General features: G+C 36.9%; 26 protein-coding genes and 1 long non-coding RNA gene across 41 annotated transcripts in view; 13 read left to right on the forward strand and 14 right to left on the reverse strand.

The window, feature by feature from the left end:
* The window catches only part of LOC129569999 (hormone receptor 4), a 44,076-nt gene extending 8,593 nt beyond the window's left edge, over positions 1–35,483 (forward strand). The window contains exons 1-9 of one of the 3 annotated variants that reach the window (XM_055449331.1): positions 24,640–26,876; positions 29,921–30,220; positions 30,374–32,190; positions 32,266–32,369; positions 32,485–32,633; positions 32,719–33,575; positions 33,714–33,906; positions 34,019–34,134; positions 34,300–35,483. In XM_055449331.1, the coding sequence (XP_055305306.1) occupies positions 26,864–26,876; positions 29,921–30,220; positions 30,374–32,190; positions 32,266–32,369; positions 32,485–32,633; positions 32,719–33,575; positions 33,714–33,906; positions 34,019–34,134; positions 34,300–34,380 (3,630 nt within the window). In that variant the 5' untranslated portion in view covers positions 24,640–26,863 and the 3' untranslated portion in view covers positions 34,381–35,483. Of the gene's footprint in view, positions 1–24,639; positions 26,877–27,379; positions 27,639–29,920; positions 30,221–30,373; positions 32,191–32,265; positions 32,370–32,484; positions 32,634–32,718; positions 33,576–33,713; positions 33,907–34,018; positions 34,135–34,299 lie in introns of those variants that run through there. The other 2 variants (XM_055449342.1, XM_055449351.1) reach the window with 2 other exon arrangements.
* Positions 35,484–39,429: 3,946 nt separating this feature from the next.
* LOC129570027 (zinc finger protein 32-like) lies at positions 39,430–41,468 on the reverse strand. Its single transcript, XM_055449388.1, has 5 exons — positions 40,724–41,468; positions 40,539–40,659; positions 40,277–40,465; positions 40,026–40,193; positions 39,430–39,925 (listed from the first exon to the last, which is right to left on the reverse strand). Exons 1-5 carry the CDS (start codon positions 41,296–41,298, stop codon positions 39,671–39,673), a joined length of 1,308 nt encoding a protein of 435 aa, XP_055305363.1. The 5' UTR covers positions 41,299–41,468; the 3' UTR covers positions 39,430–39,670.
* Positions 41,442–45,849, forward strand: LOC129570010 (trafficking protein particle complex subunit 10). Its single transcript, XM_055449364.1, has 6 exons — positions 41,442–41,714; positions 41,804–43,638; positions 43,789–43,919; positions 43,986–44,122; positions 44,232–44,350; positions 44,474–45,849. The coding sequence occupies exons 1-6, from the start codon at positions 41,690–41,692 to the stop codon at positions 45,674–45,676; spliced, it is 3,450 nt and encodes a 1,149-aa protein (XP_055305339.1). The 5' UTR covers positions 41,442–41,689; the 3' UTR covers positions 45,677–45,849.
* A 547-nt stretch (positions 45,850–46,396) lies between these two features.
* On the forward strand, positions 46,397–48,843 carry LOC129570020 (uncharacterized). Its single transcript, XM_055449375.1, has 3 exons — positions 46,397–46,486; positions 46,561–46,689; positions 46,769–48,843. Exon 3 carries the CDS (start codon positions 46,772–46,774, stop codon positions 48,512–48,514), a length of 1,743 nt encoding a protein of 580 aa, XP_055305350.1. The 5' UTR covers positions 46,397–46,486; positions 46,561–46,689; positions 46,769–46,771; the 3' UTR covers positions 48,515–48,843.
* An 8,193-nt stretch (positions 48,844–57,036) lies between these two features.
* Positions 57,037–58,485, reverse strand: LOC129570032 (uncharacterized). The gene is made up of 2 exons (XR_008688086.1): positions 57,328–58,485; positions 57,037–57,239 (listed from the first exon to the last, which is right to left on the reverse strand). It is a non-coding gene; the product is annotated as an uncharacterized LOC129570032 (long non-coding RNA).
* A 177-nt stretch (positions 58,486–58,662) lies between these two features.
* On the forward strand, positions 58,663–70,867 carry LOC129570046 (uncharacterized). The gene is made up of 8 exons (XM_055449421.1): positions 58,663–59,522; positions 59,585–59,645; positions 65,065–66,101; positions 66,891–67,044; positions 68,566–68,727; positions 68,844–69,103; positions 69,354–69,446; positions 70,307–70,867. Exons 3-8 carry the CDS (start codon positions 65,208–65,210, stop codon positions 70,409–70,411), a joined length of 1,668 nt encoding a protein of 555 aa, XP_055305396.1. The 5' UTR covers positions 58,663–59,522; positions 59,585–59,645; positions 65,065–65,207; the 3' UTR covers positions 70,412–70,867.
* Positions 70,868–71,034: 167 nt separating this feature from the next.
* LOC129570054 (UDP-glucosyltransferase 2-like) lies at positions 71,035–73,441 on the forward strand. The gene is made up of 3 exons (XM_055449433.1): positions 71,035–71,300; positions 71,369–72,413; positions 72,475–73,441. Exons 1-3 carry the CDS (start codon positions 71,063–71,065, stop codon positions 72,770–72,772), a joined length of 1,581 nt encoding a protein of 526 aa, XP_055305408.1. The 5' UTR covers positions 71,035–71,062; the 3' UTR covers positions 72,773–73,441.
* A 105-nt stretch (positions 73,442–73,546) lies between these two features.
* Positions 73,547–84,065, reverse strand: LOC129570037 (probable WRKY transcription factor protein 1). The gene is made up of 5 exons (XM_055449410.1): positions 83,048–84,065; positions 81,550–82,944; positions 80,671–80,705; positions 79,373–79,922; positions 73,547–77,067 (listed from the first exon to the last, which is right to left on the reverse strand). The coding sequence occupies exons 2-5, from the start codon at positions 81,647–81,649 to the stop codon at positions 76,007–76,009; spliced, it is 1,746 nt and encodes a 581-aa protein (XP_055305385.1). The 5' UTR covers positions 81,650–82,944; positions 83,048–84,065; the 3' UTR covers positions 73,547–76,006.
* Positions 84,066–91,419: 7,354 nt separating this feature from the next.
* On the reverse strand, positions 91,420–93,256 carry LOC129576773 (lysosomal acid glucosylceramidase-like). Its single transcript, XM_055462413.1, has one exon. The coding sequence runs from the start codon at positions 92,992–92,994 to the stop codon at positions 91,420–91,422; it is 1,575 nt and encodes a 524-aa protein (XP_055318388.1). The 5' UTR covers positions 92,995–93,256.
* A 530-nt stretch (positions 93,257–93,786) lies between these two features.
* LOC129576775 (lysosomal acid glucosylceramidase-like) lies at positions 93,787–96,566 on the reverse strand. The gene is made up of 4 exons (XM_055462445.1): positions 95,829–96,566; positions 94,943–95,693; positions 94,722–94,850; positions 93,787–94,240 (listed from the first exon to the last, which is right to left on the reverse strand). The coding sequence occupies exons 1-4, from the start codon at positions 96,148–96,150 to the stop codon at positions 93,787–93,789; spliced, it is 1,656 nt and encodes a 551-aa protein (XP_055318420.1). The 5' UTR covers positions 96,151–96,566.
* Positions 96,567–98,736: 2,170 nt separating this feature from the next.
* On the reverse strand, positions 98,737–100,713 carry LOC129576780 (lysosomal acid glucosylceramidase-like). Its single transcript, XM_055462458.1, has 4 exons — positions 100,377–100,713; positions 99,800–100,233; positions 99,573–99,698; positions 98,737–99,139 (listed from the first exon to the last, which is right to left on the reverse strand). The coding sequence occupies exons 1-4, from the start codon at positions 100,653–100,655 to the stop codon at positions 98,737–98,739; spliced, it is 1,242 nt and encodes a 413-aa protein (XP_055318433.1). The 5' UTR covers positions 100,656–100,713.
* Positions 100,714–101,965: 1,252 nt separating this feature from the next.
* On the reverse strand, positions 101,966–103,861 carry LOC129570070 (lysosomal acid glucosylceramidase-like). Its single transcript, XM_055449457.1, has 2 exons — positions 103,245–103,861; positions 101,966–103,172 (listed from the first exon to the last, which is right to left on the reverse strand). The coding sequence occupies exons 1-2, from the start codon at positions 103,699–103,701 to the stop codon at positions 102,049–102,051; spliced, it is 1,581 nt and encodes a 526-aa protein (XP_055305432.1). The 5' UTR covers positions 103,702–103,861; the 3' UTR covers positions 101,966–102,048.
* A 535-nt stretch (positions 103,862–104,396) lies between these two features.
* Positions 104,397–107,440, forward strand: LOC129570088 (uncharacterized). 2 transcript variants are annotated; one of them, XM_055449497.1, is made up of 2 exons: positions 104,397–105,490; positions 106,691–107,440. In XM_055449497.1, exons 1-2 carry the CDS (start codon positions 105,446–105,448, stop codon positions 107,135–107,137), a joined length of 492 nt encoding a protein of 163 aa, XP_055305472.1. In that variant the 5' UTR covers positions 104,397–105,445; the 3' UTR covers positions 107,138–107,440. The 2 variants fall into 2 exon arrangements, with proteins under 2 accessions (XP_055305472.1, XP_055305482.1); XM_055449507.1 differs by lacking the exon at positions 104,397–105,490 and adding an exon at positions 106,403–106,545.
* Positions 107,441–107,757: 317 nt separating this feature from the next.
* LOC129570082 (uncharacterized) lies at positions 107,758–109,204 on the forward strand. Its single transcript, XM_055449484.1, has 3 exons — positions 107,758–108,264; positions 108,337–108,468; positions 108,548–109,204. Exons 1-3 carry the CDS (start codon positions 108,088–108,090, stop codon positions 108,857–108,859), a joined length of 621 nt encoding a protein of 206 aa, XP_055305459.1. The 5' UTR covers positions 107,758–108,087; the 3' UTR covers positions 108,860–109,204.
* On the reverse strand, positions 109,191–113,853 carry LOC129570061 (uncharacterized). Its single transcript, XM_055449445.1, has 14 exons — positions 113,555–113,853; positions 113,231–113,438; positions 112,890–113,155; positions 112,728–112,812; positions 112,529–112,661; positions 112,218–112,443; positions 112,024–112,139; positions 111,635–111,949; positions 111,413–111,564; positions 111,069–111,285; positions 110,509–110,975; positions 110,214–110,376; positions 109,434–110,143; positions 109,191–109,362 (listed from the first exon to the last, which is right to left on the reverse strand). The coding sequence occupies exons 1-14, from the start codon at positions 113,682–113,684 to the stop codon at positions 109,191–109,193; spliced, it is 3,360 nt and encodes a 1,119-aa protein (XP_055305420.1). The 5' UTR covers positions 113,685–113,853.
* Positions 113,854–113,918: 65 nt separating this feature from the next.
* Positions 113,919–116,231, reverse strand: LOC129570077 (mitochondrial nicotinamide adenine dinucleotide transporter SLC25A51). Its single transcript, XM_055449470.1, has 5 exons — positions 116,022–116,231; positions 115,634–115,785; positions 115,338–115,545; positions 114,910–115,139; positions 113,919–114,845 (listed from the first exon to the last, which is right to left on the reverse strand). The coding sequence occupies exons 1-5, from the start codon at positions 116,023–116,025 to the stop codon at positions 114,561–114,563; spliced, it is 879 nt and encodes a 292-aa protein (XP_055305445.1). The 5' UTR covers positions 116,026–116,231; the 3' UTR covers positions 113,919–114,560.
* Positions 116,232–116,334: 103 nt separating this feature from the next.
* Positions 116,335–118,739, forward strand: LOC129570094 (zinc finger protein OZF-like). Its single transcript, XM_055449522.1, has 4 exons — positions 116,335–117,580; positions 117,680–117,765; positions 117,833–118,032; positions 118,250–118,739. The coding sequence occupies exons 1-4, from the start codon at positions 116,704–116,706 to the stop codon at positions 118,548–118,550; spliced, it is 1,464 nt and encodes a 487-aa protein (XP_055305497.1). The 5' UTR covers positions 116,335–116,703; the 3' UTR covers positions 118,551–118,739.
* Positions 118,740–118,908: 169 nt separating this feature from the next.
* On the forward strand, positions 118,909–120,709 carry LOC129570142 (zinc finger protein 311-like). The gene is made up of 4 exons (XM_055449621.1): positions 118,909–119,663; positions 119,737–119,822; positions 119,954–120,153; positions 120,251–120,709. The coding sequence occupies exons 1-4, from the start codon at positions 119,015–119,017 to the stop codon at positions 120,429–120,431; spliced, it is 1,116 nt and encodes a 371-aa protein (XP_055305596.1). The 5' UTR covers positions 118,909–119,014; the 3' UTR covers positions 120,432–120,709.
* On the reverse strand, positions 120,604–124,712 carry LOC129570148 (thialysine N-epsilon-acetyltransferase-like). The gene is made up of 4 exons (XM_055449634.1): positions 124,471–124,712; positions 122,473–122,524; positions 122,327–122,414; positions 120,604–121,047 (listed from the first exon to the last, which is right to left on the reverse strand). Exons 1-4 carry the CDS (start codon positions 124,531–124,533, stop codon positions 120,729–120,731), a joined length of 522 nt encoding a protein of 173 aa, XP_055305609.1. The 5' UTR covers positions 124,534–124,712; the 3' UTR covers positions 120,604–120,728.
* Positions 124,713–125,720: 1,008 nt separating this feature from the next.
* On the reverse strand, positions 125,721–126,470 carry LOC129576782 (thialysine N-epsilon-acetyltransferase-like). Its single transcript, XM_055462474.1, has 4 exons — positions 126,444–126,470; positions 126,289–126,337; positions 126,144–126,231; positions 125,721–126,024 (listed from the first exon to the last, which is right to left on the reverse strand). The coding sequence occupies exons 1-4, from the start codon at positions 126,468–126,470 to the stop codon at positions 125,721–125,723; spliced, it is 468 nt and encodes a 155-aa protein (XP_055318449.1).
* Positions 126,471–126,843: 373 nt separating this feature from the next.
* On the reverse strand, positions 126,844–128,025 carry LOC129570157 (uncharacterized). The gene is made up of 5 exons (XM_055449646.1): positions 127,697–128,025; positions 127,580–127,631; positions 127,424–127,511; positions 127,299–127,335; positions 126,844–127,214 (listed from the first exon to the last, which is right to left on the reverse strand). Exons 1-5 carry the CDS (start codon positions 127,757–127,759, stop codon positions 126,945–126,947), a joined length of 510 nt encoding a protein of 169 aa, XP_055305621.1. The 5' UTR covers positions 127,760–128,025; the 3' UTR covers positions 126,844–126,944.
* A 2,323-nt stretch (positions 128,026–130,348) lies between these two features.
* LOC129570103 (putative uncharacterized protein DDB_G0277255) lies at positions 130,349–152,432 on the forward strand. Of its 3 annotated transcripts, none has more exons than XM_055449534.1 (8): positions 130,349–131,849; positions 139,392–140,358; positions 146,646–146,868; positions 146,966–147,086; positions 149,137–149,309; positions 150,503–150,667; positions 150,874–151,036; positions 151,117–152,432. In XM_055449534.1, exons 1-8 carry the CDS (start codon positions 131,825–131,827, stop codon positions 151,641–151,643), a joined length of 2,364 nt encoding a protein of 787 aa, XP_055305509.1. In that variant the 5' UTR covers positions 130,349–131,824; the 3' UTR covers positions 151,644–152,432. The 3 variants fall into 3 exon arrangements, with proteins under 3 accessions (XP_055305509.1, XP_055305517.1, XP_055305526.1); XM_055449542.1 differs by having other exon boundaries at positions 149,140–149,309; XM_055449551.1 differs by lacking the exon at positions 149,137–149,309 and adding an exon at positions 150,163–150,269 and having other exon boundaries at positions 130,352–131,849.
* A 429-nt stretch (positions 152,433–152,861) lies between these two features.
* LOC129570117 (transcription factor elt-1-like) lies at positions 152,862–168,917 on the forward strand. 6 transcript variants are annotated; one of them, XM_055449572.1, is made up of 9 exons: positions 152,862–153,197; positions 164,199–164,461; positions 164,900–165,296; positions 165,558–165,756; positions 165,879–166,063; positions 166,128–166,385; positions 167,794–168,022; positions 168,148–168,409; positions 168,489–168,917. In XM_055449572.1, exons 1-9 carry the CDS (start codon positions 153,165–153,167, stop codon positions 168,577–168,579), a joined length of 1,917 nt encoding a protein of 638 aa, XP_055305547.1. In that variant the 5' UTR covers positions 152,862–153,164; the 3' UTR covers positions 168,580–168,917. The 6 variants fall into 6 exon arrangements, with proteins under 6 accessions (XP_055305547.1, XP_055305563.1, XP_055305583.1 ...); XM_055449588.1 differs by having other exon boundaries at positions 152,864–153,197; positions 166,143–166,385; XM_055449608.1 differs by lacking the exon at positions 152,862–153,197 and adding an exon at positions 154,301–154,580.
* A 2,885-nt stretch (positions 168,918–171,802) lies between these two features.
* Positions 171,803–188,656, forward strand: LOC129570165 (GATA-binding factor A). 5 transcript variants are annotated; one of them, XM_055449683.1, is made up of 4 exons: positions 171,803–171,873; positions 185,899–186,608; positions 186,783–187,029; positions 187,233–188,656. In XM_055449683.1, exons 2-4 carry the CDS (start codon positions 186,123–186,125, stop codon positions 187,811–187,813), a joined length of 1,314 nt encoding a protein of 437 aa, XP_055305658.1. In that variant the 5' UTR covers positions 171,803–171,873; positions 185,899–186,122; the 3' UTR covers positions 187,814–188,656. The 5 variants fall into 5 exon arrangements, with proteins under 5 accessions (XP_055305658.1, XP_055305641.1, XP_055305649.1 ...); XM_055449666.1 differs by lacking the exon at positions 171,803–171,873 and adding an exon at positions 175,188–176,154; XM_055449674.1 differs by lacking the exon at positions 171,803–171,873 and adding an exon at positions 183,896–183,969.
* Positions 188,657–188,693: 37 nt separating this feature from the next.
* Positions 188,694–196,317, reverse strand: LOC129570196 (homeobox protein Hmx-like). Its single transcript, XM_055449704.1, has 4 exons — positions 195,699–196,317; positions 190,987–191,102; positions 189,595–189,865; positions 188,694–189,432 (listed from the first exon to the last, which is right to left on the reverse strand). Exons 1-4 carry the CDS (start codon positions 196,040–196,042, stop codon positions 189,123–189,125), a joined length of 1,041 nt encoding a protein of 346 aa, XP_055305679.1. The 5' UTR covers positions 196,043–196,317; the 3' UTR covers positions 188,694–189,122.
* Positions 196,318–207,643: 11,326 nt separating this feature from the next.
* LOC129576786 (retinoic acid receptor RXR-alpha-B) lies at positions 207,644–208,982 on the forward strand. Its single transcript, XM_055462489.1, has 6 exons — positions 207,644–207,803; positions 207,902–207,997; positions 208,089–208,113; positions 208,216–208,407; positions 208,556–208,659; positions 208,771–208,982. The coding sequence occupies exons 1-6, from the start codon at positions 207,665–207,667 to the stop codon at positions 208,980–208,982; spliced, it is 768 nt and encodes a 255-aa protein (XP_055318464.1). The 5' UTR covers positions 207,644–207,664.
* A 1,476-nt stretch (positions 208,983–210,458) lies between these two features.
* LOC129570205 (uncharacterized) overlaps positions 210,459–256,550 on the reverse strand; it is a 60,575-nt gene continuing 14,483 nt past the window's right edge. The window contains exons 2-17 of the mRNA XM_055449717.1: positions 246,754–248,303; positions 243,858–244,024; positions 225,907–226,003; positions 224,429–224,542; positions 222,755–224,321; positions 217,981–218,071; positions 215,925–216,218; positions 215,494–215,614; positions 214,612–214,908; positions 214,126–214,414; positions 213,746–213,922; positions 213,115–213,307; positions 212,863–213,034; positions 212,649–212,741; positions 212,374–212,551; positions 210,459–212,234 (exon numbers count right to left, since the gene is read on the reverse strand). Coding sequence (XP_055305692.1) covers positions 211,166–212,234; positions 212,374–212,551; positions 212,649–212,741; positions 212,863–213,034; positions 213,115–213,307; positions 213,746–213,922; positions 214,126–214,414; positions 214,612–214,908; positions 215,494–215,614; positions 215,925–216,218; positions 217,981–218,071; positions 222,755–224,321; positions 224,429–224,542; positions 225,907–226,003; positions 243,858–244,024; positions 246,754–247,426 — 5,592 coding nt within the window. The 5' untranslated portion in view covers positions 247,427–248,303 and the 3' untranslated portion in view covers positions 210,459–211,165. The remainder of the gene's footprint in view (positions 212,235–212,373; positions 212,552–212,648; positions 212,742–212,862; positions 213,035–213,114; positions 213,308–213,745; positions 213,923–214,125; positions 214,415–214,611; positions 214,909–215,493; positions 215,615–215,924; positions 216,219–217,980; positions 218,072–222,754; positions 224,322–224,428; positions 224,543–225,906; positions 226,004–243,857; positions 244,025–246,753; positions 248,304–256,550) is intronic.

Below are 256,550 nucleotides of genomic sequence, written 5' to 3' on the forward strand. Positions count from 1 at the left end.
CTCTCTCTCTCTCTCTCTCTCTCTCTCTCTCTCTCTCTCTCTCTCTCTCTCTCTCTCTCTCGAGTGCCAACGCTTTTTCGCTTCTGTTTTATTTTTCTGTTCGTTTTCTCGTGTCCGCAGTGGTAAATATGCTAAAAAGAGACAGGGAGAGATGTTGGCATTTATATAATTTTGCATTATTTGCGCGATAAACAAAAGCAATTTTCATATTTTCCTCTCTTTTGTTGGGCACTTGATATGCCTGACAGAGATATATCCTGGATTATATGCGTTCCCTGTCATATTTTCATTAAGCCCTTGTAAAGCTTTCGCTCTTTCTCTGTCTGCCTTCCACTTCATTTATGCAATGCGCACTCGGAAACGTGATTCAAATGCAAATCATCATTCAAATTATGAATTTTCAACATTTAAACACAATGAGACCAAAGTGTAAGTCAGTTACCAGACACACAAACACACACACACACATCAACGCTCGTTCGATCCTGTTGCGATAAAACTTTGGAGCTTTATTAAAAACAGTTGCAAATTATAGCACAAGTAACATAATAACCTAAATTCTAAAGTAATTTCCTTAGGCTTATCAGCCATTTGATAATTTTCCGTAAGCCATTCAAATGTACACGGAAAACCAAAACAATCCGAGGATTGTCGGAGAAGCGGCAATAGTTTGAACAAGAAGAAAAAAAAACAGCGGTGTTAGGAACATAGAGAAATCAATTGTGTGCGGAATGTTTGGGTTTTCCCATTTCGGTCATAAAGCCATGCATATAACAACACGTATGCACTCCATTCCACTGTCTAACGAAAGAAGTGAAAACAATCGGAATTCGTACAACCAATGGTGTAAGTGGACGATTTGATTCACAATCCACAACAACTGAGCCGAAATGCAATGCTCAATTGATATTCGTCCCCGTTGGCGAATGTTCATCATTCTTCTTCTGCTGCTTTTTTTCGCGCAACTTTTCGAAACAATGCTGTTCACAATGTCTCGAAGCGCTACTTTTCCATTTCTTTCAAACACTTTTGTTGATTCGCTTCTTTATTTCCATCTCTGTCCTTCTCGCGCTCGTCGCTATGCGTTGTGCATTTGATGGAGTCAATGCCGAGCATTGCATGCAAAGTTGCATTCCATTGTTTTTACTTTGTACATGTTTGGCGTTTTTTTTTTCGAATTGCACTAAGGTTGTTATGCGATATGACCGAAAGTATTGTTCGATCGTAATATTTTTGTTACGAAAAGAAGGTGAATAAAAAATGTTCGTAAAAAATCCATCACACAGCATAGAATCGCATATATACCAACAGCATATATAACGTAATAATGATGCGATAGAGAGAAGAGCGGGAATAATCACATGAAACGGGCTGTCAGTGCAAATAAATGTGGCAGTAAGTACAGTACACGACAGCGCCGTCTTAGCCTGGAGGCGAATGAGGCAACCGCCCCAGAGTCCCGCGATTTTAAGGGCCCCGAAATGCTTAATGGGCCAATGAAATTTCGAAAAAAACTGCATTGAAAAAAAAAAACAAATTGACGAACGAAGTTTGTTTGTTTCCCTTCAAAATTGATTTTAGATGATGTTTTATTTAAATACATTCTCAATCTATGTGTTCTTCTCATTCTCAGCCATTCATATTCATTCGTTAAATAGGAACGCTCATGACCAGCAGTTTTGACCAATATACAAAATATAAATGAATACTCGTGTATAAATATTGTAACTGACCAGTCAGTTAACTGATTTCGGACAAAAATGACTTACTTTGATTGACTTTTGAGTACAATGTGTAGTGTAAGTCTATCATTGTTAACTGAAATCATTTGAAGTTACAAGTCAATGTATGTTACTTAATTTGGGACAAAGTGATTTTCTTAGTACAAAACTATGATCAACGAAAGTCAACTGAAGTTACAGTCAGTCAGTCATTTTTTTCACGAATTACATGTGTTTGAATCAAACGAAATTGTCACAATATCCAAAATTTTAAAACTTGTGATATCGAGAAAAAAAAATTGGGTCCCGAAACAATTTTGCCTCAGGGCCCTCCAAAATGCTAAGACGGCACTGGTACACGACACCGAGCGACTATTTGAAATATAACGAGCTTTTGCGAAAGTTATCGTGATCATCGAAAATTTATTCTAACGAAGTAAATGAGGGAGGAAGAGTGAGAGGGAGAGAGAGACTAGTAACGCTGACGATTTTCCAACTAATTTCATTGCATAATGCATGATGGCGTTGTGAAGATGCTACAATTGTTTGAAAGCAACAACGACAAAGACGACGAAAACGCTGTTTGGGGGCAACGAGACGATCACTCACTCACAAATTAAATTTAGAAATGCAGAAAGTGAAGAAGTGAAAACCCGAAAAGAGTTATGTGCATGCCACATAGAGTTCGAGAGCGCGAGCGCACACATCGCATCCACAGAGAGATGATGATGCTGAAAAAGATTCCCGACGATGCGGTTACGGTTATATGCCGTGGTGGTATACACATTACACACACAACAGCTCCACTGACTGAAATTAGATAAACAGGAAGTGTATAACTGTACGCCTATTGCGTTGATTTCAATTTTCATTCTGCTCTGCAGATGTAATATCCAGATAATTATGTATGTGCTGCTGCGTCTTTCTGGCACACAAACAAGCCGTAAGCACACGAACGAAACGCAGCAACTGAAACCAGTAACAATGGTGAAAAAAACAGACACGAAGGTATTGAAACCAGTCAACACATATCGATATGGTGGAAAGTCGAACTGCATCGTGCACAATTAAATATCGTAGACATGCCAAATCGCATCGAGATGGAATGAAACAGAGGAAAAAACTACATGCAGCAAAATAACTGTGACATGATTGATTTATGCTTTACGTCATTCAAAGTCGGTCTACACGATCATACGGTTGGACAGAAGTTGGCATAAAATGTATGCGATTTTCAGATGCTGAACAACTCTCGATCTCAAAGATCAAGCACACACACGTATGTGAGAAAAAAAATGCATAAACCGGCATATAAATTCAATTGAAGTGTGCTTCAAAACGATCCAGAGATAAGATCACGGAACATAAAATGGTACCGTGAAAAAGCATCACATCTAATGCAATTCGCCATGCATTGAGTCAATGCTTTTAATTTCATTATGTTCGTTTTCCGTTTGTTTGCTTCATTTTCATTCACTTTGAATTTAATTCGCTATTTTTCCAAATCCGATTTTCGATTCTTTTTGCTTGTGTCGAGAAATTTTGCACACGGGCGATAGACAAACGAGCTAGCAAGCAAACGAACGCGCACACGAACGTGCCAACAAAAATAATAGACAATGAATTCCACTTCAAGAGAGTTCAAAAACACATTTTTTACTTTCACTAACGCTTTTCAATTGTTGTACCTTGTGAGTATCTATTTCGGTGTGATCTGTTGTGTGTGTTTTATTTTTCACTTCGTTAAAAAACAAATTTCATTGTTTACTCTATGTGTATGTATTGAGTTCCCTATAGCCTGGCATACGAGATTAGTTTTATGCCATCATGATGATCGTGTCGGCGCTCATTTCAATAGCACACAATTCAAGTCGCTTGTCATGAATTCGTTATGAATCTATATCGCCCCCAACGATTGCGTTTAACGTGGTATGCGTGTTCACAGTACATAGGAAGAAGAAAATATGTTGATGTATATTAAAATGCCTGCCTGCCTGCCTGCCAATCACCATAGTGATTCAATGAGTGTATGCTTTTTTCTGCTCTCTCTCCCTCGTAATTTTCCACCGTTCAGTGCATTGTCTTTGGCTACATACCTTATATTTTATCCCACATTTGGTTCATTGCTTTCTTTCTTCCTTGTGAAATGAAATTCAATAGCCGAAGCGAAAACGAAACACTCCTATCCAACCAAGTGTATGTGTATATGAACAACACAACATGGGCTCTCCGATCACATCGAACACATAGGACGTAAAAGTGGAAGCTAAAACGGTTTTAAAATGTGAAAAGCATATTTCGTTGTTTTCTGTTTGTTTTTCCGCCGCGTTTTTCATGCACATCACACAGTAGGCGATTGAGAGATGCTGGTCGTTTGTGTGCTGTTTAGATGGATTCCTGGTCTTGGCATTTACTCGCAGCTCTTAATGATGAAATCATGCAGTTTTTGCATTTTTCTCTCTTTTTTCTTCACTCGCTTGTGCGCGTTTTTTCTTTCTCAAATCGACTGGTTTGGGTGTTTTTTTTCTTCTTCTGTACGTTCTCATGTATATCGCTTACCATTCGTTCGTCTGGTTTATCTCGACTGGCTCTGTTTACGGCAAGAAGGAAGCAATGAAGCAAATAAGTGGGTTCGGCACACACACATACTCTCTCTCTCTCTCTCTCTCTCTCTCTCTCTCTCTCTCTCATCTAATGCACAATGTTAAACGAGCGTTTAACATTGTGCAATCAGTATCGTATCAACTTTATTAAATAACATCCATATGTGATCGTGAATGCGCCCAGCGCATGCTGAAATTACACGGAAGTTAAAAATAATTGGCTTTTATTCAATTCCTCTTAACCATTTGATTTGTGCATTCGCACCAACACAATCAATACATAATATGTATATGCACGGGCGATGCAACGAAAATTGATGTTTCTTTTTGTAGAAAAACGTTTGTTTTCCGCATGCAATATCAATGTTCGATTTGTTACTTTGTAGAGAAATTGAGGAACTTTACCCTCTGATACAAAGGGAATCAAGCACATCACAATTTCAGTGGAAAAACTTCCTCCCATCGCTAATAATACCAATTCAATCGAACGCAATTCTAAAACGGCTGAGCTTTCATCGAACTGGCAATCATGGCAATTTGTTACAAACTTACGCATTGAACACGAAAATGTAAACAGCAACAAAAGATGAAGAAGAAGAAGGAGAAAGATTGTCGGAAAATATTATGTAAATAAATCCAATTTTCGTATCGCAAAGAGCACAAAATGAAGACAAAGAAACATGCGATAAATCTTGGAAACGGTATGCAACCGAACTCACATTTAACGTGTAACATGAACACAGGCAAAACATATCGCATTCCCATGTGCAACCCAGTAAATATAGCTTCCTTTTAGGCCCGAATGCGAAAGCAAATGCAAATGTGCCGAAACAAAGCGAAGGAGAGAGAAAGAGACACACACTGGGCGAAAGACGGCTAAACTATAGTGCTGGGGAAGTTTTTCATTTTGGTACTTTGATTCTTTTTTCTTCTCTTCTCTATTTTGTTGTGTGCACTTTATGTTGTGTGCACGCGTTGCACGATTTTAACTATAAATAAATGAAAAGCTGCACTTATTGACCTACATTTAATCAAATGCTGACGTGGTGCATTGACTTCACTTCGGCACTCATTCGCAAAAATGACACAAACGCAACATGGTAAAGCGAGCATGTATGTGTGTTTGTGTGTGCGGCAAGTGAGTGTTTGCGAAGGGAAAAAATGTGTTGGTACAGAGAAAACAAACGGAAAACGGCAGAGTAGTTTTTCCCTTTGAATCCGAAGCGCATTGCATGTCAAACGGGCATATTTTCCATTTATGCTGCTACTGTTGCCCAGTTCATAAAAAAAATTGCCCACAACTGGGCAACTCGCCATTCAATCCCGCGACCATTTGACAAGTTGAAAACAACTGCACGATCGATAAATTTCGGAAATAAGAAGAAAATTCTATATTTATTCAACACAACCGTCGCTGAGTGTTATGTTTATGTATATGCTAGTAGCAGCGCCAACGACGCTGCCAGCTACCGACAAGCTTGTACATAACGCATTCAATATGTGCTAACTGATGGTGGTGGTGCTGGTTGCAGTTACGCACTTCCATTATGCGTTCACATGCCGACATTCGGGCCGAAGTGCACAGTTGGTGCTGCCGTCGTCGTCGCTGCCGCTGATTTTATTATTATTATTATCGATTTTAATGTTGAGGGCATCCTGTGCCCCCGAAAATGCTATCCAAATACATAAACTTGATGATGCGCACTTACCTGCACTTTGCCAAAATCAATTAACATTCGACGCAATCAATTTGCATACATTTTCGATTAATGCAACACTCCATGCATCGGCGGCATTGCATGTGAATCGCTTGATCTCAATGAAATTAACACGATTTCAATAAATGCAACAAAGTATATCGTCGTAATTATAGCGTGGTGATGAGCCGATTAAGGAACATTTTATTTTTCATTTTTTTGCTACTCTCTTTCGCTTTCTCACCAGTCAAACGTGAAATAAAATTGTGCACGCACTGTGAAAGTGAGTCTTTGAAGTCACTTTTTTCTTTCCCTCTTTCTTTTGATATAAATATTCTTCACATGTGCGTCAAACTCGTTTTTGCATTTCTTTTTTTTGCTGCAAAACTCTTTATCGCATGTTCAGGTTTAGTTGAGTTCTTTTTATTTCTTCAGTTCCATTCCTTTTGCATTCACATGTAAAAAGTCTTTCACAGTCTTCGCACAGTGCGTGTACGTGTGTGTGAGTGGAAAAGAGACGGCAAATTGCATTGACGTAGAAAAAATGTTTGTAAATCAGGAAGACATCTTATGTGGTGCATTACATAAGCTTACCTGTGCGCTCGCATCGATGCCATTTGCGGTGAACATCTGCACAACGAATAGATTTATACGGAGAGAAGAAAGGTCTCCGAGAAAAATGCACTACCGACGAAAGAAAGAAGAAAAAAGCAGTCGCGCAGAGTGCAATGACGACGACGACGACGAAGACAGCGGCAACATAACTGTAAATGTACAATCGGCCATTGGGTTACATGCATCTGGTTTTTTTCTTCTGTGCGTGCAGTAAACGAAACCGAATGCAAGATCGTCAAACATTTGAGCACAGCTCGGAGCATTTGTTTTACTCTCTTTCTTCCTCTTTCTTGATTCATTCTTCTGCGTTTTTTTCCGTAACTTGCAATTTCTATTTCTCATCGTTAACATTCACTTTGCCTTGTGCATTGAACGGTGTTCAGCGATTGGATCAATACAAAATGTGTAACAGCAAAGACAGGCGGCCAATAAATTACTTTAGGGAAAATGTTTTACATGAAACATGATACACGATAATATTATGCAATTTGAAATTCAGCTATTACTCTCGAAGCGATTGTCAATGGCCATCTCGACCGTCGTTTGTTGGCTTTTTTGTTTGTTTCAAATGAGAATTAACATGAACTCGCATCAAACCAACTAGCGATAAACATAGATTTCGATTCGAGAAATGTCATCGAATGCCAACCGAACGAGCGAGCAAGCAGTAATCCATATTGCAGAACTAGAAACAGTTCATGTTCATATGATAATAAACAAACTCCATGTAATTATTTATCGTCAATAAGATTGTGTATTTTTTTCTCTCTCTTACTGATGTGGGTTCGCATGACGCAAACAAACTTTCCGTGTTACACGTACGAGAGACATGGATTCCGTTATAATTTCGGTTGTTGTTGTTGCCTTTCGTCGATATTTCATGAACTCGATTTTTAGGTTCGGTTTGTTATACTACATTCATATACATTTCTCTCTCTCCCTCGTCTTTTACTCGATTTGCACAGCCGCGTCAACCGAGTACTTCATGTATGTGTCTCTGAAGTATGATATAATGACATTTTATGTGTTCAGCTTAAAGTTTAGTCAGTTGGTATTCATTTTTTAAAAATATTTCGTTGATCATCGTCGTCGTCATCAACCGCCGTCGTTGTCGTTGTTGTCGTCGCTGTTTATTTTTAGTAAATTTCGCTCATTCCGAACGGTACTTTCACTTTCTCTTTCTCCGATAGGCGATGCTCCATTCAATACACACATGAAATGATGTGGACACAATGTACACAAAATCCAGGCAAGCAATAAAAAAAGCGCAGCCACTGCCGTTTGCACACTCACAATACAAATGGGAAAAGAGCGAGACCCAAGGCAAAATTTTTATGAAATTGCTATTCACCGGTCGTTCACCAGTGCGGTGCTGTGTTGTTGCTTCGTTAGCGGGAAAAAACATCGGTGTATAGTATACTGTTTTTTTTCTCAGTCGTATTCCAGCGCAAATATTTCACTCTCTCTCTCGCTATTCATTGCTGCATGATTTACCTATTCAATTGGCATTTTGTGCGCTTGGTTTTTTTACAACGTTTGCCGCTTTGCCTTTTTCAACATGGAAGTCACAGTCGTGGTGCCCGCGTTCAATTAAAGATTTTCACATCGTTTTTCTACTTCTTCTTCTTCTCCAAGAGTCGCAGTTTTGTTCATTTCGTTTTCCATTCAGTTTTTCGTCTCATTTGACTGGAGTAGATGCACGATACAGTCGATAGCATTAAATAATGGAATCGTGTAACAGCGCGCGCGATGCAAAACACAATTTTTTATGCGGAAGTGATTCTAGTAAAACCATTTAAGTTAGGTTTTTTTTATCTCACCAAATGCTTTGCAAAACACTCTTCCGCAATATTCAACTACATCTGGTTACACTGTGAGTTGGTCGCACGGCAGTGGCGGCGTCGGCCATTTGACTTTCATTCTGTGAGCGCAAGACTTGATTTATGATAAATCGGGCCGCCTGAACGTAACAGCACATTGACCGATGACTAGGAATTAATTAGGATGAAATCACGAACTGGCATACACAACATGTACAAAAAGTGTTTCCGCAAATAGACACAAAGAATTGAGTGTTTGTGTGTGTGAGAGAGTGTGCGCGAGGAGAAAGTGATTTTTGAAAGGAGAAGCCAATATTTCATCCGGGGAAAAAGAAACGAAACGAAAAATAAATGTACACATCAAATAGAAGAAGAATATTTGGGACAAAACCGAATACAAGAGTGCGATCGTATAACGAACTAAAATTGTATGTTCTCCCCTTGAAATATTGAACTGACTATTTTGTGGCCGCAACATGCAATTATTAAACAAAAACATCCATGTACGATTTTGAGCCGTGAGATCAACAGCAATGGAAAACCCTTTGCTGTGTTTTCTCTCTCTCTCTCTCCATTTGTAGGGCAAACCAATGTGAATAATAAAGCTATATTTGAATGATATGGTCTTGCGTTTAAAATTACGTAGTTGTGTTATAATTTCTGATTGCAGCTTTCAAAATTTACTCAATCAATTATTCATTTTGAATGGCCAAAAGTCATAAAATACAGGATTTCTGCCATGGAACATAATGAGGAAAAAAAACCATCGATAAAACTACAACACGTCACAATCGGATAAAATATGATAAACAATTTTTTTGTTATCAAGTAACCAAAACCCGTACGGTATGAGTGAGTGAGTTTCACTTATTAGATTATTTTCGACTGATATGAAAAACATGAATGATTTACCGTAACCGCAACAACTACAATGGTGTGTTATTTTATAATTATCGTCTCTCTCTTCCTCTCTTTACTTCACTAACCTACTAATTTTGTCATTGCGTCCGGCCGGATCGCTTTGTAATGGTTGGCAAACAGTAATAGTTCTAAGGCTTTTTTCCCCGTCTGTTTTTATCATTTATATTTCCATCATTTTGTTCATCCGCAAAAATCATTTCACATTCAAAATAAAATACTTTCACGCTATTTCAAATGGCAAAACAAAAAAGTGCTGATGTATTCAATACGATGACATTGTTGGTTTCATGTTAAAAACGACTGATCTATCGACACCGAAATCGAAATGACAGAAAATTAAGTGTGAAGAATCCAAAGAGAGCGCATAGAAAAAAAAAACAATGAGCCAGCAGTTGAACAACACAACAAAAACCCTAATAAATAGAAGAGGAAATTTTGTGTTTCACTACACAGTACATTATGATCCATTTCGCTATGTGTACATATTTCATTATAAATTTGCCGTATTCAAGCCACAGCCGAAGCCAAACACTCTAAGCAAAGCGGGGAGAAAGAGAAAGAGAGGCAGAAAAAATAGCTGTGTATAGAAAATGATGTATATTAACAACATAAAATGAAATGAACGAACGAGTTCAACGTCTGCTCTACTTTTTTCCATCTACACAATGTGTGTGTGTGCACAGTAAAGCGCGCTGTCAATGTTTGTGTGGCGCGCGAATGGTGTAAAAATATATGTATAGTTTAGTGGGCAATGAACAAAAAATATAGTAACAACGAAAGAAATATGAATAAAAAAAACATCAACAACCTAATGCAGAAGAGGAAGAGGCTAGCAAAAGAGACGAAAAGTGTGAAAAAAGCGAAATAGACGATGTTGGACGGCGAACAAAAAAACGGCAACGTTTGTAGAAAATGGTATTGTGTAAAAGTATCCATGTATATTGAAGTGGCCGTGCACGCCAAAGCACAAACGGCTGAGAAAAAAAGTGTTGCGCTTTCAATGTACAATATAATCTAAAGTAGTTTAATAAGTGATGAGCAACAAAATAGCATGTTACGAAAATGAACGAAAACAAAGAAGAAGAAGAAGAAGAAGAAGAAGAAGAAGAAGAAGTTGAAATATAGTAAATAAAATGAAACGCGAGCAACAATCGCGAGCGACCGCGAGTGACCGCGAGTCGTGAAGCTAAGAAGCAGCAGCAGCAGCACCACCAAGATAGACAATACATAGTATGTGCCCGCTAAGATCGTAGAAGCGAGAACGCGCAACCAACATTCACATTCAATTTTACAACTGTTACATATTTTCTACGATTGCATAGTCCGTGCATAGCACTCTACTCTATATTTAACCGAATGCTGCTACTCGCCATCGCACCATCACTTGCATTCAGCGCGAGTCTCTCCAAACGCGCGCTCACTCGCAACACTCTCTATTGAACCGAACCCATACACCGAGATTATATAATCTAATTCTAGCGTGTATCATTGCGATCGTGTCTCTCTTTCTCCCTGACACCCCTTCTCTACTGGCGCTGCTCGCCATCTCCTTCTTACGTGTTCACTTTTTATTGCACATATGTACATATTTCTCAATCGGCAGCCACGACACAGTGAACGGAGCGCAATATCAATCAAGCGATGTGTCTATGTTACAATTTCTTTGAACATTTCCTTTATCAATATAGAGTTTTCCTGCGTATTGGAGCTGGTGTACTATTGTGAAAAAAAAGCCGTGTGTCAGGTTTCGTGTTTTTTTTCCTACTCTCCACACTATTTTTATCATCTTTTTTTTCTTTCACGTTCTGATGAAACGTTTGCGGCGTTAGAAAGTATGCAAGAAGCGTGCGCGAGAAAAACAAAAGTGATGACGAAATTGGTGTGCCGCCATCAAAATAGAAGCCGAACTCGTGAGACTTCCGAAAATGCGGACGTCATTTGCAATCATTGAACGATCTGGTTTGAGCCCTTTTTCAGGACGGATCATTAGATATTGCTCATCGGTTTCGAATTGGATTTTTCATTTCGGTGCTCCACAACTCAAACACCGTTGAAAAATTGTGAACATGAAATCACTTTGGAATGCCGAATAACAGTGAAAAGGTGATGTGTTCGGTCGGTCGGTTGATCTTTGTAACCGTTGCGTGCGAACAGAGTTCGACAGCCTTTTAGGCTTTCAGCTGTAACAATCGCATCGCACCATATTTACAAAAATAGAAAGATGTTTACGATCGCCGTTGTGATACGCGATCTCGTTCATCTGATTTTCGCAACCAGACCTTACCTTTACGATTATCGAGTTTTTGGTAGTAAACGAACGAATGAGCGAGCAAATACATTAACAATGAACGCACAGCGGAGCAGAAAAAAAACACGTTACAGCCGAAAATATTAATGGCCCATTTAAATGAAAAATAAACGATGATATCGCGCTGACAACGTTCGAATGTTCACTTTTCAATGTATCTATCTCGCTCGTTCAGCGAATTGATGTTGCTGTTGCTGCTGCTGGCGGCCAACAGCACACAGCCATCGACCGAGTTGAGTGTAGCAGTAGAGCAGCAGCCTACATAATCAGCATATAATCGCTTTCACATCGTTTTTTTCATTATTGAACTACGTAAGGATTTTGAAGTTCACTAGTCACAGTTAGCTTGAATGCCTGTGATGATGATGGTGATGATGTAACAAGTAATGAGCAAACCACACGAGAGAGCACGTTAACGCATACAAATCACATCGAGCAACAGTAACCGAAGAAGAAGAAGAAGAAGAAGAAGAAGAAGAAGAAGAAGAAGAAGAAGGAAAAAAACAACTGTGTGTTGTATACAAATGAAATTGAAAATGAAAAGAGAAAGAGAAAAAAAAATTAGTCGATCAGGTTTTTGTGTTCGTTCGGTTTTCTTCTTTTTCGAAAACACACAATTATAGGTTATGCGAATAAAAACCGTTACACGAACGAGAGGCAGAGAAAAAGAGAGAAGCAGAAGAGATAACAACAACAACAATAATAATAATAAACAACAGCAGCATTAACAATAAGACACACAAATGTGTATTCATGAAATAGAGTAGAGTGAAATACAAAGTAGAAAAAAAACACATACCTATAGCCGAAACCGAAACAGATACACAAATAACATTCGGTCCAATCGCAACGAAAGAAAAAAACAACGGTAAAAGCGGCGTGCACATTGAAAAAAAGAGAAATAATACACACCACACAGCTCTTTTTTTAAACATAGACAGACCATTTTTCATAACAAGTTATATTGTCGTTACGTAAAGTTAACACTGAACCCGAGAAGCTGCTGCTGCTTCGATGTTGCCATTCACTTTTTTGTGCATGTTGAATTCACTCTGATGAACGAACAAACCAGCGCCGACGACGACGACGGGAAAAAAACTCATGAAAAAGCTTTCAATTTCTCTTTATTTGTACTTGATTTGAACGGCAGCAAGAGAATCCAAATGACTATAAAAGCAAATTCCAGCATCACGCCGGTCCCGATTGATATTTCCCATTTTGGATTGCAACGAAAATGATCCACTTCAATTCCATTTGCAAGAGAAAAAAATGACAAAATGCCAAAAATTGATTCGAATTTTTTTTTTCTTTCGTTTGGTTTAATCATTTCTCTCTTTCATTCTTTATTCATCATGCGATATCTTGCAGTTGCGGTTTGCAATGCATTTTATATTGTCGTTACGATGCACGAAAATCTGCCCAAATTTACGGTTGAAGAAAAAAAAGAAGCAACAACAACAAAAATAACAATACATGAAAGACTCAAGGCCAATGTGAATATCATTTGAATTGAAATGTTGTTTCTGTGCGCGTTGTTGCTGTTGTTTTTTTTCGTCAATTTTTTTTCGTCGCTTTTTCCTCTTGTCTTGGCTCGCGCATACATACTCGATATTATATATATTTATGCAGGCGAAACATCGATCGTGTTGGCGAACGAATGACTCCAAAATGTAACGCACGTTTTTCGATTCGAAATTGTGTGTGTAGTTTTTTTCTCTTCTTCTTCTTTTCGTTCGTTCGATTCAAATATCGGCATTTGAATTTCGCTCAGTTTTGGATTTTATTTTATCATTTCGAATTTGCGACGAATATTCGAGTATAAGCAAATAACACATCGATTGCGTAACAATTCAGTTTATGGAACGGTTTTGTTGTATTTTAATTTTCCAAGAGTTGCAAAACCGTTTAGCCACTTTTTTTCGGTTTGTTTCAATATTTGTGTTGTTGTTGTTGTTACAGCGAAAAACTTGAGCTATTGTAGTTTGACAACCCTAGGTCAATAGCGCGAAAAAAGCAACACATCGAACGAAAAAAAAAATCCAAATCCAAAATTAAATTCAGAAAATGTGTAGTTTGCTAAATGCAACGACATAGCCATAGAAAAACAACAACAACAACAACAACATCAGCAGCAGCAGGCAATATTTGAAAATTAAAAGAAAGAAAAAAACAGCGCACTCGCACATACACACACACAGGCTCACCGTGTCTCGGTTACACTCATGAAATCATTGCATCGATTAAATAATAGCGAATTATGTGTGCAATGTGCATACATGAAAGTGCAAGTAGAGTGGCGAATAGAAAAAAGCTCGTTGGTTAGAACGATCGAAAAAATCCATATTTATTCGTGTGCTTAGACCATGGACCTGATAGTCGTCTATGGCATGCGATTTCGATGAAGGATGAACGGAACGCATACACATACAGCAGGCCAATTTACACTCGAACGTACATTTTCTGTGATTTACCTAATAAACGAATGCAATGTTTCAAACAGCAGTCGAGCAAAAAAAAAAAAAACGAACGATAGAGAGAGAGGAAAAAAATGTGCTTACAATCAAAGTATGGCTAATGCTAATGCCCCACCATGGACACATATTTCGCCTATGAGTTCATGAATTTGATGACATGAAAAACGATGGAATCGAGCTTCGTTGAAATTATGCATGCAATGCACAATATTGCATGGTGTGGTGGTATATAGTATGACGACTACGACGACGACATGTTCAAATGCACAATATCAAAGCCAATAGAAAATTTGACGAAATAAACACAGCTCCGTAGTGCCTTATTACGGGGCTGCCATGTCTTAGCCACCAAGACCAATACTATTAGCCATAGAAGCACACACAAATCGTACTTGTTCGTAATATTAGCCAATACCGAAGACTAACAATTTATGCACGCATTAACGCGCCTAGAAAATAGTGTTACAAAATGACAGCCAATTGCATCTATAAAATGGAAATTATTTCAAGACACATAACCAACGTTCTCTAGCATGGCAAAAAACAGCACACATTGCCAGACACATAACATAACGACAACGACGACGACGACGTCGATGGTGTGTTTTTTTCTTCTTCTATTCATCATCATAGACGAATGAAGGGAACATAAAAAAAATTAGTTGTGATTTCGGTATGAAAACCATGAAATCTGCTATGCATGTAACACATTCGAAGTGCATCGAATGAAATGTGCAACCAACACTAGAGCAATATACACACCGCAACAACACTAGAGCCCCCGAGCCAAAATGCATACGCTAACTATTTTATCTATTAATATAACAAAAGAGACGAAATTAATAATAGTTCATGGCACAACGAGTAAGTGCATTCGATCTGTATGCATGCGTATGCGTTTTTCTAACGCTAACGCAAAGTTGTATAACCATTGTGAATTGAATAAATTTAGAAAAAAATAGCGAATATCGTTGAAAAGCAACAACAACAAAATGAAGTGAATACAAAATAGAAATATGAAAAAGCGAAAATAGCGAAATCTATTGGATAGAGCATTTGATGTGGTCGTCGTCGTCGTCGGTGCTGCTATTGCCATTCGCTTCTCTCGTTTGGCATACGCGCTGTATACTCTCGTGTTATGAAAGAAACGAATGAACAAAGACGACAAACGTTGTCGTCGTCGTTGACGCCGTAGTCGTCCGTTGTTGTCGACGATTGTGCTGTAGAGTGAGCGCACAAAATAACCTACTTTCAGTATGCGAGTTCAGTAACCTGGATGAGGTCGGACACTGTGGAAACTATTCGCGTAATCATACAAAATATATCGCTGCGTTTGGGTGTATTGGTATTTGCAAATATCCACATCCACATAGAGTGGAACAAGCGCACACGGCCACATCTACATTGCAATGCACACACCAATACATACAGTGTTCGCGCTTCAAAATCACGAACATGCTTCCACGTTCGAAAGTAGCAACAACACACCACCACCACCAACTGCTGCTGTTGTTGCTGCTGTTGCCGCTGTTGCTGGAAACAATGCCAGCGAAAGAAAGAAGAAAATGTGATACAACGTGTTCAATTATTTCAATATGTCGAACGATTTGCAGCAGCAGCAGCAGCATCGACAGCACCACCAACATGAAATGCTTCATGCACACAACATACAAGAATTGCATTGAAACGCAAGAAAGAAAGAAAGACCGAAGAAAAAAGCAGCAACATTGGTAAACTATTAGCTAGACCGATTAATGTTTCTTTCTCTTGGTGTTCGGAGTATGCCTCGATGGAATTGACATGTACTCGTTCAGAATCGATACTGCAACGAAACATTATGAATTGTATAACTGGATAACAGCAACAACACATCACTATCGACAACGAAAAAAAATTGGTCGATTTCATTAAAATTTCAAATGCGATTCGATTAGCCTGGAATATTTAATAAATTAGAAACATTAGACCAGTTGTCATGCGTGCATTTGATAGGTATTGAGAGATCACCGAGAGCTTACGTCAATCGAGAAAGACGAAGCAAAAAAAATGTCTACGATATTTTCCTCTCTCTCTCGGTCGCTCTCTAATTGCATTCGTTGTGCAAGTCAATTGAAAGCCATGAGCTAGGTCGATGCGCCGATGTATGCGTTCTAACCATGCAACAACAACATTCACACTGTGCAAACAAAAATTGCTGTTTAGTCTATCGTTTGTTCGTTGTTTATTTTCTCGATTTCTGCGTGAATTTCAGAGGAAAAATCCGCAAAATTTTTCTACGCGTATGAATACGATGATTATTCATTTTATCGGCTTTTCGTTGAACACAAACGAAATAACCATTTAATTTTAATGATTTTTACTGAAAAAAAAATTCCAAAAACACAAAATCATTAGGCGTTGACATACAAAATAAAATCTACAAAGAGATTATATTTGAGTTGAAAGCTTTTAAATATCATGCAAATGCAATCTCAACACACGAATTATGTTGGGATTGTATGGCAACGGTTTTAAATGTGGATTCTAAATTGAAATGAAACGCGAGAAGAAAATAAAAACAAAAAATTTACGGTAGGTTAGGCTTTTTGAATTCATTTACTGTGTCGAATGAATAATTAAGATTCACGAAATCGACATCGAAACAATCGTGAAGCGTCAGCAAAGTCAATAGAAGTGTGACGCATACACACACATTCGTTTCGATGTGCGGCACACTAAATTTTTGTTATAATTGCTCGTGACAGAAGCACATAAATTATCGGATGCATTTGCAAATGTCAGCCAACGAGAATGGTGGCGAATCGTTGTGCGGGAGCGGTATTGAAATAACAACACACCAGATAAATCTGGTGTGATTATTGTTCATATCATCGTATGTTTTGTTGCAAATGAAACTGAAAGTGTTGCATATCATCGAAAGGAATGCACCGAATTGAACCAATGCGACTGCTTGGTATCAATATACGGTGGTTTCTAAACCACACTGAAATTATTACGCACATAAAATGCGTCTTTTTTTCCGCCAACTTTATATAATGCGAGCTACTGCTGGTGCTGGTGCTGCTGCCATGCTCAGATTTCTCATTCGCAGTAGTTTTTTTTCGCGCGCACTTTCTAAATACGTTTCAGTTGAGTAGGGCTTTTCGAATATAATTTTTTTTCGACGATCAAAATAAAATTAAACAAATAAGCGGCGCTGAATGCATGAATACGATGATGACGACAACAGCCCACTTGAAATGGCAAATGCACATTTTACGATTTATTTATTTTAACATTGACAATATAAAATAACATTGAATTAACGCCGTTCACTTGTATATGTAAAATTTTCAAGTGGTTGTCATGTGATGATTCGTGTTTGAACACTCATTCTTCTTCTTCTTCTTTTCGGTTGTGATGAAACTGTTGCTTATTTGTGCGAGAAATGGTCATTTTAGTAAAAAAAAAAATTTGCTTTGATTCATCCGATGAAAATGAACGGTGAAATCACCAATTTAACGCAAAATAATCGAAATGAATAGCATCTCACTTTTGGTATGAATCTATAAAATATAATCGACAATTAAAAAATGGCCAGTGGTCAACAATATTGCTATTGAGTTCACATCTCCATAGATCAAATACATCATTTCATCAACGCCATTGTGATCGAATTCATTTGATTCAATGTCTGACTGCCGCTTGTCTTGATCTCTTTCTTTCTGTATTCCTTTAGCTATTGTGAAAACTCCGTTTGAATATATATATATATATATCCGAAATAACACACGCCACAGCCGAATAATCTTACGAAATCATCTGAATGTATGTCTGTTTTGAATAAATTAAGCGGTTTTTTATTTAGTCCATAAACTACTGCACATAGAAACCGTATACGCCATATGGTTGAATGAACTCTTACTCGATATAATTGGCTTTATATTTTATTCGTTTGCCCATATTTTGTTGTTGTTGTTGTTGTTGTGGTGGTGGTGGCTGTGGCTGTTATTGTTGTTGCCTCCACACAGCAATACCTTTACTTTTCGCAATCTGTTTTCTGTTTCCTGCTTCCTTTACCATACACTCAATTCACATGAATGGCTGTAATGTACAAAGGTTTCAAAGTAAAAGTTTGATCGTGTCATGATACTCGCCGTCGTTAATATAATGAATGAGGTAAATGACACATTTCTGCACACACAAAAAAACAATATGTTTTTTCTTCTTTCACTCTCGCCGCTCATCCTATAAGTACATTTTGATGTGCTTTAAATCGCATGCATATGACAAGCGGCGGCGGTGGTGGCGCAGGGCCAGTAAAGCTATCGAGAATGCGTTCAAAGACAATAAGCGCCGAAAAAAAGCAACAGCGAATCAAACAGCGAGATTAGTTTTCGTTGATACTTCAATTGAGTGAGCAAGCGATGCGAAAATGTAGGAAACATTATTTGGTAAATGCCATTTCGTTTTCTCTTGTGCTTTTTTGCGAGCGTGCACTCACATATACACACATTTTCTCTCGTTACTTTCTTCGGTCGGCTGTGGTTGACCTTTCCGAGGCGCACAGGAATGCTGAGTAAAAGCAAAATCACCATTAAAAATATCTTTGTCTTAGCTAAATGTTGGGCCGCATCGTGATTTTTGGTTTTTCATCGTTTTCGAACACTCTTTGAACCGTCTGATGATGATCGTATGGCTTTAAAATATATAATTGGATCGAACTCTCTTCATTTACATCTTTGTTAAAATCAAGAATGAAGAAAAAAGAAACGAAAAATAACATCATCGATAAACGATCAAAAAGTTTGTTTTTGAATAAGTAATAAAACATGCGCGTCCGCCATCACCACAGGCGACTTTCTAATGCAAATACATATTTGATGATGGTCGTTGGCCCTTTCGATTCATCACACACTCATTCGTGCATACATCAAATTGTAAAATGAAATATTATGTTTATCTTGATGGCTTTGCCGAGGCCACAGCATAAACGCGCCCAGCGCGCATCTTTCATTCTACGCTTTGTGTTCCGCTTACTGTATATTTATTGGTTACACGCTTCCCGATCTATCTCAACGTCAAAATGGTAAATTCATAAAATTGAGCCAGAGGTGCAAGTATGCGAATAACAGTGAAACGAAAAAGAAACACACAAAGAAATGCTGAACGAAACAACAATGGTAACGAGGAACAGAAAAAAAACGATCGATTTACCGAAACGAGTGTCGCGCACGCGTACGGGGTGAAGAGAGTGCTTGTAACTCGGTCCGCGCACAGCACACAAAGCAAAGAGAAAGAAGAAGAAAAATAGCAGCAATGGCATAAACAGGCAGCCAAAAGAGCACAATAAACTCTTCCGCATTAAGAAAAAAAAAACTTTCTTTTTTTCTGACGTAGTACATGCCCGAATGCCCGATTCATTCGACACACAGAAACACACACACAGTGTACAACCGCACACAGTATAGCCAGTACACATGCAATTCGATCACTCGTTAAATTCAATGCTGTGCAGACACACTGCTTGCAGCTCAAGTAAATTGATATTTTTCAGGAAAACACGGCTTACAATGGGAAAATGTACAGAAGAACGAAGAGAAAAAGAAGTAAAAATGAGACGAGGAAAGAAAATATAGATGAAAAAGTAAAAAATACTTTTGCTTTCATTCATTTGAGCAGTCGGTGCGCGAATTCGAAAAGACTAGAAGAAAAGCAGTACGAAAGAAGAGAGAGAAAGAATGAAAGAAATGAAGAGAAAAACAGTTACAAAGCAACAACGACAACAACAGCAGCAGCCACAGTAATCGTGGTAACACAATGTAATGGCTGTTACTGCTGTTGGTTGGTGTAAGCCAGCGAACGTGATCGTCATCATTGTCATCAACGTAGGTCGTGTTGTTTCTTTTTTGTTACTCTGTTTCAATATGTTTCTCATGTGGAATGCTTGGCACAACCACAGCCGTATGCTTTTAATCATTTGGCCATTGTGTTTCGTGCACGCAGAAAGAGAAAAAAAGCAAACACCGAGCAATTTCAATTGAGAATGGAATCATGAGCGCAAATTATGCGTACGGAAATGTCGACTTTCGTGTGAAAGGAATGTAAACACGGCCGAAGAGGGAAAAAAAGCGAAATAACCGGCAAAGCAAAACAATCTCAAGAGTCATTAGAGTTGTATGTTGTTTACTACCGTTTAAGTGTCGACTTTTCTGTGTGGTGCGCATTTTATGGTGAAAATTATCACATTAAAACCGTCAATCGATCGTTTGATTGACATCCATCTCGTTTCCGACTCGACTCAAATTCCATTTTCATGTGAGCTGAGTTTTTTTTCCTCCGTCCCCAATCGTTTGTTCAAACATCAGACCTCAATTCAAATCAAATGCAAAAATTAGCGCCCCGAGTCAAGTTTCTGATAACCGAAAACCCACTTTTCAGCGTATTTTTTTTATTCGGTGCGTGTGAGATTGATTCTCTGAACGTCATTGACGTTGAAAATATTTAATTGTTGTTTTCGAAGCAACTGAGAAAGGGAGCATTGCATCATAGCAGCGCGCGCACGCCCCAATAGCATAGAATGATTGCATACACGAATGGTTGCCATTCATGTGTGTCACAAAGCACACACTTTCATATCTTTTCAAAGTCATTCGCTTGTATTTGTTCACTTCAGCAGAAACTAGAACTAAGAAGCTGTGAAAAAGTGACAACAACGACGACGACGAACAAATGGAATAGAATGAAAAAACTGAACATTGAAAATGAAAAGGGAAATCTATCTAAAACGAAAATCGTTCGAATGGCGCAGAATGATTTGCAGTCATCGTTGTCGAATTGTCGTCGTCGTCGCCGTCGTCGTCGGTGTCGTCGGTGTCATATATAATTTTTGTTGTGTTTTGTTTCATTTGTCGGTCTATTTCTTCGGTCGTGAACAAGACCTGAGTTGGGATCGTCGCTTTTGTAAAAATGCTGTCATTTGTGTGTAAAATATAGCGTCGATGAAGCAGTGCCTCTATGTACGAACACACCGAATTGATACGGTTTTGAGAGCGAGCGATGCACACACAACATATAAACCGTATATAAATGGATTCTTTTTTTAGTGAACATTGAATTTAATTTCGTCTACACAGTTCAAAATGAACAAATATAGATAAGATACACAAAATAGATAGACACCAATACATGTGCAATGGCGCGTCGCATATAGTTACAATGGGAATCGTGCGCGCGGATGAAAGCGTGCGCGAGCGAGCTCTCTCGATTGATTGAAGAGATCATGTGAATGTGTGCGAACGACCGACCAACCGAGCAAACGAATGAACGAATGAGCGAGCGCACGAGCGTTAAGCGTAATTTTTCAATTTTCTGGGTCGAAACGAATGAAAACGAAATTTTAGCGGCTGCCGTGTGTATGTGTCTGTATATTATAGTTTATCTCTTGTGTAATATTTTATGAAATCGAACATGTTCGTCGTTAGACTACCGAAATCGAAGACTGTTGCACTCACATACTATACGTGTATGCATTCAAAATATAATCTAATACGCGCGACGAGGAATGTCTAACTTTATCGTTGTCGTTGTCGTCGTCGTCGTTCAAATGGTATCTATTATATAAAATCGGTTGCAATGAAGAAAACAAAGAAAGAGAAAAAAGCAGCAGCGCACAGAAACCAGAATTGCATAGTCGAATATGCGACATATGAAACATACATAAGAACAGCTACACAAGCATTTCGAAATTGCAATTAAATGCCAGAGTCAATGATGAATTCAAGTTGTTATGCATGAGCCTAGAGAGGGCAAGTTGAAGAGAACACCAACACATTCTAAGTGTCATGCAACTCATAGATAGACATGAATGCTAACGCAAACAACAACAAAATGTGCAGCAAGAAAAACGACTATTGCAAGGCGTATATCTCTTGAATGTTCGGTTTTTGTTGCAGAACCGACACACACACACACACATTAGGCAACATTTCATTTAAATGTGCACGTAACATGCATTCATTTATTTTTTTTCGCCACATGCACACATGTTCCCCATCTCCTCTTATCCATTGTGCATAGCCATATTTGGCAGAGCTTTGTGAGTCTACTTTTTGACAACTCCACCAAACAATACAAACGGTCCATTCGTGCAACACTTTGCCAGTTCAAATGCAAATTTTTAGATCTAGAGTAAAATGTGTGATGTTCTACGCGGATGTGATGTTTGTGTGTTAGTTCCTAAACTAAAGTAGGACATAAAAACATTTTCACTTTTCATTAGACGAACTGCAAATCAAAACAGAAAGTGAACAACTTAGTTTTTTTTTATCATCGCACAAATACGTTAAATTTTGCACTGCTATGAATAACAATAGGTCACTAGACACGAACGCACACATACACACACGTACAGACAAATTGAGTGTCAGTAAGCGCTCGAGAAACGGAAAAATACGCAGCTCTCAAAAACGACGACGACGACGACGACGACGACGATGATCTTTCGTTGCACTTAGGATTTTTACGACAATTCTTTTTATTACAATATCGCACAGTCCCAAATGCCATGACTTCAATATATATCTATGTACGAATAGTCGAAATAGAAATGTACGCACATGTAAATATATATGCAGTATATACGCCCATGACTGTAAACATCGGCACAACAGAACAGAAACATTATTTAAGATGCGAGTGCTAAACAAATACACAGCAGCAGCAGCAGCCAATACTGGCGAAAAGATGAAATCTAATTATTTTCTATGAACGAGAAATGGTTGCTGAACGGAGCGGAGAGCTAATGTGTTTTGTCTTTGTCATCTTATACCGATCGTAATTTGTAAGTGGACACATCGGTCACATTCAAGCCAAATGTTTGAATGTTCTACATTTTCAAAGGTTTGTTTCGATGTGTGTTTTCTCCACGGCTGAAAATTTAATTAAATTTTCTAAGTCGTCCGATCATTTGTGAAGCAATTTAATCGGGAGCTTTTACCACAAATTATTATTATTGCAACTACACACAGAAAAGAATCCCCGGAAATTTTGGGTGTTCGCCGTAAAATTTGACATTTATATTTCTATATACATCATAAATTTCTATATACATTTCACCGGCAACACTTCAATTTTCCGGGCGATGACATATTTTCGAACATTTTATCAAATACTATGTATATTTTACCGCTTGAAATGACAGATGGCGCTAATTTCTGTTGGAATATTTGAAATTATGTCATCGCCCGGAAAATTCAAGTGTTGCCGGTAAAATGTATATAGAAATTTATATATAAATGTCAAATTTTACGGCGAACACCTAAAATTTCCGGGGATTCTTTTCTGTGTGTAGAATGCCGTTCAGAAAACCACCAACGGGATGCATTCTGATGTGAATCAATTGAGTCCCAAGAAATTCATTGACATATTTGCCTCAATTAGGCTTTTGTCCAAATCGAAAATTTGTTTCTGAATCAAGTGATGCCAGGTGTATGTGGTTGTTATTGGCATGCGTATGCTCGTTTTTTTATGAATGAAAGTCGGCCATTGTTTTTGCCGTCTCTGAAATAGAAGGAAAAAACAATTTTCAATTACAAATTCCATTTGTTGTGAACATCACATTGAACTTGTTTTGTTTCTTCTTCTTCAGAAAACAAAAAGCATCAGCTATTTCCGTAGCTTACGCGCAATTCGAACGGATCGCTGTACAAATATAGAATTATGCCTATATATACACATAAATTATATGAGTGTTGAGTGAGCCAGTGCAAAGTGAATATGTGCGATAGAAATATCAGAGAAAAAAACCCATAATAACAATAGCGGTCATATTTCATGTAGAAAAAAAACTATACACTCCACCAGCATCTCCACTGAAATCATAGAGAGAAAAAAACACACGCACACACATACACCATACATTTGTCTTATGTAGATTGATCATCATAGTTTGTTATGTACATAATGTTGAACTTCCATCATACATTTTAGCTTTTTCGAACGAATTCGCTGTCGAATCCATGAGTTTTTTAAGCTTATGCAGCTGTGAAAATATGTGTTATGTGGTGTAGCATATGTGCATGTTGGCCGCTGTGTGTTGTGTATATAATAAGACTGATATGCGGCACCGTAAAGCATGCAAATGCGTTTGTTTGCGTTTCGCTTACTGGTGGCCATCCGCATGTATATCATAGCCGAAGTCATTTGCTCGTCTCGAAGCAATTCTCATACCCAACGTTGTGTGTGCATGTGCTTTTTCGCTTCTCTCTTTCACTCATTCGTTCACTGTCTGTGTGTGACTCGCGTTTGCCTCGCCGTGCAATGTATAGAACTCAGCTAATTTCAGTACACATTTTATGTATCCATCGTTTTGGCTCCGACTTGCGAGTATGTGTATGTGTGAGTGTGTACCTATCTGCGGATATGTTTGCTTTTTCGTTTGGTCGTTTCGTACATTCGATTAAACTCCGCTTAAATTGGAGTTCAGTTAGTAACCTACTTTGATGCGAGTCGCGCGCATACATGTAAACTATGCTCGATACCGATTCGAAAGAAGAAAATTTTTTCTATTTCATCTGGAAAAATCTATTAAATTAAATAAAATTTAGCATTTGGTGAAGACAAAAACAACAATTTCGGCGAAATTTTTCCCAAACGGAAAAATTCCGTTAAAAAAAAGACTTAAACTATTCGCATTTCGCGAACTCTGATTTATGCAATCAACTGAACTTTATCTCACTGTTAACGGTTTTATGAGTGTTAATTTGTTTTGATCATTTTCAAACCGGAGCAAAAGTGACTCAAGCATCGGAATTTATCAATGAAAATGTCTGTGACACATTTTGATCGGAATTTTTTTTAAATTTGTTGTGAACATGTAACTTTGAAAAAATTATCAAAAAAATGTGATCATTAGGTGATGCATTTCAAAAACCGACAATTCGAACAAGTTCGATCACAGTTGAGAAAAAGCGCGAAAAATCATTGTTGAAAAAGTTACCAAAAAAGATCATCATTCGAAAAACATATATATAACGGGAAATCACTGCCTCCCGACCTGGGGGAAAAGTCATCAATCAAAGTGCATTTATAAAAGAAAATAAGCTCATTGAGAAATAGAATCGCGGAAAGAGAGAGAAACAAAATTCAGCGAAATTGGTTAAAATAATTACATTTAAATCGATCATCGCATCGCATCGGCTCCGAATGAAAGTAAGAGAGACAGTGGAAACCGAAAAAAGCACAAAAAAGACAGACCAAAGAAATTGGACGAGTCGCGCGTATGCTAACGAGAGTGAAGTAAAAAAGTTTCATAGTGTGTTGTGCTGCGCTCAGTTCATGATCAGAAGTGAAAGTTTTTCACAAAAGTAACAGCGTTCGCACAGTAGATATACTCACACACATCCATCTATACAGAGAGACACACACATCGACATACACACACATACCAGCACACAGAGACACATCGCATTCGCGATTGCAATTGCCACAGCGCAAAAGAGAGGCATAGACACCGAACAGGCACCGCGACGAGAGCTTGTGTGCTGACTGACTGTTGAGTGTGTTTCTTGTTTCTGGTTTTGTTAAAGTGCAACTTGATTTAGAGTTCGCACGTAGTATTGTTGTTCGGCTGTGTTTTGTCCAAATATATATTTTATGTGCTTGACTCTTGATAATGGTGTAATATAAAAATATATTTTGTATGCGTGCTTTTCGTTTCGCTTGATTAAATGTCTATAGGATATTGTTGATTTATGCATTTTTGCTAGTATAAACATAGAAAACGAACATAAATGTTTCATTTGATTCGCCAAATAATAACAACAACAACAAACTTTATTCTCTGCTGATTGCATTTGCAGCTGCGTGGAAAAATAATGTGCGGAAAGAAATGCTGCACATCGTTACCGACTTTCAACTATTGGATTAAATTATAAGTTCCGTGTGAATGCCAACGGAAACGTTTGAACGTTTTGAAGAAAAAATTTGATCGCAATCAACGAACAATTGAACAACAGAAAAAAATATGCCAGAAACTGATTTGATCCAACATTTTGACAATTTCATTTTGACATTCTGAAGAAACAAAGTGATTTCAATCGATACGGAAGAAAAAAGACAGTTTATCCATTTGAGTGATCAAGAAATGATACAATGAATAAAATTCGAAAAAAAACAATTGACTTCATAGCGGAAAGATGAACAAAACAGTGAATTTATGTTGAACACAAGACTAAGCTATTGAAAAAAAGCGAACTTATGTGATTAAGCCCAAAGAAAGCTTGAACAAATTGACCCACATCCAGTGATTGTTATTGATCTTGTAACGGAATTACTTAGACAACTACAACCAGTAACGAGATAATGTGAAAATTGAAAACTCAAAACCTGTGCAAAAAAAAAATTCTCTAAAAAACGACGATCAACAGAAAGAAACAAGACATTGAGGCATCCAAAATTTTCGAATAAAACGAGCAAAAAATTTTATCCGGAAATATTTATTTGTTCTCTTTCGTTTTGAAAACAAAAAAAAACACCAAAATTGAGATAGGCTTGAATAAAACAAATCAAAAATTTTAATTGTGAAATCCAAAAAACACGAACCTAGTTCATCCAAACAAAAATTTGGACTAGACCTTTTCCGTTGCGAAAACTAAATTTTGAAATTTAAACCCTTAAAAGCTTCAATAGAACGAGACCATTTCGATTCGAATATAAAGTAAAAAATGACATCGCTAGGTAACACCAACAAAATTTTTTTGTAAAAAAAAACATCAAATTGCAACTAAAAAAAATTCATTTTTTTCCAAAAAATAAAAAAAATCAAATCACACAAACATTATTTAGATATTTTTAAAAATAATTTTTAAAGCACATACAAAAAATTGTTGATTTATTGCAGCGATTCGTTAATAATCGAGCCGCTGTCAATGAATTAACAACAGAAAAATTCCATCACTAAAAATTTTCGTTTCTTCATTACTTGATGAATTGGCATATTATTTTGGCTAATTAACATTGGACATACACACAAGCGAAAAAATACCGATCTTTCGTTGAATTCACCAATTATAGACATGAGCAAAAAAAAAACATGTTCGACAAGAAAGTGAAATTCCAAATTCGATCATACGAACCTTTTTTTAAACAAAATTTCAACTCAAAATTTCCCCTCTCCCCCAACACAAACACACAGAATATAGACATTCTATAATACGATCAGAAAAAACACACACAAACACACACTCAATTATAGCGATTAATTCATAAACTCTGGAAGCTGTCATACATTTCAGTTTATTTAAAAATTTTGTTGTTGTTTACTTTTTTTGGTTCCGTTGGTGTATTGTTTTTCGTTTCTCATTTTGTTGGATTTCATCGTTTCATCTCTTCTTGGAAAATAAAAAAAACACAAACAATGAACCATAAATTAATGACCAAATAAATCAAAATAAAAAAAACCACAAAAAATCAATGTAAAAAATATATAAAATAGATCATGTAAGTTTTAATTGCAACACATAATTTTCTTTTTCTTTTCATTTTTTCCCCTCTTTTTTTCTCTGTTTAATTAGTAAAAATAGTTTGGAGACGACAGTGCAGAAGGCTCTATACTCTCACTTCGATCGTTTGTCTGATTTGTGGTTTGGAACAACAACTGATTTGCTTCCAAAATGATACAGAAAAAGTTGAAAGTCTCATTTCTTTTGGAAATAATAAATTCGAATCAAAAGCCACACATCAGACATGCCTTGCGAGAGGAGACTATTGAAAAAATCTGCACTCAAGACCACAAGCTCGTTTTATTTTATTAAAAGGAAGAAAAAACTTCACCAAAACGAAAACAATTCCAAAAAACAAACAAAAAAACACCATAATCCCCTACTTTTCAAACCGTTCTATTCTGATTTCTCTCGAACCTATTAGTAAATCTTAAGTTACACACAAAACTCGATCGAAATCAATCAGTCATCGTTAATCACCCAAATAGAGTCACTCATTTTTACTGGCGACCTGTAATCGGTTTTAATTTTGCATGCCTATTTTCGAGGCAGTGATCAAAGCTCAAACTTTCATTCGGATGAACGTTCATTTGTACACCGAACGATGAAGAAAGAGGAAGAAAGGAAACGTTTAGTCATTGTTAAAGTTCAAAAGAAATTAGCGTTTAGATTTTCAGAGCGCCATTGGTGCATAGTTTCCGTTGCCCTCTTATTCCATGCTGCGCACGCAAAAGCTTCGACAATTTTTCACGCGATTACCCACTCGTACATTATGCACATATATGTATCGTGTTGCATACGGCAAACGAAATGCACCCAAAAAGAGGATTTTACATGCGCCAACTCATGACACATATTTTTTACGAATGCAATGAGAAATAGTACGACTGAAATTGGAAAAAATGTACGCAGTAATAAAAATAAATACAACGAAACGAAACAAAAAAGAAGAATTAGCAGACAGTAATAAATATCACGACAAAAGTGACGTCGAAACAAACAGAATGATCGAAAACGGCCGAAAAGAGAGATATAAAACGAATGACATACATTTCGTTTGACGGGAATCACACACGTCACTTTTTCGTTCGTCTTCTTTCGCACAGCGTAAATTATTATACGAGCTTGTATGCGTACACATTCGCATGGCTACGAATAGATAACTTGACGAAAACAATGGGAAAAGAATGAATAGAATACTTACTCCAGTCACACACGCATGCATGCGAGCAATCAAGTAAGCCTTCGTTCGAAAATCGTAAGCGACCGACAAATGACAAATCGGATCGCTACGATGAGCTTACGATGCATTCAAATTTTTCAATTTAAATTACACATTGCAGCAACTTACTTTTATCTAAACAGCAAAGAGAACCCAAATCCAAAATAAACGCGTGAAAGTATTACAAACATTGTCATAAGCCCATTTCAACGCTCAACTGCTGATAATTTTCTTACAAAGTAATTTCACCGTACGGCATGAATGTAAAACTAGAAGCAATGCAATTTTCGTATTGCACGCACTAGTTGTTGCTCCCATATACCTATGTGTATGGCTGTGTGTGTTTTCCACTTTTCCCGTAAAACGTTATGCAACCCGATCGTATTGAAAACATAATATTGCAGCGCGCTGAATTCATGCTGCACTTGCTCAATAAAACGGGGTTTCGCTGTATAATAACACAAACATGATTTCAACACTGCAGCTCAACTTCGATTTGGTAACGGAGAAAGGTGGATGGAAAATAAGCAGCAATTTTCTGGTACATACTTTCCTCATCGAAACATACAGAAAGAAAAGCGAACGGCGAACCTGCGCGAACCCGCGAATTTGAGCTCGAATCGATAAAAAGAGCTCAACCAATGGTTTTCACTCGGTTTCTTTGAAATTTGACTCATACTCAAATCACAAAATCACATTAGTAGAAACGACTCACACAGTCGACGTGAACGTTCAATTTGAATTGGTTGTTACGTTGTTCGTTCGATTTTGTATAGCCAGTAAAATAGATGCCAATTATCATATACATACCATATCGCCACTACTTATGTTCAAAACGAGAGAAAAGAAAAGAAGAAATATTATCAGGAATTTTCTTATGCTTTGACTAAAAAAAATCTTGAAAAATCAATCCAATTACAGTTAACATCAATATTTTAAGTACTACCACCATGAATATGAGTTGCATATTCTCGATGCTAATCGAATTTGTTCTGTTTTTTCCTCTCTTTTTTTCTCGCTGCGCGTTTTTCCCCTTGGAATGGAACATCGACACACAGGAATTATGACACTAAGCCGAAGCCCGTATAGCGAGCTCGATAAAATGAGCCTATTTCAGGATCTGAAATTGAAACGAAGAAAAGTTGATTCTCGATGCAGCAGTGATGGTGAATCATTAGCCGATACGAATGCTTCATCGCCTGATTTAATAGTACCACTTTCACCAAAAATGTGCGATCATGGTGGATCTGTTTCATCCCAACAACTGCACAGCCAACAAACACAAGAGAAAAACCGCAACTCTGTGTCACCAGCTGCACTGGATAACGACTATAATAGCACATCGACCGATAGCACGGGTGAGTGACCAATACATTACTTTCCTCTCTTTTTTCTCTTTCTTTTCTATTGAATAATTCAAACCAAATTCCTACGTAACCAAATTCAATCCGAAAAAAATGAATCATTTGCTAAACGAAAAAAAAATGAATCTTTATCTCATTCCCATACAGCGACCGATGTGCGTTCGGATTCATTTATGCAAGCGTCGCCACAAAGCAGTTTAACCGTTACCGCAACCAAAATCGATGAGAAATTATTGTCTGCATCTGGAGCAACACATGCCATTCAAATGTCCATTGGCGAAAAGCAAAGTGCGATCGTAACAACGGCAAGCGCCACACCAAACGCTAACTCGCATTTGAGTAGAAGCATTAAATTGATCAACAGTACCAATAACAATAGTGTATTTATAAATAATCAAAGTGGAAATGAGCGCCGAGACAGTATCGCGCCGTCCAATGAAAACAATAACGACAGCAACAACAATAATAACAGTGAAACGTTGCCCAACACAAGTGTGATTCGATTGGTGGGTGAGGAGCGATTGCCATCGCCAACCAAACAAGCATTTTTACCGCAAACCACAAAAGCTACGATCAATTCGTTGAATATATCGAACCAACGAATTATGTCACCGCATGCCACCGTACTAGTTACCCCGTTGCGGATTAAAACGGAAGCAAATGCACACCAAAACAATTGCATGAATGTGAATCAACATCAAGCATCAGTAACGACTGCCATTAATTCGATGTCTGACTGCTATCGAAAAGGGATGCCATCGATGCAGCACAATTCAAACCACCTACCGACCGTAGTTACTATTGAGACGAACAACAATTCGAGTAATAGCCTGAGCAATTGCACCGCCAACCACGGCAACGGCAACGGCAACGGCAACGCCAATGGAAACGGAACCACGACAACCATGAACAACACAAAATCAACGCTGCAACGAATTGATACGGAATCGAATTCCATTGGCTGCAAAACGAACCCATTGTCACCGCAAAAGGTACAAATTGTTCATACGACAACGAACCAGCAACCGTCATCGGGTCGTGGCATCGGCGGTGGTGGTGTTCAAATGTCGATGTCGAAAAATTCGTTTGCGCCCCAAGTCCAAAACAATCAAGATGTAAATAAGCATCAAATGCCACCGATGAAAAACTATATATTCCCAGTGAATTTGCATGCGGCTATCACAAATCCGAATCCTAATCGTATCAAACGAGAGCGATCTCCAATTCATTCAATGAACCCACAAACACAATCGTTACCAATGTCAACAGCTCAGCATACGCAGTCACAGAATCAATCGATCACTACCGTGACGCCGGTCACATCAACCGGCCAAATGTTGCACCCATCGATTCAGTTACAGCATCCGGGGCGCGATGGCGCCATTTTATTTCGCGTCAAAAATGATGCACAATTGCCGTGTTTGATTCAAACAAACAATCAAAATCGCATCATGTGGAATTCGAACACGCGTATTAATGGTGTCAAACCGGAAATTATCGGCGGACCAATTCCATTGCGATCACCTGTTTCAAATTCGGGCCATACATCGGTGTCGACCACCATACAGAATTCATCACAACCGCGAAACACACCGACCGTCATAATGGGAGAGAGTTGTGGCGTACGCACCATGGTCTGGGGCATTGAATCCAGTCCACAGCAACAGTCACCGCATCAACAAGCATCACAGCCCAATTCAATTAACCTACAAAATCATAATCAGATACCATTGGCTGGCCCATCGAATAACGAGGAAGCGGCTCAACTTCTGCTGAGCCTTGGACAAAATCGAACAAATGAAATGCGCTCGATGCAACCACAGCCAACCATTCGTTCACAGAACCCATTGAATATGGAGCGCCTGTGGGCGGGCGACTACAGTCAATTACCAAGTGGACAACAAATACAAGCCTTGAATTTAAGTTCTCAACAACAATGGTCCAATCCATCACAACCGATGAAGGTAATTTTTTGAAACGATCAACTGTTTGGAATTTCCACTAAATTTCCGTTGCCTTTTTTCTGGACAATTTTGCAGAATGAACAAGAAGTGCCACCCGAAGACGATGAGCAACCGTTAGTTTGTATGATTTGTGAGGATAAAGCAACTGGTCTGCATTATGGCATCATTACATGCGAAGGGTGAGTGTTTTGGACATTTTCGAACAGAAATCGCATTTAATCGCATTCGATCAAAGAAAATTTTCTTTGCTGTTCCAAAATCGATCTAACAATTTGTTCCTTTTTTTAAAATCAGTTGCAAGGGATTCTTCAAACGAACAGTACAAAATAGACGAGTCTACACGTGCGTTGCCGATGGAACGTGCGAAATAACAAAAGCGCAACGAAATCGTTGTCAGTATTGTCGATTCAAAAAGTGCATTGAACAAGGAATGGTCTTACAAGGTGAGTTCCTCAACTCGAAGATAAAGGTTGTTCTCCCAATTTTATTGAAATTATTGAATTTTTTCCTTCAAAAATAAAAAAAAAGCGGTTCGTGAGGATCGAATGCCCGGTGGCCGAAACAGCGGTGCCGTCTACAATTTGTATAAAGTGAAATACAAAAAACATAAGAAATCGACACAGAAATCAAATCAAGCGTCAGTTTCGCTGCAACAGCAAGTGCAACATCAGGCACAACAGCATCATCAACAGCAACAACAGCAGCAACAACAGCAGCAACAGCAGCAACAACAACAACAACAGCAGCAGCAGCAACAGCAGCAACAACAACAACAACAGCAGCAGCAGCAGCAGCAGCAACAGCAAAAACTGAGCATAATTTGCGGTGATACGAATGCGATGCTTGCATCGCAACGAATAAACAGCATGAAATCGGAAAATATTGTCAACAATATCCCATCGCATTTGCTGAATGGTACCATTCTAAAAACGGCCCTAACCAATCCAAGTGAAATTGTACATTTGCGACATCGTCTCGACAATGCGGTCAGTTCGTCAAAGGATCGTTCTGTTTCCTATGAGCATGCCATGGGCATGATTCAAACATTAATTGATTTCGATGCAATGGAGGACATTGCAACACTGCCACACTTTCCAGAATTCCTGGAAGATAAATCGGAAATTGGTGATAAATTATGTAACATCGGTGATTCAATAGTACATAAGTTGGTATCGTGGACGAAAAAGTTACCATTTTATTTGGAAATACCAGTGGAAATTCATACCAAATTGCTGACCGATAAATGGCATGAAATTTTAGTACTAACAACAGCCGCTTACCAAGCGCTACACGGCAAAAAATCATCGACCCAATTCATTCAAAGTGCACAGCATCAAAGTCAAACACCATTTTTGGAGAAAGACGATCCCGAATATGTTCACGAGGTGAGCCAAATTATATAATTCTGGTTGAATACAACAAAAGTTAAATTTGATTTGTTAAAATCGATTAAAAATAGATTGAAACGAGAAAAACCAATTTGAAATGCAAATTTATTTACGATTTTCATTTTCGATCGACAGGTGAATACGCATTTGCTAACACTACAAACATGCTTGACTACACTAATGGGTCATCCTATCTCAATGGAGCAATTAAGACTGGATGTCGGACACATGGTTGAAAAGATGACACAAATCACAATCATGTTCAGACGCATCAAGCTCAAAATGGAGGAATATGTCTGCTTAAAAGTGTATATCCTACTGAATAAAGGTAAGTACGCGTTCAGATTTCTGAAAATGCTGTGTTTGAAGCCACATGCGGCTCACTCACTAAATGAGTGGAGATATTTTCTAATTTATGGTCTTTTTTGTGATTTTCGCAGAAGTTGAACTGGAAGGAATTCAAGAGCGATACATTCAAGTATTGCGAAGCTACTTGCAACACACAGCACCCAACAATCCAGGCCGACTTGGAGAGTTACTAGCCCACATACCTGAAGTGAGTGTTTCTTCGTTGATTTAAATTCAATCATTGCAATTTCCAATTAAGCACTTAAAAAGCACTCAATATTTAAAAAATGATGAACGATTTCGAAAAAAGTTCAAGCAATACCGAAAAAAACCTCCAATTTGCTGAATTGTTTTATCCATCGTTTGTCCACAGATTCAAGCAGCTGCAAGTTTATTGCTCGAAAGTAAAATGTTCTACGTACCGTTTGTGCTGAATTCGGCGAGCGTCAGATAAGGCGGCTATTTCAACGAAAAGAAGAAAGTGAAACCAGTTCAAACACCAATTGTTGGGAGGAAAAACAAACCAACCAACCAAATGAATCTAAAATCGATTGTAGACCGAATAGCTGCGCGCGCATCGAAACATGCTTCTGTTTTTATTCACACATAAAACACCACACCACACCGGCAGTACAATGATCGATTTGTTCTCATCTCACGTAAACAAAACAACAACAACAACTAACTTGTAAAGAATTTAATATTTAATGAAAAAGATTTAAAACAGAATAAAAAATGGAAACAAAATGAAATCCTATCGATATTGTGTTCAACAATTGAAGACAATTCGAATTGTTATAATAATGAAAAAAAGAAAATTATACGAATATAAAGATAATAACGATGATCGCCGAAACCGCGAATCGGAGATGTACCTATAAAATTAAAGAATAAAACAAACAAAATATTAGAGAATCATTTTTAAACGTAAATCGTATTAATTTAATATTAAATCCACAACACACACACACACACAACCACACATACAAAATGCATGTAGATTGAAAAGAGGGGAAAAAATTAAACAATTGGAAACAGGATTACCAGAGCATACAAATACATATATTATTATTATTATATTAAATATAAAAAGAATACAATGACTATATTTACACTTTGCATATTAATCTGTAGTTATATATTGTCGCGCGTAAAATGGAATGACTAACACTAATCTATAGATGAAATTTGACAGCGTTAGATTTAACACACGAAATGATGAGATATATGATAAATAATTGACTAAATCAATATTGAATTTGTGCAGAGTTTGCAGACCACACATACATACATACACACATACACACACAACGGCGAATCAAAGCGGCAAAGCACTCGTGCCACAGCCACACCGAATCGTCGATGCATTTTTATTTTTAGAAGATTAAAAAAAAGAAAAACAAGGACAGCAACAATATTGTAATAAACTGCGTTGAAATTTCTCGTTTTTTTTTTAAATTTAAACATACATGTAATTATTATTGAACTATTTTTAAGGCGATATCTGTCGTTCATTTTCATTCTTTTTAAAACAAAACAATTCCTTTTCTCTCTCTATCTACATCTATCTATCCTAACTATCGCTATGACTCACACAAACCACTTTCACTGATCCCACACATACTATGTTCACCGAACAGATTAAATTCTATTTCACGTTGAAAAGAAAGCAAAAATTGCTATGGATATATGTAAAATAAAGCGAATATATAAAAAATGAAATCGATACATGAAATAAACAAGCAAAGATTCACACACACACACACACAATATTGAAAGAGAAAGAAAAACAAACACACAGTTGATAAGAGCTATGGACTTATTACTTATAAACATAAATAAACATGAGAATTGCTATAATTCTACTAACTACCGTAATTAAAAACGCATTTGTGAGAAAAAATCCCTGAAGAGAGAAAGAAAAAAATTCTATGAAATTTTTATCATCAACCATACACACCCACACCCACACCACATTGTTTAAAATACTGAAATACTGCCACTGTTATTTAGACAAGATGAATGCACATGCATTAAGGCAAATAACCACCACTTTGTGTTTGTAGGTCTCGATGAATTTCGGCAATTTCAATGCATTTCAAGTACGACAAATCTGAAGTCATTTGGAATGAAATAAATTATTTTTGCAGAATGCTCGGGAAGCCGTTCATTTTGATATTTTCACACGATAGAAAAACCCATTCCTTCGGACCAATCCCAAAGTTTGCTGCGTCCAAATGCATTTTTCACATTACTACTAAAAACCTAACGACATAATTTCATGTCATTTCATTATTCTGACTGTAATTTGCATTTTAAACTTATCATTTCGTTTGATTTTTGATTTCACGTTATTTCTTATTTTTTTCATAAGATATTCATCGTGTACACCATTTCTTTCTTTCATTTGTTTGTTTTGTATTTGGTTTTTATTTTGTTTGTGTTTTTGTTAGTAGTTTAATCTTAAAATACCCTCAAAGACTTGCTCGAAATCTACTTTGCTTGATTCAAGCTCTCCCTGTTTTTAGAAGAAAAACACTAATTCTGGTTTTCACTTAAACTTTTCCATTTTTTTCGTCTCTCAAACTAACTGCCTAACATACGTTGTTTTTGTATACAGGAAACTGCGATGGTTTCCTTATCAATCTGTCACCTATTTTCTATATCTGTATTCACTGCTCTTTGTTTCATTTAATTATTATGAAAATGGAAGTATAAAAAAATGAACAGGAGAAACTACACAAGTAAGAACAGAATGTAAAATAGACTAATACATAGTTACCTAAACCAGCAAATTGATGTCAATCAATCAATCGACTAAACCGTTAATTGCAAAACATAAGAGACACAGATAGTTTTCAAAGATGATAATCTTTTTAAAACCACTGCATGGATACGATTATGGAAGAAAAAAGAGTGTAAGAGGAAGAGATCATGTCGTAAAATCTGCTTGAATTTCAGAATGTTTACTAAACACCCAAATGGTTACACACTTAACACATACACACGTCAAGCGCAAGAGACTTAGAATTTATTGTAATAATATTTGTTGCAATGGGGAGCAAACGAAAGTCGTCACACACTTTAGAACACACATCCACACATCAATGACAAACCAAAATAATAACGTTGAAACAAACTAACGACCATTGTGCACTTGATTAAACCGAGTAGACAGCAGACGATTTCACAAGCAAAATAAAATAGTGTTTGAAACCACACTCACGACATACACACATACACAACGTATACACGCTCGCATCGATGAACGATGTCCCTCTCATATACATTCACATTCACACCAACTGATTCACGTCTAATGATAATTTCAATATTAAGAATGGATTGAAATAACAGACCATTGAACTAATTTTTAAATTAAAAATGGAGTTAAAAAAAAGAAAAATAATCTGTACTAGGAAGTCTGACGAGAATGCCTTGAATTAAAATTGTAGAACAAGTAAAATTAGTTTGAAAAAAAAAACAAAACAAAACAAAACACACACACACACAACAAAAAGAGTGGAAAAAATGATATGTAATTAGAATGGATGCAAGTAAAACTAAATACATTGAGAAATTACAACAAAAACAAAAAACGATGAATGTTAATGTGTAAACCAATTTACTAAGGATAAAAATGAATATATAATATTGACATTAGTCGGAAAATGCGATTGATTAAAATTTAGATTGAGCAAAACAAAAGAAAACAAACAAAAAATTTGATGAGAAAAAAACAACAAAATGCATAAAAATAAATTGAAGTGAATATGACGCTTTGTTTGGTTTTTATTTCGTTGTATCGGCAAACCCTTTCGGCTGAGATCATCAATTATACCAAATAACAATTGGGTTCTTTATTCACACTAATGGGAAGCGACAACATTAAACAACGAAAATAGGCAAATTCAATTTAATTTTCGGTAAAAAAAAAAAACACAGAGTTGAATATTAAAATCACATTTTGTTTCATTCGATTGACCCCAATATGGAAGACATAAAGTACCTAGTAGAGGATGCTCTAAATATGCTGTAAAATAGAATCAATTCTCAACCAAACATTATGCCACGAAATGTGTTCTAATCAATTCAACCAGAAAAGTTCAATAAACACTTCTTCAGATGGGTTTCAATTGGATTTGGATTAAACTGACATCGCATCTATAATAATAATTTGGACATATTTCACAAAAAGAAAAGTCGAGATATTGACACAGACACACACACAAATGATAATCGATAGATGGTCAGCATTGATTGGCTTATTACATTTATGTGTAAATAAGATGAATTTTAACAACAAATCCATACATATTATGTAAATAAAATAAATGTTAATTACGCAATTCAGCATTCTTGTGACTTTTGTGGATGTTCTGTCTCTTTCAGATCATCGCTTTTTCGTTACCAGACTTTTAACGGTATCTATACGTTATTATATACTATAAACTCATAGTAGTGTTGCTAATCGTCTCTGAAATAATGAAGTGTTGATATGTAATTTTGAAATTTTTAACGTCAATTATTTCCTAACCAACTAATAACCGTAAAATATGTCTTGGAAAAGAGTTCGCAAGAAATTTTTGTGGCTTATATTTTCGTCATTGTTATTTGACAGACGTGGCAGAATGAATTTCGTTACAATGTTGTTAAATATAACGAAGCTCGCGTTCTTGGTGAGTCAAAAACGACACTCGCCCACTAGATGTGTCTAATATGGATATATATTTTATTTAAAAAAAAGATTTTTTTTTCATTTAAATTTACAATACATATTTTCATTTGTATTATCGAACTTCATTTAGTTAAAACAAAACGGCATGTAGCATTTTTGGGATGTTTTGAATTGAATTTCATCAACTAGTATTGACACAATTGTGAATTTTTCCATAGGAATTCAATATTAGGTTTCGCATATATAACATGTGTAACGTGTACTAGCTGGAGTAGTGCTTTGGGCGTTTGCCGGGTAGAAAGATGACATTTTATTTTTCGGTAGCACTACTTTTGTATTGTGTTTTGCACATCTTTGTGGGCCAAAGTTAAGTATCGACAGGATTACTTGACAAGATAACATGCACCTTTGAACCTGAACCAAAAGACTTAGAAGAACATATTTTGGACGCAACATCAGCTGGCCTTGATTTAGAACTATCTGTGTTGTCACCTCTAACGTTTTCTGTGAGAAGCGTTGTTAGTACCAAGAGAGCGTAGGCCATATATCGAAAGATGCGAATTTTCAATGGTTTGTATGAAAATTGTGTTTTTGTAGTTACAAAAAATTAAACCGTTATAAGAATGGAGTGACAAAAGGAATCAAAAGCGTATTTACTGGCAAGCGTAGGCACTCGCCCGAGAAGAATTCAGGTTTGATCAGGTACGAAAACCATTTTAAAATTTTTATTTCTGATCTATAAAAGCTTTTCTCTCGTTAAAGTGGACCAAATTTTTTGAGCAGCGCTGAAAATATGGTATCTGGAGCAATGAAAAGTCTCACAAATTTAATTTAACAGAATTCTTATTCAAATTGGATTTGCACAATGAAGGCTAAAAAAAATACTTGAAATCGTTCCATTGGAAATTCCCTTTTACATCGTAATCTTAATAAACAATAAGATAAAGTTAATCTTGTTTTAAAAAAAAATCAACTTGAAAATCAAAGATTCTTTTGAAAATAGGAGGAATCATCTTAATATAATCAAAAATTTAAATTGCAATCTTAATCTAAAGGCGATATTCCATCAGCAAGCTTCGTTTGTGTCATCGAAATTGTTACCAATAGCAGTGTGCGGTATCATGGCTTCATGATTTTTCTTGAGATGCTCCTCAAGTTTTGACTGTCTCGCAAAGGCCGAACTGCAAAATTTGCAAACGTGTGTTTTCTCCGATTTCAGCCGATTCGATGATGTGTCATGCAAACGCTGATGAACACTCATGTTGTAGCGTTGAGCAAACTTTTGGCCACAGACGGGACACGAGAATGGTTTTGAACCGGTCTGAAAAGAAACAATTTTAAGAATTAGTTTTCATTGGGTATTCAATGATATAAAAAACTGAACCGTATCGGCAAATGAAAAATATGAGTTAAGAAATTACATGTATTCTCAGGTGCCGATTAAGATGTGATGTTGATCGAAACATTTGGCTGCAATGTGGGCACTTTTTCTTGCGAATGTCATCATGAGCCATTAAATGCATTTCAAATGAAGATTTGTGAATGAATCCCTTGCCACACTTGTGACACTGATAAAAATGTAATCCACTCTGTTGTGAAATAAAAACAAAAGACACGGTTAAAATGCCAAATCAAAAAAGAGTAGTTGAACAAGTGCAAACTGAGTTTATACATGGATTCGCATGTGTCGAACTAGAGCTCCTTTCTGTTTGAATGATTTTTTACACAAAACACACTGCAATGGTGATAGACCATCGTGTAGTCCCATGTGTTCCTCAAGTGCAGTCTTTTCTTTCAAATCATAGCCGCAACTCGTACATTTGAATTGTTCTTCCTCCCCTTTGTGTTGTCTCAAGTGATGCTATGGAGAAATACAATCTTATTCAACAAGAACTCTTTCGATTGAGAAGTCAAAAATGATTTTTTTTGCATACCTCATATTGCGTCTTTGTGCAAAACACCTCCGAACAATTGGTACAATTATAGAGTGTGGGTTTTTGCTCTGATTTGTTGCTATCTAATTTTGTGTGTTTGTGTCTGGCTAGTGCGGCCACACTGAAATCAAACGTATAAATTGAGTAAATAAAAATCGAGAATTGGGAAAAATGTGTGCGAAAACCTTTTAAATTCCATATTGCACTTGTGACATTTATGATTGCGATTCTGCACTTTGGGAAGTGATGTTTTCACTCGTGATTTAGTCACCAAATGCTGTAGCGGCTTTTCCGAAGCGGATGGAATATAATCGTCATCACTTTCAGACTCAACCTTATAGCTTTCGCTATCCGATCTCTGTTCAATCGTTTCAATATCGCTGTTTTCTTCATAATCCACTTTGTAATCCTCTAATGTTTCGACGGTCTCAATTGGCGGACCAAATTGTTCGTCTGCATTGATTGATTTGCTTTCTCTGTAAAATAAAGCCTCCGTATGCAAGAGAATATCGCTAAGTTCTCGCTCCATTCGTTTGGCTGTCATCGTTGCCAAATCATATTCATCAATTTTATTGAGACATTCAATGCACACACAATGCACATTCTCATTGCTACAATCCCGTTCCGATGGATAATTGCCTAAAAATCTGCAAATAAACTCACAGATGCGCGTTTCCGAGTACTTGGATTTGGTTTTAAACAAATTTCGACTATAAAATCCGGACGTTGTATTGCAAATATAGCAGTTCTGTGGATCCATTGTAACATTTGTGCCGAATGTTCATTTAAAAAAAATCAAATAGCAAATCTCTAGTTGAAACTATGTTTCCAATCTGATTTTTGTTGATTAAACACTGTTTACTTCGAACTGTCAAATAAATGTCTTGGCATCCAAAACAAATATGGCGTTCGCTGTCACTTTTTGACAAGTGATTGTTGTATTTCTCTCTGTAGCGACGTCATCGATAAATGATAAATAAAAGGTTCTCCGTATTAGAGAAATTTCTCCCGTGTGCTAGGTCAACAAATAAAATTGAATTCTCTGTGTATATAAACATTTGGCAAAATGTTGATAATTTGGTATTAATCCCATTGAAATACTCATTTTCCGTGTACACATTGTCAATTGTTGTGCTGAAAAAGACGAGAAAATGGAATTTAAGCCTATTGTTACGTGTAAGTAATCGATTTGTGTGTTGGTATTCCGTTTTCAAGGCAAAGGTTACAAATTATTTGTGTGTTTTTGTTGTTTGTTTTGGTTTTAGATTCGGGTGCTGGCCCATTGTTTCGATCACTTGAAGCGCATATTGTGGCATCAATACCGTTGGATACATGCGAATGGAAACGTTCGTATGGACGACCTGTGAAAGATGTTCAATTGGAGGCATCATTCCATCCGCACAATATAAAATTGTTGGAAAAATACAAATCGGGCGATTGGAGCATTCTTGAGCATCCAGTTTTGCATTTGTATGTCACCGAATGCAATGATATTGACACATATAAAAGCAATGTCAAAGAAGACATTGACAATTGGCTGAAAATGCTCACTTCCTTCGGGATTGCGGACTGGATGATTCTGGTCGTCGAAACGTTTGATGTGAAGAAAACGAAGAATATTCTGCCGCGAACAACGGTGCTCGATAAAATTCGAACTGATTTTGCATCAAAGAATGGTGACCGATGCATTTCCATTCTAAACCCCATGAAATTTGAAATGAAGGCTACCGAATCGTATCGCTGCTTTTTGCAACGCATTCGACATCTGATGCTGTGCGGTTATAATCGAACAATAAATAAGTACGAAGAATTGATTCGTGCCAATCGAGAGACTCGCAACCAAGACGGTTGGTGCTTTATAAAATATTTTTTGCTGCAAGAAGAATTGGCATTTGTTCTGCAGATGTTGGGACTACATTCGGAAGCGTTGATTCAATACGATGAATTGGATGCAATGTTCTCACAGTTTATTTTGAACTCTATGTTTGGCGACAAACCAAAATGGTTGGAAGTATTTCAACGGCCGTTCAGCTCATTCCATGGCATTAAAATGAATAATTTGCAATTGAAAGAGGTGCGACGCAAAATTGAAGAAAAATCCATCACATTGCTGGAGTTTCGCAGTTATTTGTTCGAACGGCAAGCGGTTATTCTCAAAGCGGCCGAAAAAACATCCGAAATTGCCGAACGATTGCTCCCGTTTCTATTCTCAACACTGCGCGAGTTGGATGCGTTGAAAATTGAAATGATCGACGGTGCACTGGCCTGTTGGGAATTTATATCTGCACTTGAGGTACTTGACGCCTGTGAAACGGCCATTGAATCGAACAACACGACAAATATTTTCAAGTACACCGCCCCAATATGGAATTTAGCGAAAGATAAATTGTATGAATTGGGCAAATTGTGCGGGTTATTGCCTGGTTTCACGCCCACCTCCGAGCAATTACACATTGTAGTGCAGCTGTCGGCTGGAATGGGCGATAATTTTGAGGAAACCGATCGGGCGCTCATCATTGATAACAAAGCCAGTGAAGCACTGCTGGAACAACAACGGTCCGCATCACCAAATCGCAAGACCAAGAAATCGGCCACTGAGCGTCTTCGAGAAGCACTCGTATCAAATCAATCATTTGAGAAATTGTACTTGGAACTGAGTGAATTGGCCATTAGCACATATAAACATGTTGCAAGGCTTCGTTCAGCACGTTTAGTTGGATTGGATTTGGGCAATTTCTATTGCAATCTCTCTGAACCAAACAAAGCCGTTACATTCTTCACCGACTTGATGCGAGAATTGAAAGCCGAAAATTGGAACAATTTGGCCAGCCAGACGCTATTGGAACTGGCGAATTGCTATCGCAAAATGGATGACATGACTGCGTATACGAAAACATGTGCGGCAATCGCTTGTAGTAAACAACTAGAGACGCTGGTACGTCGACATTATTTCGATGAGTTTATCAAGTCAATCAATTCGGTACGAAGTAAATTGGACATAATTGATATTGAAGGTCATCACAATGATTGCATCGCACCATTGGAAGATCATTTCCAAATTCGCGACATTCGTGTCACTCAAAATGGACCCATTATCCAGGTGAACACAGTTTCAATTTTCTATTTGATTTAACGATTCAACGGAAAGACTTTTAATTTGTCGAATTTTTCGATTATTATTGGGTATGGAATAGCAAGCAGAACACACATTTTAATGAACAATTTCGATTTATTTTTTCTCTCCCAACAGGATGACATTATAACAGTGCATCTTAAACTTGTTAGCAATTTTCCAAAGGAAATTACAGTCAACACGGTTTCCGTTTCATTCGAGTCAAACTCCAAACTAAACGAAACCATCCCAGATGATTTTTTCAATAGGTTTGACGAAATTGAATGAATCCATTGGAAATTTTGTGAAATCAATTAAATCGTTTTCATTTTTAGTTCAAAGATGGTGATTTCATCGTTTTTGGACTACAAACAAGACACAACAATTAACTGTGCATCGGTTGTATGTGATCTGAATAGCAAGAAGCCCGTGAGAAGATCGAGCTCTACCCGTGGAAAATCAACACCGGCAGGTAACTTCAATTTGTCTTCATATTCGACTGAGATCGTTTGTTGTTAAATTCTCTTCTTGTTTCAAAAATTTTCCTATGACCTCATCACTATTTATTTGGCAAATTGTAGCCGTTCGTAATGATTTTACGAATCAAGTTCAAGCCGAAAAGGTTGTACTTCAGCCTGGGGAAAATTCAATACAATTGAGTGCAAAAGCTACTCGCGTTGGACTATGGAACTTTAAACAGGTTAGAAATTATTTAAAAAAATACATTTTCCAATATTTATTATGAACATTTTTCAATTTTTTTTTTTACTTTGGATCGACTTGAATGTAACTTGATTCATTTTCTACTTTTCGTCTTATTCAGGTGTCGATTTGCATCGAAAAGTTGGATTTTCTCTCCGAATCGATACCAATGAAATGTGAGCCCTTCGAAATTACAACCAAAGCTGCGTCAGCCGTACTGAGTTTCAAGAATCTAATTTCTGGAGTGCAAAATCTAATCGATTTGGTTGTATCGAGTGGAAGTTTCATATTTCCAAAAGAAGCCACAATCATCCTGAAATGCTCAAAGTATTTGAAAATCCGCGAGGCCGACAACAAAGATACGCCGGCAGACGAACAGATCAAAGATTTCAAGTCAGAAGCAACAATAAGATTGTACGATGTTAAGCCGTTCCAAGATCGGACAATTCCATTGGCAGTAATTTGTGACTTGCTTGGCCAACGCGACGAGAAATTGATCGAACAAAAAATCACTCTGCAATGTCCTTGGTCTCGCAATGAGGTTATAATACCATTGTCATTTATGCCGGCAATGGTCGCATCGTGTCGTTTGCATTCGTCGGGCACTCGTAAATTTTTGCAAGTAATGATAAAGGGAATTGAATCACAGCTCGAACTGACCAATATATCCATGACTTGCGATTCGACGGGTGTGACATTGCATGACAACAACCCGAAATCGGTGAAATCGTATCAATGCCAAAAGAATTTGATTGTTTCGTTGCTATGGGAAATTGAGGTGGAACCATTGCAAGCCGAATGCCAACTAAAACTCATCAAAGTCAACTTTTCACTTGACTATGCTCAAGTAAACGACGGTGTGGTATCACAACTCAAGAAACGATACCACTGCAAATTTGACGTCACTGATTACACAACCCTATTCCGAATTGAAGCCAAACTGGAACCGGGCGAATTGTGTCGCGTTGGTTCAGTGTACAATTTGAATTTGAAAATAATTAAAATGCATTCGAGTCCGTTTGTCGATTTGATGTATGAAGTGATGCCCGATCAAAATCTATGGGCAGTTGTTGGACGCACCGCGGGAGTAATTTCAATGGCTGAACGTGATGCACAATCGGTGATGGTTGAAGTGTTGCCACTTTCGGCCGGATTCTTACCGCTGCCAAATATTCGATTATCCAAATACATTTCAGCCGAAAAGAATGAAATCCATCCAAAGCTGCAACCATTCCCTCCCGGCCAAATTTATAACGCAACGAAAAGTCTTCAAATTCACGTTTTGGCCACTGCAAACAATGCCACCGGCATTGGCAATGAATAATTTATTTATATATATATACACACACACACACACACACTGTTATACTTTCTCGATCAAATAGACGATTAGGAGGCAACAATTTCGTTGTTGAATGATCTAATTAATTATCTTATTAATTTGATCAATGTAATTTATGCGATTAAATAAATTAAATAATATGATTGGAATATCAATTTTATGTGTCAATGTTTTCTTTTCTTAAATTTATCTGCGAGTGTTGGATTCGGTCAAGTTTGAAAGTTTGGTAAGGCAAAATATGACAAACAACAAAGATACGCCAGCGGATGATACATTCCAAATAAATGTCATGTTTGAGAAAAACAATTACATTGGATGAACAAGGAAATATTGAAGTTGAATGAGAATGGTCCATATGCTTATTATGGAAGACATTTATTCTTATCAATTGCATAACACATATGAATATTGAGACAGTAACAATTATTAATTCTATTGATTATGAAGAGAATGTCGCGCAAAAATTGTGGCACAATCAATCATACTGTAAAAACGAACAGAAAAAGTATTAATTAAGGAAATAACAATAGAATCATTGAAAATCTCGAAGAAAACGTTTTATTTGGTAATATAAATCACTTTACTCACGTTGAAATGTAGCCAAAAATGAATTCAAATTCAATTCAAAGGCGCCTTTTGTTTGAATCAGTTCTATTACCACTTTGAGAGTACTAGATTGGTTTTTTTTTCGGAATAGACTCTGATTTGTTTTGACACTTTGAGTTGATTTGAACGCAAAAACAATATGCACATTTTGAGTGTTGCTTTGATTTGAAGTTCTGCTGTTAAAGGGTAACAACAAATTGTTATTGTATTGTGCAATACAAAATTGTTTATTTCAATTTTTTCAATATCGCACTTTTTAGCACGTCTACTTCTACCGCTTTCGACAAGTTGTTCTGACAGTTTGGTGGAAAATTATCATCTAATTATTTATCAACAGTTCCATTTGTGTGCGTCAACACAAGTGTGTTTGATTGGTGTTTTATTAGAAAGTAAAGATTGTTTTTTGATTTACAAATCTCGATTAAACTCTATGAATTTTTTGTATTGCAATTTGGTTTCCATCGATAGGCAATGGACATGAATAATTCGACAGAAGATCCGCCAGCTAAGAAAATTCGGTATGACGCGGCAAGCGATGTAAATCCTCCCAAAACTGTCAATCCGTTGCTACTTCGCAGTTTGCAAAAAGTTAGTCATTTGCTTAGCAGCGAGGTGAAATCCAAATACGGAATAAAATCGCCAAATGAAGAATCATCGAAACCATGGTCATCGAAACCAGAGCAGCCAATGGAAGAAGCAGAACAAAATCGACCAAATGGACCGAATTTAATGGTTCTTGACGATGACTGTTTGATGGAATTATTTGTTTTTCTGAAGCCAATGCACCTGGCCCACTTGGCACATGTCAATGTACGACTGAATAAACTGGTCAAGCGGTACATTCAATGCAAATACAAAATTCGGTTTGCCCCAAATTTCAACATCAGTGCACACGATCGGACGGTTCGTATCAATCTGGAGGTTTTGCAAGCATTTCTCTACATTTTTGGTGAAGATATCGTCACATTGACGCTTCACAACAATGTATTCGATGGCACATACGATAAGTTTCGAAGTATGAGTCAAATTCAGGACTTCATACAGAAATATTGTCATTTGAAAGAGCTGGCATTCGTTGGATTTGGAATGTGTGGGCTGACTAACCAATTTTATACAGATCTTAAATCGTTGACACTCGACGACTGTTCTGTCACCCGTAGTTGGGCCAACATGAAGCAGCTAAAAACACTCAAATTGAATACATTGATATTTCGTCGATATCCAATGGAATACATATCGCGTGAAAACTATGATTGGGAATTTCGTCCGAAACCAAAACCCATACCAATTCCAACCAATTGCTTCGGTGCACTAGAAGAATTGCAGCTCAACGACGTCAATATTGACAATGGAGTCGCAGCCAAACTCATCAATTCAAATAGAAACTTAAAACGTTTGTCAATTGTCAAGTGCCGGGAAATTTCGCCATTCATATTTGAAGCCGTTGGCCGAAAGAAAAATTTGGAAGAATTCGAGTTCAAAACACAAAAGTCTTTCTACAGCAGCGGTTTCGCGCCATTGATGTCATTGAAGAAGTTGAAGGTGCTGAAGTTGTTCCATCAGGAGAAAAGTCTACCACAACGTGCAATTCGCTACCTTCCAAAAGGAATAACTTTGGAGCAATTACAACGCAAAACTCGCACATTGGAACTTGTAAACAACATCGTTAAAAATGGGATTACACTCGATCATTTGGAATTGGGCCTGGATAATTTTGATGATGAAACAGCTGCGAGCATCGCAAAAATGTCAACAATCAAAATACTCAAGTTCAGCGAAATGGCTGGACTGAACGAATCACACATTGCAACCATTGCTGAATTGCAATCGCTCAAGGAGCTGCAGGTCAAAACGAAAGCGACCATTTCTCAAAGTGGATTGCAGAAAATTGTGCGTGCAGCCAATCGATTGACGTGCTTAAAAGTAGATTCACCCGGTTTTTTGCTCGATGTCGAAACATACCAAGCCATATTGGGTATAATTCAGAAGCGTACAATTCAAACCAAGCTTGAGTTGACAATCTATGGAAATGGAAATCAGTTGGCTGTGCCGAATGAAATGTTGAACGGAAAGAACGAAGAATGGTTCACAGTGAAGGAACTCAACCGGGCTAGATACAGCATGTTTGAGGATTTAACATCAAAAATTGGACAGCCACCACCTCAACGCGATTATTATTCATCTGACAGTGACGACAGTGATTATTATTATTAAATTTATTGATCGTTTATTTGAGTGTTTATTAGTTTCAAGGAAGAAAGGAAACATTTGTTATTATGTCACTAAAAATGTTAAGCAAATGTAAAAAAAATGGTGCAAAATGACGCACACAAACTGTGACACAACCAATCATACTGTAAAGTCGAACAAAAAAGTATTAATTAAGCAAATGACAATGAAATAATTGATCAATCTCACTATCGATTAAGAAAAATTATCGAATTCATAACTCAACAAACATTTTACATTAGTTCAACTAGAACATTTCATGTCTATTTTTTTCCATTTTGTTCAATTAAAATTACAATTCACACAGTGATGAAGTTTTTGTGTTTTCTTTTCGTCTTAATGGCCAAAATGTCTTATATCTGAGTTCAAGGTGTTTCTTTCCAAGTTTTCACAAAAATGACCGGCTGATGCTCTCACAGTGTTCGCTTGATAGATTTGTTTTTATTTTTACTTCGTAAAATTCAAATCGGACGCATATTGACGATGAAGAAAGGCTCAAGAAAGACGAACGAATCAATTTCTTGTGGTTTAATAATATTGAAACGAATAACTGTCATGATCCGCCATTTAATCAAAATAAAATAATAAAAGTGCAAACAATTTACGCTACTTCTTCCTTGTTGAATATTCTGTATCGAATGTATGTTCGATTTTTCGACATATTCAAAATGAAAAATGGCCGATAATTTCAAATGTTGGATATATTTTTGTTATATTCAACGAAAAAGCAATACAATGTGTGGTATAATATATGCGCATTGGCATATTCACAGAAAATTCACAAAAAGAGTAGCAAAATAATTGAAATAACACTGAATGGAGATGACGCATCCCACAACTTTTACTTTATTTTGGTAGATGTCAAAAACATTTCGACTTTTATTTGGGACTGAGTACTTTTGGAGAAGTAACACTTTAAAATATTTCGAATCCAAGTCTCACTTTTACCCTTACTCATTCATATATACTTACTCTGATGTAATACTCATAACTTATGAAATAATGCTCATTGAAATATTATAAAAAACTGAATGAATATTACAACATAAGTAAAAACTGCGCCAATGAGCTGAAAAGTTACAATCAAACATTCATTTCAACATTATTTAGTTTCGTTGGTTCGTTTTACCTGGAAAAAAGTCCTACTGTTTATTACAAATATTGCTCTAGCATGAAGCAACGTCGAGTGATGTATCAAGTACAATTGAGTTAATTCAATCTATATTATCACAGAAACAAGCGTTCATTGTGTGAATACTGACTATAACATCACAAGAACATTTTTTCTATACCTCCATTGCAACCTCATATTTGCAATTCATCTCATTCAAAAGCACACGTATGCGTTGGATCTGAAATGATCAAAATTCCACGTTTTTGAGGGAAGGAGTCAAAAAAATATTTGATGGAATATCTTAATACTTTGAGTTTATAATTCATATTATGTTTTCAAATCCATACCGCAATATAATGCTTGGTTGCCGCATGAAATAAGTAAACAGTTATCAACAGCCAGTGTACGTACAAAATTATCGTCCCTGGTAAGATAATGTATTAATAAAGTATTTATGGTCATAAACCCATTTATTTGCCAAGTGTGCGAAAAATCGGACATTTTGTATGGGAGGTCTAACGCTTGGCAAATAATAGAGTAAATTTGAGGGAAAAAAAACTGTGGTGAATACTGAATATTTACGGATGCGTCGAGCCAAAGAATCCGTGAAAAAATGTATGAAGGTCCAATTCGATTCGGTTAGAATGAGATAAAAACAGAATAAAATTGCAGCCACATTTGACCAGCCGAATATTTCATTCAAAAGTTCCAGCATTTTATAAATAGAGTAAAAGTGTCTGCGGAATTGCCGTAACTTCAGCACGTAGGTCGAATCTATTGTCGAATTTCTTTTCATACTTATTGATTTGAGTTCTGTCTGAATGATTATCAGCTGAGAATGCACTACTTCCAAACAAAATAAATAGTAAAACACTCTGACTTGACACAATTTGAATAGAGTGTCATATGCCAGGCCAACCGTGGCTCCATCATAAAGTACAAATCTCGAAAAAAGTGTGACTATTTTAATTCCAAAGAATTCAATGAACTTTATCAAATAAATTCGAAAATTATGTGCCTTTCGTTGACCAAACTGTTCAATAGTTTCTTCAACGGTTTTCCAGAAGCGTCGATGTGATTGCTGGTGATAGATTGCATCAAAAATAATTATCCAATATGTGAGACATGGACATGAATACTCCAAAAATTCACTGATTGCTTCCGTTAGACCAAGCGTTGAATAGTATTCGTGCATGAAGTGAAGTTTGAAAAATGTCAAAAGTGTGGCAAATAAAATATGTACAATGCAAATGAAATGAGTCAGATCTCGATGTTGAGATAGTTTAGATGATCCGCTATTGTAACCGAAGGCATCGAAAATATTTAAGAAGTACACAATTTGAACAGGTAGCGTTTTAATGTTTAATGTTGGATATTATTTACTAAACACGACGAATTTGTGTAATCAACGAAACTTTATTCAAATATGGAGATGTAGTGAATATTCGGATTTCTTTTTGGATTGGATTCTGTTTCTTTTCCACTTCTTTCCATTCAAAGATATTTCCTTGAATTGCCTTGTTCAAATTTCTGATTTTCTCTTTTCAAAAATGGATTTACTAGAATTTTCAAGTGTTGGCTAAAATTGGGCGACTAAAACGGTCACTCGCTTCCAAGCTAGGACGGTACTGACACAATATCCATTAAGCTCATCCTAGAGAAATGGTCATAAATTCAAAAATCAATTAATTTTATCAATCAAATAGAAAACTGTGTGCTGTCATGCTATCAGATGTAAATGTGGAGAGGCCAAATGAATAAACAACGCTACTATCGATTAGCGACTAATAGTACTTGAGTATGAGCTAGACACTTCAATGAAATGTATGGCAAAATACTATTGATTATTTTATTTTAAGAACAGCAATTATTTGTGAAAACAAAAGGCATTTCAAATTTGGTGCAATCATTTTCATGTCCTAATTAATACTTGAATTGCATTTTTTTCGATTTGCTAATTTCGATTTTGTCATTTTTCCTTCTTTTCTTACTTTTGCGTCAATTTCTTCGATTCATTGAAGCTGGATAGTTCGCTGAACTGTAAGAACATTATCATGTATGCAGCAATGGCACTTGTGAGCTGAAAATACGATAATAAATGAAGAATTTGTGTTACGAAAAAGAAAACCTTTGAATTATAATTGAATTATGGCACGTGCCATCCGGCGAAAATCGCTCGTTCTTAATGCATACACCCAATAGTAAAAACAGAATGATAATCCAGCCACGTGTGACCAGCCAAAGATCTCATTCAAAAGATACATCATTTTGTAGACACAGTGAAAATATCCTCGAATCCATTTGAGGCGCTGCATTTCAAATGAATAGCATGCCGAAATAACATCCATGCTTAATGACTGGTTTCTTCGGATGTTGGCCAAATTCAATATTTTCATCATGATTTGAACCTCATCTTCGACCATTTTCATTTGGTAATGCAACACTTCCAAACAGAATAGATAGTAGAACATTCGAATTTCACACACAATGAATAAGCAAATGTATGCAAAATCAACGGTAAAATTAACGAAACTGCTTATAAACAATCGAATGACAATGATTAAAATGGTTTTCATGAAATATACACCAAACTTTAGCATCTAGCTATAAATGACAAGTTTCGATTGACAGGAGAAATATTCGTCGATTTGCTGTAGCACTTCCCAAAAATGCTGATGCGCTTGACGATGAAGTAGCGAATACAGAATTATAAGCCAGTACGTGTACAAAGATGCTGAATACTACGCGAAATATAAACATTTACATTTTTTGCACTGACGGCGAATGTCGTACAAACCAATTTGTACTAATCGTGATGCAATTGTGTATCTTTCATACCTGTATAGACTCGCTTATCGCCTCAGTCAACCCGAGCGATGGGTAATATTCGGTCATCAAACGAAACTGGAATAACATTAGAACCACAGCCATTGAAACATGTATTGCATACACCAAGTAAGTAGCCTCCAAGTTTTTCGATAATTGCGATGTGCCCGAGTTAAAACCACATGCGTAAAATGAATTTAAAATATACACAACTTGATTGGGCAACATTTTAATTGGAATTCGCAGTATTATTTATTTTATTTTGATTGAAATGAAAATGTTTACTAATGGAATAGCTTAGTCTTTTGGATTTTTTTTTATAAAGTTTCATGGGAAAATGGTTTTTACACAGTTTGAATATTTTTGATTTCTGCTAATCATTTCGTGTCCGAGCTAGGGAAAACTATAAACTCCGTTTCACTTTTTGGATGCAAAAAGAGTTTGAAAATTAAAATGCTGCCATTTAAGCGTTCACACTGTGTCACTTCCATGAATTATTTTAATGGTCCGTTCTTGCCCAAATGATCCGTTGTAAAAGTCAAATGGTTCGCTCTCAATCGGAAAATGGTCCGTAAGTCTTCATTAGTTTGATCATGTTTTGACCTTTTCTTAAGCAACTTTTCGAAAATCTTTCTTTCAGAATGACTGAATTTAAACCATTTTTTTACCGAACACTTTATTTCCCATATAATTCCCATATATTTATTTTTTCGAACACTTGGTAGAGAACGAGTTAAATTTCGACATATTGGTAGACAGCGAAATAGCAAACATATTTTGCTGATTATTGCAATATTCTTATTGCAATATGTAATCAGCTATCATCGACTGCACGCTTTTATGTGTTGATTGTTCGCTTTTTATAAATCTGCCGAACACCGGAGTTGTTTATAAATTCTAAAATGTTCTTCTAAAAAAAGTTATTCTTGTTGTGACGTTCTTATACGTTAAATAAGCAGAAAAACGTGTATCACTGTGTCCAGTACTAAATTCAACATGTCATCGTTTAAAGCTCTTAAAACACTACACAAATAATAATTTGATCATTTGTAAGACGTGTGAAATTTTGGTCTCGTCGTTTTTGACAATCGAAACAAGCTTCACAATTCAAAAATCGATCATCTTTGGCATATTGGTATTTCCAAAAGCCTTGAAGTTATTTATTTGATTAATACATCAATCGAAAGCGACATTCTTCGAGCATCTAAGAGCTTACGCTTTAGTAGATTCAGTTTTTATCTTTATGAAAATGCATAAACCATATGACAACTCTGGACTGATTGTAGTTGAATAAAAAAATTCGGCTCTCTACGCTCGCCTAATTTTAACTTTTTAACCACCCTAAATATGTTTTAATTTACTAGTTTAACTGTTAAAGGACCAATATCGTGATTAACCGACATTTGTTTAAATAATCACTGGATCTTAGTATTTTTTGACACTTCAAATAAACTTCGTTCGCACAATATTTAAAAAACATCCCTTGTATTTTTTCAAAATTCTGGTCCGTTCTAAAAAATCCTTAAAATAATCCATGGTCACTTCACAGTCGATATTTCGATGGAAAAGTCATTGATTTGATACCAAATGTCAAGAACAAGTTTTAATAGATTATTACCAATTCATAATGCTCTTTTATCCAACCAAATATCTTTGAAAACATCGTATTCAATGCAACGAACTGACAAATATTCTTGAATACGACATTTACTTTGTATGGATATTCAATGTGTCGATTCGTATTCGTTTGGAGTAATATCGAGCTAAAAGTAAACTGTGCACGTGTACTTCAAGAGTGAATTTATTGAGAGACACATGAAATCTCCAAATTGTTTCCTTAAAGTCGCAACTATAATCGTCATATTCGTCATAAGCCAATTTAATAAACTTCCAGAAATTGTATGAATAGAAACATGAAAGCTATGATTGCATTCGTGAGCTAAAAAACAATAAAAAAATACAGATTAATAGCTGAAGAGAACAACGATTAAAGTGTGTCATTTTCACTTTCAACAAAGCTCCGTTGTCTATCACAAATATGCCTTTTGCATGAAAAAATACGGAATGCTGCATTAAATGCAACTCCGTTATCTCGATCGAAGAATGAAAATAATAAAAAATAGTCATTGAGTTATGTAAATGAGCAACATTACCTGAATCCCAAATTCGAAGTCCTAATGATTATGATCAATCCTGATCAAATGAAAGTATATGTTCTTCATCTTAAACGAATCAAAATTCATTGTTGACATCAAATGGCAATCATCAAAAATGGTTTGCAAATTGCAATCAATATTCATTTCACCGTCTGATCACTGACTGTATAATTTGAATGCAATAAATGTTTGAATCATACCTTTACATAGCAATGGCTGCCCAAGCGAAATAAATAAAATATCATCATAATCCAGTGTACGATCGAGACTGCAGTGGCTGTAAACAATGAAACACACGCTTAATTATTTCATACAGCAAAAATGGGTAATCACTAGGAGTACTTACCAATTTTGTAAATGTCTAGCATCAAGTTGTAATGAATATAATACCAATGTATTTCAGTGAGCAGGTAGTAGAAATAAAATGAAGTTGCTGACGCGTGTGACCAGCCGAATATTTTGTTCAAGAGGTATATCATTCTATAGCCACGATGGAAATATCCACGAATCCATTTACATCCGATGGGGTGTTTGTCGCATAGAATTCTTCAATGATTGTGTGTAATTCTTTGTCCATGGCTTTCAATTGATAGTTGATAATTTCCAGGCAAAAAATATCAAAAATTGAGAAATATAGTAGATATCCTAATCTCGCATATGGTAAACAGGTATTACATATGGGCAATCGATTGTAAAACCAGACATTCCGTTTGGCTGTATATTGAGCTGAGCTATTTTCAAATAGCTGGCTATTTGGTACATTTTGATTTTGTGATTATCTAGCCATGCAAATTCATGTGAGATGATGAATTTATGACAAAAAAAATCGTGGCAGGGATTGAAAAAGGTGTCACAAATTCATCATCTCACATGAATTTGCATGGCTGCATAGTCACAAAATTAAAATGTACCAAACAGCCAGCTATTTGAAAATAGCTCAGCTCAATATGCAGCCAAACGAAATGCCTGTGTAAAACTAACATAAGGAATATATAGCCTCAACGTATAGATGAAAATTGTTTTTAATAAATATGCACCGAACTTTACTGTAAAACTACGAAAGGTTATATTGGTTTGACTGTTGTAAGATCGGTCGATTTGCTGAAGATTGGCCCAAAATCCGGAATGTTCTCGATGAAAAACGATCAAATCACAGATTATGAAGAAATAAGTACTCAATGCCATTATATATTGCAAACATTAACTGATCGCTTCAATTAATAACTACTTGTACAATTCATTTAAAAATGGAAAATATGTAATCACCACAATATTGGAACGAATTTCAAGGACGATTTACTATCAAAATTACTCTGTAATAATTTATGTCATTAAAACGCAGATTTCGTCTGACGTCTGATGGTTCGGAACTGAATTAATATAATCATATAAGGCATAATTATGCCTGTAAACTGAAGAATAAAATGGATAAAAGTAATTAGTGAAAAAAGGGTGAAATTATAAGTTCAGTTACTTTAATGAGAGTGGCGTTGTTTATCAAAAAGAATCCTTTGGCTTGGAATGAAGCCGCCCCATCAATTGAACCTTTGTTGTTTCAATCTAAATCGATTCAATATTGTTTTTTTTTCTTTTTTTTTCATTAATTTTGCAGCAATTTAGTAGCCGGTTTGAAACAAAGATATTTGACATTTGATTGAAGATAAACAATAGAGAATGTTTCGTAGCTGAAATTTAATTTCAAATGAATCAAATAAATAACAAATTGTTGGTTTCGATCCAAATTAACTGATTTACTGTAACAAAAATAAATATAACAAAATATGTGAAAACAGCAATTGCCAATGAGTGCAAAAAATAAATTGACCTGAAATGATAATAATCATATTCCATAGAACTAGTTCGATTTTGTGCACTATATCCACACTTACTGATGCGATCAGCAATTGATATTGAATAAAAGTTCACCGAAGTGAAGACCGCAAAACCAAATCTCCTCGATACAACACTTGAAGTGAAATCACACCATGAAATCAAACATTTGAAAATTGGAAAATATAAATGAAATAAATCAGGTGAAGAAGTCATGTATAGTAAAAAAAATCTCCTGCAATAAAATTAAAAATAGTATCTGTTTCTGATACAAATAAAAGCTAAACTGTGTTAGATTCGAAAATTACGCAATGATTTACCAAATTATTATTTATTATTGACAAAAAGAGACAATTTTCTGAACCATGCAATTTCTAAGAGATGTCCAGTTTGCTATTGCTGATTATTGCATACGTCCTTTGATTGATTTACTGAATGATTTCACAATGATCATCGATATTCAATCGAGTGAATCGAACAATTTTAATGTTAAATATTTTCTAGTTTTGCGGTTTCGGTATATTCAAAAACTTCAATTGAAAAGAGGATAAAAATTGATTACAGAAAAAACCTTTCTCAAGCTCAGAAACTGCTATAATTCAAGCATCAATTACTCTTACTTTATTCAACAATCCAAATGAAAATACAACTATTATTAAAATACACATATTTAAAACATTTAATATTTTCAAAAAGATTTTCTCCTTCGTTTAGTTGACTCTCCATCTCAGGATGTGTTTGTGCCCATGTAATCATTCTGAGTCCGCTTTAATTATTGTAGGACCTAAAAAAAATGTTCAAAAATTTTTTGAGACTACATTTTATGAAAAAAAAATGCAAATGCACTCTGCCATGGAGTGTTTTTCGTTTACCAGCTACAGGAATGTGAATGACTATGTACATTGCCAAGTTGAAAGTGGTTCAAGGTGCAATATTCCTTTATTCCGTTATTTTCAAAGCACAAATCAATGCACACTTTTGCTTTATTCTTTGATATCTCCAATTTTTTAATATTTTTCCTTGATATTGGACCTTTATCAATGGAGCTTCGTATTATTTCCACGTATTGCTGCCAATTCCCAATATCATTTATTTCACACGGAGAATTGTCCCAGTTTGTTTCACTTTTGGTTAGGCTAATAATCAGCGCGATCGATAAAATCACTTTGAAATTCATCTCGGGAAGAGAAGGAAAACGTTTATTCTTTGATTGAAAGTCTCTTAATGGTCGCCTGTATCAAGGTATTCATATTTTTATACATTTAAACATTCGAATTTTTTTTATTTCATGACAAACTCCACGTAAGATCATCTGCGCACAAGGTTCGCTTTACAAATGAGTCAGTATCTCAAATGCTCAGTGAATGACAAATAGCATCTGTTTTTCTACGCAATATTTGCAATGGAAGCACCATCAAAAACACACGTTTTTACATTGAATACATGCGCAATCCTTCTATATTTATTTTCAATGGAAAAACCCGGATTGGTTCCATTATTTGCAAAATTAATAAGAAGAATTGACATTTTGTGTACTTTATGCCTGAACACTCATTATTTCAGTGGAAAATGTCGCAACTGCACCGTGTTTAAATTGAAGCCTTCAAATACTGCCCCTTTTTCGTAGCTGCTCCATCATCTGACCTTCAAAAAGTTTACTTAAAAGCTTTCCATGTCATTCGATGGAGTCACCTAGTATTTATTTAAATCTGTTTGCGAAACTATCCAAAGAATCATCATTCGTTCCATGAATATTTCATGAAACAAGTATTAAAGTGACTTTAGGTCTTGAATGGAGTTAAAATTTGCATAAAAACGTATGGTTTTTTTCGTTATTGGTTCAACACAGGCGTTTGAATGTTAAACACAGGACAATTTTGGACAATTATGTTCATGAATTATTTATCCAGTGCACTGGATGCACCATAGTATTCATTGAATATGGGCATATTTTTGGCTAACAATTTTCAACCGAATTTTCTTTTCGTCGTTTGAAAATAGTTACAAAGCCAAAATGGCAACAGATCGCTAAGTTTGCCCGATGGAAGTTCAAACCGTTCGAAAACCGAAAAGTGAAACCCAAAAAGAACCGCAGGTAACAACGACAGGTAAAGCGATGTAAAGTTGAATGAATGTGAGGCAAACATGAAAAAGGCACACACACAGACACCGTCATCGTAAAAGGTGATCGTTATATAAACGCACGTAGGGCACAGATGTGATGTGTAAGCGAATGGAATGGGCAGGAGAAATGACAAAAAAAAAATAACAACACATTCGTTTGTTTCACATGCATGTCTGGAGCTATTAGTACAGCAACGATGAGAGAAAGAAAAAAACAACGCATACACACATGCACAGTACACGGCATGAGTCGATCGAGGTGTGTTTGTGTCAAATGTATGATCGGTAGATAGTAAAATGCACACCGTCACTGTGTGAACGAGTGTGTGCATACAGGCAAAACGGTTTGAGCGACAACAAAGACTACACACACACACTCACATCATCGGCTGTGTATCGAGAAGAAGAAAAGAAATAAAATGTTGGAAAAGTGTTCACACACGAAATATATACAATCATATTTTTTTTTCCTCTTTCGGGAAGAGAAATAAAAACTTGAAAGCAGCAATACAGTAACGAAACGAACAGCCGACGTTAAGAGACGTAACAAGATGAAACAATAAACTCAGCAAAATAGAGAGCACAATTCTCTTACACATAATTTCATTTTGCCGAAGCAACAGGTCATCCGACTTACGACGATTGCAGTTTTATCTACAGAAAAACATAGTGGTTCAGAGATAAATTTGAGTGTGTGTATGGTTTTTTTTCTTCTTTCCATCCAGAAAGAGCAAGCAAAGTGCTGTGATTTAAATTCTCATTGAATTCATCGGCATCCCAAAAGTGAAATAAAAAGTGAAACTGTTTCAATTGATAGTTCTTTTTGCCAACGTGCGTTACATGAAAACAATCAGGACGGAGAGCAAATAGTTCGATAGTGGATTTTATGTTGAAAAGTTCATAAATTGAAAGAGATTTTAGTACGATCTGTGAAAACATTTAGGTTTGAGAGAGAGAAAATATGTCGATTCATCGATGTAATGCACAATTTTTTTTAACCAACAGCTATTTGTTGTGACGATGGTCTGAACGTGTGTGGTTTCTTGTGAGATACATAAAAAAGATAGTAAGTAACGACAGAAGATGGAGAAAAAAAATCTCTACTAAATAATAATAATGAAAAAAAAGAGAAACAGATACTGAAAATCATTCTCAAGACCATTGTGTGTGCATTTAAGCAAAGAGCCTGAGCAAAGCAAAGAAGCAATAATAGCCGAAGAATTGCGGAACGGTGAAATGAAGAGAGCAAAAGATGAAGCGAAAAAAATAAAATGCTACACACATTCATGGCAACGAATCAGTGGATGGAAAACGGCATAAAATAAAGTAAAGAGCGCAAAGAAAAGAAAATTGCACATACGTACACAGATAAACGAATAAATGCCAAAAGTGCCTTCGGCTTGAGGTTCTTTCTTTTTTCTTCTCTCTCTGCTCGTTCGTTGCGGTGTATGTACCTTTTCCATCTCCTTCTTTTCACTCTTAAAAAATGTTTCGGCCGATTGTTGTTGAATAAAAATCGAAAATCAGAACTTTTTTTTCGGAACTTTTCAACACAAAATACGAATGCAAAGCAGAAAACGAGGAAATGATTTTGTGAGGAACACTGAGGATGGAGTGTTCAAGCGCCAACTTGTAATGTTCGATATGCCGATCAAATTGAGTTTGAACCTCATGCAAATTTACTAATCGCACTGAAATGACTGCAAAACGAACAATCAAAGTTGATATTCGGCCGCTGCTTGGCGATTGGCTGTGGTATCAAACAAAAAACCCATCAATTACGATAATAACAATAAATTCGGTTTTTTTTTGTTCATTCGTTGTTGTGAACAATAAAATTCCATAATCGTAACGTAATTACGATTTTGGTTACGATTGTGTGTTGTTTGAAATGTGTAGCGATGTGCTGAGGACTGTATTTGCGTGAGTGTGTACCGAACAAGGACGCACGCAGACAACAATGAAATCATGACTATTGTTTTTTTTCCTCTGTCTTTGTTCATAATTATTACGTTAATTTTTATCGCTATCGGACGATATTTCAAATGTAAAATCGAACAACTCTCTATGAAATTCATGTCATTGCACCACTTTTTTCTCTTCTTCATTTCAAAAATAAGGTTGTTGTTATGTTATTTTGGATATTCGTGTCACTGATCGCCATAAAATGAACGACGCGCAATAGAGAAATTCTATTGAACAAAACTAGTAAAGACATTCAAATATACCGATCTACCGCTTTCTGTTTTTCCACCTATGTGTACTGCAAAGCCAGCAATCGACCATTTCGAAATCACGAACACAGTGCGAAAAATTTCCAACGTGGAAAAAAAAAGTTACAAAACCAAGCCGCTTGGTTAAACGCTACCAAGACCGTTGAATAGCATCCATTAAATTTAATATCTAAATTAACCGAAGATTTTTGGCATATTTGAAACAAACAACAACAACAGCAGAAAAATAAAATAAGAAAAATGAGCCGCCTGCTACAAAACCGACCTATAGTTCTCACATACGAAAAACAATAGAAACGACGAAGAGAGAATATAACGAATCATTCATGATTGTCGCAAAAAAAAGTAAGAAAAAACACACAACAACAAAAAATAAAACAAAGAGACCGATGGTTTTCAAGCATTTCTTGTGTACGGCACCACGGCAGAACGATCATTGTCTTTTTTATATTCCATTCTTTTATTGATACACATATACACTGTGCTACGTTTCGCTAATGTGAACTTTTCGTTCAGCCCATGGAATGACTCACATTCATTTTTGAGTGTACCAAAGCGGCAAGAAACGAGCGCACAAAGCCTATACTCGAAATATACACGGCAACAACAACAACAATGCGCTCGAAAACACTTGTAAAACTGAAACAGATGCAATTTTGCTCTGTGGATCGTTAACATTTTTCAGTGTTCGGTTTTCGATTCTCCACATTCTCGCTGTATTTTATATATGTGTATAACATTCTTATGTGCAAAATGTTGCTGGTGGTGCTGCTGTCGCTGTTACTGTTGTTGTCGATTCGGTGCGGTTGTTTAACGAAATGATGTTAATTGATGGTCGAACACGACAAGCGCTTGTGAGTTGAATAAGTCAAAAGCATTTTGAATACCGGCTATCTACGGTCGATTTCGGGACGGAGAGGCGACCCCTTTTAGTCATTTTTACACTACACCTAATTTGAATATAAAGTGGTGTGTGCAGTAAGTTGGACGCATCGTGCAGCTGTGCCAAAAGGAATGAACATTGGAATTTCAACCGTACCACAACCAACAGCAGCAGCAGCAACAGTGCGTTTTTGTTTCTCCAACAAAAAAACACTGAAAAAAAAAACCGAAACATATTCTTCGAAGTGAATGGACAGGAATGACCGAAATTACGCAAGCCCCGTTTAATGAAATTGTAATTACGATTTGATGCAACGTTGATGTGTTTGATGTTGAAATCCATCATAAAATTGTGTAAATTAAACGAACGTGCTCGAGATTCCGAATGTCGTTTGTTTCGATTGATGTTGTTGCAATGCCGACTTATTTCGATTTTATTTTTCAAATGGTAACGGTGATGTATTTTGTTTTCTATTTGCTACATGTGCAGGAATTTGCTACTTAGTGTTATTACTTGGGCAATTAGGGAATCCAATGAAAATAATATTCTCAAGCAAAGGTCATACAGAGAATATTCGTCTCGAAGTTTCAATTAAGAGGTTTGAAAATAACTTGGAAAATTTAAAACAAAAATTAAGTAGTTTATGAGTTCTCAGTCGAGCACTTTGAGATCAATTAATGAACAATATCTTTAAAAAAAAAGTGGATTTATTCGAATTTAGTACGTGCGCAGAGAATTCAAAATTGCGAAAAAAAAATCCGGTATCACACTCAGATCTAAGAAATGAAGCTTAGACTCTTGCTCAGACTTGAAGAATCAATCAATGCAATCGCATAACTAGCCTACGTCTTCATTTGGAATAAACAACGTACAAACAAAAAGATTATCTTCTTGTTATTGCCAATTGTAATGCTATAAAAAAATCGCCAATATTGGTTATTACGTTCGTAAATTAACAGTTTATTTTACTCTTCTGTTGTTATTGCTGCTGGTGTTACGAATGTAAAATGGTTACGTTAGTTGCCGTTGCCAAGTAAAAATTATGTGAAAACCAGTGTTTCATTAGTAAAATTGCGAGAAATGTGTGCGGTAAATGCCAATTGGAATGGCTTCGTTAGTAAAATGAGGGAAAATTCCAGCTAAATGGTATCTATGGTTTGGGTGTACTCCAGCCATATTTATTGAGTGAGTGTTCATTTGATTATCTGCCAAGCGGACGCTGTCTTTCCATCTCTCTCTCTCTCCGTGTGACGTCCTTTTTTCTCGACTTTTTGAACTCTCGGAAAATGCACCACTAAAAACCGATATTCTCGGAATATGGTCCGTTGGCCGAGGCTAACTTAATAACACCTTCCGCAACGTAATGACCGAGTCGTCTGTTGGGATTTTTGTGAGAAATATTTCGATTTCGAAACAAACGAAAGAGCCAACGAACAAATGAAACGCGGACCATTTTGATAACATGATACGTGCAGTAATGCACCCAAAAACCAGAACCTTCTACATCTCTCCAATGCGACACACATTGAATCACCGAAGCGTCAGTTAAATTATGTTTTCTGCTGTTGTTGTTTTTTGTTTCTCTTTTTTTTATTTTTCTTTGCACCGTTCGCTGTGTGTTTTTTGTTCATTTTGTGATGTTGTGCCCTTTGTTCAAGCAATGTGAGAACATATGAAACCGTCAGCAGCAACAGCAGCACAAGCAGCAAACATGAGAACACGTTGTCTGTCCGTATTTGTACGATGTTGTTTATTATTTGCGGTTTTGTGGCTCTTGAAAGGCTGCGCACCGTAAAGTTTAAACAAAACCGAGCGAGAACCAACTCGATTGAGATGCACAAACACGGCAAATGATTGACGGCTAATGAGCAATAATACCATCGCCACACATTCGAACACAAGCACACACACACACATACAATGAAACTATTTAAAAAAAAAAACACTCTGAAGAGAGAAAAAGAACGTGAATGCGCAAACGGTAAAATGAGAAGCGATGCAGTCATTCAAACGCACCTAACTCGCTTTTGGTTTTTTTTCTACTTCTCGTTGTTGTTGTTTTGTTTCGATTGGTTTGTATGCGCTTAGCGTTTTTTTCTCAGTTCAATGTTGTCTACTTTTCTTTATGAAAAGTCGTTCAAGTGAAAAAATTTATAAAAACAAACCATAGAACGAAACAATCGACGAAAAGAGCGAAGATCGGATCTCAGACAACGAATGCAATCGCCCGCTAAATGAAGGTAATCTGTAGAATGGCTCAGCACGAATGAGATCAATGTGTGGAAATTCCGTAGAAAACACACGAAAATATTAATATCGCTATTACTAAACGCTTGGACACACAACGAAAACGAAAAAAAAACAACAATAGCAAGATTCAGTTTGTAACGTACATGTCATTAAGTTGAAGTGTTACGTGTGCTTGGCCGTTGAAAGCCTGTTGAGAAATGAGATAGAGTTCAAGAGAGAGAAAAAGAGACAAGAAAAACAAAATGCTAAACAGCTAAACAGGCAAACAGCTTTATTCGAAGAGAGAAAGAAAAAGAAACGCGTTCGGTAAGAACGATATGTAAAAAAATGCATAATAATTCATCAGTGAAGCGCGATGGTTTGCTCAATAAATTTGACTTGTGTGTATATCGGTAGACGGCTTACGACGACGAATGGGAATGATTCATAATTTGCTTAACACGCGCATTGCATAAAAAGATAACATATTACTCTCTTCCGACTTGAAACACATTCACTCCCTTGGCCTCTCTTCAGCTACGCGTGCATACGTTTATTGCGTATACGGATCATATACTATACGATGCAGAAGTGTAAAAAAGAAGGCAAGATTTGTGTGTATGAAGGTACAACTCTGTGAGTGATGTATGTTGTACGGTGAGTGGTTCAGCTACTTCACACTCAGCCTGCTCTTGTACCCATAACTTGTTCGGTTGTTTTCCTGTCTTCCATTGACATGCACTTTTTCTTCTTCTCAAATTGACCAAATATGGTGATTTACGTTGTGATGTATGCTTCTCTTGCACTCCATCCATATGATTCGCTTCTATTTTTGGTTAATTTAGTTATTTGGCTGTGATTCCCATAAAAACGTAAGCACACCTTGACTCTCATTGCCGTTGTCGCTGTCGTCGTCGTTGAAATGAAGTTGCTAAATGAATCAAGTGCCTTTTACGTCGACATTCAAGTGGTTGAATGATTTCCGTCCTTTTTTTTACTTGCCTGGTATTTTGTTAATGAACTTCGTCTGTCACCTGAATCGGTTTTCGATACTTCGTGCCGAAGTGAATGAAAAATAAGGAAACACCTGCTTTCAAATTAAATAATACGATTCGATTTCTTTTCTCTTTTTCTTTCAGATCGACACGAAAAACAAACTGTGGACATCAATCAATTATAAGACTGGTTTGAATTTAGTGTTTTCTGTACCTGAAGCCAAAATCGGAAGTGATAAATCAAAATAGTTTGTGTGTGTGTGTATTTTTTACAAAGTGCGACGACCATGATGCAGCGTGATCACCTGTTCAATCGGTCGACACGACCTTTACTCGATTCACCACCGAAAAGTCATTATCACGCACCAACCGCGACAATAGTTCAGCAAACAAAAAAGCCAAAACCGACCATCGGAAGCGATTACAAACTGCATGGATTTAATGACTTCAATTTTGTGGCCAATCAATACAAAAATTTGAGCAACACTGGCTATCCATACGGTAATGATAGTCCGCCGGCTTCACCAAATGCGTCACTGAAACTGCCATTGAATGCATATGACGACCACCACCAACACCAGCACCTACACCACAGCAGCAGCAGCAATGGCTATTCACCGTATTACGATGACGATTCGGGTTTCATGACAAACAATTCGAGTGAAAATTTCAGCTGTCGCAGCAATCATTCACATTCACAATCGCAATCCATGAATCACTGCGAAGATTCAAACGACCAATATCACCATTCCAATGAAAATCAGTATCAATTGCACAAAGAGATTCAATCATCACAAAATGTCACCCACAATCATCACAAAAAAGGTGGATTCTTCAAAGAATGGCCACGCTTCGGGGCTGGCAATAGCAACGCACATCATAAAATTACAAATAGTACAAACGATAACGGATTCAAGCAAACGCCAACCGAACCAACGATCCACAAATATCATCACCAGCAACAATACAATTGCAATAAAATCAACTCAATCACACCCAGTCCAGTGAATCGTCTGCTTGACAATGGCCCATTTATATTCGGTGTACATTCGCAAGCATGTTATACGCTGCCCTCCAAAGTGAAAAACGATTCTGTGATAAAACATTCCACGGCAACATCTGTTCTGACAACCAAATACACGCCAATCGATCCGGATGCAAATGACAATGACACAAACGATGTAAGTAAAAAGACGATGGAGAGAAAAAAAAAACGGAATGCCTTTGATTGCTACTCTTGTAGTCGATCCGCATTTATCGATATCCGCCATATAGTTGATTATTATCAAAATCGATTGGTAATGATACCCGTGCAAATGTGCGATGAACAAGATAAAATGGAATAAAAAAAACCCTGTTCCATCTTCGTCTTTTTTTTCTGATGATTTTTGATTTTTTGATCTTTTTTCGGATTGATTTTTTTCCTTCTCCTTCTTCTTGGTCGTCGTCGTCGATTCCGTGAGACAGCGAATCGATTTCACTCCGACATCGACAACATTTCCTTTAATCCATTCGGGTGAATATTCGGATTTATGACTTAAGCATAACATATGATGATCCTTTGTTTCGTTTTATCCATCGTCCTTCGAATACACATAAAAAGAACACGGAATCTACTTTATTCAGTTCAATAATACCAATTTTATTCTTCCACATTGTTATTCAATTTACTAATTTATTTGATGCCTTTGACGTCATTCACTGTTCTCACAGCTCGCTGTTGTTCGGCAGCCGTGTGAAATAACAAATCGATTTCTGTGCTGTTTCAAAACGCCCATTCTATTCGCCGCATCCTTTTTCTCCCGGGTGCTTTGTACAATAAATACAAATCCTATTATTATTACATTATCTCTGTTCACTTCTGAGCTTTCTCTCTCTCTCTCTCTCTATCGAAAATGTGTGACTTTTTCTATATTATTTTTTTTAAATTCTATTTTCATTCGTTGCGATGCAATGCATGGAACACACAGTCATACCGTCGATGTGATGTAGCGGTAATCGATGACAATGCTCAAAGCAATAACAAACGTGTGTTCGATACGGCAGCCGTTGCAAATGGTCCACAAACGAAAGAGCATGATCGACGACTTAAGAAAAATGCTGAAAAATGCCGAACCAAAACAGGTATGTATTTGTATTTGCGTGTGTATGTGAGTGCTATTGTGCTTGCAGTTACTAGTTTAAAGACTCAATGGGATTTAATGTTTGTTTAACTGTAGAAATTCTACATTTCAACCGAATGATAAATGTTGTGTTTGAAAATTGTCTTTATTCTGCCATTTTTTTCTTATTGTTGTGCCGTTGTACGTTGTTGGGCCGATTGATTCAGAAAAATGTCTCTAATCCAGTAACATTTGCTATGGTCTCTTCAAAAATGGTCACCTTTTCTTCACGTTCATGGAATTAGCAATGAATGGTGTTGCTCTTTTCTCATTTTCTCTTCTTTCCACTCATTTCAGCTTGTTGAAATGTCTTTGGAACATTTTTGTTTCCATCCATGTGTTTGAACGCCTTTTGTTTTCTTATCCATTTTCTTTTGCATCTACCTATAAATCTTTTTTTTATCCATGTGTTGTGTTGCTACGTTAAATGTTGTTTTTGTTACAATAATTTGGAGATTTTACTGCTTTTCACTTTTGTTACGTAAAAACAACGCCGGCTCTTTTTTCTTCGTCTCTTCGATTTTTATTGTCGTTCATTACGATAATTTTTCAACGAATATTGTAATTTCGACGAACATTTAAAAGCAACAATGAACAATCAAAGAAAAATTAAACAAACTAACCGAACCAGGTAAAGTACTCCTCTGTCGTTGGCATTCATGCTTACGATGTTCGACAGAAAATAAGTCCAAAGAAACGACTGAAAAGAGATAATACAAAAGAATACGTGAATAAGCATCGAACGTCTTTCCATTCATCGTTTTGAACACGCCAAAAAGGAAAACACACACACTGCATTCGATTTCGACTGAATTAAATGACAAATTTGAAACAATTTAACCTTTTAGCAAAAACCAACGCGTAAAACTGATACGTTCATACTGTAGTGTTCTGCATGCTCGGTGTGAGTGTATGGCATTTATCAAGTACAACATCCCGAAAATGTAATTACTTCGCTTGTGTGGTTTAATGTTATCAAATTACTCATGGAATCAAAGTGAGTCTGTAATAAAATCCACTCACTATTTGTTGAGCGATACTCGGAATTATGAAACCCTAATCAAAACTTAAAACTTTCACTCTGAATAAAAGAGACTGTCTCTCTCTCTCCCGGTGTGTGTGTCTTTTTCGGTGTCTATCTAACTTCTCCAATTAAATTTCACAGCTAGCCATGATTCTTTTTTCTTTGCGCTTCAACTTTTGTTTGTCATGGAAAACCAAATCGAACAGCATTGGCGTATGCAGTGCTCACACAGTGAGCGATGATTTTTTTTAATGTGATAACACAACATCTGAAAATAGAATCTGACGTTACATGAAATGTGTATGTGTGTGTGTGTGTGATGTGCTCAATTCATATACTTTGTATGGACATTCGATATCTTTCTCTCTCTCTCTCTCTCTCTCTCTCTCTCTCTCTCTCTCTCTCTCTCATGTATAATAATGTATACGTTTATTTTTTTTTTGTTCCATCCTATCATAGAAGTGACGAAGAAGACAAAAAGAAGCCAAAAGAAATCGGGCAATGCAATCAAGTGTGTTGTTGTTGGCGATGAAAAGGTTGGCAAAACGAATCTCATACTGTCGTATTTGCAGCATCGCTTTACAACTGAACATGTGCCAACGGCATCCGATATTTACAACTGTAAGTAAATCGAGTGTTTAAACTTGTCAAGCTTGTGAATAAATTAAAATTGAAACCAATTTTCAAAACACCATGCAATACAACAGCAAAAAATATTCATGTTTGATGTTTTACAGTTGAAGTGAAGGTGGATGACAGTCCTGTTAAAGTTGAATTGGCCGACACCGCAGGCCAAGATTTCCTCGATCCATTACGTCGTCTATGCTATCCGGATAGTGATGTATTTTTACTGTGCTTCTCAGTCATCAAACCCGATACATTTGTTGCGGCACGAGAGAAATGGGAACCAATCTTCCGAAAAACACATAAACCCATCGTCCTCATCGGCACTCAGTCTGATCTGCGAAGCGATTCGGCGGTTATTTCACAACTGCTGGTAAGATACATATTTCATTCAGTCCTTACGTGCGTTTTCTCTCTGCTGCTCCTCTTGTGTGTTACATGAATCCCAAAATCATAAAGTTCGTGGTGACAGACATGACAAAATTAGAATTATTGATTCAATGCTTCGGAGAACGAGATATAGAGACAGGGAACGAACGAATGAAATAAAAACACATCAGAACCCCGGCAGCGTTTCAAACGAAATCACAAATTCACATTTTTTTCTCTCTCGTCTTTTGCAGGCAAAAAATGAAAAACCTGTTTCGAAAGCAGATGCATGGGACTATGCGACATCGATTGGTGCAAAATATATCGAAACATCGTCTCGGGCAAATGTAAGTATCATCCTCATCCATATTCTCTGTAGCATTAACTGCTGCTCGATGCATCTATACAAAATACACGGGGGTTTCTATCGAATATATGTGTGTGTGTGGTTGGTTGTGCATGCGATTGGTGGTGCTATGGCATATTTTCATAACAGAATTTTGTATGCGAAATGGTTACGACAGAATCTTTTTACTCGATTGGTTATTGTGTTTTTTTGTGTCTTCCTTCGTTGCTCGTGTGTTCAACATCACACTACATTTGCATACGGAATTTTTATAGGTCATGTCTTTCAAAAACAGAATATTCCATTTATGCGACGCTTTGAGGGATGATGTTATACATTTCGTGTGTGTGCTTGTGTTTTTTTTTGTCAGCACAATTTTCTGATAGTGTGCCCGATTCGGCTGCATAAGCAAAAAACCTGTCCAAAAAAAATTCGATACCTATGACCAAAAGTTGTAAATCTGGCATCTCTCTTTGATTCTATCTTATTTTGTGCAAACCCGGATTCCACAATCGACACACAACTTTTTCATTTTAACAAAATTCAATAAACTCAACCCGGACATTTTTTTCCCCCATTTGCCCCATGCAACTCACCAATGCAATGCAACGAATGAAACGAGAGAAAAAAAATCGAAAATACCAATTTTAATTTTCGAACCGAATTGCAAATACTTCCGATGCACACATATTAAACTTCAATAGACACCACATCAAATAACCATTGCACTCTTTTTACTCTAGCATAGCAAATAACTTTGAATATTCGTTAACATTTTTCGTTCTGTTTTTTTCTTCTTTTCATGTTTTGTAATCTGCACCATTGATGGTATTGCGATAATTTTCCATGGAATGCATTCAGACAAATGTAAAGGAGGCCTTCGATACAGCAATTTGGCATGCGCTGGTGTCAGTGAACGATGCGAAAAAACCATCACTTTGGAGGCGACTACTCTGTTTGACCTAAAAAAAAAGAATTCCACTATTGATAATTGGATCCACGCAAATCAAGTGGAGCAAATAAATTTCGTTTTTATTTTATTCCGTTGCTTAAGTACGTTAAGTGGAAATATGTTCGTAAATTTTGTTTTTGGTTTAAGTTTACGACAAGTTAAGCGATAAATATAGGCATTACATAGAAGAATCACATAGATTTAAATCATTTGTAAGTTGAAACGCACAATACGAGTATTTCAGATGTGATGGAAAACGTCCAAAAATTCCTATTGACTATTCCATTCGATCGACACGACAATCTCCAATTATATCTCATTTTTGTATTTCCAAAAAGAGGAACAGAACTTCAGCTTTTTTGGTTGTAAATCTTTTATCGTGACGATGTGTAAGAAAATTGAATGCATTTGCGAGTAGTAAATCGAAATGATTTTGATATTAAATAATAAAAGAAGTAATTATATTAAAATCGTGACTTGTTTCCAATATACTGCACCCATTCGTGTTTGTCGCTTCTTTTTCGACTAGTTCGTGCGATATGGATTAAAAATGCAACATGCGGACCACGAATTGAGAATATAAAATATTTATATTCATTAGGTCATACAAATTGTTGGTGTCGATTTCTATACTGTTGGCAGAGTATTGATTCAATGTAGAAGACATGGTTCTAAAAGTGTTGTTCGTTTTGATCTTTTTGTGGGGAGGTGTGAATACTTACAGGATACTGGTCGCATTACCATACATTGGAAGGTCTCATTATAGATTCGGAAGTGCATTATCACAGGGTTTAGCAGCTGCTGGCCATGAAGTAACGGTAATTTCTCCGTACAAAGAGCTAAATCCAATGCCAAATTACCATCAAGTCTATCTTGAGCACACTGAAAAAAGAGTTAGCGCCTGTAAATCACTTGAGTCTACGTAGTATGTTCTAGCCAGAAGTGTCTTATTTCGTTCATTTTAATTGCAGTGCAAAGTGAATATACAAAGCTGAATTTTGCTACCCTGTCGTCTCGTGCACTGTTCAAGGCTTTGACAGCGCTTCGGAAAGAAACTAGCGGTTCAATAACGAATAGTCAAAATTTTCAACGTTTCCTCCAAAATAAGACCAGATTCGATGTGATTTTGATCGAAACAATTTATAGCGAAGAGCTGCTGGTACTTGGATATCATTTTAATGCACCCATCATTTCAATTTCGCCTGTGTTTGATTCAACGGAAATGTACAGCTTCACAGCCATTCCATCCATGAAATCGTTCACTCCAAATATATTTAACAGTTACACCGAACAGATGAACTTTTGGCAACGGCTTCACAACATGCTCACTTATTTCGTCGTTCATTATGTGTCCAGAATGTTTATGTGGGCTGAATGGCAAGCGAATTGTGAATTAATGTTTCCGAACACAAAAAATATTCCACCACTTCAAGTGCTCAAAGGCGATATTTCGATGATTTTACTGAATTCACATCCAAGTCTGACGGGATCACGGCTATTATCGCCGAATATCATTGAAGTCGGTGGACTTGCCATACAACCCGATGAAGTTCAGCCACTACCATCGGATCTACAAATATTTTTGGATGAAGCCAATTTTGGAGCGATTTTCTTTTCCCTCGGAACAGTTGTTGACGATACACAAATCATGACCGAAGCAAACATGGCATTTTTGGGCGCAATGGCAGAGTTATCAAATATAAAATTCCTTGTGAAAGGTAACGAGATGTCGAAGCTAGCTCAAAATATACCAAATGTCCTAGTTCGATCGTGGTTTCCGCAAAAGGCAATTTTGAAGCATCGTAATCTCCGTTGCTTCATCACACATGGTGGACTCAACAGTATTCAAGAGAGTATTTATTACAGTAAGCCGATCATTGTCATTCCGTTTTATTTTGACCAATTCGTAAATGCACGATGGGCACACGAAAATGGCTATGGAATTGAGCTGCCATTCAGTGAAATGACAAAGACTAAGCTTAAGTCGTCTATTGAACGGGTATTGCATGATTCAAGGTTTGTTATTTCGCACAAATACTCCTCGAAATGATAAAATATTTGCTGCTTACTATTTTAGTTACACCATTCAAGCGCATATCACTTCGGAACGATTCCGAGATCGAATCGTTGGACCTATGGAAACGGCCATTTATTGGACCGAATATCTTGCTGAAACCAAAGGCGCACCACATTTGCATAGCGATGCAACCCATTTTGCAACCTATCTGTTCTACAATTTGGATGTTTGGGCATTTTTCTTTACAATTATTCTAAGTATAGGATTTATTCTATTATTCGTTGCGTGGAAAATTTTAGCAACCATTATTTCATTCATAAAATTGAGAAGTAGGCGTGCTAAAGTAAAGTTGCCATAGAAACGAAAAATAATAGTTTACAATTTCGTATGAAATAATCAAATTCAAAGAGGATTTTCATTGCTCGACAGCTCAACAATTTTTTTTTCATTCATTAATTCAACGTTAATTATCCGGACTTTCTTCCTTTCTATCGATATCACATTTCAATGAATGAAATGAAATCCGACACCTCAATGACAATGAATGAATACCGTAATCAGTGTTTTAAGCCCAAACAATGAATGGAAACTCCGCCAAAGCTTATCAACAAATAAAGTAATGATTTAGTCGCGCATTTCATCCAAAAAAATGGAGAAGAAACATTTTTTTTCCCTATAACTTTTAAGAATAATTTGCGGAGAAAAGCGTTTCGCCTTGTTCCATTGAGAAATCAGTATCGTTGCACACTTTTTTCTGCTGCTGTTCATTTCTGCTATTTGCTGTGCTTGTCATTTATTCGATTGGTTCACATGTCATGTGAAATTCTCTTGGGGATGGGGATTGGTTAAAGTGAGTCTTGACTTTTCTGATTCGAAGAAGTTGCCTGATTGTCGAAAATGAAACGAGAAAAACATTTTGAAACTTTATCCTAATGGATGCGGAGGTTTTAGGTAATGCAAAATCATTGCGGGCGTTCTGAAGTGATGCAAAACAATTGATTAACAAGAAAGTCATCATCTTCATCAGTAGCAGGAGTAGCTTTTGTCGGGCATTTGTCAAATTGGTTCTCTCTGTTTGCACAAACAAAAAAAAACTTGAAAATGCCAATGCCAAGTAAAAGATTAGTATCGATTTATGTGTGGGTGACTCCGATTCTGAACATAAAACCCATATAATTCGTTGTTTTGCATTTGAAGTATTACTTCTTCCTTTCTCTCTGCCATTTGTCAATCAATTAACGTTGAGAAATTTTATGGAAAACTCTTTGGCATAAACAATAGAACAAATGAAACAAACACCGATTATTACTTTCAAATGTGATTACAATCATTTTTATTTCGTTTTTCACATTTCCTTGCTTTTGTCGGTATTTTGATACAGTTTATCATTTATTCTACCTCCCTCCCTCTCCCTTTCTGTCCTTCTCGCTTTCTGTTTCTCTCGCGTAACATTTATCCTTTCCACACAATAATCTACCACTTGTTATTTGAGCTTCGTCTAATATATCAAATGTTTTGTGTAAATTTCCACGTAAAATCCACGCAATTCATGCAATTAATTTTCTTCATTCAACAATCACTCATTTTCCAGCACTCCTGGGGTAAATGTGAAAATTGTGACAATGGTAAATAACAACAGAAAATGTTTTCCAGTTAAACAGTATGGATGTTGTTACACACAGAAACCATCTCATTTCATACAACATTTAAAATCCATCCTTGCTATAACAATTTTAACAATTAGAAATTATAAATGAACATACATTTTCGTTTTTTTTTAAATTTCATTTTCTTGGTTTTTCTGTCATCTTCAATCTATTTTCCATCTCAGACTTTTCGCATCCCTTGTAATCCGTGTGTTCCAGTGTTCACAGGTAATATTCTATGATTTTAATACATTTAGAAGACATTTTCAGTTTAATATGCTATGTGATAATCCTTTTTACGGTTACGTTTGAGTGGTTCTATATAGAAATATATGCTTTCATTCACGACTTCGCTATAATATTCCTTTGAGTATTTATAATACTCGGTTTGCAATCGTTGTTTCAGCGTGTAAGATGCGATTTCATATCAAATAACACGATATTTAGTTTGTGAGTGTTTTTGTTCTTGGTTTTCATGTGAAGTGAACAGTCACTTGTTGACAACAGCTCCCGTTATAAAAACGTGGCTGAATGCAGCAGCTCAATGAAACACGCTGGAGTTTTTGCCTTTGAAGGCACACACCGTTTTTTTATAAAGACGGTTTACTCTTTCAACATTTCTTGCTTGATGATTACTATTCCTTTTGAAATTTTGCAATAAATGATATAATATATAGAACTCCCTTTGATAGGATTTTTGCACACTCAATAATATTATGTATGGTTCAGGGAAAGATATGTATTTCAAAGTAGAGATTGGTTTTTGTTTGTCGTGGATGGTCGTTCTGATAAAACAGAGAGCGACACACATACACACGTATTATCAGCTAGATTTGTCGAAGGAGGAGGCAATAAAAGAGGGCCATTTGTGTATATGTGTGTGTGTGTTTGTATAGTATATGTATATGTGTATAAAATAGCCATTGATTAATAGCCGACGATAACCAAAGCGCAAACGACTACTTTAATTCTATTTCGTTATGTTTAGTTAATATCTACATTCATGAGAACACATTTATAAAAATGGTTTTGAGTAAACTCTAGTTTCTTTTGACATCAACAGTTAGCAGGTGCGTAGATTTTTTTTTGTGATGAAGCCTACACATTCAATGTGTGATATTTGTGTGTGTATATGTTATTTTTTGTTTTTCTCTATTTCACTTTTTCTCCCTCTCCCTCTTTATCTATCTCCTTTGCTCGAATGAAAAGCGAAATTCTTTCATTTGAATGTGGCGCGCACTTCTATCGTGATGAGAGTTTCTTTTGAAATATCATTGTCAGTGTAGCCCATTGTTTGTTATATAATCCGGATAATATGTTTGCCTCGTACAAACACCGCCGCTTCGTCATTTGAATAAAACATAAAGGGGCTGTCGCTTATTAAGTTTTCAACCATGGTGCTGGTCCACTGTGAGCTGGCGCGGTTAAAACAAAACATAGACAAAAGTGAGCGAGAGAGAGAGAGAGAGAAGAGAAGAGAAAAAAAAGCTCCCACTTGTTATTACAAACTATATATTTTCATATAATATTCTTCTATTCAGCTAGATGGATTACGTGCCTGTATGCTTGTGTGTGTGTGTGTGTGTGTGTGTGTGTATGTGTGTGCGAGAGAGAAAATGTAGAGAGGAATCAGCTGCACTAGTGTTTTTTTCTCTCTCTCTCTCTCTCTCTCTCTCTCTCTCTCTCTCTCTCTCTCTCTCTCTCTCTCTCTCTGCTATATCGGACAATTGCTCTGAAGTCTGAACTTTTGTGATAAAAGAAATTACTTCATTTATTCCCACTATACTGCTTTCGATTTGTTTTTTCTTCCGTTAATAGAGTTGTCTCTGTGTGAGTGTGTATGGTATTTTTTTATGTGCATTTGATTCGGTGCTGCTTAGGTCGAAGCATGTCTCGATTCAATTTGCCAAACATAATTTTTTTCTCTTCTTATTTGGGCATTTGCTTTAGGGCAGCGGGAATGTATTTTGTACGGTATTAATGCGCCGTTGCTTCGAACCATCCTCCTCGATGCGTTTGTCAGTGAGTGCGACAAATGGAAGCTTTTGCTTAATTAAGCCACCAGCAATAGCGGCTGTGCCGACTAATTTTGGCGTGGCAACACGATGAAATAAAAATGAATCAGCTTTCGGAGAGATGTTGTCCTTCTTCTTTTTCATGTGCCCGATTTTCGAATGTTGAACGGCTGTGCTTGGACCACAGTCCGAATCATCGTCACAATCTTCGTAGTCATCCGATGACAATGATAAGTGTTCACCCGGCAATGCATTCGGTTCACTTTGTACATTCTTCTCGGTTAAATACCGTTGCTTCGAGTTCAAAATAATTGGTATAATACTTTTTCCATCGGTTGAATACGGTGCGATCGGTGGTAGCTGTTGCTGTTTCTGTTGTTGTTGCTGCTGCTGATGCTGATCCTGATGATGAGCGCTTTTGTTTTTCTTCTTTTCAAGTTGCTCTTCGAACAGGTTCTTTTCAATCCATTTGTTGGTTTGCTTTTGACGACGACGCGGATGTGATTGTTGCTTTGCATTTGTATCAGCATTGTCAACATTTGGCATACCTTCGCCTTCAAGCAATCCAATGAGCTGTTTGTTACGTCGACTGTACTTTTTGATGTACGGCGGTAGTGAATCGCCCAGCATGTCTTGATGCAATTGACTTTGTAACCGCTTCAAGTGTGGCCATTTGTCACCGTTTCGATGGTTGTTCGTCGAGGTGAAACGATTCGAAGTCAAAGTGTCATCATCAAAACTTGAATCGTAGAAACTTACATGAGCCTGAACATACGACGGTGCACGAGCATTTGATTTCATACCGGAATTTATTCGTTGCGGCTTTAAACCACTTCGCGACGATGCACTGCTGCTGCTGCTGTGTCGATTGCGATGTGCTTTCGCTTTGTGTTGTTTCAACCACTTTTGATGACGTCGATACCATTTTCCGTTGTGGTTGGGCTTGTGATTGTGATGACGGTGCGACTTCATGCGTGCCGTAGATGTTTTATCTGTAACGATACAAAAATCAAAAAAAAAAAACAAAAATAATGGAGAAGGTGAAAGAGAGACAGAATGAAAACAACGTAAAAAAACTTTTAATTGGTGTGGTAAAAATGGCGTGGCTTTTCACATTACAAGAAAAAAAAGAAAGAAGAAGAAAAAAACAATAACAAACGGCATGGTCGCGTTGCAGAGACAATAAACCACACCACGTTAATTTACGATTTTCATGAGTTTATCCTTATATATTTTTTATCCCAAGCCACATAACACAAATCGAAATCGAAACAGTGGTGGAAATAACACCATAATTCGGTCACGCAAACATTAAATACCTAAGGTCACTTCACTTGTTGTGAAGTGCGTTCCCGAAAATGTGAATGCCATTGATCTACTTTTCGTTTGGTTTATTTGCATTTTGAATTTGTCTTTTTATTAGGTTACAACACCATGTCATACGAACCAACACCAACAAGACCATTCGCATTCAATGACTTTGCTGATGGGCAATGGTGGACACGGAGACAGAGACAGCGAGAGAGGTTGACGAACACTTTTCCACTTATATTTACAATGATTGCGTCGCACAGAGGACAATCAAAAAACCGTATGCTACTTGGCATTCGGCTTTGGGTTGGTGGTGGTTGTTATGGTGTTGTAACCTTTCAAAAGAAGAAACGAAGAGCTTTACGAATATAATATAACACAACTAAGGAAAATTGATTACATTTCGGCACGCATTCACCAGCATACACCGAATCGATGTTACAGAGGCTTATGTTCGTGCGGTGTTTGTGTGTGTATGATACAAATGATTTGGTCTTAAATATCGTAAGGCTTAATTAGAATCATATGATGAACCTTTAAATAGTCCTCCTACTCAAAAGATAAAACCGAAATAATGACCCACCGAATTATATCAAACATGAACCGCATAACATGAAATAAATGATTAAAATCCTCTCGGTTTTTCGTCCTTATAGGTGTATTTATCGTATCGTTCGCTCGTTTTCGGTTTAAGTGGCTGGAATTTTCATTGAATTATATTTGGAAAGTTTATCAGAGAAAAGAGATCGAGAGACCACCCACCACTCAAGTTCAAGTGTAGAATAATTTATACACTTTTGACAGGTTCAGGCCTAAAATGATACAACGATTTTGTTCGGCCGTTATTGTAGTTGTACACGTGCGTCCACAAGGAAAACAGAAGAAGAAGAACAGAAGCGAAACCACAACGTGAAAAAGTTCAAGCGTCAATGTCCAAATACATTAGGACAATAATAACAATGAAATAAAAGCTTCAACCATATGACGATGACAAGCAAAACAATTTTGGATTTGTAGTAGATTATAACGATGTTATGGACACCATTAGAATTATTGTTCGTACAGATTTTGGACGCCCACAGTCGTCGACGGACAACATTAACAGCATATATTGTGTGTACATGGAAAAAAATCGGTGTTACATGCGTCCTGAGCTTGTGATCCAAACACATGGACAAACAACTTCCGAACGCACCAGCTTAGAAACTCGCTTGCGTGTCGAACTGTTTTCAAAATATATATATATATGCATATAAAATTCATTAAGCGTGGAAAGGTCAACATAGATGTTATAGATATGTACGATACTAAACCATCGAATAAAATGAAAGCAAACTCTTCAAGTTGCCAGCAACTCATTGTGAATGCAAATATGATTGGTATTTTGTTCATACATCCTGTGCTACTTGTTCATCAATTTATGCTGCAATTGACTTTGGATTTTAATTCAACAGCATGCACATACCGTTGATTTCTCACCCTCTCTCTCTCTCTCTCTGTCTCTATCAGGGTAAACATAATATTGGTCATTAAAATTCAAAAGCCGATCAGCTGGAGTCGTTATTAGCACAGCTGGAATAATTCAGTTTACTTGCGGTTTATGCAAAATAAATAAAGGGAGGAGAAGAGAGAGAGAGAGAGAATGAAACGTATTGTTTGCCCGGGTGTGCCTCAATAGCAATATATTCCCATAGTTTACAAAATGTATGATGTGACTTTTAATAGAGCTTATTGGATTTAACTTGTACCACTGGTTGTTATTCAAAACAAAAGCATACAAAAAAGAACACCATTCATTTTATCGATTGTTGCGTCGGCTCTTTCACCAGACACTATAGACACTAGTGAAAAAAAACCACCACCACCATAACTCGCACAATTGTTCGATTATTATTCATGGTGTGTGTTTGCAATTTTTTGTGTGTGCTTTCGGTGTTGTTTTTTTTAAACGCGCGATATGATGGCAATTTGATTGTATTTACTTACTCGAATGCTTATAGGTCATTTGCCTGTTCGAATGGGATGCGATAACATTATTCACTGTTTGCTGTTGGCCTTGGTGTGGAACTCGTTGCGTATTCTGGTCGGTTGCATTCGATATCTGATGCTGGTGATGCTTCGGTTGCAATTGGATTTGCGATGGTTTATCAGCATTTTTATTGTTGTCGGCTTTCGATATCGGAATTAGTTTTTCGTCGTTGAATGCGAAATTAGCGAATTTCGAATTGTGTGCTGTTGCCTGTTTATCGACCACACCATCAATGTCAATCACATCGGCGACACCATCATCATCGTCGTCGTCTTCATCACTGTCATTCTCGACAATCGCGTCATTTCCATCGCCGATCGTAAATAAATTATGATTTATAAAAGATTTGTCATTCGAATTACCGTGCGTAACAACGTCTTGAAGTTGAAACGTTTTTGTATTGTCATTCGCAAATGGATCGACCTCAACGCTCTCCTCATCAATTGCGTATACAATCGTTCCGATCGGCGTTTCAGTTAATGTATCATCATAATGGATTTGCCCATTCTGTAGAAATATCGCAGCGCACACAATCACGTACCGTTATCACCATGTAAAAACAGACACAAACAAAAAAAGAGAGTGGAGAAGAGAAGAGAAGTAAAATGATATCAAATTAATAATCTCCGAAAAATAATTAAAAATCGATAATCCGATTGGCATGATAAATTCATTAACTGTGCGTGTATATTTGAGTGTAAGTGTGAGAAACGTTTTCCAATCGAATCAAATTTAAACGGCTAAATTAAGGGTTCAATGAAACGGCGCTAGCACCGATTGCCATACATCATTGATTATAACACATCACATCACAAAATGGCATGCAATTGAACATTTATAACTAGTATGCGGCAGACGCGTTGCAGGCACACTAGCATAATAAATGTCAGCCGCGTATGTATGTTTGGTCGTTGTTGATGATGATGATTCGAATTCTCGTCGTGCTCGATGTTTCTAACCAAATTGCCGCTTGAATGATACAGTTAATTTTTAGTATGTGTCTCTTTCTCTCTCCAACTTACGCCGACTGCCCACACACAATATACTCGAAAATATTTAATCAACTTGTCACATGTCCAATCAAATATTTGCCGTGTGAAATGCGCTCATTTCGAAAAACGTTCAACTCACTCTAACAACCAATCTACTTCTATCTGTATCGGATGGCGATGTCAACACTCATTTGAATTGTATGATACGTTCGATATACATTGAGCGTTTGAATGTTTCAAAAAAACGGACAAAGAATACTCACATAAAATGGGTCACTTAAATCGATTTTTGGACGAGCTGCAAACAAAGGGAAAAATAAATTTTTGTTGTTGTTGTTGTTTCATATCATTTATTCATATTAAAAACACACACACGATCCGGTGATCGATTAAAACTTTTTGAATTGCCCATTTTGAGTAAGTTTCAAGTAAAATAGAATTTATACCACAATTCTACTACTATTTTGCCAATCAAACAAGAAGGAGCAATATAAACGACCAATTTCCCATAATAATTTCAAACAATAATATTCCAAGGTATTTTCAGTGGGGCAAAATACTTTGCGAATATGAAATGCCGACGGATATGAATAAAAAATTTGGCTGTGGCAAATGTTGCACTTTACAATTGTTGTGAATAATATAAACAGCAGAATGGAGTTCAGTGTGCATAGGGTGTGCGAGATATCGACGACGGTTGTTGTGCACGCTGCCGGAAAAAATTGGACACGAAAAAAAATTGGAGGAGAAGAAGAAGAAGAAGAAGGGAAGAGGAGCAAAGCGTCTACACGCCAATCTGTTTCAATGTTTTTCATTTTCAGTTAAAAATTTAAATTTGGCATTTTCGATACATGTTTGTTTTTCTCTGGTTTTATACACGTGCACCCCCGTACACCTGCCTTATTTCGACTACAATCTGCGTGGAATACAGTATTGGAATGAGGCGATTTGTAAAGCCGCTCGTGCGAGATACACATATCCGTTCAACTGGATATACAATATTCTGTGTGTTTTGTTCTTTCTGCGTTTCGAGCCTGTTGACGGCTCATCGTCATATATGTGTCTATATATTATTGGAACAATTCAAATTACATCGAGAAAAGTAGCGAAAGAAAGTGTGTACAACGTTGTAGCATACATACCTTTATGCGAAGCGCTGGCAGCGTTCACGATTAATCCATCTTGTATTGTATGCACTGCTAACACAATCGAAAACAATCGTAGAAAGCAATTTCGGTTCATTTTATCGAAAATCGTTTGTTTGCCACCCCAGCGGAAAAATAGACGGAATAAATATGTTGTGAATGAAGCGAATACCGTGTGTGTGTGTATGTATGTTATTTCTCACATATATCAACACAAAAGCACACGATGTGAATAAAGAAAGTTGTTATTTTCTGTTGACAAATTGCAATGAACTCAATTTGTTTGGTTATTTGCGTTCTGCTCTGATCCTGTGTTGTTGTTTTTGTTGGCGGCGTATATTTATCTTCGTCGATTAAGCCGTTTTTGTTGATATTGATACATCATTTACTTTCAATTTACTGTTGCTGCTATGCTTTATTGCCGTGTCCGCCCACGCACCACATACGAAACCAACGGAAAAAAAATTATTTAGTCTTAAGCAAGTGTTTAGCTACTGGGCTTATTCTAATTAACGATTTCGTTTTTCTGTGTGTATGTTTTTTTTCTCTGCGATTTCTTTTTTCCTCTTCTGCAGTAGTGGTTGCTGACTTTTTTTCTGTCCAGCAAATGACACCTCTCACCGATTAGTTTACTTCAGTTCAAATGCATTTCATGGATTGCCATGGAAAATGCACGTAGAACAAAAACGAACAAAAAAACTCAGCTCATAGCCCCACAAACGATATTGATTTGACGTGTGTTGGCAGCGAGATTGGACAACAGAAGAAGGCGAACGCGACGAACGTAGCAAAAAATCGTTGCAAATTAGATTGCTGTTGTTTGCACGTTACGCTTTGCCGCACAATCCAAAAACCATCGATATGGAAGTTATTTGGGAAATGCTACGATCGATTTTCATCAATTTCCACGCGCTTTTATTTTCTTGTTGTTCTATATCTCTTTTTTTGTGTCATCAGTTCCCCCACCGTTCTCTAATTAAATAATGTCCTTATTTCCAGATAGTTTTTAGTTCAAGGTTTCGCTCTCACTCACTCTCTGTATATCGCTGGCTGTCAAACTCTCGCTAGTTTGCACTTTAATTAAAAACTAATTTTACGTTTTGTCTTCATCAATCGCAATCGGTTTTTCGCTATAAATTGCTGTCTCACTATTCGGAGCACACATACAATGTTACGTGTATTTTCAGAATGATGTTGCTGTTTTTGTAATGACTGCAGAGAGCGATTGACTTCGACGGTACTGAATGCCCATAATATCAACAATCATCAATGGTCACGTCCTGCGTTTTACTCTCTCTTTCTCTCGCTCGATATCTTTCACGGTGTATTCCTTTTGGAACGCTGGCGTTTCAACGGACTTGCTGTTGCCTGGCTTTTCCGTGTCGTGCTCATCTATTCCATTCGCCAGAAAATATATGAATATAGAAAATGAAATTTTATGAATTTTTTTCTCGTTTTCGGCCCAATATTTTTCCCTCTCATTCACTTCACTCACTTTTTAACGTTATAGGGTCGCGCGCACCGTGTGTCTGTTTTTCAGTTTCGTTATTTTTTTCTGAACTACGCCGTCACCTTGCTTGCACGTTTTGTGCTTTTGTTGTTATTTTTTTTTTTCCTTTCCGCCTTGTATATTGTGTCGGCCAAGTTTGTGTAAGTGTCTATAGTTAGTTTGTCTTTCGTTGTTGTTTTTTTGTGGTGGTTGTTATAATTTGGTTGTTCTACCTCCTTTGCGCCGATTATTTTCCCTTCTATTCTTTTCACATTTCCGATGTGTACTCGTCTAACCGTGTGCTCGATTGATTTATGTGAGAAAATCAGATTTCATTTTTCGAATTAACTCGAATGAAATTTCCTCTTATTTCGTCTAGCTTTGTGGTGAAATATCTTTCATAATTTGATTTTTTATTGCGCCCTATCCTTCGTTATTTCCCACGAATACATTAGCACGCATCCAGCGCGACTGACAAAATAAAACCCAACTCAATGATGTTAAGTGAAAATTATACCACACACACGACGTTGCTGTGGGTTTGTTTTTGTTTTCTCGTCAAACGTTTGCAGAAAAAAAAACCGTTTGAAATCACATACAGCGCAGAAAGAAAAAATGAAATCAAATTCTGCAAATAGCGAGCGCACACGAAATATATGACGTTTTAGCTTTTAGTTTTCGGTATTAAGTTTCATTCTGTATTTTCCGCTTTTGGTTTTTCGATATGTGTTGTTTTTACTGTTTTTTTTTCTCTCTACTTTCGTTTCTTCTACTTCATCGCTTTGACTTGAGCTTGTTTGCGGCTTGTTTTCTATTTGCCGTAATATTACTCGAAGTATTCAAAAAACAAAACGGGTGATTTTATCCATGAACCGTTGAACACTTGTTCGATGTTTCCACGTCGTAGTCTTAGTCGTCGTCGTGGAGTGTTGACTGGAAAATATACACACACTCGAGTGAACGAGCCAGTGTATACTGTATATTAATGCTGGAGCAGCGAATGAGAAAACACGTTATCCTTGTTCAAAATCTGAACACGTACTGCTTGTGCGATGCGATGTATTTTGGTGGCTAGCATTCAGTGTTGGTCTAGTTTGGTTTGGTTCGCTTTGGCTTGGCGCTTGGATAATAATGTATGTTTGTACATGCGAATCAACTTTGTTTTCGAAATAGACTTCGTTGTGGATGTCGTCGTCGTCGTCGTCGTTGTCGGCAGCTAACTGGAAGTGTGTGTATTTGTTGTATCAAATGCGAAAAATATTTACCAGAGTATCAATGAGCATGCTTTGCCTTCATCATCATCATACCGAAGCAAAAGCAACGGTATAACGAACGGTACACGATATATGATGGGGCGAGATATGGTGATATGAACGTTTTCTTCAATCGACACACAGCCGACATGTGTATATATTCAGTATGCTTGATGCGTTCACTTATGTGTATTGTGTATTATGCTTCTTTTTCCAAAAGTTTTTCCTTCTTTTACTCGCTCTCCTGGTCGTCTTTGCCGTTTATATCTCCCCATTTGAGTGACTTTGCTTGTGAAGTTTTGTTCTTTTTTCTTCTTTCATGTGTGTGTGTGTGCGTGCACACTGTACATGGATAATACCACACTCTTTTTCTCGTTCACATCAATTGTTCACATAAGTGGCATCTTCTTACTTTTTGAGTGGGTGGATTTCGTATGAGAATCGATGCACTGAAACGTGTTTCGACAAATCGCTCCGGCTAAAAAGGATAACGAGTCCACCACGTCGCACTTGAGAAAATGTTCACTTTTGCTCAACCAAAATCGAATCACATCCATTTGCATTACTATGCTGCTTGCTGCCGATCTCACAGAGCTATTCAATTGGGAATAAGTGGTCAGAAAAAAAAACACAATCTATTCCACTAGAAGAATGCATTGCAGACTGCTTCTTTCCAATTCCGCTTTATTCTCTCTTATTATTTCATGCAAAGATCTTCCTTTTTCTCCTTTTTGCATACGAACCCGATTCAATTCCACTTGAATATATTGCATACGGCATATTTACAAGTGTATATGTATCCCTTTAAATGTGCCCCAAAAACATCACACATGTTCACATGTTCACATTTGTTATTCGACATAAATTGGGTAATTGTGCAATTGATTGATTTCCTGCGATGTCGAAAATCGAGTAGAGCGCCCACAGTTTATGTCGTTGTCGCTGCCGTCATCATCATCGTCGTCGTCGTCATTGTCGTTGTCGTTCGTATGAAGAAAAAAAAACTGCAGTGCAGTCACTGCTACTTTTTTTTGGGATTATTCGCTGTTGCTCTATTTTTCTCGACACGAATTTATGTATTTATTTGACAATTGCTGTTCCGTTGACAAAAGTTGCAGTTGCTATTCTTTTTTCTGTTATCGCCCATTCGATTTCAGCTCATTGTCACTCCCATTCACACACAAATCCGAATGAACAGATCACAAACCCACTTCGGGTGTTGTTGATGTTAATGTTGTTGCTGGAAGATACGATTTTTACCATTGTTGTCAGTAAAAATGGATATGATAGTTGATAGATTTTAAGTTTTCCCAGTTATTGCATTACTTTGGAAATTCCGTTAATCCAAAAGTTATATAAACGGGTTCTTCGGCATTTTTTCCCTTTCTCTGTGTGTGTGTTTGTGAATAATGCAGTTGTAACCGGGAGCAAAAGTTTAACGAGAACCGATTTTAACTTGGGAAATTGAAATGAAAGAGATGAAACGAGAAGAGAGAACAACGAAAGATGTCATTTCTTCATTAGACCCCAGCATGCATATTCAGTGAGAAATGACATTATTTTTATGAACCAAAGCGATGGATGGCTTTTGCCAGAAAAACCCAACCAACTCAAAAATGCTGCTTTTTGCAACGAATTAATTCACAGAAGATTTCGCAAAATAATTATTACACTGAGTGAGAGAATTATAAAAGTTTCAAGGTGATTTTAGCATTGGGAATTATCTCGGTATGTGTGTGTGTACAATGTACATAAGACATAAGAGACGAAGTGTGCCACGAAGACGCTTTTTTGAAATATTAAATTTTCCGGGAAATGTTCAAACGGGTTAACCGAAAATGTGTTCCTTTGCCATTTGTGTGTTCTCTCTCTCTCTCTCTCTCTCTCTCTCTTTCTCTCTGTTTGTGTATTTTCGAGTGTTTGCCGCATCTATTTCGAATGTACAGAGAGTAAAAAATCGACCGACAGAACCAGAGAGAGCTTTCGGTTAAATGTGTGTTTTTGTGCAAAGATTGAATGTGAATGAAATGTAAACAGAAAAGTCGCACTCACGTCATGGTAGTGGTAGTAGTTGGATTGCTTTAGCAATCAAGATAATAGACTTGGACTGACGGTTCACTCTCTGAATATCGCTCAGCCCAATTCACTCCCACTTCGTGCGCGCTGTGTTCCTTCTTTCATTCATCTCCCATATATTTCTGGCTGGTTTCCGTGTTCCATATGTCTGTTTGAATACTTTTAATTTGGATTGTATAGTTTTTGTTACGTGACGACTTTTACGAGACGCAAAGACGAACTCAAAAAGCTTGGTCTAGCGCGCGCGAAGGGAGAAACATACGTATCCGAATCATTTATGCCGCCCGTTCTCTATTTTTGTCGGATTATATAAGGCATTTTTGCCACAACGCAAAAACGAAAAATCCACCGCTCTTTTTGAACTATTTAAACATTATGGAAATGAATGAGAAGATTGTGTAAATGAGAAAAGGGTTTAAAGGAAAATGGCGAAGAAGCAAATGAAAAGGAACAAGGAGAAAATAGAGGAAAAAAAAGTAACGTAATGCACGATATGATATTCATTGAAAAGCCGCTGGCGGCGTGTTTCTGCTATGCAGACACACTCCAATGTGCAAGTGTAGTTTTGTGTTCGTATTATTTCTCGTCTTTGTCTTCTTCTTCTTCAGTCGTTGCAATCTAAATCAGTCTAAATTTAAGAGCGCGCTCGTGGTGCATGCATCTATGTGTATATGTATGTGTCGGTGTGACTATGGATATATATATATAGGCGAACCTCGCGCTGAAGCATTGTGCATGCAAAGCCACCTTTCGTGCTATTCATTTAAAACTAAAAAATCGTGTATTCTTTCATTTTCCACGGCTGACATTCTTCCTTTTTTTCATTCTTGTTCTTCGTCCAATGCTCATCGATTGAGCCGTTGCACTCATCTTCTGCCTGCTCATGCTGTGTGGTGGTGAAGACGTTGCCGTCGCCGCAATGCCGCCGTAGTCAAAACAAGTCAGCAGTTTGAATTAATTAGGACAAAATGATGAGGAAAATCAAGTACGCTTATGAACTTGATATCGACAGACGGTTACATGTGCACGAACTGTGCATCGTATGGCAATTGGCATTTTTTATTTCGTTGTTGCCGTTGTTGTAGGGCACACGTTATTATTTTACAACATCGACGAATGAAGGAAAGAATGAAATGAAAATAAAACGGAAAACCTCCCGCCAGAGGAACGAAGAAATAAATCAATAGTTGGGTAAATTTTAGTTTGGCTGTTGTTGTTGCTGCTGCTGTCGTTATTTGCGTGTTATTCAAATCGTTTGATTTCGCATATACGCCGATCGTAAATGCAATTGTTGTTCCGTTTTCATTTCATTGGCTCTTCGATTTGTATTACGTGTGTATGCACACATGCAAACATCTTATGTCATGCATATTTTGTGAGTTGAGGGATTTTTCGATTTGCATTTTTGATTATGTGGCACGTATTACATGTATACAGATACACCGAAGCTAAACAGTTTTGATGTGGCCTAAATGAAAACTAGAACGGAACAAAATGGAATGGAATGGTATAAATGTCAGGACGGAAGATAACACACTGTAATTTCTCCTCCATTTCATCAGCCATGGCATTTTTGCATTGTAAATTTATGATTTACAATTGCTGCCATGGTTATTCAACGAATCGTTTGAGAGTTTTCCGCAGCAAACACAATTTTCCAACTCAAAATTCAAATCAGCAACATTTTTGCCATGCTATATTGTATGTATTATGTAAATTGATTTCATCCCGTAATTAACATGCCAAACAATTGAATTTGGTTAAATCAGTTTGATGTAAGCGGCTCTAAAAATCCACAATCAACTTGATGTGATAAAAATAAAACGATTCATAAAAGTAAATTACGTTCAATTTATGTTCCTGTCTAAAGTTTACTTTCATTTCATGGCGCAATAACTTGTGTGCAGGCGGCTGCAGCAATGAAAAACTATCTGAATACATTCGCTCGATCCGATTACATGACAACAATGCAAAGATTGTAGACGAGCACATTGGCCCCAGAGAATCTGTGCACCGGTTGCACTTTAGTTCAAATTGAAATGGTGCGCACCGATAACGGAAAAACTCTGCTCGCAAAATGCTTACCCCATTAAAACTTACATCAAATAAGAGCATCAGCATTATCGTATAAAACTATTTGAATATCCATTTTCAGCCACTCTTATCAGCAGCAAATTGCAACATATATCCATTAGGATGTCAAGTATTTGGTATCGAAAGTGAGTTGAACGCATTAGCTGGAACAAAATGAACATTCGTCATCGATATATATCAAAAAGCAAACTTAGCACACAGCAATAATCTCATCAAATGAAGAAAGATGTCTGCAGCTATGATAATTAAAATTTATTCATGTGATGTGGCACATATAGAAAAACCGAATTACTTGTTGGTAAAAAAAAGTTTATCAATCATTTACGATGTGTTCTCTGTTTTATCACCCGTTCGTTTAGTACATACGTGTACTGTATTGTTCATACGCCGCTAATCGCACAAGCTGAGAATAAGTAAACTGACAAATTGTCTGTGGCATCTGTGTGAGTGCGTTTCGCAATTCAAATTGACACAAGAACCGCATTTTTTCTGCCTGTTGTTGTTATTGTATTTGTATTGTAAATACACCGTGCCGTGTGTATAATAATTGCTGAAATAATTAAGGTGCTGAACAAAGCACAAACTCATTTTCTCGCAAGCATCTACAAATACGAAAGCAGTATCTGTCTTACAGTGATAAGAGACGCAGTGTGGCTTTTTAATCGGCTAAATTAAATAATCGGTGGTTTTTCAGTTTTTTGACATCATTTTACTTTCTTTTGTGTTCCAAAATCGCGAGTAAAAAAAATTCTGTGTGTTTGACTAAATTGAAGGTGCTTGAAATGTGAAACTCATGCCGTGAGTACGTGTGACTGAAACTAATTATTAAAAGCAAATATTCTCTCTCTTTTTCAGTTGAATTGTGTCTGTGTATGTGCTGACGAATATTAACGACGAGACCGTTGATCAAAAGCAATCAACGTGACTATTGCAAGCCAATACACTCCGTGGTTTCATTTGAAGTTTTTAAGTAGCAAAGTCAACCGAGATAAAGTGACCAACAGATTTCATTTCCAATTTAAATTTTGAGATATTCCAACAAACCCAACAACAAAGCAACCAAAAACTTTGTGCCGCATGGATATGGTAAACGACAGTTGGAACGTTTTTTTCGTAACGGTGGCACTGATTCGATTTCAAATGCAAGTTCGCAACTACTGCATCGCTCAATATCCATAAATTGAAACGCACGTTCGCGATACGTAACATCATCGGCAGCAGCTACAGCAACAACAGAAGTAGCAACAGTGACGGTGGTGGCAGCAGCACATTCTCTGAAACAACGTCGTAATTCCCGAACGAAAAGTGCCCGCAGTGATTTTCCGTTTTATTTATCTCGATCTTCCGCAATCAAAAGTCATACGTATGTGAATGGAAAATTTTGTGAATGACTTCCATCCGCCGACCTGATTTTAATCGCATGCAAACGAAATTCAATCATTCTGAACGGCGCCCGAAGAAAATTACGTGCACCACGGAATTAAGAAAAAACCAAAGCGGCAACAACAACAACAACCCGAATAAAGGGATAAAGGGAACCATAATAAAGCGAACTTCAAATCCGCCACAAGCTGTTTTGGGAAAGTAATTTTAAAGCATAAACACGCATTGAGCTTTTATGGCCCGTTATAAAACAACTCACACACGAGAGCAAAGAAGAAAAAATCAGAAGAAACAAGAAAAAAGTTGAAAAGTAGCAACGGATCGACTGAGATATAGGTAACTTAACCATACACAAATACAATCAGCAACAGCGTATTCGTCATACCATTTTATGATATAGCCATTTTGCTTTGGCCTGTTATTTATGTTAAATGCGAAATAATTTTCCATTATGTGCAGTCGCGTTTGCAAAATACCGACCGACGAACCAACCAACACACACACTCACTCACAAACGCATACATGTACATAAATACACGGCAAATACAGTTTAGTTTTCGCCTAAACGATAATTTACACTTCACCGTTGATTCCTTTTTTCCCTTCATCCAAGTGTATGTGTGCGTTTGTTCTTCTTTTTTGATGTTTCTTTTTAGCGAACAGTAGCTGTAGCTGCAGTTCAAACACCAGTTAAAAGTAATTTCAAACTGAACAAAAGCAGCGGAAAAAGAACCTGACCCAAATAGAAAAAAGCCAGAGCAAAAGCGGGATAGAGAGGGCCAATGAAAAGCTGACACGGAAAATTGTTTGACGAAGGAAAATCGGGTCTCGTCACAGTACTTTATTCACTGTTCCACAAAGAGTGAAGTAAAACAACAACAACCGCAACTCACCACTCACAGCAGTAGCAGCAAAAGTCGAAGCGAAAGGAATAGCATTGTTCAAAAATGGCTATTATTTCCATTACGGTCTATGCCACTAGCGGCAATGAAGCAGAAAATCGAATTGATGCCAACAATGGACAATCATTGGCCAGAGTAAGTGCTTTTTCGCATCATGTTTTGCAAATTCAAATATTCTCGAACCATATTTTCACCATCCACAACCGTTTAGAATTAACCATAAAGCTTAAATCGCTTTCTATCCATCTGCCTCTCTGTCTTTATGTCTCACTCTTTCTCTTGATCGCTCCTCGTTTCGAAGAACTCTCGTAAAGTTTGCTCTTAAGTGGCTGAGTGTTATCATTTGGCCAACTGTCAATCCCTTAGTATATCATTCGTTCATTATTACTGACGTCAATTCGTAATTCCCTGAAGTCGGGTAACCAACGAAAAACTGGCTCGACAAACAAATGAAATTCGAAACAACAACTGGCAATTTAATAACATCCAACACACACCTTCTTCATATTCAATCTTCATTTTCTCATAGTCATTTACAAACAATTTTATTGTTACATCTTAATTGAACATAATATAATTTAACTTATAATTGAAGAGAAAGGAAATAATTTCTGACTTTGGAAAACATGGTATACTCTCTATCATCATCATCATCATCAATTTTACTTAATCAATAAATCAACGTATTGATTGATTTGGGTTTGAGCTGCAGTTCAACGGCGCCTTGATATAGATCGGTCAAAACGACCGCTACGGAATTGTTCAGTCGATTGTACATTGATACGACGATTTTATCGTCAGGCCGTAGATAAGCTACTGTCAAAATGTCGAGATATTTATCGGTGAATGTGTCCAATCGCACCGAACCAGGTGTAATGTATTTGGAAAAGTGTGCGAGCACATAAAACATGGGTTGCTTGTAAAACTCTGTTGAATCTTTGCTTACCAAAATTGGCGCATCCTGTTTTTCACCCGTAATGCCGGGTCCACCGTCGAGATTCAATATCAAATTGTTTACTATATATCCAAGTGAATCATGCTGTAAATTATCGATGATATCTAGTGCAAGGGCTTCGGCATTGTTCCACGAACCCAGTTTTACGTCAGGGAAACTGGATTCTGTATTCAAAATTGCTTTACTTGGAAACGCGGCATAAGTCAAATCCAACACCGTTGACAGGTAATATCTGTTTTTTTCATTTTGAATTCCGATTGCGTCAACGAACCGCATCGCATTTTTGTCGCCCACATTCATTGACGATGCAAAATATGGAATGCTTTGACGACTGTCATCGTACGCGATGATTGTGATGTTACTAAAGTTTGACGCTCTCAGCGTTGGGCCCAGATTGTTGGCCAACCATTTGCCTTGTTCGTATGGATCCCAAGCAAGCGGTGAATATTCCGGCGAATTGTATGATGAATCTGGTCGTTGCCCCGTTGATATGGACGAAAAGCGAATGCATTCGTTGTCCATCATTTGCAAATATTTCAAGTGATAATCGGCCCATGTCTGGTAGAATTCACGTTTCAAAACATTGCGTTTTCCATTTAGAATCGTGCGCGTCATCCATTCGGGTGCTTTTGATGCTACGGCCATAAATTCAATGGATGGATTTTTTGCGATGCGTTTTAATTGCTTCAGCTGGCACAAACGAAGCCGATCCTCTCGATTGAATGCGGAAAAATTCGTTAAACGACTATCGTTTGGGGGGTTCTCATTATATGTCCACTGTTTTCCAACTTTGTTCTTTGTACTGCCGATGGGTACGCGCACTATCGATAAATTAGTACCATTATTGGGCGAATAAAAACTTTTGTAAACGTGCCGTTGCAGCGTCGTTGACATTAAACTTGTAACATAGGCCGTTGAGCCAGTATATGTGCCGCCCATACCATGAAATTGTCGGCCATTGATTATGTCTTTGATTTTCACGTACGTTTTGCTCACGTCCAACGGTGCCGGCATGCTCGAATAACGATTTCGTCTTGGAAACTTTCCAAGTATAAAATTGAAGCGGTCACCATCCTCGCTCGATGACACAAAAACATAGTCATTCTTTGCAATCGGTTCGGGTGTTTCCAATGTATCGCAATAGGCCGATGTGCACACGCACACAAGACTGTCTTTGTCCAACCAACGCGGCAGACAGGGTCTCGATGTTTGTTCAGCCAACGATAGACACACTACCAACGACACGATGAACAAAAACTTTGTGCATATTTTCACTGTTTGCTTGGACATTTTTGCTACTCTATCACTTGTGTTTTTGTTTTCTTCTTTTTTTGTATCGATCGAACCGGACACGAGATTGATGGGGCAGAAGTCACAGCGCTACACTTCCTCTCGATTTTTCTTCAGAGTGAACACTTTTTGCTAGGTTTTTTGTTTAAATGACTCTTTTTTCGCAACTCGACGACATTTTATAATGATCTCAGATTGACATCATCATTTTCGCATGTATACGGCAGAGAGAGAAAAAAAGAACCAGGAATCCCATTTTTGTTTTTCTTTACTTCATAAAATCATTCATGTTACTGGGCTGTAAACGGACACTTTAATTATATACCGAAATTATCAAAAGATAAACACGAAACAGGTTCAGATCGGAGAATGCATTTGCCTAAACGAATATTTAAAACAAAATGATTACAGCATAGAAGTGTCGTGAAGTGAAACTCTTGTAAATCTTCTCTTGTGCGTTTTATTTGCGATTAGACACACAAACATTGTACGTGTATGATAAAAGATTCTCTAGTTCACATTGGTGCTCTGATTTTTTTTTTGTGTGTTTCAAGGGCTATGATAGTTTTCAAGTTGGTTTTTGTTATTGATATGCAAAGTTGAGTGTAAAAAAAAGATGTAAGATGTCCTAGAGATTTTTAAATTGAAACTTGATGAAATGAAAAACATACATTTGCCATTTGGGATTCAAAAAATGTTTTTATTGCTTCTTCAAGTGTAATTTTAATACACATATTCATCAGTGTATTCGCCATAGCTCAATAGACTATTGCAATGAACTCATTACCATGTTTAAGACCAAATGCTCGGTATGATGAAAATGTTCGTCGCACCTGATTGTTTGGCCGAAGTGGTTGTATCAACGTTACCGTTTGAATAAATTAATGTGTTGAGTGACTTTGGGTTCAGAGTGATTTCGATTCCTTTTTTTGGATTATCCAAAATATTCAAGTCAACGGCTTGTTGCGTACTATTATTGTACAGAAAAACGGCAATTTTTTTATCTGGTCGTTTGAAAGCAAGATATTGCACTACCGATTGGTCAGCACCCTCTAATCGTGCATCAATGCGAACTGAACCGGGTGTAATGAACTTGGAGAAGTGTGCAAGCACATAGAACATCGGTTGCTTGTACATAACAGTCAAATTCTTATTTAGAATGATGGGCGCATCTGTAACACCCAATCCACCAAGGGCATTATTTGGCCCACCATCTTCATCTACGATGAGATTCCAGTCATACCATCTAAAAAAGATTAAATTCGTTCAGTAAATAGCCAAAAATATGTGTGTTAAACTGTTAAAAAGGAAACAGTATACAGATTTACGGGCAAAAACATATTATTAACTATACTTAATAACATAATAATAACGGCGGTATATTTGGTCCAACATAACATAATAATAACGGCCAATATGTTTATTAACATATCGACATATTATCTTAATAACGACCAAAAAAATCGCAAAAAAAAGTTTCATGTAAAAAACATGTCAATTTTTTTCAGACGAAAAAATGTTGAAAAAAAATGTGTCTTGCGAAATTTGACATGATTTTTGTATGAAACTTTTGAAGAAAATTTTTAATATGTTATTATTATGTCAAATCTTTAATAACGTTATTAAGATAAAAAAAATCCCAACATAACATAATAATAAATATGTCGGGCAATAACATATTAATAACATATCGAAAATGTAAATCTGTAAAACAGTATCAAGCATACCCATTAGTTGAATGTAAAAAGTTTTCAAACATAATTTTGATTAGCTCTTCGGCTCTGCTCCACATTCCAAGTCGTGGTCCACCTATTGGCGGATTTGCAACCTTCACACCGAAACACATTTCTGTATACCTAGAAAGTGTAAATGAAACGAAAAAAAAAACACTAGAATTGATGACAAATCAAGCTCTGTATTTTCTGATTCATTTGCTTGCTCTTTATACCAAATATCTTTGTCGCTAAATTTACTCTGAATCTCATCGAGAATTTCGGGGTTGGTCGAATTGTCCGTATAGCCGTGGAACTGAATCGCTGACAGATAATCGAATGCATCCGGATTCACTTTTTGCATCTCATCCACCCAGTCATTGACAAATTTTCGACTATCATCGAATCCATGGATTTCAATGTCCGAAAATTTTGAATTTCGTATTGTTGGACCGAGATTTTCCGCAATCCACTTGGCATGCTTGGTTATATTCCACATCGTTTCTTCGAATAGAAAATTCTGCTTCCCTACGATGGGCTCGTTTCCAGTTGAGATCGCACCGATGTTCATGCCGTCATTTTGCATCAATTCCAACCATCGCACATGGTAATTGGCCCAAGTTTGATAGTATTCCGGAAATATTTGATTATTTGCAAGGCCGTACCATTTCTTATTCGCTTTCATCCATATCGGTGGACTCCATGCTGCCGCTAAATATTTCACTTTTTTATTTCCCGATATTTGGGCCAGTTCTTTTAGCTGCCGATTACGCATCAAATCTCTTTCGTCCAGTTTCGTGAAATTCGATAATTTGGTATCATTTTGCGGATATTCGTTGTATGCCCACGGTGAAATATCGAAGTCTGTTCCACCGATCGAAATGCGCAATCGTGTGTAGGCCATGCCAGAAGATTGCGAAAAATAACTGTTGTAAAGACAGTTTCGCAAATTCGCTGATATTTTATCTACTAAATAAGTAACAGCACCTAAATAAAAATGAATTGAATTGATTAATAAATTGCGAACAATCAAGTGCACTGTATTTGAATAGTTTTGAGCATTTCAGAACATTTTTATAGCTTTTTATTTTACGGCCGCACCAATTTTGATTAAAGACAGACCTGTGTAGCCACCTCCAAATCCCTTTATTTCCTGATACTCATCCGATGGGTCGATTTCTAAGTACACTTTTGACACATTTTTCGGCTTGATTAGTTTGCCTTTTTTGTAGCTGAATCGATCACCCGATTCCGAAGACGTGACCAGAATGTATTCTTTTGCATTTGGCTCAGGAACGTCGAGCGTGTCACAATAATTATCATCACAAACACACACGTAACCGTATTCAGCCTGTAGCTTTCGACATGGCTTCCGTGTACTCAATGCAGTCGCTGAGACCAAAAACACTGCAACCAAACAAATGATGAACTGTCGTCTGCTCATCGTTATCGTAACACGATTTTACTTCAGATAAACACACAACTGATTTCTGCACAAAGTCAAAGTTTAAGTGCACTTGACGAAAAGTTGAAATGTTATGCACGAATTTCTAACTTTGCAAATATTTGAATACTACGATTGACAATTAAGATGCTTGAAATAGGCTGTAGTGACTGTTCTAGAGCCGTTGTCCAACAGTGTTAAATTAACACGCGCCAGTTGAATTAAGACTGATTTTTAACACTTTTTGTTTTACCATTTGCTCATGTGTTGCACTGGAACTGTAGCAAAGTTTACTCATTTTTTATTTTCTTTCTATTCATTTTATTTATTAAATAAAAAAAGTGTTTTCAAAACATGGTCGCCAAATGATGTCGAATACATTGCGAACAAAAAAAAAATTGCTGACTTCTATTCATTTGGATGGCAAGTGTACAAGAGTCGAGGCCAACGACTTCAAATAAGAACGATACCGACAACGTTGGTAGGACAAAATTATGCACTTCTAATGTCTTTATGATATGTGTCTGTGAGTGGCAAACAAACGACCGAGAATATTATACGCAATGCTACGTAGTACAAGCAACATTATGATGTGCTATTTCAATGTAAGCAAACATTTGATGCAATGCATCAAAATATTTATCATTCATTTATGTTTGTTCATTTCAAGTATATGATAGTGGTGCTGTGTATGTGCCAAATGCACTGAGAGCTTCAAGCATTGAAATGATATAAATAACTTTTACGATTCCAAATATTTATCCAATACTTTTACTACTACGTTTGATTGAATGAACATATTAAATGATGAACCAATTAATGCAATCATAGGTTCTGACATAGTCTGATCTCGTTGATCCTGACCCCCCTGGCAAAATTTGACCCCCAAAGATTTTTTCGGACCCATTGCCATTTTCGGACCTTTTTTTTTGCTCCTCAATTTTGCTGCGAAGGGAACATTCACACTAGATAGAATGGATTGATTATGAAAATGATTTTACACTAGATAGAATTGATTTTTTTGACCCCCAAAGGAATTTTTGGTTTGACCCCCCCCCCTGAAATTTTTGGTGTCAGAACCTATGAATGCAATCATTTATTTATTTCCATTCAATATTTTGTATCACAATATCGTCGGAACCACCTAATGTTCATTCATAGCAAATGCGGAATGTGCTTTCTCTGTAGCTTATGAATATATTGCTATCAACATCGTTTTTTTCGCCAAATACAATGTTTGTATACAAAAAAAAGTGATGATAGAACTAGATTTGGCAACAAAATATTCATCTGGCACAAATGTAATCTAAAACTGATTGTGATAGAACTTTGTAAAATGTTTTGCAAACTTTTTTTTTCGTTACGACTGAAAGCTGAAAAGTGTTCAATTGTGCAAATAATTTAATTGTGTTGAATGGCAGAAGCATGGCATTCGTAATTAGATTACGTTGACGTTTTTCACCAAGCTTTCCATATTGTGACACACCATAAACAATTTAGTCAGAACTGTATTTGAAATTAAGTGTGCAATTCGGGATGCAGAGTTAGTATGCCTTTTTCCTTTAAACATAATTAGTTCCATGTGTACTGTGTAGTCAACACACAGTTTAAATTGAGGTTATTAGAACGACAGTCATTAGACGACAAAATATTTAATTTTTTCCCCCTATTTTGATTTATTTTACTGAAAAATACTTTGAAAAACTCAAGTTCAAAAAATTGTTCTGCCGTGATATGTCGGCTACTGTCTAATAAAAAAAATCTAATCGAATGTTGACAATAGTATTTTTCAACACCATTCAGTCCAATCAATGAAAATTTATCGTTCAAATATGGAAATAATTCAGAGATTTGCAAAAAAAAAAACCAATACAGAACGTATCAAATACGGGATGAGATTTATTTGACAATCAAATATTGATTCAACTGTTTGTGGTAAAACCAAAGTAGGTCCAACTCGAGAATGAATATTTGCAGAGAGATGTCAATGCCATAGTGAAATAAATGGAGACAAATTTCCAAATCTGGTGCGCACTGATTTGTTATGCAAAATTATCCATATATTAATATAATCAATGCAAATACTTACGTTTTATCAATTATTGTACATACTGAGTAATCTTCTCCGATTTTATTATTGTAAACCTCTCTATCATTGTTGGGAAATATAGCACGTTGTTTGCTCATGTCATGTAATAGTGATTCAGTTCAAAGGTATGTGTTCATTCATTGAAGATAAAAATAGTGCTCAAAGCGTACACACTATCGGTTGAATTTCATTTTCACGAGTTAGTCCATATTCACAAAGTCAAGGATAGCTCATAAAAAACATCAAATGTGTAGTTCAACTACAAACTCTTCGCGTTCTAGCTCCAAATATTCACGAACTAATTTTTATCTAATCTAATTACGGCGCGTGTGTTTTTACTCACGTGATTTTTATTACATTTAACGTCTTCATGAGACGAGATTTTTTTTTATTTATTGTATACAATATAATTTATAGTGATATATGTATGTCTGCGTATAAATTATCTATAGATACATGTTTTCTATTTTTTTTTAATGATTTTGATGTAATTGAGTTTAACATTGTTTTCCCGATTTACATTTAGACGCTGATCCCACCTCGTAAACCAATGTGTTGATTGATTTTGGTTTCAATTTCAAGTTGATATTCCCCTTTGATTTATCCCTTATTGTTACTTCAACTGAGCGTATAGCGCTGTTATACACAATTACAACGATTTTATTGTCGGGACGGAGAAACGCTATCGTTTTCAACTTTGAACTTCCGCATTCTAATAGGTTTGCATCAATGCGAACCGAACCGGGCAATATGAACTTGGAGAAATGCGCCATGGCATAGAACGTCGGTTGTTTGTACATTTTTTTACCATTTTCGCTGAGAATAATATATGCATCAATTGCATTGTTAACATAACTCGGTCCTCCTTTGTGATCTAACAGCAAATTCCAGTCAAGATATCTAGGCGGCAACACAAACAGATCAGGTTCAGTAAATAATTTGCAATACGATTATGTTATGATGGAGTTTGTTTGTCGAACAACCATATAAGTTATTCCATTAAAATATTTCATTAGTTTAAATAATCCAAACAGATTCTAAATTATCGTCTGTTGAGCTCTTTTGGTAGACGTCGTTTAAACTAAATATATTTTTGTTTGAGTTTGCTCATGATGATTCAAGAAAGAAATGCAAAACAAATAGTACTCGCAATTGTTTTCAAGTGTTTTAGTTGGAAAATATTTTTTTCTATTTCATCAAAGAACACATGGATATGCTGTCAGGAATCTTCATTAATGATGCAAAAAGATTTTTTTTAAATAATTATTTTTCCCTGACCATTGTTAGTGTTAAAAAGAAGTGTTTTTCTCTCAAAAGTTTGATTCACACATACCCAACTGTTGAATGGCTAAAATTCTCAATCAAAGTCGAAACTAATTTTTCACATCGTCCCCATGTACCAAGCTGTGGCCCTATATAAGGTGTCATGAAGAAAGCCCCGAAGCAGTTCTCCGAGTACCTGTTTTCGAACGAATTACAACACACTTCAATACTTTGTTTGTCCTCAGCAGTAAAAACATAGCCTATATTGAGGCAGTTGTTAGTGTATGACACTCGTACCAAATTTGTATGTTTGGATATGTCCGTGAAAAATGATCGAGAATTTCCGGTCCGAGTGCTTTATCCGAATACGCATGAAATTCTAAGCCTGAAAGATAATCAAATGCATCTTTGGCACCATATTCCATTCCTTTAATCCAATCTGGTGCCAAATCACGATTATCATCGAATCCATGTATTTTGACATTTGAATACTTGGAATCTCTCAATGTGGGCCCAAGATTATCAGCAATCCAAACGGCTTGATCACTTGCATTCCAACTCAATATCTGAAATTCTATTTGACCTGCTGACGCAGGCTCATTCCCAGTTGAAATCGCCCACACGTTCACTCCATCATTTTGCATCAATTCCAACCACCGCAAATGGTAATCAGCCCAAGTTTGATAGTATTCTGGTTTTAGTTGATTGTCGACGCCACCATTCCAATGATTCTGGAATTTCGGATAGTGAAAATTTCGTCAAAATAAGAAAATCGCCCAAAAATAATAGAAAAAATCCAACAATTGTTGGTCAGCTTCCTATTTTTTTTTGGGTTGTTTCACAAAAAAAAATATAAACAGTTTTTTGAAACAACCTGGAATTTCATCCACGGCGGTGGGCCCCAAGTCGCTCCAAGTATGTTCACATTCGAATTTTTTGATACTTGCATAAGCTCCTTTATGTGAGCATTTCGTTCCACATCTCTGCTGTCAAGCTGTGTGAAATTCGATAATTTGGCATCATTTTGCGGATATTCGTTGTATGCCCACGGAGTGAATGGGTCAAAATCGGTTCCACCGATTGGCACGCGCAGATACGTATAACCGGCACCAACACTTTGTGAAAAGTAGCTAGTGAACAAACACTTTCGCATGTTCGGTGACAATTGATTCACTAAATGTGTCACCGTTCCGGTATACCCACCTATAGAAGTAAAAAACTGTAATGCCTATTACGCTATTTCCGAAACTTTCCGATTTTTTTTAAGAAAAAGTTTCATGAAAGATTTTTTATCCATACTCATTTTTTCTCATAAAAAAAGCGTCTGGCGTAAAAAAAAAGAGTTTTTTATATGAAACTTTGAAAAAGAAATTTTTTTTTCTATATACCCACCACCAAAGCCTTGAATCGTCTGATATTTTATTGATGGATCCACTTTTATTAACGATCGACATTTTTTGCTACTTTTACTGTGTCCAAATTTTCCCATTTTTTGCACAAATCGAACTTTCTTTTTCGCCGATGTGACCAACAAATATTGATTGCCACTTGGTTCTGAAACACCTAGGCTATCACAATGGTTTTCATCGTTGACACAAACATAACCATATTTAACTTCTTTTACTTGGCAGCGCGCTCGTGTGCGCGATGCAATTGCCGTTACAACAATTACTGACACGAAAAAAGAGAGAATTTTCCACTTTTGCATTGCAACCGCTTGAATTTGTCGCACAATTTTGAACCAAACTCGTTTGCCGCACTGTTCTGTTCGAATTCTAGCCGACAGATTTTTTTTCGATGCTTTTATAAGCCCTTTTATGTCGGTCAAATTCAAATCGCAAAGCAAACACCTCAAATTGCGGTCATTGAAAGGAAACAATTTATTACTCATCGAATTACATTCAAAAGCCAAAGTCTTTTCTGGCATTGGAGCGAAAAAAGTGCTTGCAGCGAACATTACTCAATTTACAATTGTTTTAGCATGTTTGAAACCAATACTTTTCTCTTACTTTCAAACCACGCTGTTTTTTCATTTGTTTGATATAGCGATAAAATATTTGTTAAGCTGTTTTTGATTGACTTTAAATTAGGTTAAATATTTTAAAAATCCTAAAAATGGTGCCTTTGAATGAATGAATGACTCTACAGATTGTTGTCTTGTGGAAAATATTCTTGCGGTCAATGGCAAACAAATCAGAATTATCATAAACAAATTCAGTTTAATTTGCAATTCGACCTTAATAATGGTCAGAAAAATAAACCAATTCAGACATTCGAGGGAAGTAGATACTTTTACAAAATCAACCTACATTTTTCTATGGAAGAATTTTCCAGAGCTGCAGATTTTATGCGCACCAATTTTTTTATATCAAAACGTGCTCATTCAATGGGAATCGTGCATTTAAATTGATTTACCTTTATGATGATTGAGACGATTTATCATCGCAAAAAAAACATTTCACGAAATCGAAACATCTCTTCTTTATTTATTTTCTCTTTCTATTTTCAATTCTTCTTTAGGTGATGCTACTCAAGATCAAGTGCACTCAAATTAAATAAATTAATGTATAGAGTGATTTTGGCTCAATCTGAATATCAAAAGTTCCTTTACGCTTATCATTTATACGCAGAAAAATGGTGTTTTGTTCATGTTTGTTATAGAAAATAGCAGCCACCTTATGGTCTGGTCGTAAAAAGGCTAATGAGCTTAAATCACCCACATTATCTCCTGAAATGATTGCTTGAATACGTCGAGAGCCGGGCAAGATGAACTTCGTGAAATGTGCTGCCGCATAGAAAAGTGGCTGCTTATAAATTTCGGTGAATTCATCGTTAACGATAATCATTGCATCGACAACGTTGTTCATGTAATTCGGTCCACCGTGCATATTCAACATGATGTTCCAATCGAGGAATCCATTTACGTTGTGCGTAAGAGTTTCGAAAAGCATATTTGTCAATTCTTCAAAATGTGTCCATGAACCTAGTATGGGCCCTGTAGTAGAAAGAGGGCCTGTCACCCCAAAACACATCTCGGATTGGAGAATGGATTTATCTGGAAATTTGGCTTTTGTTTCATCAAGAATGGTTGGTGATGTCTCCTTATCAAAGTAACCATGAACTCCGATTGCTGAAACATAGCTCAGTGCATCTGTCGATGTATTCATTTCATTGAGCCAAGCCAGCAAAGTATCACGATTATCATCGAATGTGTGTATTTGTACGGCGGCATGTTTGGAATTTTTCAGCGTTGGTCCAAGATGTTGGCTTATCCATTTCGCTTGATCTCTCGGCCTCCAATTCAAACCCATGAACGGAGTGAAATGAGCAAAATTTGGTTCGTTTCCAGTTGAAATTGCCCAAATAGGTATTCCAGCATTTTGCATTACATCAAGCCATTTCAAGTGGTAGTCAGCCCAAGTTTGGTAGTATTCGGTTTTCAAGCGGTTATCATTTTTTCCGGGCCATTCGCCTTTCTGTTTCATCCATCTCGGCGGACTCCATGTAACGCCAACAATTTTAATATCAAAATTTCGGGATACGTTCATCAACTGCTTAATTAAATTGATTCGGAGCACATCCTTTGAATGTAATTCGGTGAAATTGCTTAGATGTGCATCATTCTCAGGTGTTTCGTTATATGTCCATGGTACCAAATCAAAATCGCAACCTGTGTTTGCACGGATATTCATCATTCAGAGAAAGTGGAAGTACATAGAAAATTGATTGCTTGTACATTTACCTCCGATTGGCATACGCATCAATGTATATCCCATCCCATCGTCGTTTGTGTAATAACTCTTGTAAATGCATTCACGTAAATTTGCTGACAATTTGCTGAGCAGATACGAAACCGCACCCGTTATTGATCCACCAAAACCGAGCACCTCATGATGTAACACATTTTGATTAATTTCACAATGAGTTTCGTTTGAAATGGTTGCGGAATTGCCATGTTGCCGTTTGAAGTTGCCAAACGAAAAATTAAAACGTTGACCTGATTCTGTCGATGTCACAAGCATCCATTCATTTGCATCGCTCCATTCCGGTAAGTTCAAAGTATCACAATAATCATTCGTACACACACAAACGTATCCAGCATCGAATTTTCTCAACCGACACGGTCTTGATGGTTCAGTTGATGAGCCCAGAGCTGATGCAAAACAAATCAAAAGTAATATTTTCATTATTTTTTCCATGTTTTTCCTCTTTGTCTGTCGAAAAAATGAAAACTTTTTTCGGTTTGTTTCTGTCACGACAACTTTTTTGGTTTAAATCGAAAAATGGTGCACTACAATGATGAATATTGTTCCGTCTGTTACAATTCCGACGTGAGCAGCATAACTGTTTTGCGACTGTAAACAACGAATTCTATAGAAAATGTCACACACATATCTGCGTTAAGCATTGTTCCAATTCATTGTGCTGATATTACACATCGCAGCTGATAGCCTGAATGCTGGAAGCAAAATTCATTGAATAGATCAAATTTCATCGAGACGACAATTTGAAAATTATGTCAATGATTTTTTTCTTCTTCTCATTTGGAATAGATTACAACTGGAATAAAGATGATGTGCGGCTGTTGTTTCTCGGTCGTCTTTATATTTTGCTTATATTTGTAGACGGAACCTTTGATTTTTTTTCTCTCTCCCCATATCTTATCTCGCACGAGTACGTGCATCATGTTGATTGATTTTTTTGCTGATCGAATCGTACGTTTCACTTTGCATCGTAAATGAAGTCATTGAATTTGATACAAAATGCAAGTAAAGCAATATTCAGGAAATATACGTTGATATAGCATTCTCTTGTTGTTTACCACATATGTGAGTTTGACGCTTGCAATATGCCTTCAAATATAAAATAAATTGGGTATTTGTTGCCGTTCATTCGTTCGTTCGCTCAATCTTTCGTACGATTTTGTGAGAATCGTTCTCTCCACGTAGCCGTTGAGATTTAAATTCTGAAATTCAAAACAAATGCAATCTCTTCGTGAATTCAATGTTTTCTTCGGCAGTCTTATCTCGCAATAGCTAGAACCCCAAAATTGATTAGATAGCAGAGATGAAGTGGTAGAATTTGAACGTAATAAAATTCCAAAAAATATAACGAAATAAAAAGAAGAGTATCTGCTGTGTGTACTCATAACACATCGCAGAACCAAAAGAAAACAAACCGCGCTACGGATCGGAATGGCAAATGAGAATTTGTGCGAATTACAACACATTTGAATACTTTGTTTGTCCTCAGCAGTAACAACATAGCATTTATTGAGACAGTTGTTGGTGTGTAACACTCGTACCAGGAGCATATAAACACACACATATATACTCTCGACGAATTCCCTCTCGCCAAGTGCAAAAAAAAGAGAAACATTTAAGCAAATTTAGTTATTCATTGTAAACTGCGTTTATGGCGAGGTAAACAGGAATATGCAAACAGTTTGGCGATAGTTCTCGAGACGACAAGAACCATTCGCTGTCTATATCAAAGTTGCCTGTGTTTCAACTTGGTTTTGTGTGTTCCGCCGCCATCGCCGCCGTCCGAGTTTCAGTAGTGGAAACAATGTGAAGCAGTTGCCGTCACTTGCCACCGCATGGATTATACGGTCGTGTATATTAACAACAAAAACTTATAGAAGCCATAAAAAACAATACTTATAAAATCCCAAGTGATTAAAGTGTTATAAATTGTTGAGGAAGAAATACAACGAGATAATAAGAATTTTCCTTCTCTATGCGAATTGTTATTTGAACATAGCTTAACTGGGTGTGCGCTATTACAGACTGTATTTCTTCTTCTCGGTGATCTATCTCATCACGTGAAAAATTGTGTATCAAAAACAGTGGTTCTATTGTGCTGATAGATTGTGGTGATACTCCATAAATACATCGGAAAATTGCGCTTTAATTTGAATGAACGATTTTGCATCGATTTTAGATGTTAATGCTATCGAAAATGGAAACAACCGATACAAATATTGTAGTAAGTGTATCGCCGCATCAGCGCGGTTCATTCATTGTCGAATTTATTGAAAAGATGTTTTTGTTATTATTATCATGAATCGAACACAAAATTGGTTCACAGGTGTGTTTGGTGTGAGTGCGCGCGATTTCGAATGGTAAATCAGGAAAAAAGCACGCGCGCGCCTCTCCCGGCGTGCGCTCGTCATTCGTGCAATAGGAAATTGAACATCGATCGATGTTTTTAAAAATAAATTTCTGCTCTTCATTCAATATTTCCTGATCGTTATCATAACTCGTCGATATGTTTAAGTGTACGTTATTGTGTGTGCATCACAGAAATAAATGCAAAACATTGCGAAAAAAGTATTGCGATTGGAAAAATTATTGAAATTGATAAGCAATTGTATAATTGAAGGGAAGCCGAACGAATGAGCGATAACCGAGGGGCAAACCACTCAAAAGTATTACTGTGTATTAGTATTACTTTAAATAATACTAATGTAAATATTACCTTGTATTACTTTAGTATTACTTTTTTCAAACAATAGTATTATTTTTTACCTAGTATTACTTCGTATTACTTCGCAGGTATTATGTATTACTTTTGAGTGGATTGCCCCTTGACGATAACCATTCCCGGTGTGTGTGCGTGCTTGTGTGCTTTATCATCTTTTTCTTTGCTTACTCTCTCTCTCCCTCGTTCACTTGCTTTCTTTCACCTTATGTTAATGTGTTTTGCTTGTGCAATTCGCAATTCGTAAACAAACGTTGTTTTAATGGGAGCATTTATACATCGTCTTTATCACGTCACAATCGAAACGAAAATAAGACTTGTTTGTTTGTTCATCATCTTCTATTAGTATTCAGCATCGTGAGCAAACGAGCGATGCAAATTGACAAATTATATTATTGAATTGTGAATGAGTTGACAAAAATGGTGTGTGTCGATAAGTTCATTTTTCAATCGATCTGCGTTTGATGTCGCATTCAATTCGATTGCAATCGTGATAAACGATTCAGTGTTTTTTTTTCTTCGTTTTTTTTATATTGATGTTTACACAGTTTATTATCACAGTAATTACATGCATTTCTCCGGTTGTTTTTTCAACTCTTTGTTGTCAGTGACAATTTGTCATTTGGTGACAATTTTCATGTTACGTCAATTTACTTTGTTTTTTTTTATTCATCCTTCGTTTTATTTTCCTTGTTCATTTTGCAGAAGAGTACTAGAAATCCATATGTCGACATTTTTGTGGCCATAATAACGGTGCCGACACTGATTTTGCTGGCTTTATTGTTGGATGCAAACATACAGACTGATCATGAGTCAACAGCCGAAAGCCGTTCAACATTTATTGTGTTGATTTTTGGATTTTCATTTCTAGTGCTGAGTTCACTGGTGTGCGGCTGTATCGTTCATAAAATGGGCATGTGCCGATGGGACCGTCAACGTTACGAAGATGAAGTAATTACGTCTAATCGCTCCAATTCCATTGATTGTGTTCATGTTATTGATTTACCACCCACTTATGATGTTGCCACCAAGCACATCGGCAACTTTCCGCGATTGTCTTCGTTTTTGAAACCGCCACCAACCTATGAAATGGCATGCAGCACGGAAAAACTCGCACAAAGCACCTCCACCGGCACCATACATCATATTTGATCGTCAGCAACAAGATTTATAACTGAACTTTTATATTTATGAACCAAACACAAATGTTCTTTGATTTTTTAGCCTTTTACATTGCCTACTTCTTCTGTTTTTTTTTCATTAGTAGTTAGACTAGGAAATTAAGTGTGAAATTAATTCCGTTTCGGGCAGATGTCCAAGAAGAAAACGATGAGAAAGAAGAGAAAACATTACCAAAACAGTCAGTTATTGAATATGCCAAAAAAAGAAACTGTATACACATATATAACAAATTATATTGATTGAACATGGACGTGAATTGAAGCCATGCATTTACTTGTTTACGATTCATTTTGATAGCCTGTGATAATTAAATTGAAACGAACGACGAACGAGTAGCCGGACGCATAGTTTTTAATAGCGTAGCAACGTAGTGTGATGTTCAAAGCTCAACCGAAAAAGTATTAATGTAATAAATCAATTGATAATGAAAAAGCAATTGATGCGACGAGTTCGCTGTGGACTCGATAACTCTTTTTATAACCAACCAATTCTAGTTCCATCAGCCGACAATATCGGTCCGACATGCTAAACAAAGAGGTAAATATTTCGATAAAGATATGGTAAATATTGTCTTCAATTCTGCATTGGATTATTTTGGGCATTCACTATCCCAATTAAAATGACTGAAATGCGGATTCACCTTTCTTTGCTTTGGGAAAAATGAAAGAAAACAGTTCGTTTAACCTGAACACGAACCAATTGCTTAAGTACGGTACTCTAGATGAAGCAGACGTAAGTACGTGTGACATTTGAGTGTGATAGCACCATGTGTACCGTATCTTTCTCTCACTCTCTGCCAGCACACTAATGACATTTGTCACACATCTGCATAAAATTGTTTATTTTTCATTTCGATTGTTGTGTTTTATTTCGGCTCCGTGAACAAATAAAAATTTTACTGTTTTTTGGCACAAAAAGCGATGATTCTGATCCACATGCTTTCCCGCTTTAAATCACTTCTCTTGTCTCTGATCACACTATTCCGGCGGGCATTATGTTGTTTTTCACGCCGGCGAAAGTCATCATTTAGCGATTGTGAGGTTTTAACTAGTGTAAATGTAGTACAAAGTAGCAACTGTTCAAGGCATCGAAATGAGGTAAAACAAAATAAAAAAATACAGTGCCACTTGTTAATGAAAGTATTAATCTATTTTACTATTCGATTGTAGGATGAGCGTGACTGGAATTCGTGGGACGACTCACCACGAACAGTCGGTGAGCACATCGAACAGTATCGACAAAAATTGGCGAAACCAAATATTGGTGAAGAAAACCAAGAGCCATCCGTAGATTTTTTCCAAGTTTGTACCTCGGCATCACTCATTGACTTGATCCTAATCTATCTAATTATTCCTTTTTTGTTTCGTTTTGCTTCAAAAGGACATGGTCCCAAAAGTGGTAAAACCGAAAAAAATGTTCATTGACCAGAATAAAGCTGCCACCGAGAATTTCTCGCGATTACAAGCAACGAGTGCGGCAATCATTCCCCGTTTACAAACGGCCGAATTAGAAGACTGGAGCGATGTGGATAATGAGGACAATGTTGAAACCGGATGGGATGAAGTGAGCGATGAAGCCACCAAAGCAATGATTCGCGAAAAGCGACGTGAAGCTAGAGCACAGCGACATCAACGGCTACAACAACAAAAACAACAAAACCAAACGAAAAGTGGCCTTTATGCACATCCGTGAAATGAAAATCACATGGAAGCGTTAAACATTGTCAGTTTTGAACAAACTTATGAATATAAATTTAGAATTTAGGATTGATTGCAGTTTGAATGCAAAGCATTTTATTATTTATACCGAAGAACAAAGACAATTTTCAAAGCAATCACTCACACTCGCTATTTTTACTACATTTGCAAATAGAAAACAACACGATTGAATTCATAAGATGCATTGAACGTTCTTTGGGTGCAATAAAATCAGTTTACGTTTCTTTTTGAAAGTGAAGCCTTTTTAATAAATTTATTGTATAGACGAGAGATGTGCATGGAATGATTATTATGAATAAATGATCTTAAGATTCTAGAATTTTATTGATGTTTAGTAAATCTCGAGTGCTCCATGGTTCTAGTGGGTCAGGAGATGATTCTTCGTCTTGTTCCGCTCTCGATGTGAATTTTGCCGATCGAATGCGACTCGATTTCTTGGTTGCAGATGGCTCCAAATCGTCGTCGGTGGGAGCGACACTGTAAAAGTTGAAAAATTATTTCGAAAATTAACACAAAATTTAGAAAAAAGGTAGTTCAACGAATAATACCGATTGGATTTCGTTTTAGCCGAACGACACTTCGAGTGTTTTGATTTGCGATTTTGTTCTAACTTTGCACTTGGCGGCGGCTGGCCCCTTCTCAGGTGAAACAGTTCCATGTGACGTTTGACTTCTTCGGGTGTTGGCATATCATCATCGGATCCATGTTGCTCATCATCGTCGGCGTTAATGTCAATTGTGTGTGAATCCGGTTTGGCAATCGATTCACTTTTAGCAATGGACTTTTGATTTTCCCAAGCAACACTGAACAATGGATGCTTATCGTTGATTCGACGTTCAATTATGCTACGTGAAACAGCCGATTTTGCTCGGCGGATCAGTGAGACTTTACCCAAAATGGGCCGTTCAACATTCATAACACCTTCCGTGTCGGATTCTTCCATTGCACTGATCTTCATCAAAAACTCGCGCTCTTTCACTGGATCTATCATATTGCTTTTATCCTGGAAAGCCGCTGATAAACTCTTAACACCAGTTGCGTCTAGTGGAGTGATAGGAGCAACCGGGGTGATCAGAGTGGCTGGTTTTGGTATGGCGGCCTTTGTCTCTAAATGAATCTCCTTGATATTACTCAAAAAAACAAAATCGCTGGCTTCCTTCGCCAAATTTGTTGCATAACTATCATCAACTTTGGCCGAACTATTTTCTGATATCAAAATCAATTCACGTAGTGGATCTTTGAACGGTCTATCCGGATTCTGTATGTGATTTTAATTAATTACGTTGAAATTGACTCTTTGATTTACTTGAAGACGTTTTCTATTTTACCTGTGCGTCGATACCCAAACCAATGGCTATTGCATCGTCGGTCATCATCACAATGTCATGCGCGAAAGACATTCGATCCACAGCTGTGCCCAATGCTCCAGTCGAAGAAACAGTAGTTGCATTAGCTGTTTGTTGAATTACATTGAGTTTTTGCGTCATTTTTCTGAAATTAAAATAGGATTCCATTCATATCTTCTTTTTTCTATTTGCTCTCTTTCTTATTTGCGTCGTCAATGGAGGAAAGAGCGATTTTTGTTAATTTTTTGCTGATTTTTTATTAAATTTGAATACAAACTTCTTTGACTCCTTTGTTGGTGAAGTGATGCTTGCCCGTCCCCACATGATGCGACGCAGTTCTTCACCCGTCAATCCTCTGGACTTTAACGCATTCAACGTCACTTTACCAACTCTTTTCCAATTTGAAACGGCACCCTTTCTCTGTTTTGCACGAGTTTTTGCCTTACTTTTGATCACCATAACACCTCGCGTTTCGTACCCTGAATCATCTGATGGACCCAATGGAATAGAATATGCTTCAAGATACTTCTGAGCGTCAACTTGAGGAACGGCTCGCTCCAACGTGACGACAATCTTTGCCCATTGTTTCATCCACTCCTTCTCCGATTGCTCGATGACGTGCGCGTATGTGTTACCCATCATAGCGATCAACATATTCAACAGAAGAATCGGCACGAAAATCATGAACATAACGAAAACCGTTTTTGCCAAATTCGGATAGGTGGTGTTATTCAAATCGGAGTACTATTGATTGGAGTACAGTTGTGGAGAGAAAGTAAAATATTTGTCGGAAAGATGAATAAAAGATTTTTTCTTCAAAAAGAACTTGACATTTACATTGTAATCGCCCAAAGTAGTTTGAAATAACGCCATCCACGTGGTTGGATAAGTGGCAAAGAGCGTTGAATCAACTTGCGGATGACCTTTGTACAGAAAATAAAATGCTTGCGAAAATCCAAAGAGAACAATTACATAAATGATGCCAAAGGTGAACATGTCACCAGTGATCATAGAGTAAATCATCGTCACGAAGGGGCCAGTAAGACGAACCGCTCTGCAAGAAAATATTGGAAGAAATGCTTGAATAATGAAACTCATAAAATTAATGACGTTAAAAATTGTTTTCAAAATAATTTCAGTTGCCCTGTCATCGCAAAGTCAATCTCTAGTACAAGACGTACCCAGCAAAAAACATCAACAAAAACCAGCTGCCGGGTACTGCAAATACCAAAATCGCTTCTTCCGTATCTGTGTCTCCGATTATTCGAAACGGTATACACGCCAGTATCATAATGTTTGATATAAGGAATATCGCTTTAGCCGGTGCGTGTGCCTGAACAAACAAAAGGATGTCAAAATAATTTTTCAGACTTGATTTTCATTTTGAAGATTATTCCGCTTACCAATTGTTTCAAAAATGGGAATAGTCCTTGGTTTTTGATTTCATCACCCTGTTGAAAAACGACATAGCTCAATACACCAGCCAATGTGGCCACTTCACTAAAGTAACGAATCATATTTGTTATGCCCATTGGATCATCCTCTTCCTCACTAGACTCATCTTTATCCGAACCACCGTCAGCGGCTGTAGTGCGATCAGTGCGACTCTCTTCGTACTCTTTGTTTTGTAAATTTTCAGTGGCCGGTCTCGTGTAAACCGATAGCGATAGAAAGAATAAGTGCACGAAGAGGATTAGCAATCTCTTTAGAAATTGATTCTGCATGTAGTAAAATGTGGAGTTTTATTTAAAAAATAAATATTGAAATGAAAATTGAGATGCAAGCAATTTACTCTGGCAAATGTTTTCCATTTTTCTTCCAATAAACGCTGAATAATCCCTCCATCTAACATATCCAAGTGCTCCTCTTTCGTTCCGTTCAAAATGATGAACAGAGCTGAATTCCAATCTGTTGGATGTGTAATATTTGATTTCATCAGCCAGTTAGTTAGTTTTGAGTAAAAAAGTTTGAAAATGAATTACACACTTGTTCTTCCATCAGGCAACAATGTATCGAGAGCGTTTAGCGGATAGCCCGAACACGTGATGTTGCTATAACGCCAAAATTCTCGAGAAGATAGCTCCAACATTTCACGAAACACCTCAGCCCGACCCAATTTACAAGCCAAAGTCAGTGGTGTTAATCCTGCCGCGTTCATCATTCCATTCTTTGCCGGCAGTTTCGGATGACGTAAGGCATAACCAAACATGTCCTAGTCAATGTTTAAAACGAGTTTTAAAAAAGTGGATAAGTTTGATGATAAATATTCTCGGAAATGATTTCATATTCCAACTGACAAGTTTATCGCAAACGACGACCATATGCAGGATCATATTGCCGAAAGAATCTTGTAAATCCGGATCAGCGTTATTGTCCAATAGTAAATTGTAAACCGACTCATTCGCGCAACAAGAAGCCCAAGCCAATGGACTACAATGAAAAAAAATTTGAAAGTCCATTTGCCAATTTTTTTTTTATTTTTCTTTTGAATCGTACTATTCACCCAAATACGCAAGACCTTCATAGTCGGTGTTTTTCGATGGTCTGCTGCCCTGTTGATCGCGTGGTAGGAAGAAACTGCCTGTTGACACAAGAAAATTCCTTTGGTTTTATTGAAAAAAAGATCGTTTTCGGTTATATATATTTGAATTAATTTACCAATCGCCCGTTGATTAACATCAGCGCCAGCTTCGATGAGATCAGCCACCAGGCTATTGTTACTATACGCAATGGCCAAATGCAATGCACTTCCGCCCAAATATTCTTCGCCTTCCATTACATCAACGGAAAGCATCGGAAAGACACGCAACAGAATTCGGGCTAATTTCGTATGGATTTTCGTATCGCAAATGATCAACACATGCAATAAACTTTCACCCAATGAGCCACGATACTGCATTTTCCAACATGCATTGTGATCGTACCTTTTTTAGCAAGAGAAGTAAAAACGTTTAATTTTTTTTTTCAAAATCTTCAATTTCCATGTTGTTGAATCGTACCATTTGCCGAGTGGATCATGGTTCGAAAGCGAAGCTTCAATGGGAATAACAACTTCTTTGTTGTCCATGTACTTCCAACGTAAATACTCGGCTCGATTGATAACTTGACCTTTGCCATTGTTATACATAAATGTTCCGAATTGCTCGCGAATCAGCGTTTCAACGGCCATTTGACCTCCTTTTTGAAACGCATCGATTAGATCACCACCTTTTTTTAAAATCATAAACAATTTATTCTGTTCGTTTTAGTTCTAATCAATGTTATGGCTCGACGTTTTTCTAATTCAAGTTTTTTTGTCCATTGAAAATGATATGTCTACTTACCGCGTTTGTAATTTGCCAATTTATAGAGCAAACATTTGTTGGCCATGGATGACGACTGTGAAATGACTTGATCCAAAATTTCGCCCGGTTTGGCCTCATGTTTTTTCTTCCGGCAAGCCTTGAAAAGCATTTTCGTTTTGTTTAAATGAAGAAAGAATTCGTAGTACGTCCAATTTGGTTCACTTTGAATTTTCAGTATTCCAGATATTTGCTGGATCGATAAGTGCCTGGAAACGCTGTATAGAAATAATTTACCGTCGTTGCTATGTCATTCCGGAAAACACTTGTTTGATATTTGTTTACAATCGAAATAAGTGATTTTGGTGATGTCATTGATCCCGAATTTCAAATGAACAAAAACCCATTTTGAATATGTTTTTCTTTATTTCAGTCAATTCTCCAATAATCATTATTATTAATGAGGTGATTATCTCAATCAATTTCATTCCGACAAATGAAAAGTATTTACAATGACAGAGTGTTTGGGAAGCAAATTTAGAAGTAAACAATAGCAAAAACATCAAATGTTTTGAAACTGATCAAATTGCGATTTACATTCGCAAATTATTTTTATGCATGCCAATCGAAAAAAGAATCAGTCATAGATACAACTAAAAACATTGAACTTAAATTTATTCGTGTAGGTAGAAGTTTGGATAACGTATCCGTTGACTGTATGCTGGTAACTGATTGAAATTGATGTTTAAAAACGATGTTTACACTAACTAAAAGATATTTAAAAAATTAATTTCGGTAGCGTTTATCACACATATCCAAATAGTATCTGTTTTGTGTATAATTACTCGATCACTTGGATCCTTATTAGCTAAGGGCAGTTGTCAACAATTCGAATTTAATTGAAAAACTGATGATCGGTTCATTGTTCTCAAGTAATCACACGATGCATTGGCTTTCAAGGCATTTACATATATTTTGTGCATCCAGAATATCATACTATCATAGTTACTAAACGTTCACTTGTTATTGTCCATTTTGAATAATCAGCTCAGAAAAAGAGTCGCTTAATGCCTTCGTACGATACATTTATGATGCCCCACGAAACAAACGCTCTCGTACCGTTGATACCGCAGCCTTTGTAAACGTTACGCATCTTTGAACCACGTTCCGCATACAATATTCTAAATGCTTCGCTCATACTTTGGTTCGGTATACCTAATGTGGCCTGCATCTTTGTCTTGAGAACATTTAACGGATAGAATAACGTACTAAGAAAGGCGCCAATAAATGCTCCCGACAAAAACTCCTGCACCGATTGAGTCACACGATCATCCTAACATTTGGAGGTAAAAATTGTGAGAAAATGATTGGAATATGGATTTTTCTTGAATACTTACACGTTTCGGAAGATTTGCAGCCGCTTCTTCACGCAGTATAAAGAAAAGTACATTGGATGGGCCATTTCGCAGGAGGATCGGAGCTATGCCACGGAACAATTCACCATAACCATAGTTCATACACACGTAATGAAATGCCTGCGATGTGTTTTTAAAGTGAGTATGATAGTGTGAATCGGCAAGAAGGGTTTGAATCCGTTCGAATGGCATCAGGATTGCTTCAACCGTACCTGAAACGAGATCAAATTCACTATTATTGAGGCGTTTTCTGAATTTATCATTAAATTTGTTTTTTTTTTCATTATATAATGATATAAAGACTAAGTATTCAACGCTCTGAATATTGAAATGTTCGTCTTGACATTTGGAAAAGTAATCAACTATAAAAAATTATTTTTTTAATTGCACTGCCGATTAGCTTAACTTACCAGCAGTAATTCCGGCAATACCCTTCGCCAAATACTCGTTAAGTCCTAGTTTGACTAGTGGACGCTTGGTTCCATCGTACAGCCCGAACATAAGCGACAAAGAAGCCGTTCGTTGTGCAAGTGGTGGCAAAATGCCACGGTAAAGAAATGCAAAACCTTCATGCCGTAGCTCTTGAACAGCTGATTTTATCTCAACACCATGCAACATCTGTTTTTGGTTTGATAAAAATGGAAAATGAAGAATATTTGGATGTTATCAACTGTTCAACTTTGGCCTATTGAAAAAAATCATTTACCTGTCGAAACATAATTTTGTACACGGGATATGTGACGGAGATGTTAATGAATGAAGCACCCCATCCACACACAAATTCCTGTAAATTGATGTGCCATAATCCATTGTTGATTGCTTTATTAGTTTGCACCATGTCGTCTCTCAGTAGAGTCCCTACACCAAATGAAAGCGAACACTCGAATTAAAATCATCGAAAAATGTTATCTTGTCACGAATGCATTGACACGGCTGCGAAAATCAAAACATAAATAAAGTATTCTGCTATCGATACGATGGTCTACGTGCGGACAGTGACATATACACATCGCACATAATTATATAATTGTCTTTATATATGTGTATTATTCTGCGTTTAATCGAAAGGGGAAAAAATCGAACAAATGCATTACCCATAAACTATAAACTTTTCCTTGAATCAAACATTTGAACACAGCATATTTTTTGTTGGTCTCCTGATTAAATTGATTTAAAAGGCAAACTACGCTACGATATTTCTGGTGGACTTTAAAAATTCATTATTTGACGAAAGGTTTTTTTTTCCTTCTGAAGAGTTCGACTATTATGAGCCTTATCATCACAATGAATGAACTGTCAAAAGCACATATTCGAACCAAAACAGAGGCACATTGACATATGGTTACCAGTTTCGGTTTGGAACGCGGTTCATAACCGCAAACAACTGTCACATGGATTTTTAGTTGCAATGAAATAAAGTGTGACTACTGAACTGGAAGCAAAAAAAACGATTGTGTTTTGGATTTGGAAAATTCGTTTTTAAAATTAAAATTCAAACGTTTTTTAAAAGAAAAATTCATAAATATAAAGTCTCTCGCTTGAATCATAAAAACAAAATGATATTCACAACAGCAATTCGAACCAGAACTCACGCGTTACAATCGTTACGTCGTGTCAAGCGAACTGTCATACGAATTGACACATTGAGTCCATAAACAATAGCATTCATTTGGCTTTATTTATTCAGTTCCCTCGAAAACTTTCATTTTTCATTAATGATTTCGAAATAAGAATTAAGATCGTCTGACGGATAGAAGTGTGTCATATCCATCAAAAATGGCTTCTAATTTAGTAAAGTGCTTCATTTGTGACGTGGACTGTCCGAACGATGACAGAAATATTGGATCAAATATTGCACGTCGTTTGACGATGCCAATAGCATCAGTGTTTTCAAAATGTTTACGAACGGTGGTCGATGCGGACAGTGAATACTTTTGTGCAGAGTGTATGATCAAAATTGAAGATTACGATCAGCTGGTTCAGCTTAGTTTACAAATTGAAACCGAATTATTTGAATTGTATCAGAGAAAAGCGACGTGTTATTTATTAGATGCTGAAATAATCGACGATCCAGATGCAAACGGATTAATCCAAAGTGAACAATTAAAGATGGAAAACGAAACAATCCTCTCGGAAGCGTCAAATGACGAACTCAACGAAACGTACGACGAAATGGTTGTTGAGTATTTGGATGATTATGAAGCAAAATCCGATGATGTTAATTTAGGTGAAGAACCAAAAGAGGAGACTCTTGAAGAACCAAAAGAGGAAACTCTTGAAGAACCAAATACTGCAGCAGCTACTGAAGAATTTTCCAATGAAAATGGTGGCGAACAAACGGTTCAAAACAGTACACCAAAGGTAGCAACGCATAAACCGAAAAGGAAAAAAGGCACCACTAAAGTTGGATCAACTAAAACCAAACTCAAAATAGAAAAATTGACTGAATCACCGGAATCGACTGAAAATGACGAATTAGAGTGTCGCAAGTGTGAGTTTGTTGCCAAAAATCCATTGGAGCTAGAAGAACACAAAACCATTAAACACATTGAAGACATTGAACGGCTGGTGTGTGATATTTGCGGCCGATCGTACAAATCAAAGTCAGCGCTTTGTGTTCATCTTGGCACACACAACGGTCGAAATGCTCACGGTACGTTGAAATTATTTCTTTTCAGACTGAAATTTTCACTCTATTACCTTGACACTTCGTTTTTCTTTAATTTTGAAACGATTTTGGTTTTTTTTCTAGAATGTCACGTCTGTGGTAAAACCTTCACACAACGAGGTGCTTTGGTTCGACACATGCCAATGCATACTGGCGAAAAACCCCATCAGGTAAATGAATCAACGATTTTTGTGCTCAAACACTTCTGAATTCTAAAAACAATGCGTGTATTTACAGTGTGATGTCTGCGGCAAGCGTTTCATTCACTATTCATCGTTCCACATGCATCAAATGATCCATACCAATGAGCGAAAGAAAAAGTGCAACATTTGTGGCTCCGAATTTCGGTCCAATTCTCATATGACACGCCACATGCGATCCCATACTGGAGAGAAACCCTTTGCATGCCCGGTTTGTGGTCAAAAATTTGCTCAAAGGTAAGGGAATGTCCAAACCTAATTGCTTCTTAAGTCAACGTGCAAGTCACCAATTTTTTTTTGGATTGAAAATCTCATGCATTAGTTGAATTTTTTGCATTTTTGTTTGATTTTTGACTGAATCAATTCAATTCAATTGTACATGAAGAATCCAATTTTACCAACAAACGGTTATTTCAATCCCAACCGATTCTCATTCTCTGTGTCTCTTTCCTAGATACAACATGAAAACACATTACAACACACATCAAGGTATCCACCGGCCGCAGTCACGAAATCACAGGTGCGTAATGTGTTCCGAAGCGTTCCCACGCCGTGAGAAACTGAACAAACACCTGCGACAAGAACATCGCATCAGTGATGACGACATTTGCGCCCTTGCTGAACATGGTCCCAACAGCGAAGTCACTCAAAAAATCATCGACCGTTTGAAAACAAACATATATACGAAAGAAGAAATCTACGTTGAATACGTTGAAGATGTTGGCGAACTTATTACATCGGATCCTCTGAAATGATTCATTTATTGGTTTTGTTAATATTTCTAATTGCACGAATATCGAATAATGACTAATTCTTAAAACAAAAATCCCGAATTATATTTATATGTTAATAAGAACAAGCAATATTCTTCATGGATAATTTTCCATCAATAACAATGTAAGAAAAAGCAAGCTATGAAATTAAACATCGATGAATTTATATAATTCTCTCTGTTTGTGTGTGTTTTCACTATGTACCCCTCCCCTTTCTAACGAACTGCGATCATAGATTCCAAATTATGTGAAAGCTTCAGTTCAACAGAACGAAATTCAGTTGTGATATTTACACTCAACAAATTTATGTCAAAATTCACGCGTGACACGTCCACGTCGTGTTGAAATGTTGTCATTTCCCCAGCATTCAATTTATATAAAAAAACTCATTAGATAAGTTTTATACCTGGGCAATTTCTCTTTCGCTTGTCGTCATTGAACATTTTATGTATTACTGCCAAAACTGTAAGACGTGTGTTCGAATGGCGTCAATTTCGTTTAAATGCTTTATTTGTGATATGCCCTGTGTGGCTATTGATAAGAACCGTGGATTCAACATCGCGAGCACATTGGCGATGCCATTGTCTGCTGTTCTCGAGAAATGTTTACGTGTTGTGGCCGATGTCGAGTGTGAATACTTTTGCACGACATGTGCCGAGAAAATTGAAGAGTACGACCGTCTGGTGTGGCAAAGTCAACGAATTGAAAAAGAGTTGCATGCACAATTCCAAAATAAATCCATAAAATTTGAGGCAGATGACCAACGTCCAATTATTAGCAATGGAATCATATGGGATCGAGATCGAGTTAATGAGGTGTTGATTGAAATGGCCACTGGACATAATGATGTGGACGTGGAGAGAAAACCAAATATTGAACTGTTGAATTTGGATCTCGAACCACAGAATGGAAGAGACAATGAAATGAAGAGGAAGATTGGAAATGATAAAAATGGGTCTAACAAAAAGTTCGATAGCCAAAAAGATGCACCAATTTTGGAAAATAAAGTTTCATGTGACTATTGTGGCCGGACATATCGATCAAAGAGCGCTCTCAGTGTGCACATTGTGAAGCATATCGACAAAAATCCGTTTGGTAAAATTTAGACAATTCAATCACTAGGTATATAATAAAAAATATTTATTCAATTTTGCTTTCCATTTTATAGAGTGTAATTTGTGTGGAAAAACTTTCACACAACGAGGTGGTATGGTTCGACACATGCGAATCCACAGTGGAGAACGACGTCATCAGGTAAATGATACAATGAATGAAAGAAAAAAGCAATTTAAATCCAAAAAAAAAAACAAATTTATCAAATCATAGAACATTTAAAGTAGACTTTTGCCATAAATGAAATGAAAATCGCCTCAAAATTTTTCCAGTGTGACGTTTGCGGCAAGCGTTTTATCCATACTGCATCATTTAATGTCCATAAAAAGATTCACGCTGGTGAAAGACCGAAAAAATGTACGGTGTGTGGTTCCAATTTTCGTTCAAACAGTCACGTCGCAAGGCATATGCGAACTCACACTGGGGAAAAACCATTCAAATGTGAAGTTTGTGGTCAAAAATTTGCTCAAAGGTATACAACTGCTCAATGCTCATGGACATGAAGTTGTTAAAGGCTTAATATGAGAATTACTCACGCAATTTTCTCTCTATTTTCTTCTTCTAATAAGGTACAATTTGACAACTCACCAAAAAACACACGAGAGAGACCAGGGAGAGCCACTGAAACATTACAAGTGTCTCGTTTGTCCGGAGACATTCATTCGCCGTGAAAAATTGGATGATCATTTAGTACAAGCCCACCAAGCGATTGAAACCTCAATTTCACTCGGCGTGTTCAATTCCGCATAAAAATGTACTTGAATGTACCGTGATAATGTTGACATTGTTTAGGTTACTCTATTAATGATGCCAACAATTTGAGCATATATTTTATTTTAACAGAATATACTAACCATCACTTGTTCACAATGAGAATGAATCATCACTCACCCATTTTTTTAAATCAAAACTAATGAATATATTTTTTTATATTCAAACATGTTGATTTTTCATATATTGTTTATAAACTATTAAGTACAATGCTCCTTGAAATATAAGCATAAACATTTATGCACAATTTACATTGATTCAATGAAGTTTATGGTTTCATTTGGTGCCGTTTGCGATCGACTCGATTGCTTGGCGGTCGTAGCGAGTGTAATGCCAGCCTTCCTTTTCGGTTAAATTGCTGCCACCCAATTTTTCGTAAAATTTTCGTGCTGGATTCCAATCGAGGACATGCAATTCCAAACGATTTGCATTCATCTCTTTGGCATGTTTCGCAATCTCAATGAATAATAACTTTCCAACGCCTTGTTTTCGATATGATGGTCTCACGTAAAGATCTTCCAAAAATACGCTTCGACCCTGCCAGGTTGAGTATGTGTAGAAGCACAGCGCGTATCCAACGATTCCTAGTGATGAGCTGTGTGGAAAAAAAGTGAGAAAGAACCTTTAGATGCGATCACCTTTTTGATTCAATTAAAAAAATTCAAGAGCTCAAAAGTTGTAGAAGAATGTCGTTTTTCGTTCCATTCCTTTTCAATCTTCAATTCAGTTGTTTTTTTTTTCCTCTAAATTTCTATATTTAAAACGTTTGTCGGGGCTCAAAGATTGTAATGTACAATTTTGTCCACATAAATACAATAAAAATCTATTTCATAGAAAAGCAACAAATTACTGTATAGTTGGTCGCATAGCATTTGACAGTCAAAGGAAACGGCGACGACGATGTGCAACCAAAACAATAAAAGTCCGCAAACACAAGGAAGGCAAATGTCTCTCTCTCTTTTTCTTCATATTTTTTTTGTTCTGATCGACATTCTTATCTTTTGTCGGTTCACCACCATGAGCATACCCGCCTTGAGTCACATACGACCGTATGTTTGCGAGAGAGCCCAACCGAGCACATTAATCCAGATAAGGAAATTAAATATTTGAGCGAAGTTACATTTCAATTTCTTTCGCTAAGGAAAAAAAAAGAAGAAATAATAACAAGAAGGAAAATATTATAAAAATGGCCATTCCGTTCCTTATCACTCGACATTTGTTTACCCGGCATTCGAACGCATTGCTTGGATCATGCATTCCATGATGTTGGCGTTGGTGATTTTTGAAAAGAATAATTGTCATGAATTTAAAAAAAAACAGTAAATATTCCAGGAGTTGACTACAAATTTTTCTGATCTTGACTTGAAAATGAATCAAAGTGAATATTTCTTTGATTTGAGTGATAAAACTTCGCCCAAAAATTAACTGCAAAAATTATTCCATTCGACATTTTGTTACATTGTATTTCGAACTACTCGGAAAACTGCGTCATGTTGCCACCGCAATGCAGAAAATATTCCATGAATTGTCAATGAAATGCTTGAGATATTCTTTTAATTACTTCGATATAATATCAATAGATATTTCAGCAAATATTTATTCGCCTCTAGAAAACGGTTCAATCTCGTTAATTTTATTTGCAATGTTCGTGGAATGTCGAATAGTGTAATAAGCCAATTCTCGCCTTGTTTACTTCAATTTCGAATAAAAACTGGTCGTTGACTTATTGTTAGTGTTGTCAGTTTATTAATAAACTCTCCGGACGAATGACGTTAATTGTATTTTTCGTTCTATTTTTTCTCTTCGGTACAAATGAAGCGTAGTTTCATGAGCTTATACTAAGGATTTAATAAAAAAAAAAAGAAGCAACTAACCCGTTCGATGAATCAGTTCCCTCAGCGACGAAGCAGAAAAATAGTGGAGAAGTATTGCTCCCGTCAAATCCACCGTCTCTGTACAAGTCTATGGTGTCAAATTGTCTATTAATAATGAACAGTTGATAAAATCAAAGATAACCTACCATTGAGCGTTAGCTGTGGCCCATTTGGCATCTTTTCAAAGTCAGCCAATTCCTATAGAAAAAACAGCAAATTTTGATATGTAAACAATTATTATTTCCCACATTCAATTGGAGAGCCTTAATCTTTTGAACCGGCTCTTAGTTTTCTCCCTCTCTCTAATGAACGGAAAAAAATACACCACAATACGTCACAAAAAGGTTCATTTATTCAATTCATGACTTATTTCTTATCATTTTCGGTTTTTTTTTCTGTTTCGTTTGGGCATCGCGGTTATCGTGTATTCGGCTGCGCTTATCGCGTTTCGTGTTCGAAAATTTATTTACTATTAAATGTTTTCCCTTTTTTTGTTCGTTTCGGCCACAAGACAGACACACATCGTGGTGAGAAGTGTACACATGCACTCTGTATACTTTACTTTATTATCGATAGATCAATAGAGAATCATGACATTTCCATTTTTTTCAATTATTTATGGTTTCATAAAATTTAAAACGAAGCTCACGGCAAATCCAAGCGATAACGATCGGTTTACTCTGTGTGTGTATGTGCGTGTTTCGTTCGATTGGGTTGATTTTGTAAATATTTAGCCTGATATTTGTATAGACCGTTCATTTTAACACTTCAATGAAATAGTTCTCGGGTTAAACCCTTTCCCATTCGATGTCAACAGTTCTATTTTGCTGAAACTCGCGTCTTTTTACGTCGACGTCAAAAACGATTGATCGGAGTTGAATTTGCATAAATCAGGTCATTTGAAAAACAGCACGAGAATATTCTTCTCCCTAAAAAGTTTAGTTAGAGCAAAAATAAGCTGACGGTTTCTAACACATGCGGCTCATGTATTGAGCCGTTAGTCATTATAATAAAATGAAACCAATGGAAAATCGGATGATTTACATCATATTTATGGAAACGAGAGAATACAGTTTGGCCTTTGACTTTCGACACTCCGATCAAGAATGAAGTATAAAGAGTGAAACGAAGTAATCAGACGATTGATAAGGAATAAAGTCTTGTGACAACGAAACAGCGATTGCTGTCGTGTATGAGACTTTAGTTTTCAAGAAACTGCGCACAACAACTGGAAAATGTAATTAGGCAACTAGAGTTTGGCATTTTCCCCCGTTTCGTTTGTTCATTCGTTCGTTTGATTTTTTTTTCGCTGCAAGATTTACGACACTTTTGGTGCATTTCTAATCGGAAAACAAATAAAGAAAACGGAGAGAGGATAGTGCAAGCCTTTTGCGGTTCATGGGTACATTCGGCCATATCCATTCATACACAGCCATTATTGGTTTGAATGAAATCATACTGAGCGTTTGATGACTTTGTTTCAGGGTTTTAAGTTCACATAAACAGGCAAATTGTGCGCTGAGTCAGCAATGGACTGACAAACGACGATAATATTGTTGTGTTTGAGTATTCATGCAATAAGATGCAAAGCAAAACAGACTCAAAGAAAGGCCAAAAAAGAGAAACCAAAGAAAATATAAAAACTATTTTTCGGGTAAATGGCGCAGTGGCGATAAAACAAACAATGTTCTTCTTCTTCCTTTTTCTTCTATTCTGGTTGTTGTCGTGTTCAAAAGCCAGTGGTTGTATGTGCACTCGTTTTTATGGTAAATTTGTCCTCGGAAATGATTAAATTTATGGAAAACCAATTCGGTTCGGTTGAGGCTACTTGAATACATTACGGTTGCAGGTATTTATTGGTTCCATGCTAACAATCTAAATGGGTTTTGCTTCTTTTCTTGTCTGTAAAACCAAGGACAAACCCGTGCACAATGCAACCGAAATGAGATGATTGTGCATTTTCGCAAAATCATATTGCAACATTTGCGCATGGAATGAACTTTGGTTGTCACATCACTCAGCTCAAAATGAAACAATCTTTGCCCTCACTTTGTCATCTCAAGTGTGAAAAATTACATGTCTCTTTCGAAACGATTTTCATTAATGTTTTCTCAAAAAGAGTGCACTCTGTATTTTAAACCGACCTGAATTAAGCCTAAAATTGCTGGCATATCACTTTTTATTGCTTTTCGTACTGAAAACGCCATTTCAAACACACTTATTAGAGAAAAAAAACAAGTTGCCAATAGAAATGTTATTCAACGCGACAATCACTGTATAACTTCACCGGCTACCGAAAACAAAACTAAGAAGAAGAAAAAAATTGAATGCGATCCGCAGCGCCGAAGTAAATCTTCTGACGTTGACAGAGCAACTGTCAAATTCTGGATATGACATTTAATTGTGAAGGAGTGCTCGTCATTTTATACTCTGATTGTAAAGTATGTTTGATTACGGCCGTTGATATGATATGAATATCATGGAGTGACGTGCGATGAACGCGCGAACTCATATCAAAGACAAAAGCAAGCCACTTTCTGATAAATTGGTAAAGGGAATTTTGATATTTAGTGTGCGCCTGCACTTCATTTCTACAGCGGAAAAAATGTATATGGAGAGAGAGAGAGAGAGAGAGAGAGAGAAGACATTCACACAAGTTGGTTTAGATTAGATAACGCGCTCCGTTATTTTTCGTGTCATTTACACAGTTTTTATTTCGTATTCGGTTTGCATTTGAATTAAATGGAATCAATTCTTATCAATTGAAAGAGGGGAAAAGACGGCAAAAACTAAACAACCAAAACAGGAACTAAAAAAAGTAGCAAATTCTCCTTCTTTTTTTCGAATATTTCCCGAAACGCAACTGATAAAAAACCATACCAGTGCAAGAAAACAATCACGACCCACACACAGAACGGAATTATTGTTTTTTTTTCTTCTATTCGTGTGTTTGTGTCTATGATATTTATTTTAAAGTTTCAGTGGTAAGTCAATATGAATAGAAACGCCCGCTGTGACGGTATCATTCTGAGTCTGGCTCTATTTTTGTTTACCAGTAACCATTTATGCGAATCGATAAGCAACGTCCTTCGATAAGAAAAATGCACGAGACACCAAACGATAAAAACACCAAGTTTCGAAATGCAAATATTGAACATTTTTTGCAATTTAAAAAAAAATGATAAGACCATTTAAAAAAAACTACAACAATGTTGATACCAAAACGTAGATAGGATTGTGGTAGTACACTAAGAACATATGATGGAAGTCGATTCAAAACCAGTTTGGTATTTTATTATGATTTGAAACTATGTGGGAATGACATTCTTCAAAGATTTTTTTAAAATAAGAACCATTCTTGGAATTTTATGCAAATCCATTCAGCCTGTTTGCATTAAATTGCATGAAATTTATTTTTGACATCGTACAAGCGATAGTAAACATGGCCTTCTTTTTCGGCAGCATTTATTGCACCCATCCCTTTGTAGAATTTACGAGCTGGATTATGTTCATTCACGTGCAGCTCAATGCGATTGCATCCAATTTCCTTGGCATATTTAACTACTGCATGGAAGATCAATTTACCTACACCTTTTGATCGATGCGAATCACACACGAGAATGTTGCGCATGTAGATGGTGCGCCCGTCCCACGAATACGAATACGAACACAATGTAAATCCAACGGCGGATGGCAGTCTGTAGAATGAAATCGTTTGGTTTTCAATTTAATAATGAAAAGTCTTGAGAGGTGATTATAGATCATAGAAGATGACAGTCAGCATACGAGCGTCACTCACTGAGTGACGCGTACTAACCCATTCGAATCTTTTATTTCTGTATCCTCTGCCAGTAAAGCAAAGAAATATGGAATGTTACCGTCGAAACCACCATCTCTATACAAATCTAAAATGCAATTTTGAAATAATTGACAATAGAATGAAAACTAATACAAAAAATTACTTTCAACGGTGATTTTTGGTGCTTTTTCTTTTAAAGTAGCGGCCAGGTCCTGCAAAATATTTAAATCTATGATTGAAGAGGGATGAAAAAAATGCGTAAAATCGCAGATTATTGCGAAAAAACTAGTTTTAATTTTGTGAACGAATTCAACGTACGTTCATCAATTTAAAAACGGTTGGCATGTTTTTTTGGTGGCTCTCCTAATTGTTATCGTCATTTTTCTGCAATTTTCTATGATTTTTACAAATGTTTTGCTATAAGTTGAATGCTGTAACAGCAATACACTGATGTAACTCTTACGAAAGCGAATGAGCAACTGTAATCCAATTATTAGCGAAACATATTATTTATGAACATCATTTTAAGTAGTTGTTATAAGGATTTTCGAGATATCATGTGTCTTTATTTTGCCCCTTTTTTCGCACGACAATCTAAAATACTTTGAATTATCTCGAAAAAATGCCTTCGTCATTAGAGCATTTTCAGGAATTAAACGTTCATTGGGTAGTTAAAAACAATAGCAGTATATTGAATAAACGGAAACACAGCTTAGCGTTTGTTTGTTTTACCAACTTTATTTTCATTCGGAATCAAAGCCATGAGATAATTTGCTAAAAAATAAATTCTAATGCCTTCGTTTGATTTTCACGCTGATATCATTCTTGACCAAAGTGGTGGATAGCATCTTCATTTAGACGATAATATTCGTAACCTGTTCGAAGCGTGTAATTAACCGCGCCCATTTTCTTATAGAATTCCTTTGCCGGATTCCATTCAGGCACAAGAAATTCCATTCGATGGCATCCCGTTTCCTTGGCATATTTCACTAGTTCCCCGAAAATTAATTTACCAACACCTTTCAGACGATGTGATGGCTTCACAAACATATTCCGCATAAACATCGATTTTCCGCCCAAGCAGTATATCTTGAAGAAATGGTTAAAAGTATCATCAATGCTGTTCTAATGACAAAAATAAAAAATCAAGTGTTATCCACATTTTATATTTACATAGGAATACATCGTATATCCAACTGGAGCAAGCGATCTGGTTGATTAGAAAAAGAAGAGGAGCGAAATAATAATAAGAATTCAACTTGAACGATACTTTGCATTAGTATTCATTGAATACAAACCCGTCTGGATTTTTGTGATCTGAATCTTCGGCCAGAAGAACGAAGAAATAAGCGTGACCACCGTCAAATCCACCATCTCTATACAAATCTAATAGATTCGATGATTTTGAATTTGAGTTGATATGCAAAGTGTAAAAATTAAACAAAAAACCTCACCATCCAAATGAATCGCTGGTGGACTTCCTACTTGCATGTACTCAGCCAAACCCTTCATAGATACATTGAAAAAAAAACAAATTAAAGTAAGCGTTGTCGCATCAAATAGCAACTCACCTTCATCAGCTCATAGACGACGGGCATATCACCTTTGAGTGCCTTTCTTATTGTGATTGTCATGTTTATTTTGCAATTTTCTAGTATTGTCAATTTCTAATTAAATTTAATGTTGGAAAAACAAATATTTGAAATATTGCTCTGAACAAAGCGAGCGAATGACTGTTGCTTATGCCCAATATTTCTGTCGAAAATCATACTTTGACTCAGTTATCAATGTTCGTATCAATTATAGGGTTTTTTGTTCTGAATTTTTTTTGATAAGACCTTAATCGTATTAACCTTTTGCATAGTATAAAAAACATACGGAATATTCGCACTTTTATCATGAAAAATGACCAAAAATAAAATTTAAGGAATAGAAACGCAAACAGTTTGGTCGTTTTTATCGAATAAGTTCTTTTCTTTATTTATTTATGATTTAAAAGCGATTTTTCTTTCAAAAAATTCAAATAATTTCTTTAGAAATTATCTCGAAGAAAATGTTCAAAAATAAAGGCAAACGTTATTATTGTCTGCTGGAGTTGATGACGTCATACACGCGATAAGAGTGACATCCAGCCTTTTCAGTTGTGTTCAAGGCTCCCATTTTTTCATAGAATTTCAAAGCCGGGTCAGAGTCAAATACGTTAAATTCCATGCGACCGCATCCTACTTGCTTCGCAGGCTTGAGCATTTCGTTGAAAAGTGACTCGCCAATATCCTTTGATCGATGTGGTTCACTCACATAAATTTGATTCACGGAAATCGCTTTTCCGTCCCAGAGTACATATACGACGCCATTGTAAATCCATTGATTGCAGACAGCCTACATCGATTCAACCGAATTAATTCCCTTTTGTTACGAAATATTTCAAAGTACCAACCCATATGAATCTACTATTTCAAAAGCAAAGAAAGAAGCTGGACCGCCTTCAAATCCACCATCTATGTACAAATCTGCAACATGCATTCAAATCCATTGTTTTGAGGTAAACGCTTACAATTTGAAACATGAAAAGATGACGTTCCAATGTCATTTTTGGTGCATGCTTTGATGACCAAAATTTCGTTTCATTTCTTTAGAAATGAGAAGTAGCAAATATTGTGGAATTGAAAAGAAGAGAAGAACGAAGAAGAATATAAATGAGTCACTCACTTGCATCAGTGCAAAAATTGCTGGTATATCACTTTTTAACGCTTTTTTTCTGTTCAATTTATTTCATTTGAGACCGACGGGAATTCTATGTATAATCTTGTATTCAACATCTCTCTTGTACTGACACAGTATTTTTTTTCATTTTATTAAGATTTCATTTGGAATGAACTTCTTGATTAGTTTATTAAATTATATCTCGATTGAGTCGATAACATTTTTGTACAAATAGTGACAGAGAACACCGGACGTTGAGGTCAAATTAATGGCTCCCATTTTTTCGTAGAGGTTTGTTGCCGGATTGAAATTCACTACATAAAAATCAATGCAATTATAACCATGTTCCGTGACATATTGCCAATGAAAAGGAATTTGCCAATGCCGCGTGACCGATGAGATGGACTCACGAATAAATCATTTAAGAAGAGGGTTTTTCCTTCCCACATATGAATAAAAGAGCACATTGCAAGCCCCACAACTGATGGTGATCTGAAATGAAATTTCGAAATGTTGTTGAATGTTATTTGATCGTGTTTCAATATGCGGAAAAGACCAATTGCACATACCCATCGCTAACTTCGGTATCTTCCGCGAGAAATGCAATATAAAGAGGCGGCGTTTTGCAATTTTCATCCAAGCCTCCATCGCGACGCAAATCTACGAAGAAATTCCATAGCGGTGTTATTATGGAAAAACACGATATAACTTTGAATCAAGTGATAACGTCTCGGAATTCCCAATGTTTTAGCGAATTTTTGAACGTTGAATCACAATGAAGCACTTGCTTTGCAAATTTTGCAATGTTTGAATTCTCTTTTCGAATAATTGAAATTCCATAGTGTCTTGGCGATGAGATATATGTTCAAATTTAGAACTTCAAAATGAATAGAAGTATTTCCTAAATAAAAGATCATAATTAGCGCCCACCTTTCAAAGTAAAATTCGATCGTGTTGATACTCAGCTACACCCTGTTGAAGATAAAAACCATTGCAAAATGCCAATAGATGCATTCCAATAGATGCATATTTTATCGCAACTCACGATCAACATCTCCATAATGGTTAGAACATCATTTCTCGTGGCATCTCGGACTATGATTGGCATTTTGACTTGATTTCAGTTCGACTGCCCAATAAAAACTGCTTTTCGTTGCCAATGATTGATTGTCTTTTTAGGTTTATCTTAGCCACTAATTGTTTCTTTGCTATTTTCGTACACAATTTATGGCCGTTTTTACGAAAGTGTTTATCATTAGATAGTAATGTGATAAGTCAATGATGAGTACATCGACAATGATTTGAGCGTTTTATTCTGAGATAATTACTGATTTGATAATGACGTATTTTTAAGATGGAAAAATATCATTCCTAGGCCTTTAATTTGAAAAAATGCTATCTATAATTTGATTTTCCCCCTTCAATAGAGACATCGTGAATCAGATATTGTTTTGACTGAAGCCTTGAAATCAATCTCGAATGGCAAATATGCTGATAGTTTGATTGAAATGAGATTATGCGTTGTAAGAAAAATAAACAAATGCAATTGATATTGATCTGGTGCCCTTTTGCAGTTTCCACATCAGAAAAAAAAACAGCCTTACTTCATTCCGAATGCAATTGAATTCTTTGGCAACAATCAAGTGATTTTGGTCGTTTCGGACGGTTGAGACAGCCATTTCATCGATGCTCTGTGATCACGCGACTCTACGTCAATCGATTTTGTGTTTCTCAAGAGAATGTAAAACGGAACGGAAAAAAACTCTAAATTTATTACACAAAGTTGTTGTGTTACAAAGTAAATGAGTGCATTTTATTGAATGGGAGCAATTTAGTGACCTATGTTTTCTCGAGAATTGTCAATAACATGATCCCAAGCGTTTTAGAAAAAGTCCCGTCTCGTGTAGCGATGAGTTCACGTCACGTCATGCAAATACTTCAATTTTATTTCCAACTGTTGCTGTTGCCATTGGTCGAACGAAGTACAAAGGGAGAAAAAAAACAAATCTGAGCAAAAATTAAACCAAGTCATTCAAACATCACAATTATTTTTCCTCTCTCTCTCTGGATTTAATGAGAAACATTTCAAATGACTTGAGTTCATGCGCATAAATTGTGTGTTGTGAGGAGAACGAAAATGAGCGAGCAAAAAAAGTACACACGACGGTACCAACAATTCAAACTGAATCAAGTTTGAAAAGAAAGCGCAAAGCACATCAAATTTTCAATTGCCGCGTACATGTTGCGAAACTCAATGTACAATGCAAAAATCATTCATAATATAATATACAGGAAAGTAATTTTCTGTTCGGAGTGAAGCGATTCGTCAAAATGAAACATACACGCGTTGGTGCTGACGTCCACATCAGCAACACAACAGCAGCAACAGCACACAGTACACAGTATAGTTTCCCGCGTACAGTGTGTGTTTGTTTAAGTAGCCGTGTCGCGATTGCGCGCACATTTCAATTTGCAATTTTAGTAGTCGAATAGTGTTGCTACACAACAGCCTAGTTTTGAATGATTTAGCCTTTTCTTGGAACTATCACAAAAAATTCCATATTTTTTCTACACAGTGACGAGTGTTGATCTTTTCGACAGCAGTTTTTTTTTTAAATAAACACCAGTCACATTTTAATAACATAAGAAACACATCGGCCTAGACTATAGAGAAGAAAAAATGGCGACATGATAACAGATTCTGTGATTCAATTTTTTGGCTGTTTTTAATTTTTAATTTTTCGATGAACGGTTACGCACACGCAAACATAAACACAAAAAAACATTCACATTTTGGTGATGCTGTGTTGAATACAGTTCTATAGCTTATCAGCAGGTATCATTCACTGGTGTATTTGTAAACGAAGTGTACGTCCAATTTAAAAACAACGAGCAAACAGCTTCGACGGACTAATAAACATTTTTTATTTGAGAAAGTTTTGGTGCACATCACTGGTTTTTTTCTTTAAATTTTGTGCGTTTGAAGTAATAACAAAATGTCGTCAAAAGAGTATCGAATTGGTAAGTAAGTCGAAGAAAAATGAATACACTTATGATTATAATAAACGTTTGCGCTCTCGACCGCGGCCACTAATTATTTTATCACAGAAGATCGGAATATTTAAATATTTGTCGCGTAAAACTCCACCGAAAATGACACGTTCAATCGAACGGGGCACACAACTTATTGATGGCAACAAGTGAATTGAAATGGCATAATGTCTGAGCATTTTTCGTATTGCAAGTGGTTTCCCCTTTTGGTTTGTGCATGTTATCAAAATTGTGCGATAGCGAAAAACCTGTTATCACACCCAAACAAAAACGGATAGAAAACCGTATATATTTAGAATTTTTACGTGATTGTAAAACAGTTGGGCTCGATTAAGATATGATAAGGAAATTGCAATAATTTTCCCAAGAAATTGGTGTACCCGCAATTTTCACACCGAAATAATATCAGTTTCTAGTTATCGCTTGCAGTGGCGTTGCCTGGCGCTGTCGGCTGTCGCCGTCGCCACCGTCACCATTTGGCTGTAACTGCAGTTAGTTTGTTTAGTTTGCCGTATGGCCGAACAAATCGAATCTATTCGTTTCGGTCGCAATGTGCAACAAGTGGTCGCACGGAAACTATATTGGCTGATTTTTTTTCTTTTTTTTCTTTTCGCAACTCGGAAATTGGAAACACTGTTTCCCATTCAATTTCTTCGTTAAATCCCAGTAGTTCGGTCACAATAGCAAAACAAGCGATATTTCTTCCATTTCAAAAAATTGTTGAGAGAGAAAATGAGAACAGAACGCATATTTGTGCTTACGGCTGCGTACAGCAATTGTGTGTTTCGTAAGAGGTAATGCATGAAAACGGCAGTTTTATTACAATATTAAAATATGTCGCGTACAATTTGTGAACGCGTGTGTGAGTGTATGTGTATACGCGGACAAACGGAGCTGAAATAGGCATTTGAGCATTGAAAATAAGCAAAACCAAAGTGCAGAATGAACCGTAAAACGTCTATTGTTTCTAACTTTTAAATAGAAATAAATAACTGGCAAGGCACAGTTGTTTTCGTGACCTACAAACCGAACCGATCCATTCAAAATGAACAATGCATGCAGAACTGTAAAAATGAGTGTTAAATCCATTATTTTTTTCTTCCCTTCTCTCTTGCGCGTGCGGTGCAGCGCGCTCAACGTTTTCTCAAACATTCAATATGAGTATTGAATAAAAGTCGTTCAATTGAAAGACGTTGATGCAAGGTCAATCGGTGATTTTTTCCACATTCGTCTCAATTCGCGTACTTATTCACTCACACATCGCAACAGCCATCCATTTTTGATTACATCGTCCGACAGCAAAAGGCTTATTCAAATCATTTTTACTGCAAATTTCCAGTCGAAGAAAGAAGAAGAAAAAATGGAAAATAAATCGGACAAACCGAGTTAACGGCATGCGCAATTGAGTGTGACGCGTGTGCAGGAAGTGAGAAATACATTGGGAATGTACGTATGGTGCTCATTTCATTTGACTAATGTTTGGTTTTTCAAACTGAGCACAAGCTAAAAAAAAGTCCCACTCCAAATCCAACAAATCTAATCCGTTCCCAAACATTTCAAAACCCATGTTGAATTTATTTTCTTTGGACGAAATCACATTCGGAAATTTCCCCCGACTAATCTCGGTTGCTTTTGACTTTTGCAAACCCGGTATCGATGACCAAGAAAATTGGTTTATGCAAATGTTTGAGGCGACAACAGACACAAAGAAAACAAATGTGATATCGGCCATTGTGTGGTTGGTAGCTTGTGGTGTGGATTAATCGGCGTAATTGTGCTGTGATGCGTATTCTTCGTCTGACTTGCTTTTTGTTGCAGCAACAAACATTTTCTGCTTGATCCATGGAAATGCAAACAAACTGTGATTTATGCGTTTGAAACCGCACACATCACACAACGCATATTGACAGCCAGGCAGAGGACGGGGGTGTCGAATTTGACATCAAAACAAAATTAGCCATTTCATATGTTGTGTTTTTTACTCTCTCTTCAAAATTGAAAACTGATAAAAGCCACAACAAAAAAAAAAGATAATTTCGATTTTCTTTTCTGTGAGCACATTTTGGGCATGAGTATGCATCAACTCCCTACAGGGCTCAGGATTTGATAAATTCACAGCAGCATTCTACATGTGCTTCTGGTTTTATTACACAAGCCCATTTTGAGAGTGATTTCAGAGGAATTTATCATAATATATGTGTCCATAGCCACATTCGATGCTGGCTACTTATTCGTTTCATTGCATTTTCAACATTTCGGTTTGTATTTTTAAAGTTGAGATGACGTACGCTCTCAGAGGGCGGTTCATATCGCCCAGTTCGACCCGGCGCATTGACAAATTTCGGCATTATTTTTTTTTAACAATTTCAAATTGTGAAAAATTTATCAGCAAAAAAGGGAAAAAGCGGCTTGTCGATATGCATCAAGAATCAACTTATAACTTAATTCGCATTTATATTTACACACTGTCGTTAGCGAATCACCAGAATAACCGTCACTGATGCATTGCGAACTCAGACCTCACTCATCTAACGTCGAACATTCTCGATCATCATACGACTGCACACACACAAAAAGTAAATTCAGTAAGCTACAATTCAAATTTGAAATGAATTCCCTACAACTACAACTGTAGATCGCGCACAGTCAAGCAGAGACGAACAATGTAATCCGAATCGAATTCAGTCGTAATTACAGCTGAAGTGAAAACTTTTATCGGTTACAACTCAAACTGGCGCATTCGTTATCAGCAAATGGTTTTAATTCAATTTAATTTATTCCCATGTTTATTATAAACGAAATCCTGGCCGATTTCTTCAAATGCAAATAAATTTGGCGAATTTATGTCTCAATTTCTTTTTCTTACGCAATCCCGTTGGATGTTGCGAAATTCATGCAATTTTCCTTGATATTCTTATGAAATTTCTGGCTGCACAACAAAACGAGAAACTAAGTCACAGAGAAAAAGAGAACTTTTCTTCACTGTCTCTAAGGTCACATTGTAATTTGACACCGAATCAAAGTCAAAACATATTTAAAGCAAGAGACCAAACGAACGGATAGACCGATCGATGTAACCTCTTGCAATAAATATTTTAACACCACTCACAAAACGAAGTTTCGGGTGTTTTTTTCCTACCCCGTCGATTGAATTGAAATATTTATAGCCTTTATTGATCAATTACACACTGTTTCAAATGTGACCCAAATCAAGTTACTTCGAGAAATGCGTTGCGTTTAACAGGTTTCTTTGTGTGACAATTTATGTGCACGGAATGCACAGAAAAAAAATTCGTATTTTTTTCTCAACGAATAATGGCATATATCGTGCGATGACTCTGATAGTTCAATGCAATTCGGTACAAATAAAGAAATACTTAAAGAGCCATTCATCGAGGTTCGATCGAATAGTGTCAACGTGATTTAACGGAAAATTCTATTGTTATGTTAATGCAAATGAGTTGTTAATGGTCGTAGGCATTTTCAATGCAGCCTTTGTTTGTCACCGCACATTTGCAAGCACAAAATATTCACTTTTAATTTCATTCGCAACTGTCTTTATTGGTTGGCTAACGAGATAAGAGCGTAAATTATGTGTGACTAATTTAAAGTGTGGCAATGTGAAGCGTTTCAATTGGAATTCTTCTTTTTTTTCGCAACGAGTCGAGGCACATTTTTTTTAAAACACTTTTACACATTTTTCTGAGTTAATTCCACAAAACAAAACCAGAATATTTCGAGTCTTCAAAATAACGTTGATTCAAGCATATGGTGAATGTTTTGACAAGACTTTCATTTGTTGGCCTAAACTGACACTAATGTGAAAATGATCATGGGATCCTCTTGAGATTTGTTGTTTGCTGTTGACAAACGGAACTGCTTTTGAAGATCAATAAATCAACAAACGCGGTTCCGCTTCAAATAGATGAAGGTAATTATGATTATTTCCATTCATATTTACACGTTCGATGAAAAGGATGCTTCAGATAAATGAACGAACGTTCTGTAGCTTAAATTGATAATGAACCGGTGAAAAGGGTTGACGCGATCGTAGAATAAACATGAATTAATCAGTAGGCTGGTCATGCGGTGAATGTGCCGTTAGTAGCGAAATCAAATTGAACGTGAGTTAATGTGTGCCGCTGCAATTGATAAGTTTTACTATGTGTAACATACACGCACAGACAACAAGTAATCGAGCGAAAAAAAAGAAGCCCAAACAAAAACCTGCTCAAGTGATAAGCCGAATTGTATTTACTATAAAACTGGCGAAACTGAATATTTGTTACGTTCGAATATTCCTTTATCTAAACTTCATGTGTTTATATGTGAATGACGATTGACCGTTCGCAAAATGACGATGTCGACGACGACGTCGACGCCAAATCATATGGCGTTTTGTGTGTTTGCAAATTGGTTATACAGCAAAGAAAAACGATATCAGCTCATTTTTCAGTCCGAGTCACAATCATAGTGTGCCGGCTTAAAATCACGAGACACACAAATTCGTTCGATACCTTATCGTTTGTTTGGCACTAAACACAGTTACACGGCGCTATCACCAATTTTTACTATACATTTTGATTGATAAAAACATAAACATAAACAAATGATTAAATTTTATCAGAAAGCCAACGCGACGACGACGACAGAAAGAAGTATTAAAGAGTGTACTACACTTGTAATGACGACTACGAAGATAATAACAACGAACAAAAAACCAAACAAACCATTGAACAATCGCTAAGTGGCTCACGTGTATTTGACGGTAAAGTGCGCGCCGGCAAATCAAATCGATTACACTCCTTTCTATATTAGCAAAAGGATATCGGAGCAATAACTTTGAGTGTGTGAGCCTATGACGAGTCCCAAATATGTTTAGCCTATCGTGTGTCGTGAAACAGTGAAAATTATCATTCAATTGATATGTTCGTTGTGACTGGATTTTGATTGCTTTCGGCTGCATCTCTCCCGAGATTCGTTGCACTTCATAAATCAATGATTTGTCAAGCATACTGATGACACGCATGCACATACATTCGGTCATTTTACTGATTTATAAAGCGATTCTCGAGAAATTATTGCCGAAGAAAACAAACAGTGAATTATTGGTTTCTGTGGAATTATTGGTTCGTGTGAATAGTGTCGAGTGTTGCGGGTGAAAGTCGAAGTCCTCCGAAAGAAATTATTGCCGAGAGAAAAGTGGAGAAAGGATCATTTTCAGTCTGTGTTTTTTCCTCATTTAAAAGCCATAAAAAGAAATTTGTAAAGAGGAAAAAAACACACATAGAAATGTGAAATTTATTTATGTTTTCTTTGGTTTGTGTGGAAGTCTAACGACAAAACAGCGCATCAAATTACAAGAAAACACTCATGTCGTTTGTTTTACTCAGTGCCATACGAATCGAACTTCACTTGATGCTCTCTCTGTGTCGATGTTTCGAAACATGATGAACGATCCATTAAATCTATGTAAAATACCAATAAAACGAATATTTTATTCATATGTGACCAAAAACATAGACCATTTTTTTCGTCTTCTGTTCGCTCTTGTCGAACACAATTTTATTGCTTTTCCGTCCGATTACAATGTAGTTTTAATAGACGATAGCGGCAGTTCTTGTTAGAAATCGCTTTAATTAAGTAGCAGCCCACAATGTGCAACGCAACATAAAACTCTTCAACGGGTAATTGCGACAACATTGTTGATGAGATCATAGGCATCGGCAAGCCCGACAAATTTTCAACATTTTTATGGGCATTTTATGCATTTTTAAAATCCAATTAAATTTTTCGGCTTTCATTTGTCCGCTCTCTGCGCGCATTAATCATGTATGCATTTCTGTGTGCCATTTCATTGAACTTTAATGGATTTGAATTGCATTTTAATTTGGTTCCCGTTTCGAGTACCTGCGAACCATAACCAAAATTATAGCCATGTCAAATTGTATGCTTTTGAACCGAAATTAAAGTCCCTTTTTCGTGTTTCTGTTTGTTTGTTCGGGCAAAGTGCAAAAAATAGCGGCGGAACGGAAGAGATCTCATAGCGACTAAATAAAAGCAACAAAACACAACATGATTTGTTTTTTTGTTTCTTCAGATGCACACGACAAATAGAAAACAAAAGAAGAAAAAAAACGGCAATCATAAAATCGTTCATTTTATTTGCCAAAGTGCAAATGCCACAACGCAAGCACATATTAACCAAACAAAATGCGATTTTTTTCCTTTCGTCTTTCGCTGGAATAACATGCGTGTCCAGTTTGCGATTTGTTTATTTGCCAAATATTACCTCTGAATTTGTATTTATTTAGGTTTCGGAGCGAAAAAGTGCTGCCACAAACAATAAATTGTCGATCAGCAATTTGGATCGAATATTGATATCATGTTTGGCTTTTGTTTAGTCGAAAATGGCCATTTATAAACAAATAAAACTTATTACCACAGACATACACGGAATGAAAACGATGCAAGGCAGAGAGAGAGAGAGCAATTGATGAATGAAATCATAAAATTGTATTTATTTCACACATTGTAAGTGGTTCGGCAAATAAAGTAAAATAAAAGAAAACAAAGTCCTCAAGAGTGCGATCCTAACCAAATAGATCATTTGTGTGCTGGATTTGCACTATTTTTCTTCAGTTTTTATTTTCTGTCTGTAGTGCAAAAACATGCAGAAATACACACATAATTATTTGCTTCAAATCGGCGCTAGTCGCAAATAAAATTTCGGTTTCAATCTATGTTCATAGAGCTACATAGTTGTGCGAACGATTGTTCAATGTGTGCCTTTTGAAGAGAAAAAAAAGATGTACTTTGAATGAGACATGAAAAATAGCCTGTTGCTTGACTGGGCTGTACTTTTTAAAATCGTAGTGACTCGTATTCGCTCGCTCACTCCAACGCTCACGGCCGCCGTTGCTGAGTCGGCGAATAAAGACAATAGTACAAGAGAGCATATGAGAATAATTTAAAGCAATGCCTTTTCCCACCACAACGTATGGTCGTCTCTGTCGCATACACATTGTGTATACATTGTTATTTGTTGGGCAAATGCCGCACAAGCGTTGCTGTCTCTCCCCGTTTTATTTTTCGTACGATTCTCTTTTGTGCGTTTTCATCGTTTTGTCTCACTCTTTCGCTCAGCGCTCATTCGAATGCCATACGAAAGGTTCTTCTTGCCACTTGCCTATTCTATCGTTCTCAATGCCACACTGGTTGCCTTTCAACGGAGTTTTTCTGTTTTTGTTTTTTCTTCGCTTTTCGTTCGTTTCTCATCTTTTTCTTACCAATTTATTTGTATTGTGTGTGCTCTTTGAGCTTCCTCTTATGCTTTTCCTTCTTCGTGCGTTGAGCAAGAGGGGAAAATAGAGAGAGAGCGAGTGAGAGTGATTTTTATGTATACGTTTTGAAACGGAAAATACAAACAGCAAAACAAACGAGAAAGAAACATACATCGTTCTTTTTTTCCCTTTTCTTTTTCCTCTTTTTCGGTGTGTATATGGAATATAGAAACGGACTCTGAAACATCGTACTGCGAACTGAATACAGTTCCAAACATTCTGAATAGCAGCAATAGCCTATTGGTTGATGGTTGTGTCGTGTATAAAACCAGTGGCGATAAGTTCCAAGCAAATCATTCAAAAATAATCACGCAAGCGAGCGACAACATATCTGCATCGTATACCATAGCATCGTCGTCTGTGGCCGAAACAACAAACAACAACAATCTCTGCAGTACGTCAACTATATCATTATCATTGTCGTCGCCGTTATTGCACGCGTTATCATCATCGTCGTCCAATTTGAAAAATAGCCGCGATCCAAGCCATTTCACGTCGTCGAGAAATACATCAACAGGCAGCAACAGCAGCAATAGCAACGAGATGGTATTGCAACAACATCATTTACATCATCCGCTGATTGATTCGGATTACCATGATCAAAATTCGCCCGTTTCCAGTTCGGATACAGCATTGTTGCGAAGCAGTCTCATTTACATGTATTCACCGTACACAACCGTCACTTCATCCTCATCACCGCCACAACATTACCATCAAATTGTTGCGCATCGGGCAACCGGTGATTTGGTGAATGAAGTCATTGCAGACGCGATCAAAGATGAACACTGCGGAATGATCGATGGAATAAATACCAGCCCGAACGGTGTACTCGTTGCCAATGTCAATTACAATGGAAACCATTCGGCGGCAAACAGTGATGATGGTGAAAATAATTCAAGAAGTCCACACAACAATCATTTGTCACAACACGATGAATATGATGGCATTCAAAATTACACCCATTTAACCAACGCCACCGATACAAATCATTCGGTGCTAAACCGTGAAAGTGTTACCGCTTACAGTGGCACCGCTTTGTTCACACCAAACAGCAGCGTCACAACGGCTACCACCTCCTCAATCATGCATCCCATTCAAACGTACGAAAGCGTCCTCCATCCAGCTACACCCGGCAGGTATGTACTTTTATCAGTTTTTATTTTCATCAATCACTTCAAATATCTTGTCAATCGCAATGTAGAAACAATTCAAGTCCAAAAATGCAGTGTCAGTTCGCATAGAAAAAAAATAAATTTCGGAAAATTCCGAGCGCAAAGTGAAAAAAAGTGCCAAAGAATCGTTGTCCGTGAGAAAAACAAAATATCCCAAAGGCAAAGAAAGTGCTTTTGTCATAATTCGTGAACGAATTTCGTTCAAAACATGATCAACGCTCATTGCCGTCTCTCATCGTGTCATTCGTTCGACCAACATTTTCGACCAGAAAAAATCGTCCGACTTGTTTATTGTGTGTGCTCACTCGTCAGTCACACAGAAATCAAGACAATTTTATTGATACTTCATGCGCGCTGTACCATTCCAATAGTGATAACGAATTTGTTTTGCTTTTTACTGCGCCAATGAGAATGAAAGTGAAATTCTGAGCTGAAATTTTGCGCGGTAGCAACTGGGCCAGAGAGAGACAGAGAAAGAGAAGCAGTGAGGCGCACAGAACAACAACAAAAAAACGGCCACTCATTTTTATCAACAATATTTCGAACCATGTTGATAAATAAATAAAAGTGAAATGATTCTGGACGCATCTGTGCTCTGCTTACAGCAGGTTATCTTTGTATATAACTTTTTGTTGTTTCTTCTTGTCTTTTCTGTGTCATTCGCCACACAATTATAATGTTGCCATTACAAACGTTTGTTTACGTCAACAGACGAGCTCGATTTTTGCTAAACAAATTATTATTATTTTCGTTTCTCAATATATTCTGATGAGGTTTTTTTTCGTCTTCTCAATTCTATGCGCAAATGATTTTTAATTGTCCAGTGCGAAATCTATCCGTTACGGTAGTCCCCTCTGTGGCAAACCGTGAATTGAAATGTCGCTTTTAATCGGTTAGTCAATTTCATGCGGCCGATAAAATTGTGATCACTTCATTTCAGATGCAATCATCCATCCGTTTCATTTTAATGTGTTTTCAAAAGGGGCGAGTTTCGGTATTTCAAATGTTTAAAACACTACTTTTTATCATATTCATTTCAACCAGATTTGAAAATTAACATTTCGTCGTGATCACTGGTGCTATAGCTTGTGAATGCCATTAGTTTCATATTGCTGTTTTTTCCCAAAACATACCATACGCCCTCTTTATTGGATGCTGTGCATGTCAATTCTGTTGTTCTCTGTCATTAATAGACTTTTATTTCCCAAAAACTGAATGTTTAAACGCTCGAATCCAAAGTCAGGCAAAAAAATGTCTTTGCTGCAAAAATTGCGTTCGTTGCAAAAGTGCTCTTCATTCATTCATCCATGTATGCATCGTAAATATATTGTTTATGAGCGTTGTGACATGTTATGTGATTTCAGAATGGTCCTATTTTCAGCACAAAGTGAGTGCCTAAAAAAACAGCTAATTAGATCAAAAGCAGAGACATCACATTTCAAGCTGTAAATGATCTGCCATAAATTTCCGGATTTTATTACTCGAAAAGGTCCTCATCTTCGGCTAGGTATTTTTGCATACACCATATTTGGCAATGGTTTCATTTCATTTTAAGAAAGTAGACAAAGGAAGGCAAAGAATTAAGTAGATGCAGGTATGGAAATAGTTGGTCACTCATACCGTCTAGTAAACATAAACAAGCCCAATGCACATATGGATCGGATCGGTGAGGGCAAGTTTGAGCCATACGTGCAGTATAGGTACTTTGGGATGAGTACAATGTGCAACGGAGAATGTGCACATGTGTGTGCGCTCTATGTCCAATTCATGTGGTCGGGCGCGTTGCTTAGTCAGCCAGCAGGCCAGAAGACACAATGCACCAAATACCGATTGAGTGTGCAATATTCGTTTCGGTGTTGTGCATTTTCATTCTTATGTCATACGTATTTCGGTGTGTGTTCTTTGATCGTACTTCTTCTTTCTGTTCCAAACTAATTTCCACGTACGGAACGCTTCATCTGCATAAAGTGCGCACACGCAAACATTCACGTCTTTGTTTATTATTATTGTTTTTATTTTCACTTCTCTCTTCCAACTTGTGTTTCTTTTTGCCTTTGTTCGTTTCAATTACACTTCATTTGTTCGTCAGTCCGTCGATCCGAAGTGTGCATTTGTTTTGAATCATCGGCCAGTTATAATAAATTTATTGCATTATTGTCATCGTATTGTTTCGACGACAACAGTTTGTTCTGCATGAAATACGAGCAGAGAATCGCACGTGGGCCCACACTATACACATCGTTGTGCCCTTACGCATGTGTCGCCAATTAAACAAAACGCACTTGCATTTCCTTTGGATTGATTTCGTTTTTGACACCCACCGTGAAATTATTCGAAATTTTCTGCAGCACCAGCAGACATATTTCCCACATTGCATCTGGAACAATTTTTAAAGCGCCAATAGAAGAAAAACACTTTTCAAAACAATTCTCGTTGCGACTGGAAAACTAACTAGCCAAGCCTCATTCCTTCGCGATGGAGAAAATAAAATAGTTCATTGTGCAGTATTTTCGGGACGGTGCAATACTTGAATAAACGCAAAACCAGTTTGCAACCTAAAAAAAATCGAATGGTGAACTTGGTCGAACATGGTCACCGATGCGATTAACTTCAAACTAGAAATTATTTTGCTTTTTTCGATCAAATCAGAAAACAAAAACAATTCTTCGAAACTTGTTTCCAGAAAATCCACAGCAAAATCACCCGAAACGATTCTATTTATTTATAGCGCTAGTCTCTTTGTTGTCCTGTCGCATTCGACACAAACAAATAAACCGTTTTCAGTACATTTCCGTTTTTGGACGGTTCGAATTTGGTTTCAGGTGGTGTAAATGACCTCACGGCAAACATTAGTTGTACATGTTACGATTTTGTTTTCTTTTTATTAACAACTTGAATGTTTGGTGGCAACTTGTGTGCCTTATCACCTCAGAACATATTTTTTTCTTCTTCTTCTTCTTCTCGCCGTTCATATCCAAGTTTTTAAGTGGAATGTAGTGTCTGAATTATCGATAACATGGAACATGTCATTATATGCGCATATTCAAATGATGTATTTTCAACGAATGTATGCATAATTTGACTTAAACCTTATGATTGTTACGATCAATTTCTCAGTATCGTACTATAATCAGCCGTTGAATGGTGTGTGTATCGCACTGCTGCAGTGCCAATCAATATTTTGTTTTTGTGAATTCCATTTCGAAAAAAAGAGGACGAAGAACAAGAAGAAAAAAAACGTAAAGTTAATCAAAAATTTCAACAAAAATCCTTCTTCAAATCACTTGTGCATTACATTTGAATCGACATAAATATCAAACATCAACCTCGATAATTATACTTCGGCGAAAAGAATATTTTCGCTCTCAATTAATTATTTCGTATGCAAACGTCTGTTTTCACAACGAAGCGAATAAATAAACAGTAAACAAATGAGCATACAGAGTGTCAAAAACAATTATAAAATCGAACAGCAGTAGCACATTTCTCGTTCACATTTTTATTCGCTCATTCGTTTATTCGTTCGTCTTGAAACAACTTTTCCACTTTTATTTTCGTATAAATGTTCTATGGAACGTTACTGTTATTTTGTTCCCTCGTTTCTGTCGTCTTTTCGACTCAGTTACAAGGAAATGATGTGAGAATATGACTAAAAATCAAATGAAGTGGAACGTCAAAAAGAAGAACGACACAAAAAAAACTCCGAGTCTCCACGAATAACGAATTTTGCCTCGCTACTTTTATGTGCCTTCAATGCATAACAACACCAAAATGGAATTGCTGAAAAGAGTCATGTAGTCGCGTTTGGAAGTTCAAATTTCACGCTAAATAGTGAAATATTAGCCAATGTTTTTACTGTGCATGTTTGCCATGTGCTCAGGTGTTCGTGCGATTATGGTGACTGCACTCTGAATGCCAAAACATAAACAACAACATTTTCATCGTCGTTTTTTGCATTGCACCCGTCCACCGTTGTTTTGTGCGCTTTGCACCTTTGTTGAATAATACAACAAACAAACTAGAAGTTTGAACGAGGAAAAAAACTATAGTTCCACATAATCTGATGCTCACATAATACCCGAATGACAAACTTCATTTGTTTTTTTAATCTTTCTTGTGTGTGTGCATGGGTATTGAAATTAATCATAACGGCCGTTGTGTCATATCGAATGCGTCAACTCAAACCGATTCACGTGCATATCGTTTAAGATCGACGCAAGCCCTCGATGGATTTGAATCAGTGGAAGGGTTTAGCCGTTTTCTTTGTCTGTATCTGTGTGTGCATGTATGCGCATTCGAACATTTTCCACGCATACTTCATTGGCCAGTTGGCCATTTCGAATCGAGAAACTCCCAAAAAATTTGTTTTGTTCCCAACGACCAAGGCTATATGTAATTTAATCCAACACATAACAGTCAAACATCCACTGGCTTATTCATGCGCTCGTTCTCTCTCCTCTCTCACACTCTCTCTCTCTCTCTCTCGGCTCAGTCAGTGGCTTGTTCGATAGCCGTATCGTTATGGGTGTGTTATGGTGTATGTGTGATCTACACATAGATGGATAACGAGCAGCCCGATACAACAGTTTCATATCTCTCATTCGTCGTTTGATCGTTTAGATGAGTGGATAGCATTAAAAAGAAATCATTGTATAAATTAACGCTCGAACACTTGTTTGAATTTATCTTAAAATTGTGTTGGCCACCGTTTGATTTTAATCAAACGCTGTTGAACAAGTGCTAGTTGCAGTTTTAATCGTTTTTTCTTCTCACACTCATCCCGGCATTCAAAACGGAAGCAAAACCCGGCGAAAAATGGAGTATAGTTTTCATTAGTAGGTGTTTGCATGCAATTCTCTATTTTTTCACTCGTGTGTGATTGAGAATAAAATTGTGGAATATTTTTTTCGTATCTTCGAACAATTGAAATACGTGAAGTTGATTCAAGTGACTTTTGGGCGGTTTTTCATCGTTTGAAGTGAATCGAATTGTTGTTTTATTATTTTTCTTTCTGTTTTTAAAATCTGCCCGCGGCTTTGACATATTTTGCTTGAACAGGTTCATTGCTCGGAATTTTTCGATACGATTTAAAATTAAAGAAAAAAAAACTAGAGTGTTGCTGATCAAGGTCGTGCTTTCATATTTTCGAATCGCTGGCTCAATCGTCGATATATTCAACATGTTCTTTATTTTGCAAAGGACAAAGGCGATGGTTGTTGTTTTCATGCATTTTTATTAAATTCAGATTTTTGCAAGAAAAATGTCATGTTCTATCTGCTTATTTTCGTCGTGCGATGACACTTTTGCTAAGGTCGTGATGATTTCGACAGTAAAAATTCCGAGATTGTGCAACAAATTATTTTTAAACAAATATCAGAATGAGCATTCAAAATTGGGATCATCAGACTCTCAATATTATTTTAAATTGAGTTTTTTTTCTTTCGCGTTCAAACGGCAAACGCCATAAAGTCTAAACGAAAGAAGCAAGTCCATATTTGGTATTATTTATCGATTTGTGTATCCAACGGTAACGCGCGAGACTAACCGTAATATAAACACTTGCCAGGAATTTTTTCCACAAAAATTTCTTCGCGATGCTATATAATGAATCATTTTAAGTAAGAGAGAGAGAGAACCGTAATGAAAATCAGTCCAGTTCCAACAACATAGCGACTGTTTATTTTCAATCGAGCACATTACAATGACTTGATTGTTTATTTTATGCCTTAAGAATTGCCATTTGGTTGTTTGAGTTTTTTTGTTCGTTTGCTCTCGCAAAACGTGTAGCCTGTAAACATGTATCGACTTGCATGGCACGGATGACACACACACGTCCATTAGAATCATAACAGAAGCATAGGAGTGAGGAGAGAATAAAATGAACAATGAAAAAAATGGCAAAACAAAGAAGCAACAAGCCGATCGAAAACTTAAATCAAGACAATCAGCACATTTTTTCGTGCTGCTGCCACTGCTCGAATGTTGTCGTTTGGTTTGCTTACCCGTTTGCGTATTGACTTTTAAGATGATACAGTTTTGATATTTACCGTTCATTTAATGCCGATCGAATCATGTCGTTGTATGGGTGGTCGATTGTTAGTACTTCTTTTCTTGCGCCTTCTCTCTCGCTCTCATTCAAATCCATTCGCAAGTGTTTTATTTACACAAATTGCCGAGCTGAAACAATTGATTCTTTTTGCAGTTGCATTCATTCATTCATGTGTTTTATTTTTTTCTGTTTATATCCGTAGTCCTGTGTTTCCAACCCGCACCGCATACACACCAACCGCCAGCAACCTACACTATTTCACGAATAGTCCAACACCCGAATCACAAATGTGGTCAACGGCGAGCGCAACCAGCGAAGATTTTGATCGGCCAAAAGGTGGTGGCCTGCCCGAATTTCAACGCTTGGCCAAATCATACTATCAAACCAATGGACATGCTGCTCACATTAACTACAGCTCCCAAGTCGTAAGTATCCGCTTTTTTGTTCTCGCTGTTTGTTTGTTGAATTCCATTTCAAATTCGATGGTTAATTTAACGAATTTTTCCGTGTGGTTTCAAATAGAACGACTCATGGACCAATCACTATGATACCAGTCCAGTCGCTTACAATGGATCGCCAACAAGCAACACAGCAATTCGATCCGGACGATCTCATATTTCAGCCGGTGCAACACTCACAGCAAGTAAGTTGCAAATATTTATTCGCAAATATTAAAACAATCAAACGGCTCACTCAAATGAGTCAGTCTGTCAGACATTTAATTTTTTTTTCTGTTCATCTGGGTTTTTCCACTAATATTATATAAAAACGATGGAACTATGAATTTTCCTTTTTTTTGTTATAAGCTGCATTCAAAACTCGAAAAAGATTAAATCATTCACATCATCATCGTCACATCTGCACAAGTTACATCTCTCTCATTTTTATAAATGTTATCAGTTTTATTTTCTGAACAATTTTTTTTATCATGTTTTAAAAACGCCCATTTGAATTGACTGTACCAAGTATTTTGTGATAAGCACTCGGACGAAACAAGAAAAAAAAAACGTTTATCAGCATTAACCATGAAATCATAGTCAGATTACGCATTATGCTTGGGGTGGTGTTCATTCCATTTGCTTTAGGTCATTTTTTGAATAATTTTCTGTGTTTCGTTGCTCACACTTTGGTTCATTCCAAAACTGAAATCGCCCAAAGGTTTCTACATGAAACCATGTCCATGTTTTCTATTTACATTTTGATTGCATAACATACATATGTCAAGCTCACTTGTTGAACCATTCTTATCAGTGTGCTGGCAAGAAGTTTGAAAGCGAAAATGGTCAACGTTTTCACTGAGCTTTATTTTCATTTCATGTATTACTTGATGTATTATCACAGTTCAAATGAATACAGATCGCATTGATCCGTAAACAGATTTGACTTCGTTTTCTTGTTGTTGTTTTCCTTCTGTTTATATGGAACACACTTGGAAATGGTCATAACTTTTTTTTTTATGACAAATGTCTTGAGCCACAAGAATTAGGAGCCAGGAAAGCAATCGTTAACGACAATCTCATTAACTCTTGGTTTCAGTGAAAACGAAAAATTGTTTTTAATAGCTTTGCCTTCGAAAGGTCGACCGACAAAAAAAAACAACACACACACATAGTCAATATTGTTTTGGCTTTGACTTTTGGTGGCCAGTGGAAAAATTTATTTAGAATTTTGGAAAAAAAGTCATTTGTGACAGTACGCTTCGTATTGGTTACATGAATGCGACTCGTGGGGTCATTTGGTGTGTTTGTTTTTGGTTCGAACAAAAAATCGCTTACGATGAAAAGATCGATGCCAGTTCGAATTGGATGATCTCATTCTAATGTGCTCATGTTTTCGCTTCACCTAAAGAGATTTGGGCAAACTGTCCTTTGTTCTCTTCACAGAAGTCAATTCGGTTGTTTTTTGTTTCGTTTTGGTTCTATCCACAAAACATTAGATAGAATCGACTGAATGAACACCAATTAGGCGACTTTTCTTCTTTGTTGATTCCCTTTTGGCCAGTCGATTTCTATGTCTCCAAAACCGAAAAGTACTTACGCACAATCATTTGCATGCTCTAAAGAAAGGAAAGAAAGGAGAGAAAGAAACGCGTCATCAGAATTTGCGTTCGAAGTCTCAAAGGAAAAGTCATTCCAATGCGGTCTATTCCGTTGTTATTGTGTATGGTTCTTTTTTCTGGCTGCTTAGTGTTTTATTGCATTTCCGGCTACCTCGTACATGGCTATGTCACTGCCTTATTGATAACGACAGCCAGAATTGCACACTCGCACTGCATGTAGTAGCCAGATTATGTTAAGTTTTAGTATGATACAGAAAAAAATAAGATTTAGTGCCAGCATGTTATCACTTATTCTCTATTTGTTTATCGTTGGTGCATTTTGTGTCGCATGCGGAAAATTGCCGATCATTTTTTTTGTTCGTCTTCTTCTACTTCTCCTACTACTACTTCTTCTTCTTCAAAAAGTGTCATTCTTCTCTAACATCTTCATGTCCGAACCAATATCCATTTGTGGTGTCATTCTATGTTCATGCCATGATTAACCCTAAAGAAAAACCTCATCTTCATACTTGTTCGACAGAAAAAAACTAGCGGCTTTTGTAATGAAATCCAATCAAAACTAGAGAATTAAGACAAATTGTGAACAACAAACCAAAATAGTAAAAAGAGAATCATGTTATAATTCGTACGCAAGTAGGATTAGATGCTGATATATTTACGGAAGGACGTGAATGTGTGAATTGTGGTGCGATTTCTACACCATTGTGGCGTCGAGATGGCACTGGGCATTACTTATGCAATGCCTGCGGTCTCTATCATAAAATGAATGGAATGAATCGACCGTTAGTTAAACAGCCGCGACGATTGGTAAATTTTCATGTTGTAATTGTTGTTATTGTTGTTGTGTTTTTTTTTCTTTCTTTTTTCAAATGCATCAATTTAAGAAAATGATAGCAAAGGACAATTTAATTGTTTTGTTTGGTTTTTTTCGATTCACAAATGAAAAATTGTGAAATTCTGAAAAATTTAATTTGAATTTTCTTTCCTTGATATTTTCTTAAATGATTTATTCTTTTAACTTACATGATCATATTTCAATGAACGTGTTTTCTATTCAAAAGCCTACTTTAACACAATTCCAACTCCTTTCATTCATTCATATAAAAAAAAACACAAAATGACACTCCATCAAATGAAATGAACCTCAAAATAACCGTTTCAATTGAATTATTTTGTCAATTTCTTGGGATTTGTTAATTTTTTTTTTATACGAAGCAAATTAACTCTTCGTAGACGCACGACACGCTATAGAAATCCACCACATCGGCAAGCCGCTCACCAAATATATACCGAATTTATTTGTAATATTTATTTCTTCAATCAATGATTGGGCGAATCAGCCCAATTATTGTTTGAAATGTTTTAAACAAAAATGCAGAGAATATGTGAATGATGAACACTTGTGAATGCGAAACCTGGTAGAGAATTTTGATGAAAAAAAAAATACTGATTCGTTTGTCATATGTTCTTTGTTTGGAAAAATCCAGATTTGCAAAATTAGAAATTATTTTTAAACGCTGCTATACGATGCCAGCGAACCAAGTTCCGCTTATCGAAATGTAGCTATGTAGTTATCAATCTTAGTTTGCAAAAAAAAAACAAACACCCTCACACCGAAAAAAACTGAAAAATTTATTGTTTTTGTAATTGTTTGTTGCAGTGGCTGCCGAAACTGGGGATTTCTATAAAGGTGCATATGCGTATACGCAATATAATCAAAATACACCTACGACGCGACCCGCCGAAGAAAAGTCCAACAGACGCCTGGTATGTTTTAATTCAACAACAATCCCTCTCAACCTCCTCCTCCCCAAGAAAATCACTCTAAATTTTGTGAAAGACAAAAAAAAAACACTGTGTGTTTCTGTTTTGAGTTGGAAACATGTTCAACAACATGAAATATGATCTCTTTTTTTCTCCTTCTTTCTTTTTGAATCTGAAACTTGTTGAAATGTGATTTCTAACCATGAGTTGTTTTTTTCTTCCTTCGATTGGGATAGAGTGCATCTCGACGCAATGGTTTATTGTGCTCAAACTGTCAAACCACTCAAACATCACTGTGGCGTCGCAACCAAGTCGGTGAACCAGTCTGCAATGCATGCGGTCTCTACTACAAGCTGCACAATGTTAATCGACCGATCGCCATGAAGAAAGACACAATCCAAGTGAGTCGAACTTTTGAGTTATTCTCAAACGCAACCAAACACATTTGAAAGGTTTTCTTCGAAAGCTTCGGACGAAGCTTTAAACTTGGGAAACAGTTCAAATGCGGTTATGTTTTGTTCTTTGTTTTCGTATGGAGTTTTATTCCTTTCTTTATAAACTTTTCTTTACTAATCCATATTTTTTTCATTCTTTCGTCCCGATTCAGACTCGCAAGCGCAAGCCAAAGGGTAGCAAAAATGCAAACAATGATGGTTCATCAACGGGTCGTTCGAAAAACTCGAGCGCGAATAATAATAATAACAGCAGCACCAACAACAACAACAACAACAACAACAACAACAACACAATTCTCCAAGATTCAACCACTGGTAAGCCGGAATGATTCGCAACACACATTTGAATGTAAAAAAGCTAACCAAACTGTTTGTTCCCTCCGTTTGATTTCTAGAATTGCGTAACTTGACTGCTGCACTCCATCAGCCGATCACAACGACAATTGTTCATCAGAATTCACCGCCATCGATCAATGGTTCGGTGTCTCAAGTGGACAGCAATCAAACGCCTCCATTGTCGCCGCGCTCGTTCACTGGTCAAATTCCGTCGCCACTTTTCACCAACAGCACACCCAATACGACCATGAACAATACTCGTGCCGCAAATTATTTGCAACCATACGTTAGTAGTGTGCCGCAGGGCCAGTCAATGGTCGAAATGTACTCGACAGCCGCATACAGTCCAGTCTCGTCACCGTATTACACATTGAACTCAGGCAATTTGCTGGCCGAACATGAAGTCAAGATCGAAGGAATGCCACATTCATCACCGCACAGCATCCACTCGCATCACATGGCACATATGGCAACCCACCAAAGCCACAGCCGGAGCCCATCTATTGACGAAGAACGCGAACAGCACGCACAAATGATTTCACGAAACCTCGAACGGCCATCCGTCGTCAATATTAAAATGGAGTAGGAATTGTCATTAGTTGTTTATTTTGGATTTGACGAAACGACAATCAAAAAAAAAAAAATTATATATCTCTTTTTTTCCCATACATAACATTCTATTTTGCAAATATTACAATCAATCTATGGCTAATCTACCAAATAACCCTGTGCGCCCAGCACAATTAGTACGTGAAAACAAAGCAAAATTTGTACGATAAGGATCATTCAATGCTCATTGTTGTGTCGATGGTGACACACAACACGCACACTTTGTATACGTCTAAGTAATCGCACTATTTTATAAGTTTCTATTTGCATATTTGACAGAATCGAACAAATCGAATTGAGTGTTTTTCTATTCAAGCTGTTACAGTTTTATTGCACTTTGTCATTTCAATCAGATTTTTTCTTAGTGTTTAAATACATCCGTTTGAAATTCAGAATTGATAATAAGAAGGAAGAAAAAAACAACATGCAAATCAATTTTCGGCGTTCGTTAAGTTTCTCTTTTTTTTAATTGTTCAAAGTGTTAGGATGTGAAATTTTATCGTCAGCGTTGCAGTCGAAAGACTTAAAAATAAGTTTTATCTTTTAATAATTTCTATGAAAACCAAAATATATAGATGAATTGAAGAAGTAGAAGAATCGAAGAAGAATTCAATTGATTGAATCATAACGAAATCACGGTTCTGAATCATAAACACACACATAATTCGTAAATATTAGTGAAAAAGATCTGAATCATATAGAAACGTATGATTATAACTTTGGGATGTAATTTTCGAATATTTTAAATAAAATAAGGTATAAAAGATTTGGCGTTAGCACCTTTTATTTTCATATTTTTGTTAAGTCCATAAAATCGGCCACTTTTATGGGCAACCGCATTCGTGAACCTGAACAAATATGACAGACGTGCATGGAAAACAAGATTTTGAATGATTTATTTTGTGCGTTTCTGTTGATTTACACCGTATGGATTGTGGATGAGAATCGAAACATGAGTTGTGTGAGCCGTGCAAGAGAAATGAAACATGAAGGTGCGCTTATTGTTTGTTCGATCTTTGCTTCTTATCTTATCTCTGCGGGGCCGATGGAAGGCGTGATATAGATAAGGCAATTTGTGTTTTTGGTTGTTTTGGTACTCGAATTTTTCTTTTGCTCTTTTTATGATTGTTCAATTGGGATACCAAAATTGTAGAAAGAGACAACCGGATCGAGTCTTGAGTGCGCCAATGCGATCGACACACAGGCCACAGACAATGAGTACGAACGACGTACAATCGCTAATTATTTCATATTTCAGAAATTATTCGATGCTGACTATCTGAAGCAACGCGCCATACTCACATTTACTACCTGCAATTTTTTTCAACCATTCATCGCACACAGTTTTTCAAACAGAAGGATTTTTTTTGGCCTAAAACTTGATATTGATTGTTGCATTTTTCTCGTATTTTGCGTAATTTTAACGGCCCAAAGCCAAAGAAATTATTGTTTTATTTATTTTTTGTGTGAAAAGTTTTTTATCGATTGAAGTGAAAAAATGGAAAAAGCCACTGAAAATAGCACCACCAAAGTAAGTCAGTTGTTTATAACTCCTTTTATTTTTTTTTTAAATAGTACGATGTCACTAAAATATCCCAAGAAAAACAAAATTTCGATGAAAATTCGAACTCGATCACAAAATGCTTTTCTTTTTCATTTGAAGCTAAAAAAAAATCCGATTTGAATAAATAGTCGAGTTTTACGAAAATTCAGGCTTCGATCGTGGCCTGTGACTGAAACTAGATAGAGTCGCGACATCAGTAGAAAGGCGATATAAGCGAAAAATCGTTATCCCGGAAAATGATAATATATTTATAAGATAATTTTTGTTCCATCGTTGTTTCGTTTGATAATAATATTTACTAATATGATACAGGTGAAAAAAAATGTTTTCATATGCGATTTCTCTATGATTGTCATCGCCGTGGAGGTATGCGGCATGCTCTTTTCTCTCTCGGTTTCTTCTGCCTTCAGCTATCTGCTCGTTTTTTTTATCTTTATCGAAATGTACAAAAGAATTCATCATTTTTAAACAACTGCATGTGAAAAACTCATCAACGCGTGCATCAAACAGCTCGATAGCCTTGGATGATGTTTGAAGTACGATTTAGTTGAGATTTAGAATCATTTTGGTTGTGAGTGTGTTAGCGACCTGTTGTGTCAGTTGAGAAATTCCAAAAATGTTCAAAAGAAATTGCAAAAAAAAATTGAAATAATAAAAAAAAGAATCGTTCATTGAACGAATGGATTGAACAAATCGTTTTCAATATTGAGATAGGCCAAGTAGATTGCTAAATCGTTTATCTTCCTCCTACAAATTGCTTTTTTCTGTCTTGCCATTCACCCACCACCAAAACTACAACTACCTTAGTATCGGTTTGTGAGAAAGAAAAAAAACACAGAACAACAACAAACCACACACACCACACCGTGTTCAGTTCAGCAAATCTTATCAATTCCACCGATAAATCGTTTTTTAATATCTTCAAAGTACAACAACAAATTTTCGTTTTTTAATCAATTTTAAGCCTCTATCTTTGGCGAGATAATCATATACAATTCGCTATGTGATAGGAAATTATTCAAAATAACCGTCGGTATATCCGATATGATATCTGTTCGCGCCTCATAACTGATACAGAACAAGACCCAAGACCAACGACACGAAATTATTATGAGAGACGCACCAATTCCAAATCGTCACCACGATATATATGCACATTTGAATGATACGAATTATGGTGCTTGTAATTATACATTTATTTTCTGCTCGTACATTCAAAAGGTGACAGTTTGACCTTTGGCCAAAGTTATGGCATTTACTGCGAAAGTGCACAGTTTTTTTTTCATTGGCCAATTGCTAAAGTGTTGTTGAAAAGTTGAAAGTTTCACAGCGAAGTGGTGACAAATTTAGGTGAGAAATCGAAGGAAAAAAAACGATGAAAAGTTGTGGGTCGTTTGGAGAAAAATTGTGTGATTCTGATGTCTGCTCACATGAAAATTGATATGTTAACTTATCATACAACGCACCAAATCACTTTTCACTATCTTCGTTTTGATATAGATTTGGTTTGGTGATTATGAATCGGAGCTGGTATGAGCGCAGCTTATTCGTCTTGGTTCTTAATTTTCAGTTGAAATGTGATTCGTGAAACGTGTGATGAGAAAATTTTGCTCCGAATTTCAAAAAAGAAAAAAATTCAAAATAATTTTTCACAAAGTCAAGTATTTAATTTGCGTCGAATTGAAAGACAAGAGTGGCAAAAAACGTGCCAATCAAGTATTTGTTCATTTTCCATGGCTGCAGTAAATTACTGCCAGTAATTGTTCTGAGTCATATATGTGTTTAAGGAGACTAAAGTGGGCATGTGACAATTGCGTGAACTGTACAAAATGGAAGCCCAACGAAAAAGCGAACAACAGAGGAGAGAGAAAAAAAAAGAACAGACAGCGACTGACATAAAAAAATAATAAATCACTTCTGATGTATCGTGCAAAGTACTCAAGTGTTCAAACATCGAAAACATTTTTTGGTCATATACTGTAGCTAGTATTTTGATTTCGTTTTTTTTTTTCGCCATCAAAAAGCCTTCGGCTTCGAAAACAACAACCGAAAAAAAATGTTTACTAATCGATATAATCTCTGGCTGGTGTGCGCCGAATATGTGTAGAAAAATAGGTACGCGATATAATCAGAAAAAATGGTGTGGAGAGCTCGTCATGTCGATGAACAACAGCAACAATGAAAAATAATATGACAAAATGCGCAAAAAGGCTGTGGCCGATCAACGTGCGCGATCCCATGATTAATATCCGAAGCCAATGAAGCCTTCGAGACGTGAACAAAAGAGAGGAAAAATCAAATGAGTGCTATAGGTACACGACGAGTGGAGCCAACCGACAAGTGCTTTTTTCCAATGCGTATGTGTAATTCTATTTTCATTCGCTGTTTTTTTCTTCGTTACCTTTCGAGTCTTTTTTTCAAGTGATTTTAAGTGCTTGTGAGCGACATTATACGTTTTTTTCCCTTCTTCTCGTAACATGGAAAGAAAATAACAAAACAACAATGTAGTTGAAAGCGAGATAGAAGCCTTACTTTTTTCTCCCTCCTTTTTCTTCTTTGTCGCACATTTAAGAATTCTTCCTTTTTTTCGTTGGTCGTATGTCTTTCTGAAGCCGTTAGTATTTTTCCACATAATTGAGTTTGTGTCATTTGCGCGCTCGACTCTCGGTTATCATCGTTGCAATAATATAAAAAATAGGAGCAATCGCTCGTGCAGTGCTCGCGCGGCGCACCGGTGCTTATCAGCTTTCAGACACACGGGTAAAATTTATAAATGTCTTAATAAATAATGTGTACCTATTGCACGACAACGTTGCGATCTGCTATATTTACCAACAACCGACATACACAAAGAAACAAGAACGAGCGGGTTGTACGAGGATGACAATAGAAAATTGCTCTCTGCAATTTTTTATTGCCCAACGAAACACTTGTTCAAATAGGCAAATGACAAATAGCAGAGAAACAACGACGCCAAAAGCAACGATTATTACTCTTATGTCGATTCTTAAAATTATGCTGGATAATTGCATTGCTTTCCATTGGTTACCCATCATGAACGGTGTGTACTTAGTTTGAATCAAAATGGCCGATCGGTCGATCGACTCATGCGCTGCTGTTTTTGTCTCTCGCATTCTCCAGAAAAAGTCACATTCTTCAGAATCATTTAGTAGGCTGGCTAATTTTGTCGGTCAAGGATTAATGTCTATAAATTTGACAGTTGCTGACTGTCACCAACAGAAAAAAAAATTAGATTGCCATCAAATTAAATAAGCGATAACAGTTTCGAAAGAATATCAATTTGCCAATGGTTTTGGAATTCCAAAAGCCAAACGAAAACACTATTCATATGGCTTGCGGCAATCAATCTTTCCACAATTTTTTTTACCGGCAACCATTTCTACACCTTTTTATTCCACATTCAATTATCAAATGGCAATCGTTTGTCGAAATTGTATAGCTTCATTAGACTCAATATGTCGATTTGCGGCCTACAAAAGTGAGAAAGAAAACGGTTTATTTCGTCTGAAACAGGGAAAAAAGGCGTGTGTGTGTATGTATGAACGAAATGCACAATGACATCGAAAAGCGTATACAGAACAAAGACCGTATGTTGTTGCCTAATATTAGAATTACGCGCACCATTTTTTTCGGGCCGCCGCCGTTGTCGCTGTCTCTCTCTCTCTTTCTCCATTTTTTTTCTTTCTCTGATAAGATAACGAAATGTACATTCGCTTTTTTATACGAGCGCAGCTCCATATGAACAATAATTACGAAGCGTTGGTACATGTTTTTGGTTCATGTGACTCTTCGTTATATTCGATATGAAGAAAAATTTCGGTGTTTTTTTTTTTCATTTCGAATGAAATAAAAAAGAAACCAACAATTTGATGCACCCACCTTTGGTTCCATGAAACTATGTGGTTTTGCCATGGCAAACAATTTCGTTACACATATACTCCAATTTTACCAACTTTATGATCACAAAAAAATTATACACGAAATATTCCACAACAGAATTATGGTCGTAGGGATTAAATAATTCATTTTCTGCGCTAAATGCCAATATTTCTCTCGTTCTTTCCCCGTTCGCTTTAATAAAACATTTTATGGTGCATCATGGCAATTGGCTATGGCTTACACACAGTTAAAAACTACTCGCCTATGATCACACAACATTGAAAATGGATCATATTTCAACAAGAAAGACAAATGAAATTCAGGCAAACACAAGCAACACACGATGTAATATTTGATTTTCTAAAATTGTGCTCATTTAGCCGACAATGACGATCATAAAATTGGCAAACAAAACATTCAGACACATTTTCCACGTCACTCAATACCAAAAACAAAATTTTCTTGTGCCGCACGTTTCAAATTGAATTATGGCACAAATGAACGAATCAAGAACAAAGATCACAAACGATGGAAAATGCCCAAGGATTGAATGAGCCAAGTTGGATCCGTTCAAGATCAGCCCAGTGACGCCAATCCTAATGTTGAATCATTTGGCATAATTCTGCCATTTGCCGGTTGCATGAAATGTACTCACTTTTTTCGCATAACATAATTTCTTTTTCACTCGAAAATCGCGCTATGAAGCGAGTCGAAGCGGTGAACTTCATGTGTGTGTGTGTTTGATTTCCGTCCTCAAAAATCGTCGTGTGTGCCGTGTTTCTAGTTCATCGATCATTAGTCATGGAAAAGACGGAATTGCTTTTGTGTGTCCGGATATAAACATTAGTGACGAAGGCGGTGTTGTTTTTTTCGGTGAAGTGAAGATGCACAAGCGCGCACACAATACATTTAACCAAACTGACAAAAAAGCAAAATCAACAAAAGGCCGCTTGGTCTTCTTTACGTCACTGCCGATGACTTTTTCTGTCTACCAGATTGGTACGCTCCAAATAACCGCTCGACGAGAAATAAAAAAGACACTGAAACTAACGAAAATATATTATTCATGTAATATAAGAGGCACACCTTGCCCACCGCCACACATTTACAATGAATTCAGTGTTCTTTCAGTTCCGTGCCGCTTTGCAGTTCGACAGAACAACAACAACAACAGCGAAAACAAAAATCACAGAACGAATAGGTGCATAGAACCACGGGGAAAAAACACAAAAACACAAAGAATACAATAATCGTAATGAGTAAATATTTGTAATGAGCACATACAAACGACTAAAATGAGCCGCATGTTAGACAAATCGAGCGGAAGAATCACTGTTATTTGGCATTACAGGCAACAATTTTGAGAGTGAATAAGAGAGAAAGAAAACGACGACGACGACGACACACGTTAAGAAAAGTCAACACATGTTGATGACATCCCAAAGAGACTATTGAGCAAACTGTAATAAGCGCGATCTTTTTTTGTTTGGTTTCGCGTCTCACATGCCTTTTTACCTCGCCATGACAAATCTTACGATATATGACTTATTATTGCACCAAATGATGACAATCTCAATCCATAGACTCAACGTGACTTATGAATACCCCCAGCTTCAAATCGTTTATCACTTGATTCCGATCCGTTAAGAACAATAGAGCGTTCATAACAACTCGTATTTTCTTTCCTATTTTTTTGTAGAAGAATTGACTGCGAGATAAGACAATTTCGATCAAGTCAAGTTTATTTCTAAAAGTGGTTGTTGCATCTCAAGTGATGAGATTATTTTCGCATATTTTTTCGACATTTCTGCATACATTATCATCAGTGTGAATCGATAAATTGTTGGTGTTTTTGAACGACATTTTAGACAATTAAAAAATCTCAAGAGCATTTCAAATATTTAAGGGTACATCAAATGTGGAGTTGAATTTCGACCCAAAAAAGAAATCACGAAAAACAGAGAAAGAGGAAAATCTACAAACTTGTGTTAATATTGAATTAATCCCGTTCATTTGTCATATCAACTATGACAACCGACTGAAAATCATTTGAAGTGCAAAAATGAATATATCGTTCCATCGCACACCGCATTGATTTATACGTGATCGACGCGAGATATGAATTTATTGCTTATATGTGTTACTTTCCGTCCGGAAAAAATACATTCTGTTTGTGGTAGATTCATATCGGCTGTAGCGATAAGATAAACCATTGATTGATTTTGTTCGTTCCTTCTTTGGAATCGATGGTCTTTCGTCAACCAATCTAACGCATTCAAGGGTTGCGTTACTTTGATGAAATCGCTCATATTTTGTGCTAGGAAATGCGATTGATTTCAAAAACACTTTTTCCGTGAGCGTGATCAAACGATAAACTGGTTTTGGACAAATTCCCACTGAAGTAAAGAAAAGAGTTTTAGGACATAGGAGTTTTTGTGCAAAAACAATACAGTTTTTATATGAAGAGATTAACACATTAAGAACAATTTTGAATAGACTAAAAAAAATCAGCTGAAAAGTGGCATTTGCTTAAAGTTAAAGGTGACAATTTTGGGTTTCTATCTAAAAATGAGTTCAAATATTCAACACAATTGTAATCAACAGGTATGATTTGTTTGCTGCTTGAAAATTAAATTTATTATTCTAGTGAAATAGTTTGTGGCTTATTACGGACAAAATGTGTGATCAAACCGAAGAAAGTGTTGAATCAAGTTGCCAAATTGTGTAAAAACAGGACGAAAAATTAAAAAGAATAAAAATATCACCAGACAAAATTGATTTCCCTCAAATTGAAACTTTCTTCAAAATATTCTTTCGATCGATTCCTTTTTTCCAAACATTTTAATATATTTTTGATGTTCGATCGTGATTTGGAAGATTTTACTGAATATCGAAAAAGTTTGAGAAAAAATGTTCAAAATAAACACAAAGAGCCGAGAAAGTGAAAAAAAGGCAGACGAATTGGCAAGAATGAAGGGTCGTGAGCGTCGGCATAAAAGCACACACTTCCACAAAACATATTTATGCACTTTGCATTTTAGTGGCACCGATTATTTGTGCGTTTCTTTTTATTTTATTTTTTTCGCTTTGATTTTTGTTTTGTTTTTGTTCGAACGAGCCTAAGTAATCCATAAATAACTAATAAAAATGTTTAAGACAATGCCACGATGGAAGAAAACGGAAAAGAATCGGATTTGAATAAAAAAAGGAACGAAACAAAATAAACCACTGAAATGCATGCATTTCGAAAGCGTTTGAAACGACACGCGCTCACCAAAGCCAAATACCAGAAAAAAGACGAAATGGAATTAAAGTCACTTTGAAAAATGGATTCGTCAAGCCACCAATAGCAATAACCAAAACCACAACGACCGTTCACATTAAGCACTTAAAATAAAAATTTGAACCAACGAAATAAAAATAAAAGTGAAACACAAATTGAGAATATTAATTTGTGCGAGAAAAAAAAGATCCATGGAAAGTGCCATCCATGACCAATAAATTATTTTTAGAATGCACATTTGGCGAGAAAACAAAAACACCACCCGAAATTTCAAACGTTGCTTAAGGAAGAGATCAATGACAGTGAACTGACTTGTTGTTCTTTAGGATTTTAGGCAGAAAAATGGAATCGATTCGAATTGCGTTGGAATCTAAATCAATTAGCCACATTTAATTTTTTTTAACCAAAAAAGGTCACTTTTTTTGCAACTTAATTTTGATACATAGCACAAAACAAATGATTGTATGTGTTATAAAATCATTTTTCTCGCCATATGTTGCCAAATATTAGTGCTGTTCGAAAATTCTTCCCTTCTCCAATTCAGTACTTGAAATGAATTTATGGATTTCTTTCCGTTTTCTTCTGGATATGAGAACGTAAGCCATAAACGTTTGTTCGTATGCAGTTCAGGTATAACAAAACCGAACAAAATTTCTACTTCAGGATACATCCTTTCTTTTTCTACTCAATATTCCGTGCCGTATTCGAGTTCTGCTTCGTTTATCTTTATGTTCAATGCTCATTTCTAACGGTGACACATTCGGTATCGCTCGTGCTGTGCCCGTATTTTCTGCTCTAATGCTGCCTGAAACGTACAGAGAAAAAAGCGAGTGTAAATTGCTCGTATACCTGATGTTTGGGTGATGTTGATCGTAAAAGACAGGGCCTTTATTCGTATTATTGCATTTCGCTTTGGCCAATCGATATGAATTCGGACGGTGTGGTTGAATCGATGTCGTCATTTGCTTGCTTGTTGTTTGTGCATTTGTATCACTTTATTTGCTTTTTGGTTCATATGTTCTGCGTGTTCCTTTGGCAAATGCAAACACCAATGTAGGTCTGCTGCTTTTTTCCACGTTGCCCCGTTCTCTATCCGTCTTCATTTCGGTTGAGTAATTTTCAGTTTGTTTCGTTTTATTATTTCCGTTGGCCCTGTTTTTTCGTTAGTTTTTTTTTTTGCTTCATCGCCGAAAGTGCATTTTCGTATCGTAAGGAATCTGTTTATATTTCTTGATGACACCCGATTCGGTTTTGGTGTACAGAAAATGGCAAGCCGTTGATGCATCATCAAACGATTTCCGTCATTCGGAATGCAGAAGAAGAACAGACCATCGGCATAATAAACATGGATATGAAGTGGTTTGGCACGCGCTCAAATGCTTGTCGTCCGCACCATATCGTCGCTTGATCGTTTATACCATACAAAACAAAGCTCAGCATCACATGCAATGCATGTGTTAAGAGCATCAGTAGAATTTTATAAGCGCAGCATATGTCTCACGGGTTCGTTTTCAACGAAAATAAGATCGATTTCACGATAAGATAAAATCAGATTACGACAATGACCAGAGGCGAGGCGACAACACGAAAGTGAAAACATCACACTTTGGATTGTAATTGATACTCATTACAAGTTAAGTTCATTTGTTTATTTTCTTCACGATTGATTGCATCTTGACTGTTTTTGAGCCAATTTCATTTCTTTCGATTCATTGACTTTCACGACATAGTGTCTTTAATAGTTCACGTGTTAGGGGCTGTGATGAGAGAATCCCGTTCGGTTTACACTTTCACTCTAAATTCCGATTGAATATCCGGATAAATAGTGTGTATCCGGTCATCCGTACAATTTCAAAGAATAACCAAAGGCGTCATGAATAAACAAAGACAATTTTCTTAAATCGGCTAATAGAAGTGTTAACCTGTTACTTCCAGCCGAGTAATGACACCATTCCGATGTACAAACATCAAAGAAAAACATTGGAATAGTCACCATAAGTAAATACGCTGTCCATTATGTTTGCTTCTTTTCGTCATTTGGTGATTGCTGCTTTAAACCGAATTTACTTTGGAAAAGACGTCACTTGAAGAATGATCGCTTTTCAATGACTCAACACCGAAGATTACGAATCAAATGAAGAAGGACAGATTCGTTGATAGTTTGGATTTTTTGTTCGTAATGAACGTTTGGTTGAGTTTGATGGTCACAACACACACACACACACATTACCTCGTTCGTTTTAGGCCTTATCAATCATGTACCTGTTTAAGCAAACAAAAAGACAATGATAAAATGGTGAATCCATTTCGTAAGAAACCAAACTCACAAACAATGCGATCACAAATCATAAAACGCAATCGCATCAAAACATAAAATGATAAAATATCTGATATGCTTTATTTTTATTTCTTTTTCTTTCCTCACATTTTGTGTTCTATTCAATGTGTACGAAATGTGAATGGTTGGAAATAATCTACCATAAATATGTATCTTCATGTTGTAATCACAAAATGAGTACACGCAGTGTATTTCTCGGCCGGTACACTGACTCGCGCCCGATTGAGTGAAAAAGGCGTATACAACGACACTGTTGATTTTCAAAAATAAGTGGCCGTAATGTTAAAATACACATCATAATATCGTAACGAATGCTCCATCTCTCACTCACTCTCATACACTCCAACTCTCTTTCTCTCTCATTCACTCACTAACTCCCTCTATCTCACATCCATATCCGCAAGCGCTTCGTTATCATATCGCCACAAGCGTATCATCGAGCGATGAAATTTAATCGGGCTGTTAAGACACACAACACTTTTTATTTTGATGTGATGTCCAACATCGCCAAACACGATAAATCTGTATGCTTTATCACCGGCACGGAAATCGATATCAACCGTGCGCAGCTACCGTATTAATTACACCGCACACTAATTGTAAACAGTTTTTGGCGCCAATCGACTCGCATTTTTCCATTTAGCTAAAATGGTTTTCTTCTCTTCGCGAATCGCGCCATGATAACAATAAAAAAGAAAATTTCTTCTGTTTCAATGACAGGCTATTTCCCATTTCATTCTAAAATTTGATTGAATTTTTTTGTTTGTCGTGGAAAAAAGTGAGCCGCATTCAAATTCCAACATTCCATGGTGTCGAATGAACCAGTTTGCGTCACATTTTCATTCTGCGATGGCCATTAGCTCTTCAAAGGTCCGACATTGCCAAAAAAAGCGAGAGAAACACGCACACACTCCGCTCTCTGCACTAATTCAAATGGTAATAAATGTGTGTAGTTACAACGAAAACATTTCCAATTCGAAATATACATAAAAATTAGCCTGATCGTCTGTTTTACTTTAAATTAGCTTTTATTTATATCATTTCGATTGGTTGTTTTTGTTTCTCTCTCTCTCTCTCTCTCTCTCTCTCTCTCTCTCTCTCTCTCTCTCCTTTACCGTCCATTTTATTGGAATTCGTTCGTTTCATATATGCAAAAATGACCGGTACGCTACGTAGAACACTTTGCTTTAGCATATCATGGAATGAATATGCAAATAAACAATCAATCGATTGAATGCGGCTTCTTTGAAACGCTGTTTTTTCCACTCTGTTTCGTTCTACGTCGGATTGGTTGTATGGAAGTGATTTTATCATAATTATTTATTATTATTTAAAATAAAACACCAAATCAATAATGATAAAAGCGATGGATGGAAAAAAAAGAATGCAAAACTCAGTAATAAATTTTAACGTCTTTGGTGATTTTATTCTTTTTATCGAATGACAGGTGACCGACACCGATGACGCTGATAAAAAGAAGATCAAAATTGAAGAGCCGTCGGAAGAAATTGCCGCACAGCCAAATCAACCAACGGTCCATGGACAAGAATCACCCCAGAGCCAAAATCAACCACAGGAATTGATTACAGCGGAGGGTGTACACAATTCCACGCTTTCGTCCGAGACAGATACCGTAGCGTCGGCATCTTTGCCAACGACTGTCATTACGACACAAAGACATCGCATGATCACCACTACGGGACAGATTCGGTAAATATTTTTTAAGGAAAATAGAAAAAATCTTAATCAGAGATTACTATGAGATATTTTTATTCATATGGGATAGAAATATCGCATAAAAATATCAGATATTTTTCATGCGTTGCGTTGTTGTAACGCATCTGCAGTACAAAATTCATATTCCTTTCTGCATTCCAAGTCAATTTTGCTGAATTCGGCTCGGGTCAGTCTCAAATTCGACTTGGAATGCAGAAATGAATATGAATTTTGTACTGCAGATGCGTTACAACAACGTAACGCATGAAAAATATCTGATATTTTTATGCGATATTCCTATCCCATATGAATAAAAATATCTCATAGTAATCTCTGATCTTAATGATTGATAATGAATAAATTCTTAAAAAATCTTATTGATTTTTTTCATTCATTTTTATCCATTGATTTCAAATTTTTCTCTCCCCACAGGGAAATCGAAGACATAAATGAAATTGAGCCACAAAAAGAGTACGTGCAACGCTATCAATTGGTACCAGTGAGTGAACCATCGTTCAATCAGCACATTTACGAACAGCATGGCGCTAGAGGGAGATTGGCCAGTGATAGCCCAGAATCGGGTAACATTGCCATCCCAAACAATGGCACTATTTATGTAACGTCACAGCATCCAAACGCTGGGGAGAATATCAATGGCATTAGATATGCCGTGCCACCAGAAGTTCGTTTCGAAGATGAAACATATGCGACGGCCAGATATGAATATCAACACGGTCAACATCATCCAAATGCACATAATGCACATTCCGGTTCGAGCGATGACATCAAAATCGAACTGATCCGAAATCAACATGCTCTGCATAGCAAGGTATACTACGTCAATCTGTTTGAACCAATTATAACAATGAGATAATTTCATAGAACGAAAAAAGCAAAATTAACAACTCATATCCAAACCGACGAAGCATTAAACAAAACCATGGGAAAACCGCAGAATGACGAAAATATACTATAGTTCAGTGCTGTTTTATGACTAAAAACTCTTATCACCATATCCAAAATTAAAGACTCTTATCGGTAGAATGTATTTTGTTTATTTATTGGTTGCGCACAATGACCGACCAAATAGATTCACATCGAAGATGCACACCAACCGACGCCACAATCCGAGGCAAAGATTCAGTACACAAATTTGGATGTATCACCGCAAAACTACTACAGCATCGCAACGGACGGTTATCCAACCGGAAGTGGTTTTGCGTATATTTCGACGACATCAAACAAGGATTACATCTATCCAGGCAGTCCGAATACAGTTCTCTACAAAGGTAGTCGATGATTCGCTCCAATTTTTTCATTCATTTTTATCGAAGAACAATTTTACGGATTTTAAGTGGTTGATATTATCAAAAATTTAATTAACAAATGGATTCATCAAAAATTGAAATAGGCGATCCGTCGTTGGCGTCAGCATTTAACAGTCGATACAACGGAGCATTGTCACAACATCAAGGCATTATCTACGATTCAAACTCGATCCAACAATCCGGATCGCCAGTGCCACAAGTGTACACGAGTAATTGTAAACCAGAGTCAGGTTATTGGCATCAAGCCTCTGAGTATAATGTAAATGCTGTAAGTGTTGTGTAATTCGAATTTGTGGTTTTCTGTTTTGTGTGTGTTTTTATATCTCAATTAGCGTTCATCATTTCAGGCTCCGTTCGGTCAAACGATTGTGTTGGACGGTGGAAGTGATTATGTGGCCAATGGCGCATCTTGGCAATTACAGCCCGAACCATATGATCCTCAATTGGTTGCAACCGGTGCCCCAGAATGTGTGAATTGCTCAACGTCACAGTCTGTTTACTGGAGACGTGTCGACGGTCATCCAATGTGTCATCAGTGTTCATTTACGCGTCAAACTCGACCGAAAATCGCCAAAAATAAACCACCCGTCGTACGTAGCTTTGACTTTTAGAATCTCGTTTGAGTGTTAACATATTTTATCAAAGAAAATCTTTTTGAAAGACTAAAAAAAAGTTTGAAGTGCAAAAATTTGATGAAAAGAAAAAAAACCTCTTACAAGTAAACCGTCCCAACTGTCACAAATGGATTTTAAAATTGAATATATAGATCGATTGGGGATGGAAAAAAAATAATTTTGACAAACGGGCAGCGGCCCCTTTTGGGGCATAGTGGGGATAGACCCACCCCGTTTCCCAAACTTCGTCTGATCAAAAAATGATGTATGTCAAAATTGTTCAGAATGATGAGGAGAATTTTTTGGAGCAGCCGCCCTTCCATTTTCCACCCCCTGGGGGGTTGGGGAGGTCTTCTGCCCAGGGGTTACACTTTTTTGACCTGAAACCCAATTCGGATTCTCCATACCCAATTTAGTGGAAATATGTATTTTCCCAACGGATCTCCGCACCCAGTCTTCCAGAAATTGAACTGGCAGAAATCGCCCCACATCTGGGGTCAATTATTACAGAGTCAATTTTCTACCTCTTGGAGTGGAAATTTTGCATACAAATGTATGACCAACTATAGCTAATTTTTTTGGGCTATCTATTTTACCCATGGGTCACCCCCTCCGAGCCCCTCTTTTGGGAGTCTTCATACAATTTTGAAGAAAACTATTTTTTTCTGTATATCGGGTAAAAAAAACCCTTCACCCCCGAACAAATTACATTTTTGGATTCCTCGTGAAAAATCACTTTTAGGTTTAGAACATTTCCCATCAAAAAAATCATCCCTTATGATCTAAACCAAGGCCGGAATACATTAGAAGGTTTGGGGTGCTATTTGTTTAACATTCCGGCCTTAAATTACGACATAAGGGATGATTTTTTTGATGGGAAATGTTCTGAACCTAGGGGTTAATTTTTCTCGAGGAATCCAAAAATATAATTTGTTTGGAGGGTTAAGGGGGGTTTGAACCTATTTTGGGGATGCGTTGGTCATTTTTCGCTATTTTTTCACTTTTTGACCCTCTATTTCAATTCAGGGGTGGAGGTCAACTCCACCCAAGGTGTCATTTGATTCTCTGGAGTATCTTGAACATTTCATATCGACATATTTTTGTCCTCAAACCATTTTCAGTATGAGAAAATTGCATTTTTATGTAAAAACCATCTGACGAAGCATTGTAAAGAAGGGGTCATATCCCCACTATGACCCAAAAGGGGCCGCTGCCCTTTTGTCAAATTTTTTTTTCATTCTCCATCGATCTGTATATTCAACTTTAAAATCGACGTGTGACAGTTGGGACGGTTTACTTGTTAGAAGAACTAATTTTTTTTCTTTTTAACAAAAGAATTTTCGATTGAAATCATTTCATTGTTTTTTTTCTCTCTCCGAAACAGGCGCAAGCCAATAGAAGGTCGGGCGTTATTTGTGCCAATTGTAAAACGAGCACCACCACATTGTGGCGACGAAACAATCATGGCGAGCCCGTGTGCAATGCATGCGGATTATACTTCAAACTACACAACGTCAATCGACCGCAAAGCATGAAAAAAGATGGCATTCAAACGAGGAAACGCAAACCAAAATATTCATTGCAAGCCAAACCAAAAACATCACCAATCAGTGGTAAGTCATTTTAAAACATTGGTTTCAAACGGCATATTGTTGAATCTCAATTGTTTCATGATCACATTTCAGATCTTTAATCATAAATGTAATGTGACTGTCTCTTTTGTTGTTGTTATTGTTAGATAAAATGTTGCCGCCGCTTTTTCCATCCCAAATTCATATTCAGCCCGAGATGAAAATTCCCATTTTACAAGCCCATCAGGCGACACAGAATCAATTATTAGCTCACGCCCAAAATCAATCGCCATCACAGCATCCGCAAGAAGTGCACATTAATACGGCAACAACACAAGGACCAGGCACCGAACACTATATTACCGTTGCTCAAACACATGCAACACATTTGCCGCACGTGAGCAATTTGAGCCGCTCGATTAATGCCAGGTACTAAGCCGATTGCATCTTTCGAATAATCAATTTTCCATTGCGAATTGATAAACATTTATATGCAATTTGAATATAGTATTCCATCAATAGACGGACAACATGGTGCAAATACTAAACTAACCAGCGTCATCACTTGCACCGGAACACCCGACCAAATCGAACAATAAATTTACGAATAGTTAGAGCCTATCAAAGTAAAATCGTAAATACTTAAATTTAGTTCGATTTTAGTTTGGCTTTACTTTTGTTTTTGAAGACCTACAGCCACCCAGTCTATTTTTACTACCAAAAAGTAATTTTAAAGCATTAGCAGTCATCACTTATTATAAACAATTAATGAATATTTTATTTTAACCCATAAAATTCGGTTCTTTTTTTTCACATTCCCTATATGTATCAATGTAATACTTACGTGAACAATTTCTTATATTATGTTTTGTATTTGAAATTTAGATTTTAGCGTTAAATTGGACAATAAATAAGGACTTATAATAAGATATAAAAATGTCGTTAAAACTTTTAATTAATCATAAAAAAAATTATAAAATTCAAACGGTAAATTCTACATGCCGATTCTATGCCTAGAATCATCACTTCAAATGATGAGGGCTGATCGAATGGTTTTAGCACACTAAAACTGGTTTTTTATGTGCCAATAGAGGTGACGCTCGAGCAACGAGCATTCATGTTTTTAGAAAAAGACGTTGACATTACAGTAGGCATGGAATAATGAAAATGCCTAACTAATTGAAGGCGCAGATTTACTTTTCTCTTCTTCTTCTTCTTCTTGTTGCTTTATTGAAAGGTAAAGTCTTGCGAATAGAGAACGATTTTTAAACTTTATTACTTTTCTTTTATATTTTGATCACGAACGATCTAAAATCATGCTTAACTGATTTGGTTTGTGGCCTTTTGGATACATAACGGCAGCCGTTAAACGGCTCATATTAAACAATCTTCTATCGATAAAAAAATGAAATCGAAATGAGACGTCATCAAATTGGATTTGACATCTTTTTTCTCATGTTTCATTTCGGCAACGCTTTTTTCAACCATTTCCCAAAACTATTTTTTCAAAATATGAAATAATGAAATTGCTTACGGAATTACAAAATCAACAAATTTCTCATAATTTTTCATCTTTCGTGAAAAACAATTCTTTTTTGTTGAAATCAAATTTATACCGTAATTTTACTGTAAATATGATTTTATTTTGAATATTTAAATGAGTTTATTGAAATTGAAATCGTCATGAAATATGTGAATCGATTAATCTGTATGAGAGAACCGTTTTTGATTAATGGACTTTAATTTTCGGTGTTTATTCTCGTTAATTAGGTGCACAACTCATGCCATGACTCCCATGGAAATGTGCAATGGGATTTTTTTTCATACCGTCAAAGTGAATTGTACAACATTTCCGTGGATACTTCAGAAAAAGAAATGATTGGTGATCATTTGAAGCGGTTAAGATTTCGGTCCGTTTTCGTTCTCCCGACAAAGTGTAACATAAAAATCGACAGATTGAACAAATTGTCGAACTACGTCATTCGATGCAATTTCCAAATGTTTGTTCTGCTCTTCGGTATGCATGCACTGTGTAATCTTAAGTGGTTCGTGATTATGTTTCGGGTAAAAATGTTTCAAAGTCAACGAGACATATGCGTGTTTGTGCCGAAGAAAAAAGAACCGAACAACATGTAACGAAAAATGATTTTTTTTCTGTACGAAAAAATAATGACAAATGACAGCAGCGGCGCATGTGCACTTTGTGAGTCTTCCTTTTAATGTTATGAGAAATGCGAGTCGGTTCGAAAACGGAATTTCGAACAAGTGTGTGAAAAGGAAAAAAGAACATTCTGAAAAGGATTTTAATATTCCAAATGAAAATTTCAATTAGCCGCGAGGAAAAGAAAATGATCAAAAACCGTTTTTGAATGGGAAATTGGAAATTGGTTGAGTATCGATATGCATTTCACTTTGATCTCAATCGAGAATTATTATGAAAGAAGATCAAGGAGGTACAATTATATTTGAAATGAAAACTCCAAACATTTTTCTCTCTCTTCGGTTTTTCTTCAATCATAATTTTTTGTCAATAAATAAAGTAAAATTCATATAGAAGCCTGAACTTTATAAAGATATAAAATTTATGAAGAAAAAAACTGACAAACTCGCAGTCTCAATTGTTCTAGGTTCAATCCGGAACATATTTTTTTCCCCATTTTTCCTGCGTTCAAGGAGAGACTACAGTCAATAAAACCAGCACAAAGTAAGTTGTAATGAGTCATAATAAGTGAGTGCAGCACAAAATCCACTTGGAGTAATAACAATAAATTTCAAATTTGGAACAATTTGTACGAGATCAAAAGCACGACAGACATTATCGATACGGAAAATAAAGCGGAGTCGAAGAACCGATTCGAAGTGATGGAATTGAAAACTATTTCGGATATCATTGAATCAGTCATATCAAAAGAATGTTTAAGTGGTTTTGCCGTCGTTGTCGCTCTCTCGCTTGTTTGATTCAATCGAAATTGAAGCTAGGCATCTCGTCGGTTGAGCCGTTGATTCCGTATATTTCCCCCCGTTTTTTTCTGTGTTGTTCCTTTTTCCCGAAACGCCATTTATATTTTACACGCATTTTACTTATATTCACATCTCAAGTGCTCGAGTTAATAAATCAATAATCGGTCGTATGGTCGCTGGATATCGTTGAATTGGGTAGAGACAACGATATAAGAAGCGAAACGCCATGCGAGGCGAACGAATCTCAAGATACGCACTCATAGAGAGAACGATATAATAGAGAGTAACGATTAAACACACTTATATCTTGATGTCATTAAAAAGCGAGGCAAAACGAAGGAAAAAAAAAATGAAGAGAAAAAAAACGCCGCAACGAAAACCACAACAGCCAACCAAACCAACTAATAATAAAACATAATGAATTAATGTACAAACAAAAAAAGCCGAAATGGATTCATCGGGACGTGGTTGGAAGATGCGCAGCACTGCACACTCACACACATACAACGCGCGGCTACAAATTGACGAGGCTGGCTGGTTGGATTGCATGGTTCTGGTGCGAAAGAGACACAAAACCAGAAACATTCTATTAAAAGCAGTTCTATGTCAAAGTCTGAAAGCTTGTCGCGACAGTACGCCATAGGGCTTAAGTTCTTTGCGTTTTGAATATATTTTCGTTCGAGCATATTTACATCGTCTGGACGCGCGCGCAAATCGGTGTGTACGTTGTGTGCCCCGTAAGCGTTATGTGTCTTGGTTTGGTCATTTAAAAAAGTGAAAAGAATGTACGCTTGAAGTACGTGCACAGAAATGAGAATATGCTAAACGAACAATGCAATGAGATTGCCTCTTCGTCAGAGATAATGGTTGACCGGCGTTACCAAAACAGTCCAACTGAAATTCCTGGCGAATTGTGATACGACGATACGGGTGTAAGTATGTAAGTGTGTGTGTGTGTATGAGCGCGGGGCATGAAATCGGATTTGCGTGTGCTGATAGAATTTTGAGTCAAAACTAAATTGAAGCGATAGCACCGCGAAGCCAATCAGAAACGTTTCGTTGCTCTGAAACTCGGAATGTTCTTATGGACGATCAATCTTTTACCGTTTCACAAAACGCACAAGAAAAGGTTCAGCAATTCGGTTTGTTTGCTGCGGAAGGAATTCGATAGCGATTTAATACCAGAATCGAAACAACAACGAGAGAGAAAAGCAACAGCGATTGCACATGATTCACAAACGCGACTGCAAGCAGAGATAACAATAAAGTGAGCTAAAAAAGAAAGGTGTTTTTCCTTCAAGTGGCGCCAACGAACTACAGCAACAGCATGCACGCACTTGCTTGCTTTCAAATGCATTTCGATCTATTAGAATATTCCTCCGTGCACTATGCACAATATGCACATGTTTCCATTTTGGTCGAGAAAACACCATCTGTGCATGTGAATTACGTTCGAACGAGCAATGAACGAATTTAAAAATAGAAAAATCTGGAAAGCATTTTCTCAATTTGCGTCAACTCTTGAGTTGTGTCGAGAAAACGATGATGGTAAAACATAGTTGATGGATAAAAAGGTGCGATGCCTTCATGAATAGATGGGGCCAATGGAAGAAAGAACTTCGGAATTTCTAGATCACTCTTTAATCATTGTGCATTCAATAAATAATCCGATGTTACTCATGATGCTCCTTTTTTTGCTCATAAAAAACAATCCAACAGATAAAATTGCATTCTAACGCGAATGACTCATTTAAAGGGTTTTTTTTTCCCTGTTCTCAGGTCACACTACCACCTCATTTCTCAAGTTTCAAATATCTTGATTAAGTTTGAGACAAACATCCAAACGGTGACAATGGTGTGGTGACACACCGTACGATGAACAAAGAGGATCATCAGCCGAATTGAAAAATGAATCTTCTTGAAGAGATTCCGAAAAAATTTATGAGTTTTCGTGGAATGTTGTGTCTCGTATTTTTTTGTCTTCTTCTTTTACTATTTCCATTTGGTTAAGTGATTTTCAGTGTGCTGCACTATGCTGGTGCGGTGCTATGCTTCGCCGTTTCGATTTTACGCATTTCGATTCACATGATGAGCTCATTCGTTCGTTCATTGAGAAGTCTTCAGTTGAGTTCTGTCGGTAAAACAACAAACGATGCCACCTATACAATTAATTGTGTTCGCTTATCGATCTAAATGATTGTAGGTAGGTCAAAGGAGCTAAAACACACACACAAAAACTATAAAGAGAAAAGACGAAATCCATACGACGAAAATTGAATGGCATCGATTAACACGCTCACTTCGTTCAATTTCATTCGAGTAAATTGTGTCATTTTCCTGACTCTCTCTCATTTGACCAATGCTGGACAACGGCGCACTCCAAGATTTATTGTACATTTGGAGACACATTTCTCCTCAATCCCGTTCAAATACATTACGTAATTTCCATGTTCAGTCCATTGGCGCCTATCGCCTCTCTTTTGATTTTCTTTTGTCCCTGTGTTCTGTCCGAGCCTGTTTTTTTACTATGTGAAAATTTTATCAATGATTCTTATTTTTTGTTGGTTCTTTTTCCGCATTCCATCGGAATTGTTTGTCGATAGGTTTCTTTGTTTTCGATATCACCGATAAAAGCGAAGCGAAACCGAAGACAACAAAAAATCGATGACATTTTATGAAGTTGACTCATGCATGTGTACAGCTCATGATCATTTAGATAGAAATGCCAAGGATTCGCTCCATTTAATTGGAGGCGAGTTCCATAAAGAAACGAACGAGCAATTTTCCTAATTAATTATGGCTTTAATTTAAACTGAAATTCAGCACAAATTAACTCATCTGTCACTTGGATTATGATTCATGATCGATGAAACAAAATGTTCAAAAAACCCCGTCTTCAGAATACGAAAATTCTCTCTCTTTTCATAATAGCCCTTCGAAAGATTGTATGTAGGCAAAATTGTATGAAAGCGGCCATTCTCACGAAGCCAACTGTAACGAAAGCGATATTTCAATTCTTTTCTATGCCAACGAAATGAAGAAGAAAACAAAACAACACCGCGGCCATAATAAATATCCAACAAAAATGATTAATTTGATTATGTATGTTTCCAGAATTGGGCTCAAATAAATCGTCGACAATGAGTGTCGATTCATCAAGCGCGCGGAAAATCCGCCAAACAAGCCAGCACCACGTCAAGAAAATATCGACGGTAATTTTTCCATTTCGATTCGTGTGTGCGTGCGTGTGTGTATGAAGGGAATGTGAGCGAGTGTACAACGAGAACGGCGCTCCGTGCATTTTGATTGGTCGACGAGAGGCGTGTCGATTTGAGCGCAATCTATGTTGGTGTTTATAATACGCGATCGTGTATTATACGATTTGGTATCCGCCTATTTTATCGTGGAATTGCTTCGCTATCGTTCCGGCTTTTATTCGCCGTATGCACGCAACGTTTATTTTTCATTTTCTTCAAGAATTTGCCAAACTCTCTTTAATACACACACATACTCGCACGCAATCGGCAATTCAATAAAAAAGGAATTTATCGAAGCAAAAATTGGAAGAAAAAAAATGAAACAGAATATGGATAAAAACAAGTATTTGCTGTATTGTATCGAGTAAGATATCTTGTGTTTGAATGAAAAGTTTGGATTTTCTTTGAATGGCGTCAAATTTCAAGGTATGAAAGTACCGAAAGATTTGTACAGGTCACATAAGAACACCTTAACAAGATCAATTGACAAATCCACTTCGGTCGCATGGTAGAAACCGAAGGAAAAACACAAATTCAGTGGCCCATAAGGAGTGTGCGAATGCGAAAGAAAGAGCAAACAACCGAAGAAAAAAAAACGAATTTCTTTTCAAGAATCACTTCACGATGAGTGCTTGTGTTTGTGTGGGAGCAGTGTGTGTGTGTGTGAAAAGTCATTTTTTATATATGGGCTGATTCATTTGGTGACTTTGTGCCACACACACACACACACCACGTCTACTCTTTTTCTTATGTGTGCTTTACACATGTGATACAGCGAGTTACGTACCCAGTTAGCGTGCTAACACGAGAAACCAACAACAAATAGCAAACGATATAATTTTGTTTCCTTCTTCTGCTTTCGTTCGTTCGTTTTGTCTTCATTTTTCATATGTGTAGGCAAAACCTGAATGCTTGCTCCAGACCAAAGCCATTCGCTCAATATCGTACTCTCTGGAGACAGTTTATTCGAATTATCGTTGTGATGAGGTTGCGTTTTTTCTCTCTCTGCGGATGCCGTTCATTGTTTACATATCTATCATCATTGATTGAAGATTGTTTTTTTGTTTTCGTTCTTCAAAGTTTGTTTTTTCTCGTATTGATTTCATCATCTCAATTCACACATCGATTGGGATTCGAATGATCGTTTTTGTGCAGATATTCATTGTGAGAAAAAAAAACCAGTGGAATTATAGCAGAAAAAAGAGAGTAAATAACATTATCAATTGCCGAGCAAATACAGTGCATAAATAGAAATATATAAAGAAATAGACTGAACGTTGTTGTCGTTGAAAAGAGAAACGGCGATAAAGCCAAGCAACTCCCCTACAAAACCGGCACAATAAATCCTTGTTGCTATAACAAAGTGTCGTATGTGAAATTTGTGAAAGCCAACAACAAGTTTCATTTGAGAATTGAATAAATCATTTTTTATAAAAACTCTCTTCCATTCGCGCGGCGCATGAATTACGTCATATTTTGCATGTGGTTTTATTTAGCTTGGGCATATGGCCAATTGAAAACTGAGTGTGACAAAGACACAGAATAAAGTGCATTTCGTTGTACTGTCATTTGGCTGTTGAAAGAGTTGAGAGATGAATATTGAACGGTTTCGTGCACAAAGTAAACCCAACGGAGAATTGCCATTTTTGAATTGATCGGTTAAGAAAGCCGACGTTCATTGTAAACAAAATTATCGCTCCGACTAGCACGCATAAGAAAAAGTCTTCTTTCGCCCAGATTCAAAAAGAGAAAGACTCAACAACAGACAAAAAAGAAATATCCATCTTTTTTATTTCAATCAGAAACGAAAACCATATCTTTGCCAATTCAAGAGAAATTAGAAAAGTAATTTTTCTTCAAAGTTCAGTGAAACGAAACAAAACGTTTTAATAATCGAAGATCAACTCATAAAATTTTGTTGTTTACTAGCTGTCGTTCGTGATTCGATTCAATAAGGTAAGATTTCAAACAGCTTTTAAATTGTTTTGAGTAGTAATGGAATTTACTTCATCGCGGTGAAATGATATTTGCTAATTTCGAAGGAAAAATTCATTCGATTCACTCGCCGTCGGATCGACATCAAAGCTGTTTATGAAACAAAACAAATCGGCGCTGATTATTTGCACGTGTTGAAAATTACCACTGATCCAATCACCGATCACGAGTGTTTGGCCAAAAAAAATGTGAAAGTTTTATAAAAGCGCGGAAATTTAATTCGTTTTTAATATCATTTCGACTAATTAAACAAAAAATTTGCATCTCATTAGCGGAAACTATTTTAAAACGTTGTCCACTCACATTCTATCCCACCACAACTATGCCTACTTGAACGTGTCACATTTAACAACATTGTAGTTTGATTGTTTCGGTTTTTTGTTCATTCTTAAATTCCTCGCATTTTATGGAAAACCATTTAAATCGCAATAAAATTCTACTAAACTTATTTTTACAATCATCATTTCCTCTTTCAAGACGTTAACATTTCAACTTGAATTACTTTATTTGTTTGATACGCGTAAAGCGTCCACGTAAACTATTTGTCGCCAACGTTCATTTCGTTTGGTCGTTTTTTTTTCTCTTGAAATAAAAAACAAAATAAGCGTCTGTAAAAAAAGGCGATAAATTCCAAACGACGGGTGGAGAAACGCATAATATTGCACCACTCTTCGTTTTCATTCACCAAAAGAGCGGTTTGTTGTTGTTGCTAGCTAGTTCCGATTTGAAAATATTTCATGCTTGTTAAAAACAAAAGAGACATTTATTGTGCAAGTGTCGCCTAATAGACAGCCATTGTTTGAACAAACAATACCTGTGGATGCAACTACCGTCTCGTGTCTGGTCTACGCAAAAAACGAATCGACGAAACAAAATATCAAAAAAGCAAACAAAGAAAACATAAATTTTGAACCAAATCGAACCTTTTCTAACTGTGTATCCCTTTTTTCATGGACACGCAGTGCGTTTTCTCTTTTTGCGTGTGTGTTCAAAAATGACAACCGAAAAGTCAAAGACGAAAATTCGTTTTGGGATTTTTTTTTGTTTTATTAGACAATTTATTGCTTTACGCATAGGCGCCTATCGTTTGCACCGATTCCAGACAAGGATCACCTACTGGCAAGAGGAATAGGAACGACAACAAAAAATACATTAATTTACTTCTTAATTGACCTTTCTATTTCGCTGCTAATTTGTCTCCGAATTTTATGATGGAAAAAGGACACTTTTGGAAACGATCGCAAGGAATCGACATTTAATTCACATCCACCTTCGAAGTTTTGGAGAATTTGGTTTGCGCACCTTCGATATTTGGTTTGCGGTTGAAAAATCATTAATCAAAGTAGTGCCAGTAGTATGTGCTGCTCAGATACATTTGAAAAGTTACACAGAGAAGCAAACAACTTTCGTCGACGCTAGTGGATTTTGTGTTCAATTTCCATCCTATTTCATTTTCATGTTTTGATCGAAGAGTTGACCATCAATCAAATTGCCAATTACATCGTCTTGTTTTATATCTAAGCCAATAAAAACCAAGTGTTATCGCCACCTCACTTACGCAAAAGAGAAAAAAAACGACGGGACGCACCATGCAGTCAGTTTGAATACGAAATGAGACTCGTAAAAACTGATCAAATTCGATTAATCATCGACATAATTTCGAAAAATCATTTTTCAACAACGCACACCCATTCCCATGCTGTAAAATTTCATTTAAATGAAATAGACTCCTAAATGGTTTATCTCGCCCAAAATTGGACACATTTTATCTCACCACGTAAAAGTATCAATTTAATGCTGTTATTGGATCAATGGCACCTTTGGCACAAAAGGTGAAATCTATATGTTTGCACATCGAAAGATTGAATGTGGCGATAAACGACGAAATTACACACAAAAAACGAATCAAACGAATGAACAAAGGCAGAGTGCAAAAGGAATCGTCAAATTGACGAACCAAATTTAGAAAAAAGAAAATGAATCGCAGACAGAAACAACAAATATGAAAAAACAAATCTGGTGATTTTTTACCGTCTACCTACCAACAAAACGTTTGGTTCCAGCAAATGGTGACAGAATCTGGAGATAAAACACGATTACCTCACTGCTACCTGCTGTGCAGAACAAAGATGAAGAGTCTATTGAATGGCCTTCTTTGCTTTGACTGGCTTCGATTGGATCTTTGCTGGTGCCATCCAGGAATCACAAGTGAGTCACAGATCATTCAAAGGAAATAAATTGGCGACAGCCAAAATCCACAAGTTGATGCTGAACAATGCCAGCAAAAGAATGCCCGATTGCCCATGATCACATACATTCAAAAGAATGAAAATCGTTTGGATAATGGGCAAGCCCTTGGGAATCAATGAGTCGAACAATAATGACCAAATAAAAGTTATGTAACTCAATAGTGTGCGCAGCCAATCCTATTTCGAGCAACAAGAATGGTCCGAATGCAAATGTGCCGGAAGAAGTGTGATGTGCCACACAATCGTACAAAGCCCACTGATTGTGGCGGCACAAAAGAAAGAAGAGCGTCGATCATCTTTGTCATTACGCTCCATCGTTACGAGCGATCGATGAGAGCGCGCTGGCATCCATCTGGTTAACGTGTTTGCATTGATGGGGCCGGCGCCAAAACACTTTCATTATTATGCATTCCTTTCGTTTCGTTCTTTTTTCCTTTCTTAACGTCGACGTAAATGCATTCTCGATGATTTTCTCATCGCTTCCATTCGTACGCCGAAACAGTAGAGAATCTCTCGTAAAGCATCTCGCGCGCCTCTGCGATGCAATGCTCGATTCTAACAAAATGAAAGCGGAAAACAACGAGAGCTAACAATAACCGAAAAAAGAACAAGCGAGAGAGAGAGAGAGAGAGAGAGAGAGAGAGAGAATCAAAGATTAAAAATAACATTGAAAACATCTTTGCTCGTTGTGTGCCCCTCGATCCATTTATATTGAGACCATCGATCGCGCCTCATTTTATTGTTGTTCGCTTCTCTTTTGTTATTCCTTTCATCTCCGGTATCTTCGACGCAGCTAATTTGATATCCAATAAAATTATTTGTTCCCGATCATGCGGGTGTTTTGATTCTCTGGCCGATCTGGCCGATCTGCTGTTGGCAAGAGCATGCGATGCATGGTTTATTCTTTTTATCGAAGCAATGCAATCTAAGGAGTTCATGTCGAAGTTCGTACTTTACTGCTGCTGCATGCAGCACGGTGGACACGGAAAATGGTGTGTGCTGAAGTGCGCAAAATTGAACTCGATGCGAGGAGCATAAGGAAATTGAAATTAGACAACATTCCTGTGGCTCCACTTGATTTCCCTCAAATTTGTTGGTGTTTTGGTATCGAACCATTCCATTAATCCGAGTCACATTTAAATTTATCTCATTGTGTTGTAATGCGTACAGCCACGAAATGCAGAGGAGTTGAAAGAAACTCATTTCCATACGAAGAAAAAAAAGATGAAAACGGAGACACGAAACCCGAAACGCCAGCAAACAAGAACGGCAGCAGCAGCCGCATCAGCAGCAACAACTCACACATGTGTTACGTTACAGAATTTCGATGTCGGTTGATCGATTTCATCGGTAGATTTTTCGGCGTTTCAATAGAGAAATAGTTGGATCGACGGCGATCGAAACATTGGTAAAGCGCGTTCATTTGATTTGTGTTGGAATGCCGTAATGTCGTTGTATCCACATTGATACGTGCCGGTTGATCGGTCCATTTTGGTGCGAGGTTAAAACCGATTTGTTATTCAGAAGAACAAAAAGAACGACGACAACGACGACGATGAAAAGGATCAAAGTCGATTCCGACTAGCGACACTCTTCCAGTGTCGCCTTGTCATTTAAAAATTTGTTTAATGCGACTCAAAATGAAAATTGGTAATCGTCATTTGCAATCCGATTGATTTGGTGAGTGGCGTTTGTTCCAGGCCATAGTGTCTGTGTAATTAAGGTATATTCCGTAAAGGACGTGAAATTTATTGCTTAATTTTCCTTTGGTATACCTGAAAAGTGCATTATATAAATGCAATTCAAACACTTTACGACCGGGTTAATGCTTGAAAAGAATGCGTCACCGTCGTCTTCGTTGTTGTTTTTTTTACTTTCAATTGACACACCGGGAGAGAAGAGACACGGAAAAAAGGAAGTGGATTTTTGTGATCGAGTGATTCGGTTCGATCTCCTTTTCATTCTGTATCTTGTGTCTTATGGCAATCAAATCGTAATCGAAAGCACCAAAGTATTTTCAGTCATAAAATTTGCATTTTTCAATCTTCTTTCTTCTTCGACTCATGGCTCGGTTCTGTTTCTTCATTGAAAAAGCCTGTTTCTTTTTGATTTGTTTACCCGTGTAAAAATCAGCATTCGAAAGCAATCGTTCAGTTCTGTTGCTTTCATTTAAATCGATTTTTTTCGGATTTTTTAGTTAATCGATTTCCTTTTATCCGCCGCCAGGTTTCGAGTGTATGCTCGTCTCTCACAAAACGAAAAAAAAAACACTCGAAAATTCATTCTTAATATGGAATGATGCCACCGACAGAAGTTACGCAATTGAGTGTTTTTTTTCTCTCGGTGAGAGGGATTAATTGATCATTATTTCGTGATTTAATGCGGAAGCAATGCCGATATAATTCGAAAGTTAACGGGATATGCACAGATTATATTGCGTTTTGCACACGCAAGAACGTCAATTTTCGTTCTTGTGCCAATTCACATGGCAAACTGTTGTGTGAAACATTTTGATCACATTGAATCGAATTGTACACACGTTTTTGATTTTCTCGGGCCATCATCGATATTCAATTCTCTGTCTGACGATAAAAATGTTTTCGCTGCCCGTTAAATGTTCATCGACGACGGAATTTGCATAAAAATCACGTTTGCTGACAGCAACACATTAAAACAAATATTGTCGCCGCTGCGTCAACCAACTACTGTCGTAGACTCATTTTAATATCAACATCAACGACGAAGACGATATGGCATCTGAAAAACAGTGGAAAGAGACATGATATGAACAAAGCTCGCTTAGATATTTTGTTCGATTTCATTTGAGTGCGGGTGCAGAAAAAAACAAATAAACGGCATCTCCAAAAAGTCTCGAAAACCACACAAAGAAAACCATCAACTTCGACAGCACACCGAATTAATTTATTGGAATTTATATTTATTTCGGATTGATTATTTGCATTCACTCTGTACCATCATCAATCGGGTTTTATTTGGCTTGGAACGCGAGCGTGCGCTTCACAACACCACCACCAAACGTACGATGATAGAGCGACAGAATCAGAGAAAAAGAGATGAAAAAAACCATTCGTAATTTGCAAACGCGCGCACACTCCAAAGAATTCCATTTTGCAATGCGAACGAAAGAGGCAGAAGAAATGTTTGAGGCGCGCGCGCGTGAGCGGCAATCCAGAGAGAAGATACAACAAATTTATTGTGTTGCGTCGAAAGCCCATATAACGCATCACTCTGACCGTATTTTATTCGTACTTTTGTTATGTTTTTTCCCTGTGTGTGCGCATATTCTTTTCCGTTTTTTCGTTCATCCTGCACCGGCGGGGCAGACACATCGACACATTTATTTAACACATGCAAGAAAATGAAATGCGCCTGCGCCGCGAAACACAAAATTCGCATTAAGTAAAAAGCATTTGTTAATGTATTTTTAATAATTTTATTCTTTTTCATATAAAAATTCATTTCTCGCTCTCGCTTGCGCAAATCCGATTTCTTTGTCTCGCTGTTTCGCTCGGTTGCGCGCTTTCTTCTTGAGCGGGTGCGGGTGCGCGCATCTTCACTTCTTTTATATTCAACTCAATTTATAAATGTTGTCGGTGTGCTAGGTCGACATTGTTTTGACTGTTTTCGGGATTATCACGGATTAAAATATGCGCGCGAAAAAGAATCTCAAGAATCTGCTTCACCTTCCAAAGCGACGGAGAGACTACGGTTGTCTTCGTTTCTTTATTTAGAATGCGCGCTGACATTTGAAGACCAGATTAATAACAATGTATTTATCAATCAACCGCAATAATCCCGATTCAACACAAAACCGATCGAAACAATGGAATTTTATACGAATTCATCGATTTGAATTGTATCCATATGTGAAATCCATTTTATTTGCAAAATCGGCAGCTAGATATTAATCATCTGCTAATTGAAATATCGGTTAGGCTTCGACATTCGAATCTACGATTTTTCAAAAAAAAAAAAAAAAATAACGAATAAAGAAGTCTCGTTAGCATATTTTATATGCTAAATTGGCCGATGAATCCATCACACTCTGGCCAGTATACAACTAGCGGCTTCTTTAATCGTTTCTCCGATCATCAATTTTAGAACCTGTGCCTAAGCCCATTTTCCACTGCGCGTAATTAATGACCAATAAATCATTTTAAATTCATATTATTGTTTTTTAAGTGGCGAAAAGAGAACGAAAGACGAACGAGAAGGCATGTCAAACGTAAAACCACAAAACTTACTCACATCGCGACCGCTCGACGGACGGAGACGACAACGACAAAAAACCAACAACAACAACAGCATCGAAACGATAAGTGATTTAAAAGAAGAGAAAAAAAAATTAGTTGCTCTTAGCCATACGTCGGTACTGAAACTTGTTAGCGTCAATTGAATTAAAATGAAAAATTAACCAATCGTCAAAAACAAACGAAAACACAGCTCAAGGAAATAGACGCTAGAGCACCGCCATTTATACGTGTTATTCGTTTGAAACAGGTACGATTGCCGCACGCGATGCTGTTTGTTTCTCGTTTTTTGTTCCATATGATTTCGTTGCAACGTGATTATTCTTCGACTTTTTCATTAATTCAGTGATATACATACCGCTGTTTTTGGTTGTGAAAAAGCGCGTTTTCCATCATCAATCACCTTCTTTGTGATTGATGTCGATAAACTGGGCCACCGAATCTCGAATTTGTATAAAACGTACTCATTATTTTTTAGCCATAAATCACTTTTCGGCAACCGATAGAGTAAAAGAAACATTGGAAAGAGTGAGCCAGTTTTACCCATACACAGAAGGAAGCAAACACAAAAATTGATAATCCTTGAACGCACTTCTGCAATCATGAATGATGATCCAATTCGAAGTTGAACTTGTGTTAATTCGACTCAATGTATTTCTTTCTCTTAATTCGATTTGTCCATCGTTTTGAGGCTTTTGAGTTGGGTCCGCGATGCGGAGGTGATGAAATACTCGAAAATATGTGCGTGTAACGCCGTCGGTCAACGTAAACATCAGTTGATAAAAAGTGTGTGAAAACAAAGCGATTTCGTTATCTCGCCTATGATTACTGTGTGAAGGCAACGGGGAGACAGAGAGAGAGAGGAAAAAGGAAGAAATTAACTGAAAATAAAATAAGAAGCTTTTTTTCTCTCTCTCTCGTGAGCCGAGAAAGAAATGCAAATAAAACAAAATCGCGCGAAGAAGTCCCGCGCTGATTACAATTGCGCGCATGTGAATTTATTGTCCTATCCATACGGCACAGCTGCACAATGTAATCGCGACTCTTTTTTTTATTCAAACGTAAATTGACAATAATAATGAAATGCATTGGAATTGTGTGTGTATAATCAAATTAAAAGGTATTATTATGATTTTAACGTTGTCTATGGTTTGTATGTTTTTTTCCGTTCATCGTTTGGTTTGTGTTTACGACTCGTCAATTTGCGCTTCGAGTCCGATAAAAAGGAGAAATGAAATCAACGTTGCGTAAACGAGGTAATCAGACTTATTCAGGCTCATTTGTTTGCAATAAGCATACAAACAGTTGTTGTTTTTGTTTCTCTTTCAAATGATTAGTGCGAACTTCATATGCCATCCGTTAAATTACGGTGATAATTATTGTTCTTTCACGATTCCGCTCTGTGTATGTGTGTGTGTTTTTTTCCCGACTGTTTTTTCAATTTTGTTATCGCAATTGCCATTACAAATGAAATGGCCATTTCCATATTCCATTGCGAGGTGAGCGCGCTCACTTTAGATATTTTGTTACAGTTTTACAAGAGCCCATTGAATTTTAAAAACAACAACATCAAAAATAATAAAATAAACAGCCGAGCTCAACGGTGACGGTGGCAGAGAAATTAAAGCGTGTGGACGACATTATACGGGCATTTGGAATGCATTTTTTTTCTTCAGCAGAAAAAAAGCGATAGATAAAACCATTTGAAAGTTAAGAAAAATACCATAGTCAAGCAAGCACAAGAACAACCATATTATACAATCCACAAATGCGTTTGTTGGTTTCACAGGCTGATATGGACACAATTACAGTAAATACACACATTGTTACTGCGAATTGAACATAATTACCTAGCGGCAATAATTCAAATCGAAAATTTCGCATTTGCTCACAATTCACGAATTTTGACACCTTGAAATGATGCGGGACTGGCATGGCATGGAGGCGGCTATTTTCCGAAAAAAAAGTGTTGCCTTTATTACGAAAGTTTGTCGAAAGGCACGTGATATTTTCGATTCGGCCCCATTAATTTGATGTGTTTGCAACCACAAAATTGTTGCTAGTTCCACCGTTGAACACCAAAATTTCCGCGCACCGATGAAAACAATGGTCCTTGCACTATCATTTCTTCGAACCATAGAACACATCGCTCATTGTAATTCAATACAATTTATCGTTGAAACATAAGAATAGCTGCTGTTTTCTTCGGATTCACCCCTCTGTAAAGGAATGTTTGCTTATCGAAGCAGCGGGCGGAAGTTTTATTTATAAATAATTGATAAAAAAAATTCAATTTACGTCAAGGTTTAGATCGGAATTCCAATGGGTGAACAAAAACGCAACGTAGTAGAGTAATATGAGCTATTTAGAAAAATGGTGTATTTTATGTGGAACATTTATACATATCATTAGCGCCCGCAACTGATAATACAAGTCTTACAATTGGGCATACTTAATTTTTTTCTTCTTCTTCATTCAAACTGATAACACAGAACACATTTGGATTGAGCGATAATTTTGATTGTTATGCTTCTGTTTATTTTTTTTCTTCGTTTCCATACACTTCGGTTGTTTTGTCAAGTGGAACATTATCGCTTAAATATTTAAGAATACATATATTTCAGCAATTACATTATTTTTCGTCGTAAAGTGCCATTTTTTCTTTCTGTTCAACTTAATGTTATCTCGCACAGCCAGCGATAATTTTTGTTCGAGTGAAACAGAACATCCATGATGTGTGTATACTTCACTTTTTCAACATCCTTTTTTCGGAACGAGCGCTCGATAACGCTTATCGAAGAACAACCGTCGAATCGGACAAACGAATCTGCAAGAAATGAGACACATCGTGTTATTATTACATCCAAAATAGAACCGACCACATTTTGACATTTGTCTGCGTCAGTCTCTTCCGAACAAAACGGTTCCCACAACACGAATTGAAAACGGAATAAATAAAAAAGAAAATAGAATATGTGGAAAATGGGAATTTAGTCGATGAAACTGAATAGATTATGGTTTCGTTGACATTCGAGCGAATTGAATCTCCGAAAACGGCAGTAATTAATAAATATCAAAATACCGCACCGTGTGAAAAGTAAAAATATCTAAATTTAGAAGTTGTTTCTATTTTTTAAAATAACTAATGATTTCATTTTTTCAACTCTTTTCTTCTCTCCTTTCAGATGAACTAAGACCGGAAAGCTTGACTCGATTGTTGATTTCAAGGAAAAAAAAAGTGTTTGAAAAATTATTGTGTGAACTCTTGAAAAAATTGAATCGAAAATCGTTAAAGACAAGGAAAAAAAATTCGTCGTGTTAAAAGAAAGAAGAGAAAAAAAAGAAGTGATCATAAAAAAGGAATTAAAATAAGACTTTTTGTGTTAGTTTTTTTCCAATTCAGTTAAAAATGTTCCATTCACCAACCACGTACTCCGATATGACAGCGAGCGTTGGAAATGTGTCCGGTTATCACCATCATCATCAAGCGCCAAGTTCGAATTCGCCCGTTTATGTGCCATCAAATCGGGCGTTACAGCACGGCCAATACACTGGTCATGGGTCAACATTTGGTCATGCAGCAACCACACAAAATGGTTGGCAAGCCGAAAATTTCACCGCGCATAACCCACTCGCTCCACAATTTTATGGACAGAATATAATGATGGGCACATGGAGACCATACGATCCGCGTAGCTTCCAAAGTACATCACCATACGATGCGATGGATTTTACACTTGGCGAAGGACGTGAATGTGTGAATTGTGGTGCAATTTCGACACCATTGTGGCGTCGTGATGGTACTGGCCATTATTTGTGTAACGCCTGCGGTCTCTATCACAAAATGAACGGCATGAATCGTCCGCTCATCAAACCTAGCAAGCGTCTCGTTAGCGTAAGTCTATTGAATTCTCTTTCTGTTTCAATTCTTATTCGAACCGAGCGATGTGCGACATCTATTTGAGCACTGTCAAAAGCTCAATAGTCATGACACAAACCATTCGCATGTGAAACCTCTTCCTGGTTGTTTCGAATGCTAAACGCTTTTTTTCTCTTCCGTTTATTACAGACCGCAACCAGACGCTTGGGATTGTGTTGCACGAATTGTGGCACACGAACAACAACACTATGGCGACGCAACAACGAAGGTGAGCCCGTGTGTAATGCATGCGGCTTATACTTCAAACTACATGGTATAAATAGGCCGTTGGCAATGCGAAAGGATGGAATCCAAACGCGTAAACGAAAGCCCAAGAAAAATGGGAGTGGCAATTCAGCCGTTGAACTCGGTCTGAGTAAAAAAGACGACAAAGAAGGTGAGTACAATTCAAAATCACACACACACACACACTCTTAACAAATTCTTTTGCTGCATTCTGTTTTGGTTCACCGCTGTATACGGAGCAACCAACTTGCATGACTAGTTTTTCGAGTCAAATTCTTCATTGTGTTTTTTTAGTTCGTGCTTCATAAACAAAATTGTTAACTTTGTTCTGTGTTTTTTTTTCCTCTTCTTCAGATGTTAAATCGAGCCTAACGCAGAACGAATCAATGCATCTTCATTCGAAAGGCGTCCCTCAGCATTCACCAACACATCATTTGCTATCGAGCACGCCAACATCACGTTCACACTCGATCAGTTCATCTTCCACTTCATCAGCTTCGGCTATACATCATCATCCATACAGCATGCACTCGACATCGACCACCAATTCACCAACCTCACACACCAATGCACCGTCAAATCATTCGTTGATTGGACAAGCAGCGATCCCGTCCAAGTATGACTTTGGACACAACACATCGTCAGCACTGCACAACACACAAACTTCATCCGCAAATCTCAGTAGCAATTTAACGGCCAACACCAACTATGGCATTCATTCAACGAACAATTTGCAAACACCATTGTCCTACAGTAATGTAAAATCCGAATCAAATGCTGGCACCAATTTTGATTACATGAATAGCTGCTTACAAAATGGATACTTCAACAGCTCTTATGGTGCAATCAGTTCGTCGGCCACTGCAACACATCCAGTTTCAGATTTATCCAGTTACCATCACATTCAAGCAGCCAAATTGATGGCCACTTCTTGAATTTTAAACACTTTGTGGCAATCATTTGATGAACATGATCCCGTTGTTGGGATTCATATTAATGAGATGTGGTTTTGGTTTTCATATCAATGCCGATGATGTTTTCGGTTTTAAACTACTTGATGATCATAATTTTATATTAGCCTATATATTCTTTAGCAGTGGTAATATGGGGCAAAATAGCCCAGTTAGACTTTTTAGATTAAGTTATGGAATCTCTTCATTTTGGTTCGATTTAGAATCTCCTTCTCCGAAATATTCTTAAAAGAGAAACATTCATGAAAAAACAATAGAAATGTAGTATTCACCACACAGAATCTGGTAGAATGGCTTGAAAAAGAATTGTTTCACTCATTTTAATTGGATAAGTATCCATTTTTGTATCCTTTCGCGGAATCAAATTCATTTACAAACATAAAATTCATTCACATGTTGAGCAAGCAAAAGTAATTCCATCGAAGAATAGAAGAAAAAATACAGTAAGAAAACGGAAAATAATTTAAAAACGTAATTTTATCATATTTATACTTAAAATGATGACGTAAGATGACACATTTCATGAAATGATCATCGGATAATCACCACAAATAGTGCCTTTTGTTCAAATCAACAATTTGAACACGTTGTTTCTAGGATAGACATAAGTTGCAGAAAGTGAAGCAGCAAAAGTGAGCCTTTTCTTCATTGAATAGTGTAATCATAGATCGCCATAGTTGATCCAAAAAGTGCACAACACTTTTTGTTTTCATTTGTGTTACAAAAGGCGATATGTAGAAAAAGAACATCCCCTTCAGACTAAGATTGATTTAGATAAACAAATTAATGGGAGTCTCTAATAATAAATGCATTGAAAACAAAACAAAAACAATCGCACACTAATTTAATGACAAATATTTTATTTAATTGGCTATTCCATTCACATTCATTCTAATAGTGTAAAGAAAATGAAATTTAAAAAAAAATGTTTCAGAATTAGTAAAATATTAAGTGTTTAGAGTTTAAAAATCTCGATTAAATCATTTTAAGTTCCGAAAAATGTTTAAGACCACATTTATTTAAACGAATTCAATAAAAAAAACATTGCCAATGTGTGCTACTTAAACACAAAAAAACCTGCACATTTTTGATTTTGTTTTCTTTTTTTTCCTGCGAAGGTGCCGATTTCTATAATTGAATTTCTGCTACTGTCTAAACTATGTACATTTTATGTAATTCGGTATCATTTTTTTACACTTAATAAAGTCATTGCTCATCGCTTGTTGTACTATATGGATTTGGACATGTTTGAACCGGAAATACAAAACTCAGTTCAAACTAGTGACGGAAGTGATGTTCGTTGTGGACTGGTTGTGGGTCGTGGATAATAGAAAGGCATGGCATTTGGATGCTGTTGTGATGAGGGCATAAAACTGGGATTTGGATTTCCTTCATGGTACAGAACAGGTACTCGAACAAATCGTTGTGCGGCATGCGCCATATTTGCCATATTGGCTGCCTCCAAATCGGCCGCAATGATTTTCTTCCATTTGTTTCGACGATTTTGGAACCAAATTTTCACCTGCGTTTCGGTCAATCGCAATGAGGCTGCCAATCCGGCACGCTCAGATGAACTCAAGTATCTATAAATGGGGAAATTAGCGGTTAGAGAATTCAGGGGAATTTTTGAGAAAATTTCCTTTTGTCGAAACAGAATTTATGAAGAAAAAACTTTTCTTTATTTAAAATTACTTTTTATGTCAATAGCCGAACGAATCTGAGAAAATACGGAAGAAAAAACTTACTTCTTCATATCAAAAGTCGATTCGAGTTGAAAGACTTGTGCACGCGAAAAAACAGTTCTTGTCTTTTTGTTGCGTTTGCAGTGCATCATTTGATTGTTGCCATCGGTCGATCGTTCCATGGATTCATCATCATCGTCCTCTTCGATTGATTCGTTGACTTCATCGTCTGACTCATGCGATGAGTTCAAGTGTTGGCTTGGTGATGAGGTAGTGGTGGCCGTTTTCGGTGAACTAGTTATGGACGGTGAGTGCTTATCGGGCGACCTAAGCTCTAAAAATTTATCAAAAATAAATCAATTATTCCAAATGGCTGCATTTTTACGACTTTGTTCAACTAAACGGAATAAAAATCTATTTAAATCATTATAAATTAAATCAAATCCCTTAAAACGTTTTCATTTTTCTTTCCATTCCTTCAACAAAAAAGTGATCGGTGTTTGTAATGCGTCGCCGTTTTAGTGGTGACATTCTATTTCTTAACTGAAAATCATGTCAGAATCATTTCGTCCAATTCCAAGCGATGTGTGAAAAAAGACAGGCAAAGGTAGAAATTGGTTATTTAATGTGTGCTTGCGTGACACAAGAAAGTTACTATGAAATTTCATTCGGATTTTCGAATTGTCCAAGAATTTAAAAGAGAAAAACAGTCGACAAAAGAACAACAACATTATGGTCAATCCATAGAAAAAAGTTTTTGGTCGAAAGCAATTTCCTTCACATTTCAGCGCCGGAATTTAATTTAATTGAAATGACAGTTTCGTGAAACGAAAATTTTCTAATGTTGCGGGTGCGATGTGGTGTTTTTTTTCGATCTGCGTGTCACAGTTGAATTAGTTTCCATTCTTGTTGCTGTTGTACACTTGTGGTTTGTTTTTTTTTCTCTTAGTTTGTCGTGAAAAATGATGGAATTTATAGCACTAATCTTTGCGCGTGGAATGTTCGTCCAATTTGCTCAACATAAAAATGAATTTATTTAATTGAATGAAGCGAAAAACCGAAACGATGAATAAAAACCGTACTTGAAACGCGCCCATATAAAAACCCGAAGCGATTTTCTCGCTTCTTCGTTTTTATATTTCTCGTTCATTTGTGGTTGTTGTCGTTGTTTCATTTCGTAATTCCCATTCGAGAATCGGTGGAATAGGAAGAGTCAGAGAATGGTTTTGTGTGGTTAAACATATGCACACAAATCGACCATTAGCGAAAATTAATTAGAGCGAGCATTAAAGAGAGAACGAGTGAGCAAGCGAGCGAAGGTATGAAGAAATGGGCACAGGGAAATGTTATGTTGTGTGTGTGTGTGGCACAAAGACGAGGAAAAATATAATCAATTTCATTGGTCTACATTTTAATTTTCATGAAGTAATCTACATAATAAACGCAATCGCTTACCGTTTGTCGGACTGTGGAATGGCATTCGGTGGTATTGCTGATGTTGTGTCGACCAAGACGACCATTGCGATGGATACAAAGCGGCTAACGCTCCCCATTGCGATATGAAACCCAATCTGAAATGGAAAAGTTTTCGATGAGAATTGCAAATAACCAACAGTGCTATCACAGATATAAGTTTAGCTCTTTCTCTCCTTCTCAATTACGCAGTTTGTATGATAAGTCTCAGTCCTTCATCACCGATTAGTGCTAATTCATCCAAGAAAATTTCGACAACAAATTTTCAATGTCATCGACATCGGGCCGGTTCTCAAACTAATTAAAACATACTCATTCAAGTACAAAAGGCGATTTAATCCACTTCATCAAACACAAATTAATCGAACTGAAGAGGGAAATTGATACAATACACTGTGGAACTTCATTATTTTATACATGCTGAAACTTTGCTCTGCTCTGCTCTGGTAAGCGTGTACAATGCACGAGGGACCGAATCAAGAGTTGAGTATGTGTCAGATGCCTCATTGTGTCAATCATATCATACCATTTCACTTTCATTGTTGAGTTCATTTTATCGATCATCGTTCGAATCACAGATAATAATACCAACTGATCCCAATTTCGCGTGATTTTCCATTTCGGTAACAAAGAGCATTAAACGGAATTTTTATGAATCCAAAGAGAGCGACTACATTAATACCATTGTTAAAATAAATGGTCCGGTGAGATAAATACGAACTGCAAAGGGCGGCATTGAACGGAAAGCGGTAGAGTAAGTAAAATAGAACAGAGAGAGAGAGAGAGAGAGAGAGAGAGAGAGAGAGAGAGAGAGAGAAAGAGAGAAAAGAGTGTTTGCAGATTTCGCATTTTAAGTAGAGCATTTTGAAAGAAGCCAATGGATCTCCTGAGGATTACATGAAAAATCATCACTAGGTACACATAAAGTGGCATTGATGATGAAGAAAGTGCGCGCAAAACTGTTGAAAATGCATCACCAACATACCGCAAATTGTCGAATAAGTAGCTCATAAAATGTTTTATTTTTTGGAGGGATTTAGTTCTGTGCGTTTGTACATGGAACACAACGAATTACGCACAAATGTTACCTCAAAATTGAAAGCGACAGTGTGCGCTCGCTCACTTCCAACAAGAGGGTAAATATTTTTATGAAAATTGGGCGAACCGTTCACCCGTAAGCGTATATCAATGTAAAGAGATCGCAACAACAGCAGCAGCAGCAGAAAAAAAAACTAATGGACTGGTAAGTGAAGAGATATCGCATTTACTCAGACCAGCAACATCCCAACGCACCGCGAATATGCAACAGCAAATCTGTGTTGCTGGTTATGGATGGAATGAAATGGTTGTGTGTTTTTATTGTCGTAAATTCCGTATTAATTTACACAATAAAAGCATTCAAATTGGTGTAAGATAGCTCTATTAAGATTGCCGATTACATTTATATTAATTCGAGCTCTTCTGCTCAATCACTTTTTATTCAGCTAGTTGCTCTATCTATCTTGTCTCGTTGCTCCTTCTATTCACATTTGTTGTTGTTTTTTGGTTTTACCATTTGTCCCGTATGTTACAATAAAAGTTCGCTCTTTTATTTCACCAGAATAAAAAAAAACTGGGTGAATGCGTAATATGAGCATTATGTTTTATATTATTATTGTTGTTGTTGGTTTTTTTCTTCTTCTGTTATTGTTCTCTCTCATTTTCAGTATTCAGTTGTGCCTTTTTGTCTCTGTGATTTGATTGATCGTTTAAAATACAATTTGGATTATGCATTAAGAGCCAAAACGTATCAAGTCATTGGTTTTAACTATATAAATAGCAATCGTCATAATAATTGTAATGGCAACAAAATCGCACACAGCAAATGTGTTTCAGTTGGCGCTCACAGCAGCTCTCGAATTTCCTTCATTTCAGATGGGTTTTTTTTTTTAGACAAGAGAGCAGTGGTTTCTGGTTGCAAATGAAATACAACACATGCACACAAATACGAACGAAATGATTGACGAGAGAGACGAAGAGAACATGTTTCCAAATAGTCGATCAGTTAAGCGCATTACACAACACTCGCACCGAGTCAATTCGAACACAATACGATAAAAGCATTTTCCATTTTACAGGATTTTAATTCTTTTGAAGTAAAGTTACGGTCTTATGTCGCCTTTGCGTTATGTCATTTCAATAGCCCATTCAATTCGAATCAATTTTAAAATTCGGGAAAAGATTTTTCGAATTCGAGGCGGTGAATTTTCAATTTCAATTCCAAATTCTCCGATTAAGGACACTTCCTTATCGAAGAATGTATCGAAAGAACGTGGCGAATGACTATGATTCATTTAGCAAATTAAGTCTTGAAAATCAATCGAATGAAAAAGTTACCCATCACCATTTCGAATGGGGTTGTGGGCTCATTTCAATTTGTTCGTCGACATAAAAGTGCCACATCTCGTGTTCAAAAGCTATAATTCACTTTGGAAGTTGCTCTATTTCAAACATGTTCTATGATTACTTGGTCAATTTGGAACAGAAACAAAAATTAGAATTAGCAGCACGCGTTGGTCATTCCGAATTCCATGTTGTCAATGTTTATCGATGCTCGATCAAAGGGGCAAACCGAAATAAACAATGGATTTGAAACGCATAAAGTGTTTTATTTGCTTTCCCAAAATTGAATAATAATCTAACCTTATGACAACATTTGGAAACGCAGTGCCATCCATCCAACCACTCAATCCATTGCTGCGTGTGTTGGATGAACATGAATGCGTCGCGCACCATTTGAAAACGAAATAGAAACAGAAACAGGAATGAAAAAAACGACGACGACGACGACGACGACGACGATGAAGAAGAGCAAAAATGACAACAGATGTGTGCAGCAACATAATCATGTGTGATAGTTAACATTAGCGTATGTTAGAAAAAAAAGAAGAAGAGAGAAGAATTGGTGAGCGAAGAATGAAATTGAGTTGCTGTTGGTGGCAATAGAGTTCAATCGGCCTTTATATCTTAATTACATGCTTGTTGATATGAATGGAAAATGCAACGATAACAGCGACAGAAGCGCACGAGCGCCGATCGCATCGCAACGAGTGGTGCATTGAACCAAACTGCATCGCGTTTGACGAACAACGAAGATTAATTTCCAATTAATTAAATGGATAATAGTTTGTTAGGTAAACAAACAATTTTAATTACAGCGTTTAGATCGTACGCACAATGCCGAACGCATTCGGGATAAGAAAAAGAGGGATATGCTGGGCCAATTTTCACATTATCAACTGACCAAACCGACAATTACCCGGACAAACGCAAATCGACGCTTAAAGGTTATGAAAATGGATCTTGTTTTCAATTTGTTGTCCAAATTCGGAGCTCTTCGCTCGCCTTTTTCCAAGTATTTTTCCGAGTCATTCTTAATTTTCTGCATGAAGTCGAGCGATCGTTCAGTCAAGATGTGAGAAAATGATTATTTTATAATAAATTTATGCGAAAAATTAAAACATTTTCTTCTTCAATTCCAAATGAGATGGTCTATTTTAAGCCATTTAGTTCCATTTCGTTAACTTGCCTCTGTCGTAAAACCGCAGACCGCAGTTTCATCATCGCTCTGCTCAAATGCTTCGTATTTATTCAAATTATATCCAATTCAAATTGGCTATTCGTTACCGTTCGTGTCAATGTAAGCCAGTTAGTTGAGGTTAGGCCATAATCGTGGACAGAGGTCAAACGATAATTCATTTATGAATATATATTTTTTGTTCGCGATGCGTTTGCCCAATGGATGAATAAACGATGTGCGCACACGTTTAAAAACCTCATCCTATCTTATCACCCGATCTAATCAAATATAATAACTTGTGTTGCGTACACGCACATTCACCAAGAATGAAATGAGTGAACACACACTCCCAAATTTTTTTTATTCTTTTCCCGTTTCTGTTTGCTCCTTCTCCACCTCACTCACCATTTGGACGTGTGTATTTTCATTCGGTGAAAATGAATTTCATATTAATCGAATGGGATCTGTTTCGGTTGGATTGGAATAATTTTATTAATTCGAGTACGTGCGCGCACGCGTTCGCTCGTTCGTATTGCTCGTTCACAGGCGGTGAGCGATGGGGAATATGAAGAGGAATAAACCACTAAAAATAGCAATAAATTCATGGCTTGGATTGATCAAAACGAACGATAAAACCAAAAGAGAATTAAAAAGTTAAACAATTTATGGTATTATAATATGTCGTAAGGTGAGTGTGAGCACCCGCGATGCATTCAATTGGGTTGTTCATTTGTTCGGTTGTTTTTTTTACAGACTGAAATTTGCTGGCTTGTTTTTTTTCCTCTGGTGTGGTAACATTATGTTTTAATTTTATTCATTGGATTCACTTCAACGAGCCACGACAACGGTGTGGATTCGATAACAAGATATTGATTTTATCGCTGTTCAAACCAATTCGAAATTGATTATTAGCGCGTGCTCTGTCCGGTTAACATGATCAGAAGCGTTAAATATGTGGTTGATTGCAATTTTATTTCTATTTGGTTATTGATTAATTTATTTGTTGTTTCATTTTTTTCTCCAATTTTGATTTTCTTTTATTTTTATTGATATTTTTTCCTTTTTTTTCTTTTTCTTTCGGACTAAAGTCAAATTGGAAGGTTCAATCGTGTCAAAGAAGAAGAAAAAAACTTACCGTGAAATCATGGCGGCATCTTGAAGCGAGCTTGGATCGGTCAATTGTGCATTTGGTAGGAATGGCGTGTTGATCAATTCATCTTTTTTGTTTTCCGATCGACTTAAAATACTGCTAATGGAGAAGCTCGTGAAGCCAGCATTCGTTCTCCCTTGATCGGATGATGTTGATTCGGTTTTGGCTGGACTAACACTGGCTCGTTCGCTTGCACTTCGGTCAAAAGCGGGCGATCGACTCTGAATTGGTGTTGATGTTAAACGCTCTCGAGATTCATTCGAGTGTCGTGGCGATGGCTCAGGGCTTGAAACCACATCAATATCCTCATCGTGCTCGTGAATCGACATCTTTGCTCTTTTTTTTGCAAAAATGTTATTTTCCAATCAAAATGTTTAAAAACTTCACAAATTATCAGTTTTTCGTTCCGAAATTCAGTGATCGATTCTTGAAATTCCTTCGAAAAATATCACTTTACTTCTGACTTCTTTTTTCACTATCACGAAAACACTTCAGAATACACTTGAAAAAAGTATGATAAAATAATCGCAATCACTAACAGTTTTTCTTCCTCGCAAATGTTGTGCAAAAAACAGGAGAACGGTGTCAGAAAAGTGTGCGTCAACCTTCGGCAACGTTCACGTTTGTAATGGTCTCGGATGATCCTCGTTGAAAGAATTTCAACCCTCGTTGTCAGTCTATTTTTACATCATTTTCATCATACGTTCCGTTTTCACCCATATATGAAGTGAGAGCGAACTCTTCGCATGCATTCAATTTCATATTGTATCCTTTTGTATTCTGTATCGTATTTTCTCTCGCTCTCGCTCATCACACATGCCCACCGAAAAGGGACACCGAATGAAAATAGAGAAAATAGTATATACGTGAACGTGTAAGTGGTTGTAATTTATTCAATGCCTTTGTCTGCTTTATTGTTATTGCTATTGTTGATGCGGCTAGTTTTTGTTGTGTGTGCGGTGTGTGCATTTTTTTCTGTCGCTCTCGCTCTCTCGCTCGCACTTTTCCATTCGTTCTGTCAGTCTGAAGTAGATCAAGAAGAATAACCGTAACCAAATAAGCTAACACACTGTTGGGATTTATTGAAGAGGCGTGACTTATGCTCTCTATTCCGTGTTCACTATTTCAGTTTCGATTGTTGTTTTCACATATTGTTAAAAGGATATTCAAGCTAATAACTGGTGTGTATTGTAGTGGAATGCTAGTTTTGCGATGAACGATCCACTCCTCCGATTGTTGGAACTGACACACACATACAAGCACAAGCACACGCAGACACACATGCGAATAGACAGCACATTTGGAATATTTTTAATTATTACATCGTATTTATCATAATAATTTAGGAGCACATTTCTAATCTACATGCTATAATAAATGAGACAGCACGATACCGAAATGAAGCAACGTGTTGCAAAAGGCCAACTGGAAACTCTAACTCGAATGATATTCACACACGCTAAAACGACGTAACAATGGCTTAGAATAAATGAAATGTATGTTAAATAGATAGACCGAAGTGACCGAAGACAATTATTTGCCACTTAAATTTAATTAAATAAATGAACATTTTTATTGTGCCAACAAATGCAATGCTGACCGCTTTGCTTGGTCAGTTCAGCGTGTGCAAATGAACGCGAAGAAGGCCAGGTAGAGAAAAGACGAAAATTAATGAATTCACTGTGTGTGTGTGTGTGTCACATTTCCTGGGAAAGTTATTGAAGTTTTTTTTGTTCTGTTTTGCAATTTTCCACGTTTCAGATTTCATTGTTGCCAATTTTTGTGTCAACGACAGTTTGCCCATTATATCAACTTAATTATACGGAATGCGACCATCAAAATAGATATGGAAGATGACATCAACGCGTGCAATCACACGCTCATTCACGAGTGTTACACTCACTTCCCATCCTCCAAACCAATCAATTGTAATCAAAGCAGCGGGTTAATCGCAAACATGAAAGAGATTTTACCAATTTAGTATTATTCACGCCAACTGTCTTGTGTCGATGCATTGGAAGATGATACTTTTGCACGATATATTCGCCCTTTCTATTGAATGAACAGCAAAACGCCTACCAAAAACATTGCACTCAGAACACTGATTTTTCCACCGAGTTTTTATGATATTTTTGGGCATTTTAGTACTTCATCGCACCGATATTTGTGTTTCTCTGTAGTGAAATTTACATGAAATTTTTTGTTGATTTCAACCTGTGCTTCTCTCCCATAAGAACCAATGTATTTGACGTGACAGTGAATAGCGGTAGCGACTAAATAGGATCTGCGGTATATTTAGCAACTATTCAGCGGCGCGAATTTAAATATTTGACATTTAGTAGTTCAAACTATTTCGCAATAGTACGTAAGTTATAAGTGTCACACACAGCGTGCTTGTTACACATTTATATTCTCTTTCGTTATTGAATAAATTATATTTTTATGAAAATGCCCACAAAACGGTATTGCAAAATTAAATTTTGTGAACATGAATTTGGTACTTTTTTGGAAAATATTTCATTCTTCAAGTAAGTTTTAAAATTTTCACACATTTTCCCCAAAACGCAAATGAAGTATGTTAAGCAACATTGAATATATCGTTTTGGTTCGAACCATAATGATCATTATTGAAAAAAATTGTTTGGATGTTTATTAAAATAAAAAACACATTTACACAGAGTACCTAAAGAAGCTGAATTGTGGAACGTTGACAGAATGTCATGTAGTTCTGACAATCAACCACGCTGTCTAATTAGGCGCTACCGCTATCTCGCGCCGCTCAAAAGCACAAGTTGGTTGATTTATGTCGAAATTTTTTCGTTTGGAAACTTTTCCATTTCATACACAACAGTTTGATTGATTTATTTTCCTGGCTGTTTGCTCTCGATGCCAGTTTTATTTCCCACGTGTTGCGAATGTTTCAATCACTTTATGTAAATAATAAATGCTTCCTATTAGAAAGATGATGCTGATAGAGTCAAGTTGACATTTACTTGACAAAGTGAAGGTAATTATGTTTAGCTTCGTTATTCGATTTTACAAAATTTACATAGTTCGTCCAGTTACACAATTATGTAACTCAAAACTATGATAGTGGATGAAATTCGCTATCTAATTAATCCATAATACTTACAAGCGTTCTTCCTAAGTACCATTTCCCAGAAGGCTCATTTAAAATGCAAACCGTAACTGTCACTCGATTTTTCATCAACAGTTGTGAAAAATTGAATTTCATTTCACAATTCATTAATTGTGCTAGCTGGAATGATTGAAATATAGCGCGTTAAACAATGTTCACGTTCATAAATACTCTTCATACTAAATTTATTATGACGAAAGTTAATAGAGATCGACAGAACAGGACTTTATCTAAAAGCTCAACACATTTGTGTCGATTTTCTTTCGAAATCAATATTATTGATTTATATAAATAAACTTGTAAAATTATTATAAATCGGTTGAAATATATTGTGAAAGTATAACAACAAGAATCGAACGATAAACCATAAATTGAATTCAAGTAAATTGAATCAATTGGGATATTCCATATTTGGCTCACAAACGCATGCCTTATTCCTGTGCAGCTCTGCCCAAGCTTCTGATACTTTATACTCATGTAAACAAACAACCAAAAACCTGTAAACACTACCATTGCTACGGTATAGCAACATTGAATTTGGATACATTTACATAAGTCATAAATTAGTATCGTTCAGGCCATATAGAATGGTCTTAACTAATTTTCACTATATAAAACATTTATCATTTGTACAATTTCGCCTAATTATGAATATTTATTTGTAGTTTCTTCAAATTACCTTTAGCTACTACATGTCATGTAGTACATGATACCCTGGCACTACAATAATTTGTAAATTGTCATTGAATCAACTAATTTTCGCTAGTTCTGCGAAATAAAATTCCGCAATCATGTTTATTAAAACTTTGTAACGAAAATTACAAATTGTTTTCAATTATATTCATTTTCTACAAACTTTTCACTGTACATTACATAAATAGAAAACAGAACAAACAACAACTGAATTAGTGAAGATTTAAAATGATTTAGAGAAATTTCGTTTTCAAATTTGCTTTTGTTTTGTCCTTGTTAGAGTTCACAAATCGCCACGGGAATGGTGTTCTGGTCTAGACCAATGCACACAAATTTTAAAGTTGAGTTGATGCTAGCCTTGGGAAATTACGTTGTAATATTTCCATTGGTGCATTCTTATGAAATAGTTTTACACACCGATTTGAATCGTACCTATATGTATACACGGCTCATATTGTTCAAATCCAAACAATATTTTACTATCGATTAAAAATATTGAAACAACTTACTGCAGCGTTTGTGTGTGTGCGATTTTTTCCAGTTAAAAAGAATTTAATTCTGAGTTCGTTGTCATGCAAAAAGGATGCGTCTCTTTTCGCATCTCAAAGTATTCAACTTCTGAATAACATTAGTGGAGAGTAAGTGTTTGAATTAAGTTCAAGAAAATGTGGTGTTGAAGCGAGAAAAGTTGAAAGCAAGAAATGGATAAGATTCGAAAAGTTCCTGTTTGCCTTTGCATTTGCTGACCCGACGAAACTGGCCCTAGGATAGACGATCTCACACTAAGTATTTCTATTGCTACACTTTATATCTACTTCAAGTTACAGAGTTGTTGGTTTTATTTCTTCCAATTGAAATATGAATCAAATTGAAAGGAAGAGTCCATGCAATGTATTTGGTTAGAGCAATTTGGGTATTTGAACTTGGCAGAATTCCATTTATATTCGACGTGAACGCAATTTCGCCCATGTGAGTTGTCTGAAATTAAGATCATAAATTCATGTTATTCAAAACCTTGTTTGCAGTCCCATCGAACATGGTTTTCGGAAAATTATGACCGAGGATAAACTATTTACTATCCAAAAACAAATTGATGAACAGTTTTATTTATCTCTATTTCGTCCACCCATCCTAATACTTGTGCCACACAAGCAATGCGAAAACGCCATGGCGATGGAACAATGAAAACATCAAACATCAAAATGATTAGCTAAAATAAATGCAGCAGCGCCGATCCAATTTCTATCTGGTGTTTTTATTACTATTATTAAGAATTGTTATTCGTTTTCGTACGTATTCAAAATGAGCCTGATGGGTGGTGCTTATTGTTTGTCGAGAGAATATGATGAGGATAATGAATACGTTTGGCGCGCTAATAGTACGTTGGGAAATCGGTCTTTTACAAAGGAGAAAACGCACACAAAACATTCAAACACAAGCACACACACACACGAAGACCGAAGAAGAGTAATAAAAAAAGCACAGTGGGAACATCAACCGAAAACAATATATCAAAAATCGTTGACTGATGGCTGAGGTGCGCGTGTTCCCTAAATTATATTACCGTGAATAAAAGCCTGAATGCGATGAGTTTATGCAGACAAGGAAAACCATTCTGCTTGAACTGCTAGGGAAAATCACACACACTAAACACATTACAAGCAAACAATACACGAATCGTATCCACTAATCAAAATTGAAACTGTTTTTTTTCCTTCTGCTAGTTTTTGGTTCGTAAACATTGTTATTGTTGCTGTTTTCATTTCTCGTTCGATATGTTCGCGCGTCTATATGCTGATGATTCGACAATCCTTTCGCAGTGCAACTTTAAAATAAACTGAAATAATTGATTGGTGGCACATTCTCTCTGTTGCTATCTATCTGGTTTCGCTACTACATTGTTTGCGCCTACTTGCATTTTAAAGTGTTTTGAATCCATTTTAATCAGGGAAAAAAGGGACTTTCGCTGTGTGTGTATATGTAATGGATTATATCTCATATAATCGCACGTTGATTCAAATGCACTTAGTTAAAATGCTACCGCTTTTCGTTTTCGAATCGGATCGGATCGGCACTCGCCTTCTTCGTGGAAGAGTTGTGTGTCTGTGTGTTGTGAAAAACGTGCGCACCGTTTTAATGACTATCAAATCGTTCACTGCTGCATTTTCCTTCACTCTTCGCTGTATTCTTGCTGTTGCGTTCAGCTCTGGGCAATGGCAGCTCGCTTGCACACGATAACTTCGTGTGCATGCACCTATGGCTCGCAACATTTTTCAATTACTGAATCAGTGGCAATTGAATTAAAGCGCGTAATAGGCAAATGAATGATGTTGAAGTTTTGCCATCGGAGGGAAGTCGTTTCACGGTCCGTCGACTAACTTTGATGATTAGCTAGAAAAGTTTCGTTTGTTTTTCTTTCGTTCGTTCCTTCGCCCATTTAATGTAATTGAGTGCGGCAGAATAATAGAGAGTCAGTTGAGTAATTAAAATTGACGGCGTGTTGCATGCCATGAAACCGGCCATTTTTGGTGTGAAACATGAACAATTTTATTTGCACAAAATGAACTCAATTCACGGCTAATTGTATCGCATAGCCTGGTGTGAATTTCATTTTCGCCATATCAATCTGTTGCAATTGTTTATGAACGGAATTTTTATTTTTCATCTTCAATCGGCTTTTTTTCATTGAAAATTTGCACTCTAAATGCAGAATCGGCTTTTTTGCAAAGAAAATTCCACTTTTTGTTGATTTTTTTTCGTCACCACGAAATTTAAAAAAAAATCCTTTTAACAGATTTCGACGATAATCCGCTTTCTCGGGTGATTTCGTCAAGAGCGGGCGCAAAACATCAGTCGCAATATTTGAAGTGCATTTACTTAATCTCTTGTCAAAGAAAACAGTTGGCCGCGCCCATTTCAGTATAGAATATGTGTGTGCCTGTGATTCTTACATCGGCAACGATCAAAAAGTAAATCGAAATGATCCGCTTGATCTTGGCGTTTATGTTTGTTCCGAGAGTCGTACATCTCTTTCTTCCATAGGAAAGTGTTCGCGTTTATGTCACTCCATTATTATTTGTCAATCCACCTTGGGTATTGTTTGCATTGAATTGCCGAAATCGGAGCTGAAACGTTTTTGAAATGAATCTACAGTGTTTTTTGCTGCTGAAAATTCAGGCCATTTCATTCTATTGTCACACATGTGCCAAGTGATACTTTCGCCGATAATCGGCATAAACAGTACTTTCTGAAGAACGTAAATGTGTTAACCGAGAGAGAGAAACACAAATGTACAAGCATTTCGAGAGCTATTAGCCGCATAAAAACATCAAGTATTATTCATTTTTTTCTTCTCTTGCTGCAATGATACACGAATGACAAAAATGCGATGGATTTTGACGATTGTCATTGAGAGTACCGAAAACAACAAGAAAAACTGCATATAAACAAATAGTTTGCATTAGCCGCTTAAGTGAAGAGCATCGTTACACACCTTCGCCTTTATCAGTTTTGCATTTATTGTCAACAACAATGTCCGATACTCGACACAAACAAACGAACATCTTGTGCAGATTTAGATTTGTCTTTTCTCTTTCCCTTGGTTTGTCAATGGGTATAATGAAATTTGCTGAAATGCACTTCATTCATGAATCGATGGATGAGTATGTGAGAGAGCCAATATTCTGACACGAGTAAGATGTTCGCAATGTTAAACAACGTCATCTGAATTGTGGCGATTGTGCCAAAAACGAAGTAAACTATCTATTTTGAATGCGATTCTCGGCACTCAAAACAAACAATGAATGCATGGCTAAATGTTCATTAGGAGAGTTTCCCTTACTTTGGACACAAACAATATGCAATGGAGTGCATCTATTTGTTTTCTTTTTCCTTTCTCTTTTCTTTTCTCGTTCCTCTGCATCGCATTCGGGTGGCTCTTAATTCGAATGTGTTTTTCTTTTGGTGTTGTGAACGGTAGATAAAAGGTGTCTTTGTCATCGGATTAACGAACTGAAAGTACTCATCATCATCATTATCATCATCATCATCATCAGTTGTTGTTGAGCTCAAGGTGTTTGCCAAAATGAATATAATGGTATTTTGAGAGGCGAACGTGCGTCTTACTCTCACTGTGCACACTGGCACGACATACACACAGGTCATGCACACAAAAAACTGCGCATTTCTCTTCATTCTCACTCGTTCTCTTCACGACATTCCATTTCACTGCGCTACGCTCCGACAACAGGAGTATCTTAGCTGATCCTTTGGCTACTGCTTGCGTGCGTACTCAAACACCTTTGTTTGCACAAATCGGCGATCATCTTTTCGCTTCTGATTGAAGATGATGGGTGCCGATAAGTGCGATGCTATATAATAGTTTAGAAAGAACAACACGACACAATGTGCCCATTGATTGAATTCAATAGATAGATACCTCTTAGTTGGATTTGGATATTTTTTGCTTGTTTTTCTTGGGCGTTCCCACTTCTATTCATCACGCGGTGCCTTCTTGTTGATTTGTTGCATGACAAACACACACAGAGACAGAGAGACTGCGAGTTTCTTGTAATTGATTAGTTTAAGTGAGCAAAGTTTTGTTGTTTAACTGATTTCTTCGGTACTGATAAACCCAATGTAAAGTGATGAAATGGAATCGTATCTGTCTCGAGAATGAATCAGATAACATCAAAATTAGGAGAATTTCGTGTGAACTCGACTTTTATGTTTACCGCCTGTTACACAGTCGGAGCTCTTTTTCACTGGTACTTGCGGTCTATTTGCTAATTAATTGAAGTTCTCTTGAGCATCATCGATTGGAAAACTATAAATTTTCACTTTAAAACTCATTGTGAAATGGGAGTTGGTGACGTCATCCCTCAGCACTTGAGTGAACTTAAGAGAATTCGTTAAAAATTTTCTTCAGAAAAAAAATATGAAAGGGTTCCGATCGTATTATTAAAAGAGCGATGATTGAACTCGTTTCGAATATGTTCAAAAACTACAGAACCAAGTGTTTCTAACAGAGGTATACCCGACTAGTAGATAATATTAAGGAAGTATGCTCCCGTGCAGCAAAAAAACAGCATTCAAAAACTTTTCGCTTCATTTTAACGGAAAATTACAAGCGATAAATAAAAATTGTTTTGCTATTTATTTTGATTGGTCCAAAGTACGGTGCCGCTCGACACTCTCTTGCACTCTACTGTTCATTGCACATGGCGCCAACGAGAATCATCTGCAGTTGAAAGATATGTAGTAAATAAATATGGATTGAAACAATAAACTAAATGAAGGTCAGATAATACGGAGTTCTTTGTGTGTGTGTATGAAAACTGGTACACAGTTCGGCTGTTTAACCGTCGAGATTCATCCAAAATTATGGGATAAAGTGAGATTTGTTAAATAAAAATAATCGATTACTGTACAATCCGGGTCCAGTCGGTGAGTCCGGTGATGCGGCACATTTGGAATGTACTGCATTCAATGTGCATTGTTCAGGAAATTGGTTATGATCATAACTCTTAATCCTGTTGTGTGTTATTCATTGGTTCGTTGCAGTGCGTTGTATGCACTGTCGAAGCGAAGGATTAGTCTGTTATGGTCAGTGGTTTCAAATGCTAAATCCGCTCAGACTCGGAGGCAACAAACAACGACGAACGGAATGAAATCTATGGAAAACTCAATATCAACCGGTTGCATTCGAAATCAGCCATTGAGTTTGATACGATTCCGGTGTAATTATTTTAAATGTTTTCGATTATGTATTTATTGATTTGCAATTTTTAGTGGATTTGAAATCGAATTTGGAAAAAACAGCAACAACAAGGACGACCGCCATTGGAAAAGCGATAGTTTCGATGTGTGCGGCATTTGTAGCATTGTAAGTAACCCAGCGAGAGATTTTGATATTCAAGTATCAATTCAACAACTTTTCTCTTTATTTTTCATTTTTTTTCTTCATGAAAACGATCCAATTTCATCAAATATACATTCCGTTAGAAAACACTCGATTCGATTTCAAGAAGCAATACCGCCGCTGCCGCCGCCGATAACGAAGATGCTCTCGTTTAACGGCAAAGAATCAAAAGTAGCGAAAATAGTAGCAAAACTCCTGGTGCACTCGAACAATTTCGAACAAAAGAGGCGAACAACTTTGATTATGTGCGTCTAGACAAAACGATGCACAGCGATTTACGAAAACCAAACAAAACAACACACAATTATTAAATCCATTTTTTTCGGTCGACCAACAGAATAATTGCCATTTTCTCTGGTTTTTCGATGCTCGTGTTGAGGCACAACAAACATCTAAAGAAGAGAGCACAACGAACGGGGGAGAGAAAGAGCTGGAGAAAAAAGAGAACGAAAACAAAACATCTCCCAAAATCTTCTTTGTAAACACAATGGACAAAAAGAATGCAGCATCGAATGGAACCAAAGCAAAAAGTGTGCATTGCGATTTCGAGTGCATATTGTATTGTGGATGGCAGTAGTGAACTGCCAACACAAGCAATGCATGTCAAGCATAGTGCAGAGGGAGCATACTTTTTATGGAGTAACCTAGTTAAAAGATTTGCCTTTGAACGCAAAAAATGGCTATTCGTGTGGTCCTGGGTTGTGAAATTTGAGAAGCAGTGAAATGGTATTTTCATAGCTCATTTGAGGTAAAATGGAAAATCATGATGTTGTACGCATCATGTAAAACATTCCGAAATGCTATAAGTCATGGAAATATTACATTGTATGCGTGTGAAGCGGAAATACAAATTAAATCACTAAAACAAGAGAATAAAATTGATTGCAAGTGTTGAACAAACAATCATTTCCTCACATCAACGTAGTTCTGCCAACTCATCATTCAACGATTGCAATGAGCAAAAGACCACTATCCGTACATACAATTTATGTACATAGACACATTTCTTGTTCCGAGTGAATGACGCAGTGTGTTCCGTGTGTGAGTCCGCTTAGCCTAGAACTAAAGAATGAAATGCACATAAATTATTTACAACTGTCGACGGTCAGCGACTGCGGCGGCAATAAATTCGATTTATAACTACTTCCAAGTCAAAGTGTGTCTTTTCTTGTGTGGAGTGAGCCACAGCAAGCACAAGCACATACACATTTTGTATGGTTTTTAATAATTCAGCTACGTTTGGTCAACATACGGCGATTGCTCTTTTGATTGAGAGTGAGAGGCAGAAATGCAGAGAGACAGTGGTGACACTAAACAAATACTCACGACAACCGTAAAAGTAACGATCAAATGCTAAACCAAATGTTAATTGTTTGCAGGTATTTATCCATGTTTATTTTAGTGGCATAACACGAAAATATTCGTCCCTTTTTCCGACTCGGAAAACTATAGCGAATCAATTCGAGTTGTTAAGCGTTAATTTAATTACACAATGCGCCGCAGCGAGAGCGAGCAAGAGAAAGAGAGCTAGGAAATGAGCAAACAAATACCAACTTTATTGACATTTCACATAAAACCGAGCAAGAGATAATTATCGATGGTGTTCTATGTTTTCACTTCACCGCCCGAAATCGGGTAAATACGTGTGTTCAAATACCAATCGAGCCAAATCAAAGCGGAATGATTTTGGTTTGACGAAAGGTGAGATTTTGTACGAATCATGAGTCCGGAGGAAGGGTGAGAAAGTTTTTCGCATATCATTGTCACAATCGAGAGAGAGAGAAAGAGAGAGAGAGAGCGCGCTCTCAGTCAAAGTTTGAGTGCGCGGTGTTCTTATGGTCACATGCAACAGACAATGCTTCTGGGCTTTTCAGTTCCGAGTATTCATACTAAATCACAATTGAACTGAAAGTTTCGTAACGGCACGCGTGTTGTCATTCGCTTCTATTTGATTATGATCTCTCAAGGAACGTGTGTCATTCAAATCAAAGGAGGACAAATGATTAGGCAAATTTTCTTCTTCATTCGAAATTCAGAGCAGCATATAAAAACCATTTCGAATGTGGTCGATTGTCACAGTTCGATTTCTCTGTTCGTCACGTCCGTTTCAAAAGGAATTTTCGGTTGTGGATAAGTAGAAGTAAAACTTTTCAGACTTCGCCAACGCAAAGGATGTTAAGCGGAAAGTTGATCAAGAGAATGTTAATTACATCGATGACACCCTGCTGTATCTGCGGAGATCGAAGCTCCGGCAAACACTACGGCGTCATCTGTTGCGACGGATGCTCTTGCTTTTTCAAGCGAAGTGTTCGCAAAGGGGCGGTCTATACGTGTATCGGTGAGCATCGCATTCGAAACCTACAATTTTAAAATTCACGAAAAAAAAGTTTTGAAAAAGAAGAAAAAAACACACATTATAATTTTCTTTTCGAAAAGCCGGCAAAGGAAACTGTATAATCGACAAAGCAAGGCGGAATTGGTGTGCGTATTGTCGTTTAAAACGTTGCTTGCAAATGCAAATGAATGTGAATGGTGAGCTATTTTTAGAGATGAATTTAGTAGCAGTTTTTGTTTAACATTACGCTTTCAATTATTCATTTTCGATTGCGGGGCGAAAAAAAAGCCGTCCAAGAAGAGCGCGGTCCACGGAAACAAAAACCTATAATTCAATCGACGAATTTATTCGATGTGGCAAAAGATTCCCTTTTTCCATCGAATCTCATTGCGAAGTCAGCTCCATTTGCGATGGAAGCAAATCAAACATTGAATTTTAATGTGATGGCACAGATTTTGGTGGCGTGCGTTAAACAGGCAAAACACAACGAACATTTTCAACAGTTACCATCGCAACAGCAGAAAAATATTCTCAAACATGTGTGGACGGAATGTTTTGTTTTACGAGCATCCCATTGGCCCATCGATATTGGACCGGTCATTGATCAGTGAGTTATTTGTTTTGTTTATTAGAATAACTGCGATGTTTGAATAAATTTTAAATTCGTATACATTTTCAATGATTTCGAATATTTTTTTCAATCAATGTTAGCCGCAAAATTTTCTTTCATTTCCATCAATCTTTCGTTTCCAAAGGTATGACGATCCAATGTTGAAGCAAGTTATAAGCGATACTAAAACACTTCAGGCCGATTTATTGGAGATTTCATTATTAGAAACTTTGGTTCTATGTCGAAAAGGTACACATTTGGCATTATTTAGTTCTCATAATGAATTGTTGTTGTGAATGTTGAAAAGTTCTGAAAAATAATTTTTCTGTTCAAACATAAATCATTTTGTGTGGCTCTTAGAATATTCGTTGAGCCTATTGGAGACGCAAAAAATTGAACACTTAACAAATGGTGCCTTAGTAACACTCGGTCACTACTGTCTACAGCGAATGGAATGGACACGATTTGGAAAATTATTACTCACCCTGCGATGCTTGTCTCTGCAACCGTTCGACACAGCGCTCAAACAGCTCTTCAATCCAATCATCGATGATGTCATTGAATCAGAGTGAATTTAATTTAGAGAAACAAAAAACAACGAGCACAACTTGTTTTTTTTTGTATAGAATTTATTTTTGCTTTCTTTAGAGGTCATTTTTTCCTAGTTTTACATCGAGTTTGTCAGTGTTGTATAAAAACTAAACGGGTAATGAGTGATTGTTGATTTTTCGATGAAGCTACAAATTAAAATATATCATCTATTTTGTGTGAACCTAATTAATGGTGATTTTGTCAACTAATTTGAACGTGATACCAAATGGCCTTTGGCAAAAACGGAAAAAAAGGAACACTTTGCAATGGTTGATGAAAAAAAGGGGATATTTCAGTGATTTGATATTTTGAATTGATGACGTTCAAATGTTTGCCGTCGGCAGCACAGAAACGGAAAATTACATTATTTCGGAATGGGGACGTTTAGGATAAATTGTTTGATTCAAACCTAAACACATACTAAACAGACTAAGCATTTATAACCCGAAATCGAAATTTGAGCCCTCTCTCTCATAAAAAGTGGTTGGAATTTACAAAAACAAAATTCCATATCAATTCCAACACTCCATAAACATTGTCTCTCTGACGATTCTTTTTCTTCTCTGATGATCAAAATGCAATATTTCTCAAAAACCACTTAATCATATATTTGGAAATCTAACAGTTCTACTAGAGAGTAATTTATCGACAGCTCCTGTCCATTTAGATAAATTAATGTTAATTTTATTTATTTATTTTTTTGTTAAATTCTCTTAATGTCCAACATCTTTCAATCACATTTCAAATAAAATATACACTCTTGAATTCCAATTCAATTGGAATGGAAAATAACTTTTGTCCTTAGTGTTGTTGCTGTTTGTTTGTGGCTTTTAACACCACTTTACACAAATAAATTATGTTTTATTTACGTCGATAAAATATTCGTATAGAGTTTTTTTTATTCATTTTCTCTCTTTTCTCTCTTTTCTCTGTTCAACTACTGATAGTGTTCATCAAGTACATAATCGTTATTATAAAACCTATTTGGTTTGGTGGGATGTAAAAGCTGTACACACTTGAAAACTTGAAATGATGACTAGATCTACGTGCTAAAACCTCTTGATTTAATTCATTTGATTGTTTACCTATTGAAATGTTTGTAGACACATTTAATGCTATCGGCCACGTTAAAAACGCGAGAATTCAATGAAATGCTATTTTTATTTAATAAGATTAGCTTAAGTTTGTTGTGGGAGGATGGGTGTAGTTGGGAGAAGAGTTTGAAATACAGCAATAAGTCTCTCATTTGGATTGTTTTTCTTTTCTCATTTTGAAATGAAAATAAATGCATTAACAGTTAAATGGTCGCTACAAGCAGCGCGCTCTTTCAAAGTTAAACTACCAACCAAATCTTCGATTTTTTGTTCTGTTTTGTTTGTGTCCTTATAAAAATAGTAGAAAATGAACATTTTAACAAAATTTCTGTGTAAATACTTTTTTTTAAACATCAAATAGCATTTTTTTTCTTTAGACTAGCATAAACATTTATTTCTAGTGTTACAGTTCATTTTCTACACGCTAAACTCAATGGTTTAAATTCAGAGCAGGTAAAAATTTGTCAACAATTAACAATTTACAATAAAACGTCGGGTGAATAAATTTATGAATTATTCGAATAAAATTGGAATATAGTTTGTTATTTTCATTTAGTTTCTATATATTAGGTATCTGTCAAAGTCCATAGGATTTTTTTTGTCAAGTGTTGCATTCTAGGAGCGCACTAAAATCAATGGCGTTACTTTTTTGTATACATATAAACTTTTATCTGTAGTAATAGTCATCTGTTTTCATAACTATACATAATTTTTTATTTGGCTCTAGTTTTCTGAAGAAAAAAAAACGAATCCCATTTTGTCCGGTGTTTTTTTTCTAAATATTTTCATTCATAGAAATGTATCACAACAACATGAACGAACGTGCGCTATTTGCTCGTCATCCAGTGAGAGCGAAGACAGCGACGACGTTATTTTTTTTCTTCTTCTTATTGAAAATTTATTTTTTGCTACGTTAAAAGGGTTAATATTCATAAAACTGTGTAACTACTACAGATAAAATTCTTATTTGTCCCATGGCATAAAAGAAAATGGCAATTTTTATCGTCAGCAAAAAAACGTAAGTAGTTCTTTGCTTTGATTTCATCGAACGCACACACATGTAAATTTGTCTAAATGTGAAAGCAAATGTTTCCATTGTTATTGTTACTGTGCTCGGAGATACTGTCACCGCTGTTGCTGCAAATGGTGTTGGCCGAAATGGGTGAAACGGCTCTTGACGGTGCGTCCGATATGGATGACGGTAATTCGAGTGTTGCAATGGTTGAGATTTGATTTGCATTTGGTGTATCATTTGGTTTTTTCGAGGCGGGCGAACCAGCCGCCGAGCCTGGTATTTGACTTAAATGTGTGCTACGATAATTGAATATGCATGATGTTGGTGATGCGGGTATTTCTTCGATTTTCCCTAAATCCTGTGCAACACTTGCCGAATTCTGTTTGTGCAATCGACCCGGTTTGATGTTTGTTGGACTCGGTGATGATCGCATGTCTTGCATGTACGGCACATCCAGACTGGTTTTCATTTGAGCAATTGTAATGGCGGCACTCGATTGAGCTGGAAAGCCACTGATGCTGCCGCCACCACCACCAACACCTCCGCCAGCGCCACTGCCAGCGCCACCATTATTTTGGCAATCGTCTTTGTCCAAACTGAATTGACGTCGTAACAATCGACTTGAGCCTGGTTTATTGTCCATTTTGCCCGCACCATAAATATATTTGCCATCGTGACATTGCGTTAAATTACTTTCCGATGGCGATAAGCATCGATAATGGTTGTATGGTGAGCTGAGATCGAGAAAATCTTCGAATTTTTTATACAATTTACACGATGACGCACTTGACGGTGATGGTGTTAAACGACCAAAGTTCGCAGCTGCATTAAGCAATGTCTCTGTTGGGAGTTCGGATAGCTTACGTTGTTGTGGACTGGGTGTTTTGAATTCGGACAAACTTAAACCCAAATTCGTTGGTGCCGAATCGATGGAGTAGGAATTTGGCACTTGTACCGATTCAGCATCACGTGGAGGTGTTATTTCCACTTTTACATCGACCGGTTCACCGGCCAACGATGACGATTGACTCGACGAATGCGTTGTACTGATACAGGGTGTTTTCGTTCTTTGCTTTGACCGAATACAGTGTTGAATCAAATTTTCATCTAAACCGTGCGACTCACTGTAGTTGTTTTTTGAACCCGAAATCAAAGCGGAAGAAGGGAAGAACAACAAAAAACTCAGGTTAAATGAATGTATCAAAGAGAAGAATTTGCAGTTCTTTGTTCCCCGTCAAAGTTTTTCGGAAACTGTATATTTACCCAATTGGCGGAGGCATCGGTAACACTTTATCAAATCCTTTTTTGCCCAACAGCCAGTACGTGTTCATGATGCCTTTTCCTTTGATTTCGATTCCACCGCGTGGTTCGATATGGTAACCGCCAGCCTTTTCCAATCGATCGCGCGTTGCTTCCGACAAGTGAATTCGTGACGAAGAACCTTATTGAAAAATTGAAGCGTTTCCGCCAGTTAATTTTAATATTTTACCTACGGTACATGAAGTGTGGAGCCATTTATATATATAAAACATACAAACCTGTGCTTTCCATTCGACTGGCCGTATTTACCGTGTCACCGAACAAACAGTATCGAGGCATTGTTAATCCCACCACACCGGCACAACACGGGCCTATGCAAATGTTAAATGAGTGTAAATGTGAGTGCATGCACAAAAACTAGTGCGTGTTGGACAAAAGCTATGTGCCATTTTAATATGGAATAATAATAGTCATCAAATGGACGAAAATAACCTGTGTGCAAGCCGATGCGTAGCTGTAATGGTACTTCGGGCAAGTGTTTTATTTTAAAACGGCCACTTTGATGCAACAAATCCAATGCCATCGTTGCAATTTGCTCGGCATGATCGGGAATGCGAACTGGTAAGCCGCTAACAACCATGTATGCATCCCCTATCGTTTCAACCTAGTTAGATAATTTAGTTTTAGTTGTTGCTTTTGATGCGGTCATCGATTTAGGTGTATATATAAATGTCCTTCGGTTACCTTGTACACACTATACGCATTAACAACATTATCAAAACACGTGTATAAATCGTTCAGCAAATCGACCACTTGCACGGGGCTACAGTATGCCGCGATTGTTGTAAAACCAACAATATCGCTGAAGTAAATCGTTACATCTGAATATTCTTCAGGTTCAACGTTCAAACCGAGTTTCAGCTTTTCCGCAACGGAACTGTTCGCATGAAAAAACAGAGAGAAAATTGTATGTGGGATGGTTGCGCAGAAAATCGATAAAAATCGAAGCAAATTACAGAATACAGACACGATAATTGGCAGTAATTGACACAAGCATCGAAACACGATCAAATGCATACAATGCACGCGGACGTATGACATGTTTAATATAATATGCAACAAGTCAATCACAATGAAAATGGCAACAATGCAACAAATGAAAGACGCCAACAAAAAATCCGACAACGGAATAAAGGGAAAAAAACATGGATATATCGCTAGAAGAGCGAGGAAGATTGAAATGAAATTACGTGATAAAACTGGATAAGTGAATGCAACGACCCGAATTCAATCAATGTTGAGGTGTCTATGCACTCACACACATACACACGCATCCACAATGCGATCAAAATGTACTGAAATCAGTTCAAGTTACCTTGGAAGCATTCGATTCAGTAATTGCTCAGTCTTTTTACGCTCTATATCTAATTGTTCGGTACGTTCTTTGATAAGCTCCTCCAAATTGTTGGAATACTTCTCCAGCATTTGGAACATTGTATCGACGAAATTCACTTTTCGTCCATGGTTCAACACCTTAAATCGCTCGTAAACACTGCAAAATTAGAAAGAAAACAGTGAGAACAATATGAAAATCAAAATAGAAAAAAAAAACTGATTGGCATGTTTTAGTCTTATGAGAGAGAAAACAACGCAGATAGGAATAATTACATCCTACCGGTGCTCCCATTTGGATATGCAAATGGTTGAACGTTTCAATTAAATTAAGTGTAGCATTTATTGGCAACATTGACTCACGAATTGAAATCGGGTCGCATATCGGGCGTTTCTGCCCAGCATTGACGCATAATATTGATTGCTTCGGGTGGTGCAGCTCCCTTCGATACGGACGGTCGAATCAGTGGCGGTGGCTTTTTCAACTTTGATATTATTTCTTCAGCTGATAATGACAGCATACAATATGGTTCACCCCGCACGACCACCTCTTGCATTATTATTCCGAATGAATACACGTCGCCAGCTTGTGTGCCAAACTTGTTGTTGCCTTTCGGATTCCGTAACAGCTCTGGCGATGTCCATAGCAATTCTGTCGCAAAAAAAATGAAGAAAGAAAAAACGGTGATTGGAATATTTCGAACGAAAAGAAAGAAAAACACAAAAACGACAAAGAAGACGAAGAAGATGGGGTGGGAAGGAAAGAAAAAACGTGAAGAGAAAAGAAAAATTGGCATGAAAAATGTCTTCCGGACGTGATTTAATAATTGAAAAATAAATTGAACTAACGTTTGGCTGATTTTGTTGGTGGTGGTATTCCTTGTGCCTCGTAGAATTGGTTGAGTCCATAGTCGGTGACTTTCAATACCCATCGAGCGTCAACGACGCAATTTCGTGATGTTAACGCACCGTGTACACGCATCCCCGACGAATGTAAATATCGAATGCCACGCACCAAATCGGTTAATAAACTCAAACGAAATGACCAATCTAATTTAATTTCGTCCATGATAAGCACATCTTGAAGTGAACCACGCGAACAATACTCGAACACCATTGCGGTGCGTAACGGATCCGCTAGCCAACCTGCCATCACACACAATGGATGTGAGGGAATAGAGAAGAATAAAACGAGAGAATGGAATCAACACACGCGCACACACACAAAAACACAAAGTGAAAAACACAGCCATCAGCAAATGGTCGTGAATCGCACAATCGTACACACGACGAAAAAAAAAATGAGTTACAGAAAATGTGAACAGCGAGCAAATTTGATGATATAATATTGGGATGCGAAGGAGAGCGCTTTCTTGCTTTCAACACTCGGTCGACCGACCGACCAAACAAAGAAATGATGTGAAATCAAATTTTTCTCGTTCGCATTTCGTTTCTTTGCGCTATGCGGCAAAAAGTCAAAGCACACAGGCTAATCGACTGGAAAATTGGTTGTTTCCTATTTATTCGATTTCGATTCGGTCGTTGTGATGTGTGTAGCGTATAGCCGCCAGCAATTATTTTTCATTTGACTTTCCCATTTGACGATTCTATCTTTTCTCATTTCAAAGTTGTTAGTTATTTTTCCGAGGAGCAGCAGCAGCAGCAAAAGCATCCACAGTAGGAGAACGGAAAGCGAAAATATGTAGTCTGATAAGGAAAACATTTATTTACCGATCAGGGGATTTATATTCTCGTGTCGCAGTCCATGTGCCATTACCAGATGGTCCATTGCTTTAGCTTTCAGTTCGTTTGATGCACCCGTTGGCATTTCCTTCAGTTGCACTAAATCACCCTGAAACGAATGCGATGAACAAAAAAAAAACAAATGGAAATTATGATTTTCCTCCATCGATTCCGTTCAACTTCGTTCACAGAGAAAAGAAAAGTTTATTTGTCTATGTGTTAAGTTTTTTGTTTTCGATGCCGTTGTTTACGCACACCGAACCGAAGTGCACACATGACATTTAGAAAATGAGCATTGGCACAAGAGACAAAATTCCAGCGTAATATGTAATGACAGCAAGTCAAAATGTGCGTCATCATATGAACGCACAGTGGGAGTTTGTTTGGTGTTTTCAACACGTATAATCTGAAATACATACATTGTAGCGCGCTCGTTTATCAAGGCAAGGATTATGCTTGATAATGCTGCCCGTTGTTGAAACGTTAGATTTCATATTGCTGGCTGTTGTCGTGGTGGTGGTGGTGGTAACAGCTGGTGCGGTCGATGTTGTGGTCGAAGTCGCAGCCGCCGATGATGTGTTATTCACGACGCCAAGATTTTTCAACGATCCAATCGAACCTTTCAATAAATCCGGTTTGTCCACCTCCGGGCCGCCAAACTCTTGCAGCTGCTGCAACCAGCAGCACAGCATTGCCTCAATGCCTTCATCAACCTACAGAAACCAGAACAGAATCCAATTATGTTCAATTCAAATAATCTTTCTTTTTTCGCTCGCAAAACGCCAACAAAACCAATACTTCATTCCGTCGCAATTTTTTTCCCGTTGTGCTTTGCTGGGCACAAAATGTATCCACACTGATTTTGCCAACAGAATCACAAACAGATTTTTCTTTTCTACGGCGTGGAATTGTGAGCGTACGAGAAATGATGTTTGCTTGACTCACAGTGATTTAATTTCGTAGAAACTAGAAATTGCATTTGGACGCTTTTAGTTAGATTGCAAATGATAAACCGGAATATTTTCATTCAAATTTGCATATAAAAACGATAAAAAAAACCTCCGTTGAGTCACAGATTTGTTATACATTTGAATGCTGCTGGGAGACAGAACAAAAAAAAATTGTTCGTTATGAACATCTTTCAAAAGAATGAAATTCAACTTTTTTTCCCTCTTGGTCTATGGAATGTTTACTTCTTTCTTTTAACATTTGCCAGACTTGAAAAAAAAATGAAGAGCTCTCTGTGCCAGAATAGATCTACTCATTTCCTGATGTTTTGTTAGTGAAAACGGGCAAAAAATTGTGTGTGACACTTTCTATTTTCTTATCGGAACAAACAAATCTGTTATCATGACAGCCCGTACTCTTGATCACACTGTGCAAGTGTTTTGTGCCGAAGAAATTGTCAACCATAAATTTTGCGCGGCGAATATTCGCATTTCTTTCATCTTCTTCTTCTTTTACTTTTGCACCAGGGGAGAAAACTTAAGCCACACACTAACTCACAAAGCACCTACCAGCGAAATCAACATGAACGGCAACAATGAAGTAAATCGATGGGAAAAGTTTTTGTTTGTTGATGTAAAAGCAAGAGAGCATAATAAAAGAACAGAAAAAAACAGAACACGGCAAAACGAGCTCTGTGATTCTCAAATGATCAACATTTACATTTGGCTGAGAAGAAGAAGACAGAAAAAACAGAGGTTGGTTGCACATAAATTTATTTATATAAATTTCAAATATCAAATAAATTTATCCGATATTTTTCATGCGTCGTGTTGTTCTAACGCATTTGCCAGCTATTTATTGCTGGAATGAGATTTTCGTTTTGTTCATTTATTGTTATTTGTCAACAATTCTGCCACTGTGTCACTACAAAGTATATATAAGAAATGTGCAGAGACGAAAATGTACGCCATTTAGTTCTACATTGCCAATACATTAGTTATGGAGATTTTTATTTTGTTTATTTTTTGTTGTTTGTAAACAACTCTGCCTATCTTTTTGCATTGCCGCTGTACATAGTATATGTCCATAAGAAGTGTATAGAGACAATGCAAAAAGATATGCAGATTTGTTTACAAACAACAAAAAATAAACAAAATCTCCATAACTAATGTGTTGGCAATGTAAAACTAAATGGCGAACATTTTCGTCTCTGCACATTCCTTATATATACTATGTAGTGACACAGTGGCAGACTTGTTCACAAATATCGTTGAATGAACAAAACAAAAATCTCATTCCTGCGATGAATAGCTGGCCGCCAATACAACAGCCGATGTTTCGTTTATGTGCTACGAATGCGTCAGAACAACACAACGCATGAAAAATATCGGATAAATTTATTTGATATTCGAAATTTATATAAATAAATTTATCTGCAACCAACCTCTGGAAAAAAAACACGAATTTTCTTTGTCGTTCCTTTCGGCTTGTTGAATAAATAAGTTAGGAACATTAATGGCAACTTACCCGTCGCACGTCAATCGGAAAAACGAAATCGGCGGCCGACAGAACAATTTTATTGGGACCCTTCGATAGTCGCTTCTTCAGCAAATAATTTCTGCGATGCATCCATTAAATGAAGACAAAAAGAAACACGCCAAACACAAATGAAGAGCACAAAAGCGAAATAAAGAAACAAAGAAACGAGAGAAAGAGAGAGTAGAGTCATAAGTGAATAATTGATCTGACGATGTGAGGGGCATAGATCATTTGCGAATAAAAAAGACCAAAATGGAAGGCAGCAAATTAACCAAAAACTTCAACTTTGTTAAAAGTTGAGATGGAAACAAAACAAAAGTCGAGAAAAACAGAAATCCACTGAATAAACGAAGAGTGAGAGCAAAGAAGCCGCTGGACGGAATTTGATGAAGACGAAACAATAAGATGCGCGAAAAATGGATAACAAAGCAAATGAAAGCAAATGAAAGGAATATAGAAGAAAAGCAGTTCAGGCCAATTGCCAACGCAACAATATATACTCGAAATCATTTGACTATTTTTTTTCGTTGTCTCTATTTTTTGCTTGCTTGTCGTACACAATAATCATAATTGGGACAAAAACAGAGTGCCAGAAAAATGATGCAGACCGATAGAGCGAGATGGGGCGGATGGGCAAGAGAGATAAGGAGAGAAGCTCAAAAGGAAAAAGTTTAAACTATACGCGGAGACAATGTCGCTGTAACGAAATAAGCAGAGTAATAAAAATGCTTTGGGCTGCAGTTTACTTTGGTGAAATGAAAATAACAAAGGGAAAAAATACGCGCGCGTACACACACATAGCGCTGGCCATAGACTGTTGGAATGATTTTTCCGAGCGTGAACATGTTATTTTTTTTTCTTCTTCGCATTTTACATTAATTTTTATTTTATGATACGACTTTTCAGATGCTTATTCACGCCTCTGCTATGCGATGGTTCAACAATAGATTTCCATTTTTATTGGCCTAACGATTTCCAGTGAAAACATTTTACAATGGAAATGAGTGTGTTCATCACAGCGAAAATGGAATGATATCCACCCGATGAATACGAATCATCTGTAAATCGACGGACGATGTGATTCTCGCGCTCACTGAATAAATTCGCATAAATAATAAGCATTTAACAGTTGGATTCTCGACAAACGTTCGGAATCCCTTTCTCCGAATTAATTTAACACCGAAAAAAAAGAAAATCAAAGGGAAAAAACAGACGAGAAATCTCTTCTCGTTTCGTTCGTACGTTTTGAATAAACAAATTATTTAAGAAAGGCAGAGAGAGAGTGGGGGGTCAGACCTTTTTTTTCATTAACATGCTTTTGTTTGCAGCACTATTTATGAGAGGCGACCGGTTGTAGATTAAAGAGATTCCTTATTTCCTTGCTGTTGATTCCAGCGGAACAGAACAGAAGCAGAAAAGAATGCTGTCGGGCGCGCGCACACACAAATTGGCCGGGTGGTACATTGTCACAGCAAGTGAAAAGTTTAATTTTTGCTTGTTTACTCCAAAAATACACGAAATTTAACAGAATAAGTCGTGAGCGGCTTCGCAACATTATCAAAATGTTCGCATATATCCGCGGCATGGGATCAACAAATTTTGCGAACCAAATCAAATCAAATTACTTGTTTTGAAGGTTTTTTTTCCGCATTTGTTTCTCAAGCGTCGGCTTTGCTTTTGCCTTTTGCGCCCAGATTTGTACATGGAAATGTTGAACCGTTGAAATGCGTCGTATTTTATTACCACAAGAGATTATGTATTCCGCATGTATTCAAAAGAAGTCGATTGACTCTGAAGTCCAAACACCGAATCCCATCGTGCATAAGGATGATGAATATAAACGTTCTTCGTTTGCATGTGATTCCATTCTATTTTTGTTTTCGCTCGTGAGCGAGAGTGTGCCGAGCTTCTTTTTTTCTCTTCGTTTCAAATCATCGATTTTGAGTGATGCTCAAAGGATGTAATACGAAATAGATAAAACTTATCAAATATGCCAACGATTCGTGGAAACAAAAGAATGAGTCCATAGAGTCAAATCTCAATGACATGAACGCAATAAAGCTGTTTTGGCAGCAATTTATTCAGTCTTTTGAATCGGTACGACAGCCCCACTCACAGAAAGAGGCAGATCAAACCCACCGAATTAGAGATAGCAGTGGAAATTTGTTGAATCTGGCTTGATTGTAGATTTCTTTTTTCTCTCTCGTTATAATTCTCTTTCTATTTTTCTTCTGAATGCATACGACCTTTCTTACATTCTTTTTCTCTTCCTTTTTTCCCCTTCCATCCTTGATCTTGTGGTATTCCATTTCTTTTGTCGTATTTCTGCCGAATCGAAATCGATTTTTTTGACGAATGGGAAAATCACCATGATGAATACTGCTTTGAAATATTTCCTTTTTAGCACTACATGAAATTTAGAGCTAATAATCTGCTCTTTTTTTTAATACTTTTTGAGTGATGAAACAAATGATGGTGAATTTGAATTTTATGCTCATATTTTTTATTATATTTAAACCAAAGGCAGTATATTTCAAAAAAGAAATAAAACCAAGATCTTGTAATTCATTTTGCAAATAAATATATTACTTCAAAGTTACTTTGATGAAATACATTTCATGTAGTGCGCCAAAAAATAATTTGTTGTGAAACAACAAAATAGATCAAGTAACTAAAAACTCAAGAACGCAGAGTGGAGCGGAGCGAAGCTCTGCGGTCTTGTTTTTCACTCAGCTGCCATCAATAGATATATCAGTTTTTTTCATCTTTTCTGTGATGAAAAATGCGTTGTTCGAACAGAAAAGTCTCTGAAAAGCCCAAAGACTTGATGGATTGAATGGAAATCAACAGCTTTTCAAAACGATTTACTAGGTGGATTGATAAGTCAGGTACTTTTCTATGAGAGGGAGACACTGATACAAAATCCTTATGGTTTTTGCCAAGTACCATTCTTCAGAAGACAGTTGTCAAAATTGGAGCCAAATCCGACCATTATTTCATGAGTTATAGCATTTTGAAGCAACGAACCTCCAAATATTTGTGTAAACATGGAAAAAAGTGAATTTCGTGTGTTGATTAAACACTATTTTTTGTGTGGAAAAACCATCGCCCAGACCGAAGTGGCGCTTAAAAAGTATTATTCGGACTCCGCACCATCTCATAAAATGGTCCACAAGTGTTTTACTGAATTTAAGTGTGGTCGCACGAGCACCGAAGACGCCCAGGTCGTCTAAATGAGGTTACTACCTCAGAAATGATAGACAAAATGCATGATCTGGTGTTAAATCATCCGAAAATGCGTAAGTAATCGTAAATTTCATGCGTGAGATATTTGAGACTGTAAACGTCTCATATGAACGGGTGCTTAACATATTGCTTAAACATTTGCATATGAATAAGCTATGCGCAAGATGGGTGCCGCGTTTGCTGACAATTCAACTAAAACGCATTCGTGTAACCACTTCTCAAGCCAATTTAGCATATTTTAACCGCAACCGGAGTGAGTTTTTGCGTCGATTAGTGATGATGGACGAAACTTGGATCCATCACTACACTCCGGAGTCCAGTCAACAGGCTAGAGGGTGGACGGAACATGGCTAAAAAGCACGAGTTAGGCCTCGAATTGCTTCCGCACCAGCCGTATTCTCCTGACCTGGCCCCCAGTGATTACTACTTGTTCCCAAACCTCAAAAGATGACTTTGTGGAAGGCGTTTTTACAACAATGAAGAAGTCGAGTTCGAAACAGATAGCTAATTTGAGACATTGGACAAATCGTACTATTTAGCAGGCATCCAAAAGTTGGAAGATTGTTGGGCTCACTGTATCGAGCTAAAAGGAGCCTATATTGAGAAATCAAATGAAATTTTGCGAAAAAAATGTGTTTTCATTCAAAAAGTACCCGACTTTTCAATCCGCCTAGTAATTTCGATAAAACTCCAATAATATACTATCAAAACCGACATGCTCATACCGAAATGCGTTTGTTTTGTTTGAAAGATGTGCAAACATCATACCTTTGCACCACTGACATAATGAATTTCCGATCAAATGGGCAATCGCATGTTGTTGTTGTTGTTGCGTGCTTTATTTTCTATCATGCGGTGCGCGTCATCATTCACAAATGAGCAATGAATACATGCGGAAATGTGCATGCATTTGCAAGCATTCCGATCCGGATTAAATGAAAATGACCTTTTCGCGCTTCGAATTGTTTCTATCACAATGCTGGTGATGCTGCGAAAATTGAATCGTTTTTCAGTTTGCTCAAATGCACAAATTATTTCTACCTCTCACGCTCCCTCTCTCTGCTTTTTTCGGTAAATTTGCATCCAAATTGGTATGCATGGAAAACAATGCTTTGCAAATGAAATACTTGTACATCGATTCCATACGTTTAATCCGTCATGGAAAAAACAGCGAAAAAAAGCGAAACGAAACGAAAAACGGGAAATGGGTTATAACGTCGAAATTAAAGCAACCAAATGAAAAACCACATATACAAAATCCAAGCCGGTTATACTTTGCAAAAACTATTATGAATAACAATATAATCGAGTTTTATTGGTTTTACGTTTACTCCAGAGAGAACGAGAGCGGTTTCGGTGTTAAGAATCAAATTAAAAATGGTTGCCGCAAACAAGAGAGAATAGGTGAAAAAAAAGAACAAAAATCAACAATAAATTGATGCAAGAGATAGAGCTTAGTGAAAATGAAGCTAACCGCACACACACCCACACACGAATGCTCGAATCATCTACTCACCTAATTGCCAAACCGAACGTGATGCTCGCCACCAAAATACAAACGAGTAACAATACAACGATACCAGCTAAAATCCAACACAACAAGCCACACGTCCAAAATTTATGTGTATTGTCAAAAAACCAGCTCGGATATCGATATGGCAACAGCGGATGGGTGACAAAGATGTTCTGATGGAGTTCATTTTGCCTTAAAATAAGAACCGGCCGCCATACAAATGTGGTCGTGATGTGTGTTCGATTCAAAGTAGCATCGCTATTGTTATTGTTGCCAACGTTTTCACCGTCTATCGAAATTGCCTGACTCCGATGGAGCTCAAGCATACAAAAATCGAACGTATTTTCAGGCGACGCCGTTGCCGAACCATTTGGTGCAGCAGTTACAAAACTTCTACCGCTTTGGTTGTTATAATCGACAGTTAAATTATGACTTAGCACTAGTTTCGTTACGATAAAATCGAAAAATGGAAAATATTCACTGAATTCGGCATCAAGTTGATTTGGTATCAAATTTACAGATTCACTGCTCGTAGCGGAAGTCAGATTTGCATGCGATCCATCGTCGTTCGGTCGACCATCTACATCAGTTGCGGTGCTGGTTGTTGTGGCGGCAGCGGCGGTGGTGGTTCGATTTTTCCCAAGATTGTTTACATTTCTATTCAAAATATTTGCCACACTGTTTGATTTTTTATTTTGCCGTTGGAGTGGTGGTGGTGATGGTGATGGCAACAGCAGCAGCAACGTTGGATTCCGTTGCCGCCATAATTGTATTTGCGCACATAAAACTTTTGTAATATCCATCGTACGTGTACTATTAGCGAACAGTGCTGTTCGCTCGCGCAAAACCATTTCACATTTCGAAAAACTATTTGTATTATTATTCGGAGCACACATTGGAAGCGGTTCGCTCACACCATCTGCACGAGTGGCATTGCCCAATTTCACGAATTTATTTGTTTTATTGTGCACATCATGCGAAGATACCGCTCCGTTTGACACACTTTCCGCGTGTATCGCGGCCACCGTTGCCAAACGACAACTGTCGTTGTACAACTTTTCCAAAACAGATGCAATTAAAATTAATTCGCTTTCGTTAAAATGCACTAGAATATTATCATCAACGCTTTTGTATGCGGTGCGTGGACCGTGGTAATCATTCAATCGCTGTTCCACCAAATTAATAACTGTGCTTACATTCACATCGCTGTTTTTGTCGTCGTCGTCGTCGTCGTCGTCATTGTCGTCCACTGTACTCGATGTAGGGGGTTTCATTGCGAATACAGCCGCCGTTGGTTCATCGCTCATTTTGCCATAGATATTATTAAATTCCGTGGTGAATGTTGCATTGAGAAATCGCTTCAGATTGGCTGTCAACGTTGTCAATACCAGTAAATTTTGCGTCAAACGATTTCCTTTGTGTTGATTGATTGTTTTATAAAATTCACTGTGGTTATTGAAAACGTTGCCGATTATGTCAATAATTAAGATTTTCGATCGATTATAAACGCTCAATTGTTGCATCAGGGTTAATGTTTCATACGAATTTAACGACGATGTGATAATGAACACTGAAAATGAAAAATCAATTATTATTATTTTTTTGTTTCTCATTCATTTTACATTTATTATTCTGATTATCGAAAATTAATTTAAATGGATTTTTGGTTTAACTTACGTCTATCAAATGCATCCATATTATGAAAATCGGTGGAATCATCCAAACCGATTTTAATACGATATGGAAAATGTAAATTCGCTGCTATTGCCAATGGTAAACCCCATTCGTTATCTGAAAAAAAAGAATCAAATTCTTAAATCGCAAATTGATGTTATATTTCGCTACAAAATTCTGCCATTGTCTGCATAATACGTATTTGTACGCGTTTGCACGATGAAATTATGTTATTTCGAGTCGAGAGAAGTCTCATGGCACAATGTCAAGTAATTCCATAATATTTTTCGCAACGAATCAAATAACCTATACACTGCAGTAGCAGTTAGGGGATGGCTGCAATACACACCCTATATATTGTGTTCATTCATCCATAGTGATTGATGTGCGATCTTGGAAAATCTTTTTGATGGCGATGATGAACACAAGTGCACCTGCCCTCGACCTTTTCCTATCTGTACGTATATGTTCAACAGGACTCGAATGATGAAAAGCATTTGATTACAGCCTTTCTGTCACATTTGAGTGAGTGCTTCGAAGCGTACGCGGGCAGGAGAGAAACACAGAGGTTGAGTGGGTGCGAGTGAGCTAGCATGAGATTGAAAGAAGGAGCTTTACGGTAAGGATTCCATAATAAAAGCTGAACATGCTTCGTAATGAATCACTTGAACTTCACGAAACCACTTGAGAAATGAGCTCCTCCACCGAGCTTTGCAACTATATACAAACACACAGAGTTTGCTGGGTTTATAAGTTGTTTTCGCAAGAGGGAATATGATTTGATGATGAAGAAAATGTTTTCGGTGCAAAAGAAGAATAAAACACTGTTCACTGTTTCCAGATTATTAAACTTTAAAGAAAAAGGCGCGCTGCGCTATTTTTGAGGCGTCTTTTTCTTTCTCTCTTCAAAGCAGAAAAAAATACTCCATCTGGATTTGCCGAGATTTCAAGTAGGGAATTTCTATTTCCGTTGCTCACAGCATAATTCCACCGTTCAATTTATGAATTTATTTCGAGACTTTCTATTTATTTAAACACTCTTGATGTTAATTAAGTGCATTTTATGGAAAATTTCAATAACAGGGAGGGCGCGCTGCAACATAAAGCACATTGATATAAATATGCTGAGCGTGTAGAGCTGTAGACAGATAGTGTATACCATCATCATCATCTTCTCTTTCATGGCTATATTCAAGGAGGGAAACCATCGAAACGGAGTAATAATTATAATGGCAGTACTTGTCTTTCATACTTATGCAAAGCTCAACGAACAATAGGCAGAATATTCGATGTAATAGCGATTATGTATTCATTGTGAGGAACAACGAAAGCCTTGGATTTTTCCATCCTCCACAAAGAGAGTGTATGCTAATCGCAGATTTTGATGCAAAACTTTCCCATAAATTTGTACGGATAAAAATACCTGTTGGAAATGCGTTGAGCTTCACGGTTGATTTTAATTCATACCATAAGCTACTTACCAGCAAAAATAATCGCTTCAGTCCAATTGAATTTCTGTGAAGCACTTTTGATCGCATACGCAATCGTCTGAAACGATGGCAGATAACGTTCCGATTTCTGGAAAAGAATACAAACAGAACGAAAAAAGAATACAATTTGCATGAAAACAATATGAGAAAGATGAGAGAAAAAATGGCATATTATAATCAAATTCTAAAGTACTTTTTGATTGACATCAAATCTTCTCTGCAACACATTTACATAGCACAAATGCAGCAACGAATACTAAAAATTAAATGTCATTTTAAACTGTGTTGACGCATGAAATGTTCATAAATATGCTTCATTGCGAACTCAATTCGCCGAACTGCAGTCGGCTGTGAGCCGGAAAAAACACTGATATTTACAATTAAAGTTGATTGCTGTGCTAATGCAATAACGGAACATAAATATGGCAATGCCAAAATATCATTTCCGATTTGAATTCAAATTGTTTCTCTCCGTTTGAGTTTATTCACTATCTATATGTAGATAAATGCATGGAAAGGGGTATCTCAATGTATATCATGAATAAAGTAACCGAATTTGAACAATTCCACGGAATTTCTGCGAAGTAAAGAAGACAAATAATAATTATTAGTACTATTTGTAAGCAAGTTTTCGTTTGTGTGAACGCAGTTGGTGTTGAAACCAACAGTGAAACTGACAGTTAAGATCAGACCGCACCAAAGAATACATCATGTCTTTTTTACGAGGCGACAAAAACATCAAGCATGTATTTTCTTTTCATAAATAAACATAAGTATGTCTACGATTGTACCGTACGTTGGGTATAAATACAGTAGATGCAGCACTTGGATGTACTTTTTGTAATTCTAGATGGTTGGATGTACGATTCGTATTCGTTTGGCTGTTCCATTTCTGGTTGTGCGAGTGTGTGTGTGTGTGTGTGTCGCACAGCAGCTGATTACAATTATTTTTATTCCGGATTTGTTGTACATCGTGATGGGAAAATTAGCAAAAAAGGAAGATGCAAAAAAACAAAAACACCAACAACAGCAGCAGCAACAGCAGAAAAGTGATGAAATCGTAGCACGTGATAATATTGGCTTGAATACGAGGCCGCGCTGAGAGCGCGCGTGCTCACCCATGATAACTGAGTATCCAGCTCGACGAGTACTAATAAAACAAGCGTCAACATCAAATCATCATCGCATTTTTCTTTCGCTTTTTGTGCCACACACCGTCTCTCTCTCTCTCTCTCTTTCTCTCTCTCCGTTTTCCATGATGAAAACTATCTGCTCATCCATAATTTGTTTGCTTTTACGCTGCAAAACTAACAGTCTCAATGCTGTGGAAGCATGTCTTCGCGCTACAACGTTCTTTTTATGGAGGTAGGTCGTTGTTGGGAGGTCAGAAGAGAGTATGAGCAAGCAATGGTGCAAACGTTGTTTCGATGCTTGCTTTCGACATTTTTATTGGTGTATGTGTGTGTGTGTGTGTGTGTGTGCATGTGATTGTGCATCATTAAATAGCAAAAACTGCAACAGTCAACTGAGTGTAGGTGATGCCGCCGAGATCATATATTACCATTAAAAGCAGCCCAAGAGAGAAACCAAACGAGGATGACGACGACAACGCTGGAGAGCCAGAGGGAGAAAGGGCGAAATGCAAACGCCAATCGACGACAGGCATGTGGAAAAAGTTGCAGCGGAGAATATAAGAGCTAAATGCTATGGCATTACATCATTAGAAATATGTGCTGTCGGCGATTCGGTTTTGTCACATCACGTAGTGCAAGTGGTTTTATAGAGCATATGGCCGCTTGTTGCCAAAGATCTCTGGATTGTGGTTTTTGTGCGCTTCACACTTCGTTAAAAGCATCGTCGCACATAAATACACTTTGCCATGGAAATTTTTCGGGCCGGATTTCGTGCAAACTTGACAATTTAAGCTGTTCGATTTTAATTCAAAATGGCGATAAATTGAAAAATATTCGGATGGCCGAATGAAAAATACGACAAAACATCGACCATCGAAAGAGTATGTGTGTGTTTGGGAAAATAAGTCGTATCTTTTACTCTAACTCCCAACTGTGCTGAAAACTTTTACGAGAAAACATACACACACCCCGAGTTTGCTGCGTGATTAGATGTTTTTGTTGTCTCGTCTCGCACAAATATATACGTATTGAAACGTGTTTAACCAACATTGTACATATATACATTGTGTGCAGACTAGATGCTCCATCTCTCATCCCTCTATCTCTTTCGCATTTATTCTCTCTCTCTCTCTCGCTCTCGTTAATGTGACCTATTTTTAATGCATGACTCTCAGCATTCGAATCAATGTGTGCGCTTGCTACAAGCGCCTGTTGTTACACATTCATTCTGATGCATGCCTAGTTTGAGATTCGCTAACAGAAACAACAAGAAATGAAAATGAAATGCAAAACAAACAGAGTAAAAAGCACGGCATACAACATTCAAATAACATTATTGAATGCCGAGCTGCTGCTGTTGCTTCTCTTGCTTCCTTCTCTCTCTCTCTCTCTCTCTCTCTCTCTCTCTCTCTCTCTGCAGACTCCCTCCTCCCTTTCTCCGAAGAATTGTCTGAGATTTGGTTTTTTCACCACATCTACTTTACAGTTGTTTATCCAGTTAAAAGTGCTTCTCTTCCGCATTCAGTTGCATTGTTCCATGGTTTGCATATCAACATTTGTTCATCCGCAAAATTCCTTTAAATGAAAACGAATGGTGGTTGAATGTAATTTTCATCGTTCATTCTCGATGCCGTTCGAGTCTCTGGTTGTTATTGCTGTTGTTGTTGTTGTTATGGTTATGGTTGTTGACAAATTGGAAAACGAGGTAATCATTTAAATATCGAGACCACATTCATTTCTAATTCCTTGATGCCTATTATGGTAAATATCAAGAGATTTTCCATGTTCACACAATTTGATTACATTTGATTCGAATCAGTAAGCATTGAGCAACTTTAAACAAGTGTGTATTTGTAAGTTTGTGTGTATGAGTGGGTGGTTAATAAATATTGAATTGTGTACAGCCAAATGTTGGTTGTGTGGTTTACTCTGAAATTCATCCTTCATCAAGTGTGACATGCACACGGGCTAAGAATTTAAAAGGGTAAAATTCAAGGAAATCAAAAGTCAAGGTACGAGATGGATCTTAAGTCGTTCTCATTTCAGCTTGGCATATTTTGTAATGTATCCCATTTTAACTATATTGACAGCATTTTCATTCTCTGGAAAAGACGACAGGCTAAAAGAGACGACGACAACGACAACGATGACGCTTACGCTTGACACTCAGCTACATTGTACCAACGATGGCAACGGTTTTACACGAAGAATTTTGAACAAATTGTCGCAAAACTTTAAACGCAATAAAGGTTTAGTGTGTTTGAATAGCCGTCGAAATCACGTTGTAAAACCTCTTGTAAATTGCGTGTACTCGACTGCAGATATCGTGCGCATTTATCACAATATTTTCACAAGCAGCATTTCCACAAGAAATTTTCCACGACTATATTTGCAGCATAGCACGAAGAATTATGTGAGAAAATGCGTGATTTTATTAAAATTCTAAATTTTTTCTTGACTAACTGCATTTTGCGCAACGAGCATTTCCGTGCGCAATGACATCGACAACGACGGAATTAAAATTGCGAGTGTGACAACACAACCAGCAGCAGCGGAGCATGCGAGTCGAGTTACAGTGCCTTTGGCAGCCAAAAATAAGGTATTATAACGATGAAAGTAAATAAAAAAAAGAAGTAAAGAGGATGCTATGTATATTTAAATCACAATTTTTTTTTGTCTCCGTTGTTACTTGTGCGCAAAGAGAGGAAGCATAGATAGCGACATGCTTTATTGCCACTAGTATGCTTCATGACTTCGGCAACGATGTCGATTCGGTGTGGTGGTTGCGTTTAAATATTCGATGTGAACGGCATTCTATGCGTCGCATACCATTGCCATTCCAATGCAAAGGTATGCTGGCAAAGACACTTTTTTCTGTACACGCTGACAAAATATTGCAATGGCCCATAAACGTTGCTATTTTTCACACACCAATTCCGCTGTATACATGAAACGGTATGCCCGCAGAAACAAAAAAAACCAACTGTGCGCGCAAGCAGTAATGAAAATAGAAAAAAAGAAACATGTTCCCGTCCTATCAACACCGTTGAATCTGGTACAAACTTTTGGTTCGTTTTAAATTTGAGCGAAAACTATGCACAGACCTCTTTTGCAAAACTTCGCAATAAATGTCCAAGCGAAACGATGAAAGAAAAACTAAGGTTTTTTTCTACATCTACAAAACTCATAAAATACCAAAAAGAAGATGGAATGAAACGAAGAGAGAGAGAGAGAGAGTGGAGATGGCGAACGAGTGTATGTGTGAATAAAAATCAACAAAACCGAAATGAAAAGATTGTACGGAAACGAGCAGTCGGAAACTTATTACAATATTCATTGTTCAATCGATAGTAATGATTGCGATATCGCTTTCAGTATCTCATAGGATAATAACTGAACGAGATAATTCAGCTGGCTGAGATGACGCAGCGACGCATCGCCTGAGTCCATGCGATACACATACACACAATGCGCCCAGCGGTATCCTTATACACTCAGTCCCATTCAGTGACGCGCGGCATCGAATTGTGTGCGTGTGTATCACAAAGACTCGGGCGATAGACTTGGGCGATGCGTCGCTGCGTCATCTCATCCAGCTGAATTATCGCGTTCAGTTATCCTATGAGATGCTGAGAGCGATATCGCAATCACTGATTGATAGTAAATGACTGCAAAATCTGTATATATTGGGTCAATTCGAAAGTTTCCGCCGCTGACATTTAAATGTCGCCACTTGTAACTGAGCGTAGCTTGACAAGTGAATCCAATTGCATTTTGTAGATGTGACATTTAGCAATCTAACTCAGAGCAGAAAGATTCGTTTTTCGTTCTGCGTCATTGTTTTTGAATCGATTGAAAATGGATCGTGATAAGGTGTTTTTTCGAGGGGCCCTTCTTTTCTTATTTGATTCGAAGAAAACTGCCGCTGAAGCTCATCGAATGCTGTCAGATACTTATGGCGAGCAAGCTCCATCGGAACGAAGCTGCAGAGAATGGTTTCATCGATTCAAAAGTGGTGATTTTGACTTGAAAGACAAAGAACGTTCAGGTCGGCCAGAAGCGATTGAAGATGTCGATTTGCAAGCATTATTGGATGAAGATCCATGTCAAACGCAAAAAGAACTTGCATTGGAGTTGAACGTAGACCAAGCAACCATTTTCAGACATTTGCACGCCATGGGAAAGATTCAGAAGCTGGGAAAATGGGTTCCACATCAACTGTCTGAAGAGCAACTTCAAGCACGAATCGCAATATGCACAAAACATCTTGCAGAGCACAAAAGGAACAGTTTTTTGTATCGGATTGTTACCGGCGATGAAAAGTGGGTTCATTACGAAAACCCCAAGCGTAAAGTAGCGTATGTTGATCCCGGCCAACCGGCGCCATCCCAGCCAAAACGAGATATTCATTGCGATAAGGTTATGCTGTGCATCTGGTGGGATATGAAAGGAGTCGTGTATTATGAGCTGCTAAAATCAGATCAAACGATTAATAAGGAACGCTATCGACGCCAATTGAATGATTTGGCTCATGCATTGGATGAAAAACGGCCATTAATAGCTCGAAAACACCACAATGTTTTGTTCCACGATGACAACGCTAAGCCACATCGTGCAACAATCGTTAAAAATAAGGTAGAGCAGCTCGGTTGGGATCGGCTTGATCAGCCCGCGTACTCTCCAGACCTTGCTCCTTGCGACTACTATCTATTTCGATCGATGCAGATTGCCCTGTCTGAAGTACGCTTTCAAAATGAGGAAGAAGTGCGAAAATGGGTTGATGACTACATATAGATTCGACGTTTCGTCTGACAGTGTGAACAGCATACAAGTAATAGCTGCTGCAAGTAAATCATAAATTGTAAAATAAATATTCGCTCTATCAAAGCCAAAACACTTTCTAATAATAAAACAAACTGAAAAGGCCTCGGAAAAATTGAAGTTTAGTCGGCAAAGCGTGAAATATCTTGTTTATCGTCGATCGAAAAAAGAAGTGATTGAAAAAAAAGAAAAAGAAGAGAGTAAAGAAGAAGAGTTATTCAGCGTGCAGGGCTGTATCATTTCGCCCGTTTTTTCGCCGGTGAATTGTCAACAATGACTCAATGACATAACCAAACATCGTGTGTCATTCAGTGCTGGTTATTTTTTTTTTTTCTCTCTCATCATCCCGTCGAATTGAAATATCACCATCGAAATGGCAAATTCGGAAGCAAAAATGGTTATTGGAGACGATGACTCTCTTCTCATGAGTGATGAAGAAGCACCGAAAATAGATTTAACGTCGGTTAAATCGAGTGAACCGACAGACCGAGGAAAAAACCATCGTGCACGCAGTTCAAGTAAAGCGAAAGCATTAAACCAGTCAGCCAAATCGAACGCTGTGAATGCAAACACCACCAATGTCGATGGAAAACGTAACAAGAAAAATGCCGACGCAAAACATGATCAACTTTTATCCATTTTATCGGACATCAAAGGGCAAAACCAAAACACTACCGATGAAATCGCAACGATGAAGAAGTCACTGGACGGTAAATTCGAAGCAATCAATGCTGAGCTGAAATCGAACAAACAAAATGTAGTTGCTGTTACTAGCCGATTGGATGACATGGAAAGCAAGGTTGACGCTGTTGCGTACGATAAGGAGCTGGACAAACAACAAAAGTTGAAAAACAACGTGAACATTTGCGGTTTTCCGAAAACGGATAACGAAGACGTCACCAATGTTGCACTGACTATCTTCAAAGCATTTGGATTGAACTTTGTGCCATCTGACTTCACTGGTGTATACCGTACGATTGGGAAATCTGCTCAAATGAGCACAATCGTGGTGAAGTTCAGCGACTTCAACAAAAAGCTATCAGCGTTGGAATCAAAGGCGAAGAAGAATGTTGTACTTGGTGATGTAGCACAATGCGCCGACGACCAGCGAAAAAAGCAAATTTTCATCAATAATCACATTACACCATTCTTCGCTCGTCTTTTGGCTGTTGGACGTCAGGGAGTGCGCGAACAAACGATTCACTCGTGTTGGATTGCGGCTAATGGATGCCTTGTTAAGAAAACCGAAAGCGACAAACCAACAGTCGTTCGTTCTATGGCGGCAATGGCGAAACTAACCGAAGGAATGAAGTCAACTACAAAGAGGTCCAAGCCAGACTCAATGAGTCCACGGCTATCGAATGACAAGAGACGGAGATAAGCAACCAGCACAGTGAAATGACCTGTAAATATAATTTTGATTGAACTGCTCATTGTTAATTGAAACCATTTTGATTCGAACCAAATTACTACTATCAAATATTTCATTAAAATCATTTCATCTTGCTAACTTTTTTTTTTCTTTTTCAATAACGTAATTATTTTGCTTTTTTTTTCTCATTGATTCATCGATTTGCTTTGAATTTTCTTCGTTTATCATGGCTTCGTCATTATCATTCGACGATATCATAGCGGCGCTGCTCTTTTATCAGAATTTGAGAGGACTGAGAACCAAAACAAAGAAATTCTTCACCAACCTTTTAAACATTAAGGCTCATTTTGTGTGTTTGACCGAAACGTGGCTTAATTCTGATTTTTATTCAAACGAATATATTTCCAATAACTATATTTCCCACCGTAGAGACAGAAATTACGAGGCAACTGGCACCACTAGAGGAGGTGGTTGTTGGATTTTGCATAAGCCCTCAATCGATTCAATTAGGAGATATGACTTCGAAACAAATATCAACTTTGTTGAGGATGTCTGGATCCAAGTCAAACTCGAAGGTTCAGATAATTTTTTGTACATTTGCACAGTATACATTTCGCCAATGCCTAGTAATACCCATCTGTATGTTGCCTTTTCTGAAAAGGTCAAGGATAATTTGGCATTGATAAATCCATCTGATCGTGTCCTCATACTGGGTGACTTCAATGTATCAATGATTGAATGGAATGTCGGGGATGAGGGCATTCTGGTCCCGTCCTTAGACACAAACAACTCAAGAGAAAAAATACCCTTCGATTCTGCGGTGTACGTATCGCTCACGCTATGCGTTCGCTCTTTTTCTGCCTCATTCACACTTACACTATATTCGTCATACAAAACAACGGCAGAATCTAAGTGTAGAACGTATGCGGTGCGCTTCAGTTGTGTGTAGCGATATTGACGCTAGACCGTATGCATTAGTATTGGTGTGAGAAGCGCGAACGTTTAGTGTATCCGCATGCGTTCTACACTTAGATTCTGCCGTTGTTTTGTATGACGAATATAGTGTAAGTGTGAATAAGGCAGAAAAAGAGCGAACGCATAGCGTGAGCGATACGTACACCGCAGAAATGAAGAGTATTTTTTCTCTTGAGAATGCAAACGCACATGAGGTTCTCAATCTCATCAGCTTTGGCAATTTCAAACAATTCAATCAGGTATACTACGACAATGAGGAGACAAATATACTCGATTTGGTTCTTTCCCCCGATCCACATAGAGCAATTCAAGTGTCAAAGGCAAGGGAATCGCTTGTTGAACCAGACACATATCATCCACCACTAGAAATCATAATCGATATTAAATTAAAATTTCTTCCTGTGGTAAACCACAGAAAATTCAAGTTCAGACATGCCAACTATGAGGCAATTTGTGGAGAATTGGATGTTATTGACTGGCGATTCATTGACAATTTATCCTTTGCCTTAGCAATGATACAATTCTATTCCATACTTAATGGCATTATTCAGAAACATACCCCCCTTTACGGGAGAAAATCTAAGTACCCCTTCTGGTTTGACTTTGATTTAAGAAGTAAATTAAAAAAGAAAGATAAGGCTCGACTTAAGTGGAAGAGAACCGCTCTGGACAGTGATTATCAGTTTTTCTCTGATCTTAGAAAGGAATGCAAACTGAAAATTGAACAGTGTTACAGTAATTACTTAAATAACCTCCAAGCAAATATCAAATCAAACATAAAACTGTTCTGGGCATTCACTAAGAGAAAGAAACAAACAAATAGCTACCCATCATCATTTAAGTATGACAATGTCATAGTCTCAAGACCCGGAGAAATTTGTGAACTGTTTGCCACTTATTTCAAGACAACTTACAACAACCGTTCATCAGACCGTTCAATCAACATCACCAATACCGTTCATTCAAATACCGATCAATCATTCCACATCACACCTGTTGATGTTGAAACAATTATCGATAAAGTTGACTTAAATAAGAACGGCGGACCAGATGGCATTCCCAATTATTTCCTGAGACAGACTTGTAAGCAAATTTCAATACCACTTTCAATGATTTTCAACCGATCACTCCGGTCAGGCATCTATCCAGATGAATTCAAAACGTCATTCGTGACACCAATTTTCAAGAAAGGTGATGAGTCATTGGTATCGAACTATAGACCAATTTGTATGTCTAATTCTATAGCTATTGTCTTAGAAAAAATCGTTAACTTACACCTGATATCAATGGTTGAAGATCAAATCACACCTAGGCAACATGGGTTTATGAGAAATAAGTCAACCAATACAAATCTGATTGAGTACGTAAGCTATGTGTCAGATGCCTTGGATGAAAAGTGTGAAGTGCATGCCGCATACACCGATTTCTCCAAAGCATTCGATACTGTTGACCACGAAATTCTTTTGTCTAAACTGGCAAACTTTGGTATTGACACAAAACTCATAGGCTGGTTCAGATCATATCTTACTAATAGGCGAATGTATGTCACCTTCAATGGTGATAAATCAGCAACATTTGAACCAACTTCGGGGGTTCCTCAGGGCTCAGTTCTGGGACCAATTTTATTCAACATTTTCATCAATGACCTTAGTCATATCCTAAAATGTGAGTTTCTCCTATTCGCTGATGATCTAAAAATTTATATCAAAGTAAAATTTCAAGTAGATGCTGACAGACTTCAAAACGACATCGATAGACTGCACGAGTGGAGTGTAGTCAACAAATTACTTTTAAACATTGAAAAATGTCACGTGGTGATCTTTTCAAACAAAACCGTTCCATCTCAACCGCTGTATACTATGAATACCACTCCGCTCACTCAGTGCAGTTCTGTCAAAGATCTGGGAGTCATCTTTGATGACAAACTCAAATTCGGTGAACATATAAACTCAATCGTAAAAAAATCTAACAGCATGTTGGGATTCATAATGAGAGCTACAGCCGATTTCCAGGACCTGACATGCCTAAAGTATTTATACAATTCTTTGGTGAGATCTAGATTGGAATACAACACTGCGGTGTGGAATCCCTATCAGATCAATCATAAAGAGAAAATTGAAAGAGTTCAAAGGAAATACACTAGAATTGTTTTCTTTAAACTCAGACAAAATCCTCAATCATATACCAATCGCATCAAATACTTAAATATGTTAGAACTGGAAATGAGAAGGGAATACTTTGATGCATGCTTACTACATAAATTAGTACACAACCGGAACTATTGCTCACATTCTAGACCGTACTTCAGAATAAGCCGACGGTCGAATAGATCGAACATACTTTTCAATCCTCAACCTACAAATAATGATTATGGGCTTCACAGAAATCCTGTGACTAGAACGCAGTTACTATACGAAAGAAAATTCAAAGCAACTAATATTCTTGATGCAAACTATGAACTGTTTAAAAATAAAATAATGAGCAACTTCAGTCAAAGTTGAAATATTAAAATAATTGATGCAAATAGCAATATAATAAGGCAATGTTTTAACTGCATCAGTTGAGATAATTTACTTGCAATCGAATTTAAAATTATAATCAATTCTTATTTTTTACAACTTATTAATTTTAAACTAAATAATTATACTATTTTTTCTTTTGCTTTTTACTATTAGTAATATATTGCCAAAAAGTAATTAGAAAATGTAAAATTGAAAGTCAACAAAAATGTGATCAGAACTCATAGGTGAAGAATGTTATTGGGATTTTTTCCTGTTTTCAACACCATTATAAATCAATAAAAATAAAAATAAAAATAAAAATAAATAATAAAAATAACCTCAAAAGACGAGGACTTCTTCAAGCGAGGAATCCACAAGCTGCCAGAAAGATGGCGGGAAGTCATAGCTAACGATGGCGAATACATTGGTTAATGTACATTTTCAATTTATTTTGCAATAAATGTATTTTTAGACAAAAAAAACGGCGGAAACTTTCGAATTGACCCAATATAATGAAAGGAGATAGAGACGGAAACCTTTTTACATTTCACACTTTTCTTGAATAAACTTGTGTGTAAGTGAATGCAAACGGAGGGAAAATGCGCTTCAATAAACCCATAAGCAAGCTGCCATTAAAAGTGCAATGTAATGTAAATGTTTCAATGCGAAGCGATTTATACAAATTAAATGTATTGAATCGAGTCGTGGGTTGAGGAGAATTTTTTGAAAATTGCATAATTTTTGCGGATACGTATTTATAAGGGCCGTTTTTTTCGCTCCTCGTTGTGTGCTCATTTCCAACGTAAGTGACTCAATATCGTAAGTGAAATATCTGTCCGAAACGGATTCGCATCCCCAAATACACTTTCATTGTATGCCATATTTTTCTACTCATTGAGTATGAGAGCTGAATGTTTCCCTTTGGCTGCGGTTCGCACAGAGCTTCATCGGTGTTTATTTGGCTCACGTTTGAAAACAATCCGTTTATGGGAGTTTTATTGAATTCTTGATTGAAAATGTGCTGCTTTTTTTCTCTTCCACTGTATAAAAGTGGTGCGTGGATTTTGAAATCCCAATTGGATACATGTTCCATGTTTCAATGCAATGTTTTTCCATGATATCAACTCCGAAAAAAAAGAACCCACATACACACATACACACAGAAGCACAACATACGAGCAAATATTGATCAGCTGCTGCAAGCGTACGATTTCGTAGCCCGTGGCGGAACATATTTTCACAAATTCTCTCTCTGTCGCTGGTGTTTTTTCTCTTTTTCAAATCCTACGTTCATTCTGCTGATATGGTGTGCAACGAGTAAAAGCAAATGTGCCGTTATTAAGAGCGATGACATGCGTGCCTTTATCGCTGATATTCAGTCATTGCGTGCATGAATTTACTTCATTGGAAATAATGATTTCCTTAGCAACTTGCACATAATTATTGTATCAGATGTGGAAAAACAAAGCGAAGAAAAAAACCGGAGAGAGAAAGAGAGAAGAATAAAGCTTTTCGTTTCGCTTACATTGCGCTCGTTACATCACATTTTCCTTTTCATATGTTGTGTTTAGCTTGAGATTTTGGTATGATACTCGCCGAAGGTGGTTCATATTTGCAAATTTTATTGAATTCCCAAATCGAACATTCGAGCTCTGACAGTATGCTTGTTTATTTATTCAATTTTGACGTTGTTCTTTCTCATTTTGGGTGGTTTTACGCGGCGGAAAGGAAACTTGCCAGATAACGGCGGACAATTCATTTGCATACTTTTTGCTGGCAAACAAGTAGCAACTTCAAACGAATTGATTGCTTTCGTAATTGTGTGTATTGTTGCGTTTCATCGCCCAATCCACCGCCCATCTTCCACATACACTTCCGGAACGGAACGGATGTGTATGTGCAAGCCGTTCAAACGAGCATCATCGACTGGTAGACGTTTAAGGGAAAAAGGTAATGATTAACCCAGATTAACAGCTCACCATTCATTGTTAACGTACCGAAAATATAATGTGCTCCACTCGCACCGTATTTTGTACGGGTTTCACCTTTTTTTAGCATACTCGACAGCCGCATATCGATGTGGTGGCACCAAAAGTGGAAAAGATGGAGTGATGACGACTATGAATATATATCCACCAAAATAATGACGATGATAATCATGGAAATGCTTGTTTATGTGCAAGCAAATCGTCTTTTATGCTGTCTTTTCAATGGGGGAAAATCTATTACGGTAGATTTTAAGTGATTTTAATCTGGTAATTGTGTTTGTCGACCCAAATCACAATATAAAATTTCAACCAAGTTTGTAAACGATACTGGCCCACCAGCAAAACCAAAGCAATAGAGAATTAAAAGCGATGAACATACACTATCCGTTTTTTTTTCACTCGTCCCACTCTATCACATTCCATTATTAAAACGAAAACCCTTTCGCAAAAAAAAGGTCAATAATTTATTTGTTGTTTCGCTGGGCAGACGCTTTTGCAAAATACTTAAAATGAAATTAGGATACGCACATTATGGCACATACACCATGTATAATATATCGCTTACGGAGAAGTATCGATTTTAATTTTCGCTCACTTGTGAACAAAAGATAAAGTGAGAAACGGGGGAGAGCGAGAGAGAGAGAAAGAGGAGATGTATATATGTGTTTGCTGAAAGCAGCTTAAGCAATCCAATAACACGCCGTGTTGGACACCAAAATTGAGTTTTATCTCACAAATTTTGCCATGCTCTTCATTTATGGCATCGCACGGCAGAAAGAATCAAGAAAGACAGAGAAAGAGACGCTTGGCACGAACGAGAGAGCTACTATGTGAAAGTCTCCGATTACTCGAAGTTGGATCGTGACTTTTCACCATTTAATCTCCTCGCCTGTCCTATTGTCTCCAAATCCATTTCAAATGTACGTAACTTTCCAATCGAAACGAAAGTGAATCGGACTGAATATGCAAATTTTTTTCCGTTGTTTTTTCCCTGAAAAAATGGCGCTTTTCACTACTTCATTGCTGATCCGTCAGATTTTTTTTACTGTTCAATTCTCGTTGGCGTAAGCACAAAAAAAAGCAGCGAACGGCATTGAGAACTCATTCGAAACAACTGTTACAAGCGGATACAAGCATTGATTTGTTGTCGTACATTGTTTATTTGACTTTCTATGGCAATGGCGAGCGAAAGGGAGAGAAAAAAACGCACGCAAGAAGGATGGCACACGTGTTAAGTTCTGATGAGCGGAACTAATGCCAGCAATCAAAAAGCATCAGTCAACATGACGATGGGCACACGTGCTATAATCTGTCAAGGCCGTCGAAGGCAGTTTGACTGCAGAAAGAATGAAAGAGCGAGAAAAAAAGCACATATGTGTTCGAAAAAGAAAGGCGCGATTTGCCATTTGACGTTGAAGGGTGAAATGATATTCAACGATGTGAGAAATGCACACAATCGAACATTTCAACTGTTATATTTTGTTCCTTTTTCTCTTCAGTCGTGTTATTTGTTCGAAAAAGTCAGAGAGTCTTCAAGTCGCCTGCCAGCATATTATTGGCATATAATTACGAAAAGAAATGTCAACAAATTGCCGTGGATTATTTGGTAATGTAGCGCCGCTCAGAGCCATCAATTTTTATGATGCGGCTGAATGAATGCTCGAATAAAGCTTCAACATTGCGGCAGAGAGAAAGAGCGAAAGCAAGCAAGCAAACAAACGACCGAAAAAAGCGATGAATCCAATGAGCTGTCCGCTTCAGCGAACGAAAATAAAGTTGATACCGAGTAAAAAAAAACACTGAACGGCAAAATATTTGATGTGATCTTTTTTTATTGCGGTAAACTGAAAATTGTTGTTTTATTTTCTTTTCTCGGTTACTTGTTTCATCCCATGCTAAATGAATAATGGAAATGAGTCGGTTTTTATTCGGAGCTTTAATTTGCACCGGCATCCTCATTTTTTATTCATAAAAAACGGCAACATTTTGAATGCCGAAAAGACTTTTTTTCATTTGATATAAAACTTTTCATTTCGGTGTGTGCGAGACTGGATTGTAGCATTCCAGGTAGAATGCGAGGCAACTAAAGCGAGTGAAATTCATTTGCATTTTCTGTTTTTTTGACAAAAAGGTCCATTCATTTTCGACAGATTATCGTATAACTGTCGAATGCAACAGGAGAACGTTGAGTAATTAAATTCCAAGTGAAGCCGCTTTTATGAAGCGCTGAAAATATCATAACCACTTTTGCTGCGGCTACAGTCTTGTGCTTTTCGGTTTCGAATAAATCGATTCCATAAAATGCGCACATAAGTCGGTGAGTTTGTCTGTTATTAAATGTGTCCATTGCCTTGTGTCGCCATGCCAATAGTCATTTGGGATTGACGTTCAAATCTGATTTCTATTGACGTAATCGTCCTGCATTCGCTCATGTGCAAAGCGAAACAGCAACAACAACAAAAACGAACAAACATTCAGGTGATATATATCCTTGGCACAAGTACTGGCTGGGAGATAGAGAGCATTTGGGCAAACGCATTTCGGCGAAAACCATTAGCTGAAATTTATGAAAGCTACAGCACTAGCCAAGCGTTGTCATAGTTTCAAGGATTGGAACAATTGTCGTGAATCTATTTCTGTCCCACTCTTTATTGATGAGGGCAAAACCGAAAGATTCAACAAATGTAGCTGCATGGAATATGAGCCATGTGTCACGTTTTTGTTCACTCTCTTTGCCTAATCTCTTATTTATTATCAAGTGTGCAACTATGTAAAAATTGTAATTTTATGAATTCATGCGAATATTCAGCGCATTTGGTCAAAACCTTTTTCAAGCAAGCGAAACATTGCAATGGAATATGGAAAATCCGTGAATCGATTATAATTTTACCGTTTTATTTATTCTTCTAAATGCTTTCCGTAAACAAACATCGTCTCTACTTTCCACAACCATAGGAAATTTTATCCAGAACATTGCGCTGTGCTTGATCTCCATTTCCGGCCGCAACAAAATGTTCAACGGAATCAAGATACACAGATCCATATACAGTGAATGGCATCCGATTGGGATAATCGTATTGCTCATAGTTTGCCAACGAATTACACGAAACTATTTCAAATATGAATGCGCAAAACCTGGAGAATGCTATAGCAAACCATAGAATTTGCCATACGAATGAATGAAGAAGGTCTGTGATACAGCATAGAAAAACGAGCATCGGGGTTTTTCCTCTTAACCCTCCATCAAAAGAGCAAAAAAAGCCTTGAGAAATGACGCTTTTTTCGTAATATGACATTAACAAAATTAAAGAAATGGCAAAATGCGACAGGCGGAAGAGATAAATAAATGAATAGTCGACGTCCATTGAGCGAATGAGAGAACGAACGAACGAAGAAAAATTGATGCATACAAGGTTGTGCTCGTAAAAATTATGCACATAATCATTTGTATCGATTCAACGATTCAAACGCGTTCGGCCCATCGAAGAAAAACAATCACAAAAAGACGAAGAAAGTAGATAGAGAGGGGAAAAAACCCCAAAAGACAAACATATCTCGTCGAGCAGAACAAGTTTGACAGATATGATGAATGATGTTGTTACGATTTGACGGTTGTCCAACATTGGTTTTCCTTGGAAATTCGGAACAAATCAAAATCTTGCTCATGTTGTGAAACATGGCATGGAGTTTATTTCGTGGAAACTGGCTCCGTTTGTTAATTTAATTATAAATTATTTGAGAGTTCAAATTGAACTGTTCAATTTAACATTTGAGTGAATTTTACCACAAACGGAAAACCATTTGCGTTGGAAAACGCAGAAGAAACGTTTTCTTTTCACCAATTTCTATGGAATTAACACACATGCGTGCACATTGTTGATATGAAATCGTTCGTTTCACCGGAACCACTCATTGAGTGAACCGCATTCACATGGAATGGCTTGGAATGGAAAAGGAAAAGAAATTTCCAACAATTTGTACCTATTGTCAATGGCTTTTTATTGTATCAAAACACATATGCCATTAGCCGAAAGAGTTGGACTATTATGCTTTGTCGTCTATATGGGTTGCAATTCAATCGAATTGAATTTTGTTTGTGTGCTAATGTGAAGCAATTGGTTCAGACGAAAACTTCATTTGGTTACCCATTTCGCTAAATAGGTTCCAGCGAAGAGCCGAAACTATGTCAAACGTAATAAAAATGATTGGATTGAATACATATATATTCGTACCGACTTGTGCAAAGTCAATAGAAAAACTTTTGTCCAAAGTTTTCCATTCCATCGCAGCAGAAATGCTTCACTCTCTGAATACATACTACAATGAAATGAGTTCCACTCTATTCAAATTATGTTTAGACTCTTGTTCAACGAACGACTTTTAATAAATAATCAGCTGCTTTTCCGATTTTTGTCAAGAACTATTTTTTGACCCAATACGAATGATCTTTGAACTATTTGTTCTACTGTTCACAAAATGAATGTTTACATCAATTCAAAAATGGACACAATGATGCAAAAGAACGAGCAAACGATCCAAGCTACCATGGTTGCTTCAATACATTTTAAATAAATAATGTGATTTTCGTTATTTTTAAATCCAGTTTTGTCCACATCGTCTTTGTTACAAGCGAATCTCGACAATCCAATTAACATGAAAGCTTTTAAAGTGCAATTTAAAAAAAATCCATAAAAGGCTTTAGTTTTTGCATCGAAATTTGAACTAACTACTGCTGAATGGGTAACGTGAAGAAGGAGTGAAAGAGAGAGAGAGAGAGAGAGAGAGAGAGAGAGAGAGAGAGAGCGAAAAAACGAGCTGCTCGTAAATGTAATTTGTAAATGCATTTTTATGGCGATTTTTAAAATGGTAACAGATGTTAGCAATAAATAAAGTCACATTTACATCAATATTAACGTCATAAAGAGCATCGAATGCGGAAATCGTACGGAATCGGACAATTTTTTTCTCCATCTTATTCGAACATAAACATATATATTGAAAAGCACTCATTTCATTTAATGGATATTCAGTCTTGAGATGATGTGGTCGTCACATTGACCCAATCTAAATCGATTTATATCAATGGGTAATATTCAGTGAATACAACAAATATATTTAACACACGTGTGTACATTGTAAACTTGGTGCTTACCTTCATCTGTGGACATGGCCAAAAGATAATTTGCTTGTGATACACGGACGATAGCTGCTGTAATGTGTCACAATTGCCACTAAAATCTCGGATATAATTTTCGTCCAGCATGTAATATACGCTTGAATAGTTTAGTGTATCCAGACGTTTGATAAGGGTGCTGATACCTGTAAAATAAATAATAAATTTGGCGACATCAACATATGAATCCATCGAAAATACCCAGAAAAAATCTTAAATGATACAAAGCCAAATAAACCAAATAAAAGTCTAACGAAATTATTCGCTCCAACGAGAAAAGAATATAAGGAGAGTGAAAAAAGAAAATAGAAATATATATACGGAGAGAAGACAGAATGAAAAGAGAGAGAGAATGGCAAATAGAAGCGACAGAGAGAGCAGCAAACGACAATGCGCTTTCAATTTCTCAAGAAACAACACACAAGAAATCTATGATTTCGTTAGCAACGATAAATCAAATAAACGAGAAATGGTGAAAAGAAACAAACTGCAAAAATCATCAAACGAACAACACAGAGAGACAAGACCGAGCGAGCGAGAGAAAGAGACAGATGACAATAAAAAGAACAAGAATAAAAAAAACAATGTGCTCCGCTCATGATAAAGTTTATTCTTCCTTTTTAATCGCTTTTCATTTCTCCGCGCTCAGTCTTTCTCTCGCGTTCTGTGCATCTCGACGAACAAAAAGCATTGCAAGTTCTTTCGCATTTGTCGTATGTTTTTCGTGTTGAAGTGGAACAATATCGCAAAGAGCCATCATATACGAAGTTGCAAACGAAGGATTAATAGCCAAATGTGGAGCGGGAGAAAGAGATAGAGAAAAAGCGAGTGCATTTTTGCCGTTTTCCACTGTATAATCACGTTAAGCATGTGCTCTTTGAGAAATTACAGCTGTTCGAAACACCCATAAATAAATCGCCCCATCCGGGACGAACACAAATGGATAGAGCGAAAGCGAACCAAAAAAATTAACAACGGAAATATCTTTGTTTTTTCTGCATTCGCTTGAATAAAATTTCAGTGAGTGACGATTCTAATCTACTTAATGCAATGAACCATGTACGGCAATGTACAACATATATGCATTTCTCCAGTGGTTCATTTATTCGTTTGCCATATCGCACAACAACGGGTCATTGTAAAACTTTAAGCGCATTTTACGACAGTACACTGAGAAAAACTTCAAGTGATGCACCCATTGGAAATAGTTTTTGGCAAAAACTATTTAGTTTTCAGCATAAATTACTTTTGGTTCGTTTTCCTTATCAATCGGTTGGTTTTACTGGTGCTTTTACTTTGTGTGTTCGGGTTGAAGTTCTTGTGTTAGAAATTCCTTGAAACCAAACAATGTTCGCTGAAAAGTCTTACGATGCATACACACATGTATGCTTTGTGCAAATTATTTCATGAATTTGATGTTTACTCAATTTGACATCTTTCAGCACCAACAAAAGATCGATCGATACATTTATGTATACGTGTTTATTTTGTGTACTACAATAGCGGTGGTCCTGGTCCGACTCACTAGGGTATAATTTTCAATGCAAATAGACAGGGACGAAATTGGTTATTTTCGGTAGAAAATCGAAACGAATCAAAAAAATTTGTGCTGTGCTCGGGGAAAAAATCCAACAATGATCTTATAGCTGTGTCATGCCTCGGACAACTTATCGCTTGTGAATTATGTGTGAATTCGTGATGAATTCCCTTGGCAAAGCACACGACCCGGCATACGGTTTGTTTATAGCAATATTCATGTAATTTGCCCTACTATTCATGCACAGCGGATGAAGAAGAAGAAGAAGAAGAAGAAAAATAAGTGACAAGAGTAATTCATTGAATGCAATCGGCTGAAAATGAAATGCTCGTAAAAGTTTCGCAAACGCTTCCCATTTCCTAAACGTTGAAGTTTCCATCGTCTCGGTGCGAACATAGCAGAAAAAAAACAAGGGAAAAAAATTGTGCTATCGAAAAACGCTTAAAAACTCCCAAGCATACACACACGATGTGAATAATCGAAGAGCCCAAATGAATTCACATTCTCATTCCAATGTGCAAAGTGGCAACATGTAATCGAAAGCAACGAATATTCTTTTTTTAGTTAAACGCTTTTCGCCATCGCTATCCATACACACTTGGAATCTCTGAGAGATCTGATGTTGCGATATGGCAGAGGGATTGATGAGCACTTTTATTTTTATTGGTCTATTAAATGGTATGCGTACACAATACGCTTTTAGTATTGTTGACGCGAGCAAGAGAGTTCGTTCGCTCCGTTGTTGCTGTCATATTTTTGCACGCGCTAAAGTGCACATAGCACATGGCCATTCGCCAATCGATCTATTAAGTGGGGCATACCGAAGGCTTTTCAGATGCTTGTATCCCACTTCAGCCAAAGTTCGTTCAGCGAAGTACCCCATTGTGTGTATTGTTAATACTTTGATATAGGTAAATGTGTATAAAGCTTATTAAATTGATGAAAAAAAAATCACTTCGTTCCGGAATAGAATGTGAACATTGTATACATAACGGGCTTTTGAGAATGTTGTACACACCAATTTTGCTATTATTATGCTTCGATTGTATTATAAAAATTATATTCCTTCGAAATTAAAATTGTTCTATCGAACGAACAAAACGTTGAAATGCAACAACGAAAAAACCCACTCAACTCAAGACTAACCGAATTATTCGAACAAAATCGAATTGATGGTGTAAGTTGCTCACACGTTCTTCGCTGTTCTCACTTCATCGTGCTCTTTTTCGCGAATGGAAAAAAAGAAGGGAACAAAAATACGCGCACGCATCGTATCGATGTTAAATTACTAACATTATAAGTAAATAAAACAACAGAACCACCGTTGGTCTCACTTACCGTCTATGGCATCAAAATCAATCGTTATGTTTGCTAGCTGCACGCCAAACATATCAGTGAATTGCTGAAATTGATCACGTACAAGATTTAGTTCGATATTTTTGTGTGTTTGGATTAAGATCAACACATTGTTTGTTGGAGCCGGTGATGGTTGTTGTTGTCTTCTTTCTTTCGTTGTTCTTTTCGTCATCGTCGTCGTCATCTTCGCTGTCGCCGCTAATTTTGTTGTGGCGAACGGTGGAAAAGTTGTTTGATGGCTACTACTACTCCTCCTCCTGCTGCTGCTGCTCGTTCCGTCATGTGTGAACAAACGCGTAGGAGCATCAGTTGAACGATACCTCCTCGAGGACGTTCGACCGGATGACGATGAGTTGGATATTTTGGTGGGTGATTGTCGTTTGGATATCGCAACTCTGGCATCTGAATGTGCCTGTGGCAATGCAGCAACGCGGTGGTGTGCATGATTGTCATTCAACCATTTCTTATGTGTCGCGTCGACGTTGTCGTCGACATTGTCATTCGGTTGATCAACGGTTGAATTGTGGGAGACACATTGTGCAAACAATAAAGTGAATACTGCAATTGCAATCACATAGCGATGTGGTTTGGGACGGGTGCTGAGGCGAACGAACGGTGTTGTCAGAAATGAAAACGGTTCCCATAAAATCTTCATATGGACACAGCGCTCTAACGCGTTGACAGTGTGACAATAACACCACTCTCTCTTTTACTCTCACTCACACTCTCTGATTTTGCCCTTGTGTGATGCTCTTTTCTCGATTTGCTTCGTCTCGCCTTCGCTTCAGTTCAGTCCACTTCGGTTCAGTTTTAATTGCGTTCGTCCAAAGCTATCAATTCAGATCAGCAGCTCAGAAATGCCGACAACACGCGTATGTGTACAATTTGTGCGGTATAAAAATAGGCCGTCAAAAATAATTTGATGGATGAACGGGCATCAATATTCGTTCTGCTTTTGGTTTGATACGTCGCTTTTATGCCTAATAGCATTAATTAGAGCAGTATAATTTATTTTATTTTTGGTTTTATTATTCGCTGGCTGTGTTGTTTTCGCTTTTTTGTGTTGTATTTTGGCGATCAACTCGGGGTGTCATGTCATCAGTTTCCTGTATTTTCATCATCATCGTTGTCATATTTATCCATTATATGTGCATTTTCCACCCATTTGTGTTGATGTGTGACTGTGCTTTCGGGCTTTTTATTGCCATTGAAAACATACACAGACACATTCATACCGACTCGTTGTCTCACACACTTTTGATCGCTCTCTCTCTCTCTCGCTCTCGCTCTATGCGCCCTCTCTCTTTCTAAATTATTGTGCAGTAAATTGAATGCCGTTGCCGCTGTTTCTGACACTGCTAAATCTAGTTGACACTTTGCTCGCGTCTATCATATGGATAATTTTATGCTTCGCTTGTTTGTCGTTTAATTTTGTTAATCATAATGGATATTACACGTACATAATTTGCCCGAAACAAAATTGCTTTGACAGCCTTAACATGTGACATTGTTTGGTTCGGTTCGTTTCGCATCTGTTGGGGAAGAAAAAACAAGAATAAATACCACACACATTTCACATATAAATAGAAAATTGAAAGCTTATTTTGGTGTACGGGAATCAGTGGAAAAATGATAAGAAAGATCTAAATTCAACGTCGCGTAACAAATCATTCTCAGTTTAATGCCAACTCCCATTGTCTCTCTCTCTCCCTAGCTTGATCTTTTATTATTAAATTAAATGTGTTCGTTTCATCGAAAACATTATTTGTAATCCCATTTGATTTTATGCGTTTGCCAGCCAACAAATAATTCAAGTCAATTTCTATTATCTCCTCCGTTCTACATCTTCTTCATTCTTTGCCGCCCCCAGTGGTCAACGAAAAATACTCCCACTTGCCAATATTACACAAAGCTAATTTTCTTTCACATTCTTTATTTATTTGGATTTTAACTAAAGGTCTTCGAGTGATGAATGAGAATAAAAATAAAAGCTGCGGAGATCGACAGTGAAAAATGCGAAGAATATTCACCGAAATGAAGTCTTTTATCAATCGTGATGATACAGCACAAAATCGTATCGGTCGTACATTTAATGTTGCCATTCACCGAAATTGTAACAAAAAAAACTAATTCAATTACATGAATTGATGAATTTAAACAATTTTCTTTTGTTTGCATTTCTATCTGCTGGATAGAAAGCGATATTCGGAATACGATTTGTCGTTTACTTATTTGCATTAGTCACTTGTTTAGCTTGGCGGATGGGGAAGGTTGGCAAATGTGAACAGTGTATTTGCGCAATTCCGGATGCCAGGTAAAATCATTTCACATCGTACATACAGCGGTAACGATTCTGCGATATCATCTCCGCGTTTTCCAATTTACGTCCGGCTCCATAAATGTAACGAAACTTTTATCAAATCAAATCGTTTACTCACAAACACGCGTACACTCTCGAATCTCGTCATGTACATGAGCATAGATTTTTAGCCGCCCGAACGAGAAAAAAATGGAATTTTTGCCCCAATCAAGGAGCAGACAGCTCTTGTGTACATATTGTTGTACCCATAGCGCGATAGCGTTGCATAATAATCAATCGCATCCAAAGCAGAGAGAAAAAAGCGATGATAAACATTTCAGCACAGATATAAGTCCCGACAATGAATGCCAAACAAAAATTTAATGCGTCCCTTTCTCTCCTCTCGCTGGCTCGCTCGCTCGTTGAACGGAATTCAAGTTAACTTCGATTATTTTATTCAGTAAAAAAAGTCTCATGCGTGTATGTTATTTCTTCATTTTGTACCATTTTGCTCAAAGATGTGAAACGCGAAAGCGAGATGAGAAAAATCATATAAAAATTGATTGATTGAGGGATGACGTGGGCTTAAATTAAGCTCAACAGCTGCTTCTGTTGTCGTCCCCTTATGTGTGTGTATGTGCGCAATGGCATCACCCTCATTTCCATATATTCGTTCACACATACAAAATGTATGTATTTGTGTGTGTGTGTGTGTGTGTGTGTGTGTCTGTGTTGAAACGTGTCAGTGGCAAGTTTTGGCTTCTCAATGGACTCGATTTAACTGCATTTATGAATATTATTATTACAAGATGTTCCCACGCACGCAAGCCAGCCTCAACATCGAAAGCGTTTCCCTCTCAATCAAATTGTGTCTGATGGACGATAACATACGCGCGTACGTATTGACGCTTTTGTTGTTGTTAACGCTAGCATATTGATCACTCTTATATCGTGTGCGCTTTTCTACTTCGGTTAATTTATGTTGCCTGAGTATTTCCACACTTTTAAATTAAGCATTGCTTCCCTGTTTTTCCACGGCGCCTTAGTTGCCAGCTAGAACGACGAGGGTGGCAGCCGTATTCATTGAATTTGAAGCTTTTACGTTCGTTCCCTCATTTCAATTTCACTGATGAATGATGCAAGAGAAGGAGCCTACTTGCTATATGCCCCATTGCAATGATAATAATAATTATAGGCAACAGTTGCCCGAAGTTCGCAAAATATTAGAGAGTAAAAAAATATATGTATTACGATTTTTTTTTCTTCGCTTCCGTCGGTTGGAAAGTGTATTCAATCAAGAAATTCGAATCTCAATATGAAATGGCTTCGCGAAATGATGAACATCGTTTCACAAAACATTTTTCAATTATGATTTTTGTTGGGCCAACAAAAGGAGCAACAAAGCAACATACTTATATTTGGCAGCGCATGCAGAATACAATAACATAAAGGCAGAAAAAAAAGAACGCTTCTGATGGCATAAGGTTCTTCTGCCAAAAGATAAGGCAACTCACATTATGATGGGTTTGTTGTTGCCAACGATTTATTTCACTTCGCTTGCGAAAATTTTAATTTTCCGAAAAAAAATTCACAATATGCCATTGGATCTCTTTTCCGGCTTTTGCATTTTTTTCTTTCTAGAGCTTTGATTTTTCGTTCTTTTTTTCGCATCATCTCCCTCCAAAAATATATTTCTACAGAATAATCTAGAAGTTTGTGGAGCAGTCCAATTAAATGATGTGCTCAAGTGCGGGGAAGAAAAAAGATTCCATAAATTAGAAATGAAATCTCGGGCTCATCAATAGATTCAATATATTCGGAATCAACTCAAGAAAATTGTTTGTGAAAATCATCTTTGAACCACTTCAATGATCATCAAAAAACGGTATAATCCTTTTTATTTTTGCTACGTAAACCGTCTGCGAGGGTCATTTTTTAACTTTTGCCACTTCTTTTGAAGTACTCACCATGGAAAATATTCCAATTTTTCTCTTTTTTTCTGCTCGTTTCGTTTGAAGAAAACGGAATACAAGAAGAAAGTATAACTCTCCGAAATTATGTTGTAAAAATATTAAAAGAGGCATTATGTAAAATTCAAGAGGGAAATTCAATAATTCTCCAGTCGTTTCTCGATCGTTATTTAATCGCCTTGAGCGATGTTAAGTAGCGAGCACTTGATCCCAATGCCAAGAGTTTATTCTTTTTTTTTCTCTCGATTCGACGAAAAGCTCATAAATACCAATCCAACAAACGAGAAAAAAAAAGAAATACATTATCATTATCTTCATTTGGCAAAAAAAATAAATAAAAAATAATGATACCGTAGTAGCGTGAGATGATGGATGCGGTTTTCTTTCTCGTCGTCATCAACACCAAATGAATCCAAAGTGGCACATTTTCGTAAAAATAAATTGTCTCTGGTGTAATACGTTTTTTTGTTGTAATCATAAGCCAGTTTTGTTTTTCCGCCATGTTTTCATTCCCGTTTGAATTTCATTAACAATGTGAGCTGTTTGAATCTTTGCATTTATGTATGCTGATCAGGTGTTTACACAGTTAGATGATATTTATTGCGCATAAACAACAAATTTCATTTGTTTGGAAACGCAAACGAAGAGAGTGTTGCTAGCGAGCGAGTAAGAGCGAGAGCTTGAGAGGGAGAGAGAGCTTAGGATGTATGAAATTAATTTGTGTGTATTTCATTTTTCGTCATCAGCTTTATTAAATTTTGATGTGAAGCTCACGTGATGAGGTTTCAATGCTACCGTTCCAAAGATGACTAGCATATAAATAATAATGGAAAATCCCGAGACAATGCCGTCAACGGGCTACATTCACGCATATATGTGCGTGTATGTATCGTGTACATTGATCGCGGCCGTGCGCTGTGGATACCATGCATGACACCATTACTGGGGACCAATTCGAAAGAGTTAATTTCAAATCGAGCATAAAATTAATATATGGCATGGTAACGATGGCGAATGCACAAGCATGAACCATCCACATATGGATGATTTCATCAGACAAACGCCACAGCCAATTCTGTTCGTACAGCTACTAAACTATGCGATATGTGGTGTCGGTTTTGTGCAAGAATGCGAAACAGCCGGAATATGGGAGTGTGAGTGTGACAGAGATAGAGAGAAAAGTGCTTGCAAATTGTTACGCTTTGTGTTCATTGTTCTCGATATATTTAGTGTAGCACACATACACAAATAGTAGTCATTTGCTGTCACCGCTTTCGTCATTGTCGTGTCGTATCATGTCAATGTTTAAACGCAAAGCACTATTTTGTTGCGATGCTTTTATTAGCCCCGCACTACCAAATCAACGAAATTGCAGCAGAAAAAACGTCGACTATGTCATTGGATATCGGACTTTTGGTTCCGATGATGTTGCTCTTGTTGTTGTTCAAATACGCAACATTTTTGTTACTAATTCTTTGGTTACATCAACATCCGAGGTTAAGCTATTTCAATGAGGAATCTCACTAGCATCTGCACCATGATTGGCATATCAGTACTAGCACATTTGTTATCATCATAGTTTTTCTATGATTTCACTTCGGTTGCTGTCGCCTTTCTTTGCTCTTTCTCCTATTGGTCAAACTTTGCCTGCCAACCAACACCGCCGAGCAACCAACAAACAAGCAAAATGACAAGAAAAAATCCACTCTCACACACAAAGTTCACGATGAGAGCAAAAGCATCCCAAAAGAAATTCCAGAACAGTTTCAAGACACAGCTTGAAAATGAATTGTTGCCGTTTGAGTGGGATGATGTGTTTTTGTAGCTGAAAGTTTTTGATGGTTTTGAAAAAAGCTTCCGGTCGATAATCACAATATTGACACTTCTCGCTAGTCGAAAGTGCAAAAATCCGGCATTACACCAGCAGTGTACAGCAACAGCAGACAGATCGAGATATAAAAAAATTGAAGAAACAAAATCAAGAACATTCTTATCATGTGTCATGTGTCATGTGAAAAATGAAACGAACTATTCAGCAATCCACAGCACGTTCTTTAGTGAATACTTCTGTTTTCTATCACATTGAGTGCCTTTGCTTCGGTCTTATTTCGAGTGTGTGTGGTTGCCATCATCATCTTCAATGTTGCTGCTATTGTTGGGCATAGATGCGTGCATATGTGTACTTTTTTCTCGTTTATTCTATGATTCTTTCACATGAGGTGCTGCTGATACTGATGGCGGTCGTGCTGGTCAAATATCATTTTTTTCACATCATACACGATGTGAGACAAATTCTAATCCAGCACGTAATGTTTGCGCTTCGTTGCCATTGCAAACATACCAACGAATGGATAAAATAATATTCCCGCTAATATCGTCAAAACCGAGAAAGAGAAAGAGGTGATGGCGAGATGAACATGAAGACATGAGGCGAAAACATATATAGTCTCGATTTGCTGTATCTCTCTATGTTGCCACTGTACTTATTTTCATCCATCAAATAATAATATAAGGGGATTGTGATGACAAGTGATTGGCTTCCTTATGCTCATCACACATCGTTTCGGTTGCATGTGTGTATGTATGTATATGTGTGTGTGTCTGACAAAACTGAACACTAAATCCAATTGAAATGTATCGCGTGTTTGCATTCTGATTCCAGCTCAGTTCAAGTCAATTCGATTTTTATAGTGTTTCTGTTTACATCTGCATGCGACATGGTGCACACAATTTCAAATAGCTTTTAACGATAAATCGGTTGTGTCATGTGCATTCTCTTGGCGACGTCCATTGCTTTTTGCATCCATAACAAATTTGTTTATGCTCTGTCTGTATGCGTGCGTATGTGTGTGTATGTGTAAATCTTCGCGATTCAATTTATTGACAGACTAATGATGTGTGAGCCTGCGTGAATGGATTTGTATAGCACGCGCTGCGTGTGTTCATTCCAGATGCATATTTTGATTGGATCTTCGATCTGTTGTGTCCATAAAATTGATTTTAATTGCTTCTTTTTTTATTGGCATTTTATTGACACTGAGCCGGATAAATGTTACTGCTCCGATGTGGGAATTTGTTTGCTGTCAGCGAACGCATGCTTCTTCTTTTTTATTGTGTGCTAATGCTCTAACAAAATGCCATACTTTATAGTCCACTTATTGTACTCATGGTACAATTGCTTGTTCTCTCTCCATCTAGATCCTTCTCGTCGCATGAAGTGAATGTAATTTTTTTTCACTCTGCTCTGTCAACGGGATTAGTCGAGTTTAACACAATGGTGAAATGATAACAAGCATAACGCTAAGTGAATTTGTAATGTTGATTGGCTCCCGTGTGTGTGTGTTGACATTTGAAATTTTAATTGTGAATTTCAACATGTGCCAATTTTCTCCACTTTATGCCATTCAATCATGAGCGCATGAAGTGGTGAGGTGAATAGCACACAAACCATGATGCTCATGAATTTGATCTGATTAACGGGACAATAATTTAGCATTCGTGCTAAGGTCTATAACATGCGAACCGTTGCAGAGGATGCTGTGGACTTTAGCTAGGCTGCCATCGCATTTGAATTTAATCTTCGACGACAGCCAACGTCGTTCATTTGTAAGTTGGTTCATTGCTTTATTTATTCACTCTTCGCGCTCTATCTCAACTACAGTACAGAGAGTCGAGTAGCCAAAATGAAATATATGGCATGTAATTCGAATATTTGCCACAGTACAATGTGTACATGGAACATAAACATTTCGGAATACGGCAAAATATTTCATTTAAAATTATCGAGGTCACCAACAGGAGCAATGGTAGCAGCATCAAATCATTTTCTCTTTTTCCTCGACAGCCGAAAAGCTCGTAGTCTTTTCGAAGACGAACTTTTGTTTGAAGTTAATTAAGTTAAACACAAATTTCGTTGTGCGCGTACTCCAATTTATGGTGGTTGCCGTTCAGCAAACCTGACACTAATAACGCCATATTAAATTCCATCATCAAAAAATATCGCAAATGCTCACTTGCCAATGGAATGACAAAGCCAGCTGTGGTCAATTAGCCCGGTGTGCATTATTTCGTCGCTTTTAATATTTTTTTGGCTACATTTTAATATGAATATTTATGAAACGAACGGTAATTTGAATCCGCACCTGGTTCGCATGCGAATACTTCCAAATTATTTAAAAAGGCGTTTTCAACGCGAAACGCACACATGTGCCTAAAGAGAACGGGATATACCAGAGTTTTTACCTTTCAAAGCACAACACGTTGCGACAACGACGACGACGATGGCTACGCAAAGTTCAAGTGGACCAAATATCCCCATTTTTATTTTAGGTCACCTTCCTTTTTTTCCATATTTGAATACCTTCTTTTGTTGAATTTTCAGTTAGTTTGCTTTGGAATATGGCAATCAACATGTTTATGAAATGCGGATTTACTGGGGAAATAATGATGTCGCCGGAAGATATACAAGCGGATTCTTCATGTTTTTGTCTGTTTTGTTCATCTAGATGAGTTATGAGTGGGCGAACCACATAAATTGAATACGATTTTAATATGAGAAATTTCATCAATTTGGAAGCCACATGTTTCGGAAGAAGAGCTGTCAATTTCTCCCATTCACGATACTAGCGCCACTGAGGTATATAGCAAATCAATGTAAAGTGGAGTTTATTTTGTAACTAAAATACGCCGGAATTTTGAAATTTCGTACTATTTCCGCACCTTGGGAAGTCAGAACTTAAGTTTTTGTTTTTGTTGTAGTACTAACCGTGATCGATTTGATATGATTCAATGAGATTCATATTTCTTTGACCCAAACCGAAATAAATCATTTTAAAGCGATGAACCATCCATCGTTAAGATGTTCCGCAATTAGGAAATGTGATGCCTTCGCTTTCGTTCGCCGTATATAAATCCTTTTTGCGCAAAAATACAAACACACACAAGCGCGCACACAAATGTTTGATAATAAAATTTATCGGAAGGGAAAACAAAAGCTCGACTTGAAGGAAAACATTGAAATAAACGTAACCATAAATACGAATGCAAAGAGCTGTTTGACTTGAAAATCAGGCCACAGTAAAAATATTGCTATTGTATTATTATAAATCCGAAAGGATACGGAAGTTTGTGCTTCTTTCCTTTCTTTGTGTTAGTTGCTGCTGCTACTTCTGTTACACTGTTGCATGGTGGGCTGTGGCGGTGGTGGTGATTGTGGTGAAAAATCTTGAAACTTTCGATTTGAATGTGTTTATGTGCTCTTCAAAATCGGAAACACCAACCAGTTCCATTGAAATTGACGACGCATATGCCTTTGCTGTGCGTCTGTAACACCGTTATTTACGACCTTTGGATAATCCTTGATATAAATAACCCGAAAGGAAAAACCCGAAGACCAAACGAAAGAGAAAAAGAGAAAGGAAAATATCATTCTTATGTGGTTTTCTTCATGAATTTTATGTGCTCGTCGTCGTCGTCGTCGTCGTCGTCGTCGTCGTCGTCGTCGTCGTCGT

Source organism: Sitodiplosis mosellana, unplaced genomic scaffold (genome assembly GCF_009176505.1).
Source record: "Sitodiplosis mosellana isolate CC-2019 unplaced genomic scaffold, AAFC_SMos_1.0 Smas_scaffold_1, whole genome shotgun sequence".
NCBI classification, from domain to species: domain Eukaryota; kingdom Metazoa; phylum Arthropoda; class Insecta; order Diptera; family Cecidomyiidae; genus Sitodiplosis; species Sitodiplosis mosellana.

What these genes read in the sequence shown, in the direction of transcription:
- LOC129570027 (XM_055449388.1), bottom strand. Translation starts at nt 41,298, where the DNA reads ATGGATCCACAGAACTGCTATATTTGCAATACAACGTCCGGATTTTAT. An exon ending in TGCAATATGGAATTTAAAAG is followed by an intron (nt 40,660 to 40,723) that starts GTTTTCGCACAC and finishes GTTTGATTTCAG; the next exon opens with TGTGGCCGCACTAGCCAGAC. An exon ending in GCACAAAGACGCAATATGAG is followed by an intron (nt 40,466 to 40,538) that starts GTATGCAAAAAA and finishes ATTTCTCCATAG; the next exon opens with CATCACTTGAGACAACACAA.
- LOC129570010 (XM_055449364.1), top strand. Translation starts at nt 41,690, where the DNA reads ATGGAATTTAAGCCTATTGTTACGT. An exon ending in AAAATGGACCCATTATCCAG is followed by an intron (nt 43,639 to 43,788) that starts GTGAACACAGTT and finishes CTCTCCCAACAG; the next exon opens with GATGACATTATAACAGTGCA. An exon ending in GACTATGGAACTTTAAACAG is followed by an intron (nt 44,351 to 44,473) that starts GTTAGAAATTAT and finishes CGTCTTATTCAG; the next exon opens with GTGTCGATTTGCATCGAAAA.
- LOC129570020 (XM_055449375.1), top strand. Translation starts at nt 46,772, where the DNA reads ATGGACATGAATAATTCGACAGAAGATCCGCCAGCTAAGAAAATTCGG.
- LOC129570046 (XM_055449421.1), top strand. Translation starts at nt 65,208, where the DNA reads ATGATGCAGCGTGATCACCTGTTCAATCGGTCGACACGACCTTTACTC. An exon ending in AAAATGCCGAACCAAAACAG is followed by an intron (nt 67,045 to 68,565) that starts GTATGTATTTGT and finishes ATCCTATCATAG; the next exon opens with AAGTGACGAAGAAGACAAAA. An exon ending in GGCATCCGATATTTACAACT is followed by an intron (nt 68,728 to 68,843) that starts GTAAGTAAATCG and finishes GATGTTTTACAG; the next exon opens with TTGAAGTGAAGGTGGATGAC.
- LOC129570054 (XM_055449433.1), top strand. Translation starts at nt 71,063, where the DNA reads ATGGTTCTAAAAGTGTTGTTCGTTTTGATCTTTTTGTGGGGAGGTGTG. An exon ending in TGAAAAAAGAGTTAGCGCCT is followed by an intron (nt 71,301 to 71,368) that starts GTAAATCACTTG and finishes TTTTAATTGCAG; the next exon opens with TGCAAAGTGAATATACAAAG. An exon ending in CGGGTATTGCATGATTCAAG is followed by an intron (nt 72,414 to 72,474) that starts GTTTGTTATTTC and finishes TTACTATTTTAG; the next exon opens with TTACACCATTCAAGCGCATA.
- LOC129570037 (XM_055449410.1), bottom strand. Translation starts at nt 81,649, where the DNA reads ATGAACCGAAATTGCTTTCTACGATTGTTTTCGATTGTGTTAGCAGTG. An exon ending in TGCCAGCGCTTCGCATAAAG is followed by an intron (nt 80,706 to 81,549) that starts GTATGTATGCTA and finishes CTTTGTTTGCAG; the next exon opens with CTCGTCCAAAAATCGATTTA. An exon ending in AATGACCTATAAGCATTCGA is followed by an intron (nt 77,068 to 79,372) that starts GTAAGTAAATAC and finishes GTATCGTTACAG; the next exon opens with ATAAAACATCTACGGCACGC.
- LOC129576773 (XM_055462413.1), bottom strand. Translation starts at nt 92,994, where the DNA reads ATGTCCAAGCAAACAGTGAAAATATGCACAAAGTTTTTGTTCATCGTG.
- LOC129576775 (XM_055462445.1), bottom strand. Translation starts at nt 96,150, where the DNA reads ATGAGCAGACGACAGTTCATCATTTGTTTGGTTGCAGTGTTTTTGGTC. An exon ending in ATTTGGAGGTGGCTACACAG is followed by an intron (nt 95,694 to 95,828) that starts GTCTGTCTTTAA and finishes ATTTTTATTTAG; the next exon opens with GTGCTGTTACTTATTTAGTA. An exon ending in TTTTTACATTCAACTAATGG is followed by an intron (nt 94,241 to 94,721) that starts GTATGCTTGATA and finishes AATCTTTTTTAG; the next exon opens with ATGGTATGACTGGAATCTCA.
- LOC129576780 (XM_055462458.1), bottom strand. Translation starts at nt 100,655, where the DNA reads ATGCGAAAGTGTTTGTTCACTAGCTACTTTTCACAAAGTGTTGGTGCC. An exon ending in CGCCGTGGATGAAATTCCAG is followed by an intron (nt 100,234 to 100,376) that starts GTTGTTTCAAAA and finishes CCGAAATTCCAG; the next exon opens with AATCATTGGAATGGTGGCGT. An exon ending in TTTAGCCATTCAACAGTTGG is followed by an intron (nt 99,140 to 99,572) that starts GTATGTGTGAAT and finishes GTTGCCGCCTAG; the next exon opens with ATATCTTGACTGGAATTTGC.
- LOC129570070 (XM_055449457.1), bottom strand. Translation starts at nt 103,701, where the DNA reads ATGGAAAAAATAATGAAAATATTACTTTTGATTTGTTTTGCATCAGCT. An exon ending in GATGCGTATGCCAATCGGAG is followed by an intron (nt 103,173 to 103,244) that starts GTAAATGTACAA and finishes GTGCAAACACAG; the next exon opens with GTTGCGATTTTGATTTGGTA.
- LOC129570088 (XM_055449497.1), top strand. Translation starts at nt 105,446, where the DNA reads ATGTTAATGCTATCGAAAATGGAAACAACCGATACAAATATTGTA. An exon ending in CAACCGATACAAATATTGTA is followed by an intron (nt 105,491 to 106,690) that starts GTAAGTGTATCG and finishes TTCATTTTGCAG; the next exon opens with AAGAGTACTAGAAATCCATA.
- LOC129570082 (XM_055449484.1), top strand. Translation starts at nt 108,088, where the DNA reads ATGATTCTGATCCACATGCTTTCCCGCTTTAAATCACTTCTCTTGTCT. An exon ending in GTTCAAGGCATCGAAATGAG is followed by an intron (nt 108,265 to 108,336) that starts GTAAAACAAAAT and finishes ATTCGATTGTAG; the next exon opens with GATGAGCGTGACTGGAATTC. An exon ending in CATCCGTAGATTTTTTCCAA is followed by an intron (nt 108,469 to 108,547) that starts GTTTGTACCTCG and finishes TTGCTTCAAAAG; the next exon opens with GACATGGTCCCAAAAGTGGT.
- LOC129570061 (XM_055449445.1), bottom strand. Translation starts at nt 113,684, where the DNA reads ATGCTTTTCAAGGCTTGCCGGAAGAAAAAACATGAGGCCAAACCGGGC. An exon ending in CATGATCCACTCGGCAAATG is followed by an intron (nt 113,156 to 113,230) that starts GTACGATTCAAC and finishes TTGCTAAAAAAG; the next exon opens with GTACGATCACAATGCATGTT. An exon ending in CCAACAAAGGAGTCAAAGAA is followed by an intron (nt 110,377 to 110,508) that starts GTTTGTATTCAA and finishes TTTTAATTTCAG; the next exon opens with AAAAATGACGCAAAAACTCA.
- LOC129570077 (XM_055449470.1), bottom strand. An exon ending in TATTGCCGGAATTACTGCTG is followed by an intron (nt 115,140 to 115,337) that starts GTAAGTTAAGCT and finishes ATCTCGTTTCAG; the next exon opens with GTACGGTTGAAGCAATCCTG. An exon ending in CTGCAAATCTTCCGAAACGT is followed by an intron (nt 114,846 to 114,909) that starts GTAAGTATTCAA and finishes TCCAAATGTTAG; the next exon opens with GATGATCGTGTGACTCAATC.
- LOC129570094 (XM_055449522.1), top strand. Translation starts at nt 116,704, where the DNA reads ATGGCTTCTAATTTAGTAAAGTGCTTCATTTGTGACGTGGACTGTCCG. An exon ending in CAACGGTCGAAATGCTCACG is followed by an intron (nt 117,581 to 117,679) that starts GTACGTTGAAAT and finishes TTTTTTTTCTAG; the next exon opens with AATGTCACGTCTGTGGTAAA. An exon ending in GGTCAAAAATTTGCTCAAAG is followed by an intron (nt 118,033 to 118,249) that starts GTAAGGGAATGT and finishes TCTCTTTCCTAG; the next exon opens with ATACAACATGAAAACACATT.
- LOC129570142 (XM_055449621.1), top strand. Translation starts at nt 119,015, where the DNA reads ATGTATTACTGCCAAAACTGTAAGACGTGTGTTCGAATGGCGTCAATT. An exon ending in TATCGACAAAAATCCGTTTG is followed by an intron (nt 119,664 to 119,736) that starts GTAAAATTTAGA and finishes TCCATTTTATAG; the next exon opens with AGTGTAATTTGTGTGGAAAA. An exon ending in GGTCAAAAATTTGCTCAAAG is followed by an intron (nt 120,154 to 120,250) that starts GTATACAACTGC and finishes TCTTCTAATAAG; the next exon opens with GTACAATTTGACAACTCACC.
- LOC129570148 (XM_055449634.1), bottom strand. Translation starts at nt 124,533, where the DNA reads ATGGCGTTTTCAGTACGAAAAGCAATAAAAAGTGATATGCCAGCAATT. An exon ending in GCCACAGCTAACGCTCAATG is followed by an intron (nt 122,415 to 122,472) that starts GTAGGTTATCTT and finishes TTGACACCATAG; the next exon opens with ACTTGTACAGAGACGGTGGA. An exon ending in GGAACTGATTCATCGAACGG is followed by an intron (nt 121,048 to 122,326) that starts GTTAGTTGCTTC and finishes TTTTCCACACAG; the next exon opens with CTCATCACTAGGAATCGTTG.
- LOC129576782 (XM_055462474.1), bottom strand. Translation starts at nt 126,470, where the DNA reads ATGCCAACCGTTTTTAAATTGATGAAC. An exon ending in CCGTTTTTAAATTGATGAAC is followed by an intron (nt 126,338 to 126,443) that starts GTACGTTGAATT and finishes AATATTTTGCAG; the next exon opens with GACCTGGCCGCTACTTTAAA. An exon ending in ACCAAAAATCACCGTTGAAA is followed by an intron (nt 126,232 to 126,288) that starts GTAATTTTTTGT and finishes ATTGCATTTTAG; the next exon opens with ATTTGTATAGAGATGGTGGT.
- LOC129570157 (XM_055449646.1), bottom strand. Translation starts at nt 127,759, where the DNA reads ATGACAATCACAATAAGAAAGGCACTCAAAGGTGATATGCCCGTCGTC. An exon ending in TCGTCTATGAGCTGATGAAG is followed by an intron (nt 127,632 to 127,696) that starts GTGAGTTGCTAT and finishes GTATCTATGAAG; the next exon opens with GGTTTGGCTGAGTACATGCA. An exon ending in ACCAGCGATTCATTTGGATG is followed by an intron (nt 127,512 to 127,579) that starts GTGAGGTTTTTT and finishes CGAATCTATTAG; the next exon opens with ATTTGTATAGAGATGGTGGA.
- LOC129570103 (XM_055449534.1), top strand. Translation starts at nt 131,825, where the DNA reads ATGTCGTCAAAAGAGTATCGAATTG. An exon ending in TTAACTACAGCTCCCAAGTC is followed by an intron (nt 146,869 to 146,965) that starts GTAAGTATCCGC and finishes GGTTTCAAATAG; the next exon opens with AACGACTCATGGACCAATCA. An exon ending in CGGTGCAACACTCACAGCAA is followed by an intron (nt 147,087 to 149,136) that starts GTAAGTTGCAAA and finishes TTCGTACGCAAG; the next exon opens with TAGGATTAGATGCTGATATA.
- LOC129570117 (XM_055449563.1), top strand. Translation starts at nt 159,699, where the DNA reads ATGAGTTCAAATATTCAACACAATTGTAATCAACAG. An exon ending in AACACAATTGTAATCAACAG is followed by an intron (nt 159,735 to 164,198) that starts GTATGATTTGTT and finishes ATCGAATGACAG; the next exon opens with GTGACCGACACCGATGACGC. An exon ending in AACATGCTCTGCATAGCAAG is followed by an intron (nt 165,297 to 165,557) that starts GTATACTACGTC and finishes CCGACCAAATAG; the next exon opens with ATTCACATCGAAGATGCACA.
- LOC129570165 (XM_055449683.1), top strand. Translation starts at nt 186,123, where the DNA reads ATGTTCCATTCACCAACCACGTACTCCGATATGACAGCGAGCGTTGGA. An exon ending in CTAGCAAGCGTCTCGTTAGC is followed by an intron (nt 186,609 to 186,782) that starts GTAAGTCTATTG and finishes CGTTTATTACAG; the next exon opens with ACCGCAACCAGACGCTTGGG. An exon ending in TAAAAAAGACGACAAAGAAG is followed by an intron (nt 187,030 to 187,232) that starts GTGAGTACAATT and finishes CCTCTTCTTCAG; the next exon opens with ATGTTAAATCGAGCCTAACG.
- LOC129570196 (XM_055449704.1), bottom strand. Translation starts at nt 196,042, where the DNA reads ATGTCGATTCACGAGCACGATGAGGATATTGATGTGGTTTCAAGCCCT. An exon ending in ATTCCACAGTCCGACAAACG is followed by an intron (nt 189,866 to 190,986) that starts GTAAGCGATTGC and finishes ATAAATTTTTAG; the next exon opens with AGCTTAGGTCGCCCGATAAG. An exon ending in TCGACTTTTGATATGAAGAA is followed by an intron (nt 189,433 to 189,594) that starts GTAAGTTTTTTC and finishes CCCCATTTATAG; the next exon opens with ATACTTGAGTTCATCTGAGC.
- LOC129576786 (XM_055462489.1), top strand. Translation starts at nt 207,665, where the DNA reads ATGTTAATTACATCGATGACACCCTGCTGTATCTGCGGAGATCGAAGC. An exon ending in AATGCAAATGAATGTGAATG is followed by an intron (nt 207,998 to 208,088) that starts GTGAGCTATTTT and finishes GCGAAAAAAAAG; the next exon opens with CCGTCCAAGAAGAGCGCGGT. An exon ending in ATTGGACCGGTCATTGATCA is followed by an intron (nt 208,408 to 208,555) that starts GTGAGTTATTTG and finishes TCGTTTCCAAAG; the next exon opens with GTATGACGATCCAATGTTGA.